Raw genomic sequence first — 288,358 nt, 5'->3', positions numbered from 1 at the left:
ACCAATCAGAAGAGGGAGGAAGAAAGGCTTTCCCCATCCTTACCTAGGGGTGAGGTGAAAAGGAGGACCTGAGAGGGAACTAACCCCTCAGGTTTTCCATTGGTCAGTTCCCAATCTGGGGATGGAGTCTCCAGAGGGAATAAAAGCCAGTGTGCCAAGCACACAGGCGGCTTTGACGAGGGATGACTAAGAAGAGGGCTGCAGGAGAGCTGGTAGAGCTGACCAGTGTGGGTGGAGCCATTGCCCCAGAAGCACCCTGAAGATGTTTCTGGCAAGGGAGAAGCAGCGGGCAGCTGTATCCCAGCCGCCGTGGGAAGAGCATAGCAATGGTGCACGGATCAGTGCATAGAGGGCCCAGAGAGCGGATGGGACCATGGTGGATGCACGAGGCAGCACCAGTCCCCACCCCTTCACAAGGCAGAAGCCCAGCCCCTTCAGTGCACAGAGTGGTGCACAGGGCTTTGGGAACTGAACGAACCAGTGCACAGGGCTGGAGACCTGATGGGACTCTGGGACTGCACAAGGCAACCCAGGTCCTCGACCCCACGAGTGGTAGGGATCCCAAGGTACATGGACCAGTGCATGGAGCCAAGGCCAAGCTGAAAGGACTCCAGAGCTGCACAAAGCAGCACAGATCCCTTACCCTATGAGTGGCCAAGGTCTGTCCTGGTGCATGGATTGGTGCATGGGGGTTGGAGAAAGCCAAAGAAAACCCTGTAGCATCACAAGGCAGCAACGACCAGCATCCCTGCAGGAGGCAGAGGCCAGTAGGCCTTAGTAGCTGCATGAGGCAGCTCAGGTCTTTCCACTGAGAGTGGCAACTGGGTGAAGCCAAAGGTCCCCGGCAAGGCAAGAGTTTTGACCAGCCCACCCTGAAAGAAAGGGAGAGAGAGAAAGAGAGAAAGGCCCTTCACTGGAGGGCCCAGGAGCTGTGAGTGCCTGGGTAGGGGATTGGGGTCCCCACAGAGGAAGAGGCAAAGGTCTCCACAGGAGAGGAGTGGGGCCCCGGTGTTCAGGGGAAATTTTGTGTCCTTGGAGTCTGGCCAGTCAAGGGGACTAGGGGCAGTTAGTGTTGTCCCTTAGGGGTCACCTGTTTTTTTTCCTAGGTATTACTCCTCCATGTGTGGAGGGATTACTGTGCCAGTGTTGATTTTTGGATGTAATTGCTAAGGTTTATGTAAACGTTTAAGGTTGCCCAGGGTCCCTAAGTGTATATATGAGGTGGGTTGTAAGTTGTTTCTTGTACTGTGAAATCATTTAATTTAATATTGTATTATGAGATGTTTATGTATTGCCTTGATCTGTCTATTAATTGTTTAGCTGCTAAAATGATGTGGAGAATCTTGTGATTATCACTTTGGATTCAAGTGGTTGCTATGCTCAGGTGTGGGTTATGTTGCAGTAGCCTTATTCATGTATGTTTTAACCATTGTTTATTTATTGTTGAATTCTACTTAGCGAATCGCTGTTTAACCAGGTGCCACTGTTATTTGTTCCCTCGCCTGTGGCCTGCAAGGCCTGGGAGTAAGGGGCTATATCCCAATAAAAAGACCACTGAGAGCCAGGGTTACCTGGATAAAGTGACCCTGTTTGTTGAATCCACCTATTCCTGCCTGTGTACATGAGTAACACAATTTACCTGCCTTAGTAATATAATTATGTATATATAGTTCTAGGATATATTTGTGTATATACTTAATAAGTTCCATGAGACCTGTAAATAAAGTTCTATAAATAGTTAAATTTTACTGAGTGACCACAGTTTCTGCTCTGCTCTGTAGGGGAGGACAGTGAATTGGCATAGGTCAAGGAACTACATTCACAGAATACCCCCCCCCCCCATGCCAACCATCCCTTCAGTTGAAGAGGGGATACCAACTGTGTACCACCCAGATTACATGTGTTTTGATATATAAACCTGTTAAATAGGGATAATATATATTAACCAAAAAAACCCAATATTACATGTGGAAATTCCAACATTTTGGTGGCAGTGATTGAATCCAAGATCAGTCAAGGGAGAGAGCAGCCGAACTTTTATAACAAAGATAAATTAAGATGAGTTATTATCACAGTAAGGGAAGGAGGGAGGACTTGGAAGCAGACTCAGCTGCCATGCAATAATTCTTATTATGGTATGTGAAGGAATATAGATTCAGTTCCTGACACTGCCACTGATTACCCATGTAGCATTGGGCATGTCAGCTCATCTGTCTAAAGGAACAGCAATACTAAAGGAATGGATTATACCATACTAGCTTCCTAGATAAGTTCTCAGTCTTTCATTCTCTTTTTCTAATTAATTGCTAGACAGAAGCATTTGTTGGCACCAGTTCTTTCCTTTCCTTTTTTATCTGCCTGAGGTTTATGAGGGTATTGTTATTTCCAGTCAATTTAAGAAAGTCAGCAAATGACAGCATTTCAGCCTTGTCGACCATCCTCTCCGCAGCTGAAATTCAGACCTGGCACAAAGGAGCACAGCTACCTGTCAACCTCCATTTATACTGGGAATCTCAGTCTGATGCAAAGGTAATTGTCACTGAGATAAATAAAAGCAGTTGCTTTGCATGCATTCAGGGCACAGGAAACACAGTTAAGTCAGAATTACCTAGATTTTATGAGCATTTTCTTTCTCAGCAATTCTACCATCTTTGAGCTTTGTTTAGGCAGTTTGCGCTTCCAGTATCTTGTGGGGAGACATGACTGGTTTGGTCCCTGATCCTAAGAGGTCTTGCAATGGTTGGAAAACAGTCCAGGTATAGGTGTGCCCCAGGCATACCTCTTCCTGCCTCAAGCCTGCTCCAACCCTTTACACTCTTACACAGAAGATGGGGGTGGGGGGGAATCTTATGAAACTAACTCATTCAGAGCTTTTCATAAGCTTTTGTGTATGATATACACTTATAAGCTTTGCATATGATAGCTTACTTCACCAGATGCTATGAATGGGTGGTAGTGCAGGCAATAGAGGCCTCTTGCTCTAGTGGCTTTCTCCAGGAATGGGTGTCATAATTTACCTTGTTGTTGGTTTTTACTGACAGCTACAATGATTCTGAAAGGATGAAAGATTAGGGAATTTTGTATGCTTGTTATTATTTTGTGAATATGTTCGGTGCTTGGCACAGGTCCTGAAATTTAAACTTGGAACAGTTTATAGTATGCTAAGGTCAACATGGAGCTCATATTCTAAGGTCAACATTGAATAGGTAGGTAGCTTTCACCAACATCATGGGCAGCAGACTTAGATCTTTTTCTCTTTTCCCTATTTTTCCCCTTTTCCCAAAGACAAACTATAATAAGGCATACATACTATCCACCAAACCTCATGGTATTGGCTTTATACAGGCCAGAAGTCAGGAAAAAAATTAACTTAGTGAGTTTTATCTGAAAAACAAACTGCTTGTCAAATGACCTATCAGACCATAAGAACACTTTTAAAAATTACAACAATCACCTCTTTGGAAACCAGAGTTGGCTATTGCAGCAGCAGTTGGACTAGAGTGGCAGTATTTCTAGTAGTGACACTGTGAATCATGTCAAGCTGTAAGCAGAGAAAAGGGAACTAGGCTGGAAATGGGAAGATGGAGTTTATGGTTCAACACGGGTCACAGGGAAAAGTTAGAAAGTGACAGATTTATAGATTTAATGAAAAGGAGACTATGAAACAATAACAAAAATATGGCAAATTAGACAGGTACATAGGTTTTTTTTTTCCTTTAGGTTTAACAGAATGCTTGGACTAACATGATTCTTTTGTTATACCAGGTAATATTTTTGAAAAACAGCATTACAAAAGGTTAAACATAGAACAGATGTAAGTTATAAAATACAAGCTGATCAAAGCTCAGATTTTGAGACAGATATGTTAGCAAATGATGATAAATCAGTCCCAGTAGAATTGTAAGAAGCAGACAAATGTAACTATGCAAGAGTGAAAGTCAAGGGTTGAAAACAGGGAAGGGAGGAAAAAAGAGTGGAAACAAATGTTGAAGTTAATTCTGGACAATTTATGCAGAATGTCAAGTGGCTATATTCCACAGAAATAACACAATACCTGCTAATATATTACTATTTTACCTTGAAAAGAACATGTAAATGTTTTATAAAGACTTAACCATGACATTTTCCTCAAAATTAGGTAGTGTCTGTTTGCTTTCTGTCTCATAGATATTGTTCTCTGAAGATTTTCAAGTCCAACAATATCTGCATACAATCAATGTTATAAGAAGGGAAGAGAAATATATGGAAACAAGGATCTCTTCACTGAAAACATTTTTATTTACTTTACTTTTGTTTGCTTTTTTAAAGTGAGTACAAACTTGCTAATGCATCTAATGATAAAATCTATGGAGAGTTTAGCAAGACATTTTAGCAAAAGTTATAGTGGAAAAGAATTGAACTTCTATAGGTAAATAAATAAAACATGGTGAGAAGTACACTATTTACCAAGACTTAAGTGAAACAGAAAACATTTAAGAGAGCAGGAAAAAGGAGGTAATTGTTAGGACTGTCAGCAGGGGACTGCTGTGATAATTTGATCTGAACTCTGCTAACAAATCACTGCACCATTCTTTTTACTTTAGTATCTGTTTATGCTTCTACAAATTGAAACCCCACTGGCTATGCACTGCAGAACAGGGCTCAGCACAATAACACATCAGCCTGCCGATTAGTTCAAGGTGGGGAAGGATTAGTTGACCATCCCAAACCTACAGTCCTTCTCAATATTTTGTCTTTCCCTGCTGAGGTAAAAGGGTGCAGACATATGTAAGTAATAAAATAACAGGCTTCCATCTACTTGAGGTTGAGTGGAAGGAATGCAGAACAAAACTATAAAATAATAATAGACAAAGGGGTAGTGAAGACTGGAGGGAACTCAATACCACATCTGCTAAACTAAGCTGGGATGTAGCACCAGGATGCCCATAAGTTTTTAAAGATGTAACTATGCCTTTTTGTGATCTTGCAGCACACTGTTATGGTGTAGCCGTGCCAACATTTAGAACTGACATGAGATCAAAAGCCTGATAAATGAGAGGAAAGGCATGTTTGACCTACTAAACCATATTCTACAAGCATCCAAGGCTTTTTTAAAGCAATAAGAAAAGTAATAAATAACTGCATCTTGAATATATTGTGGCATTCTTTTTCTGAGAAACATGAATAATATCTAGATGCATTATATATATTTATACACACATGAGTGCATGTGTTTATATCTATTTGTTTAAACAGAAATATTTTAAATGATAAAAGGCCTCTGAAAATTTCATTTCAGATGGAGATTATATTAAATCCATTCTGGGAATGTATTTAATTTATGAGCTGCAGTTACTGGCCAATTTATTTCTAATAGAATATATATTTTTAAAAAATCAGGCAACAAGAAGGCAGAGGAATGAAGCACACAAAAATCAGGAAGTTCAATAAAAGTTGAAATTGCCCATTTTCCACATCCTTTCTCTCTTGCAATAACACATATGCTAAAAATCTTGGCTCCTTCAAATTCACTGTGAATTTCCTGATCCTAGTGAAGTCAGGAGGACTAAAATTTTACTAGTATTGCTGGCCCTGATCTTGCCAAACCAAAGATGTTGGAGTCTGCCTAGGAGGATCTCTTTTGCAGGCATGAGTCTTTTGTATGTCATTTCTTTACTTTTTATTTTTTAAGTGGAGGCATCTTCAGCTCTTCAAAAGCTGCCATGGTCTGCCACTATCTATGCTGCTTAACAAATCAGGAAGCAGTGGTACATGGAAACTTCCCCACACTGACCCACTTATAGCGTTAGGCAGGACAGGCTAACTACTTCTCTCTACTGCTAGAACTGGAGTCATGCTTGAGGAAAGATGTTGCACAGAGCTCCCATGTATGTAGAACACACACAATCAGCACACATCCCTTTAAAAATATTTCCCCCTTCGTATGCAGCTGACCAGTTTTGCAGGTAGGCACAGGTGAGGGTGGTTCTCCCTACTCTCAAGTCCCTCCTCACCCACTTCAATGAAAATGCAACCCCAGAGGATGAATTAGGGCTCAGCAGTCACTTAGCTAAACTTCAGCAATAGCTTGGGATACTCAGCACTTGGAAACCAAAATTTATAGATATTAATGATGTCAAAGAGATGCACTTTTCTTTGTTCAGTTTCATACCAAAGTCAACTGGAGATTTAGCTGAGTAAGATGGGAGTATTGCTGAATAAGGTCCAATATCTTTAAAAATAATGGGAACTCAATTAAATTAAGTTTGAACATAAAAGTGATGATACAGAAGGACTCTAGGGCAATGACAGCTAATTTTCAGTAAAACAAATGTTCTAGAATTTAACAAGGGAAAAAAAAAAACAAAGCCTGATCATAATCCATGATGGACCACTTGTAAAAATACTCTTGGCTTATACAGAATTTTTAGGGAATGTTCTCCTCTTATAAAAATGGATGCCAACCTTCATCAATAGAAATAGAAGCTACAGAAACTCTTTGAAAAGGAGGCAAGGATAGTATTCGGTTTGATCGGGGTGTCAATTAAAGTGACGTTTAAAAACATCAAAGCTAGTTTTAAACTCACTAACTCAAGCCCTTTTAAAGTTTGGTTGTGGCAGTTAGTTCCTCCAAGCCTAGAAAAACAAGTATTTGCCCAGCTTCTCAAATAGGCTTTGTTGCCAAAGCTGGGTTTTGTGTTGCTGTGACTAGACTGCTACTGATACCTGCTGAGTAGTTTAAAGTTAGTTAGTTACATCTACAATGGGTGAATATACACATGCTCCTGACTCTGCATTTGGTACTGTGCAGTTCCAGCGATGCACGGTTATTTTTAGATGTTACATCACCATAGTGATGAGTTACAGTGACTTGGCGTCAGCATCACGGTTTGTGCCCACTGATTCTACATTGCTATAGTGATGAGCTATATTGCTGTAGCTCATCGCTATGGTGACATAGCATCTTGTATAGATGCACCCACTGTTACAGTCACACTACTGACTGTAGCATGCAAATTGAATGTCAGTTGCTATGTAGGTGTAATAACTAATCAGTGTGTTTTATACTTCTCCTTTGGTGCCTGAAGTCTGGAGGACATAAATGTTGCAGTCCCTGGCTGCAGAACCTTGTTTATTAGCCTAAGTTGTAGACACATGCTTTTAACTCTCAAGATCATAGTTCAATCCTTAGGGTATCAGCCAAAATGCCAAGTGTCATATAAGCCAGAAAAGAAGCTGGTGACATCTGTAAGTGGGAAAGGCAAACCAAACATGTAAAGGTATGCTCAGAACTAATTTACAGAAGTGGGTAAATAATACAGTACTGCATCCGACTCTAAGGACCAGGCAGGATAGAAACTTCTTGATAGGCAGATCTAAATAAATTCGTTATTGTCAATTTTATAGGACAACTAGCAGCAAAAGCGCAGAGAGCTTGAGCTTTGAACTGTAGATTTTGCCGCTCCTTCATGACCAGAACATAGATCAAAGTGCTTCTGCAGAAATCAGTACAAGACCCTTGAAATTACACCCAATGATTGAAACACCTCCCATAGTCATTGCAAAATTCCAGGGATTACTATAAATGGATTTGTGGATCAAGGCCTAAGAGTAAGTCCGTATGAAGTTCTTCCGATTCGGAAATATGCCTATGCACGGTGCCAAATACAGCAGTGACTCGTGAAGCATAAGGTGAATTCAAAACTGGGAAACATGGAAAATACTTATTATTGCACAAATGTTAACTCAAGAACTGCACCATCAAACCCTTACTACACCTAAGATACATAGATGACATAGTCATCATTTGGACCGAAACCCTGCAGTCTCTGATTGATTGCCATTAAAAATTCAACAATAATCACCCCTCCGTCAGACTATCACTGTAATACTCTAACACCAGCATTTCCTTTTTGGACGCTATGATCAGTATCCACAATGGTAAAATTCAAATCACCATATATAAAAAACTCACAGGCTAACATACATATCTACACAAAACCAGCAATCACCATAAATACACCAAGAACTCTGTAATAATTTCCAAACTCTCTGAATTTGCAGTGAGGAGAATACCTCACTTGTGACCACCACCTCACAAATCTCAAAAGGGCCTTCAGCCAACAAGGACACTCCTCCAGAGAGATAGATCACACTTTTGAAAGAGCCACCCGGATACCACGTGAAGATCTGCTGCAGTACAAAAAAAATCCCCACAAACTGCATACCATTAGTTATGATATATCACCCTTCCCTGGAACTGACATGGAAAATCCTCAAACAATTGCAACCCATACTAGAAAAAGACCCAGTGGTGCACATGTAAGGGGTACACAGGGGTGCTCATGCACCCCCTGAGAGCACTGGTGCACCCCCTGACTGGCCTAACCCCCCACTTAGGTGATGGACAGGGGGGGCAGGAGGGAATGCCAGTGCCTTCCCTGTGAGCATCAGCCGGGGAGCGGGAATGCTGGAAGTAGCACTGCGGCTGCTTCCCAGTCAGTGAGTTTTGCTGCGGGGGAGTCCCCTGAGTCAGTGGGATTGGCTGTGGGGGGACCCCCCCGCCTTTCTCTGGTAGGCAAGATTGGCTGCAGGGGGAACACCCCCCCCCCCGGTCGATGCTGACTGGTCGCCGGGGGGGGGGGCACCAGTTGCCCATGAGAAGACCCCTCTCCTAAAGAGATCTTTCCAGAACCACTCATCCTAGTCTTCAAGCAAGCACTGAACCTCACTAACCTCATCACCAGAAGTAAACTCCCTATGACCCAAACCACACCAAATGGATCCAGACCATGCCAGGACAAGAAATGCAAAACCTGCCAACACATATATATCACCCCCACTATAACTACACCCCACAACAGAACCATCACCATTCCTGGATCTTACATCTGCACCTCCAGAAATGTTATATATCTAATCCAGTGCATCAAATGCCTTGATGGAAAATATGTAGGAGAAACCAAACAACTGCGCATGAGAATGAATGCACACCGAAAATCTATCAAAGACAAGAATACCCAACTACCTGTGGGGGCACACTTCTCACAGGACTATCACTCCCTCTCTGATCTCTCAGTTCTGATCCTCAAAGGAAATTTACAAAACACCTTCCATAGACAAGCCTACGAACTTCACTTCATATATCTACTGGATACAAAAAATCATGGACTCAATATAGACATTGGTTTTATGACACATTACAACCAGCCTGACATCTGATTCAACAGGTATCTGCCTGACCTGACCTTTTACATTCTTTTCCCCCACCTTTTCTCCCCTCCCCTACTTTTCTGCCCTTTATCTCCCTGATTTCCTACTACAGTAAAAGCTGCACTATCTGGCATCTCACAAGCTGGCATGCTCTACTAACCGGCATGCCGGCCTGTAAGATAAAGTGAAACCGGAATTGCCCACTGCGGCACTTCTGGTTTCTCTGAGCCCCCACGGCTGGGGGCAAAGCAGCCTGCACTGCCGAGCCCCCACAGCCTGGTGGCATAACAGGCTATGCAGGGCTGTGTGGAGTGGCAAGCAGGAGGGATGTCGATGTCACAGGAGGGGCAGAGGAATGCCCCAGACACAGTGAGAGAAGCAGCAGCCAGGGCCGCTCAATTAACCGGCATATTTTGTTATCTGGCATCCCCCATTCCCGGGAGATGCCAGATAACAGAGCTTTTACTGTATTTCTTTCTTCACTGAGGGCCTCTTTCTTACCCTGTATTATTTGCTCTGTAATGTTTCCCTTTGGCCTTCCCCCCCTCCCCGCTTTCTTCCCCCACCCTCCCCTAGTTCACATTTTGTTTCTCCTTTCCATCTATTTATATTTTCACTACATCCTCTTACACTTTGAGCTTCTCTGATTTTTGTTTTCTTGATCTCCAATTATTTTCTCTTTCATTGACAGCCTTGTTTCCACCTTATATTCTATCACTGTACTGTCCCCTTAAGCATTTTTTTGCTTGCGCTCTTACCCCTCCCCTCTCTGCTTTACCTCTCTGCTTTACACTTTTGTCTTCCTAATTTATACCTATTTACATTCTCAATGACATCTTGCCACTCTTTTAGCTTCTCTCATTTCTTGGAGTCTCAGAACAGCAGAGACTCCCTATGCCTGAAGAAGTGTGACTTTGCCCGAAAGCTTGCTAAGAACTTTTTTCCAACTACTCAGTTGGTTTAATAAAAGATATCACATCTACTCAAAGAACCATGCCAACTCAATGTAACAGCACTTTCATTAGTAAAGGTATTGAACAACCATATAATTATTTAATAGATAGCATTAGCTACAGCTACTTTAAACTGGTCACATTTTGTGGGGAAAAAACCCCAACATCTTGCTCCTGGGCTGAAAACTTAATATTTGTAAATCCTTTTTTAAAAAAATGAATTCTGAACAGACAAATTATTAACTCTAATTGCTTCAGCAGGCACAGCTATGAAATGATTGAAGTATCATGACAAAAGACATTTCTGTTTCCCTTCTAGTTTTTGTTGGGGGGGGTGGTATATGTAATATTAATGGGGTGATAGGGTACTGGGGGATATTTTAAGTCAGTTAGGTCTCTTTTACAACACTGCACATTTTGAATTTATTTTTCTTTAGCAATTTTTTTTATTAGGAACAGAGAACCCTTTTGGTTTGAGGATTGTGGAAATAAAAATGTATTGGTTTCACTACTGTGTTTTTCTTGGTAACAATCTGTAATTGAAAGTATTAAAATATTGAAAGTAGGAAAAACAGGTGCTATTGGGGGGTTTTCCTCTTAGAAGAAAATAATGTAACCATAAAATTGACCATGTCAATTATCTTCACCAACTGGAGCACCCACAATGCAACAGATACAATGTTTACTTCAACTGCCTGCTGGGATGGATGGCTTTGTTCTGGATCCATTAGAATATCCATAAAATTAACACTGACAACATGTTGCTTGGTAAACAAACCGAGCTTGATTGATGAAGACAAACTGCAGAAATTCCCACAAAATGTTGTTTCCCTGTCAAAACTGCCTCTCTACATTTTTAGCAGCAGTTAGCTACCACTTCCAACCCACTAGTCAAAAGAAGCCAAGCAATTTATTAAATGTGTTTTAATGCAGTGTTAAGTGACTTGATTGCATTAAAATCCAGTTATTGCACAACAGATTTCCTATATTCCAGGGGAATATAGTACAGATTTCAACCGATGAGAAACCATAAAGGCTTTATTTAATATCTTATATATTAATCCTACTAATTTTGGTAATATTACAGTCTAAAAAGCAAACAAACAATGTTGTTGACACTTATAAATGTATACACTGTTGCAACATATACTCTCTCTCTCTCTATAGTCCCCATCCAATGGTGGCTTGATTTACGTGCTTCACATTAATCAAGTGCTTAAGTGCTTTGCTGGATTGTGACCTATTTTTGTAGCCACGCTGAGATAAAACCAAGTGAATAAATTATTATTATATTTAAAATACAAGTAACAAAATGAAAAACTCAATGCCTGAAGCTATTCACACACACACACATATATATGTTATTCGTCCTGAATAATTTAAAGTATACAAGAATTTTATGTCATTATGTCCCCAAACAGTGTGCACCTTTCACTACCATTTTCAACTTCTCCATAGTTTCTGTTACCACTGTCCACACCTGAGTTTCCAGTCATAGGCTCATAAAAGAACAAATGAAGCGAACCACTCCTTACAGCTGTTGTCCTGCTATGTTATCTAAGTCTCAATGGGTAGATACTGAACACTGCTGGGCTAGGAGACTAGACTCTGGGAAAATGATTTGCAACAGTAACTTTCCACCACAGAATGCATGTGTCATGGGAATAGCAGAAGGAAACTATAAAAAGGAAGTGAAATGGGAAATTAAAATATCAAAGCAAAGTAGAAATGGGATTTAATGGAGTATTTGTTACATTTCTTCTGTTGAGTATTATTGGAACATATTTGGATTATTTTCTGCCTCCCTATCAGCTAGGCTTCTTTTTGAGCCCTAATTTTCATTTAGTTCTCCTCTGCAATATATTCTGCCTTTAAAGTTTTCTTGCTCCTACTCTAAGACTATTCAGACTAATTTCTTCTTTCCCTTAGCTATTTACCTTTCCAAAAGCCATTTGGGTCTATGGATTCTAACATCTTGAAGGAGGGGAAACACTTACTTTATATTTCATAATTGTAACTGGTAACCTGATAATCTAATGTGGCTTTAGGATAACAAACTGTCAGAATTGTGTAGACTAAATAAAAAATTGGATGAGGTTAAAGAATGGGTAGGATACAGAGGAACAGAAGTCCCTTTTTGACATTATAGGCATGTCTATATTGCTGCTTAGAACAGCTCAGTGCTCACTTACTTCTGCTCAACATATGATCAAGGCCCACAATTAGTGAAAGAAGAAGACTTAGGATATGTACGAGCATTACATTTAGATTGGCCTAACTAGGATTAGGTCAATCTACACACCCAGTCATGCATGTGTTTGTTCACTAGGCTATTTCCCCCAAAATGGCATGCCCAATTTAAGTTAATTCATCTCAGGAGATGAACTAACTTTAGATTGGGAAAGGGTTAACTGGATTTACAGAAGGTTAACCTGATCTTACAAATGCCTGCACATGTTCAAAGCATAGCCCTGGAAAACCCAGGCACTCAGCCTCAGTCCCGGGGCTGTGCTATTCCCGTTCCCCTAAACTTGACTGAACTCGTTGACCTCCTGTGGACCCACCAACCCCGTCCACAGAGCTATCAGGCCTTTCTCCTACCCTGAGTTACTTACCTGGGGTTGTCTGCATCACTCCCAGCAGCAGCAAATGTCTGCATGTGCTTGTTCTTGTCTAGGTTTAGATGGCTTAAAGTCAACCAGGTGTCCTCAGGGTCGTCTTGATCATGCACCAAGCAGGATGTCTTTCTTGACAGAGTCTAACAGTGGGGCTAAAGCATGTGCTCAAGACCCCTCTAAGACACCTCCACAGCCTAAGTGTCAGCCTCAGTTGTGGGGGAGGGGAAAGAGTGAATGGGACTTATTTCTCAGTAGCAGGGCCTAGTGAAGAAGAGAAGCTGAACAGACATGCACTATATTTAGAGGTTAGAAAGGAGACCAGAAGAGAACAATCAATTTCTGCATAAATATCTTTCTTAAATGTTATATAAATCCACAAATAAGAATGCTGATGCTGTCAAATGCATTCCCACTCCAGGAAAAAGACACCTTCCCCTCAAGGTTAAGGCAAGGAAGAGGCACAGAGATAACAGCATTGAGAAGGCCTGGGGTTACAGTGTGTAAGCACCAAACCCTGAAACACAGGCAAATTTAATAGACAAGTTAAGCATACAAAGATATCTGAGGAAAGCAAGTTGCCCGCTTGACAGAAAAAAAAGTGAGGAGTGAGAAAATGAAAGGGGGCCCCCCTCAAAATTTCCACTAACTGGAACTGAGCTTGGATGCAGGAGAGTCACAGCTGCAAGGAGTAACCTGGACAAGGCAGAAGTTAAAACATCAGGCATCTACTTTGATTTCTATCATTACATTATTTGGACAGCAAGAGTGTACTCCCTTCCTGCTAGTGTGATTCAGTTCAGATGCAACATACCTGTCCTGGCCCCTGGCTTGTTATTAATCCAGTTACTTCATATGTGAAAGTGGGAAGCATGGCTAAGAGGTAGGCACATTTAACTTCCAGTGGGGGGTGTTGGAAATTTTTCTGTGACATGAGGAATATTCCTTTGCAAATCTCTGGCTCATTTGGACTGGAAATGATGCCAGCATGGTGGACTCGAAAAATCTAGCTCTGTGTATTGATTTCCAGATTATGTTACAGTTGCATTTATCACTGTTTATTACATTGTTCCTTGATTTTGGTTTAACTTCAAGAATAAACTATCAAAACTGACATTCTAAACATGTTACAGTGAGATTCTTTTGTACAAGAAATGCCTTTTTCTGCACACAGAGGCATGAAAAAAAATTACTGGGACCTTCTGCGTTTAATACAACTAAAATTTTCAAGGGCTTGCAGTCTGGGCAATTAGAACAGCCAAAAAATGAAGTTTTGAAATGCCTTTTACCAACTGCCATTATAAACCCAAACTGAGTTGCTTCTTCTTTAAAAGAAAAAGAGATGTATTATATTTAATATAAAAATACATTTTAAAGTATTTTACACATAAATATCTTTATCTCAACTGATGTTTCCCCCATGATAAATGCAATCTAGCTTCCTCTATGCCAGGAAATTATATCTAAATGTGATTTCATATAATAAGGATGATAAACAGTGGAATTGTGAATTATACCACAGGGTCACTATTTTCATGAGCATTCTAAAAGAAATCAGGTTTCATAGGGAAAAGCACACAAAATTGTGAGAGCTATTACATATCATTAACAGCTCAGAGAAGTCTCAAGACAATCATTGTTCCTTTGCTTGTTTCAATGAAAGATAAAGAATTGTTAATGAAAGCAGTGCTTTAAATATCCCATAAATCCTGTATAGGCAAAGAAAAAACATTCAGCAATTTGTCATAAAGATGCATTTTATGATCATCTTGGGTTAAAAATTTTACAGAAAACAGTATGACTTTTAACATCTAGGACAATGTCAGCTAGTTAAAAGTCTGAGAAGAATGGTAATATGTTCCCAGCAGGTTTGATTTGTTACCTAGTATGTTAGATGAGAAGACACAATTCATTTATGCTGGTAATGTAAACTAATTATTATCTGCAGAAGAGGAGCCTGGACTCACTTCATGGGATTCATCAGCAGAATATACTATGTTAAAAAATCAACAAGCATAATAAAAAATATATTAATACATATAAAATCTAAATTGACGACAAACTTTTTATGTTTTGAATTGTTTAATTTTTAATTGCTATTGTCCTTAACCAGCAAATGCAGCTTTCCTCAAGAGACTGTAGAATTATATTTGCCTGAAAGCTTATTCTTTAAATAAAAATGGCTTTTCATGGAAAGTCTATTAGTTTTCTTCTTCAATCCACTGAAATATATTCCATCTCCTGGGAAATAAATTTTAATTTACTGTAATTTTTGTGAGGTTTTTCACTTAGCATGTACACTTTCTTGGGTTTTTTTGGACCAAGCTTTTTATAAAAAGAATTGTCAACAAAGGAAAAATAAATTATTAAATTCTCCAAAACAGCAGGATCTTTATAGAGCCTCCTTTCCAATAGGGTTAATTTTAATGTGGTGTTGATGTCTCTAGTTTATAAATAGCAATAAAAGCAAAGTGATCTTTTTAAATAGCATACTACCCATTGACCCTAGAAGAAGGAGACCACTGTAATAATGGAATCCAAGTTACTCGTAGAGCAATACTGTCTCTCAGCTGAAGCAGTTCTTCACCCTCACAAGAGTTTATCTTCCTTATGTACTGATTAATAGAAGGCATGTCCCTTTCAGCCTAAATTTTATTAGGCTAAACAAGACAAGCTCTTTTAGTCTCTGCTATATTCCTGATCAAACTGGACAGACAAGGACTACTGGGATGAAATCATCTTTCTTGAACAGGGGTGACTGGAATTATATATAGCAGTGCCTCATACAATGGTATGCTTCCACTGTCTCTGCTGAAGATCTCTCCCATATAATCTAGGACTGTATTTGTCTTTTTCAGAGTTTTACCTCATCGGTAACTTGGAACCATCTTATGATCAATTAATGCACTAAGGTTTTTCCCCTCCTCTGTCACTTTCAACTAAAGAATCCCCAATTTATAGCAGATATTCTTGTTATCAATCCATAATCACTTGACCTTCCATTTATACCATTGTTTTGGTCTTGAAGGTCATTCACTTTTTTTTAACATGATGGTCCTATCTTCTGCTATATGGGAGAGGCCACTCAACTTTTTATCATCATCAACATCATCATATATTTTATTAGCAAATTAATACCTTGGGGGACAAGGTCATTAATGAAATTATTAGATGACCAGTCCAGATTAATTCTTGAGAAACTCTACTAGTAATTTCCCCACCAATTTGAGGGGATTTTTTTCTGGTGGAACCTTTAATATAATCTCCTTTTCAGGTAGTTTCCTTCCCATACCTTCCCTGCCTCCCTAATTCCACTTTACAGGTTTTGTGTTAATCTTCATCTTCTCCAACTCAACTAATAATTCCAAAGTAGGAAATTACTGATGTTTGAATAGATTAGATAGCCCACATTTCCCTGTGTAAAAAATCCATTATCAAAGAGATATCAGGTTAGTCTGGCATGAGTCATTCTTGGGAAACCTGTGTTGCATAGGACCCTAATTTCTATTACCCCCCATCTCTTGATTTTTTTTTTTTTTTTTGCTGCAATACTTGTTCTAAAACCTTAAAAACTTTTCAGGTCAGACTAACAGACCTGTAGTTGCTCAGACCATATTTCCCCCTTTCTTAAATACTGGTACTGTGCTTGCTCTTCTCTGTTTAAAGCAAAGAAACAGAACATCAAGCATCCAATTGCCCTATTTGATAAATTCAATAAACACCGTTGCTATCAAACTTGTGATTTCAGGTACAGTTGATTCTATATTCTGGGACAGAGGTTATCTGGTCCCACTCACATTGAGAACATTGAATTCTGAGTTGTTTCCATCTTGGATGTGGTGATTTCTCCCAGACTAAAACTGTTATTTTTTAAACTTGAAGCATCTAGACAGTCTTGCTTTTCATAACGGTTGTCTCAAAGCAATCTACCAAACAACAGGAAATACTCAGCTCAAGTCTGTATTTAACATAATTAAAAAAAGACATACTATTTTAAACATTAATCTCAATTTGCTAACTGTGGAACAGCAATTTGCTTACATCAGAAACAATGCAATCTCTGTAATTAAACTGTATTAACTTTTTCTACCTCAAGTCTTAACAAGGTAGAAAAGAGTGGTTTAAAAACATTTACAACAGCTATCTTCTGTTGCATTAGTGCACATCATGTTGTTCCTGCGATGTTTTATTAGACAAATATAAAATTAACAACAGAGCTATAATGATTTCCTAAACTGGTTCCAACACAAATTTCCAATTTGAGGTCAGATGTATTGCCCAATAAAATTTTACAACAGCAATCAAATAGCAGTAGTTAGTTCCCCAGAAATACAACTCTTAATTCACCAGAATTAGTTTTAAGACTTTGTTCACCACATACAATTAAAATAAATATTATTATAGCTTTATGCAAAGTGTTCAGACAGCATTAGCAATGGTATATGGTATGCAGTAATGGTAGTTTCAGATAACACAATAAAAATATTTGGTATATTTGTGCTGTGATATGTAACTTTTTGACTACTTGATCTGATGTTTATAAACCACCACTTTTAAACTATTTAGCAAGTACATCCTTGTACTATTTTGCTTATAGAATACCAAATATACATAAACTACTACATCTTTAGACTTTTTATACTTTTTCTCTTTACAATAAAAGAGCTGAATTGTTCATCCATAAATTAAAACTTCAAGGATGTAATTCTACACCAAAAGTATTCTAGTATTCTTTGGTGCTGTGTGTACCACAAGAAAAAAGCTCTATTTAGCAATGGCTATCCGCTACAATTTTGCATGTGCTTTGTAGTTCAATTTCAAATTGCAGTTTGTGTTAGATCACTGTCAGAAATCACTGGCTTGACATCAGATACAGAAGAATTTATATTAGAATATATTAAGAATAACAACAGAAATTTGAGCAAAAAATTATATGAATGTGAATCTCATATAAACCTGGATAATTTAATATTTTAAGTGTCTTATTTTGAACAAGACTATTCTTAATTTGTCATGTTAAATATTACAGAAGTCACACAGGTTAAAAACCAAATCTTACTTTAAAATAGAAGACAGTTCTCACTTATTTTTGGTATTAAGTTAATATCTAAGGTAATATAGACTTCACAGGATCCAATCTACAGTTACACAGCTTTCTTTAAGCAGTACAATTATAGACCAGATGCCATTGTACAGACCTTTACCAGTGCTGGGAAACTTATCTAAGTAACTTGGGGTGGGTTCAGGGGCAGGACTGGGGGGGGGAGGGGGGCGGGGTCCATGGGAAGAGGTTTGATGGAATCAGAGGGATTGGTGAGGTCTCTAGTAGGGCTGTGTAAAATTTCAACCGTTGGTGAGGCAGATGAAAGAGGGCATCAGAAAATTGCTTGATCCCTTGCAATCCAGTATGGTCCACCACGTGTGACACAAGGGTGAAGGGGAGCATATATGGCAGCAAAGCCCCGCATCACTGGATGAGATACTGGTGAACAGGGTGAAGGAGGCAAAAGGATGGAGGCGAGGGATGTGGAAGAGGGGGATCCACTGTCCTGTACAAGCACACCATCCACCAGCCAGTCTCCTCCTCCACCACAGGTACTGCCAATGTGGGCCAAAGGCATAGCTTCCACGGTGGAGTCCAGACACACCAGACCCCACCATCAGGCAGGTAGCGCTCAGGCCTTGGTAGCTACCTATCTCACTGAGGACATGGAGCCACTGCTGTGTGACCGCTTGGCCTACTGGGCAAGCTGCAGCTAGATGTGGCAGGATCTGACCATGGTTGCCCAGCAACACCTATCCTGTCCACTGAGTGCTCTGAGGGAGAGGGTGTTCAACATTGCTAGTGATGTTGTGACACCCCACCGCACCTTTTTGAATCTTGGTTTGGTGGAGCAAACCTGCACCAAAGTGGAATCTCCACCTCCACCTCAAGTGGAACCTCTTGCTGCTGGGGTTCTCCAAGCTCCAGGTGTAGATGGAGTGAGTGCCACCCTCCTCACTCTGTCTGCACCTATTTCCTTTTGGCTTTTGGTTTCCAAACCATTTAGTGCCCCACTGTTAGAACTGTAGGCAGCACTCAATGCATCACCAGCCAGAAGGGGAGAACACGTCCCTGCTGAGTTCCTATGCCAGGAAAAGCTTGGAGGTATGGGATGGGGCTATGGGGAAGGACAAGGCCCCAGCTCCTGGGCATGACCTAAAACTGCACCCTTCCAGGGTTGGGAGGCCTGGTGGGACTGCCAGTGGCACAGCAGCCCTCAGGAAATGCCAGGACTGAGGACCTCCCTGTTGAAAGGCAAGTAGGAGGTGCCTTATAACCTCCAGCCAGCATATGCATGCATGGTCCTGGCTGGGGAAAGCCCAGACCCCTAATATCTTTGAGAGGCCTGAGGCTAGCTGGTTGCAGTGGAGTTGTGAAGCTCCAGGTGAGCTCAGCTTATTTGCCTGTGATGCCATTTGCAAGGTGTGGGCTGCAGTGTAGGGAAGGTACGGAGCTGCAGAATCACACACCAGGCAGACAAGGTTCTTTGGGTCAATCCAATATCTTTTAGTAGACCAACTGAAGAGTTGGAGAAATATATCTTAGCAAGCTATCAGGTTGAAAAATGGTTCATCAGGCTGAGGAAGCACCTGCATTTGGGGTGTGTGTGTGTGTGTGTGTGAGAGTGTGTGTGTGTGTGTGTGTGTTCTTCCTGGATGGAAGGAATAGTAAAGACAGAAGCTGGTATGCAATACAGGCAAGAAAGCTAGTTAGTGAAAATGGAAATGAAGGCATCAGGGGGTGAGGGACAGGCTGGAGTGGGGAGGGGGAAGGGGATGTAGCAGGTAAAAGTGGAGAGGTACCTGGGGAGTCAGATGTCTGGCAGGTTGTAGTATATCATAATTCCAATGTCTATGCTGATGTCCATGAGTTTCTGTATCCAGGAGGTTGATGAAGTGAAGTTCATAGGCTCATCTATTATCTTTTCTAACAAGATGTGGTGGCAGATGAGAAGAGAAGGCACCTGCAGGGCAGAGCTGGCAGGGTCACAGGGTCCTAGGGGTATCACGGCCATCTCTTGGGACCCTACTCCATGACAAAGTACAGTTTCTCAGAAACCCTTACACCTAACTCCTTGAAACTTGGCAGGATTCATGGCCTCAGCAAGGGCTACTACACCTGCTGTTTTCACTCTGCTCCACCTTAACACACACACAACATCACACATCATGAGTTTTGCTTGTCAGCATCTTGAGGTGCAGTTTCCCAAAAAACCCTGCACCTATCTCCTTGAAGCCTGGCAGGCGTCATGGCCTCAGCAGGGGCTGCCATTCCTGATATTTTCACCCTTCTACGCCTTAACACACAGACTAGACACGAGTTTTTCATTCAGCACCTTGAGGTACAGTTTCTGAGAAACCCCTATACTTATCTTCTTGAATCTTGGTAGGCTTCATGTCCTCAGGAGGGGCTAATATTCTTGCAATTTTCATCAGAATCAGGCAAGAAATGACAAAGTTATAGTCATTTTAGTAATTCCCCATTATAGCCTATGGCCAAAACACCGAAACAGCATCGAAACAGCATTGAAACTTGAAACAGATTCAGCCAAAATGAAATGAAATAGCGATTCAAAACACCAAAACAAATTACTATCCCATCAAAATGCCAAATCCGAAACCAAAATGAAACAGGCATTTTGCACGGCCCTAGTCTGTAAGGTGGTTTATCAGGATTAGGGATTTAGTTGGTCTGTGGGGTCATTTCATGGGACATGGGTGGGGATGATGGGCTTTTGTGGAGGGGTTCCATCTGGGATTGGGAGTTTGGAGGGCTAAAGATAGTCTGGTGGAGGGGCGGAGAGTGGGGGTTGGGACAACATAGCCCTGGGCTGGGCTGGGCTGGGCTTGCCTAGCCAAGGGGTTGTACTGTGACATGTACACACATTCCCAGGACCTGATCTATATTCATACAGATCACTTTAAGCCATGTAATTTTAGATCAGGTCCTACATGTACATGCATTCTCCAGTGCTGGAAGTCATGCCAGGAATGTGATCTAATTAAGTTAGAGTGGTTGGAGAGTGGGGCTAAGGTGTCTGCAGGGATGGGGATGGCTGGTGGGTTTGGAGCTACGTTGGTACACACATTTAGGTTAGATTGGGCATGGGGTAGCCTGCTCTACATAGTTCACCTCCTAAAGTTAGGTCAGCAATTTTTTGCCCTATCTATACTCCCCAAACATATGTACAGTTCGGGATTTATTCAACCTAATCATAGCTAGGTCAATCTAAGTGTAACATCTGTACATACCCTCTGATTACTAACACCTAATATAAGCATGAAAGCTTTGTTGTGTAAGAGTCAAATAAACTAGCAACCAGCTCCTATTCTACCTATTAGGTGCCTAAAACTTAAATGTGATCCTACTTTACTCTACATGAGTGTGAGAGGGGGCCATCTCGGGGCTGGGTCTCAAGTTTGGCCTGCTCACTTGTCTAGGGGCAGTCTTCCGTGTCTGTCCTGCCATGACATGATGGATAAATAACTGATGTAAAATGTAGGAGGCTGCCCATTTTGTGTGTCCTGATACCAATGGCATTATACATGGCTCTGACCTCCCCTATACAGGCACTCCTCACTTAACGACTGAGTTCCGTTCCTGCGACTAGGTCGTTAAGCAAATTGGTCGATAAGCGAGGAGCCGCCCCTTGATACTGCGTGCCTTGGCTTGAGACGCCGCGCTGCCGTTTCCACAATACGTTTCGTACAATACCAACTGCTCGAAGAGCTGGTCGTAATTCCGCACGGTCGTTAAACAGGTAGGTCGTTAAGTGAGGAGTACCTGTACTGTGTTCCATGCCTCGCAGATGACATCTGGAGTTGGTAATAGTACCAGCCCAAGGCTGGGCCAAACTCTTTCCCTTGTAGATCCTCTAACATTCTTCCTAGCACTCTGCCCTTCACAGGGTCTCTTGTGCTCTGCCACCTCTCACTGTGCCACACTCATACTGCCCCTCACTGGGCCACTCTCAACCTGTCCAACTCCATGCAGCTCCTTTGGGTCCCCCTTGAGCCCTATTCTACATTACCCTTCAGGCTTTCCTACTCACACTCCGGCCAGTCCACACACAGCCCTTCAAACCGCCCTCACACTGACTACTCTATGTGACCACCAGCCTTATGCCTCACACTGGGCTGGACTCAGCCTCTAGCCCCTTTCTGGGCCACTCTTCCATGTTGTTGCTCTTGTGGGGGTTGGCTCATGTGCTGCCCTTCAGGCTGCCCCTGCAGTCCTACTTAGCACACCCCTGGTTGCCCCTGCAACCCTACTCTACATGCCATATGCACAGTCCTTCATGCCACCAATGCACACTCTACTCTGTGCAAGCCACCAGACAATGAGTCCTTGAAAAAGTGTTAAAACAAGTTGAGTGGAGGGCCTCCTTTTCCTCGCTACTTTTTGTTACTTAAGGTTAAAGCTAAGATGACAGTGTGTCACAAAAACAGATGTATTGCAGGTTTTTCAGGGACTCAGGTAGTGTGGAATACAATCACACTTCAGCAAGTAATGACTAGAATAGGATTTATTTCTGAATTCAAAAAGTAACTTCAAACAAAGCAAATGTTAGCATTAGCATAAGCAGGGCCAAAACTACCTGTGCTTATTCACATACATTACTCAGTGAACTTTACTCAGTGAACAGTTCTATTCATTTCACAATAATTACTTAATGAAGGAGGCATCAAAAAAAAAGAAGAGTAAAGATATCTGAAGAAATTTCTACATTGCAGTCAAAAAGGTGTGAATGCAGCTTATAGACATACCTCTGCTAGATTTAAACTGGTAACTCTGAAGGACTGGTAACCATGTAGTGGCAGTGACAATGAGCTCAGCATGGACTGCCCAGGATTTCAGCTGGGCTAGCCTGTGCTGGGCTCCATGTGGCTACAGCTACACTGAATATCAAGTACTTAAGTAAGCTAAAATATTCCTCCATAAATTTCAATCACACCTTTAACTGCAGTGTAGACATACCCTGAATTGGGCCTCATCTGTTTAATAGAGAAACTGAGTATATGATTTTACATTTGTTTCCCAAAGCTTCACTTTTTATAAAAAGAAAGTTTACAAGTGCATCTATCTTCAGAATTCTCTCATGCACAAAAATATAGTTAAAAGATGGGTCAAGAGACCTATAAATCTCTCTTAAGTAGCCTCTAGTTCCAAGTAAACCTCTAAGCTTACATTTTGCATTTAATATCTTTTCCAGGACAGAGACATTAGTAACTAGAAAAAAGTGTCACTGTAAATCTTAAAATATAATTCATTAAGATATATAACTAAGAACACTGACAAATAATCCTTCAGGCAGAGTGTTACCTGGACTGTCTCTATATCCAAGGAACCCCCCCCCTCCCACCCCGCCAAATTACTGAATAACCCATTAACACACATACAGCCATGTTCCTGACACAGAGACTATCATTTCCTACAAAACCACAAAGCAACACACTGCAAGGCTAGTCTCTATACCTATTAGAACTACCACTTCTCTGCTGGGATTTGTCTCTACCGTTCCAGTTATTTTAGCATTAGTTTAAAAAAAAGGTATATTCTCAATCTATGTTTCCCTGTGAAATGGCAAAACACCAGCATATTGGTGTACAGAAGCATAGCAAGTTCATTAAGTGCTGGGGCAGGGGGGAGAGGGGAGTTCAGTACTATGCTGACCACTGTAGACTGGGTGGGGATGTGGGATAGGTCGGTCTAAATACTCAACTTTGCAGGTGTTTAAATCACCCAGACAACGGTGTGCCTGGTGTAAATTAATGCACCTCCTCAGGTGAACTAATTTAGATCAAGATTGGGTTAATCTGATCTAAAAAAGGGTTAACCCACTCTCATGAACTCCTGTTTGAACATGTTTGCAGAGCAGCTCCTGGACTAGGAAATCACCATTGTTTACCGCAGTCCTGGGGCTGCCCTATTGACCGCCAACCCCGCCTGGACTATTTTTAACCTCCTAATCTCCCCCGATTGGGTAGCCCCACTTTGTGAACCTGTCACCCCTCCACAGATCCCACAATCCAAACCACCCCTCCCCCAACCCTGCATTACTTACACTGGGTTCCCTGCATTACTCTCAGAAGCTTCAATGAGCGACACCACACCACTCCTGGTCTTGGTTCATACAGATTACAGTAAACTGTGTGAACATAGATCAGGTGCCATGAATAACTGTATGTACCTTAAAAGAGTGACATTAAAATTATGAAGGTATTCAATATCTGTTCTTGGCCAGTGCTCAAAATTAATATTACTTACTGAAAAATAAATGTATTTATTTTCCCCTGAAACTAAGAAACATAGGGTAAAATAGGCTGTTTTAGTATCAATCCCAGTGAAAAGCTTAACATCTAACCTCTCAACCAACACTAAAGCCTATGGGTATTTTTTTTTTCTGATCTAGTATTTCACTGATTGCTGAACCACTTTAAAATATAACCATTTTTCATCAACATACAGCCTGTGTGCAACTTGCCTCATCACTCAATTTCCCCCTCTGACTTGCATTGTTGTTGGGTTTTTTTTTTTTACTGTGTGGTCAAAATGTGGAGAATACACAGTAAATACAAATTGCAATCAGTGGTCTGAAAATAAAAACATTTCATTACAGCAAAAAGATGGAAAGTATCATATTTAAGAAAATCAATTTAAATAGTTTCCACTGCTCTTGGACATGGCCTATTGCAAGTAATATAACTAACGGTATATAATTATGCATCCCCTGCATTAATAGAATTGGTGACCTAAACTACCCAGACATCTGCTGGGAGACGCAGACAGCAAAGTCCCACCTTTCACAAAGGCTCCTATCCTGTGTACAGGACCTCCACCTGACGCAGGAGGTACATGGTCCTACTAGGGGGAATGCCTTACTGGACCTGGTATTGGCAACGGGGGATGACATGGTAGGGGACCTACAGATCAGTGGTCACCTGGGGGAAGTGATCACCAAATAATAGAATTCATCATAAGACATTGAGTGGGTAAGGTAACTAGTAGGGTGAAAGTGCTAGACTTTAGGAAAGCTGATTTCAACGAACTCAGGCGATTAGTCAAGGACGCACTGCAGAGTATGAGTTTTGAAGAGATGGGAGCCCAGGAAGGGTGGCTGTGCCTTAAGGAAATGATCCTTTAGGCACAGAGGGAGATGACCCCAATGTGAGGAAAAAAGAGGGATAGGGGCCAGAAAGCTTCCGTGGCTGACCAGAGAAATCCAGAGCAGACTATGGGCTAAAAGGGGAGCATATAAAAAGTGGAAACAGGGAGAGATTACCAAAGAGAAGTATACCTTCTCTGCCCGCGTTTGTAGGGAGGCAGTTAGACGGGCCAAAGCTACCATGGAGCTGAGGATGGCATCCCAAGTTAAGGATAACAAGAAATTGTTTTTTTAGATATATAGGGAGTAAAAAGAAGGCCCAGGGTGGAATAGGACCCCTACTAGATGGGCATAAGCAATTGGTGACGGACAGGGGGGACAAGGCTGAACTCCTCAATGAGTTCTTTGCCCCAGTGTTCCTAAGTGAGGGGCAAGACAAGTCTCTCACTGGGATTGTAGAGAGGCAGCAGCAGGGCACCAGACTACTATACATAGACCCTGAGATGGTGCAGAGTCACTTGGAGGAACTGGATGCGTTTAAGTCGGCAGGTCCGGATGAGCTCCATCCGAGGGTACTGAAGGCACTGGCTGACGTCATTGCACAGCCACTGGCGGGAATATTTGAACACTTGTGGTGCATGGGCCAGGTCCTGGAGGACTGGAAAAGGGCCAATGTGGTCCCCATTTTCAAGAAGGGGAGGAAGGAGGACTTGGGCAACTATAGGCCTATCAGTCTCACCTCCATCCTTGGCAAAGTCTTTGAAAAAATTATCAAGGCTCACATTTGCAAGAGCCCGGCAGGAAAAATTATGCTGAGGGGAAACCTGCACGGGTTCGTAGCAGATAGATCATGCCTGACTAACCTAGTCTCTTTTTATGACCAGGTTACAAAATGCCTGGACGTAGGAGTAGGGGTTGACGTCATATACTTAGACTTCAGGAAGGCCTTCGATATGGTATCCCACACCATACTGGTGAACAAGTTAACAGGCTCTGACTTGGATGACTACACAGTCCGGTGGGTGGTGAACTGGCTAGAGGGTCACACCCAGAAAGTCGTAGTGGATGGGTCGGTATCGATCTGGAAGGGTGTGGACAGTGGAGTCCCGCAGGGCTTGGTCCTAGGACCGATACTCTTCAATGTCTTCATCAGTGACTTGGATGAGGGAGTGAAGTGTACTCTGTCCAAGTTTGTGGATGATACAAAAATGTGGGGAGAAGTAGACACACCAGAGGGCAGGGAACAACTACAAGCAGACCTGGACAGGTTGGACAAATGGGCAGAAAGCAACAGAATGCAATTCAACAAGGAGAAATGCAAACTGCTGCACCTAGGGAGGAAAAATGTCCAGCCTACCTACTGCCTAGGGAATGACCTACCTGGTGGCACAGAAGCAGAAAGGGATCTTGGAGTCCTAGTGGACTCCAAGATGAACATGAGTCATCAGCGTGATGAAGCCATCAGAAAAGCTAATGGCACTTTATCGTGCATCAGCAGATGCATGATGAACAGATCCAAGGAGGTGATACTTCCCCTCTATCGGGCGCTGGTCAGACCGCAGTTGGAATACTGCATTCAATTCTGGGCACCGCACTTCAAGAGAGATGTGGATAACCTGGAGAGGGTCCAGAGAAGGGCCACTTGTATGGTTAAGGGCTTGCAGGCCAAGCCCTACGAGGAGAGACTGGGGCACCTGGACCTCTTCAGCCTCCGCAAGAGACGGTTGAGAGGCAACCTTGTGGCTGCCTATAAGTTCATCGCGGGGGCACAGAAGATTAATTGGTGAGGTTTTATTCACCAAGGCGCCTCCAGGGGTTACAAGAAATAATGGCCACAAGCTAGCAGAGAGCAGATTTAGACTAGACATTAGGAAGAACTTCTTCACAGTTAGAGTGGCCAAGGTCTGGAATGGGCTCCCAAGGGAGGTGGTGCTCTCCCCTACCCTGGGGGGTCTTCAAGAGGAGGTTAGATAGGCATCTAGCTGGGGTCATCTAGACCCAGCACTCTTTCCTGCCTATGCAGGGGGTCAGACTCGATGTCCTATTGAGGTCCCTTCCGACCCTAGCATCTATGAATCTATGAATTGACTAGTTAGTTACCAATCATATTTTTTTTTAAGTAAATGTCAATTGGTACTCTCTAGATCAGTGGTGCTCAACCTTTGGCCTGCAAGTCAGATCAAGATTGTGAAGCCATGTCATTTGGCCTGTGGGCTCCCCATGGGTCTGAACATTTGGTGATGTGGGAGCAGTTGCAGTGTTAATTGCCACTCCCCTACTGCAAAATTTCTGGACTAATGGAGAGCCCCACAGGCTGGATGATGTGATTCTACGCTAGATCATGCTGGCATGGTGGGGCTGGAATGTGGGGTTACTCCAGGGATAAATCCGGCACACAGGATCAGGCCAGCACATGCTTGGATTTAGCATGTGGGTTTGGGCCTCTAGACATAACTCACAAGTAGGATTTAGCCCACAGTCTTGCCCTGGGCCACTTGTCCAGTCCATGAGACCAGAAGGTTGAGTATCTCTGCTGCAGAGTCATAAATAGTAATGTGAAGAAAAAGAGGATGGAGCCACAGTATTTACATTTGTCAAATACATTTAAATATAGGGTATTTTTCGATATTAGTGATATTTTCATTTGTGTCACACACTATGCAGGTTTATACGTGCATATATATACTATTATGAATATACAGTAAAATCCTTGGTATCCAGCATGAATGGGGAATGGGGGGTGCTAGTAATATAAAAATGATGGTTACCTGAGTGTAATCGACCGTGACATTCACCAGAGTGCCTGGTGCATGCCAGTCTATCAGATGTCGCCGTTGTCCACGGGAGTGATAGTCAAATGATTGAGACAGGTTCCAGAGGGTCCTCAGTGGTTCTCACCTGCCATGACTTTGCTGAAATAAATGTGTTTAGTAGGGAGGAAGATGTATGTTCTCTCCCGCCTGGTCCCATCCTTCGATCCTTCTATCGATCTTGCTGTTTTGAAGCTCCATCTTCCCTACACCCCATCTAGTGCCAATCAATGATGTTGTATCCCAGTCTTCTCGGTTTGGTCACGGTCTTGGTACATATCTTGGCCGTTCGAAATGGTAAGCCGTGTATGGATGTCAGTTTGCCTCACTTGGCATGTGCCTCAGTGGGAAACTGACTTAGCTTCTGTCTGTCCCCAGGCTGCCTGGTCTCCTGGTGTGGGTCTCAATTCTTTTGGCTTGCCATTGCCATGACATGGACACCTTTCTCTTCTTCTCTCCACAGGCTCTGAGACAGCCCAGTCTGCCTGGAAGATGTCTGCAATCCACGGGTCTACTCCTGGTAAGTACTGTTGCCCTTCTGGGCTTATACTCTCTCTCAAAACACCCTCTCTGGGGCGTGGGGCACAATTCAGCCCTGGGACGCTGAGTGCCCGCAGGGGAATTCACTTCGGGTCCCGCAGGCTTCCTGCTCATTGGGGTTTTTGTCCCTGGTTCCATGAGCCAGCTGGCAAATTGGCACTGGCACAGGGCCATAAAGCGTGACCACGCCAGTGCGGGAGCCGATCCTGGCTCCTCCTGACTCAGCTGTTTCTTTGAAGTTTCTTTTTCTTCTGCCGTGGCACTTTCTCTTGATGGTGCTCCATGCCTGCTGCTTTCTCAGCTCGGCGTGGTCTTGCACCGGCTCCACGCATCTCCAACCCTAGGTAAGTTCCCCTGTGGGGTTTTATCTTTATCACACTGAGGGCACAGGGTTTCCACCCGGATGTGGAGAGGGGGTAGAAGGTAGGGGTGTGTGGTGATGGCTGCATGCAGAGCAGGGCAGTGAAGCATGGTGGGTGGTGGTGGCTGTGTGCAAGCTCTCCCCTCCTTGTCTGGCTGGCCGGCCAGAAATTCCAGTTGCTAGAAATGCTGGTTAGTAAAATCCTGGATAACAGGGATTTTACTATATTATGTTTTTATATATGTGTACATACAAGTGAAATTCTAGGGCTTGTGTTATACAGGATATCAGAGCACATGATCACAATGGTAGCTTTTACCTTAAAATTTCTTACCCTTTTTCAAGTTCACATTGCAAAACAGTTATTAAAATAAGAAAAAAATATATTTTAATTGTTATCAGAATATAGTATACTGAATACATCTAGCTACTAAGTATTATATGCATATTTTAAGTAATAATATTACTTTTAGTCAAAGAGTCTCAAACATAATAACTCTTATCAGGAAGCATGGTTTAACAATTAGAAAAAAATTCAGCACAGAGTCCTGTGAGATCAGATTATAAAGAGATTAGGTTATGCTATGAGAGATTAGCCTCGTCTCCTTCCTCCCTCCCCATAACATAAGAGACCCTTTTGGGTTTTGTTATTTAACTTGCCCCTCAGGCCTGGGGATAATGCCATTAGAGCCATTTTACAGGCAGCAGGATCCTATAAATGAGGCACTGATTTAAATAGTGTCACACAGAGATGGTGTCAAAGTTCTTAGCTATTTACAGGTGACATAACAAAAGAGTTTCTGAAGCACAGCCAAGTATAATCTTCAGATTCAGTTTGCTTGCCCAATGCCCACTAGAAAACAGACATTCTGCTGTTAATTTGCTACTGAAAACACTTGCTTAAATTAAACATATTGTAAAGCTGAACAGTACTAATATAAATACCCCCCAAAAAGAACTTTCCTCTTTCGGGAATAAGCAGTCATTTTGAAGCCTGTCGTTTTTTCCTCTAAATGAGAGGAACAAGAAATACATATATAGATGAACAAATAAACCAATACAATCTCTACAAAAGAGATCTGAGAGTAGAATCCCTAGATGGATGAACTAAAAAAAATATTGTTTAACTAAATCAGGCTCTTATTTTCTTGCTATAATAATGAGGCACTATATGAGTAAATTTAATAAATGAGTTAGAGGTTTAACAGTACATTCTTTCGAATGTGTATAACACAAATGCCAAATATCAATCAAGAGGTAGTTTGCAAGTGATCTCTTCTGGGTCTGATGTGCAATATTTATTTATCTTTGCATGAGAAATAGAATGCCATCTTGAAGTAATTATACAGTAAGAGCCCAATCCTCCAAGCCCATGAAAAGCTTTTACTCATGGGAGCAGTCCTATTAGCTCAAAAAAACTGCTTATGTTAAAAAAGTTACTTGTGGAAATGTGGTTGCAGGACTAAGCCCTTAAGTTTTGAAAAGCAAAATGTGTTTGCTTACACTACATGCAGAAGCTCCTACTCATCCTTCTGTTGCACACTAATTTCATGTTGTGAATTTCACCATTTATTAGCATGCATTTGGAGTTGTTTATTCTCCCAAAGTTTAATCATGCATTCCTGATATGGCTCTCATTAGCATACATGAACACCCCCTTTCTTGAGTGGTTTGTGTTCAGTTCTCATTTGAGTTAATTACTATGTAAGGTAGCTAGATTCTAATTAAAATTCAATGGCACATGCAATGATAAAAATGTATCAATACAGTATCTTTTTTCATTAGTTACTTAAAAAAAAATTCTACCTTCACTATTCCCTCAAATTAGCCTCTAAATTAGCTTTTATTTTTATTGTTCTAGAAATACTGCTATTACATTTAAAATGTAAAATTGTACAACATGCTATATATATATATATATATATATATATATATATATATATATATATATATATATATGTTATGGGATTAAATGCTTGTTAAAAACTTACTATTTTTAAGTACAGCTAGGTATCTCAGCCCTGAGAGAGACTTTCCTATCTAGGGTGAAATTTTGACCTAATTTAAGTCAATGGCAAGACATTTTATCACTTCAGTGTGATTTCAGCCCTAAAGTATCACTTTGTTTTTGCTTATGTATTATAAAAATAAGCAAATAAAGTCAAATACTAAACCAGATTTTTCAATCAAATAAACATTTCCCTGAATATGGACAAGACAATTAGATTTCTACACCAAAAATCTCATCCCACAAAAGTTTTGCAATAGATTTTAATAGGAACATCATTTTTCACCATTTATTATAACCAGTTGGTCAGATCTCATGGTGATAAATCTGGAGTAAAAATCTGAATAACCTTAAAAAGAATCAGGATATAGTCTATTCAGACTGTAAGGTTCTCTATGCATTTATCTGGTACTGAACTGAATGTAGTCCTAAGAGCATAAATGTTAAATGATTACACCTGACTACTTTTCTACAGAATGCCCTTAAAGTTACTGCTGTTTGAAATGAACAAGTTGCTAAGATAGCTATGGACACAGAACTCATATGGATTCAGCCCATTTGATTTTTAAAATCTTTCCAAGTTATAAAATAGTTACAGTAATGATTCACCCAAAGAACCTTGTCTGCCTATGTTCTTAAACCAACACAGCTACAACCTATACCTGTTACAGTAATATTTGCACTTATGCAGTGCTTTACATTTTATTAATTTTAAAGCAAATGAAAAATCATTGCCTGCATTTGTGGATAAGGAAATGCATGCTTAAAGAAGACAACTGGAAAAAATAGACAGAAAAATAAATAATTTTTCATGGGAAATTAAAAAAAATTTTTTTAAATATTTTTTCAGAATTTTTTAAGTTTTCATAGATAGCAAAAGTAATATTTTGTTATTTTTTTCTAGTCTTTTCATGAAAAAATTGGGGGCAGGGAGGAGGGTTTGGATAAAATGATATTGGTTTCTAAAATCAAAAGCTGATAAAAGTCTCTAAAAAGTTTGGTGTTTCATTTCTTGATTTAAAAAAAACAAGAAACAAAACCTTAAATATAAAACCCCATGCAATCAAACTAAAAATACTGCACAACACTTAAAAGCAGTTGCTTGTTAAAAAGATTGTAATTTTAAAAAGGTACATGGATCAACTGTAGTTAATTGTTCAAGGTCACTTAGAAAATCGGTGACATAACTGGATTTAGAGGCCAGTCTTCCTTATATCTGGACTCTGCCTTACCTGTAGGTTATAATACTGTCTCAGACAAAAGGGGCTCAACTCCCCATTTTCCAAAGGGAAACACACCTGGTAACTTAAGTTGTAAAGGGCTATAAATTCAATGTGTTATTAACATCAGTTAGTGACAGAGGTTCTGAGTGGTAGCTTAATCCACTAGACCTTGCCATTTCCTGAGACAGCCTTTGATGCAGCATTTTCAAGTCTCCAACATGAACAGTCACACACATTTTCATTAGCATGTCAAATACTGTTTGTGTACAAAATAAATAAACCCCCCCATTTTTAATAATTATTCCAATGTCAGGAAAATCCTGCAGGCTGAAAATTAGCCAAAAGGATGAGTCTGGTTTGGTTGGAGGGTAAATATTAATAATCAATAATTCTCCCGGCTCAGGTTTGGATGACACAGCTTTGCTTGCCCTATACTGCTTGTCCCACAGGACACTAAATATACTCCTAAGTACAAGAGGAAATCTAAACAGCAAAACCAATCCTGTGTCCCACTAAGCATAGCCATTATTCTGAAGCACAAAAATGACTAATCACCCTTTAATCAAGGTTTATATAGTCATCTAATTTTGCTTAACCATGTTAATATTCAGACATGTTAAATATTAAATCCTTTCAGACATGCAGTCTAGTTTGCCAAGTTTCAGTTAACAGCAAATATTTATGCTAAAGTATAAATCATCAAAAACTGCCCAGTGAAAATGCTAACAAACTGTTGGCTATTGTAGCTTAAGTTGGCTTCTCTGTAAAATCAACACAAAAATAAAACTAAACTTAGTTTGTGTATAAAAGCTTACTTTGCCTGGCTTTAAATGAAATGTGATTTCAGCACCACACAGTTTCAGTGTTATTTAGCACTGATGGAATGTCCTTTTCTACACAAGCCCCAATGTATGATGGAAGTGAGCAAGAAGAATGAGAAGCTATAATAATAAAGTATCTTAATTGTTCTTGAAGTATAATATTAACCACAAAAGTTTTATACAAGTAGCAGTTAAAGTCTACATGTATTTATATCTTTTAGATTATTCATAATTATATTTATTCAGTTTGTTTTTGTTTTTTTTAAGTGTTTCACATCTTTTCAAGCAGAATAAATGATAAATAATGCATTTCCTCAATGTTGGTGGGAAAACTCAGGCTATAATTAGCATATGCAATTACATATTCTGATACTTGATGTTCACTGATGTCATTCCTGTCACCTTATACAGTATAAACGAAAAGCAGGCAATCTGAATAACCCTTAACAACTTTATTCTTATAAACAACCCCTGCAGTTCAATACATCTTTCTTTGACCAACTCCTTGAAGTAAAAGGTTCCATTCTATAGCTTCCACCAGCTTTATTCTAAGTGAAAACACTACTTTGTGCTGCACGTTATGTTAAAATAACAGATTTGTGTTGGTTCCTGAAGAGAGGCGTAATGAAAACTATCGAAGCTATGGATAGGAAGGCCCCTTTAAAGACAAAGTACGGGGAGATGCTGGGTAAGATCTCCAACAGAGGACCTTTGTACTTCAATGCAAATGAATCTCTGAAAAAGACTGTAGACAATGACCAGGGAGAAGTCACAGAGAACCAATCCATCTGCAGCTATTTTGTTAACTCAATGTTTCTTACATTCTTTCTCTTACACAAAACACTTGATGTTGACAGCTGTGAATTTTAAACAACTATTCTGTGTATGTTTTTCTAATTTTGTGTATTCAGATTGTTTCCCTGCACTGGGGGCTTGAAAACTGTACTTCAAATTCCATAATTCAGAGATTTCATGCCTTTCAAAAAGTCACAGCAATTCTGATTGCAAAACAAAGTAGAAATTAAGTGTTTAATGAACAGGTCTTCAAATGGTGAGGAAAAGAAGAGTTACTTTAAAGATACTACACAATAGAGACCGAAATAAAATATGAAATATAATTAGAGATTCTCTTTGAAATGCTGTATTGTGCGTGCGACAACTATGATAATAAAAAGAATATAAACTTGTTGTAGCTAAACTACATTCTGATTACTTATGCCATTACAAAGACATTTTGCTTTTACAATAGCTGCACACACTGAATATTTCTAGTGCCTTCCTTTAATAGGAAAAGTGCAGCAACATAGAGAAAGGTTGCAACAAGTCTATTAATCAAATAAAATATTTGAATATCAGCAATTTGTCTATGTAATGGATGAACTTTTTCACCAGGTCAAAAACTAAGCTAAACCAGATGCTAAGCTATGGCAACATTGTTGTATAGTGAGGTATGGAAAAATAAATTGGTTTTCAAAACTGGCTGCAAAACTGTGGATATATATACACATACACATATATATATTTGTATTTCAAAAAACTAAAGAAAAAACATAATAGGAAAAAAAATTGCAGTCTTCATGCACTGCATGTATCCCAACTTTCCAAATCAGTGATTCCACCATAGTGTTTGGCAGGTTGGTAAATCAGAATGTTATAAACCTGTTGGCATTGATACAGTGAGGCTCAGATCTCAACTGGGACTACTAGGTGATGCAAATAATATGCTATGACAATAATAAAAGGACCAGAGAAATTAATTTGTACTTGGGAAACTGTAAAGACATTTCCTTTCCTATACGTATGGGGGTTCATGCCACCTAATTTGCAGAAATAGGGCATGTATCCCTTACATCCCATCATGATCACCCAAAGAAAGGTTGAGCCATGCAGGAGGGATTACAATATATCTCAGGAAGGATTATACCACTATACTGTCCCCCAAACACCCAGAAAAGCTTAAAGGAACACTCTACTTCATTTTATTTGATTTCTGACGAATTTTGCATTGAAATGTGGTGTTTTCATATTCCAGTCTCAACAAGGCTTATGAAACATGCTAAACTTGAGGAAAATCAGGTGTCATTTTAAAATTTGCCAAGAGGGTTGTTACCGAAATTAACGGTGAACTAATACTTAATAGTGTCGAGAAGAGTGAAAGACATCCTCCATAGCACTTTTCTCTAGCAAGTCTGCTGAATTTTTTGGGGAAGTTGAGCTAGTGACTAGGGTACTAGGCTAGGCCTCAAGAAACCTGCATTTAATGCCCACTTCTGCCAATTATTTACTCAATGACCTTGGGCATGTCACTTCCTTATTCATAAATCACATTGGGTAATCACATTGATCATTTTGAAAAGTTATTTGATTTTGCTGATGAAAAGCACTAGAGTTGGTATTATTACCACAAGTTCCCACTAAAGTTAGTGTTCCAGCATTACAGCTTTTTCCCTTTTAATATGTCCTTCCAACAAAATCCATAAAGAGCCAATTGTGTGCTGTGAACATGGCCTTTATTAGAGCAGTTAGGGCTCTTCTTTTGACACCAGAACAACATATTTTGTACATGACTTTCTCCATAGGTGCTGTGTCTGTAAGAAATCTCTCAGATGTGTATGAGATCTGGGAACAGGGGGTGCATCTACATGTTCATTAATGTGCTTTTGCTACTGTGTATTAAATGTAGTACCTCTAATGTAAGGTTTTAAATAAATGTGCAGCAGGCTGCCCTCATGTGCAGTACCAAAAGCACACACTTCTTTAGTGATGCTTAATGAGCAGTAGCCTATTTTTACTGCGCATTAGCATATTAGCATGGTTTTTGACATGACACTCTAGTGTGCAGTGAAATAGGCTACTGAATATTAAAGTGCATGTATAGACATGCCCAGGTTGGGACATATGTGCTAAGAATATATTGCAGAGGGGACATAATTGTATAAAACAAGGCTATTTGATCAGGCAGGGGGCACAAATAGTTAACCAACATGTTATCATTGCTCCATTTTACCTTGTTCAGTCCATTCATGGCTATACCATGCATCATTACATACTCACCATCATAGAGGTGAAGTTCACTACATAGGGGACAGGATAAAGAATTAGCTGCCTCATGTTCCTCCCTCTCTGGGGTATGAAGTCCTAATCTGCAAAGCACATTGCAACATCCTAATATCGGTGTTTATTCTCCCTCTGTGTCTTTAACCACCTCCAAAGTGAGGGTGGGACAAAGTTCATAATGTGCTGCCACAATATGAAACCAATGGTAGTACATCCATTAAGTCATCAGTACATCTCTCCTTGCAGGGAGGCACTGGAAGCTTAGCCAGTGTCCACCCAGGGGGGTTTTATGCTTTGGGCCATAATTTTACCTACTTCATGTATGTTATGACATTGTTCTGATAGTCTATATCACATCTACACAGCAGCAATAATAGTACAGTAACACCTAAGTCCTTCTAGCACATGCTAAGAACTGGGAAAAAATATACAGTACAAAAGTTTAAATGGGTCAAAAATGATGAGGCATTAAAAAAAAAAGTATTTATTATGAACATTTGATATTTTGATCCTCCTATTTAAAAAGGATAGATGTAGACATAGATACAGATGCATAACTTTTTACATAGAAGGATCAACGTATTAAATGTTTATAATTCTATTTATTTATATAGACCAAAATGGTTCATTGAGAAGCATTAGGGTCCATAAAATAAATACATATTTAGACACCCCATTATCTCAAAATTATGCTTCACAAGCACAAAAGGCATCTCAATACAGAGTTACATGATAAGTTAACACTGAGCCTTTATGATCTATCATGTAACTGGGTGCTTAATGACTCAATACTAGGATTATTGACACAGAAGATGTAACAGCTGCTTAAAAGTTAGTCCACAGTAGCAGCTCATCAAAAAGAACACTGTCAATCTGTTATTGTATTCTAAACTATATAAAGACACTGGCATGCATAGTGCAATCTGAAGAGCTCCAAAATCTAAGCATAAACAAAGTAAGCAATATTGGAGCAAAGAGCAAAGGAAATAAGATCCCAAACTACCCCATAATGGGTTGGATTTGGGAGGGCATTTGGACACCCATACAGCTTTCACATAGCTTGTTTTGTCTGAAAAAAAATTACTTACAGCCAAGACTCTTGTATTTCAAGTTTAGTCTCAGAATTCATTTTAATAGTCAAATTATAAACCCCTTAAAAGAGTTTATTATAAAGAGAACGATGACAGACCCTTAACCAAGGTGGCAGTGGGTGTCAGTATAATAACAGAAACTTTGAAAATATAAAAAGAAAAGGGAGTTCATTAAGGATTTTTTTTACCCATTAACAATGAATATTTCTGCTGCCAAACTTTCAGAGACAGGGTTGGTTTCCTTTCAAGTAATTGATGTCGACTTTCTTCAGTATCCAGTCCAGACAAGTTCTCAAACGTGAAGCAGGAAATCACACCGTCAAAGGAAAACTGAGCATTCCTTCCACACGGTCTAGGTCAGCCCCTCAAAAACACTAGATTTATACTGCTGCTGCCAAAAAAACTTGCATTTCCATGCCCTCCTGTTGCTAAGATAAAGGATGTTTCCTACTGCCTCAGAATGCCGTACTCATTTAAAACTCCAGCTATGTTCTGACAAAACATGCTGCTGTCACCCCAAATTGAGCAAATGAGCCTATGTCCTACAGTATAAAGACTAAAAGAGTTATTGAATATCACCCGGGGAGCACAAAATGAACAGGCTCCCATTTCTCTCTGACCTTTTCGGGCATTTTTTCCTGAAATCGGCCTAGCCCTTCAGCCTTCATTTCTCATTCTGTCTGTGGTAGCACAGGAAGGACAGCTAGGACTTTTCAGTTTCAAACAGATCAAGTTTTGTTAAATAACTTTTTTTTTCTTCTTCTTCAAACCAGAAGCGGAAAGGAACACTGTGAAGAAAATGGAAACTGGCAAAGAGCTTTAACTTCAAATAGCTTTATAAGTCAGTGTTGATGTGCAAAACTAATTCTGTTTTTTTTGGTATTTAAATATGACTGGACAGTTATGAAGGGGGAGATGTATGATATCAGCTAAATGAAAAATGCAAAAGTGTGTAATGTTCTGACTTTTGATTGAAAAAAAAAGAAAAGAAAAAAGGAGAAAAAAAAAAGAAAAAAGAATAGATCTGTTGGCACCAATGTTTACAGACAACAGTATCTATAACTTGTTATATAAATTCACAGGAAAGGAACTTAAAGCATGCAACGCTAATCTAACTTGGTGCTTAGGAAAAAAATTCAGTTTATCAGGATTAAAAAATCCTATCAGGCAGGGAGTTTTAGTTTTATTAAAAAATATGAATAGCTTCTTTAATTTAAAAACCACTACTAAATTTAACATAAATATATTTCTTCCAGGGTAAGAGATCATGCCTAAACGAACAGAAAAAAACCTTGCTTTGGGTCATTTTGGGTACATGATTAAGGTTCTTAGCCACATATGCATTACCTATTTGTTCATATTTTTCTTCTCTTAGGAATCTTAGTCTGATTTTAGACACAATTTGTGGCATTTCATAGCCTCATCCATTGGGGCTTTATTTCAAAGCTGGGAAATATGGGAAATTACATACTTTTTATCTTTTAAGGAGAAAACATTTCAAATGCATAAGTATGGATTTTTGGTTTTGGATGGTAAATACACTCTGCATGTAAAAGCCTAAAATCTATTAAAAATGTATAGTCTGAATCAAAACAGAGGTTGTTTAAGCTGATAGTAGTGCTGCTGCTTCTAATTTTTACCTATACTTCTCTCTCTGCTGCTTTCAGAGTTGTCATTATATGGATGCCAGCGGTTCAATGCACAGTCCAGAAACACTTACAGTTTCCTTTATAACCAAGAGGAAGATGCAATTTTCTAACACATGAAACAACTGCTGGTGCAAAGGGTCAACAAGCACTACAACTGTTTGCAGGATATGGAGCGCTGAAGGGTGTAAGGAAGACTCAAGTGTAGAATGGGATCCTGACTGCCATTAACTCTTCATGTAAGAGATATAGGGAATCACTCAAGCAGAAGGGGAGATCTCTGACAGCTCACTCAAAGGAAGATGAGGGAATGCTACCATATTGAATAGACATCTGAAGGGGAGACATCTCACACTTGTACTTACTCCAGCAGACAGAAAGTAGTTGTATAAGGAGCTGCAGAATGCTGGAGAGATCTAGTAAAACAGCATTTAAAAATGATTGGGACATTTTGACCCTTTTATAAAATATATCATGATCACCCTTAAAAATATACCTGCTTTGCCTTAAATAAACAGATTTGAGACATATTTATCCAATTCTTAATGAAGTAAATGTTACAAATATAGAAACAATATTTTATTTTAAATGTTTAGGGGTGACTAGTATATTTAATAAGATGTTGATCTATTTTTATTAGAGTTAATGTGAAATAAGAGAGCAACTGAGAAACTGTAAAATTTCTATTAAATATCCGTCACTGTTCAATTCAATTTTTCATTAGTGTACATTGTAAGAACAAATGGACTCATTAATAATAAGTCCATCTCTCAGACACTCATTTTGTGGAATGGTTCCAAATTCACTGTTTACATATATCTTATTCAACTGCTCAGCAACATAGGATGAGGGCAGTTGATAGCCAGGGAAAACCTATTTAGGCTTCTCTATCTTACCTCCGGTAGCCATGAGGATCCCAATTCCACAGACATGAAGATCAGAACAGATTCCACCAATATATTCAGTATTCAGCTCCACAAAGCATAAACTCTTCAAGCAAGAATATGATGCATTGTTGCTGAAGTTTAATTTTTTCTGCTTCCTTTTTCTTGAGGTCGCTGAGTCTCAGAACATTTTTGGAGAACCCCAGGATACAAACACCCATAGAAAAGGGGGAGGGGAGGGGAATCATTTGCAGCTGCTAATATTAATAGCCAGCACAAAAAATAGTGGGCAAGATTAACAGCTTTGACTTGCTAAGTTCCATTTGAAAGAATATAAACCAGCAAAGAATCCTTCACACTATGTTTCACACAGATCCTTCTGCATTCACCATCTTTACCTCATAGATAGGTCTTCTCATACTTTCCAAAGCCCATATAGGGAAAAATCCATGCCCAGGTAGATTTAATAAGGACCATTCAATACTTGGGGTCAAGGAAAGATACATGAATATTAGGGCTGTGTGAAGCTTCAGGTGCTACTTTGATCTGGAGGAGATTTGGCCTGATTTGGCAGCTGAATCTCTAACTCCGAATTGAATCAGGAGACCAATAAAAAGGTCCAAATCGATTCGAAGCTCTCCAAATCGATTTGGAAAAGATTTGGAGAGCTTGAAATTCAGGCAGTCCCCACTCACTGCCACAGGGAGCTGGACCCGGACTCCGTGCTGGTAAGTGTGTGTGTGTGGGGGGGGGGGGAAGGGTAGAGTAGGGGGGAGGAGACCACTGCCAGGCTCCATCACTTGCCTGCTCCCCCAGCCCCCCCTGAGCACTCCCTGACCCATGCCCACTCTCCCAGCTCCCCCCATAGCTGCCTACCCAGCCCCAGCTCCTGGCTCTTAAAAAAAAAAAAATAAATTCACTGGCTGCTGCCAGGCAGGGGGGCAATCCCTGCTGCCCCCCCACTGCCCCATGCTGTATGGAGGGCTCTGCCACAAGACCCTTGATCCCTGCCTGCTCTCCCATTCCTCCCTATAGCTGCCCTGCCCACTTTGGTTCTTTAAAAGAAAAACAAGTCCCCACTCACTGGCTGCTGCAACAGCCTCAGGGCTTCTGGGGGCTCATAAAAGAGCCCCCCCCCTGCAGTGTGGGGCAGTGGCAATCACTGCCTGCTGCCTGGCAGGAGCCAGTGAGTGCAGGGCTTTTTTTTTTTTTTTAAAGAAACAGTAATTGGAGCCAGGCAGGGCAGCCATGGGGAGAGCTCAGAGAGTGAACAAGCATCGGGGGGCTTGTGGCAGAGCCCCCCACAGAGCATGGGGCAGCAGGGGGCAGTGGGGATTGCACTCCACCCCCCAACTGGCAGGATCTGGTGAGTCAGGGGCTTTTTTTTTTTTTAAAAATAGCTGGGAGCTGGGGCAGCCATTGACGGGGCTGGGAGAGAGGGCAGGGGCTGGGGCCTGTCCAATTTGGAGATCTGGTTGATTCTTTGAATCAGATTCAGCTGAATTGATTTGGGACAGTAATTCCAATCACCAAATCAAATCACAGTCCCCGCATCAGTCAAATCTGAATCTGAAGTGAATACTAGCCACTTCTCACAGGCCTAATAAATATCATATGTAGGTGACTGAATGGATTCAGCAATTAGGAATGGAAGCATAGATTCATAGATTGTTAGGGGCTGGAATGGACCTTGCAGATCATCGGGTCCAGCCCCCGCCCACTCTAGGCAGGAAGACAACTAAGGTTAGGTGACCCCAGCGAGGTGACTGTCCAGTCTCCTCTTGAAAACCTCCAGAGTAGGTGACTGCACCACCACTGGAGGGAGTTTATTCCACAGTCTGGACACCCTGACTGTGAAGGAGTTTTTCCTGGAATTAAGCCTGAAGCAGCCTTCCAGGAGTTTGTATCCATTGGTCCTGGTCTTCCCCGGGGGTGCCCTAATGAACAGTTGTTCACTGAGCTCCTGATGCACTCCTCTGATATAGTGTCTCTTTTCTGGACTCTCTCAAGTTTTTCCATGTCCTTATTGAACTCTGGTGCCCAGAACTGGATGTAGTACTCCAACTGTAGTCTCACCAGTGCTGAGTACAGTAGGAGTATCACTTCCTTAGTTTTACATGAGATACATTGGTTGATACATGCCAGTGTGTTATTTGCCTTGCTGACCACCGCCTTGCACTGACAGCTCATATTCATGTGATGGCCAATCATTACCCCTAGGTCCCTTTCGGCTGTCACCGCTGAATCTGTATGTATATTGAGGGTTGTTTGCCCCCAGATGGAGCACCTTACTCTTGGGAGTGTTAAACTTCATCTGGTTCCAGACTGCTCAACTCTTGAGCCTGTCCAGGTCTGCCTGTACCTGCAACCTATCTTCTGATGTGACCACACTGCCCCATAATTTGGTGTTGTCCATGAACTAGGCCAGCAAGCTTTTCACTCCCCCATCCAAATCACTGAAGCATGAAACCTTTCAATTGTAGGTCACTAGTATGAATTTGACTCAATAGTGGCCAAAGGTTATAACCTGGAGACAGCTTTTTAGTGGCCTATATGCAAAGGGTTGGGAGCCTTGCTTCAAATTTCAAGTAGGTATAGGAAGAGACAGATTGGTAAAACTAGAGTTGTTACTGGGACTCATGTTGATATTGTCAGTGAGGAAGGTAATGTCTAATGGAGATAGAGAATGAACCACATTTTTGGCCATTTTTTGGGCTTTACTAATGGTATGTCTGCACTACAGTCAAAGATGTGAGTACAGCTCTTGTGGACACACCATATTGCAGTCAAGCAGGTCACTAGGGAAATGTTAACTGTATATATGAGGCAACATGGAATTCAGAGTGAGCTAACCACAGAGTATTCACTCAGGTCCCCAGGCACATTACACAGCCTATACTAAGTTCTGTGTATCTCTGGCTACATATGCTATTTAGTATAAAATTACCTTAACTGTACCCACACCAGCTGTAGTCATACATTTGCTTGTAGGGCTAAGACATACACTATAGTAAGATGTTTCTTTAAAACAAAAATGATACATGTGGAATTCTATCAAATTCTCTGCTTGTTGCTAATATTGATAATGGAGTTGTGCATTTTAGAATAGGGTATTTTAGTTACTTGGATAGCAATCAATTCATACCAATTTTACTAACAACACTTTAAAGAAGGGATAATATACTTGATAAAAGTAGTGCTTGTAAAAGCACTTCCAGTTACATCTACACGGAAAAATGTACTGTGCTGGTAGTTGCACTGTCAAGCACACCATACTGATCTTCCTGAGCTATCTTCTAAACTGGTAACAACCTATCCATATTTATACAGTGCTTTAGGTGGGCTAATTAGCACTGTTGTGTAACAACCAATTATTCTCCCTGATAATTGACTTAGGAGTGCATACCCTTTTGGTTGGATGTTATCACCTCTTCCATAAACAACTTGTGGCTTCACAAGGTTTCCTGCACCTTCTTCTGAAGACTTTGGTGTGGCCGTCTAGAGTACTGATTTGATTCTATTACCAATTCTTGTGTTCTGATGAGATGAATTTTAAATGTGGGATCTCTCATGGATAGCTGTATATTACTAGGACTTGATCTTATTACTGACCCTGCATGTCTGCTTTCACTCTGGTTTATTTTCCCCTATAAATGTTACAAAACCCTTACTTCTTAGAGGCTTTACTCTAAAAAGGCCTTTATCCACAGCAGTACTAACTTCAAGACAAGCAGATACATCATCTCACCTATTTGTTTAGATTCTCTCATGAGAAAGGTGGACAGATTTTCTATCTACCTCTTCTCACACCTGTTCTTCTTGTTTAAATAAATGTTCCTCTTTTGCCCAACTAAACAGTTATCAACTGATAATTTGAGGAGCTATCAATTGCCATTAATATGTGTGATTAATGCATTAATTGGTTCTTGCATTAATTTCTTTAACATGTCAATTGCACATGTGGTTTTGAAGCCTGCACCCAGACTCCACTCTGCCACCATCACCACTGCCTCTAAGCCACCCAGTGGGGCAGAGGTGGCAGTGGAGAGGACTGCAGGGCAGCCCAGGCATGGACTCCAGGCTGCTGCAGCAGGAAAGGGGGGAGCACATGCACAAACACACAGACATGCACATGAGCAGCTGCAGCATGCACACAGCCAGGAACACAGCAGGTTGGTGGCATGTAGAGCAGCACCCAGCAGGTAAGTCTGTGGAGGGGAAGGGGCAGAGGGAGAGGAAAGGGGCGGGGGTGGGGGCAGATGCAGGCCTCCACAGTGAGGAAGGGAATGGGGCAGGGGCAAGGAAAGGGGTGGGGGTGAATGGGGCACTGGGGCCAGGGTGGGTCATGGGATGGAACTGTAGATGTTCATCCAGAGATGCGGGGGGGGGGGGGAGCGCAGCTCCCTGCCACTGCATGCACCCCAGGGGAGGCATGGGGGCATGTGGCCCCCAGATTTATGCATGGGGCAGAGGCAGGTAAAGGCAGGCTGCCTGCTGCAGGCTGGGGCTCTGTGCCCTGATGCCTTTGCTTTGGGAACATGTTGCGTCTCCCACCATCATGCAAATCTGGAAGGCACATACTCCCCATGCCTCTCCTGGGGGTGCACGCAGTGGTGGGGAGCTATGCCCCCCATACCCCTGGATGAGCCTCCCATGGCTCTGTCCTATGACCCACCCTGGACCCAGGGCCCCATTCATCCCAGCCCCAGCCCCTGCCTGACTCCCTCCCTCACCATGGGGGCCTCGATCTGCCCCCTCCACCTCTTTCCTCTCCCCCTCCACAGACCTACCTGCTGGGCACTGCTGTACACAGTGCTGGGCTGCGTTCCTGTAGGATTACCACATTTCCATTTTCAAAAAAGAGGACACTGGGAGGGGGTGTTCAATGATATGCCTGTGCCCTGCCCTTGCCCCTCACTCCCAAGCCACAGCCCCCTCCAGCTCTGATGCTGCCCGTCACTCCTGACCTCACAGTTCACCACATCCTGCCAGGGCATGTGGGGACCACCCCCTCCTCTGGCTCCAGACCCCACACACACACCCACAGCCCCCCACACCTTCACAAATTCCCCCCCACACACACACATTCCACCCCCACCCCAACCATACAAAGTACCTGCATAATTTTGCATAATTTTGAGTTTTTCTTTGCATAATTTTGAGTTTTTAGTTGTGCAATTAAAATCATGATTAATTGCAACTATTTTTTAAATCACGCAACTAATCACAGTCAAATTTTTAAATCATTTGACTGCCCTTATAATTTGCCATAAAAACTGAACCTCCATGGAAGTAGTTCAATGACATTTCAATGAATAGACTAATCCATGGCATCTGTGAGCAGCGCTTTAACTTCCTAGACAATTTTAGAGAAATCATGATAGAAGCGGCTCACTTTTCCATCAACAATTATAAGAGAGGTTTGGGGGGGTGGGGGCTTGTGCAGAGAAATTCTCTTTCATCTTTACAGATACATGGCTTCACCTTCACAAATTATGAAGATTTCATTTATTCTACATCACCAAGGTCAATATTTTCACTTTCATATGCCCTATTGGAGAAGTGAGATCAAGTTCCAAGAGGTAGATCAAACTATACATATCAAATCTTCTCTTGTAATGAGCTGATAAGAGTATTGACTGGAAAAAGTAGAAACAAGCCATGTTTGACAGCCTTTAGAGCCATGTTATGTGGAGATTTAAATTTAGCTGCTGTTACACTTGTAACATGCACATGGAAAGCTGGGGCCTTGTATCTGGGCAAAATATTTAAAATCCTCTGGCCTAATTGGTCAGAGGAAGCAGAAGATTCTCCAGGCAGATTGAGTAAGAGAGAGACTAGAGTATGGCACACTCTAATTGGACAAGGCTTGGGTGATGTGATGCCAGGTATATAAGAACAACTCAACTAAGGTTTTTTACTCTTTCTCCTGGAGCTGCTAAGAGCTGCACAGCTAAATTGGGAGTCCGAAAACTGCTCCCCATGGGGGAGGTCTCCCCCACCTCTTCACTAGAGAGGCGAGTGAAAGCCATGTGATGGGAAAGCCTCAGGTACAGGGAGAGAAAGTCTGTCTTGGAGTTTGAGACCTTCATTCCCTCCCTCTTTTCCCTTTTCTTTCTTGAGTGGGATAATACCATGGGGGTGTTAATCTCTGTACTATGGGGGTGTTAATCCCTGGAGCAAACTGATCAGGAATGGGGTCCTGACAGTTACTGGCCACATGGGGCTGGCCACCTCTGTTTTGTAATTGTAGTGTCTCAACATAGTGGTGTAGCTGAGACTGGATGTCCAGGCTGAAGCCATAGGCCTGGGCCCTTTTTGCTGTTTCACAGCTATTGCATTTCAGCCTAGCTGTGCAGCTAAACCCCAGCCATATGTTTGTCTGGCAGATTTGGGCCAGAGTGAGACCTAGCACTTCTTGTTGTTGATCCAGGGCTCGGTGAAGTATAGGTCTGGCCAGCTTTTATTGCCCAGTCCAGGCCCAGCAAGATAGGCCTGGGCCTCCTTTTATCTCTTTAATAGTTTATGTCTCAACCCAAGTGTGGTTGTGCACTAGTTGAAGTTCAGGCCCAAGACAAGATAGTCCTGACCTTTCTTTCAAGTGTCTTTGCAGTTTTTTGCCCAGCAGAGCTAGGATTGGCACTAGGAATTTTGAGGTGTGGTATGCTGATGAAAGCTGCAGGTAACCCCTCAAAACCACCATGCAGAAGTGGAGGTCTACTACTTCTCCAGGAGGAACAGAGCCCCTTGCAATGCAGAAGAACCTACGCTCTCGAGCAGCTCCCTGTGACACAGTAAACCCAAGGAGAAGCTCATAGGACTCTCTGGTGTGAGCCCCCTCTCCAGCCCATTGCTGAAGGGTGCAGGCCCCCAGAACTACCCTTTAGGGAGCCCCAAGTTCCAGACTGCCTGGGCAAGGGTGAAGCCACCCAAGAGGGTGCCACCTACAGACTTTGCCTTGCAGTTAATAGTATTTTTAAATTATATTTAGTGTTTTCTTTTGGATTTTTTTGCTTTTATTTTCTGTAATACATTTTTTTTTGTGTGTGTGTGTGCTTACATTGCTTGCAAGGAGGGGATTTTGTTTTTGCAGGACGCCCCAACAAATTTAGTGTTCCCAGATTTCTGGGTGGGGGCTTCAGCCACTGGTATAATTTATGAGGGACCCCAAAATGTGAACTTGGCCCTTCTTGCTACCAACCAGTGCCCAGCAGAAGGGTTACACACTAAAAATACTCCTTCTCTATGAAGTAGGTGCACTAAAAAAAGCAAGTTGTGCATTAGAATTACCAACCATGAAAAAAGTCAGTTTAAGAATAAATGTAGAGCTATGAAAATGAAGCTGATCTCTTCCTGACAATGAACACATATGTACTCACAATTTCTTTTGATGTAGAAAGTTGTCACCAGCAATATCGGCATCCATCTTGATTATAGATAATTCACCAATGCTGTTCATGATGGAGTTATCCTTGTTTCATATTAACTGTAGATCATCTCTGACACGTTGGCAGGCAAAGATAAAAGCAGTTCCTGTGTCAATGGAAAGACAAAACAGATGAAGCTAGTTGCTTACTTGTGGCACCTGTGAGGAAATGAAGACTGGTGGCAAGTAGGATAAATGTGTAGAACAGTTCATTTACTTTATTTCTCTCATATGTGCTAGTAAATCTATTCTTGCCTCAGTAAAGCTTCCTCAGCAGTGAGAAGATTTAAATCTTTCTAAACAGATACAAAATGTATCATCTTCTTAGGTTAGCCTTGCTTAACAGCAGTGAGGCATGGCCAATTGCAGACACCCTTAACATAACATATTTGACAGGTATAACATCAGGCATATACAGTAAAAAAAAAAAAAAAAAAAGGAGGGGGTGTCCTAAAGCTTGCCTTTATTCACAAGGCTGTTATAAGGGTATGAACTGCTAAACTCTGTCATCATCACTTAACTTACAGTGCTCCTTAATACGAAACAGTGTTCTATTCTGGGGGAAAAAAATCTTCTTAAGAGTACATATTTGACTTTGATCCAGTGACATGTTTCTGAACGAAAGCATCTGACAGGACAAAGATGTACAGTACTTCATTTAGTGTGTATACCACATGTGGCAGTTTAAGAATCACTGTCATAGAGCTCTCAGCTACATCCACTAAAAAGTAGAATGCAGTTATCCCTGGTGTCCTTCAGGGGCAAATGGCTTAGGGGGGTTATTTTGAATAACCAAATCACCTGCTCTATTCTAAAGAGAGCTTTTAGCTTAGAATAAAAAAAACAATAGAGCATACTGGCTTTCTTTCAGTATTATAGAGGCAGAGTTAAGTCCTCCAATTAATAAAACACTTAAGCAAGGCTGCAATTTTAAGTACATGAATAGTCCATTGATTCCAACAGACCTATTCAGTAGGCCTGTGCGAGTAGGCAGCTATTCAATTCGACTTCAGATCTGGCTGCTTCGGATGCCAGCGAGTCGATCCGGAGCTCTGGACTGGGTTCCTGCTTCGATCTGGCCGAAGCGGCTCTGAAGCTTTGGAGCCACCTCGGAGATCCGGCCATAGGGTATAATGGGGAATCAATGAAATATCTATAACTTTGTTGGTTTTTGTATGATTTGGATGAAACTATCAGGGGTGGTAGCCACTGCTGCAGGCATCAAGCCTGCCAAGCTTCAAGAAGATTGGTGCAGAGGTTCAGGGGAAACTGCACTCCAAATTCTTGAAAGCAAAACTCATGTCACGTGTATGTGTTACACCACAGTGGGTGAAAACTGCAGGGGTGGTAGCCCCTGGTAAGGCCACAAAACCTACCAAGTTTCAAGAAGATAGGTGCAGGGGTTTGGGGGGAACTGCACCTCAAGATGCTGACAGGCAAAACTCATGACATGGGTGACACTGTGTGTCTTCCCGATCTTCTTGAAACTTGGCAGACTTCATGCTTTCAGCAGAGGCTACCACCCCTGCGAGTTTCATCCAAATCAGGCAAAAAACAACACAGTTATTTCACTGATTCCCCATTATACTCAATGGCCGGATCTCCAAGGTGGCCCTGAAGCCTTTCCTAAGTGGTTTGGAAGCTCTAAACTGCTTTGGAAAGCCAGAACTTCGATCCAGATATGAAGCCTCAAACAGCCCTACTATTCAGGTGCTTGATTTTACATACATATTAAGCACTTTGCTAGAAAAATAGTTTTTAGTTTAGGTTTCTGCTTTCTGGTCACCAATAACTTCCAAAACCTTTTATTTTGCGAGTGAAACATTTAAAAGCTTGGTTCTGCCCAGTTAAAAGCTTTGCCATCTAATCAATAGTTTTTGACAATAAGAATAAAAATAAAATAAATATTTCAGCTTTATAAAAGAGTCTTATGAAAGTTTAAATAACTCAAAGCTAATAACACTATGGGCAGACAGATAATATTTGTCATAGAGATAGGCCTCATTCATTAATTTTTTGAGGATTTCCAACATAAACTGGCATAGATTTGACTGAGTTGCAGGCTTTTGAAAATAGACTGTTGCACATTTTACATTTCTTTTCACTTAAAAAGTATAAAGTGTACATTTAAAGCAAATTTAACTGAACAGTGAAAAATTTAGGGAAGGACACAGCATTTAAGCAAAGGATTATCTTATATTTCTTCTGCAAGCTTTCATCAGTGTACCACACCCCGAAATTCCTAGTGCCAATTTCTCCTGCAAGCCTGCTATCTGCATGTACAGTGTATAAAATCAGAATTAAGCTTGCACGTACACCTTGAGACATCTCATTGACTGACTTGAAAATGTAATTTTTGTATTTTCTTACCTTAGTTCCTTTTATTATATATTTGCTTTATCATTCTATAAATTTTGCCAAATTTCAGATTAGAGAACAAGTACACAACAATGGATAGGTTACTGGAAGTAACATATGCAACAAAAATGACCTTTTCTATGGTTTACAATATGCAACAGGATTTCTCATCTCAATGTAAGCCTGGATCTAGACCATCCATTATTTCAGAGGTAAGTTAACTGTAGGTTTTTTTGAGCTACGAGTCTTTCTGAATCTCAGCTGGTGCATCTGCACATGCATTTGATCCAGGCTCAGTTTACTTGAGAGTAAACTTCTGCAGATTAAGCACTCCTGGGCAGGCAACTACACATGCAGAGACCAGGCAGAAAATTTGCTGCTCTTAGCACCAAATTTCCTGTAGTCCTACAATGGGCCCCCGCCACCACTCAGGGGAACTCTGGCTCCAGCTGCAGCTGCCAGCAGACAGCAGACAGCAGACAGCAGCCCTCTTCAAAAGGCACCCTGCTCTCTCCTCTCTGGCCAGCTGCTTCCCTGCCCAGGAGCAGCATGCTCAGCACAGGGGCAGCATGCGGCAGTTCTCTACTTGCCCACTCTGCCTCCCCATGCTATGGCTGCTCCAGCCCCTGCCCCTGGCAGTAATGACAGGTGTTCTGGCTTCCTACTGGCTGCTGTGCTGGCCCTGCTAACCTGCCATGCTGACTGCCACCTGGCCCATGGCTGTCTGGGCCTGGCTGGCTCCCCCCCATGCAGCGATGACTTGCCTGGCCACAATGTACCATCCCAGGGATGCTGCCACTGCCGTGCAGCTTCTGCTGGCAGGGACACCAATTAGGAGCTTCTGGATGCCGCTGCTGGGGCTGCTGTCACCCTCCTGAACCTCCAGCCTTGCTGTGTCTGGGTCTGCCGGACCAGTCAGGACTGGTGGCCGCACGTCATCCAACACACCTGAGACAATGGGCAGAGGCTACAGACCTTCTGCATGACCCAGGCCACCTTCTGGGACCTCATGGAACAGCTCTGGCCACACCCAGAGTGGCAGGATGCTGGTATGCACCCACAGACACCTGGCTGGCCCTCACCCTGCTCAAGCTGGCCATGCCTACCAGCCTGCAGTACATTGGCCACCTGTTTGGTGTGGGCAAGGTCACCACTGGGGAGGCTGTCCTGGAGTGCAGTGCCCTCCAGAATGTCCTGGGGGACACCATGCTCCGCATGCATGACCTTCTGGTGATGATGGCGGGGTTCTCTGCCCTGGGATTCCCCTAGTGCATCGGGGCCCTAAACAGGACCTGCATCCCTGTCATCTGTAGCTGGGTGCCATGGCCATCCTACTCATTGGGGATCCCACCTACCTTCTCCTGCCGTGGCTCATGCAGCCCTACACCAGCCACCTGGACCCTGCCAGGCCAACTTCAACTGCTGCCTGGGCTGAACCCACACCCTGGTGGTGTGCACCTTCAGGTGCTGTAACAGAGCAGGGGCCTTAGTGGCTATTACTAGCAGGGGCCTGACTGGCAGCTAGGCAGCCTGCACCTGCCTGAAATACCAATTAGGCAGTGGCCTGACTAGGAGCAGGGCCCACCTGTGCTCTATAAAAGTTGAGCTCTGAATTGCAAAGAGGCAGCAGTTTGCTGCTGCAGATGAAGGAACAACACTTGGTTGAGCTGCTGCCCATGGAACATCCTTGGAGATAAGGGCTGGGGCTATGGGGAAGGAGGCGGCCCCATGGTCCTGGGCATGATAGAAAACTGCACCCTGCCAGGGATGGGTGGCCAGGTGGGACTGTCTGTGGTGGGACAGTCCCCCAGAAATGCCAGGTCAGTTACCACCCCACTGGAAGGTGAGTATGGGGTGCCTCCTAACCCAAGCCCCACGTCCCTGGTAGTTGAGATTGAGCAGGGGAAGCCCAGACTCACCAAGAGTACTGAGGCAGGGCTCAGGTCAGTGGAGGGACCTGTGGCAGTGCCCAGACTCTTGGTGGAGGACTGAGGCTGCATATGGGAAACAGCATGAAGCTCCTGAGCCTTGGAGAGCTATTAAGGAAGATCCCAGGGCCAGGGATAAGGGAATAGCTCAGGGAGGACTTGGGGACAGAGCTCAGAGCCCTGATCCTGAGAGTGTGGGGTTGGAGCCCTGAGGTGTGGGGTTAGAGCCCTGAGGTATGGGATTGGAGCCCTGAGAGACTGTGTGGGCTTGGAGCCCAGTGTGGGGCCCGGGGCCCAGTGTGTGTGTGTGTGTGTAAAAAGAGAGGACCCAAGGTGAGGATGCTGGAACTGCAAGCTCCAGTGGGGAGTGAGAGTCCCACGTAAGACTCCAGGGCTCGGGTCCCAGTGCCAGCTACCTGGAGGAAACACTTGCAAGGCATGGGATACAATAAGGAGAGGGCAGAGTCATATACATAAGCCCTTGTCATCAGGGCAGATAAATGGGCAGCCTCCCTTCTGATTAGCACTGGATAATTCATAATATTAAGGCATGGCAGGAAGGAGGTGGGTGGATGGATGGCCCTAAGACAAGTGGGTAGGCCTATGTTTAGATCAGCCCCGGGATGCCTACTTGTTACAGGTGCCCCAAGAGCCACTGATGCTTAATCACTGCCCACCTCTAAGTCACTGAAGACAACCTTTCCCAGATCATTATCATAGCTTATATGCTACATAACATCTGCAAGGCCCAGGGGGGAGCTTTTTTGTGAGGTCTGGGTGGACGAGGTAAGTCATGCAAAGGACACCTGGCAGTGGGAGTACAACCTGTGGTGGCAACAATGGGCTCCCCCCACACTGAGGCCCAAGGGGAGCAGCAACTTGGGAGTGGGGGCCAGAGCACTGGGTGCAGGAGGCCCTGGCCAACCACCTTCTTTGGCATTCCTGCTCTATCTCACCTGCATCACTGCCCATGGTCCCCTCCCACCCCCATCACCACACTCACTGCACTCATGTCTCACAAGAACACGTTTTATTTTCCTCACACCAACCAAAGCCCCCTTCTCCCTTCAACAAACAGAGCCTCTCCACCACCATACCCACTCACCAACAATAAAAAAACTTCTTTCCCATGAAAACTATTTACAATGTCCTTTGTGGGCTGTCCTAGGGTCGGGGGGGGGGGGTCCTGGGGTGGGAGTGCTTAGTGAGGAGAGCCCACGGGCAGGTGGCTAGCACCCTGGCCTCTGGCTGTTCCTCTTTGGGTGCAAATTCCATGGTGAGTCAGCAGGTCGAGGGCTCTCCAAGGGGTGATGGCAGCTGCTGGTCCCCTGGTGTGGGCAGCTCCCCCTCCAGCAGCTGGTGGCCAGGCCCAGCAGGACCAGCGTACAGCCCTGGCCCCACTGCAGGCAGCTGCAGCTTTTCTCCCATCTGGAGCTGGAGTGAGTGGAGGGGCTGAGCCCAGACAGGGGGGCCAGGTGGCACTGGACCTGTGGCAAGGTCCAGGGGCTCCTGGCTGCTGGAGGAAGTATAGGACCTCCTCCCAGGCCCAGCCAGAGGCCTGCTGCTGGGTGGTGGAAGGCTGCCGGGGGGGAGGTAGAGTAGGGTCAGGGACTGTGCAGCAGGTGTCATGAAGGTGACTGACAGGGTCAGAACAGTGTCCAGCACCCAGCAGTCATCACCTGTGATCTGCACTTCACAGGCCAGGATGGCATTCTGCTCCTGTAGCAGGTCAAGCCGTTTATGCTCCAGGGCCAGGAGCTGTTCCCATAGAGGCAGCCCAGCCCTGGGGCAGGAGAGGCTCCCAGCCTGGAGCCATGGGGCTATCCTCAAGCTGGCCCCCTAGTGGTAGGGCTGACCCAGGAGCAAAGTTGCTTCTGGGTCGCATCTCCATGTGCATAACTGTGCAGTAACTAATCCTACATAAATTTGCTACCTGGATTTGCAGGTAACATTTACTCATGATTAGGGGCTTTTACTGTGCAGTAAACTAGGCTACTGTGTAGTTAGGCATCTTGTGTAGATACACCCAGGGTTAATACTTCCTCATTGATCATATTTTTTTTTTGTGAAATTAAAGCTAATAAATAATTTTTTTAAATACCAGACAGACAGAGTTAGCAATAGAGTGACCTTAATCCATAAACAACTTTTCAGATCTCAAGCAAAGGAACAGCAGGGTTTTACAGTGAGATGCTCTATCCTTAATACTTTCTTATTGATAGAAAGTATGCTGTGGTCAATTTCCAAAACAGAAGTAACATTATCAATATGCTCAATGTATTTTGTGATGAATCCTATGGTTTTTGGAGAACATTGCTGGAAGAAATGGAACATTTTCATCCCTCTCCAGAGTGAGTGGGAGTTAATAGTTTTCAGCACCCATTAGGGACTCAGGAACTTGCAGGATTAGACCTTTACACAGAAATTTGCAATATTTAAAATTCAACAGTGGTTTTTTTCTAGTCATTGATGTCAGGTATTTATTCATAATTCTACAGTGTGCCAGCTAATGACTTGAAGGCAAAGGCACATAATATTAAAACAATACATTTATCTATAATTACACACTGATTTCAAAGGGAAGGTGGACCAGGCAGTCACTTTCTGATCTATTTTCCTTCACTTCTGTTTTTGTAAATCCTCATAGTCTACTGCTGGAAACCTCATTCTATAAAGTAGAATTAAAAAAAAATCAGTGTCTATAGCAACCCTAGAGCTACAGAAGGTGAAAAGAATTACATTCTTAATTCACAAGACCCTTTTTACACATAATCATTTCTTTTAGGTAAAGGTCAAGTTACAAGACTTTTTGAATTATGCATTGTGATTTCCATTTTGACTTATTATTCAGCAGTATAAAATTTATGATGTCAGATTTCATGACAGTTAAACCTGAGTTTGTTCTGTTTCACAATGACATCTGGATACAGAGAATAGTATATATTATATATATAATATATATATATATTAACATTTCCTATAAATGATGTTAAATGAAAAAATACATGATCAGATGTTTAGAAAAATGTACATACTGGGTTTTGATAAACATAATTAAGCATAGAAGACTGAAAATAGAAAAGGAATATTTATAGCCAATTATGAAAATTTCACTTGTTTGGGCTTCACAGTGCTGATTTTTTTATATAACTAACATATGCTAACATATACTATTTTATAGGCAACTGAAAATAATCTGTGAAATATGTTCAATATGGCAGCTTAATATACCTATGAAATAAACCATGCTCTTCAAGAAATTATAAATGTGTAAAAACACAGGTTTTATTTGTTAATGTGTGTGTAACACAGGTAATGATTTTCAGCTGACAGTACAATTATTTATTATGACACTGCAACACCTTTAGTGAAAACTGAGTAGCCTTTAGGTGTTCTGCGCTGTTCACTCATGCAAAGAATTCTTGTCAAATATTTTAATGAGAGGAAAAGTATGGCAGTGAAGATTAAAAGTCAAGGTGACCTTTAACTGAGCAAAACAGTATCTACATATCACCTTACATTTTTTTAAGGTCATCACTTCTTTCTTGAAAAGTCATTCCGCAAATAGAAGAATGTGGTACAAGAGTGCATTCAAAAAGCTAATCATAAAAACTGTTCTTAGTCCAAAATTAAGGTCTGCATTATACACCTTTTAAATTACTCCTGTCCTTTGGTATGAAACTGAAATTTGTGCTCAGTTGTCTACTAAAAAAATCACATGATACTAAAACATGGACACAGATTTCTCACATGATAAAAGCAATGCAGCATTGGAAAGTGGTGGGTCTTTTTTACAAAGAGCAAACTATTTAGACTAGCTTGATTTAAAGGTCCTGGTCAAGATGTACTGAAAATAAGACCTTTAGGCAAAGGTTAAGGGGATTTATGCCTAAAGGATTTCTAACTTGCACCTGGCCACTAACTGACCTAATGTGGCAATTCTGTAGCTCCCTTTCTCCTGCTACGCAAGGGTCTCTACAAGATTAGTTGTGAAACTATACACTATTCACTTTACTGCATCCACTTTACTTCCTGTTCTATGCAGGAGAAATTTCTAGGTAGATATTTAAACTGGCTTTAGACAGTAAAGCCTATGCACCACCAGAATATCAAAAAGGGGCCAGAGAGAGAAATATTTAGCCCAATATTTATAAATAATTTCAAAACCATTTTCTTAATCATTATTATTGTTATTTGGGTTGAGCCACCCACCAAAGATATAGTAATTATCAGATGCTCTACTAGAGGCTCAGACTGAAAGAACCCCTACCTTTGATCTCTGTCCACTGTAAGGCCCCCTCTACACATTACAGGTATCACACAATTAACTGGTTAATTGCACAGTTACCTGAGACCAGTTACATGTGCAAAGTAGCTATCATAGCATAAAAAACTTCAATCAGCTATGAAGTTAGATCTCAAAAATGTGCACTTAGGAGTCGGTTGCTGTCGAGCTTTAGTTAGCGCATGCAACAGGGTCTTTCAGAGTCTTCATTTGGGTCCTGGAAGCCATAAGGCAGGGTTGTGATCTCCCAGCCTCTGGAGTGCATGAAACCCCTGGGGTGGGGAGATCACCACATCAATGGTCTCCCTGCCCAGGGGGGTTACATACACAGCAGCCATGTCTCCCAGTCACAGGAATTCATGGGGTGCCCCCATGGCTGGGAGCTCCACAGCTGGGGGCGCTCCTAGCCTGTAGAGCTTGCTTCTTGCTGTTCAGGGGAGGCTGGAATAGGGCTCCCCCTGCACTGGCAATAAGGTGCAATGGGATCTAATGCATGATCCCACAATCATGCCTCCTGCCATGCACATGTGGTATGGCAGGAGGCACAATTGTGTGAATCATGCATTAGATCCCATTGTACCTTTACCTGCACATGTGGGGAGGGAATGGGGATCTAAAGAACAGAGTTCATCTTACTGAAATATGGTCCATAACTGAAAGACTTTGTTTCATTCATAGTTACTGGATATCTAGTTTTCATTCACCTTCTTAAGCTTTGTTTAACGGGCCTTAGAGAAAAAAGTGTTTTTTAGAGATAATTGGAATTTTTTTCTATGAAATACTTTAAAATCAAAAAACACTGAAGCTGTTTGTGGGAAAAGCTAGAATCTGGTGAATTTCATGTTTGAAAAATATATATTTTAAGTTTTAATCTTAATTTCAGTCCATTTGAGAAAAAAAGTTTCTGTTTTAAAATGGAAGGAAAAACAAAATTAGATGGTTATAATGCAAACCAAACATAATTTCAAAAACTTTCAAAATTAGCATGATACATTTTTTATTTTCAAATAGATTTTTTCATTAAATTTAAATATTGTAAAAATTAGAGAAACCTTTTCTCAACCTTTAATTATCAATACACACAAAACATATTTTGTGATATATTCTAATTTATATTTATATATTTATTAACATCTCAAATCCTTTGGCTTCTATACGTCTGTTATAAAATGTAAGGCTTCAGTCTTACAGACACTTACATAAATGAGTCACTTTACAAACAAAAAAATTCTCTGAATTCAAAGCTTATACCTATGTATTAATTATAATTACAGTATAAAAGATAGCTTTATTTTTCTTTTAAAAAACAGGAAAAAACTGTCTTCTCTTTATCCCCAAGCATGAACTTTAAAGCCTAAATAACATCCCCGCTGGAACTCAATATCTTTGGTTAGAGTGTGTGAAAATTTACAAATTATGTTGATGTTACCTAAAAAATATTGGAAAAGGGTTTTGGAACCAATAGCTTTCCATTCCTCTCCACTTAATATACTTGCAGTCATGGGATTCAAATTGTCCAATCCTAGCAAAGTATGGTCCATGTGAAATATCATGGAAATGGTACCTTTATCTTATTAAAATGACAGTTGTAATACTTTCTTTCATTTGGAGTCTTTAGGGCATTTGATACATATAGGGTACATGCAGACATTACATCAGATTAACCCAATGTTTTAATTTGGATCCATCTAAGTGTCAATCTGTATAGCTGTCTGGGCAGGTTAGATTGGGCAATAAATAGCTATCCTGATCTAACTTAGTTCACTTGAGAAGGTAAACTAATTTAGATCAGAAACAGATTAGCCTGCTTTAAAGAACATCTGTATACCTTGGCTAGGAACAAACATTCAAAAAGCCTAACCCTGAATTGATTAAATCTTTGCAGATTAGTCTAACCTGGCTAGGCTAAACTGATTTGAAACCAGACATTCTCTCTGGACTGAGGAAATTCAGGCACATGCCTGCAGTGGCTCAGGCTAGAAGCAGCTAGAGCAACCCTCCCTTCCCTTCTGCAGGGAGCTGAGCTGAGGGAGAGATGGCCAGGCCCCAGCAGGACTCTCTCATTAGGGAGGTCTGCCTGCACGGTCCCAGACTTTTCCCCGTTGGCTGCTCAAGGGGCAGAAGTGTTGCCACCGGGCTAGCAGTGTGAGGTAAGGGGGTGAGGGGGATGCAGTGCATGCGTCTGTTGATGATACAGAGCTTTTCAACCTCCTTCCCTGCTTCGTCATACTGTCTGCAGCAAATTGACAGGTGAGCAAGCCAGCTGGGGGCTGATAGTGATAACAGTCTTTATCACCCAATTAGCAAAACAATGGCCTCTCTCCATTAGTTCAAACTTCTTAAACAGCTTACCAGATGACCTGTTGATTAGCTCCAAACAGCCCTAAGCAGTCACTGTTTGGTGAAATTGGAGACACACACACAGACACCTGTCGGCATTAGCTAGCATACCACATGCCTATGGTCCTTGGGGCTGGGGTCCATGTTGTGGGAGATGGGAGGGGGGGGATTTCCTGCTTGAGCAGTGGGGGGGCAGGGGGGGGGGAGGGGAGGGGTAAACCAGGAAGACCCTGCTATGTCTGCAACCTCTCCTGGAGCCTTACAAAGTATTAGCTAGAATACTCCATGGTGGCTATGGTCCATGCTGTGGCAGAGAGAAGAAAGGGATCCCTGCTTAAGAAGTGAGTGGTGAGGGGGTGGGAAGCAAAGGGAAGCCAGCAGACCCTGTTGTGCCTGCAAGTCTGCTGCAGTTCTAGCCAGGGGGCAGAGGGGAGGGGCCAGCTCTGCTGAGGAGCAGAGAGCTCTGCCCAGCCCAGAGAGCATGCCAGATGCTGGGGGACTCTGATTTAACTTAGACCAGCAAGGGGTATGTGACAGACATTGCATAAACCAGTTTGAGCCAAATCACTGAAGTCTGATACTACATTCAACCAGGTTTATCTCAAACTGGTTTCAGCCATTTTCAAAGTGATTTCTGGGCACTGAACATCTTTTCTGTTACAGGTTTAAAACAGTTTCTGATCACTTAAACCAGTTTATGTGTAATGTCTATCCCTACCCCTTAAGAGTAAAGCTGAGGCACTAGCCCCAGCCCCAGCCCCACTAGTCCCAGTCCCGTGCTCTGCATATCCATGCAACCCTCCTACTCTTAGACCAACAACTCCCACTCTGAGCTGAATGTATCTGGTTGCTGCTGTAGGAACAACTACATTATTTGTAATAGAAAAAATGATGACATAGTTTTAGATCTTGATATTTATATTTTATTCTAAAAAAAATTCTCTGGCTTTATTTGTATATCTAGTAACATTTTGGAACTGTTAGGAAAAATAGTTAGGTATCAATCATCTGAAAAAATATACAAAAGAATTATTAATAGGTAATTTAACTATGCTGATGATGACAATTTGCAATAAATGAGGATCTGGCCTCAATGAGCTATACACATTTCTATTTCAGAAAATAAGAGCTTCATTTTTTTTCCAGCACTAGAATCTACAATTGCCAGAGAATATTGAGGCAATTGGTTTATGCATGCAGCAATCATAATCTGAATAAACACAGGTAAAAACTGTAATGCTATTATAGCCACTGAAACATCTTTAATATTTTATATATTATATGCATGTAAAATACACAAATTATTCTTTACTTAAAATTCTACTTTTCTTTTTTTCTTTTTTTACATGATAATTTTTCTCTCATTTTTCATTTAAATTAGGCCTTCATATCTACAGCCTTCATTTAAAATACATATATTATACTGCTTTTATTTCTAAAATTGTTTAACATTTTTATTGGCAGTTGCTGACTTTTTGAAACACAAAGTACAATACAACAGGTACTAAAGCTAAACAGTTTCTCCAGTGTTAAACTACAGCTATAGGGCGCTTGTACATGTGATGTCATTACCACGTACATGTGACAAAAATGTCACTTTGTGCTTAATGGCATCACACTGTAAACATGCAAGAGGTTGGGGGTGTTTAAAATTAGTTTGCATCATTGCAAACTAAACTACATGTTGATGTAGTTAAGTTTGCAATGTTGCAAATTGCACTGATGCAGTTGTTAGCTCACCAACACTTCTCCAAACCTGCCCAGGCTTCTAGCACCCAGTGAACCATTCCCATCATTTTCTCTGGCTATCAGCACATCTAGCCACCCTCCTGCCTCCTCCCAGTGCTGCCCCAGGGGCAAGCTCAGTGTTCTGGTGGCAGGGACAGTGCATGGGCACCACAAGCCTAGGCAGGCTCAGGGAAGCATTGGATTGGGCATCTCTGAGCTGGAGCACCACCTGGCCAGCTAGCAGCCTTCCAGGGTGGCCCCATGCTCCTTGCACCATCCCTACCACTGTTTCCTGCCACCAGCAAACCCAGTCACCCTCCTGCCACCTTCCTGTGCTGCCCTAGTCCATTCCTGGGTGGCCCCTGGTATCCTGCCAGCTGCAGGAGCCTGCTGAAGGCAGAAGTGGTGAGGGGCCTGATCCTTTTTTTTTGGTGCAGTCTGCCTGAGTCTTCAATAGCCAGAGCATGCATTGCCAGCCCCTGAGCCATGAGGGAACCATGAGGAACCCTGCTGTGGGCAGCCCCAGGCCTTCTCTGTGGCAGCAGTGGTGCCTTCCCAAGGCCACCTGGATGGGCTGTTAGCCGGTCAGGTGCTGCCCCAGCTCGGGGTTAGGGAAGAATTGAATTAGGCCGGGTACTGCCTCCATGTTGGGACAGCACCTGGCTTGCTAACAGCCTTCTGGGCAGCTCCAGGGGTGTGCCAATTCCACAGAAGGAAGGACTGGGGTCCTGCATAGCTCAAGGGCCACTCGACCCACCAGTAGCTCACCCCCTGGCTACAGGCAGACTCTGGCTCTGACAAAAAAAAAAAAAAAAGGATTGGGCCCCTTGCTGTAATGTGGTGTAAAAATTGAAATGGTGGGTTTCAATTAAAAAAAACCACTGTTTCAATGTAGAGGGAACAGAATAAAACCCTGAGGACCCCCGTTATGTGTACAAGTGCCCATTAACTAGAACAGTTAACATTGGTCCAGTACTTTAGGTTCATTACAACATAGACACATACCCTATGTGACTGCTGCAGAGAGGAGGCACCATTTCTAAAGATTTAGTGATCTGGTATTAAACAGAGTACATTGTGAATAGCTTTGTGCCAAGAGTACGTTTGCACCAAATTGTGATTTATAATTAGGGAAAGGAAACTAGATTGCTAATTATGTACAAAGTCCTATCCTCAAGAAAAGCTGTGCAATTACTGTTATGGCCTTGTAATTGAAAATAGTCTTTCTATACTCAAGAGGACAGCTTTTTATACTTAAATCCTTTCTCTATAAGCAAAATCATATGCATGTAATTGTTTTTAAAGGAGGAATCTTAAAAGTTCCTCCCCATAAGCTTCCATCATGCTTTCCTTGTAAGCCTGTTTTCCGCTTGTATGTGGCCTTATTTTTGATGGCTTATGAATGATCTGCAATTTAATTAATGTACCAGTATACAGACTGAGTGTGTACACTGATTAATGTATTCTATATCATATGGGTTTTTACCTATACTAGCTCCACTGCAGATAACTCCTTTACCTGATTTTACACTAGTGTGAGAAGACAATTGGAGCTCAGATTTAAAAAATAAAAACTTAAAGTTACATTCCAAAATTTGTGTTTGTATTTGCCAGTACCTATTTTTTATAAATACTGGCTGGGTCCTAATTACTTCTAATCACTAAACTCTAGTAACCTGTTTAAGCATAGAGGTAGACAAGTTAGCTTAGGACCAATATTTTAAATCTCATCTTATTTTCAGGACATGTTTTGATGGTTGCCTTCATTTAATTCTCTGCTCTCTTTTGCTAAATATTAAAAATGATCATTGTTACTTACTTTCATGAACACATCTAACTGCCATTTTTTAAAAATACATTTTTGTTAAAAATGGCCCATTACTCTAGTGACTGAGCTTAAATGCTAAACTAGAAAGTCATTATTATTCTAAGTTTAGGGTTTGATTTAAGACAACAGGACGAATTGAAACAGACTGTTGGGCTACAAACCACAGCTGTTAGGGAATCTGGAATTCTGGTGTTGGAGGTGAAGAACAGATGCAAACAGCACAAAAAGGAAAAGGATTAGAAAATAACAGACATATACTTAGTCTTTTCCCTGCTGTTTATCATTTTATTAGGAATTATATTTCATAGCAGAAGGATGCTCTATATAAGCTCATCAAAAAAGCAATATAATATAGCTACCAGCAATAAATCATTCCCAGGGGGCATATCTACATTTGCAATTAATACGACTAAATAAACTCCAGTGAAATTTGAGCCAGAGTAAACTAATCCTGACGTCACTGCCTACATGTATGTTTAAGCTCAGTAATTTACTCTGCCATTGGATAGTACCTGTGTGTGACAAGACTATCCAACAGTGCTGTAAATTAGACTACACTAGCTGAGTTGTTACACACATGTAGACGGAGATGCTTTATTGTGCAGTAAATTAATTTACTGCGCAATAAAGTGCACATATGGCCATGCCCAGGATGTACCATAGCAGAATGCCAGTTTGCCTCTCAGATGGTGAATATATTGACTTCTGCTTCAAAACAAAGTATATACCTATACTGAAAAACCTTGTTGTGGCTCACTGGTATATACACAATATAAAGATACAAAATGTAAAGATATATACTACATTTGAAGCAAAACATGCTTGACTAATACTTAGAAAATCACAAAAAAATGCAAAACATATGAAACAAACATATAAATAGGCATACTGTTACCTTTGGGCTATCAAAAAGCAGCCATTGCACTCAATTTAATGGCATTAATTGGAGCTAGGAACACAAAAGATATATCTGTTTAGAAACTAATGGATACAAAATAGAATTTCCTTTCAGGACCAAACAGTACTTCAATATTAGTGTAAATATGTAACCATATTTTGGAAGCCTTAACCTGATGTACACACAGGAATCTCATTTGTAGAGAGAGTTGTTTATTAAAACTAACCTTGTTTTATTTTCCAATCATACTGCAGAGATAAACCAAAATTATAGAAATAAAATGTCTGGCAGGTAGTTTCATTTGCCTCTTTTATTACAAATCCATATTCAGATATGTTAATATAAAGATGTACAATATTACATAAAGGGCACAAAAACTGACATTGTGACACTAGTGGTTGAATGGCTCGGCTATTGTAGCAGGTCTTATTCAGCTATTTTCTAGTACTCTCATCAGTCTTTTGTGTGAAAGTCTTTGGTGAGAGTCAAGTCTGAACTGATAAGGCCTTGGAGACATAATCACTGGCCTTCATTTTCCATTGACAGCACCATGCAGCCAATTCACAAACATTTTCATATTAATATTGAGCAATTTCCCTACATTCTAATCCATCAAAGTAGGCTATTAATCCTTTCCTTACTGTTCTCTATTCAAATGCTAACAATTTTCTTCTCACAAGCTAAAACATTTGTCCTACAGCTCCTCACACAAAGACACTGTATTGTCAGCAATGATTGATCAGAGTATTAATATGAGGGATGCTGTGTAAATTATATCAATGATACCATACATATGTGGGGAAAAATCTTTTAAAGAGATAAGTTGAATGTAAAAAAATAATGAATAATTTTCCCAAGGAACATTTTAAAATACTCCTTATTGTGTGTTTTGTAGAAATTTATTAAGAATTTTAGTGGTTCTAGGGCTATCATTTTCTTGCTAAAAACAAAATAAAGCACAGTATAACTATTTTAAGATGATTTAAAAAAATATTCATTAAAATGAAGGACTCACAATATTGAACAGCAGTGTATGTTCAGTGTAAATATCTTTAACATACAAGATGTTAACATAATTTTATTAACATGGTGAGATGTACAAGATAAGTGTAGAATGAGAAAAGAAGGTGAGAAAATAGACACAGAGCTAGAAAGCTAGATGCATAGTTGTGCTCAAGCAGAACTCAGTATGCCAGGGGACATGAGTGTGTGCATTTGTCTGTGAGGAGTTTTAGTTTTACCTTTTTGCAGCCATCTCACACCCTGGATTCTGAAAACTACAAAAGGCTGAACCAGAGCATGGCGCAAGTTATGGAAGATGAAGCTTTTACTGTTAGATAGTGGTCCCCAACCCAGAACTGTCCTCTTCCTTATTTGATATGCTCCCTCCTCACTCTGTAATGAGGGTATGGAGAAAAAGGCCAGCCATATTTCTTAAAACAACCTCAAGTCCAACTTTGCTGAAGAGAATTTATGAGGAACTAGGGAACAAGTCTATCATAGATATTTGTGTTTGGCTAGGTACAGATGTTCAAAACTCCTGAGGCAGATTTGCAGTAACTTTTACAGCTTTTTTAAAGCACCCTAGACTAGTTCATGAGTGAACAAAACTCACATTTGCTCTTTGTGGCAGGGGTGGGAGGGCAGCCATAGAGGTAGCATGCACTGGCTAAGGCCAGCCAGCTGCAGGCACTCTCACGTACCTCCCAGCAGGCCACTGGAGAATTGAAAGCCCAGCTGAGTAGGTGAGCAACTGGCCACTCCGATTGGCCAGCACAGCCCTAGTCCCATCCCCTGCCAGCTGTGAGTGGTGACTGATGTGGAAGGGGAGAACAGAGCCCCCCACTGCCTGGGCCACCCCAGCTATGCTGGCTTAGATCTTCAGGGGGCGGGGGCTGTGGCTGTGCATCTGTCTGCTGTGCCAGGAACTGGGAGTGGAGCGGGGGGAGTGGAGCCTCCCCTGCGTGGGACCCTCCAGCTTGCTGGTTCAAGTCTAGAGTGGGCCAGGCCAGGTCTGTGCAGCAGGCGACTTGACTCCCTCCTCTTCCTAACCCCAGTTCACAGTCCAGCAGACAGTCACAGCCAGGAGACGCTGCTCAGAGTCTTTGTCTCCTGCCTGTGCAGCTGGGCAGAGGTGGTGAGGGAACAGAGCTATGGCTCAGAGCTGTGCACTTCTCCACCATGCTGGGAATCAGAAGGAGAGTGGAGCTTCCCAGTGGACTCCCCACAGCTTGCTGGCTCAGGTCTGGAGGGTGCTGGCTCAGGTCTGTGCAGTGGGGGGTTCTGTTCCCCGCCCCTGGTTCCTGGTGCAGCAGATAGGCATGCAACTCCTGATTGTGGCTGTCAAGAAGGTTGGGTCTGGGGGTGGGGGAAAGGAGCCCCCACTTCCTGGCCCCCTCCCTTGCTGTGCTGGCTTGGAACTGGGGCCATGTGTGTGTGGGGGGGGGGCTGTTGTCCCCCCCTCTGTCCTCCCTTCCCCCCTGGCTGTGCAGGCAGGAGACAGAAGATTTTTGGCTCCTGACTGTGACAGCCATAGGCAGCAGAAGGCTGGGGCTAATGGGGCTTAGCCCCCCTAAAAAACTTTTCATGGCAGTCAGCAACAGCAGCAGCACCATGGTGCTGCTTTGCATGCAGCCGCTCTTCTGCTGCCATGTACAGCACCAGCACATACTGGCCCTACAACAGCCCTGAGGAAGACAGGGGCAGGGGTCAGGCAGAGCTCAGCCCCTCAAAATAATATTTTCCCCCACTGCTTACGGTGACAGCCTGGAGGGAGGACTGGCCTGGCACTTGCCCGAAGCAGACAGGGACAGGCCAAGGCTAGTATGCCACCCTTCAATGGGCACACCGGGGATGCCAGAGGACAGTGAACTAAGGTGATTTGCTATGTGATCTGGGACAGAAGTTTAAAATACTACTCTAACCTAAACCAATCTAGTCCAATTCTATATCCACCCATGTTTATCTTAGACTGGGTTCTGACATTTTGAAACCAGTCTATATGTGCTGAACATTTTTGTTACAGGTTTAGACCAGTTTCCAGTCACTTACACTGGTTTATGTGCAATGTTTGTACCTAGCCTTAGAAACTGAATGAAATGGAAAAATTGAGTACCGGAATATTCAATGTATCCCCTAGAACAGCAGTCACCAATGTTTTTCTCATCAAGGTTTCTTATCCTTGCTCTGAAATATCAAAATGTATCACTTCAGCAAACAAGAACAACTTGTTCTTTGCCAGATAGCAGGGGTGTGCAAAATGAGCCATATTCAATTTGGATTCAGCCCGAATCAGGGACAGTGATTTGATTTGTTGATTTGTGTCACTGTCCCTGATTTGATTCAGCCAAATCTAAATCTCAAGATTCAATGCAGATTTGGAGAATCAGCGATTTGGCCATAGTCACAGCTTTAAATGTTTTTTCTACATACCTCAAGGTACCGGGCATGGCTTGTGAATGCTGCGATACTGGGGTAGATGAAGCATCCCACAGGAGTGTGGGGAGCCCCCCACATGCTCGGCAGTGAACCTGGAAGCGGACTAGAAATCCAACGCAGGGGGCCCCAGGAGGCATCGGTTGCCAAGCCAGGAGGGCATGGGGGGGGGGGACTCCAGCGCACTCCCTGGGGGACCCGGAAGTGCTTCTGGTCCACTTCCGGGTCTGCTGCCTTGTGCACTGGAGAGCATCCTGGACACTTCATCCACCCTACCATCGCAGCATGCACAAGCCATCTGCTACCTTGAGGTACGTAGAAAAAACATTTAAAGCTGTGTCTATATCCAAATCGCCAAATCTTTCTGAATCTCCCTGAATTGATTCGGAGAGTTCTGATTTGATTCAGAGAGATCTCCTGATTCAAGAGCAGGCCAAATCTCCCCTGAATTGAATCAAGGACTGAAGCTTCACACAGCCCTACCAGATAGTACAAATGATACTGTGTACCATTTTTACTGAAGGCTGAAATGAAAAGTAGTTGAGAAACCCAACAAATCCTTAATGGTATATATCACTCCCCAAGAGTTCTGATCTTTTATTAGACCAACTAGATGGTTGCAAAAAATGTCCTTATTTGCAAGCTTTCAGGCACACATAACCTTCCTCAGGATACGAGTGCAAAGATTTAAAAATGTCTCCCGGTTGGAAATGAAAATTCGTATTTCACAGGAGAGCTGAAAGCTGGCATAAGATCTCCTGGTTGGAAAAGTTCATTTTATGCAAAATAGGCTCAGATAAAAGTTGGAGCAGTCTATTTACCTCAGAGCTGTCTGATGGCAAGCAGGCCATTGAATTATGCTTCTTTCTTGTTATGATGTTTCATATTTCACAGGAGGATGGGTGATGGAAGGCTCTCCTGGGCAAGGAATTTCTTGTGTTGAGGCTGTTCTGTGAGCATGCAGATTTGGCTTGAAATAAAAGGCTGAAGCAAGGGTCAGTGTGGGGAAGCTCAGTGAACCAACACAGCACTAATTATCTTTTGACAAAACCATGGATTTTAAAAATTTGAGATATTGGGGAATACAGCTAAAGGTTTAGGAATCTGATGTATACATCTGAGGCTGCAATGGCCCTGTATTGCACTTTTAGACTGCTTAGTGAGGTTTCATCTTTCTATAGTCTCCCCTTCTTTCTGCTTTTGAACACAATAGCAAAAAATAAAAATCAATAACTTCTCAAATTCAAATCCAGCCCAGTATATCAGAATTCTTAGCATTTCACAATAGTTCAATGGTCTCTGTGAAATAAGCTTAGTGCTTGCAGCCCAAGATACTACGGACAACATTCCAGCTCTCAAAAACATCACGACCAATTGGCTGGATCTTACAATGAGCTACTTGAAGGCCATGGAGTGACATGGGGTTTGAAGTTAGCACTCTTGGCTGTATCCAGAGGAGTATGGCTGTGCAGTATGTAGTGCAGCAGGCACATCTTTGGTACCACTTACTGCACATTAAGCTATTTTCTGTGCTGCAAGGGAGCAGCTCAGTGGGGGGTGGTTTTATCCTTGGATAAAACCCATGCAAAAAAAAGGTGGAGCAGTGCATATGGGGACAGCATGCACCACTCAAAACCAGAACCTGGCCAGCTGGAGCCATACTCCAGCTGCTGGTTAGGCTCCAAGTGGCAGGATCACTGCTGCTGCAGCACCAGAGCACAAGACTCCAGGTAAGGCTGCTGGGGCCAGCCCAGTGCCTTCACTACCCCACCCAGGGTAACCTACTGCATGCCAGAGGGTGCTTGGCACAGGTGTTCCCCAGGGATAATTAGCAGTGGCACAAGGTCCTGCTGCTAGTTGTCCCCGGAGAACCAAATGTTCACACTCATGCGGATACAGCCCTTGTTGGCAGTCTCAGTAAGGAGGACTTAAACTCATCAAGGCAGGACTGAAATGTATTTTTCAATGTACTCCAGACAACCTTGCACTGCCACTGATCACACTTTACTTTTGCAGATAGAGGAATTAGGTCTTCCTGGCTATCAATCCACATCATTAAATAGTTAGTGAAATCATGCACAACGTTTTGTTGGGGGGGTTGCAATTAAAAATGCAAACATGTTTTTAAATCCTTCCAGTTTGGGTATATTATATTTTTAAAATGGATAGTTAAAATATCTGTACTTTAAAGCCACTTAGAACCTCTTCCAATTACTTACATTAGTACTTTGGCATATATTCAACCCTTTTTTCTGTTGAGTCAGATTCTTGAATTTGACTCAAAGTAATATTCCATCTTTTCTATATGCCCAGGCAGCTATAGAGGATATCCTGAACTCCCCAACTGTAGGACAACACAGGAATCCAGATGAATTTGAGATGTTTCACTGGAGTACTAATAAAGTTCACATTAAATGCATAGTCATATGTTCAGGGATAATTCTGACAGGTGTTCATCCCCCTGATCTCCTTTGAACTAAAGCTCATTGAATGTGTTTTATTTCAAAATGCCCTGCTGCCATTTTTTCAGTGCCACCACACACGAGGATACTGATACATATGACATGAAAGGCTGCTGGAGTGTGTCAATTTCCGTACTCCAGTAGACTCGGTTAATCAAGTCTGTTCCGATGCACTGGATTTCCAGTGTGTTGGTGCAGGCTCCCTGCATGTGTATAGGAACTGGAGGTATCCAACCTGTGTGTAATATAAGATAGTCACTTCGAGGGCCCAAGCCTAGCACAGACCATGAAGAATTTTCCTTGAACCTGCTACACTGCTAGTTCTTAGACCACTGGCATTCTCAACTGGAGGTTTCCATATCTGGAATTTGCCCCTATCCCTGTCCAGGAAAGCCTGAACTGCGATTAAGATCATGCTGAAAGGTTTTTTGCATTAATTATGCTTTAGTATTGATGTTAGCCTTAGACAAGACATGATTTTATGAAGGGACAGGACTGTTTTGAGTTTTGAGCTCTGCATCATTTTAACAATTACTGTTCAACAGCTAAATATGTATAGTTGGGCGCTCTGTGTAAGACAGAGAATAAATAAATGTATACCAAATTTATAAACTTCAGTGGACAGAGAAAAACATGAGGACTGTGGATTGTGAAGAGCCTATCCACTCTTCACAGAATAGCTCTAAGTGGGCCTTTCATTTATTTATTTATTTATTTAGATACAGTAAGAAGGAACCAGAGCAATTCCTGGCCACCTTCCAGTCAGATAAATAGCCAAGGCTGGGCTTGCTCTTGCAATTCAGTGGACCCTATGGAAACTCTAGCTGCCTCTAGAAGAAATTCACTTAATATGTGTATTTTTAGGGCTATGAAGATATAAATTATATACACAAATATGTATGATAAATCTCAGTACTAATATGACTTACAAAGACATGGCTTTCACTCTAGCAGCAGAATTCTGCAGGTTAGAAATAGAAAGTTCTGGATTTCAATCCTGCTGATGCCTATGAAGGCTATGCAGACATTGTCTGGAATATAAAACAGAAAATTAAAACCCTGCTTAGCCATGAGATTGTACCAGTAAGTAGATAGCAGCTGATGCCATGTTCTTCGACCCTTTAACTGGCACTCTCATTCCTAAAAGATGCTGCTTCTAGAGGTAGTGTCACGGCATTGCATTTTTAATTAGTTGATTTTTGACAGTAGCGGTGATTCTTAGATATATTAGAGTAGATGAAAGACCTTTAAAAATACTGAGGGTGACACAATTTAATGTTACTGTAAGGTAAAGATTTAATAAATGAAAATCATATGAATTTGTTCAATAGGTAAGTGAGGTAAAGTAGAATTTAAAAAATAAGTTTTCTTTGAAAAATTAATCATTTTTTTCATATTCTTTAGCCTAAAAATATTAGATTTGAGGAAAATGGCTTATATGAATTTAAATCAGTGGAAAAAATATTCATGATGCAATATTTGGTTTCTTGTTTTCTGTCAGTATGTCCAAAAGGCACTTTTCATCACATGCACAAAAATGTGATAACTTTTCAGATAAAAAGATATTCTGTTATGTGAGTTAATGTAATTCTGAGAAGAATGATTTTGACCAATTGGTGAAGTGGCTCAATGCACTAGTGAACTAGGCTTTCTGCATCCAGTGGTCCAAAGTCTGAATGCTATGCAGGCTGAATAAGGAAATGAATTTAAAATGCTTAAATGACAAGTTTGAAACTTGACTGGATCAGACAAAAGATGCTGTTATTAACCCTTCATCTCAAAACCATCTAAAAATACTTTTAATCATTTGAGCTGAATATTCAGAACTGGCTCTGGACGCACAGATTTTTCATATGATACTTATAAGCTATAGAATGGTGAAACAAATGAAAATTATTATAATTGAATTTAAAAAACTCAAAATATATAGTTTTAGTGCTCTTTAGGATTTCTGAGGGGAGATGATAGATTTAAAATGTATATAAATTGTTTCAGTAACCAAAATGTGAAGAGTTGTATCACTTACTATGAACCATGTTGCAGAAAGATAATACATTTAATTTGTCTTTACTAGTTCTGAAATGCTACTTAGTAATAACTATTCAAGGCCTGATTTTTGCAAACCCTGCACAAGCAAGCAGTCCTACTGACTTCAACAGGACTTGCTTGAAAATGGCCGCAGGACTGAACCCTTATATTTATATTTTAAAATATGGAAAGTATCATACTACAATGAAGCAATCAGCCAGCAGCCTATGTGCTCCAGTAACTGGAAAGGATAGAAAGTCAGTGAGTAGATAATTATTCAAGGTCAAACCTTTCTAGTGTGGTGCCAGAAAAAAAAAGCAAACAGTGAGGTTGAGCCAATACTTCACAAACACTTGTTTAAGGATTTCCTAATTACTATAAGTGGTTCCTCCAGCCCTGGCACTTAAAAGGCAATTGTATATGCATGATGTCATCCTTTCTTCCCGCATTATCTCTCCAGTAAATTTACAGGATTAAGAAAGAAAGGAAGAAAAAAATAGTCAAAATAATACCTTTTTCCATGTTCCCTAATGTTAAAAAATAAATTTGTGTTACAGTTTTTAAAATGGCCAATTAAAATATCCATGGAATTATCCTTGAAAAACTATTACAAAGGTTTCCCCAAAATGAGCAAAATGCAATTATCGTCTATATAGTACTTTGTAAACAAGCTATATATAAACACCTCCATATCATAGCACCATTTCTGTCATCTGACAGTTGAAAAAATATGTATGGAATTCACCAGATGGTCACTTAAAATTACACAGCAAGATATTTAAATTTCTAAAGACAAACCATGCAGATAATATGATATTTATTATACTATGGCTGCATCTACACTAAGTAAATGTCTCAGCATCTACATGTGAGCCCCTATTAGGGTGCACAAAACTAATAAACTCTGTAGTGGGGAAGGACTTGTAAATACAAGTTCTGCAGAGCTTTTTTATGCACAGCAGTGCATGTGTAGACATTGACTGGCTGGCTGGAGCACAAGGGTGCTTCAGCACTGGGCCAGCCTGCAATTTAGCCCCACACTGAAGCATGCTTATGCCCCAGCTTGCCCCTCCACTGCACACTGAGCCCAGTTGGAACAGCTTTAGGCTGGCAGACTAAACCCTCTTGCCCCTTGCCATTAAGGGCTGCTGTGACCCAGCTTAGTGTGCTGTGGTCTGGGTACATGTGCAGATGTGTGCCTGGGAGCTTCCTAGGAGCAATAAACTGCAAAATTAGCTCCACAGCTGATCAGAGATGTCATGACATAAAACAAGCACAACTCTATAATGATATAGCACCATCTGTTGGTGATGTTCTGTCCACGCTAAACCTTATTTCAACTTTCTTCCTTGTAGTTTAATAAAAGTTTGAAGCAGCAAGAGTTTTTATTGCCTTGAGAATCTAAACAGCCTGCCATATTTATTTGTTGGTCTGTCTGTTTGCACCTTTAAACAATCATGAGAACAATGGGCGCTTGTACACATGACATCATTACCATGTACACATGATGAACATGTCACTTTATGTGGCTTACTGGCGTCACACTGTACATGTGCAAGAGTTTTGGGGTTTTAAATGAGTTTGCATCATTGCAAACTAAACAACATCCCAATGTAGTTTCATTTGCAACATTGCAAATTGCAGGGATGCAGCTGACAGCTCACCCCCTGACTGTGGGAGAGGCAGGCAGACTCCACAGAAAAAAAGGATTGGGCCTATCACCACTTCTGCTTTCAGCAGGCTCCTGAGGCTGGCAGGATGCCTGGAGCAGCCTGGGAATGATCTGGCTTGCCCATTGTGGAGGAGGAAGGCAGCATGAGAAGGCAGCAGGAGGGGGGCTGGGTTTACTGGCGGCTGGAGAAGGAGTTGGGGATGGTGCAAGAGGCACTAGAAGCCTAGGCAGGCTTGGGGAAACATTGGATCAGATGCCTCTGAACTGGGGCAGCACCTGGTCAGCTTGCAGTCCACCCAGGCTTCCAGCACACTGTGCACCATCTCCACTTTCTTCAGATGCCAGAAAACACAGCTGCCCTCCTGTTGCCTTCCTGCACTGCCCCAGGGGCAAGCTAGACAATTATTGGGCAGCCCCAGATGTCCTGCCAGACACAGGAGTCTGCTGAATGCAGAAGTGGCAAGGGGCTGGGGCAGCACCTGGCCCGCTAGCAGCCCACCTAGGTGGCCCTGGAGGGTGCTGCTGCTGTTGCTGCATAGGGAAGGACCAGGGCCCCCTGTAGCTCAGGGGCTGCTCAGCCTGATGGCAGCTCACTCCCGCCCCCCCCCCCCCGCCCTTCTCCCTCCCCCGCTGCTGGTAGGCTCCAACTCCGACAAAAAAAAAAAAAAAAAAGGATCAGGCTCCTCGTTATAATGTGGCAGAAAAATTGATATGATGGTTTTCAACTAAAAACTCACTGTTTCAATTTAGGGAGCAAAGAATAAAACACTGAGGACTAATCCCCTGTCACATGTACAAGTGTCCATTATCTTTAGTTGGGTACCATATTATCAGTGTGAACAATTCTCATACTCTCTAAACCAGGACCATCCATTGTGGGCAGATGGTCTGTTGAATACTGCAAATGAGCTGAAGTCCAGAAGACAAATCAGCCATTCTTCCTGAACAACTAGTTTTCCATTAGAAGGAACCAGCCAGCATATTTCTTTTGATTCTTGCTGTGATAATCTTTGGTTTCCTCAGTGTTTTACTTTTCTTGCTTTCAGTGATTTTCTATACTACAAAGGAAAGAGTTCTTGCTTTTTGTATTAGCAAGGATGTTGATTAGTTTCTTAACCACTGTTAAGAACCTTTCCAAAAAGGAAAAATTGTGGCTGCTTTTTCCAGTTGTATAACTGCACCTTCTGTCCATTCTGGTTGTACACATCATTTTCCTGTTATTGGCATCTTGCCCAACATTCTCACTTCCAACTCATAAATAGATGCATTTGTTATGTGTGAACAGATTCCATCTTCTGGAATACTGTCCTCAAGTCATAGATGTAAGTGTCAGCCATCTCACTTCCCACCCTATGTAGATATATGGGGCTTTATAAGGTCTTGTGACCTGATCATCAGGTCACAAGGAGGATGGGTTTACACTTCAGGTATCAGTAGCTGTCAGCAAACCTGATACAATAATCACAATTCAAATTTCTTCCCTTGATCACTTCAAATGCAGTGTGGTGGGCCAATGTGCAACACTGAATGCTTCACTAATGAATCTTTCACAATCTGAGTCTTTTTAGTCTACTGGCTGTGCCACCTCATTGTTTGAGATGTGTCATACACTATCAGTGCATACTGATTTCCAGATGGTATTTCTGGTAATCAAGCTGTCAAAAAAGTTAAGTTCTGTAGAATCTGCAGAGGCTGACAAACCTGCATCTCCTCAAGGCTTTTAGAAACCTTCCAGGCCTTTGGTAACATTGAGTTTAAGACTGAAGCTCCAACCCATCCTAGCTGATTGTGTTCCAGGGAGGTGATGAGATTCCTCACAAACTGATATTTGTCTTCTGCAAGTTTGGATGCTGATTATGATGTTTTATAAACATTTCTACTCTTCCCAGAGATGCCTTTTACATTTTATGTTTTCACAAATGAAGACATCTAAGCTTGTGAAGCAGTCTTCTGTTCTCAAAACATGGGTTAAAACATATGCTATTGCAGTGATTCTCAACCAGGATACTGCAGAGTGCAAACATAATGCACAAGTTAACCCAGATTTTTCAAACAGGAATCCAGTGTCAAAAATATTTTGGCCTATTGTGATCTTTCTGAATTCTTTGCAACAGAAAAATCACTCTATTATTTTTCTGTCATCAAAAAATGAGTGAAAACTAAGAACTGGTATTTTCGGATGGGTGCCTCGAGTCTAACAAGGTTGAGAACCACTGTGCTATGCTTTTACACATCCACGGGACATTCAGGTATCCAAAAGTCATCCTCAGAATTGAAACAGGGTGCAAGGTGTTGCAAATACATTTTCTTCTTAATATACAGGTCACTTTAATCTGCTGGTATCCAGACACCAAATTGGAACTAATGAAATATCTTGTTCATGACATTTTATCCTAGATGTCTGCTATTATGAACTATCTGTGAATTAAGTCTCCTGTGATCAACTTCTATCACTGAATTTTTGTTGGAGGTTTGTTTGTTTTTTTTGCCATTGTGGATGTTTAAACTGAGGTAGACTGAGCAATCCAGCCATCCTCCAGCAGGTGATTTAGCTCCTTTTTCGGTGGATTGTAGACAATGACTCAGAAACACTCCATGGTTTAAGCACAGTCTGATATTGCACGCGATCATATTTCCCAAAATGTTCGTTTTTCTTGGAGAACATATGAACAGAGCATAAGAAGAGCTAGTCTAATAGCATTTTTCCCTCTATTTCCTACTGATACCTCTGTCAAGTTATCCCCTTGCTCTTTTACTGTCTTAGCTGCTTCACAGCTCCTGACCTCTGCCCCTGTGAAAGTCTTTGAGACACCAGCTATATCAGCACTGTCCCCAGGGTCTGATTTTTTTATTAGTGGAAGCTCCTGGTCAGTCTCCTTAATTGCTCATACACAGAATTCACCGTTGGTCCAGTTTGAATGAGAACTCTGCTAAACAGCAATCCTGATTGGATATCTGTAACTTTAAATGATATTTTATCATCATAGGTACTATTGCATCATGACCTGGTTTCTTCACAACTTCACCACAGAAAGCAATTCACCTTAGTCACCTGCTGGGCATGACAAAGGATTTAAGAACTGTATCTCAGAATCCATACCTCCTTCCACCAACACCCACCATGGGTATCTGCATACTGTCATACAAATAATTTCACTCTATTAACACCTTAGGAGTTCTGGTAATGCACTCTAAATTTATTCCTAGTACAAACAGCTTTAGAAATACTCGTCACTGCAACAAGAGACCATTCATATTAAGAGACACTGGCTGAGTACAAATGTTCAATTCTAGTGGTGGAAAATTTCCACTGCTAGAAATGATTCTGGGAGCAGGAGCAGTATAGATATTCAGTCTCCAACATCCCCTTTTTCCCCTGCTCCTGTAGCAGAAAGCCCCCTTTTCCTCTTGCCTGCAGTTGCTCTCCCCTCCTTGGATATGTTTTTCCTTTTCTACTTTTCTTCCTTCCTCTTTTTTTCACTTTAAGATAAGGAATTGTGTTTTAACATTTGTATGTATGCATTTTATATCTCCCCTTGTATTTTGGTATTTTTATCTATTTGTATGCCATGGCATTACTTTTGTAGCTTATATTTTATACTCCTCACCTTTCAACTAAATGTGTTTAGTTTCAGAAGTAAGTTATACATTGTAACAATGTTAACAAGGGCAGGAGTCAAACTGCCGCTTCCCTGTATCAGGTGGGCCCCTGAAAGAGCAAGTGAATCAGCGATTGAATGCGTAACACAGTAGCAGACAGCAATTAACACCTAGGAAAGCCGCAGATCAACCAACAGAAGAACTCAATAGAAGACAATGTAGCAACTGGGAAATCTCTAAACGTCACTGTTCAAGGGCTAGAAGCCCTGGTCTGAGTTAATCAACGCTGGGGACCAACTTTTGGGATGAATATCTCCAGATCGACCGCTCCCAGAGCCCTATTCAAAATTCATCAACGGACTCCCAAACCTGCACATACATGCAGACGACCCCTGGGGTTGACAGATGCCATCCAGTAGCCACCGAGGGGGAAGTCCCATGAGGGTCAACGACCCCTGGATTGGGCAAACCTGAAAACTGGGGAGTCACTAAAGTCTGCAAGGGACAGATAAAAAGCAGTGAAAAGTGACCCTCGGCGGCGCCCTCTTGATCTCCAACTTGACCAGCACCCGACCTGTCCAGTCAGAAGGACCAGCTGGTGACCCCCTTCTGGAAGATAACACCATGCTGAAAGAAGCCTCAACAGCAGACTCCAGCGCCTGTGGGATAGGTATACCTGACTCTTGTAGCTTGCTACTGTGTGTGTGTGTGTGTGTGTGTGTGTGTGTGTGTGTGTGTGTGTGTGTGTGTGCATGTGTGTGGGGGGGGGGGGAACCAGCCCCAAGGTTTATGATTTAACTTCATTACAGTGCTTCATTCTGCCTAATAAACCAGAATTTTAAGGATCCCGAGTTGGACATTTGTAGCCAACACTCCCTTGCACCTTCTTGAGATAAGGGCAATCCCAGTCTGGGGAAAGCATGAGCTACTCCAGTCTTCACATTCCCAGTGTAAGCAGAGAGGGGGGCTATGCTGCTCCCTGAAGACAGCTCCTGGTGTCCAGCTGTGGAGTGGAGGGAGCAGCAGGACAAAGGCCCTGCCTGTTCCTGACACTGGGAACTCAGGAACAAGAAGTAGGTGGACAGCTGTTCCTCTCCTCCCAGTCTATTAGAAGGGGAGAACAGCTGTCCCCATGCCTTCTCCAAATGAAGGTAACCCCAGTCTCTGGAAGGTATGGGAGCCTTTCCTCTGGCTCCAATCCTTCTGGTTTCCAGGAGGAGTTAAGCTAGGGGAAAGCATGAAGACTTTCAGTCTTCTGGGGAAAAATCTCCCAGGAGTGATTGCTCCCTCATTGTGATGGAGTTATTTTGCTCTCAAGGAGGCCATTTTTGCACCAGACAGAAAAGCATGAAAGTCTGCACACTTGTGGTTTCTACTATGAGAAAGGTGATTCTCTCAGTAGAAAGTGGATATCTATACATGGCCCCTAAGTTCAGTGAGAAATGTCTGCAGAGCTAATGAAGAATATAACTAATTTAATTCCTGCATTAAAAACTATATTTTCATCCATGACATGGACATTTTCCAAGGATCAGAATTATTTCAGATCATGAGTCCAGCAGTTCTGGGGTTTTCTAGCTATCAGTATCTCCAGGTAGTAATGAATACTAAAGCTCACTTCACACAGGTCACATTAGAGTTTCTACTGCATCATCAATTATTAGTGTCCATGGTGTGTCCACATTGCAACAAATCTCATCTGCCCTGAAACCCACTCAGGAAATAATCCCTGTCAGCCAACTCACAAGAGACCCACAAATATCTTGTACTTGGATCTCCTTTAATATTTTACTCACAATCGTTTTTTGCAGTATTGCATCGAGAATAAAGAAATGAATAATTTGCAGCTGGTATGTCAATTTGGTCCATGCATGTTTCCATATCTTAACTCACCTGGAAATTATGAAGTTTCTTTATTAACCCATTCATAACTTTTCAAGAAAGACATAATAGTAAAAATATATTTTTAAAAACTATATAATGATGCAATACCACCTATTGGTGGTGTTACTTGCACCGATCATTATAAACACTAAAATAAAATAAGTGAACTTCAGCTTATTTAGGGCCTGACCTAACCTGCACTGTTGTCAAAGGAAGTTTTTCTATTGCTTCCAGTGAGTATGGATCAAGACTTTAAAAATTAGATACTGCTATGAATGACTAATATCTAAGGCATGGATCTTTTAGAAGTGAAATGCAATGGCTCATATCTGCTCCTACTAAAAAGAATGGAAGTCTGAACACTGAGCTCAGTCAGAGTAGACTTAGGCTAACAGCTTGGTAAGTCCTAACACGAATGTCTTCTTCGTTCCCTTAATAGTTTAGGTATCATAACATTGCAAAATCAAATCAATTTGAAATAGTTTCTTGCATGAAAACTACTATATTTTAATACAAAAGCAAAAAAGTTTTTTATATATATTCACCAATTTTAAGTGCACAAGGGGACACTGGATCATCTAGGTTGACTTCTTATATATCTTCTTATCTATCATCCATAGAACTTCAACCATAGAACTTTTCTGAATTACATTTTGTTGAGGTAAATGCACAAACAAAAGGAGAAAAACAATTACATTTCAGAAAATAAACTTCATGCTCAGATGCCCTCAATTTTGTGAAAGTAAACAATAAATTATGTCTAATTTCATAATGAAAACTCCCTATTAAAAACATATATACATATACATACGTGTGTGTGTGTGTGTGTGGACACCTCCACCCCCAAATAATGCATGACCTTGAAAGAATATGATAATTCAGGAAAAAAATCTCTGCTCACATAGTTTATTAGTAGTAGTCAACCACTGATCCTTCTGGATCATGGTGTATGCTTGAGAGGTCACCCAGACCTTTGACATGTGCACATAGGCAGGAGTATGGAGGAGTGGAGGCCATCCCCCTTTAGACTATTGAGACAGAATGTAAAGGTCAGACTCAGTCCAGACGTTCAGCGCCTCAAAAGCTGTTGTTATATGTGCATCTGGAAATCGAACCTCAGTCACCATGTGGCAGACAAGAATTCTATTGCTGAACAGTGGGATTAGTTTATGAACCATTATACAAAATAGAGGATGATACAAAAGAATGAACTATCCTCTTAAATTCAATACCATTCATACCGATACCATTCATTCTTACTTACATGACAATGCATAACCAATCACAGATATATGATTTTATAGGCAAATGGCTGTTAATTCTACATGTATAAGTAATTGTATGGGGGGGTTCAGGGGGTATATGATTGCGGGGAGCAGTGATACGATGGTGTCCTGTCCCTGCCCATTCAAGTGACTATCACTCCTAAACCAAAGCCCTCCCCATGCCCCCCAGCCCTGCTGCTGCGCTTCACTCCTGACCTGCAGACCCCTGGCCCTGCCAGTACTCCTCACTCCTGACCCATAGTCCCCTGTCCACCTAGGCCATGCTGATGCCCTTCACTGCCAACCTGTAGCCCCCTGGTGCTGCCAGTTCCTTGCACTGACAATCCACAGTCCCCTGCTCCCCCGGTGCCCCTCACTCCCAACCCACAGCCCCCTCAGCCCTGCTGGTGCCCCTCACTCCTGACCTGCAGCTCCCTGCCCCTCCAGCCCTGCCGGTGCCTCTCACTTCTGATTGGCACCCCCCTCCCCAGCAGCCCTACCAGTTCCCTTCACTCCCAACCCAGAGTCCCTGTCTGGGCCCCTCACTCCTAACCCACAGCCCCCTTCCCCCTAGCCCTGCTGGTGCCCCTCACTCCTGACCTGTAGCCCCCTGCCCCCTCTAGTCCTGTCAGTATTCCTCACTCCCAACCTGCAGCCTCCTGCCCCTCCCCAGCCCTGCGAACTTTCTCTACTGCCCCACCCCTGTAAGCAAGCGCACCAGCCCTGGTGCCTCCAGCCAGGCCAGGCAGCTTCCTGCTGCACCTAAAGGGCTCCCCCATGCCCTTCCCCTGCCGAAGGGGTAGGCACCTCCCCATGCTTCCCCTGCCCCTGCAACAGTCCCCAAGCCCTGGCCCTCCAACCCACCCACAGACTCATCTCCCTGCAGCTGCGGGCTGCTCCTGCTCCCCTGCCAGGTGCATGCCGGCCCTGTGTGGTTGTGCCATGCCTCCAATCACCCTCCCCCACTCCCCCCAGCCCCAAGCAGCTCCTTGCTAGGGAAAGCTAGGAGGTTCCAGAAAGAACTTTGGAGCTGAGCTGACCAAAATCCTGGACATTTGATCGTATTTAAAAAAAACTGCCCAGACGGAGATGGATCCAAAAAGACAACAAATCCAAGAAAATCCAGACGTATGGTAACCCTAGTTGTGTGTACTGTGAAACTCTTATTTCTAAACTTTATGCAACAGTAGATCATATGTATCTTATGATTTAATAAATTGTTACAAAACCTCCACCTCCAACAATAATCTAGGTGCCCACTCTTGCTTAGTGTCTGATTTTTACCTTCTGGAGAAAAGCTGTTTCTACAAGGAATATGTCTCCTACTCCACAGTGACCAGAATACTGACAATGTCCTCTTTGTCATGATTCCAACTGGCTTCTTGTGTTTTATGCTATCATTAGGAGGTGGCACTGAAGACACCTAGAATAACCCTGGGTTCATCTACACATGCATATTTACGGTAATATAGGCTACTATGCAGTAACTGAAAATTACTACAAAATATGGGTGGGCATCTACACATGCATGCCTGTACTGCATAGTAATTATGATGATTTACACCAATTTGGCCATAAATTTGATACCTGCATCATGCAGGTATCAAATTTACACCTGATTAGTTACTGCATAGTAATACATGTGTAGATGCCTTGCTGTGCAGTAACTGTGTGTGTGAAGGAACTAGTTAGTCTCAAGTCAGAAGTCAGTCCATACACAGTGTTTCTATGCTTTAATGGTTACATGTGTAGACATTGGCCTAAAAGCTGCTTACTTTAGTAAATTACTGCACAGTAATTTACTGCACAATAAATGCATGTGTAGACATGCCCCTTTAGTCTGAATGTTAACCCTGAGCAGAAAAAATAAAACAGATAAAAATATGTGTTTGGGAGGGTGAGGACAATCACCAAGATTCTAAAGGCACCTCTCTGACTAACTAGAGAGAGATGTTGAGGGACCTTATTTAAGTTTAGCATGTCAGCAGGGCCCTGGCCATCACAATAGATCTTTTAGGGCACAATGCAGAGTAAGTAGGGTGATTCTTACAGAGTACAGAAGAATGAGGGAGGGCCCTTCTGAACACAGTGGACAAAACCAAAGGAAAACTATGTACTCTGATTCCTCTTTTTGGACTGTATATTCTTTTCTAAGCCTGAAAATATTTAACTCTTCACCTCACTGTCTCTAGCTAGAGATCTGTATATCCCTAATAACAATAGAATAAATGTCGAATATCTTAATGGATACTGTTCTGACCCAAAATAATTGTTCAGAAAAAAAACTAACTGTCTGACATTCAGAGGACAGGACAACCTTTCAAAATGCCTCTCTTATGAAGTAAAACGAGGTGTTCAGTTCACACGACCCCTTTAAGCATCTCCCACTGTATTTCCCCATCACTTGCCACAACAGCAATAAAATAATAAAATTAAGGATTTTTTTTGGTTAAAAAAAGTAAATGGTTTTTTCTACCTTTTATAACGTCCACCTTTTAGCATAACAAAGCTTTTCATAGCTTACTAATGGCTCCCTGTCACTAGTGCTGAGAACTATTATCACTGCTCTGCCCCTTCACATGGGCCTTTCAAACATCACTGTTTCACTTAATTCTTTCACCTCCTTCAGTTCAAATGCAATAAAAACCTTTCACTGGCTGACAACTAAAAAAGCAGAACAGCCTCCAACTGCTGTATAATTCAGGAGGGTTCTTTCTCATTTTAATTGGCTGCCTAATTGGAATGTTTATGGGTTCTGCGATAGCTTGGGATGAAAAGGCAGGGTGAGCAATTATGTGCTCAGCATTCCTATCTGGCAGAGTTAATAGTTAAAAAAAAAAAGCTAAAGTTCACTGGAATGCCATGTTTTTGTTCTCTAAGAAATACCTTGATTTGAAACAATGTAATCCCCAAGTCAGAAATTATGTCAAGCTGTGCTTATCCAGTAGCAAGTTTGAGCTTTTGGAAGCCTCTCTGCTCCTTTTTGATGTTAGCATAACATGAAGAACAGGAGGCTATCTGGTGGCTGTCAAGTTTATAACTGCTTGCTCTCTCACTGGCTGGAGATAAGGATGTAAGCAGAGCACTTGATGGACTTGATTAATTCTCTGGAACGAAGGTTTGTCTTTCTTGACTCGATGAATGACTTCATTCTAGTAGATGAGGTCACCCAAGTCAAGGCAATAAAGTTTCTGATATTCACATGAAAGCCAGTTTTCAAAGCTGCCAGCCCTTAAAAAGAGAATCACAAGTGTTTCTTCATTTACCTACATTCTACTGGCAGCATCCACACTGCTATATTTCAGCTCAGTGTCTCTCACCTTTAGCATAAGGCTGTATTTTCAGGTTCACAATTGTCTGCAATATGAGACTTGGTTAAAAAGTCCTTCCGGAAATAAATGCATTTACAAAAAAAGATTTCTTAAAACTGTTAGAGAAGGATTATTTCCCAGCCTTTCATGCTTGCCCACTGCCATGTCTCCTTGTATTCTGTATCCTGTCTGTTTGCATCTCTTTGTTGTCTTATATTTTGATTGTAAAGTCTTTGGAGCAGGTCTTGTTCAGTGTTTGTACATGCATTTATAAAAGAAAGGACTTCTTTATCATAATTTACACAGTTGAAAAATAAAACATTTTCCCCAAAAACCAGTCAGATCAATTATTTGAAAAAGTCCCTTTTGGAACAATTGTTTGCATGTACTCTGATCCTAAAGGTTAGAACTCAAATTACTCTAATGTCATCATTAGTCATTTTCAATAAATGCGGGTGGATGGAGATTCACCATTAGTAAACTTAAGGATATCCAACTTGTGCTGCATCCACTCCTCTCAGGAAAACTCCATTCTTGCCTTATATAGGAGAGACAGCATAATGCAGTGATCTTTGTGATAACCCACAGTTGTTGATTTATTTCTAGGTCCACTGGTGCTGGCATATTCCCCCTCAAAACATGGGACATAAACACTGAATAGTGGGAGCAGAAGCAGCAGTAGTAACGTATTTTTCTGCTTCCCTAAGGCAGAGAATCATTCTCTTTTTTGCTGCTCCCTTTCTGAAGCAGGAAGAAGCAGTGGGACTGATTTAGGTTAGAGAAAAGTGCTCAGCAAATATATAACCTTCTACCAGTGACTTGAAGATGACAATGGAAAAGAAACTAGTGAAACAGACTGCAGATCAAATGGGAGTCTTTTCTACCTCCTTATCTCCATTATTGTTGAGTGGCAGGAGCCAGGGATTGAAACTCAGGCCAGTATTGTGAAGAACAGCAGCACAGTGGTCAGCACTCTGCTCACTCAGTGAGTATCAGCAAGCTGTGTGCTCAGGACTAGGTACAGGTGTTAGACTTATTGTGCTATAAGCATGCAGAAAGTGCTCTACAGCTGTAACTAAACAGATGTTCAAGACACATAGAGAACTTTAAAAATGGTGGATCCTGCTCTAAGGTAAACCTGGATGGATCTGGTATCAGACTAAAGCTCTTTAAGTTCGAGCACTTTATTGAATGCCTGTACCAGAGCCCATCATGACTCAATTTAGGTCACAGTCTCCCAGCATCCCAGGGCAGCGTGCTAGCCTAGGCTGGTGCTCGTATGCTCCAAGTTCACACCAGCCCAGCCCTGCTCCTGGCCATTCTCAGAAAAGGCTCCATCTCCTGCACAGCCAGGTGGGAAAAGGGGTGGGAATGGAGCACCCTGTGGTTCCCCGCCCCAGGCTTCTGGCTTGGGTCTTGGGGTGGGGGGGGAGCAGGCCAGCTCCACATAGCAGGGGGATTCTGTTCCTTCACCACCCCCAGCCCCCAGTTCCCAGCATAGTGAAAAGCTGCCCATGGCTCCACAACTCCTGACTGCAGCTGTCTAGAGGCTGGGGAAGGGAGCCCTCCTGCCACCTGATCCCCCCTGCCCGTCTGCTTGGTGGCTCAAGTCTTGAGGAAAGCCAGGCTGGGTCTGCTTGGTGGGGGCTGCTCTGTTCCCCTGTGTTTTCTGCCCAAGCCTCTTGACAACTGTAACCAGGAACTACAGCTCAGGGTTGTCTGGCCTGTTTTTTCACTGTGCTAGGAACCGGGATCAGGGAGGAAAACAGAGTCCCCTGCTGTATGCTCCCTCCCCCCCCAAAGTAGAAGGGCTCTGTTCTTCTACCCCCTTCCCCAGCTCCTGGTACAATGAAAAGCCTTGCATGGCTCTGAGCTGCAGCTGTCTGGAGGCTGGGATGGAAGGGGTGTGGGGAATGGAGCACTGCCGCCTCATGGGCCTGGCTTAGCCTGCTCCCCCCTGCCCCAGGCCCCAACCAGCCAGCTGCTTTAGTAGACTCTCCAGGGTGAGATCCTAGCCCTTCTCAAGTCAATGGCAGGAGACTCCATTTCTGGCCCCCCACCCCCAGTTTCAGCATGGTGAAACCCCCAGAGACCCCCCAGTTTCAGCATGGTGAAAAGCTGGGCCAGGCAGCCCTGAGCTGCAGCTTGTGGCTGCAGTTGTCAGGAGGCTAGGGAGTAGGTAGGTGTCAGGGGGACAGGGGGAAGAAGCCCCCTCCACTGCCCAGACCTGGCCCAGCTTCCATCCCCTAGACCTGAGCCAGCAAACTGAGGTGGCCCACGTAGTAGGGGTGGCTTCATTCCATGCCCCCCCCCCCCCAGCCACTGCTGATAACCACCAGTTGTTGGGGGACAGGCCTGGGGAGAAGGGCCTCTCTGGCAGCCTCCTGGCAGGCATTCAGGAGTGCCCCAGCCTGCTGACTTCAGCCAGTGCAGGCTGCTTCCATACTTCCCCCGCCCCCACATCAAGGTTGAATATCAGTTCTGTTGGCTCCCACTCTAATCTAGGGTGCTTTGAGTCAAGTGCGATACTACAGTGCTTCTGCATCAGGTTTTTTGAACATCTGTACTTAGCCTAGAATGCCCAAGGGCTGACACTTCCTTAGCACAGATTACATTGTCATACAGGAAATATTTCCTAGACAACTTCCCTCAAGTTTATGAGCCAAGAGACATATATGATCTTATAATATGCCTGTGACAATTGACTATGATGGACAGTTCTAGTCTTATTTCCTCTTCTTATATAGCAGTAGTCCCTATTGGGGCTAAGGCTGGCTACTCCTTTTTTTCAAGCTGCTTTAATAGGCCCTCCAGGGTGAAATCCTAGCCCTTCTCAAGTCAGTGGCAACATTTCTTGGAAGCAGGACTTCACCCAAGTTTCGTATTGCAGTCTGGAGCCTACCCTCTAGTATAAGCAATTAAAATATTAAAAGAAGAACATCATAACCCCCTCCCCCTCCCCCCCCCCCAGCTCTACACAGATCACTGAGGAAGCTGGAAGTTTCTTGGAAATTTGCTTAGAAATAATTTTCTTGCAAATAATTTCTAGCAGAAATAGCTCCCAAGAAGTTCTCTCTAAAGGATACATTTTGACCTTTAGATATCAGCCAGGGCTACAAATGGTGCATAATTAAAATAAGGTAGAGTTCAAGTCCATGTGCAGTTCTATCAAATAGAGATCTACATGAAGGACCACATAATGGATTGAACTAGCAGGCATTTTAACAGGGGTTCAAGTAAATAGTACCCATTCTAAAGATAATATATGCTCACAGCTACCTTAGAGTTTAAAATCTGGAAACCTAGAGTTTAAAAACTGGAAATCTCACAGGAAAGCCCAATTACATAAAATGTCCATTGCATTTTATGGGCAACAATGATTTAGGGGAACCCATACGTTTGGTAAATATCTACACAAGTGGATACTTACACAAACCAACAGTATTTTCAAGTGTCGTAGTCCAAAGTTAAACCTAAAATTGAATAACCAAAAAACCCCCAAACACCCTCTCCCAGCCCCCCCCCCCCCCCATATAGAACCAAACAAATTATCTGATTAATTTCCCCACATAGAGATATGAGGGGAGGCATCTCTCTGAAGTAACTTTATATACCCACACATGTTGCCAGTGGCCTTTATTATGATGGCCTGTGGACCCTATGAACTTCCTAATTTCATGACTTTAAAGCAGAGAAAAACTAATAATGAAACATATTAAAGTCACTTATGTAATTATGTGCATCTATGAACCTGTTTTCAGTAAGCTCTAGTCTTTGAAAAAAATACCTGAGAAAATTAAAATAAACCAAATCTAGAGAGATTTTATACAACACAAAATGTATATGTATAACTTACAGTCACAAGATATTATTAAAGCCAGGAGCTTATCAGGACTCAGAAAAGCATTAGGCATTTGTGCAAAAGAATAAGACCATCCAAATTTATATCAGAAAAGAAAGACATTTATAAGTAATATTAAAACTCATATTTAGGGGCATAAAATGACCATTAGCTGTGCTACTTTAATGGGGAAAGTCATGGAAAATCATGCCAAATGTGGATTGTCCTTTATTGGATTTTTTTGCAGCTTCTTCTGATTATTGTCCGGTGCCAATAACAGTATATTGGACTAGTCTGAACACGTTCAGCAGGGGTTACATTCTTGTCACAGGGCACTAAGGCATGCCTGCTCCTTTAAGACCAGAAGCAGCCTAGCTAGAGATCCCTAGGAGCTAGGTAGAGCTTCACAGCTGCAGGTGGCCTTGGCAGTAGGTTAATGAGGGAATTAGCCAGCACCTGCATCCGGTCAGCTGACTGGAAGGAGGCAGGGCCCTAGGTACATTTAAGTCCCAGGACTGGAGCTGGCTGAGATTAGTTCTCTGGCAGTTGCCAAGGAAAGGAGCTCCTGCAGGAAAGAACTGCTCAGGGATGTTTGGTTGCTTGATCTGCTGCTTGTAAGAATAATGAGGCTCTAGGAGCTCTTAAGGTATCTGGGGCTAGGAGGCACACAATATTGAGAGAGAAGCTTGCCTTTTTTAAGTGGTAGAGTATGCTCTCCAGTGTTATTTTTATGTTGTAGCCCAGGGGCTTATATTTATGTTGTTATTCGTACTGGTGGACCAATATGGGGCTATAGGGGAGGAGGCCTCATTTGGGCACACTATGGTGTACAGCCCCAGGACCAGAGAGGGCACAGTGACAGGGACGCCAAGCCCAGGGAACACAAGAGGCTGAGTTAGGCCAAGACTTTACAGGCAGTCCTCGCACTTACAGTGGGTTACTTTCCTGGGAAAGTCGAAATGATGTAAGTCGAATCTGATTTTCCCATAGAAACAATATTATAATAGGGCAGGGGAGGGCAAAATGTGGCTCGCAGGATGGATGTGGCCTGCCAGGCCATTTTATCCAGCCTCAGGGCCCCTAAAAAAATTTAGAAAATTAATATTTATCTGCCCCTGGTGGCCTGTCATGTGGCCCTTGATGGCTTGCCAAAACTCAGTAAGTGGCCCTCCACCCAAAATAATTGCCCACCCCTGTAATAGGGGGTTATGTTCCTTGGTAGGAAATGTAACCCAACTTTTCATAGAAATCAAGAAACGTAACCCCCCATTATAACATTGTTTCTATGGGAAAATCAGATTCAACTTATTGCATTGCACTTTTAGAAAGCTTTTAAATCAACTATAAATGATATACACTAATAAATGTTATATACTGTACAAAGCTTTCTAAAGTGCAATGCAGTAACTAAGGGAGGCACTGGGGCCAGCACTGGACACTTACTGAAAGTAAGCTCCTCAGTCCTCGTGTGGGGCAGGCAGCGGCTCCTCCCCGAGGCAAGGCAAGGGCAGGGCTGGGGCTGGCGCAGGCTCCACTGGCTCTGGGGAACTGCTCCACTTCCCAGCCTTGATGCCATGTGCCTCCTTACTCCCTGAGGTGATGTGGGGCTGGGGAGCCTGTGCCAGCCCCCGTCCCCACCTCTGGGAGTGAGGAGGCACATGGCGTCGGGGCTGGAAAGTGGAGCAGTTCTCCGTTGCCAGTCCCCAGCTCCAGCCCCCAGCCCTGTCTCACCTCCGGGAGCACATGGCCTCAGGGAGGAGCCACTGCCTGAGCTTACCTCCGGTAAGTATCCCATGCCAGCTCTGGTGCCTCTACCGTTGCCTGCCATAAGTGCAAGGATCAGTGCCGTAAGTAATAACAGGGGTGTAAAATGTGGAGTGCCGCAAGTGCAGATTGTCTCAAGTCGAGCTGCCATAAGTCGAGGACTGCCTGTATTAGGGAGATAATGCTTATATACCACCTGCAAGGCATGGGGCGCATTAAAGGGAAGGTTTTGGAATCATGCATCTAGCCCATAAGGCTTGGGATGCCCCGTGAGTCACCAACTTTAAATTAGGACCCAGCAAGGGGTCCAAGAACCCACAGGGTTTAGTGAGATCCAACAGGACCATGACCACGCATGGGCAGTCTCCCTAATTATAATTTATACCAGCAAGACATGGCAGGTGAGAATAAGTTGCCCAAGGAAAGAGGGCAGAATTGGCACTGTCACTGAGCCCTAGGGGCATCATGACCATCCGTGGGGACACCACACCGTGACAATTCTTAATCTAAAATTTGATTTAACATAAAGCTGTCATGAAGTACTTTGCAAGAATCACTTATTCCTTTAATTAATCCTATACCATTTGGTAGCTTTTAAAAAAGAACACAGTCTATTTCCACAACACTTTTCATATCTGCCTAGAAGAAAATGGATGCTCATAATTTTCCTTTGTGTTTTGCTCCAGGTCCCCTTTTTCTCTTCATTTAAGTGACATCAGATAAGAGAGGGTTTATATGTACAAGTCCATTACAAATAAAACATTATTTTCTTGATCTTTGTGTTTTGTGACAGCACTGAAAAATCTTGCAGGTAGTCTTGCAATTTTGAGAACAAGCTGTCACTCTCCAAATCTGAGCACCCTTTGGAAGGGCTTTGCAGTCATAAGCAAAGAAAAGCCTCAAGAGCAGGCTACAGATGGATGCTTCCAGACAAGGGTTCAAAATTTTTCTATGAGCAGGAGCTTCCCTGAAATTGTGAATGTATTTGCATTAGACACCTAGATAATACATTTATGGCTCCAATAAACATGGTAATTTGTATTGACAACAGATATTGTATGATATTTATGCATACACTTATGTGCTTAAGGAAACTTGTGGCCTGCCTTCTTTCTTTATAATTGCTCTCTGTGTCACTCTGACCACTTCAGGGTTATCTTTCCAATGATATATATTAAGTTTAAATATAGAATAAAATGATATTTTTGCTTAGAATAAAATAACAGGAAATGATAACACATTCAGAGGAGAAGTCAAAATGACCCTTAAAGAAGAAATGCATAAACTCATAGCTTTGAATTTATGCTACTTAGCATCACATTAAAAATATTCAAAATATAAATCAAAATTCAAGGGTATGAGTAATATTCAATTTCAAATTTATGGCATTTTAAAATAGGATGATTTCCTCAAATGTGCAATAAATTTGGTTTTGTGGAATTGCACATGCCACCTTATCATGACAGTTGCTTTATCTACACAGTCCATGGAAGCCTAGTCACTTTATATAATCTGAATTCACAAATCAACTGTCGTCTTCACTTCACTGATTCATTGCTGATGGGCCTTTCACAAGGTAAAAAATCCTTTCCAAGTTGACAAGAGTAATAAATGGAGAGGTGAGTGCTGCCTATCCATCCTGCTGTTCTATTGTACTGCCTATAGTGATACACGGCAGAATAAGCTCATAAACCAACCTCATCTTTTGACCTCTGCAGAGTAAATGGAAACAGAGGGGCGTTTATGATGACGACTGTATTTAAGGACCAATAATGACTAAATAAACCTCTGAAATCTAACTAGCCTAACCAACCACTCAGAAAAATGATGAATTTTTTGTTGAACATGATGCAAATTCATTAAAATGGATCTGTAAAACTTTCTTTTAACCTAGACAATCATTCACTCACTAGAGTTTAAAAGATATTTTCATGTGATCATACACATGCAGCAAAACTGAGAGAAACTGATGCAAATGCCCAGTTTAGATCGTCCAACAGAGTGGTTTTCAGTGCCCCATATTAAAGTAATGGAGTGACCAGCAATCTAACTAGAATGTGGTATAGTCCTATGGCCTACTTCTGTCACTTTTTAATATCATGAAAGGCTTGGCTTGGCTTGGCTTTTTGACTGCAGTTTCATACAAGAGAAGGCAAAACAGATCAAAAGTAAATTCTTGTTTGCAAAGATCTGGAAGCTCTAAGGAACTGAACTTCCACTAGAGATTGGTTTTGGTACAGATGTACTTCAAAAGACACAGGTGATTCTTAGAATTAATTTGCACTAAGGATGATGGGAGGATTGGTGCAATATCCTGAAGGACAGAAGCAAAACTTGCTTGCAGTGAACTCTGTAGTATCTCCATCTGAAATGTAAGTGGATTCCAAGGTCAAAGAACACCGAGGCTTTAGTATTACAGAAGCATGATAATCAATACATGATTCTAGTTTAAGGCATTGCATTTCAAAGAAAAGTAAAATGTTTTGCTTGATATCTTAACTTCTGTATATCTAGTGGGAAATATTGCTATCATATTAAAATGAGAGTATATTAGTACTCATTCCAACAAGACAAAGAAGTGTTCTTATTTTTCTCTAATGAGATAAAAATATGTAATTATACTAAATGCATTCCAATTTTCAGTGTACACTTCTGTTTTAATAATCCACATATCCCTTCAGCATCATAAAGACTGTATCATTAGTGTTTTGTAGCCATTTTAGAAAAATGTACATTACAAGAATCTCAAGCTGCAAGAAACAGATAATCGTTTAAATGCTTTGAAACACATCATTAAAAACCAGATGAGATAATATTAAAGGACCAAATCCAGCTCCCATTTTAGTCAATGGAAAAACTCACACAATATTCAGTGGGAGCTGGAAGACCAAAGTACTACACTAAGATCTGTTCCACTGCACACTTGCACACTTAAAATCTACACAATCTCATTTAATTCATATGGGGTGAAAATTATTAATTTTTAATGGGCATTGTACATTTATGAAAAAGAAATAGAAGGGGGGACATCCTTCCTCTCTTTCCTGCACAAGCTCGTACAAAGCTAGGATAAAAGGTTTTGAAAATAATAAAATAAGGCAAAATGTGTATACATGGTAAGATACACAGCAAAATAGCAATCCTGGAGATGAGACCTAGAAATTAGGTTACTGTGTTCTCCAGTTTTTCACACCATTTTAAGGACTTAAAAAAATACCCAGAAGTTTTTGGAAATGGGAACATGAAGTCAAGAGTTTAGCACATGAGGTAATAACTTACTGCATCACAGAGAAAGGCCCAGTGACTAGGATGCACCCCCAGGACACATGAAATCAGGGTCTAATTTCTGAACTGTACAATTTTAACTTAATAGATGAAGGAATAAAGTGAGACATGGAGAAAAAAATACCAACTAGCACAAACCAAGGCAGTCCATCTGCTTGGCAATACTGGCTTCTTTAAGCAAATTACCCCAGTCATTTGCTCTCTCAATCCCCACTGACTTTCTCTCAAAAGCCCTCTGTACATTAAAATAGTACTAACATTATTTTGAGAAAGGTCTGTGGAAGCAATGCTTAGATTTGAATTAAGTTTCATGTGGCATTCAGGTTTAGAGTTACAAACTGAAGAAGCTCTAGAGTTCACACAATATTAAATGGCACTGAGAGCTCATGAAGAGTTCTTGTGTGATTTCAACTGAGGGCAGAGGAAGTCTCATAAAAAAAAATAGTCCTGAACTCAAGAAATTTCTGTCACTGGGCAGTATAATCATCTCAGGAGGAGCATAATTTTTGCCTCCTACCATCAATGGGCTCTCATCATTTCTCAGGTTTGCCTTTTACCTTTCATGTGTCACCATGAATGTACCTGTCAGGTACCACAAATGTTCAAGAGAATAAGTCTTTCAAAAGGAAGAAAAGTAGTTTTCTTCCAAGACTGCTTACCATCCTGTCTATATGTAACAGCCAGTGGGCATGTCTATACCTGCAATTAATTTGAAACAATAAACATATCCCACCAGAGTTTATTGCTCCCAGGCATGCCATCTGAACATGCCAGGGCCACAACACATTGAGCCGGGTCAGAGCAGACCTACCTGGAAGGGTACCCCAGGGGTCAGCCTGCAAGCCTGCAGGCAACCCCCACATTGAAGCATCCTTGTATCCAGCCAGCCATGTCAGCATCTCTAAAAGGAGACTCCCTGGGTGACCAGGAAGCCAGCAAACAGGGTAAGCAGCTTGCAGGCCAGTTCCTAGACCAGTTCTTGGCCCACCCCTCCCCACTTCCTTTTTGAGGGGCAAGCCTTTCAGTTTTGTGTGAGGAAGCAGGAAAAAAAGGAACCCCTTGAGGACAATGAGCAACAAGGCCAGCTTCCAGGTGAGTCTGCTAGGAAAGGAGTAGTTAGAAGAAGACCAGTAAGAGAAAGAAAGCAGATTAAGAGACCCAGGGAAATGGTTGGAGGATGTCACAATGCCAGAGCCACTGCCTCTGCTTGCACCTGTGAGGTTTCTGTCCATGCAGGACTGCTGACCATCAATGTTTCCACCCAGGTCCAGGTTTGGCACTGTGGGGACTGTGGCTTGCAGGTCCTTTCCAGTGATGGCCAGGTCAGAGACTGCTGGTAGTGTGAGCGGTGCCTACTGGTGGTGTCTCTCAGGGAACAGGCAAGAGAACTACAGGAGGAGGTGGCAGGGCTCTGAAGCGTCCTCTGCCATGAGGAGTTCATCGATTCAATGCTGGAGGAGACCTCCAGGGCTGTGGAGGAAGAAATGCCAGATGCAGCGCTAGAGAAGAGAAAGCACATGGACACCCAAGAGGGTGGAAGCTGGAGGCTTGTGACTTCTGGCAGCAAGCAGAGATCTTCACCTCCGCCTGCAGTGGTTCATCTGGAGAACATATATGCAGTAGGGGTGTGCAAAGTGGGCCGTATTTGATTCAAATTTGACCCATTCTGGGGGACAGTGATTCAATTAGTTGATTTGGATAACTGTCTTGATTCAATTTGGCTGAATCCGAATGTGAAGATTCAATGCTGATTCAGAGAATCAGCAATTCAGCCATAGACACAGCTTTAAATATTTTTTCTACATACCTCGAGGTACCAGGCATGGCTTGTGAATGCTGAGATGGTGGGGCAGATGGAGCATCCCACAGGAGCGTGGGGGTCCCCCCGTGTGCTCTTCTCATTCCACCACTAAGCACGAGGGACTCCCCACCCGCACCCCCCTGGCTCGGTGATTGTCGATGGGGGGACCCTGAGTGCCTCCCCAGGAGGCACCAGTCACTGAGCTGGAGGATGCGGTGAAGGAGAAGTGTCCCCCATGCACTCCATGGTGGACCCAGAAGTGAACCAGAAGTGCTTTGGTCCACTTCTGGGTCTGCCGCTGAGCATGCTGGGGAGCCTCCCACTCTCCTGTCCAGCATCTCAGCATTTACAAGCCGCCTGGTACCTTGAGGTATGTAGAAAAAAACATTTAAAGCTGTGTCTATGTCTGAATCATTGAATATCTCTGAATTGAATCAGAGGGTTCCAATTCGGTTTGAAGAGATTAAAAGGTCTCCTGATTTGATTCAGATTCAGAGATTTGGCCGCCGAATCAGGCTGTATCTCCACTGAATTGAATCAGCGACCGAAGCTTTGCACAGCCCCAATTTGCAGCCCTAGCAGCACAGAGAGACGAGCACATTCCATTGGTGGAGGAGGACAGGCCAGGCCTCACCAAGGTGGGAAGGATTGAGATGACTACTGTGAAGAAGAAGCAATAAGTGGTGGTGGTCCTGGAGAGCTGGCTGTACCCTAAAGAAGCCTGACTGAGAGTGCAGGAACAAACCATCCCGATGTTCAGGAAGACTAGTCATTATGATAGAAGACCAGATTGTCTTAGCAGGGAACTCTTCAGTAACTTAAATCACAAAAAGGAAGCTTACAAGAAGTAGAAACTTGGACAAATAACTAGGGAAGAATATAAGAGCATTTCTCTGGCATGCAGGGATGAAGTCAGGAAGGCCAAAGTGCAACTGGAGTTGCAGCTAGCAAGGGATGTGAAAAGTAACAAGAAGGGTTTCTACAAGTATGTCAGTAGCATGAGGAGGATCAGGGAAAGTGTGGGTCTCTTACTGAATGGGGGTGGCAACCTTGTGACAGAGGATGCAGAAAAGGCTGTAGTGCTCCATGCCTTTTTTGCCACTGTCTTCACAGGCAAGGTCAGCTCCCAGACCGGGTAGCACAGTTTGGGGAGGAGGTGAGCAGCCTTCAGTTATGAAAGAACAGGTTAGGGACTACTTAGATAAGCTGGATGTGAACAAGTCAATGAGGCCAGATGGGATGCACCCGAGGATGCTGAGGGAGTTGGCTGATGTGATTGCAGAGCCACTGGCCATCTTCTTTGAAAACTCATGACAATCAGGAGAGGTCCCAGATGCTTGGAAAAGGGCAAACACAGTGCCCACATTTAAGAAAGGGGAAAAGGAGGATCCAGGGAACTCCAAACCAGTCAGCCTCACCTCAGTCCCTGGAAAAATCATGGAACAGATCCTCAAGAAATCAATTTCTAAGCACTTGGAGGAGAAAAAGGTGATTAGGAACAGTCAGCATGGATTCACTAGGGGCAAGTCATGCCTGACCAATATCACTGCCTTCTATGATGAGTTGACTGGCTCTGTGGATGCGGGGAGACTGGTGGATGTGGTATAGTTTGATTTTAGCAAGGGTCCTGATACAGTCTCCCACAACATTCTCACAGGCAAACTAAGGAAGTATGGGTTGTATAAATGGACTGTAAGGTGAATAGAAAACTGGCAGGAGCATCAGGCTCAGAGAGTAGTAATCAATGGCTCCATGTCTAGTTGGCAGCTGGTATCAAGTGGAGTGCCCAGGGGTCAGTCTTGGGCTGGTTTTATTCAATATCTTCATCAATGACCTGGAAGATGGCATAGAGTACACCCTCAGCACGTTTGCAGATGACACCAAGCTGCGGGGAGTAGTAGATATGCTGGAGGGTAGGGCTAGGATGCAGAGTGACCTAGACAAATTGGAGGATTGAGCCAAAAGAAATCTCATGAGGTTCAACAAGGACAAGTGCAAAGTCCTGCACTTAGGATGGAACAATCCCATGGACCAATAAAAGCTGGGAGCTGACTGGCTGAGCAGCAGCTCTGCAGAAAAGGACTTGGGGGTCACAGTGGACAATAGGCTGAATATGAGCCAACAGTGTGTTGTTGCCAAGAAGGCTAACGGCATACTAAACTGCATTGGTAGGAGTGTTGCCAGCAGGTCAAGTGAAGTGATTATTCCCCTTTATTCAGCACTGGTGAGGCCACCAGTGGAGTACTGTGTTCAGTTTTGGGCCCCCCACTACAGAAGGGATGTGGAGATATTGGAGAGAGTCCAGCAGAGGTCAACAAAAATGGTTTTTGAGGAAACAAAAATGACTTCTGAGGAAAGACTGAGGGAACTGGGCTTATTTAGTCTTGAGAAGAGAAGACTGAGAGGGGATTTAACAGCAGCCTTCAACTACCTGAAGGGTGGTTACAAAGAAGATGGAGCTAGACTGTTCTTAGTGGTGGCAGATGACAGAACAAGGAGCAATGGTCTCAAGTTGCAGCAACGGAAGTTTAGGTTAGATTTTAGGAAGACTTTTTTCTCATTAGGAGGGTAGCAAAACACTGAAACAGGTGACCCAGACAGGTGGTGGAATCTCCATCCTTGAAGGTTTTCAAAACCTGGCTATATAAAACTTTGGCTGGGATGATCTAGTTAGGGCTAGTCCTGCTTTGAGAACGGGGTTGGACTAGACCTCCTGAGTTCCCTTCCAACCCTAACTTTCTATGATCCTATGATTCTATATGTGCTGCTGCAGAGTTAATTAGTTTACTCCTGTCTAATAGCACTGCACGTGTAGACATGAGATGTTTACTGCGGAGCTAATTAGTGCACTCCACAGTGAATGTCTTGTTTAGACATGCCCAATTGTTTATATTGAATAGCTGATGCAGAGAGCCTAATTTGACTTATTTCAAATGTCATGTGTGCTGTTTCCTAATCAAATTGTTCAAAATGCAGACTGTAAATCATTCTGCTAAAACCTAATTAAGAGTATGATTAGGTAAAAAACACTTTCTCCAGTTTAAGTTCCTGTATACTGGAGGAATGCCACTATTTCATGCTTTACACATTTGGGGTTTCACAGGTTTTATTTTTCCCGATGTCAATTTTAAACTCCAAAGTGCTCTGGGTTTGATCATATCAATTCTTAAAGTGTTGACAATGGTTAGCTCAGATTTAAAAAAACAGAAACAAAAACAAGAACCTATGTTAGCATACCTAATAGAAATACATCATGATAACAGCACTGTTCCAGAAGTCAGCCCTCCTCCAAGCTGCATATGGTCACATAATCTTTTAAAACGCATGATTCAAGTCTCAATTTAATTATGTAATAGCACAAATGGAATTACACTGCGGATGAAGTGCAGTACTTCAGCTCAAACACGGACTGGAGTTGTGTGACTGACCCAAGCTTATTTCATTTGGTCATTGTATTATACAGCTTAATTTAAATGCAAGGGCACGTAGCAAACAACAACTTCAATATGGTATCTCCTCCTCTTGAACTAAATTATAATACTGCTGGGCTGGACCCCCCTTATGATGGTAATTTAGCAGGCAGCTTGCAAACATGACCATAATACAGTATTAACAATTGTTTCACATGGATGGATTTTATTTACCAAATATACACTCACACACCTGCTTAAAAATTCAGGCACACTTTTCTGGCCTATTTATTTGTGTAAGTGTATGTATGGGCATTTGTTTTGAGAGTAACGGCAGGTGGTTATGCATATGTCAAAGACAGTAGGAGGATTAGAAAAGGGGAAAAACAAGAGGAATCCTGCAAATACAGTAGTTTGTGTATTTTGCAAGTCCCTTTACTTGTGGGAACTGCCACTGTACCTATATACCTATGTATTAAAATAACTATCCCTATTATAAGAGATGTTGCATGCAGACATTTCTCTCTTTAGTCTATATTCCACCGCTCACTTCTCCCTCACCACATTTGTATTATATGTGCACCCTGGGTAATAAATATGCTACACATATATACAAACACTACCTTTGACAATCATTTAACAATACACTAAGCACTCCTGTTGTGTTGCAAAGAACATACCCAATAAACTGAATTACCATTCCACTAGCTTAATGATTTTGTTGTTAAATATGAGGGGTGACTTATATGCAGATAAGTTTGTATACAAGTACCATATTTTCTTATATACAATATGAAACTTTCCCTAAAACCAGCCCCCCACCAAAATTAGAATGTATTATTTAGTGGATAGATAAGGTTCTTTGAGTAAATCTGATATCTTTTATTAAACCATTAAATATTTTATTAAAATAGAATCATAGAACCAGAAGGGACCAGTATGATTATTAAGTCCACTCCCCTGCCATGGGCAGGAAGTATTGGGCTCAGATGAGCTCGGCAAAGTGCCTGTCCAGCCTTGTCTTGAACACCTACAAGGAGGGTGACTGCACCACCTCTACTGGGAGGGTATTCCAGATTCTGGTGACCCTTACGGAGAAGACGTTTTTCTATATATCCAACCTGAATTTACCCTTTATTAGTTTATGCCCATTGGTCCTGTTTTTCCTTTGACGTGCCCTCCTGAATAGTTGCTCTCCTAGTTCTGGATGCTCCCCCTGAGGTACTTGTAAGCAGCTATCAAGTCACCTCTCAGCTTTTTCTCCCTCAGGTTGAACAGGCCCAGTTCCTGGAGTCTCTCCTCATAGGCCCTATCTTCCTTGCTCTTAATCAAATGGGCAGCCCTTCTTTATACCCTCTCAAGCTTATCCATGTCCTTCTTGAAGTGCAGTGCCCAGAACTGGGCACAGTACTCCAGCTGAGGCCACACCAACACTGAATAGAAGGGGCAGAGTACCTCCCTTGATCTACTGGCCACACAGCAGCTGATGCACCCCTGAGTTTTATTGGCTCTTTTGGCAGCCTCATCATACTGTTGGGTCATATTCATCTTCCAGTCGATCATGACCCCCAGGTCTCATTCAGATGTTGTACCAGCCAGTAGGCCACCACTCACTGTATAGTTGTGGTGAGCGTTCTTCCTACCCAGGTGAAGGACCCTGCACTTTTAGGTACAAACACCCTTTTTCAGGCAGAGGAAGCATCTGCAGTTGGTTTGTGCAGGCACTTCCTCTGCCTGAAGAAAGGTGTTTATACCTGAAAGCTTGCAAAGAAGAATTTTTCCAACAATTTAGTTGGTCTAATAAAATATATCAGATTTACCAAAAGAACCTTGTCTGCTTGTGTCCTTAGAACAACATGGCTACAACCAACACCCCTGTATTTAGTGGGGAAAGTAATTTTCTGGTTTGGATAGAAGCACCTAGCTTTGATTCCTGCTCCACAGTGCAGCAGCTGTTGAATTACTATTCAAGCAGCTGAAGAAGTCAATGGACTTAATGGCTCATTGTTCTCTATTCCAGAGGTGCTAACAATGGTCTCTCCTTTTCAATGGTCTTGATATTCAATTAATCAAGCTAACATTTCTTAGGGCAATTTTTCTGTCTGCTAGCAGCTCCTGTTCCCTTTCCTCTATTTTTTAGCTTTAGTTAAGCAGAAATGGGAGACTAAATCAGATGAATATTAGGCTCTGCCCCTGCTTTATGCAACCATAACTCTGGAAAAAATATTTTTTCTTTATTCTACCTTTCAATAAAAAGGTGTGTATTATATTCTAGGTCATGTTGTATGTGAGAAAATATAGTATAAGGAAGATGGATATGAGCAGGAAAGAAAACAAGTACAGCTGTTGTTTGTATACTCCAGACCAAGAGAACTACCTGAATCAACTGTCAACCAACTACAGGTTCCTCTTGTACCAACAATATTCACTCCCATAGCTGGCAGCCCTGTCAATTGATTGGAGCTCTCAGCTCCAGGGTGTGCCATGCATCCCTGCACCTGGGACCTCCAAACAGGTGACAGAGCTGCCAGCCACGGAGGACACATGGGACCCCCAGGCTGCTGGGAACTCTGATCACCTGTTTCTGTGTGCCCCACATCCTGTCCACATTCATGCCAGAAGTTGTGTAGTTCCTTCTCCCTTATGCTACAATCTTTTATTTCTCCCCTCCATGTCAGGTGCCATGTGTGCCTCCATTCCTCCCATGCACCTTCTTGACCATAGCCAGGTCCCTTATTCTCTCTCCTATTAGGAATTCTGTGTGTTCCCATTCCTGATGATCAAAGGCATAACTTTAACAAGGATGTGGAAAAACTTGAGAGGGTCCAGAAAAGAGCCACCCATACAATAAGGAACTTGCAAGACAAGCCATATGAAGAGAGGCTGAGGGACTTTGGCCTTTTCAGCCTACAGAAGAGAAGGCTAAGAGGGGGCTTGGTAGCAGCTTATTGCTACATCAAGGGAGTACATCAAGAACTCGGTGAACAGCTGTTCATCAGGGCAACCCTGAGGAAGCCCAGGAGCAATGGATACAAACACCTGGAAGGCCACTTCAGAATCAATTCCAGAAAAAAACTCCTTCAGTCACGGTGTTCAGACTGTGGAATAAGCTCCCTGAAGTGGTGGTGCAGTCACCTACTCTAGAACTCTTCAAAAGAAGACTGGACAGTCACCTCGCTGGGGTCACTTGACCCCAGTTGTCTTTTCCTGCCTCGTGCAGGGGGACTGGACCTGATGATCTACAAGGTCCCTTCCAGGCCCTAACAATGTATGAATCTATGAATCTATGTTGCTACTACAACAGTGGTATGGAGGCCATGCACCCAGCTGCTGGCACTATAGCTGTGGGCAGGGTTGCTGCAACTGCAACACCATAAATTCCTGAGGAAGTTACCATTCTGGCTCCCCCTCTAAGTTGGCACCCCAGAGCTAGTGCCCTATTTGCCCATCCCAAGTTATATTACTACTGGTGATATATCTCTTTCTCTCTTGTTTCCCCTACTACTATTCTTATTTTTGTCTTCCTTTTTTCTTTTCCTTGTTTTTCATGGTATCAACAATTTTAAGCTTTGTTCTTGGGAAAACAGGCAGAGTTGAGACGCCAGAGTTTTTTGTTGTTTGGGGTTTTTTGATGGAATGAGTTAATGGGTACTATCAACCAATGGTTAGAAAGGTGGCTCTCCTCACTGCATGACAGGGGCTGCATGTGCCCCCATGTTTCCCGCTTTAAACTTTTTTCCCCATCAAAATCAGAAATGTTAGGCCCACTGATGCCCAGAACATCCCCTCAAACCTCAGAATTAATTTAATACAGCACTCAAACATTATCACAATATATCCAAACAGTGAAATACAATCAGGCCAAGTGCAAAGCCTTGCAAGTTTGGCAAAATAATTGCAGTAATGCATAGCAGTCTCATTCCCTTTGCATCCATACTGTACAAATTGCTAAGAAAAAGAAACAACAGTCTTTGCCCTGAAACAATTACAGGCAAATTACATAAGAGATCTTAATATCTGCCAAAGAGCAGCTGAAACTGAGAATTAGCTAAGAAAAGAGGTTTGAAAACATTTCTACCATACACAGCTTGCACCATGCCAAGTTAAAAAAAAACAATTCACCTCTTGCTTTTGGTAGCACTTATTTCACCTGTAAACTTAGACTTATGAGGCACCTAAACATGTGATGAAACTCTGCTCCAACATGTAATTAGCATGCATTAGATCAATTGAATCTCTGGAAGTTTGCTGGACAGTGCTAATTAATGCACTCCAGCAGCCTCCGCATCACATGTATTCAGCGTCCCCATGTTTCAAGATGGCAGTGGAGGTGTTTTAACTCAAGCTTGCTGAACACGCTCAAGTTAAAGTGCCCATGCCACCATTTTAAATGTGGGATGCTGAATTCTCCTGATGCTGTGGGCGCTTTAATCCCAGCAGCTCTGTAGGAGTGGGCTTTGTAGAACAGGCTCTCTAATTAAAACGCCTGTAGCACTTTAACTCAAACTTGCTCAACAAGCTCTTACAGAGCTGCTCTAATTAAAGAGCCCCCTCCACGCATGTGTATAGATGTCTATCCTTCCTGAAAAGGCCTCATCTCTATAGCACACAGAGATAGCCTGTGGCTCATCCTCCTTGGCAAAGAAAAGCATTAATATTTCTTTAGGAACATATTTGTTGCTCCCAGAGCAAATAATGATTATTGGCTTGACACAATACATACATGCATGAAGCAAGAATATTATAAATTACAGTTTCAATGGACAGTATGACAGGAGTACTAGAGCTGTTCCTAGATAAAATAAGGTTCCACATGCAGGATATTTTCCTGGGGAATGAGCACACAAACAAGTTAGTGCAAGGTAAACCAGGGTGGGGATTCACATGGAATACACTGCTCTGCAGTAACTGCCCCTGTGGACAGTCTTTTGGTAAACAAAAGATAACCTTCTTTTGCTGGGGGAGGGGGGGTATAAGTTAGTGCAGGTCAACCTTTTCTTTACTGCTGGTTCAAGAGTGTGCATATAGATAGTTAATTCCAAACAGCAGACAAAGTATAAATCCCTACCCCTGTTCACCCTGCAGTATCTAATTCATGCCTTCAGTGTAGTTTTGACTGTTTAAACTACTGGATAAAATTATTTGGCAAGCTTGAAACTTCCGTAAAAACTGAAGCTTTACAGGGAAAATTATTGCATCAATAATAGTGTTTTCCTCTTATATTTATTTGGTAATTTTAAAAGCACTTATAGCCATAGTATCTAATTGCTAGGATAAAAAATACTTAAAACATAGTTTTACAAATTTATCCATCATGGCTAGTAAGAGCACTCCTGCCAGTACAGCAAAATGAAATATAAAGCTAAACAAGACCTTTAGATTAGTTGGACTATAAATGTTATCTTAGGCTTTTATCAAGAGAAGTATTTTCAGTAGGGAAGTATTGATTCATTGTCCAAGGCACTGGTGAGGCAGAAAAGGATCACTAGGATGATTAGGGGAATGGATTGCGCATCACACAAGACAAGACTAAGAGAGTTTCAGGCTTGGGTAGCCTACCAAAACAAAGGCTGAGAGGGGATTTGATTGCTATCCATATAAATTCATCAGGGGAAAAGAACAAAGCTAAAGAACATTTTTGGTATAAGATCAATAAATATAAACCAGATATACATAAACTTATGCCAGGAACTAGAAGAAGGTGTCCCAGTCAGCAGTGAGGTCTGGAATAGCCTTTTAACAGAAGGCAAAAAAGCCTAACTTCTTTTTAGCTTGATCAGTTTAAGAAAGATTATTTGATATGGTTGTTTGAGAAACAGTAGAGGACTGACTTTATGACTTTGGACAGGGATGGGCAAAATACAGCCCACAGACCAGATCAGGCCTGTCAGGCAATTTCATTTGGACTGTGGGCAGGAGCCTACCAATTCACTGCATCCAGCCCAGCCCAGCCCAGCCCCAGGTTGCTCCTGCTGTGCTCGAATGGGGCTGAGCCTCACCCATTTCCATGGGGGCAGCATACGCTGTGCTCCCACCTTTGCCCGTGGGATAGCCCTGACCCCGGCCCTGCAGGTAGGGGAGCAGCAGGGGGCAGGGGAAGTGGTGGTGGTGGGAGGAGAGGGGTGGCAGGGTGGCAAGTGGGTGGGAAAGTAGGGAAGTAGCAGGGAAGAGTGACAGTAGGGGCGGGGGAAGTGGTGATGGTAGCATTGGTGGGGGGGTGATGGCAGTGATGGGCAGATGGGGGGAATGGTGGTGACAGTGGGCAGGAGCAAAGTGGCAGGTGGGCAGGAGCATGGGGCCCATGCAGGGTGGGGCAGTAGGAGTGTAAAGCCCAAGACAGTGGGGGCATGAAGCTTGCATGCAGTTCCTGGCTTCTCCACCTGAGCTGCGTGCTTCTAGGGGGGAGCCCCATATGATGGAGCCAGCAGCCCGGCCCCACTCACTACTATGCACAGGTCATGGGGAATGACAGGGAGCTCCACACTATGGATCTGGGCTGGCTCCCCTCTCCCTGCCACCCCATCTGAGCCCCATGACCTGCACCACTGACTTCACTGTATGGGGCTTCCCCCAGTGGCGTGGGGTTTGGGCATGTGAGCCCTGTGCAATGGAGCCAGCGGTCTGGCCACATACAGCCCTAGGGCTTTCCAGGACCACATGCCACTGGGGAGGCTCTACCTGCTGTTGCTGTCGGCAGTAGGGGCTGTGTGTAATGGCAGGGCATGTTTGTAGGAGGGGCCCCACACACACATACCCCACCATACATACACACACACCCCCAGGCACCCACAAACCCCATACCCCCCACATACCCATACATCCCCACAAACACCCCCAAAACCTCCCATACCCACCCCACACCTCCCACATACACATCCCCCACACCCTTCTCCACACCCCAAATATGCAGATACTCACACACACACAGCCCCCCCAAATCCCATACCTACCCACCCACAACCTCATACCTACCCACACACCCCCACATCCCACATATACACACACCCACAGCCCCCCAACAAACCCCATATCCACCCCATGCCCCTCCACATGTCCCCCACAATATACAAGAGTATGACTTCATTTTGAGCTATTATGCAATCACCTCTATATACATGGTGCAAACACACACAAATCAAAACAAAAATATGTTTTGGATTAAAATGAAAATAAGTTATTGTAGGTGTTTGATTTTTAGTATACATTTTTTTCTAGTTCCAAGATGGCTAACCTCCTTCCCAAAAGTAGTACTTCTGGGGGCAAGGGGAAGGACTTCCAGTGGTAAAAGTCAGGGGTTAGGGGTGAGACTTCTGGTCCCAAGATGGTGGCCAGGGGGTGGGTCACCTGTCAAGGGTGGGGCTACCCTTGCAGCCCTAGACAATTCACCAAAACTCATTAAGTGACACTCCACCCAAAATAAATGTCTACCTGTAACCAAGGAGTTCCCTTTCAGTCCCATGTTTCTAAAAAATTTGGGGAAGAGACCATTTTTATTCAGTGTTTACAATGCCTGCTACAATGAGTTGGCATACCAAGCAATATAAACAACAATCACCAACAGGTAAAGCAAAATTAATCTGGTGTCAGAATAAAACAAAGATCATCTTAATTCCTGCCTTAAATGTCATTTATCTAAAGCTATGACAGACTATCTTGGGAAACAGTAGTCCTAAACCTAAAGCCTGCCACATCCAATTCAATATGATTCCATCTCTAAGAACAATGCCAAAAAACAAAGAGTAATTCTGTCAGTCTTAACTGCTGTAAAAAGAAGACTCACAGTATGCGTGTCAATAGACATTCAGGAAGTGGGGGCTACTGGCTTCAACACTATAGTGGGACTTTTGGCACTTCTACTGACCTGTTGAGTAATCTTGAGAAAATTTCTTCTCTTTTCTGTACCTGTTCCCCAGTCCATAAAATAGTGATTGTGATACTGATTTTTGTAAAGCATTTGGTGATTTCTTGAATTAAAGCACTATGTAAGACCCAGGGGTTGGGCTGAACTGAAAGGTTGAATATTTCATTGTTTCTGTAAAATGAAAGTAATGTACACACCAGGAGCTCCTTGTATTACTCCATTCCTGCCCCACCACAAACCTCCTGTGGGCCAACCTTCACTTACCTTCTAATCAAGCTCTCCCTGGAGCTCATATATTCATTTCCTCATACTTAGGGCCTTACCAAATTCAGGGCAGAAGTGGGGTGCACAGCTGCTCCTTTAATCTTGCAGGTTTCCCTGCACACTACCCCCCACCACCAGCACCCATTGCTGAGGAGCGCCAATGGCCCTACTGCTTGCTGCTGACTAGTCAGGAGACAAAAAGGCACCATATTTAAAACTTCAGTTTTCACCTCCCTGCTGATCAGGAGAGAGTGGCAGGGGGCATGCAGGGGAACTTGCAAGATTAAAGAAACCACTGTGTAGCTCACTTTCACCATGAATTTGGCCCTATATATACTAGGGGTGCCATATGCACTGTCATTTTTCATCACCTCCCAAAGATGCCCCCTTTCCACCCTAATTGACTCAATGCTGAGGAACATCAACATACTGTCATTCCAGTAAAAAATGTTTCCATGAATGGCTTCACAAACAAGAGAGTAAAACAAGATGGTATTAAAGCATCCAAATCCATACTAAGATAGGCCATTAGTGCTACCTTCTGATATCACATGGTGCTTTACAAATATTAATTATCCCTCAGGTCCCTCTACCTCTCTCTACCTTGTAGCCAAGCATATGCATGTAAAACTCAGTATATAGCTGAGGATAAAGATTTTTTCCAAGTCACACACCCAGGGAGAAAGGAAGAAAAAACTGACTCAAAGGGTTTCAGTGTCTTGTTTGAACCAACAGACCTTACCTCCCCTCATTGCTGCTAGATAAAGCTATAAAACTGTCAGACATGTCATAAATAAGTGCATTTCTCATCTCATTAGCTCTAGATTGGAAACTTAAACCACACTTCTCCAGACAGTTACACAGAGGCTCAACCTTCTACATGTGAGTACTTTAAAGGAACTGCCCATGTGATTAAAAATTAAGCCTATGAGTAACTGTATGTTGGACTAAGGCTTCATCCAACATGATGAAACTAATTGTTGCAAGCAATTTAAAGTAGCATTCTGAAAAACTGCAGTGCAAACAACCTATAATGTGTAGTAACAGCAACATAATCTACTTTTCTTTGTTTATAAGTGATTCTATACGCACAGCCCTCCAAGACTTTTTTGGGGGTAATTTTAAAATGTCTGAAATTTACTCTGTAAAGTTAATGCACCAGATCAGAAAATTCTACCTTAGCAAATACAAAAGACCATTTGATTAGCTACAAATAAAAGCCCCTTGAGCTAAAATGAATAAGGTTTAAGCTACTTCAAATTATTTTCCCGCCTGATAAAGCCATTATCACATTTACAGCGTTTACAATGCAGAACTACATTCCTTTGATCATCTTATAAAATTAATTGATCTTGCTTATCTATTGTACTATTTTAAATCATTTTAATTGAGGACATTAGGAGAAGTAATGGTAACAACCAATGCATTTATTAGCTACTGATGTTCAAGGCACCAATGTCATTTTCATAAGCTGAATTTCTCTATAACAAAATTCCATTCTTAATGGAATTTACATATAGATCACCCCCAGCCACAAATAATTTACTATTACTTTAAGTCCTAAAGGACAGGCAGAAAAACTGTGAAAAATCACTCCAGCCATACTTAATTTTAATTATTCTTTTAAATCAGATAGAAACCCTGAAGTTAAATTCTCATAATTAAATAGAAATTAAAAGTTTCTAAAAGCCTTATTTTCAACTCCAATTTTAAATGCAAATGAACACAGTGGAAAATTAAGTTTTACCCCCTTAAAATCAGGGTAATATTTATTCATCTGTACTTCACAGCTAGCCACAAAATTCCTTACTAGGCCTAAGCCAGCTCTTTGGTTGGGGTGCTCTTTGGTTGAGAATTCTCCTTTGGAACTTCTAATTGAGGAAAAAGCTTTGCAGCAAGTATTCATCAAGCTATATTAAATCCAAAATTTCTAGGAATACAACAGGGACACATTTCTAACGTTTGGAGATGATCACTGAGTGTATCAGAAAGTTTCTTTACCTTTTGGATTAGTAGCTCCAAATGGCAGTCTTTGCAGCATTAAAACATATCATACACTTTCTAAGAATCAATGTAGCCAATTTCTTTCCAGTGTGAAATGGATTTTACATGGAGACATTCCATCATTCCAAAAGCACAACTCTTTCAGTAACAGAAAATAAAAATGAGTTTGGTGTGCACCAAATTGAAACTAGGATTAAAGACCCCTATGGCTCAATGTTTAACTATTGCTAACAAAGTGTCTTATGCACTATTAAAAGGCAAAAACAATCAGGATAAGTTTTTCTCCTCCATATTTGAATAATCTTACTGTCAACAGGCCCCATGTGCCTTAGAGAAACATACATCCATGGACTACATTTATTTGCAGAAGTACAAACACCAAATAAAGATGTGCTGAACCAATATGGAAAGGAAGGATGATCCAGTTCTTAGAGTGCCATGCTGAGACTTGGAAGTCTCTCACTTGATTCCCTGCTCTGCCATACTTCCTGGACAATTCTCTGTTCCTGGTTTGTTAAATGGAGATAATAGTGCATATATACCTCACACATGAGGCAGACTACATAAAAGGTTGCAAGGGGCTCTGAGACAAAGATAAAAGGTGGAACAGAAAGACATCATCATGGAAGTTACCAGATTAAGCCTGTCTAATGTAAATACCACTTAATACTGGCGCATATGCCTATCTAAGGATTCACACCTGTCTAACAGTACTGTAGTAATTGCACAAGTTTTCTATTTTTTCTAATACAGTCTTCTTCCTTCCTGGTGATGCTTTATATATTATAATCTATAGCAGCTATGCATGAGTGGTTTAATTGAGATAGTTCTTGTAAATATTTGCAACTGGATATAAAGCTTGAACTGCAGCATATAGTTTGATTTAACTATAAGAGCTCAACACCTAATTTCCTGTGAGAGAAACTAAAACTGAAAGTTTTTCTCTGTAGTTACCAAAGAGGAGCTAAAACAAAACTAAATAACCACTGTTGACTCTTGACTTTATATAAAAAATGGGCCAACTGGCATTAACATATAAATGTGACAAGTTAATTTGCAACTAGGTCTGAATATTTAGTCCTTACACAAATTGTCACTCTGAAGTCACTGGGGCTATTTGGGCAACTAGAGGCTCAGATTAGGATCGATTAACTTACAGGATGATAATAGAGACAACAAACTACTGCACTGTACTCAGTCTGGTTTGTCTTTGTCCAAAACCACAAATAGTTGTACTCCCTAATAGTATTCCTCTAAAAGAAAAAGAAGAAAAACAGGGCAGTAATAAATGGCATAAAAAGAATCACTGGGTTTTTTTTTTTAAATGGATAGGGTTTTTTGCCCCTCTCCGCATTGTTCATAGGGAGCACAAAGCAGTGCTATTTTTCTTTATATAAACTTCAGAAAGTGAAGACTATAAAGTAAGCACTTTTGTGCTTAAATATATAAGGCATGTGGATAGTGCCTGATATCTGACGTGATACATAAAAAAATCCTCCCTCAAAACAATACTCTTTAGATGCCTCAAATATAGACCAACTTGATATTTTTGTAAAGTTTTTATAATTTAAGAAAATCCCCATAAGGTTTTATTTGATTTTTAGTATTATTTTGTTTCTCTAGCCCAGCGGAGGATTAAGATTTATTGAAGCCCTGGGCAAACAGAAAATTGGAGGCCCCCCCACCATGTGAGGGCAGATTCCATCTGCGTCCACCAGGGGGCTGCAGCTTCCCCCGCCCACACCCCCCAACCTGAGCCAGGGGATGTGAGCACTGCTGAGATGAAGGCAGCCCTGGCCCTGGCCCATGCCCTCTGCCCAGTGGGTGTCGCACAGCCGGAGCTGTAATTCCCCAGCACTGTGGGAGGTGCTGGGGTCAGGTCTGGTCTGCGTGAGGGGCATGGGCTCTGCAGAGCCTCCGGTTGCCTGCCTGCCCCTTTCCTGGCCTCGGAGTAAAATGCCCCATTGGCATTGGTGCCTGCAGCCGCCCCCAGACAGCAGGCAGTGGGGCCTCCCATGGGGCCTCTTGGTGGCAGACGGCCCTGGAAAGCCACTCCCACCCTCAGTGAACCCCTCACCTGCCATAGCCCCTAGCCCTGCCTCAGCCAGAAGGGAGGAGGCATGCGCTGCCTGCCCCAGACGCCCGCATCCAGGATACCTGCTTGGGCTATGGTGCCCCTGGCAGGGGGGCCCTAATTGGCAGGGGCCCTTGGGCCTGGGCCCTGCAGGCCCTTGCATTAAATCACACGTTTTCTAGCCCTGGCTCTACAAGAACCTCTAAAGCAGTGGCTCTCAACCTTTTCAGACTCAAGGAACCCCTCTATTACTTTTGTGAATTGCCCAATACATCATTTAAAAAACAAATGTATTTATTACAGTACTTATCTCTCTGCCTCCATGTAGGTAAGTTAAAAGAAAAAAGGTAAACTATGGCTCGTGTCATCTACTTCCCTGGCCGCTCTAATTTTATGCTGTTTACTCGTCTGCCCTTTCAGCCAAGTTTGGTGGCTTTGAACAGAGAAGCTCTGTGAACAAAGCCTGCGCCTTCCTAAATAACAGTAGTGCACCTAGCACATTTTGAACAGTACTGCCACTAACAAAGAACCTATTAATAACGATGAAAGGGTCTTCCAAGCTGATTATATAGTGACCATGAGGGAAGCTAGATAAGGTTAAACACAGGTGGGAAGTAATAGTACTAGCCACCTGCCTCATGGTAAACACGATTAATGCCTTGTTTCCACTTAGGATTTTACTGGCTTATTTAAGATTGCTATCTCACTCTCTTGAATGTCAGTGAAGGCAACAGCCAATTCCCAATCTGAGGCCATTTCACCAGGTTTCTTTAAATGTTGAGCATGACTGGCCTGATGGTTCTGTGGCTTCAGCAAGTACCCTTTTTATTTATAGCTACCTGGGAACATGAAAGGAATCACATTCAGAGTCAATGACCCTCTCAAACACAAGAGCTCAAGGGCCTAGTGTTAAAGGTCCATCAAGGTTTAGACCTGCCTGTTACTCTACATAACTGAGCTAGCTGTATCAGCAGAAGTTCTTAACCCCTTTTGCTATTTCCAGTCTTAGACAATATCAGTTTCATTGAAACAATCCCAAAATAGGATTTATGCATTGGTCCAAAGTTAGTATAAATCATTGCTTTTTATAAACATCCATTTTTCATAATGGCAAGGATACAAACTTCACACAGAAAAAATGAAACTTAAAACTGGGGAAGAGTCACCATGCTGTTTTGCAAAGCAGACTGAAAAAGTCAGACTGGCTTAAATTATTCACTGTTAGCAATGGCAGATAGCACTACAATGAAATACTTTCCCTTGAAGGCTTAAAACTCTGTTTGCCATACTGGGAATTTCTAGCAAGCAGAAATTTAGTTTAGTGTCAGTAAACTGTGTTTGGCAATAGTATCATTAAGTACAATATACATTCCCTCCCAAGAGATTTTCAGAAAAAAAAGAAAGCAGAAAAGCTGGGACAGCCCAGGAACAGTTCTGTAGCACCAACAGGACAAATCTAGATTTATGCTATCATACTAACACCAAGGGAAAAAAAAACGTGATAAATGCAAGCAGGGAATGCCATATCACAGTCCTGCCAAACTCCTGTACATGCATCAACCTGAGGCTAGTAACAGTCATGACACGCCTCCGATGGAATGTGCTTTAACGTAACCTTGAAGTTGCAGGCTTACAAAGGAAGAAATGTGAAATGCAGTCAGACAGCTATTTTCACATGGTTATCTTTGACATGGCTTTGACCAAGGGACCTGGTATCAACTAAAACAAAAAGATGGATGAGAGGTTTAGTTTTCTTGAGATAAAATGCATTCTCTTAAAAATCAAAGTTTGCAGAGAAAGAATTTTCTAGGAAGTATACCACATTACTGTAAAACAACGTCAGGAAGATTTCCTTAAGGTGTTTCAACACTAAATTTTGGCAATACTTTAGGGTAATTTCATCACACCACTGTGTATTTATGAAACAAAGTGGACACACATCATGTCAACACATGAGTAATAACTTACATTGTTTTGTGTACACTGATGTAAATTATATTCATGACTGAGCAGTCATGACTAGCTCTCAGAAGGTAGCCAGCATGATATTACAGAACTAGTAATAGCCTTTTTACATTGAGTAACACTAAGATAGAAGTGGGCACATGTATACTGGAGTGCTTTTTTTCTTGGGCAACTCTATATTGGATGCTACTAATTTACACTGGTATAAGGTTGCTTGTCATGTGTCTACCCCTTTTTTTAGATTGGTGTAAATGTATTATTTGTCCAGGACCTTAGTATTGACTTGATTATTCACTAAATGACTTTACAAGGTGAAGTGACTGTCACCAGTAAAACCTTCTTTTTTTATCTCACCAACATTAACAGGTTCAAAGGGAGAATCCTTCAGCTTTGTAAGAATTACACTAATAAAGAAACACACTTGTGTCTTGGTGAAGAAGGATGCAATTAAATAGTACAGTCCCTTATAGTACCTCACTAAAGACTAAAGGTAGACTGGCTAACTTAAGAAAGATCTCCTCTATAACCATCTAACCTAAGTACAACTCATGTTGCCCTGTTAGTTATCATCTGATCTAATCTGCTCTTATGACCTCCCCTTTACTGCTAGGAAATGAAGAGCAGGAAATTGTATGGGACATGATTAATCCATAGGTATAGCTTTCTTCCCTCTTGACTTGGTCATTTAACATGGTCTGAGGTTACTCACTAATAACATAGTGAGTTACAAGTTTGGGCTCTGATTTGAGTTACTTTCATTTGGTCTCTAATATAATTCAAATATATTGCAGGAAAAAACAGAGATAGTAGTAAGAGTAAGGACAGATACCTTGATTCTTATCAAAACACTTCCCTTAACCAACCAATCATCCAGCACATGCACCAGCTCCATACAAATACAATGCAATGTTCACTAAATATTTAATAAATGATAGTCTGTTGGAAATTAAACATAAATCCACATTTCCGGTTGTATTTCATTACTTATGTAGGTATCCATAAGGGCCATGTAACTAATCATTGTCTGAGACCTCATTCTGCTGCTGTTAAATACTGGTCAAGCTCTCCAAAACCCAAATGTGCCCCACACCATTCTTTTTCTTTTGTATAGTACCAGATATCAATTTCCAAATCTATGAGCCGCTGTCTGGTATTATCGCTCAATGTGAGCATTACATCTACCCCGTCTGGGCATTTGTAGAGATTGCAGCTTTCGATTAAATGTTGTGCTGTTTGTTGGATTCTGCATTCACACAGGGGGCTGTCCAAGATGCTCATCTTGTGAAGTGTCATTTTGAAGCATCCATATCCAGATCTCAGTCTGTTCAGCTTGACCCATGCTTCTCTGTCAAAGTCATGCCCAATGGGACACTTGCTTGAGGAATTTTTAATAATAAAAATGAAATAAAAAAACTTAAATCATGCTAGAAATGATTTATTATGCTAAAAATCTATCATCTCTTACTTCCCTTCCCCACCTTAACCAAATAACAACCCAGGAAGCCCACCAAGCAATTTTGCCCTCAGATGAAAGGTAAAAATATTTCATTCTAGGTATTTCATGGTACTAAATAGGAGGCAGGATAGTGTGGAAAAATAATTAAAAAAATAAAATTACCACTACATTCTGACTCCTGTTTAGTACCATAAAATACCTGGAATGAAATATTTTCACTTGCATCTGAGGGCAAAATTGCTTGGTGGGCTTCATGGGTTGGTATTTGATTGGGGAAGTGGGGGGTGAGGAGAGTTAAGAATAGATGGATTTTTAGCATGATAGAGCATTTCTAGCAATGATTTAAATATTTCATTTCATGTTCTATTATAAAAAGTAACAGCAAATATCCAATGGTCTGGAAGATGTAGGACTCTTATTCTACGTAGCTCATGAATGGATCAAACTCTGCCAGGCACAGTATGCATATATAACTTGTTAAATGCAGGATAAGAGTAGGTACACAAACCATTACCACAGAGCAGCAAATGGCAGTAAAGCTCCATCCCAGATTAAACTTACTATAATTTGTTCATTTTTTTCATGCCCTCTATCTCAGCCAACTTTCTCCTTCTAGTCAGAGCCCTAAGCTAAAACTGAACTTGCCACAAAACTTCTTTCAGCAAGCTCTCTCACATCCTGGAAGAATCAGAAAGGCCAACCATAGGTTTCACTTTAGGAACTGATGACTTGAGGTGACATCCTGGAGCATAGCCTGCATCCAGGCAAATCATAGGACTCCCTGAAGTGCCAGACACATCAGTCTGTCATGTGTGTCTTGCAGGAATGCTCATGGTGCCTGTTGAACCTATTGTTCTGCTGCTTTATATTTGTGAAAAAAGAGGAACAGAGACAACCATTAAAGGCAAAAAATCAAGAGAATGAGGACAGTGATCCAAACAAAAACCTCTCTTCAAAAAAAGAAAAAGTTGGCAATAAGACAAAAAAAAAAAAAATCTGTCAAACATATTTAAAGTGCCTCAAGGCCTCTCACTGGTTCAGACTGGCCTCTACAAAGATTTTTCCTTTTTTTTCTCCCCCACAATATAAAAGCTAAATACATTTCAGCACCAGAGTGAGGAACTGAGAAACTCAGAGGCACAGAAACTTAGCAGCAAAGCTTAAAAATCCTACCCATGCACCTGGACATAACAAAAGCAAGCAAAGTGAATATCATGTTGTGTTAGCCTAGCCCCTAGATGGCTCAGTGATGGACAGCCTTCCTGTAGATAAAGCTCATAATTTATGGCAGTGCATATTCAAACCTGTCACATGCATCCTGTGCTTGGTATGGACAGATTCCTTGAAGAACATGTATATTCTGGATACTTACCCTTCCCTTGTCATCAAACACTGCATGGGATTACCTGAGATGAGAGATGGAAAGACAGGGAATAGCAAAGAGAATGTGTGACAGATGTCACTCAAAAGCAAATATGGCTGCTGATTAAGAAGCAACACTGACTGACTGAACAGGGACTCCCAGGCTAAGTACAGACAGTCAAAAAGCTCAAGGCTGAATCAATTCAGTCTGTGCAGGTTGGTCTAAGTTGAAGAGATTAAACTGAGAAACAACTGGACACACATTTACTTTTGATTCAGGAAATGCAGCCACGTGCCTGCAATGGCTCAGGCCAGAAGCCAGGGAGGGTGCTAGAGGATGCCTCTCTGGTACTTAGCCAGCATGGGCTGTGCTCACTTCTTCCTGCTGCCCCCAAGTGGGGTTTGCAGTCATCACTTCCTCTTCCTATTTCCAGGTGCCTCTGGGATTTGTAGTCCATAGTCACAGCCAGCAGTAACTTTCAGTAAGTTTAGCAGGGCAGGGCAGCTCTATACTTGGGGAAGTCAGCTGGCCCAGACAGCTTACACCCCAGGGTACTTAAGAAGCTGGCAAGCACCATAGCTCAGCCACTGGCACGAGTTCTCTCAAAGGAGAACTCACGGTGCTCAGGTGAAGTGCCCAAAGATTGGAAGAAGGCCAATGTGGTGCCTATCTTCAAGAAAGGGAGGAAAGTCAATCTGGGGAACTACAGGCCCATCAGCCTGACCTCTATTCTGGGGAAGATCTTGGAAAAAAACATCAAAGAAACCATTCTTGACAAACTGCTGATGGCAGCTTCCTGAGGGATAGCCAGCATGGGTTTGTTGCAGGTAGGTCTTTCCTGGCCAATCTCATCTCCTTCTATGACCAGATGACATCACCTGGACACGGGAGAAGCGACTGATGTAATATATCTTGACTTTAAAAAAGCTTTTGATCTGGTATCCCAATCATCATATAGAAAAACTAGCCAACTGTAGCCTTGGCTACATCACAGTCTGCTGGCTGGGGAATTGGTTTCGAGCTTGGACCCAGAGAGTGGTAGCTGAGAGGTGTCAATCATTGTGGTGCGCCGTGACCAGTGGGGTTCCCCAAGTCTCCATCCTCCAAGGCTCTGTCCTTGGGCCTATTCTTTTCAACATCTTCGATAATGTTGTGGACATTGGTGTCAGAAACGGACTGGCCAAGTATGGTGATCCAGGCCGACCTTGATAGGCTCGGAAAATGGGCGGATGAAAACATGATGGCCCTCAACACTGAAAAATACAAGGTACTCCACCTTGGGAAGAAAAACCTGCAGCATGCTTATAGGCTCTGCAGTGCTACACTTGCTAGCACCGCGGCTGAAAGGGACTTGGGGGTCATGATTGACCAGAAGATGAATATGAGCTACCAATGTGATGTTGCAGCCGACAAAGCGAGCAAAACTTTGGCTTGCATCCATACATGGTTCTCTAGCAAATCCCAGGATGTCATCCTCCCACTGTACTTGGCCTTGGTGAGGCCGCAGCTGGAGTACTGTATACAATTCTGGGCTCCACAATTCAAAAAGGATGTGGAGAAGCTTGAGAGAATCCAGAGGAAAGCCACATGTGTGATCAGAGGGCAGGAAAACAGACCTTATGTTGAAAGGCTGAGAGCTATGGGACTCTTCAGCCTGGAAAAGCACAGGCTCGGGGGGACCTGGTGGCTGCATATAAGTATATAAGGTGTGTACATCAGGATCTGGGGGAACGCCTGTTCACCAGAGTGCCCCATGGGATGACAAAGTCAAACGATCACAAACTTCTCCAAGACCATTTCAGGCTGGACATAAGGAAGAACCTCTTTACAGTCCGAGCCCCAAGGCCTGGAACAGACTGCCTCCAGAGGTGGTGCAAGCACCTACTCTGTACTCCTTTAAAAGTCAATTGGACGCATATCTTGCGGGATCCTGTGACCCCAGTTGACTTCCTGCCCCTGGGGCAGGGGGTTGGACTCGATGATCTTCCGAGGTCCCTCCCAGCCCCCCCTCCCTGGCCCCAGCCCCCATCCCCCAGCTGCGGGGGGGGCGGCGTATTCCCTGCTTCTCTCCCCCCCCACAATCCTTCTCTGCTGGAGCAGAGAGAACAGCCCAGCCCAGGGCTGGAAAGCATCCTGGGCTGCTGGGGGGCTCTGATTTAACTTGAACCAGGAAGGGGTCCAGGACAAAAGTTTCATAAACTGGTTTGACCCAACTCAATTAAGTCTGATACTAAATTCAACCAGGTTTGTCTTAAACCAGTTTCAGCCATTTTGAAACTGGTTTATGTGCACTGAACATCTGTTCTGTTACAGGTTTAAACCAGTTTCTGATCACTTAAATTGATTTATGTGTAACTTCTGTCCCTAGCCCCAAAAGGGAATACTCATTGCAGAGTTAGAGAATGCAGTTACACAAGTAAAGCAAAAATTACAAAGTGCAAATAGGATATGGTGAGGACTGAAGTTTTGATGGAAATGGTCACGTTCACATTGAACAACGTATTTACAGAAATCAGAGGATTTACAGAAAGCAGAAGATTCAAATATACATAATTACCCACTCCTACCAAATCAAGCAGAGTCTGTTTCTACAATCACCATCATAACTTTTTCAATAACACTAGACTAAGAATCACAAATGATATGTAAATTGCTTCTGTATAATTTACAAATACCTACGGCTAGATATATTACTATTCCCAGTATTAACTGTTTTCTACTGAATGCTTGGATTGTTGCATTTCAGCTTAGCATTCTTTTTTTCTCCTTGGTGACCCCATATGTAAAGACACATGTTGTAGAAGAACAGTGTCTATTTATGACCAAAAGGGAAAATATTGTTGTTACATTGCAAAAGCTTATACTTGCTGGGAGGAGGAGGAAACAAAAAGAGATTTTAAATTATTTTCATCCATATAAAAATATTATAGTACTATCAGCTGTGAATAAGGTAGCTTTATAAACAGATAGCTGTTCTTTAGTAAATCAAATATCATAATATTTCAGAACCTGTTTGTAAATATTTAGTAGTTCTACAAATTAAATATGTTAATATGTTAAGTATGTTAAATAAACAGATCTTTGCAATTACATTTCTCTTTTGTCTGCCACTTAAACATTTTAATAGATAATAAGCACCAGGACACAAGAAAATTCATTTTATAATAAACTTGCAAAGGTAGGAATAAGCATCTTATATTTATTTGTAACAAAAAGAATCAAAGCAGCCTCCTTCCCCATGATTCGCTTTTGTTCTATGCATACACACAAGGTTGATTGTTTCACTGAAAACCAATAAGTAGAAAATATTTTTCTGAAAAGATATCTAGTACTTTCACTTGCCCTCTAATCCTGAAGTACCTGGGAGATACTTACAGGTCATCTGAGTTATTTGACAAGTGTTACATCTGGTAAGACAGGCAAAGACACAACCTTAACAGTCATTCTGTGCTGCCATATTGAACCCAACTGTAGTGGCAAAATGTTTTGGGGGGTTTTTTGTAATGTGAAACTTGATAGCTTAGTGCTGAAACATGAATTTCTAGACACAACATAATATCAAAGTGGCCATTTATGATACGCGTAATCATAACCTCTACATAAGGCTCAAAGACTCATTCCACACAAGAGATACATACATAAAACACTGTAGTCATTTATGGATGCCCTTTAGCCTCAATGTCTGAAACTATTTCAGTAAAATACAGCAAACTAAAAACAGTTTTCTGGGAAGAAAAAAGTATAGGGCCAGGAGTACTCTTCACATTAAATGCACTGTTAGAAATTATAGAAAAAAAAATCAGCTTATCCCTGCCAAAACCACCTGAAAACAAAGGCTTACTAATGAATACAATACATTTACTACTATGAAGGAACATGCTTGACTGAATAAACATCAACACATTTTTTTCCAAGGTATCTATCTTAATGGGAATGTCCATATGGCACAGCGTACATCTTGATAGCTGAGCCCCAGAAACAGTATAGCCACATTAGCACTGCAATCTGCTTTGAGTGAATTAGCCCTGATCCGGAGAAAGTATGCCACAGCACTGACAGAAAATGGGGAATTCCATATGCACCGAATCCTTCATGATATAGGAATTCTATAACTTGAACCAAAACTCATGGTTCTGCCCATGAACAGCCTCATAGCATCATCATATTTGGCCTACCTATGCTTGGGGGATAAAATCCCCTGAACTCCATGGGATTTTTGCCCTTACCATCAGTAGAGTTAGGATTTCACTCCACACTGCAGTCCCATCTATGTTATATAGCTATAATGAATTTAAATTTGCTGCTGTAGCTTGATTTTAGGTTTATTAAACTGCTCTCATGTCTCCCTTTGGAGCTAGCATATGTTCTGCAATTGTGATTTTTGTTAGATATCATGCAACATTCATGTGAGTTTTACAAGAAAAGCTATATTGGAAGCTGCTGCTGAACAAGATTCAACCAGATCTGAATTTTAAGTATCCCAAAATTCAGATTCAGGGTTTTCAGTCTTACGTTTAGGCTTGGCCCATCTCAAAGCAACTGTAAGAGAGGGCACTGGGTACAGGTCCAGAAGCTGAGCACACCCCAACACCAAAGGTATGAGGTACAATGAACAAACAGTTCAGCCCTATTCTTAAATTAATGATAAAAAATTAATTATAAATGTTTGTTAGTTATTGTTATATGTACAATACTATACAGCTTCAGATACTGGCTCTTGCCTGCCATACCGCCTTACACATTTTAGGCAATGTGTACTTTTAGAAAAAAAAGTTAGTCTATTAACAAATTGTCTTCTTTTGAAAATGTTTGAACTGAACACATTTAGGAGAATGCTTCCTATTTAGGGTCACAAGTCAAACTCGAGGACGCTCAACATTTTGCTATTATCAGATTAATGCATGAATAGAGATGTTCTTAATGATGTTGTGACTATGATTTTTAAAAAGGTGAAACCTAATAGTTCTTTTTTCCCCCTTTGATAGAGACTGGCTAGAACAGTTACAACAGGGAATGGATGCCAAATTAAACAACCACCTTATTATTGATATGATATGTTAGTAGCTTAATATGTTCACCCCTGTAGAATCTGGAGATAACTCGCATATATAAAACTAACTGATTACAGTGAGCAATAGTCACCCTCTACCATATGTTTAAGGGCTAAAGTAGGAATCTGCCATGACTAAACAGCTGTGACCAGCTCATCTGGCTCTCCCTTTACTCCTTTGGGGCAAGGAGCTGCTATGAGTCTATATTGGTCATGCTGTGTGGGACAGAATACTGGGGAAGTGGAGTCAATGCTCCAGCCATTTCTTGTATGTCCTTGGCATACCTTGCCCAGGAGAGAGTGGTGGCTTTACTTCATGTTATCTCTCTTTTTTGCACACTATGACCTGCAAGGGTGGTTAATCCAGGACAGTAAAAGGGTGCCTTGGTTCCCTGAGTTTCCTATGTGAATGCATGGCATAAACCATGCCCTTGCCTTTAGGCAATGAGATAGGTTAATTAAACTAACTTTAACTTTAATTGTCTTTTGACAGAGTTCTTAGGACGGCAACAATGCATATACAGTAATAACATAAAATAATTAAGATTTCAATACTAGTATACAACCTATATGTTTGTGTATACAATTTATCTATATATATTTTTTTTTTTTTTTTTTCAATACAGGGCCACATCCTAAGCAGATGTATATTAAGGTAGAGACCAGTAGAGCACCACTGATTTACACTAGAGAAAGACTTGGTCAGACACTTTGTATTTATAACCATAGAGGCACTAAACGTTAAGAGGGTAATAAATATTTATATGTAAAATTAATCACCAGCAGCCATGTTAGAGTCACTATGCTAGAAACAACCTCTCCTTCTGTATATTGCATAAAAATTTTAATGCTATTCTAGACTAATTACAGAGCAGTACTGAACTGAGCTTCAACTGATTGATAATGTTCTTGACTGCTTTTCTTTTTCTCCTTGCAGCTGCCAGATGGAGAAGTATAGATTAGTTTGTACCACATAATCAGTGCTTACAGCTGAAAACATGGGTGAGTATTGCGCATTGCATTTTGACCCCCTTTGATGAGCCATATATGGCAAAACCATAGGTCTGCTAATCAAGTCTTTATATTTTGTCTTTCATATGGTGCCAGAAACCACTGTTTGCTCAAGTATTTTGTTTACACAGAAAATGTAATGAAAATCACTTCCTTTCAAAAGTTGCATAGTATTATTTTAAAATTATATTGGAAATATAAAATGTGTCTGTTTTTGTGCTAGTGGTGGCATATTTGTGCTGACATTACATACATTTTAGGTTCTTTAGAGATTAGGCTATTTAAGAAGAGGTAAAATTTGTGAATTCAATAACTGGGCAATATGGGCAATAAGGAATGCAGATAGATCTGCCCTGCTATTGAAATCAAAAGCAGAGGACAGTAGATATTGGTGTAGGTGGCATACATTTCTATTGTGTCATGAAACTTGTGCAATTTATTAAAAATATATTTTTTCCAGTAAGAAAGAAAATATATTCCCTGAAAGTCATTCAACCAATTCAAATATTATAGAAAAAGACCTGAAGTGTGCCATAAAACTCAACAGCTGATTGATGATAAGGAAGCTCCAAAATCAAGAGCCTTCAAATTCTGAATGCTCAAGTCATAATCATGCACCAAAACTTTTTAAAACTTTAGGGACTTGGACAAATGGATTAACTTCAGGCTGGGCTGCAAACTCCAACTAGAGAAGACTGGGGCAACCTGAAAATGATGAGTAACAGAAAAGAACACTGTTGGGAATATTTGTTTCATATTTCTGCTGTGGTTTGCAGTACTGTGTTCCAGGAACATTTGAAATAGTTTTACTGGATGTGAGACGCATTTTAAAATGTAGAGATCTTTGGGGGTTTGAGGTGAACGCTCTTCAGCTGTAGCATATTTTGAAATAAAAACGCTAAATGTACATCTCCTATCGATACAATTCAGAAGAAAATGACTTTCTTTTCTTAAATTTGTTTTAATCATAAAAGTTTGATCAGAGACTGTTTTCACTATTCTTCTTAGTTGACATGTAACTTCTTTACCAGTTTTGTTATCACTTCATGTGTCTTAATATTATTGTACTGTACTAAATATACTGAGACATTTTTGTTACCAATTTGCACTTGATATCTCAGTATCTTAAAAGAGACTAGTCCAAGAATGTTTTCTATTGCTATTAGAATAGTTTGAAATTTAGGTTCTTCAGGAACACTAATTACCCTGAGACTACATCTCCCCAGCGGACACACTAGATCAGAGATTCTAAACCATGATGCCATAGTAAGGGGGTGCCTTCCAAGGGTGCTGCAGGGTACCACCCAACAATAGCACTATTAGAAATGCAAACACGATTCACAAGATTAACCCATAGGCCACGTCCAGATGAGGGAGCGTGTGCCTGCTGCAGCATCTCAAGGCAGTTTGAAGCGCTGCAAGAGGTACACTTGGAACAAAAAAAAATATTCCCTGCACTGCATATTTCCAATGTGGACTCTAAATTTGATACCGGGAAATCCTGGTATAAAAAAAAGAATGCTGGAAAAAAGTAGCACAGGGCACACTCCTGGAGCCTGCTCAGAGGCAACCAGAGGCTGGGTCCTCCAAGGACACGCTCTGGCACCCAGCCAAAGCATCTCTATGGCTGTCCATACCCCTGCTGCCTCAGCATGCTGCGCAAATAGGAGTGGGGGAAGGCTGCAGCTGTGGCTTGGACTTAGGATCTGTCCCAGGTAAGCAGAGATGTGGGGGGGGGAAGGGCTGCCCAACTCCACATGGCACAAAGCTTTCTTCCCCACCCCCCTGCCCCTACAGCAGCAGCAGCGGTTGCCGAGGTGCTCATGGCCTGCTGTTGGCAGAGGCCCCAGCAGTGCGGCATTGCCTCAGACCTGGCAGATGCACATGGCACTGGCCTGGCCACTGGTACGCACCCTCAATCAGAACCAAGCCACTCTTGCTGGCACCTGTGGCTCCCAGCACTGCACGAATGAGCTGTGTGCCCTCAGACTGGACTGGATTCTGCCTCCACAGAGCCAGCTTGGCCCAACAGTGCATGGCACCTGCGTGTGGTGTCATGAGCCCAGGTGACAGCAAGAGCGGCCTGGTCCTGCCTAGGGGCATGCGCCAGAGGCCAGGCAAGCATCATGTGCAGCTGCTGGGTCTAAAGCGGTGCCATGCTACCAGGGGATCTTTATCAACAGCAGTCTCCCCCACCCCCACAGTCCTTCCACACCCCCAAACCACCCCCACAAACTGCACATCCAAATACTCATCCACAAATCCCACCCCTCCGACTTCTGCACAAGCCTCACCCCACACAAACCCTACACCCACCCACAACCCCCCACACCCTGCATCTCCCCACAAATCTCACATCCTGCATGTCCAGGTGCTGGCCCCAGCCCCTAGCTCCCTCTGGCTGAAGATCCAAGAGGAGCTGGGCAGGGTAAATCTGTCCCAAGTGGCACAATTTGCCCCACACCAAGGTGTATGTTCAGGCATGTGCTGAGGCACAAATATCTGGCACAAATTTCTGCCACTGCTATTTGAGCTGTTGCAAGTGCCTGCATGTGTGGACATGCCCATAGAGTTCAAATAGGAATTTATAATTTTAAAAGCATTTGGAACTTCTGTGATCTTTCTGAGTTCTTTGCAAAAGAATAATTGATCTATTAATTTCCATTGTCCAAGAAAAACAAGCAAAGGCCAAGAGCTGGCATTTTCCTAGGGTTGCTTTGGTTTAGTGATGCCTGGAGTCTAAAAAAGGTTGAGAACTTCTGTGTTAAATCTTTAATTCTAGAGTCTCACAGCATCATTTCAACCTAAAACTTTTATCATGATGCCTTAACCCTTTTATTACAGGGGCCTCAATTTGTTAGAATGGTTGCAACAAGATTCATAGTTTCATAGTTTCATAGTTGGTAGGGTCGGAAGGGACCTGAGCAGCTTATCAAGTCTGACCCCCTGCCATGGCAGGAAAAAGTACTGGGGTCAAACAACCCCAGGAAAGTGTTCATCTAACCTCCTCTTAAAGATCCCCAGGGTAAGAGCCATCACCACTTCACTTGGAAGTTGCTTCCAGATGCTAGCCACCCTGACTGTGAAGTAGCACCTTCTGATGTCTAGTCTAAATCTACCCTCTGCCACCTTGTGACTGTTATTTCTTGTCACTCCTGGCAGTGCTCGGGGGAACAGGGACTCCCCCAATGCCCGCTGATCCCCTCTGACTAGTTTGTAAATGGCCACTAGATCCCCCCCTCAGCCTTCTGTTGTGGAAGCTGAACAGGTTCAGGTCCCTTAGCCTCTCCTCATAGGGCCTGCCCTGCTGGCCCCTGATCATGCAAGTGGCCCTCCTTTGGATCCATTCCAAGTTGTCCACATCGCTCCTGAAGTGTGGTGCCCAGACCTGGATGCAGTACTGCAACTGTGGCCCGACCAGTGCCTCATAGAGGGGGAGGATCACCTCCTTGGACCTGCTCGAGATGCATCTGTGGATACATGACAAGGTATGGTTGGCCTTCCTGACCGCATCCCCACACTGTCAGCCCATGTTCAATTTGGCATCAATAATGACTCCAAGATTCTTTTCTGCCTCTGCACTGACAAGAAGGGAATTCCCCAGCCTGTAGGTATGCTGCTGGTTCTCCCCAGGTGCAGCACTTGCACTGTCAGTGTTGAAACCCATCCTGTTCTCATCCGCCCACCCCTGTAACCTGCCCAGGTCTGATTGCAGCCAATTCCTCCCTTCTAGTGTGCCCACATCCCCCTCCCACATCTTAGTGCCATCAGCAAATTTGAACAGGGTGCTCTTCACCCCCTCATCCAAGTCACTGATGAAGATGTTAGAGTGGCCAAGGTCTGGAACGGGCTCCCAAGGGAGGTGGTGCTCTCCCCTACCCTGGGGGTCTTCAAGAGGAGGTTAGATAAGCATCTAGATGGGGTCATCTAGACCCAGCACTCTTTCCTGCCTATGCAGGGGGTCAGACTCGATGATCTATTGAGGTCCCTTCCGACCCTAACATCTATGAATCTATGTTGAACAGTGCGGGTCTGAGGACTGAGCCCTGGGGAACCCCACTGCCCACATCCCTCCAGGTCAAAAATGATCCATCCACCACCACTCTCTGGGTGCAGGCCTCCAGCCAGTTAGCGACCCATTTGACTGTGTAGGTGTCGACACCACAGTCCCCTAGTTTTTTAATGAGAAAGGGCTGAGAGACAGTGTCGAAGGCCTTCCTAAAATCCAGAAAGACTATGTCCACTGCTACCCCTGTGTCTAAGGATTTTGTAACCTGGTCATAGAAGGCCACCAGGTGGGTCTGACAGGACCTGCCTCTAATGAACCCGTGTTGGTTGAACCAAAGCATAACCTCCCCTGCTGGCCCCTCGTGGACATGCGCCAGGATAATTCTCTCAAAAAGCTTACCCAGGACCAAGGTAAGACTAACTAGCCTATAGTTTCCTGGGTCCTCCTTCCTCCCTTTTTTGAAAATGGGAACCACATTGGCCCTTTTCCAGTCATCTGGCACCACACCAGAGCACCACGAATGCTTGTAAAGCCACGCCAGGGGTCCTGCAATGACCTCTGCTAATTCCCTCAGCACTCTGGGGTGGAGATCGTCAGGACCAGCTGATTTAAATATGTCCAGTCCCTCCAGAAGTTCCCTGACTAGATCCTCACTGACCCTAGGCCTGGGTGTGCCTCCCTTGGGGCCTGAGGGGGTCCTTGTGGATGGGCTGATCTGGTCCCTGCTCAGGAAGATGGAGGCAAAGAAATTGTTAAATATGTTACCTTTGTCGTCTGGTGTGATGACCAGATTTCCTAGCGTGTCTTGCAGAGGCCCCATGTTACCCGGTACCTTCTTCTTGCCCCCTATATATTTAAAAAAGGACTTCTTGTTGTCCTTGATCTGGGCAGCTAGTCCCAATTCCATCTCCACCTTGGCCTTCCTGACCACCCCCCTGCAGCCCCGAGCAACTGAGGTATAGTCCTCGCTGGTGATGGCCCCTCCCTTCCATTGGGTGTACGCCTCCTTTTTAGCTAGGAGACATTCCTGTATGCTTTTGGTGAGCCATGGGGGTTTTTATGCTCCCTTGCCCCCTTTGATCCTTGTTGGGATTACCACCCTTTGGGCTTGGAGAATCATCTCCTTAAGGAACAACCACTCTTCTTGTACACCCGACTCAAATGCAACTTAATGAAGTTTTGCACTTTCTTATTAGCATTAAGATGAATTTTATGGCTTCAAAAGATAAGATTTAAAGTTATATTTAATGAGACATGTCATATTGAATTCTCAGGAAGAAGGAGATAGGGTGCTTACCAGTGGCAGGTTAGGTTGTTCGGTCTATGTTGTGTCAGGGTTGATGGTAGTCTTAAATAGAGTTTAGATTGTGGTTTGTATGGGATGGTTTGAATAAGGATGATGTTGCCTCAGGCAGGGGGTTGGACTAGATGACCTCCTGAGGTCCCTTCCAGCCCTTCATGATTCTATGATTCTTATTGTCTTCCTACATGTAAGCTTTTACCCAGTACCTGCTTTTCTTTTAAGAATTTAAATGGCTAGTTCTTTAAAACTGCTTGGAAAATAATTGCAACCATTTACCTTGCACAGAGAAATGGGAGGAAAAGAGGTTTTCTAGCACTTTGCCCTGTTTTTGCTTATTCACACAGATGGATCTGATTGGGAATTTATTTATTCCTGCTCCCTCCCAAAACATTGAGATCATTGTAAACAATAACTAAAAACTAAAAAACTAAAAATATTTGATGCTGGATTTTAAAAATCTTAAATTTCAAAACATTTTTTGATGAAGTTCCTTTTTCATGTTTAAAATGTAAAAAAACCCTCTAATCAACACATCTTCTTGTTTATTTTCCTTCATCCCCTTTTTCCTACAAAGGAAGGATCAAGTCATTCTAACTCACTGACACCTATAGTTAGCCTGGTTATCTTCTCTTCTCCTTTTCTGATGTTATTTTAATAAGACTTGAAGTCTAAAAGACTATTCACAATAAAGAAGTCTTCCGCATGATGAAAAGTTAGTGGCAGCAATTAGTAAATTATGACCAGAAAAGTCTGTTGGTAGACTGATCTGCATCCAGAAAAAGTGCACCAAGCCTTATTGTGGAGCCTGCGCCTCACTCCGTCTGGCCTATCGGGGTGTGGCCCCTCCCCTCAACTCGCCTGCCACGACTTGGATGTACTCGATTACCTTCAGAGGGGTCTCCAGTGGAGATCTTTATCCTGGGTGGGACCTCCTGATAGACGGTGTTACTCACGGTTACTGGACACGGTGATCCACGGGGCTCCGCCTCCCCTATACCCCGTCCACACGCCAACCGCTGGGCGATGTTGTCCAGATGTTGCCAGGCCCAGTATGATGGCCCCTGACCGGTCCCCCGGTTCCGGTCGTCCTCCCTCCTGCTGAGAGGGGTTTCTCCTTTCTCCTTCCTTAAAGATAACACTCCTCCGAACCAGGGGGAGCTGGTGGATGCTTCCCCTGGTGCCAGCCCCCTCCTGGGGCCTCCACTGTCTCCCCTTTCCTCCCGTCTGCAGGGCGCTCCCCTGCCTCCTGTGCGTTTGCCGCTTCAGGACGCTGAGAGAGTGCCTCGGCGTGCACTCTCTGACTGCCTCTCACTTGGCTGCCGGCAACAGGCTTCCAGCTCCTGCCTACACTGCTTGTTTGAGACCCGCAGGTGGGGTCCTCGCTGCCCCGTGTGAGAGCCTGCGGCATGGGCAGCACACCTGTGCTCTCTCTCCCTGGCTCCCGCACCTTCCCTGTTCTGCCGGCTTTCTTAAATCCTCCCGCCACGGCCGCTCCAGCCGCTGGGATTGGCTCAGCTGTTCGCCGCGCGGGGAACAGCTGTTGCCAGAGCCGGCGTAATGGCGGCTTGCGCGGATACGGCTCTTCCTCCCGCTGCCCCTCTGACGGTACGTATGCCCTTCTAGGGGCTTGCTCTCGGAGTCTGGGGTCTGTGGGTCCCCTTTGCTCCCCCTCACTCGCCTGTGGGGGTGCTTCACCGCCACAGACCTCCCCCCTTAAGTTGCCTTGTGGCGGCTGATTTTCTCTCATAATGGCATGTGTCACCTGCGGCTCCTCCCTATGGGTGTGGCCCGTATCTTCCTCTGCGTCGTCTGCGCCTCCCCACCTGGACAAGAAGTCAGCCACAAAGTTATCTCAGCCCGGACGGTGTATCACCGTGAATTTGAATGGCTGTAAAGCCAAAGCCCAGCGGGTGATCCTGGTGTTCATGCTCTGTTTCTGTGTTAACCACTGTAGTGGTGCGTGGTCTGTTACTACCACGAATTCCCTCCCCATCAGGTAGTACTTAAAATATTCTATTGCCCAGCGTATTGCCAGGCACTCCCTTTCGATGGTGGCATACCTGGTTTCTGCATGACTGAGTTTCCTGCTGGCAAAGGCAATTGGGTGCTCCTCCTGCCCGTGTTTCTGCAGTAACACTGCTCCCAGTGCCCGTCCTGATGCATCCGTCTGTAAAACGAAAGGGGCGTTAAAGTTAGGCGTGTGCACAACAACGTCATGGCGCATTGCTTCTTTCAAATTCTGGAAGCTTTTTCGCATCCCCGGTGTCCATTTCAGTGGCGTCACTGATTTCCCAGCTAACGCATCCGTAAGTGGTGTGGCAAGCGTTGCGAAGCAGGATATAAATCGTCGATAATAGTTAACAAGTCCCAAGAAGGAACGCAGTTGTTTGCGGGTTCTCGGTTCCTGGAACTGCCTTATAGCCTCAATCTTATCTGTGAGTGGCCGAACTGTCCCTCGGCCTACTCGAAACCCTAGGTATGCTGTTTCTTTCCCCGCCAGTTTACATTTCTTCGGGTTGGCGGTCATCCCTGCTGCTCGGAGTTCCCCCAGGACTGCTCCGAGGTCTTGGAGGTGTTGTCGCCAGCTGGCAGAAAATATAATGATGTCATCAATGTATGCCGCCGCGTATGCTGTGTGGGGTGCCAATAGGTTGTCCATCAACCTCTGGAACGTTGCAGCTGCTCCGTTGAGGCCGAAGGGCATCCGCGTGAATTCGAATAGGCCCCATGGGGTCCCGAAGGCTGTTTTGGCACAATCCGTGGGCCGCATCGGGACCTGCCAATACCCCTTTGCCAAATCAAGCGTGGTTATATACTGTGCTTCCCCGATTCTCTCAACGAGGTGAGTGTCATGTGGCATCGGAAAGGCATCAAACGTAGTCAGGGCATTGAGCTTCCTGTAGTCTATACATATGCGCAATGACCCATCCGGTTTGACGACGGGGACTATGGGGCTCCGTCATGGGCTGCGGGACGGTCGAATAATCCCTTGTTCTTGCATTCTCATGATCTCTTGCCGTATTTCCTGTTGCCACCGCTGCGGTATCGGCCTCCATCTCTCCCTCACCAGTGCTCCCTGAGGGGTCCTGACCTCATGTTCTACTCCCGTTACTCGCCCCGGGATCTCTTGGAACACTGCCCTAAATTCCTCTATCAAAGCTAGCAATTCTTGCTGTTGGTGGTGGCTCAACTCCTTGCCCGTCTGTACTGACCCCTTCTTCCCGGGTCTCCCTAACTTGGGACACATCGGTCCCAGGTCCTCCTTTGTATCCTCGTCTAGGGCCAACCAGCCCTGGGGAGTTTTCCACTCCTTGAGCAGATTTACGTGATAAATCTGTCGCTCCCGGCGGTGACCTGGTTTAAGCAACTCATAATCCACGGGCCCCACTTGTCTCACCATGGTAAATGGCCCCAGCCACATAGCCAGCTGTTTGCTGGAGGAGGTTGGCAGCGATACCAGAACTTTGTCCCCCAACTGGAACGTCCGCATTTTCGTCTTCTGATTGTAATGCCTTTTCTGTATGCCTTGGGCGTCCCTCAGGTTTTGCCTGGCGATCCGTTGGGCCGTGGAGATTCGGTCTTGTAGCTCCTCCCGGTACCTCTCCGCCGATACCCCCAAGCCTATTGGCTTTTCCCACTCTTCCCTTACGATTTGTAGCAGTCCCCGAGGGCTATGGCCATACACCAACTGGAATGGGGAGTACCGGGTTGACTCTTGCGGCGCGTCCCTTATGGCGAACAGCAAGGGTGTCAAGATGGTATCCCACCTCCGCGGGTCTTCCTGGGCACACCGCCTGAGCATCCGCTTGATGGTCCCATTTAACCTTTCTACCAAACCGTTAGTTTGGGGATGATAGACCGAGGTCTTTAGCTGGGTGATGCCGAGGGTTTTACATAAAGCCTTCATTACCCCAGACATAAAGTTTGTTCCCTGGTCCGTGAGGATCTCCCGAGGGATGCCCACCCGTGCTATCCACTTAAGAAGTTCTTCCGCTACTCGAGTGGCAGTTATAGACCTTAGGGGCACGGTGTCTGGGAAACGGGTGGCATAATCTACCATCACCAGGATATATTGGTATCCGTTATGCGACCTGGGGAGGGGTCCTACTATATCCAGGGCAACCCACGAGAACGGTGTCTCTACCATTGGCATGGGCTTCAGGGGTGCCCTTGGGGGCTTCCATTCCTGGGCCCTCTGACACTCTGGGCATGTGGCCCCCCACCTTTCCACATCCTCTTGGAGCCGAGGCCAAAAGAATTCTTGGGCCAGCCTCGCCCGGGTCTTGTTACGTCCCAGATGGCCACCCAGGGGTGAGTCATGGGCCAGTCTCCACACCACTTGGCGGAGTGAGGTTGGGACCACTAATTGTCTCCCCCGTATGGTACCCTCCTCACCCCATTGAACCCGATATAATAGCCCCCCTGTTACCTCGAAACCGGGACGCCCCTGTGAGGGTCCTTCCCCGGGGTCGGCGTCCCACATCCGCTGTAGTTCCGGGTCCTCATGTTGTGCCCTGCGAAATTGGGCCGCGCTTACGAACTGTTCCAGGTCGATGTCGCCTGTCATTGTCTCGTTGCAACGGGCTGGGCCCTCGCCGGCCCATCCGTCACCCCTCTTGATCCGGTTCCTCGCCTCCTGCGTAGCCCTCACTCGCTCAAGGACTGTATAGAATGGGCCCCATTCTTGGCCTATTATCATCTCACATGCCAGGGTCGGGGCAATTCCCACTCGGAGCTCTCCGCTAAACTCCATTACCCTAAGCGGGACATAGCAAGTCTGGAACCGCATCTCTCCCCCTAGTATGCAGGTCATCGTCAGGGGCCCCTCACTCTTCCCTTCCCTCTGCGGAGCGAGGTCTGCCCGAAGTAGGGAGTAGGAACACCCCGTGTCCAATGTGGCCTTTACCATCCTGTCTCCAACCCATGCGGTTACTACGGGCCGGTTCCATCCCTCGTTCTGGGTTGCCGACCCGAAACTGCAATCCATGGGTTCCCCTCTCTCTGCCTCTTTGCCTCTATCCCGGGAGGGTGGATATCCTGTAGGGGTGCGACTCAGTTCACTCAGGCCTTCCCCACATTCACGGGAGATGTGTCCGGTTTGCCCACAGCGGTAACACACCACCCCTTTCGGTGGCCCTCGTTTGGAGACCGTTTGCCTTTCCCCTTCACTTGTGGGTCCCTCTTTCGTGCTTCGGGGGCCTTGTCCGTATCCCCGTTCCCTTTCCGAATTCGCAAAGGCCTCCGCCAAGCGAAGTGCCTCCTTGCTAGTTTGTGGCTGGTGTCTGCGTACCCACCTCTGGGCATCCTCTTCCAAATCCCATAGGAATTGTTCTAACAGGATCTGGTCCATCACGCCTGCCCGGTCGAACTTGCCGGGTGGCAACCATTTGTTAAGCGAGTCGCTTAACGCTTGCAACAACCCCCGGGGTCGCCTGGCCTCCTTGGACTTTCGGGCTCTAAAGGCCTGGCGATGACTTTCAGGTGAAATCTCAAGCCTGTAGAGGATTGCTGCTTTCACTGTCTCGTAATCACGAGCTTCTTCCCTCGATAGCGCTCGGTAGGCCGCATGGGCCTGATCTATCACCAGCGCCCCCAGGTGGTGGCCCCACTGACCGCGGTCTAACCCTGTCTGGATGGCTGTCCTCTCGAATGCCTCGATATAAGCTTCTGGGTCATCCTCCCTAGTCATCCGGGGCATTTTAAATAAAGCAGCATTTCGCTGTATCCACTCCTGCTGGTGTGTGCCCTGTTGTTGCTGCACTGCCAGCACCTGCCCTATGGCCTGGATAGCCTGCGTAAGCAGCTCCATGGGCGCGAGGGCTGGCTGCTGCATCGCTATCGGGTCCTGGGTCGGGACACTGTCCCTTTACCACCGTCCGAGAATGATGTCTTTCCCGGCCAATGCACCACTGTGGAGCCTGCGCCTCGCTCCGTCTGGCCTATCGGGGTGTGGCCCCTCCCCTCAACTCACCTGCCACGACTTGGATGTACTCGATTACCTTCAGAGGGGTCTCCAGTGGAGATCTTTATCCTAGGTGGGACCTCCCGATAGACGGTGTTACTCACGGTTACCGGACACGGTGATCCACGGGGCTCCGCCTCCCCTACACCCCATCCACACGCCAACCGCTGGGCGTTGATGTCCAGATGTTGCCAGGCCCAGTATGATGGCCCCTGACCGGTCCCCCGGTTCCGGTCATCCTCCCTCCTGCTGAGAGGGGTTTCTCCTTTCTCCTTCCTTAAAGATAACACTCCTCCGAACCAGGGGGAGCTGGTGGATGCTTCCCCTGGTGCCAGCCCCCTCCTGGGGCCTCCGCTGTCTCCCCTTTCCTCCCGTCCGCAGGGCGCTCCCCTGCCTCCTGCATGTTTGCCGCTTCAGGACGCTGAGAGAGTGCCTCGGCGTGCACTCTCTGACTGCCTCTCGCTTGGCTGCCGGCAACAGGCTTCCAGCTCCTGCCTACACTGCCTGTTTGAGACCCGCAGGCGGGGTCCTCGCTGCCCCGTGCGAGAGCATGCAGCATGGGCAGCACACCCGTGCTCTCTCTCCCTGGCTCCCGCGCCTTCCCTGTTCTGCCGGCGTTCTTAAATCCTCCCGCCACGGCCGCTCTGGCTGCTGGGATTGGCTCAGCTGTTCGCCGCGTGGGGAACAGCTGTTGCCAGAGCCGGCGTAATGGCAGCTCGCGCGGATGCGGCTCTTCCTCCCGCTGCCCCTCTGACGGTACGTATGCCCTTCTGGGGGCTTGCTTTCGGGGTCTGGGGTCTGTGGGTCCCCTTTGCTCCCCCTCACTCGCCTGTGGGGGCGCTTAGCCGCCACACTTATATAGATGAAGATTTTGCCTCCTCATGAACATAGACCACAGCATCACTAAGCCAAACAATATGTATTATAGCATCCAAGTTTCATTCACCTGCACCAATGTCATGTATGTCATCACCTGCTTACAGTGCCCCTCAGTGCCCACTGATCTGATATCATAAATGCACTAAAGCCTGAGGCAGAACACTTAACCTTCTTGGATAGTGTTACATCTCAGCTGTGTGTTCTTGGGCAACCCTGGCACAGGATGCAGTCTGTCTGACTCACAAAGGACTCACCCCCCCCTCCCCTCCTCTACCTAAACAAAACTGATTAAGATGCAGTGAGAGACACACCTAAGACCCTCAAGATAAGGGTGACAAGAGTGAACCAACTGCCCTAGGTCTCATTTGCATCCAAGATGGAACCAGATGACCATTCATTTACATGAGAGATGGAGAACAGAAAGCCTGAAGCAGAGACTGCAGTGAATTCTGGGACCAGAGAAGCAGGGGAGCACTGCATGATGGGGAATCTGTGCTCCAAATGTTAATCAACCCATGTTCACACACACCCAGCTCAGCATTTATCAGACCAGTTCTAATCTGGATTTACTAAGGACTTCCCCTCCCCCACCCTCCCCGACACACACCCCTCTAAGTTTAATAGGCATCTCGGGCCGTACGTTCCCCGGTCCCACTATGGGAGGCCTATTTAAACTTGATTGACTAAAACTCGGTTGCCAGGTTAGGGAATGCTGAGGCAAGAACCGAGTCAGAGGGGGTACGGGCAACATTTGAACAATGGTTAAGGGTTCATCACAGTGTCCAGCCCGTTGGAACCCTAACCACATGTGTTGTCATACTTTTCTGGAGACAACTGGTGGGAGTCCTCTCCACAAAAGGTTATGAGCACCCCAATAATTGCTTTAAGTCTGTTAAAAGACTATAGTAAAATTTGGAAAAGTCATGCTAAGCTGAGGCTTGTGCACAACAAGTAAAAATCCAAAATCCTGATGCTGCAGAGATCTATTGTTCCTGAAGAAACCATGAGATATCCCATCAGTATATCTGCCATACATAGGAATCTCAAGCTGGCTCCCAAGTATTTGGTTACTCCCGAATCTTAAGTGTTTCCTGATTATCAATCAGTTTCTTGAGATGTTCCAAACCAGATATCCCCTTGTCAATAGAAAAGACAATGATTTACACAATTAAGGATGCTTCGAAGCAGCTGAACTGAGGGTATAAAAATCTGTAAAAAGTGTGTGTGCTTAAAAGAAGAAGGAAGAAAGGAAGGAAAGAAGAAGAAAGAAGAAGAAAACTCCTGTGCTGACACCATCCCCTGCCGTTCTTGGGACACTGGAAGAACAGATCATCTCTCTCTTCAAGAATTGTACTACAGACTGTGCCTGTCAGCTTTGCAGCCTGAGTACCTTGGACTGGTGAGATCCCAGTGCTCTCTTTCTCTTTTCTCTCTAGGCATAAACTTCTGAACCTGAACTGTATTAGTTAAGTTTGAGCTAAGTTTCCCCAAATACTTAGTGAAACCAGGGTAGTATTGTCATTGTTTGTGTTTGTTTTTCTTGTGCATGTCTATTACTACTAGTACTATTATATATTTCATATGCTTAGCAATAAATAACTTTTATAGTCAGACTGGTAGTAACTGGGTACATTTTTTCTTCTCTGCTTCTCTTTCCTCCTGTGCTCTGCAGCAACGCTTCTTTTACCTAAGCTAAAGATCCCTGTGAAGCCCAAAAATATTGTGGGGTCTGCTCATCAAGAGGCCAAAGATTGGGACGTGCTGAGCTTGAAACACATAAGGGGATCAGCTTGTACAGGCTGATTGACCCAGTTTGACTCAGACGTGCCCTTATGAACTGAATGCTGGCCCATGAGGGTGTCAGCTGGACACCCAGCCAGATTCAGAGGGATTCTGTTTACCTGTGTGCTTGTGTCTGACTGCATTTTATTGTTGCTCTTATGAACTGATTCTTGGCATATGAGGGTGTCAGCCTGTCCATGCTGATCAGCCCGGCCAGGTCAGGCGTGTCACGTTAATTTGTGTGTGTTTGTGTGTATGACTGATTTGGTGACTGAAGGAACCCAGTCCCATTGAGATTGAGTCCTGCAAGATAGCTCCATTGGGGGTGAGGGCTTGCAGAAGGGAGAGATACAGCTCCGTATAGTAACACAAGCAGCACATTGACAGAACCACCAAGACCCTAGAAACTATCCCTAACAAATGAGCACACCCCAAAGTAATGGGCAAAGTTGGTAACAATAGCCCATCACTGACCTCAGGCTCATGAAAGCTTATACATCTCTGACTAAGTCTATAAAACACAAGTCTGTTCTGCCTTCTGCCTGACTTCACCACTAACTACCTCTCTATGCTCTTAAACTGTTAAGTACATGTAGATTGGCTTTCTATAGTATGAATGGGGCATCAAAATGAGTGGTAATAAACTTTAAAGGATTCATTCATTACCCAACTGTTTTCACATTTTCCAATTAATCCCTGTCATCATTAATCTGCTTTCTTTTATTTTTTTAAATGACAGATACATTATAAATTCATTAAATTATACAAAATGGTAGAATGGCACCTTTCCAGCCCTACCAATGTGAAACACATGCTACAACTCCTAAAATAGATGGATTTTGAGGAGTAATGTTTTTAAACTGTGAGATGCAATCTAAAAAGTGTGAAACTGTTGTTTAGTGAATGAACCTTAAGTGTGAATTCTAACCTGGGAAAAATTACTGATTTTTTTTTATATTTAGATATTTCTATTGAGCCTATGTTTCTGATTCTCGAGTAGTAGATGCATGAGTGTATCATTCGACTTCTTTGTATCTCAGTTTTTTCCCCAACTGTAAAATAAAGATAATAACCCTTTTCTGGTGTTTGGTTAATATTTATGTAGTGGAGAAAAGATATATCCACTAAGTAGCATTTTATTTATTTACATTGCAAGTGAAGTGTATTGATTCTACGGCCATAGGGTTGTGTGTGCGTGCCCATATGAAGCTTATAAGAAAAATCAGGCATAAATGTAATACTAACTATATTTGCACACAATACAATGATTATCATAATTTGTTGAAGCATATGCAACAGAAGAAAACACAAACAAGGTTAATATAGATAACCACTCCAAAATCATCAGATTGCCCTAAGAAGGGTTTGAAAAGAAAGCAGTATTTAGAAATAGTTTAACAATGAAGCAGCCCTGATTAAAAGGTAGAGTATAATACTTCTTTGAAATAACTCTTATAAAGGACTATGTCCAGGAGTATAAACAGCAATGTAAAAATAATTCCATGCCTACCTGCTTGTTCTGAAAGTATTTTTTTTACTGAGATACAACTGAATATATTTATGTATCACTACACATTTCCTGAAACTCAGTTAGGGACCCTTAAATGTGTACATATGAATCAGGTTATGATTTCTACCTGTAAACCATTAAAGAAATGAGGAATGAAGAAGGAGGTTTTATGGGATGTATAAAATTATACACTGAAGGTTATATGGGAATGGGAGGAGAACACCGTCTTTTAATCTTATAAGGTAGGCGAGTAATTGCTTGTATAAGTGAACACACTACCCTATTCATTAACATAATAACCGCCTGCAGAATGTACAGTACGTGCTAATAATATTAATTGTTTGAGATTAATGAATAACATAAACATTATTTTACTGTACACTTCTTACATAAATAGCAACAGAAAATATAATATTCACTATGGTGTGACAATAGCCAAGCCAAAGACTATTAGTGACAAATAGAATTTGATTGTTTTGCTGCTAACAGAGAATTTGAAGCTTTAATTTCTCTGCCACTGAAGCCTGCATGAAAAGGTTGGACTTCAGCCAATATGTAATAATCAGTGTCTGCAAATCAAAAAAATAAGCCATCAAGAAGCTCAAGTATTACTGGTACAATATAATCACCAAACAGTATCAACTTCTGTCAGTAGCTGAGCCTTGAGGAGGATCCTGTCATGAATACCAGCAAGTGGAACAGGATCATACAAGTGCTAACCACCCAAACACAGGGACAAAGAAGCTGAGGCCATTAATCAAAGTATTACAGCTTTTGCCTCCACCATTTTGAGGTAGGCCTATATTTTGTATAAATATAAACAATCCAGGTGCCACTACATCTCTCCCATACTTCTTAGTTGCTCCTTACATGGAAGAAAAGGATATCCTGGTTTGGAGTTTGTTCCTTCCCTCAGGGTAGCTGCTTGTGGTTGGTTGGCATTTTGAATACTACTTGTGCAGCTGATGGAATAAATGCAGGTGTGCATCAAGCACTGTTGGTCTGATTTACATTTCTTATTTTAAAGCAGATCATAACTTGCCGAAGGCACTTTAGTAGAGAATTCAAGATGAATACCAGAGAGGCTGTCTTTTTTATTTGCAAAAATGTGTCTTACTATTTTAGAATGCAGAAGAAAGCACCTGGTTATTTTACATTTTCAAATGCTAAATCCCACCCTCTAAAACTCTATACCTTCCCCAAAATATTTTTCTCTTAGTCAGTTCAAAATATTGACGTGGCTGGGAACCTGGAGCTCCCGCTGGGCTATACAATTTTACTTGAGCAAAGAGGGGACATATAGAGATGCATTTCAATATACTTTGTTGTCCATAGTAAACAAGTAAATAAACAGATTTCATTGTGCTGGGCATTTAGAATATCTGTATTTGAAATAAGGAAATGTATGTCCAGAAAAGGTACACTACTGAAGGTAGATGCAGAGTCATGGAAGCATATACTGTGCAGTTTTGTCTCTGGAGAGCACCTGAAGTGCTCTGTCTATCATAACTATGAACCTAGTTTGTGAACTTACCTAAAATCTCTGAAATCTGGATATCAAGGAACATTAACTGGGACTCTGAAGAGCATTTACACTGATAACATTGACTGTTCTAAGAAGAGAATAATTAAAATAATTGGTGCTTGTGATCACTGTGAGCTATACATTTGATGACCCCAGATCCTGTTTCATTTTACGTAGTGATTCTTTTAAGGGTGTGAAAGTTGTTCCTAATAAAAAAATTTAGGGTTACAAACTACTCGGATGCTTCTCACTGAGATCATGAAATCTAAATTTATACTGATAAAAAAAACAACCCTATATATCACAACATGGCTACTGTGGTCCCAATTTTCAAGAAAGGGAGGAAGGAGGACCCAAGTAACTATAGGCCTGTAAGCTTCACCTCGGTGCTTGGGAAAATCTTGGCGAGAATCATCAAGGAGCACATCTGCTGAGGGCCTGCAGGGGAGATCATGCTCAGGGGCAATCAGCATGGGTTCATCAAAGGCAGGTCCTGCCTGACCAACCTGATTGCCTTTTATGACCAAGTAACTAAATCCTTGGATGATGGTGTCACTGTGGATGTAGTCTTTCTAGACTTTAAGAAGGCCTTTGACAGTGTCTCTCACCCCATCCTCATTAATAAATTAAGCGACTGTGACATTGATGCCTCCACAGTTGGATGGATAAAAAATTGGGTGATAGGGTGCACCCAGAGAGTAGTGTTGGACGGGTTATACTCAACCTGGCAAGATGTGAGCAGTGGGGTACCCCAGGGCTCGGTCCTCAGGCCGACACTGTTTAACATCTTCATCAGCAACTTCAACGAGGGGGTGGAAAGCACGCTGTCTAAGTTTGCTGATGACGCTAAGATGTGGGGCGAGGTGGACACACTTGAAGGGAGAGAGAGGCTGCAACTAGATTTAGACAGACTATAAAAGTGGGCAGATGAGAATAGGATGGGGTTCAATGTAGGCAAATGCAGGGTGCTACACCTTGGGAGAAGGAATCTACAGCATACATACAAGCTAGGGAGTTCCCTTCTTGAAAGCACAGAGGTGGAAAGGGATCTCGAGTTCATTATTGACTCCAAGATGAACATGAGTCGCCAATGCCAGACCACAGCCAGCAAGGCCAGCCATACCTTGTCATGCATCCAAAGATGCATCTCAAGGTGGTCTAGAGAGGTGATACTCCTCTTCTATGCAACTTTGATCAGGCCACAGTTGGAGTACTGCATTCAGTACTGGGCACTGCACTTCAGAAGGGATGTGGCCAGCCTGAAGAGGGTTCAGAGGAGGGCCACCCGCTTGGTGAGAGGGCAGCAGAACAGGCCCTACAAGGAGAGACTGAGGGACCTGAACCTGTTCAGCCTCAGCAAGAGGAGGCTGAGGGGGGACCTGGTGGCTGCCTACAAACTCATCAGGGGAGATCAACAGCAAATAGGTATAGCCCTTTTCTCCCAAGCACCACCTGGGGTGACAAGGAACAATGGTCATAAACTGATGGAGAATAGGTTTAGGTTAGAGATCAGAAGGCAATATTTTACAGTTAGGGTGGCCAAAATCTGGAACCAACTTCCCAGGGAAGTGGTCCTCGCCCCTACCTTGGGCAAATTCAAGAGGAGGTTGGACGATCACCTGTCTGGGGTCTTGTGAACCCAGCATTCATTCCTGCCTGTGGCAAGGGGGTCAGGCTAGATGATCTGTTCAGGTCCCTCCTGACCCTAGCTACTATGAAACTATGAAACATCAGGTATCCTTCCTTTCTCTCTCTCTCTCTCTCTCTCTCATTCAGTAGTACCTTCAGTTTAGAATTACCAGAATTCTCTTTGTACCTTCATTGAAAAGTTGTTTATTCCTGCAGATTGAAGGCATTAATTTTATTACTACCTAGCTTGTTGTCATACCCTGTGCCCCTGTTCTTGTTTGATGATTCTTTGCCCAGCAATTGGAAAGTGCCACTTATTTGGTGTCCTCTGATGGATTAACAAATATTCAAGTACCCATTATATGATGACAAAAAAATTGTATTACAAGGAAGTAGGAGTGCCTGCTTATTATGAAATAGTTCAGTAGTTAGTGAGATTATAGTTTACAAATCAATGTATAAATTGGGGACAGGTTTGACTTAAACCTTCTTGTTGACAGAGATATGTCAACATGTTTTTCATTACTAACACACATGTGATATAAATAACTCCTCAAATTTTAGGAGGCTTTCATATTTTTAACTTAAATACTATTTAAATACTATAGAATAGAATGTTCCCACTCCAAAATAAAAATACGTGGAGGAAGAAGAGGGAAAATTTCCTAGCCAACAGAACTTTTGAAAATTTTAAAACTTTACCATGTAAATATTTATGTTTCATATAGACAGCTAGGAAAGCCTAACACCAGTCTGTAAAATTGTTGTTTCTTTCATAAATATGTCACTAGTTTTATTAACCAGGAAAACTACATGATAGTTTCACAAGATATATAGGACCCTAAAGAGCAGTTAAAATGAACTGATTAAAGTGTAGGGATATTGTCTATTTTTCTAACCCTAAAATTCCTTATGAGAAACAACTTTCACACCCTTAAATGGAAACAAACTTTTTATACAATGAATGAAATACTCGATGAGAATTTTTCCTATACTTTATATATCTTCAGTGATCTAAAACATACTGCTACTAATAAAAATGTTAAAACAGAAGAAATAAGAAAGTGAAGATGGTAGGAATACCAAAAAGAAAAATTCTTTTTGCCTCAGAAATGATATTTTTTTTTCAGCTGAAGAATAATTCCTTTATTGAGATGCTATGAATTACTGCTGTCCTAAAATAGCCCATTTAAATTGTAATTATCTCAGGAACCCTAGTTTCTATACATTCAAAGTTTATTTCCTTGAATATGAATTTAAGTATTCCCTATTCTGGTATTTGGGCCAAATGCCAGGTATTAATTCAGGAAAGCACCAAAGTATTTGTTCACTTCAGTATGAATACTTAAGGCTCATTGTAGTAAAAAAAACAACAAAAAACCAAAATCTTAAGTACGTGCCTAAATGCTTTGCTTCATTTGGGCCCTGGAGCATCTTGACATGTGCTACAGGGTGTGTGCATATGTGTGTGTGTGTTTTGGGGGGGCGGGATTAATTAGAGCAGCTCTTGGGAACTGTTCAAATTAAAATTCCCACAGCATCTCACGTATTCAGTATCCTATGTTTTAAAATGGCAGCCAGGGTGCTTTAACTAAAGCTTGTCTGATGAGCTTTAGTTAAAGCACCCGAATCATGGAGTTGCTGAATACACATGATGCTGAGGCTGCTGGAGTGTTCTAATTAGAACACACTGGATCAGGCATCGGGCACATGTTTAGGTGCCCTAAGAAATCAAAGGGAATGTAAAATTAATTAACATTCTTTCTGTAAAGATAGCAGTTTACTGATAGGAACAATCAATCAATAAAGATATAAGCCATAGAGAACAGACTACAAAATAAACTTTCCTACACTATATAGATAAAACTCACATGTTTAAAAAAGAAGTCATATAAACCCAGACAGCCATTTATGTAGTAAATGCTGATATGATGGTAAATGCTGAGCATAACCTTGGTAGAAACACAGAAGTACAAAAAAATATTGAGTATAGAAAAAATGCAGTTAATTTGCAAAACATTAAAATATTTTTTAATCAAGACTTCAGTGCAATTACATTGTACACAAAATTTCTGTAAAAATTGTATTTTGAAAGTCTAGAAACTTTCTGATATCAGACCACAGCCTGATACTCTAAAGAGTTATGCACTGGTGTGACTTCAGCTGCCTCAGTGCAGTCAAATAGCTTGTTTAGGTAAGTCAAATTAGAGATGCCCTTACATATCAGCAGGACAAAGGGCCAAATTTGAACAGTTTACGACTACACTTACATATCTCCCCCTAATCTTTAGCCCTGAATATTCAATCTGGGATCTGGTTGAATATTGGTTTCTCTTCATTAAGCGTCTCCTCATCAAGATGTGTACAAATTAGTCAATCACCACTCTCCCCAACTTTGCATTCTAAAATTGAAACCTAGTTAATTATATTAATACTGTGTGACTTAGAAATTTATCCAACACACTTTGCTTCAGTGCTGTTGCCCTTGTTGCTGCTGCCAGGAATGAAAAAGGAGCAAAACTTACTTTCCTTAGTAATTTAGGCAAAAAAACCCAACATTCAAAACAGGGAGTTCTCGCTTGATAAGGAAGGTGGTGCAATTTTTGCAAAGTCAGTATGCTGACCATTTAAGTTAACATACCCAGACATGGAACAAATAACCCTCAGAAAAATATCTAACTTTTTGTTGTATTCTATTAGAGACAGGGTATCTTATCAGCAGAAATATGAAGAAAGAAAAAAATTATTAGGTTCATTTTAATTTTGATTAGGACACATCCATGCTCAAATTCTTTACCAGAATCATGGGTGGAGGAAGGGTGGGGGCGCTAATGGGGCTTAGCTCCCCAAATGCGGAGCAGTGGTAGGGCTACAAGGAAGCCTGGCCAAGGGCTTCTGGCACAGCAGGGGTGGGAAGGGAGTGGGGATAGGGCAGCCTAGGGCTAAGGGAGCAGCAGGGACTGCACAGCTGGTGGGGCATGGGACTTAGCCATGAGTGACTCATCCAGGGGACATGGCTCCTGCTGCTACCTACACCATGAGAGACACAGGGGACATGTGCTCCTGGATCTGCACAAGACATGGCAGGCTGCTGCTGTGGACTGGGGCCGAGGCTGCGTTGAGCTGTTGCCGGAAGGTGGGGCAGGCAGGGAAAAGCCAAGGGCAGTGCAGCCTCCACCCCAGTCCACAGTGGCACCCTGCCCTGCCCTGCCCTGCCCTGCACAGATCCATGGGCACATGACCCTCATGCAGTCCAGGGATGCGTGCAGAGGTGGATGCCCCTCCCCTCCCCAGAGAGCAACAGTGACTCAGGGTGGGGCAGGCTCCGTCCCCTCTGGCCCAGGGGTGCAGCTGAGGCTGGCCCCGCTCTGGCCCCCAGCTCCAGGCCCCCTGGCTGGTGTGGTGAGGCAGCTGGGGACAGTGTGGGGCTGGGGGGCAGTGGATTCATTGGCACGCCAGCACCGGGCAACAACCCTGGGTGTGGGGGAAGGGGCAGCCACATGGGCGCAGCTGGCACTGGCCATGGCCCCAATCCTGATCCTGGCTCAGCTCAGCTCCCTCCTGATCGCAGGCCCACTTCCCTCCTCCCCCCCCCGATGACTCTTTCCGCTTGCCCCACAGACTTTCCCACCTGGGGGAGTGCACGTGCACACTTGCGTGCATGCACACACTCAGCCCTCTCCTCGCCCCCCTCTCCAATTTTTCTCTGTCTGCCCATGATCAGAATTGCACTGATTCAGGTCTCCATATTTTAGCAAACATTTTAATTTTTCTTTGTTATATCAATTGGCCAGAATCATTCCTTCACTGCTTTGTTATCCTATTTCATATTGGTAAGGTACACTAGAATGAAAACAATTTACTCCATTAATGGCTTTTTCATTCTGGTTCCCTCAAAAATGGCACGTAGGTAGCTTTAATTCTCCAATTCAGAAATGTGAATTATATCTAGCTACAAATCTGAAATGCAGGAATGATAATATTTGGCACTTCATGCTTTATAGACATTATCACATACCTTTCTATTTACAAGTTAGCATTACTATTTGCACCTCACATAAAGGTAAACTAAAGCACAGCTATTCAAACAACACAGATATAAACCTTAACCAAGGTCAGTGTCTGAGTTCAGACCATTTAAGCTACACCTCCTTTTCAGCATTTACATTGCCTAAATAATATGTGCTGTATGCGTATCAATGCAACAGATATCCTGTATGAATAGTTTGTACTCTTTTATTCTGTAGTTTATCTATACCACAGTATTTTCTAATATTACTTATGAATATTTGTTTAAAGTTATTTCTACATAATGCACAAAGGTTTTTTCAACAGACATTTCAACAGAAATTCTATCACCTAGACACATAGTGAGCATACATGTCAGTCAAATTGATTAGAACCACTTAGAAGGAGATGTTTTGATCTGTTGCATCAATGTTGTATAAACTAAGAAGTGTAGATAGGCATTTGGCATAATAGACTATATAAAAATAACCAACAGAAAAACTTGGGCACCAAGGAATGCTTGGGTAGGACATGCTAATACTGACTAATAAAACATTTCTCCACAGTGAACAACAGAAAACTATCATTGTTGTAAAGATGTTAGGTTATTTGACTAATACAAGTCTTATTAACTATACTATAATTTCTTTCCCATTGCCTAAAACAATGCCAATGTGTAATGATATATTTCAATCTATTTACCTCACCTTTAAGAATGAAATATTGAATGCAAGAAGAAAGCATTTGTTTACAAGTAATTTCTCTTTAGGAAAGTATATGAAAATGGAAAGTTGGATTTGGTAACATTATGGTTAAAAAAAGTTTGCCACCATTTAATGGATATTTATTGTTGAGAGTCACAAACAAAGTCTTTAGGATCATTTTTTAAGAATGGAAGTCCAGAAAAAACATTGCAATTTCTACGTTAAAAAACAGATCACATGCAAGCTGGTACTTTCCTGCTGTGGAATGAGCAGTAAAGAGGTTAAGTATGTGTTAAAACTGTACATAAAGAAACAATATAGCCAGATTTTCAAGTGCTAAATTATCTTTTGAAAGAAAATCAAACACGGAATCTTATATTAAACTATTTTGCAAGACTATATATAGTGAAAAACATTGCAATTCATGACACTGTTTGTTATAAGGATTTCTGCTTATATTAATTATTTAAAAAGATACATAGTAAAAAGAAAAAGTAAAATCTAAAATAATGCCTTTATAATAACTGCATTGGCCATAACTTAAAGCAATTATTTAGGTTACTTTGTAAACAAGGAGCCTAAATTTGAACAGAACTAAGCTTGCTGAGCTGTGTGATATTAAATGGTCCTAATCCTATTCTACTTTATGACTAGCTCAAGGAATGACCTCTAGCTAGATCTGGCCCTTGTTCTATCATGCAACTAGATTTTTTTTACAGAAAATAAATTAAAAAGGTGTGACCTTGCTGAGGGCTTGCAGAGAAAATGAGGTACATCTTGTCACAAGCAGAAGAGCCTATTTGAAACATGGTTTGTTCAATTTGAAAGGCTGCTGCTTTGCTCAGATCAGAAGTTAAGATAAAGGCAGTTGGATGAAAAGAGGAGAAACATTTCCAAGAGATGAAATTAAAGAGCTACATTGGAAACCCATTCAGCAACACAGTAGTTTTTTTGTGTGTGAAATTATCTCAGACTCATCAGCCACACCTTGCCCCTGCACATGGAGCACTGCTCTTCACTAAGCACACAAAGCCTGTCATGTAAGGAAATGATGAGAACTGCTCAGTGATAGGAATCAGAGGACAGTACACCCCTTCCCTTACACAGCAGGTCATGGCAGAAATGAAATAACCCACCCAAATTTTACACATTGTGCTAAAAGAATCAAAGTCCTTGCATTTCTTGGTCTCAGCAGCTTTCTTCTAAGCTTTGTACTTTCCACCATCAATAAATGTGGACTGTCACCAATGGGAAATGTCCCTAAATACCTACTGTTAGCTTCTACAGGAATTTCTTCATTGGAAACAGGTTTCTAACCTCCCCACCCAAAGACACACATTTCAAATGCATCACACTTTTTACAACTCATAACTTGCTTCTTTTCTTTGACCTATTAGACACCTGGACATCACATTCTGCATCTTAAGCTTAATAACTAACTTTTGTGCACAAAGCAAGCTGGTAGAATTTATCTTTTCTTCTCCAATATCCATCTTAAACAATCTCCTTTCTCAATGTTAGACAATTCCGAAGAAAATAATTCTATGTTCATGGCTATTACTATTTTTTCCAAAGGATGAGCTACAGTTGTTGATCACTAACAAATTTTAATATTGAAGAGATACTTTTTCCTTTTTATTGAATACTAAATATAAGTAAATAATTTTTAGTTTACTGGCAGAAACACAGACAGGCTGTGTAGACACTGGATCTCAGTCTCCTGTACTGATTAAAGGATCCCCTATTGATAAATCTACACCTTGCATATCGGCATGCTCCTTTTACTACTCATGCTACCCCCTCACCCACTTCACAACATGCCTTTTAGTGATGTGTTTGGGGGTAGCATCAGCACATTTTATTTCTCCTACTCATAGGCCTTTTTCATAGCTGGCAGGATTATGTTCAGCGATTGCCCTTATCCAAATAAGTACTTAACCTGATGTTTACCTTAAGCTTCTAAGTAGTCTTCAGTGGGACCATTGATATGCTTACAGTTAGGCAGATGTGGAAGCATCTTTGTGAGCCATGCACCAAAAACCAAAAACAAACAAAAACAACTCTGGGGAAGATGTGCCCTAGAATGCTTTATTCTTCTCCTAGAAAGCCACAATACTGAAATGGAGTGGGAAAAATCATGCTGTAGCCTTAAGCCCTTCTATTCATATGCCCAGACTAAGAAAACAGTGCAGAAGGATATCAGGACCTAACATTATATTGATTCCCTGGGTCCAGTATCACATACAGCTAGTGCAGAAAGGCTGTGGCTGAGAGGCAGAGTGGTCCAATTGATCTTGACTGAAAGTCAGGTTATGGATCTATTGCCATCTCTGATTCACTGTACCCCTTGTTTCCCTTCTTACCCTTTGTTTCCCACTTACTTTACCTGTAAGCTTTTTGAGGCACTAAGAGTGTGTCTACAGGTCACTGTACCCAATACTGTACAGGTGGTTACTGAGCTGTACATGCAGCGTATGGTTAGATTTTGCCGCTACAGAGCGCACTGCTCTGACAATGTAGCTGGCAATCATGTGTAGACTCACGTGATCACTACATCACTGTAGCACGCTATACAATGACATAGCACATTGCTGCATCAACATACGAAAATGTGTAGATGCACCCCAATTGCATTTTACCAGGAGTACAGGGTGCCTAGGATAATCTCAATCATGGTGTCTTCACACTACTGTAACAAATAACAACAACAATGAAGGCTAGCACAGCTGCAGGATGACATCCATTGGCCCCGCTGACTGGCTTCAGAGTCAGGGTGGGATTTCACCTCCCCTACACCTTCCCACACCAGTTGCATACAGCCAGATTACTTAGGCTTCATGCAAATGGAATAGTTTTACTGAATTCAACAGCGGCATTATTTTTCCAGTTATTTTAGTGTTTTAATCCTAATTTAATGTTTTCTAATTGCAAAGCTTTAGGTATCCAGCATTAAGCATCATAAAAGCAGAGCCTGTAAAAGATTGCCTTTTAATTATCACATAGCAGCTGATATTTAAATAAAACCTAGACATATGTTGTACTAATTCTTGTGACTAAAAAACTGTTTAATTTTACCTGTTTAGAAAAAATGAATAGGAGCAAAGCTTTTGGTAAAATGACAGGTGGAATTCCAAACAATTAAGACATAAATATTTCCTCCAGAGGCTAAACCTACTGCAAAATATTAATCTCTTCTTCTACACATCTTTACATGTCTTTAGTGAAACACCTGTCTGGAATCGTTAATAACAAATATTTTTCAGGGTATATACTTCAAAGACCGTACTGAAATGTCAAGCAGTGTAAAACTTTTGAAGTAATTTTAGCTAAATACTTCTGTGACAACTGTCTGAATCAATTTGTCTTAGCTGACTCTATTCTGATATTATAAAAATCTGAGACTTGGTAATCAGCCAGAAAGTTTAAAATTTGGATGAAGTCATGACTAATAAGTTATGTGAATCAAAGACACAAAAAATTAGGTAATGTTGGGGCCAATCTATAAAAATATATTTTGATCAATGGCTTCTGCTTTTTAGCCTCAAAGGAACAGCTCTGCTATATGCACCAATTTAAAAATATTTCATATGTATAAAATCCCATCTCAGATTTAAAAAAAAAAAGCTCAGCAATATAAATAAAGATCTATAGCTATCCTCTTTAGAATATGGTAAGCAGTAACTATTTGACTAGCTAAGTTAAGCAAGTCTAATGTGGAAAATTAGAAAGAGGGAAAACAGGGAGAATGTTGGAGCTTAGAGTCAGAAAAAGTTATAAGAATTATCCACAATTGTGATAGTAAAAGTAATCAACAAAGAAGGTCAAACTGACCTCAAGATTCTAAGAGTCAGGCTCTTAAAATCCCAAACCATACAAAGAACCATGACTTCAAGGCACACAAACATAAGAGGATTAAGGTAAGTGTCCCACCTAAAAGCTTGAGAAAACAAAGATTAATTTTAAGTACTGAAAAGGAGCACAAATTCATATTGGGTACTTCATGCACAGAAATAAAAAAAAGTTGTTAAGTATGTATTAAGTGACCAGAAAAGCAAGCACTAAATAAAATGAATTAAAAACCCAGGTTTGATTATCATAAAAGAACCTTCCAGGGCAAATACATTTACATCAAAACCTAATGAATATTAACCAACCATAAGCCAGACCCCAAACTTATTGAAGTTAAAAGAAAGTTTCTCACTTTAGTGAATTTAGTCCCTATTAGTTCATGGGACCCAATCTACAATCATGCGGCTTGTTTTAAACTGCGTGAATGAAGATTGGGTCCTTGCTTGTGCATACATTTGCCGGTGCTGGGAGCTGCACAGAAACATGATTTAAGTAAGTTGGGGTGGAAAGAAGGGTGGGTGGGATTCAGAGAGCAGAACTAGCAGGTCTACTCAGGGATAAGAGGGGTTATCCATCCGGGGGTGGGCTGGGGGTCAGAGGGCTAAAAATAGCCTGGTTGGGGAAAGAGGAGTACCAAAAGCACAGCTCTTGGGCTTGGTGAGATGCCAAGCTTTCCCAGGCCCTGGGCTGCACTCCAAATGTGTACACACATTTGGTTAGATCAGGCCTGATCTACATAGTGCACCTCCTTAAGTGAATAAAGTTAGACTGGACTGTCCATTTTTTGCCCAATCTAAACTCTCCAAATATATGTATAGTATGGCACTTCATTAGGTTGACCCAAGTGTAACATCTGCACATGCCCTGTGTTTATAAGATTAAATGAAGGCAAATATTCTTCTCAGTGGAAAGTGGTAAAATGGCCAATATCCATTAGCACTACCTACTTAACTAGCATAGTGGTATTTTACTTCCTAACTTGCCTGCACAACAACTAAAATATTGCAATAATGTGAACCACTGCTATAATATTTAGCTATCTAAATAGCACAGGAGAAAAACCTAGATTTACATTACCAGAAGAAAGTACAATGCCTTTAAAAAAATAATGTTTTGGACATTTCCTCTACAACCTCAAGCTTACAATGTCATATCTTGACCTTTGTGTGTTATGATGCATCAAAAAGATGTCATATCAAATTTAAGCACAAGATCCACATTTTAGCTTGCTTTCCAGTGCACCAATGAACCTATTATTGTGCTAGAACAAAATTTTAAGCCATATAAAACCGTTTATGAATATATTTACTAGGTGGAAAGAGAAAGTACCTGAAGTGTTCTATAAACTGGATAGCATTACATTTTTTTTATATAGCATTATATATGACACTGGTCATACTAATTCAGCATGGCCCAATTAAAGTTTTGTGCATTGCAAAAATAGAATTTGGAAAATTACATTAATAAAATAACAATTTGTTGGAACTAACCACTTTATTATCACTATTCCTGCATTACTGCACAGATCATTTTTATTATCATTAACAATCTCCCACATATTTCACTCCAATTAGAGTAGAAATTTAAGATTAGTCTTCAGTCCTGATCTAATAAAGCACTTAAGAATATGTTTAATTGCTTGGTTAGATCAAGTCTTGCAGTCCTGTACTAAAATAGTCAAAATACCTACCTTTTATACTATCTCTTTAGCAGTCTATCTGCTAATCTACCAACCGATGCAAAATATGGAATCCAGGAGATTACTGGATTCTGCTACAGGTAGGACAACTGACATTATGTGGCATTAAAATTAGTCACCTGCCATTTGGTCTCCATTCAACCCACCTGTGCCACTGTGTAGAAAGTGGAACTTCAATTAAACCAGATGTTACTGAAGGCCTCACAAAAAATAAGTCATACCAAATTTGAACTAGGGACCTCTAGCTGCCTACTCTATTGTAACTAATAAACCACACTGTGTCAGAGAAAAATTATGACAAGCAATTAAGTGCTGTCAAGTCAAGAACCTTCTGGAGCCAGTTAACAGAAGAGAAATCCCTTTTAGTTTATACTTTGTTCTTCATACAAATTGATTTATGAAGAGCTATTTTACTGATTATCTGCATGTTTCATAAACAAAATAGCCTCTTTTTTTTAAACAATTTGATATGATTTGTAAGAGTAGTGAAGGTCACTGTCAATTTTCTAACGAAACCACTCAAATAGACATTCAGCTATAATAATTATAGTAAGAAAATTTACTGGTACTCTATCTTCCAGCACCATTTAAAATCAAATTGTACTGAACATGACTCCATATGTGAAACTCTTTGCACTTTTGCTATAGCACAAGATTCAAAACAGGAGACTCTACAATTCTAAGGTGGATTCATACAACCTACTGATGAACAAATACTTCACTCATCAAGTATCAGTAGATGTCCCAATCCAGCTGTTTTATAAGTAGACCTTGGCCCAATTCATTTACCTAGGACATATTTAATACTAAGGCTAAGAGTCTCTTACCCAAATGACAGTTAAACCACCTCCCTATGCTGACTTGCTTTGACTGAAAAAAAAGATTTTTATAGAGTTTTAAAGGTAGCTTTTCAACAAAAATAACTTTGTTTTTGAAAATTTTTGACCAGTTGTCCTGAGCCATTCATCCTTATATCATCCATCTCAATCGTAGCTCTCTACTTTCTTCTTTGCTCCTATTATACATGGCCAATCAAAAGAACAGATAGCTACTATAAATTTTTCTTTGCTTGGCCCCCATATTAGTCAAGCAGAAGGCAGGGTAGATTTCCATGTTATAGACTAACCAAAGTGTGTGTATGCATACCTATAGTACAATCTTTTGTGAGCTGAAGCTCACTTCACCAGATGCTGTAAAAGGACATGCAGAAAGCGGAGTATAAGAATGAGAGAAATTACAATACAAAAGACAAGGGTGGGAGGGAGGGAGAAAGAGAGAGAGAAAGAAAGGCAGAGTGGGGAGAGGGGCAGCACTGGCAGCACTAAAGACAAATAAACAAGCAGTAAACGCATAGGAATAAATGAGTCACCCAAGCTAAACCAGGTAATGGGGCAAAAATACACATTCCCTACTTAAATTATACTTAGCACAATCCCATCTGTGAATGATTTCTTGTTTTGCACTTTCCCATTCAAATTTGTTTTTAAATGTTTGCAGTCTAAAAACAGTGTCCTTCAGATCAGTGATGGAGTGTCCAGGGAGGTTAAAGCAATCTGCCACTGGTTAGTGACTCTCTTGCAGCTGATGTTCATTAATTCTGTCACATAAGGATCACCCAGCCTATTCAATGTAGACAGCAGAAGGGCACTGTAAGCAGATGATGGTGTATATGACATTGGTGGAGTTGCAAGTGAATGAACCTTGGACATTATAATCTGTGGTGGTGTTATGGTCTATATTGATGTTAGGGCAGAGAAAGCACCTGGGTCTTTTGCAAGGCCTGGTACCTAGGTGATACTGGGAATTAGGTAGTCCGCTACTTGAGAGATATCGCTTGAGGTTGGGGGACTGTCTGTAAACCAGGACTGGTTTACAGGTCCTGTTCCATGTCTATTTTGAGATAGTTATCCTTTTCCAGGATTGGTTGGAGGTCATTAACAATATGTCTAAGGCAGGGGTGGCCAACCTGTGGCTCCGGAGCCACATGCAGCTCTTCAGAAGTTAATATGCATCTCCTTGAATCTTTGCACAAGCACATGGTGACCAGCTTTCCATGTGGCTTCCACCTGGAAGCTGGTCACTGTGTACTTGTGCAAAGATTCAAGGAGATGCATATTAACTTCTGAAGAGCCACATGTGGCTCCGGAGCTGCAGGTTGGCTACCCCTGGTCTAAGGTGTTCAAGCCAGGGTCTGTATCTGACAACCAGAGGGACTCTGTTGTCCTTGTTCCAGGGTTGGTATTGTAGCAAGTCAGAGTGGGATCTGAGTTTGGCTTTGTTTCGCCATATTGGCCAACAAGTCAACACAGTGAGAAATGTAAATCTCATCAGTTGGTCACCCAGTGTTTTGCCAGGTTATATCAATGAGACTTCAAAACAAAACCAACAGCATTTCAACAGTTACACTGCACTGTCTTTACATTTGTTTACAAATAAAAAATGCCATTTCTTAGAAATAAATACTATGTTTCTTATCAGTGCTACTTCAACTCCAAAAGAATCACGTCCTCTGTGAATTAAGATGCCCTAACTTTTCCCCCTTTTCTTAAGAACAGAATGTAGCAGCTAAGGGCTTGCAAATCAACTTTCTGAGCCAGTGCCAAAGGAGGGGAGGGGCAACCCAAAAAAACCAATAATGCATGCAAGTATTGCTGTGAAATCTGGCCATGACTATGTCCAGTCAGCAAGTTGATTTCAAGATAGCTACTGACGATAGAGTTCTACTCTACTTCCATTACCACATACATATAACTCCTGTGGTGACTTCTCCTACAATCTGTAGCCTTTGTAGGGAAACCCCTGAAGGAACAATAGTAGCAGAGCTATTGTCTCTGGCACTGCTATGGAAAGAAGTGGTAGTGACAAGATGACATTGAGAGTCTGACAATGTAGATTACCACAAAACCATATCAAGATGACTCTCAGTTATCAGATCTAGATGACAATGAGAAAGTCCAGCATCACTGTCATCTATACTAAAAAAAATAAATAAATGTGTGCCACAAGGCACTGGAATGGATAGAAGATTAAACAGATATTGCATCAATATATATTCTGATGGAGAGTTGTCAGATTTTGGCTTTGATGATTAGAATTGCATTTATTTATTCTTTCATTTAGAAGAAAGAAAAAGGCTATAGGTGAACATTATTCATCCTGGCAGCAATTAAACTTTGATAGGGCTGTTGGAGAAAGCTGAGGGGATTGAATTTAGGTCTGGGCATATGCAAGTATAGTATTATAAATTCTCATGGCAAGTAACTAGATTCACTTATTACTGCTTCAACTTGCCAAGTGTTAGTTTGAATGCATATATTTATATCTACTGCTAGGGTGCAGTGCCTATGGACTGTGTGTATAACATATGCCCAGCAACATGATTCCATAAGAGACAGTAATATAGGGCATTTATAGATATGCTGGAGGTGGTAGGGGAGGGCACTTTAAGTTAGCACAGCTCTGAGAGTCATGCTAATTAAAGTGCCTGGAGCACCATGTGTATCAGCATCCTCATACTGAAAAATGGCAGCAGGGCACTTTGAACTAAAGCTTGCTGAATGAGCTTTAGTTTAAAGCATCCCACCACCATTTCTCAACACAGGGACATTGATACACGTGATGCTAGAGTCTGCTGGAGCACACTAATTACCACGCTCCAGCAGATTCAATTAATTGAGTCTACTCTGAAGCACTGTAATTGCTGCGCGTCAGAGCAACCCCCCTGCATGTGTATAGGAGCCCATAGTCACCAATAAGACAAACAGCAAAAGACCCACTACCTGTCTCTCACTCCAACAAAACGGCATTCCCTCAGCTATGTTCCAAAGTCCTATCCAGAATTCCTATCCTAGACTTATAGCCTCTGCAAATTCAGGTTGCTTCAGAACAATGAATTCTAGAACGAAGGGGCCCTTATAAGGAATATAACACACAACACTTTTCTCTCATAGAGGTGATAAAGCTGGAACCCTCTTGGTGATCTTACATGTTGGAAAGTGCTAGTTACAATTATTTGGTACAGTGAACAACAATATCCTAAGAAAGGAATAACATACACTCGGTTTATCATCACAAAAGCAAAAAAGAACTTTAAACAAATTTTTCAAAGGCCATGCACACATGTTACAGCCAATTAATATAACTGAAAGATAACATTTTGGAATCATTCATCATCCTCAAATTAAATGGCAATGTGCATTAAATGCTCAGTCTTAGAAGTAAAATTCACTTTGGTTAGTTTTTAGTTATATTAATCAATATGATATTCACAGAAAAATTTCCTCACTCTGGCTGACCACAGCACTTGTCTTTTATTATTGTCAGTTACTGCTTTATTCACTTTTTGTCTTTCATTAATATCATACATAAAATTGTAATTTAATGAAATGCAACGATGAACATCTCTTATAAACACCCCAGAATCCTTGACTGTGCTTTGTTTGTTTTGCTTTTTTCTGCTAAATTAACATACTAGAGACTATTTACCACTGTACAAAATTCCTTTATTTATGAAAGCTACATTTTTACTATCGTGGTATGAAATAAAAAGCCTCCTGTACTTGTTGCATACAATTAAGCTGCAACAAAAGCCAGCCCAAGCCATTTCACATTTCATAGGGCTGCAATTATTCTTTAACTGTTAGAATATGCTGTCCCCCAGGAGCTAATTACAGAAAAGCTCTCATCACACGCAAGAAACATATAAACAAATCTTTCAAGCACAAAGTAAATGTTCAACATTAAAGAGATGCATTCAGGAAGTCACACCAATCAGTTTGGTTCAGCTAATTACTAATCTGATTTCTGGACTAGTTGCATTAGATAATTATGACACCCATTCACAACTTGAAAGGCAGGACTTTGACTGATTATAATAAAGATCTAGTAATCAGAATAAAAGTAAGAGCAAAGTATGCATCAGGAATGATGTGATATATCTGTTCATTGTCAATGTTTCATTCAACATCCAACCTGAGAAGGGACTGATCCAGGCCTATTGAAATTAGTGGGAATTGTTGTCTTACGTTAGATATGAATCTCACCCCCAAAAATAGGCACATCTTTTCAATAATCTAAATTTGTCCAGTAATATGCAGGAATTATTCTCCAAAAATGTAATATGCATTACCAAGTACCACTTCATTAATCTGCTATTTTTAAGCAAACTGCCCTCGAAGCAAAGCGGCTCAGCTTTCTGTTGTTGTGTTTTCTGTTAGTGTACTGATCTTCAATGAGCTTTATAGCCCAACCTCCAGGCCTTTCCTAGAGGTAGCCAAGTTTGATAAAGAATAAACTCTTTAATGGTCCCACTGTAATTGCATCTCAACTTACATGTGATTATTTCACTATTTCAGCTGCTTCTCCCCCCCTCCAATATTAAGATACAACGTGTTAGTCAAAGACTTAGTATGTAAATTTTATCTTTGCTCCCTGACATGACTGAAATTCTGACATGACTATTATAGCTATGACCTGAGATTTATACAAAGTTTGGTTGTTTTTAACACTGGTAACTCCCCTGAGTTAGAAAATTATTGCAATCAAATATCTAGTGAGATGAATATTGATTTCATTCAACAGTCCATACGTCCTGCTCTCTTTTAAAGGCCTTATAATAAACAATGAAGATAAAGTTGGCATTAGAAGTCAATCACCCATGCATTTATGGCCAGCAATTAATTGTAAATTACAATAGACTCTCCATAGCAAATAATTATGATTTAAACACTTAACCTTGTGGCAACTTTGCATTTTTAACGAGGTTTTAGTTATTGCAAAATAATTTTATGCAATAAAATAATAAACATAAGACTTTGTTTTTCTCTATCTGTGTAGAACATTACTATGAATGGACCTTAGCACTATAGTGTATCTGAACTCCTCAAGAATTCATAACAGCCGCTATTTAGCATGATACTTAAAGAGATACATAACTTAAGTATATGAATTGACTATACATTGACTGTACACTTTCTTAAAATTAGGTACATGGTAATTTATTTCTTCAACTGAAGCCATAAAATTTTCTTGATCAAACAATATAGTATGCGAAATATATATAAAGTTTATGGTTTGAAAATAACTCAGCTATGGCTACAGTTCCTTTTCCATCCACAATTCTTAAAAGGACCAAATTAAACATTGAAAAATATGCTGGACCCAATTCAAAACTGCATTACTCCACTTTCATACCAGTTTAATTTCACCCCCATAAATATGTTCCCCTTCTATGTCTAAGAGACGATGTATTAGGTGATTCTAACGGGCTTTCCATCTCTAATTCCTTGAATCCAGTGAGTTGCTTCATACCTTCCTGGTTATCAAAAGTAATAAAATAAAAAAGAAATAAAATGGTGTTTGAAACAGAGCTAAATATTAACAAGATGCTAATCATCTTTCTATGTTTCAGCTATAACACGGTCTGGTGCAAATTACTGATATAGTAATTCAGTGTATTTTATCTCTTGATTGCATCTGCATCAATTTAGAAGGTTTTAATGTTCTTAACTAGTTTATTTAGAAAGTGCAAAATCAGGAATATAGCAAATATTTCCCTAAAGCATGAAATACACTGAAAAACATTGAAAGCTAGTGTTTTTGATGATGTCTCTCAAAAATTAACTAGAAGATATAAAAAGAAAGCAATGGTATTACACTGGAGTAGCAACACGTATATAATCACATGCTGCTAAGAAACCTTGTGATTGTGCATAGAAATGCATAAAATATTTGTTAAAATTAACTTCAATTAATGCCACATTTAACTTTTCAATCTTCTGAAAACTGAAACTCTTATTTTTTTAAAACTCTTATTTTCTAAGGGCTCAGTTTTGAAGAAGTAACTGTAACGTAAGAAGTAACAAAAAAGTACAACTGACTTCAGTATACAACTACTGTAATTGTGCTTGCAAACTACCAGCATGTATAAATGGACAGTTCAATGCATAACTGATCAAATGTGATCAACTTACCTACCTGGAGAATGTTAGCATATTTTTTTTGCCAGTGTAAATGAGGACCATAATTGCACCCTATATTTGACAATATTTGATATCTTACCAATACTTGCAATTCTTGAGAATTTAATTTACCTTCCAGTTTTGAAAAAAATCAGGGGATTTAAAGCTAAGTAGTTAGAGTTGGATGACTACCTAGTTTTCAGAGATTACCAGCATTCACAATTTTGAAAATTTCAATGGGAATTGTGAGCACTGAACAGCTCTAAAAAGTTGGGACACCTAATCAGACTTGAAAGTTTGAAACTGTTTGTCTAACTATTTTGAATTTTCAAATACAGAAACTGAAAATCAATCTTGCTTTCCTTTCAATGTGCCTCATCATCAACTGAGATGCTAATATAAAAAATTGTCAATAAATTGATTTATTCCCAGAATATACCCCTTCTGATATTCACATAATGTAATAAGCTTAAAAGGAAGTTCTAGACATACACAATGAGAGAGAGCATAACCCTAAAAAATTTGCTTGTATTCACTCCGTATAAAAATGGAGTGGTTGAAATTAGAGTTGTGCAAAAAGTATGCAAAAATTTAGGTTGTCTTACAAAACCCAAAACCAAGACAGTAGGGCTGTGCAAAATGGCACTGTTTCATTTTGCCTTGAGTTCTGATGGTTCAAGGGAACAGTGTTTTGTCTCGAATTTTATTTTGAGTCAAAACAGCTGTTCTGTTCCATTGAAACAGAAAGGCTGTTTTGAGTTTCACTGGGGATGGGGAGACCAGCTGGCCTGACTTCCCATCCCCAGTGCTAGGGGCTGCTTTCCTGACCCCCACGCTAGATCATCTGGGAGTGGAAGGCAGCCCAGCTGGGTTGCCTCTGGCATGATCTAGCGTAGGGGTTGGGGAAGCAGCCCACCTGGACTGACTTCCCATCCCCAGCCTATGGTCGAAACATTTTGACTTTTGAAATTTTTTGACCAGCCTCGTTTTGTTTCGACGATATTTCGAGTGCTTTTGTTTTGCTTCAATTTTGCTGTTTCGACCTCAAAATTAGTCAAAACAGTGTTGAAATGAAATGGCCAGCAAAATTTTGCATAGCCCTACAGGACAGTTTGTCAAAAGATTCATATGCCTCATGAGTAAACCTGGAAGAATCTATGGCTAGCCAGAGAGCTTCTCTTCTTGCAGAATTATCCATTTGTATATGTTGTTATGGTAACAACATCACTGCACCTAGATTGGACACATGGGCCACACCCAGATGAACAGGAGTGTGTACTTGTAGTGGCACAAATAGTAGCAACACAAATTTGTGCTTTTTTGTGCTGCAGCACACACTCCTGCACATTCCCTTTGCTGTGGGCTGTGCTCAGCTCCTGGCCAGGTTCCATGTGCTGTTGGGGGTGCTGGTTGGGGCACACGGTGTCTCAGTGTGGGGCTAGCTGGCAGGCAGCCCTCACACTGAGGTACCCTGTGCCCCAGTCAGCTGGGGAGTGGCATGTGGAGATGGAGGATTAGACAACCCAGGGCTACTAGCTCCCCTGTTTCCACAGACTGTACAGCCCCTGAACTGAGGTACAATGTACCCCAGGCAGCCATGAAGCTAGTTGTAGGCACTGGGTAGAGTGGCTGGTTGGGGTGCAGTGTGCCTCAAGATGGGTGCTCCCCTATCTCTGTGTGCTCCCCTGTCTCCCTGTGTTCTGTGACTAGCTGGGGCACAGTGTCTCCCTGTTTGTCCCAGCACATGCTTTTTTCACGTGCCTTTTTTTCTAGCGTTTTTTTTGTTTGTTTGTTTGTTTTTTGCTACTGGGAAATCCTGGTAGCAAATCTTGTCCCCACATGGCAAATTAGCAGTGTCGTATATGACTTAACATGCAATGTGTGTGGTCTAAGGCACCACAAACCACACATGCTTACACACTAATTAGCTCTGCAGTAATGTTTCACTGTTTACACATGCATCCCTACTAGGTCAGAGTAAGCTAATTAACTCTGCCATAGGATTGTACTGCCTGACACTAGTACTATCCTAAAGTGGAGTTATTTACTCCGCTACAATGCATGTGTAGACAGTGACTGGGTCTGGCTGAGGAATAAGGATGCTACGGTGCAGGAGGCTGCCTAGCCCCGGACTGTAGCACCTTCGTGCCCCAGCCAGCTGCTCTATAGCACACTGAGCCTGGAGGGAGTAGTTCCAGGATGACCCCCACAGGTCCCCTGCCAGCCAGAGCTGTGGTGTCCTGGCTCAATGTGCTATAGTCCCAGGAACAGGTATAAATGCTGCACCCAGAAGAAATAAAGTTTGTGCCTCCCAGATTAGTGTGTTGCACTAATATCATAGATTTCATAGATTTCATAGACATTAGGGCTGGAAGGGACCTCGGAAGATCATCGAGTCCAGCCCCCGCCCAAAGGGCAGGACGTCAGCTGGGGTCATAGGATCCCAGCAAGATAAGCATCCAGTTTCATCTTGAAGGTGTTCAATGAAGGCACTTGAACAACCTCCGGTGGCAGGCTGTTCCAGACCTTGGGGGCTCGGACAGTAAAGAAATTCTTCCTTATGTCCAGCCTGAAATGATCTTGTAGTAGTTTGTGACCATTCGTCCTCTTCATCCCTTGGGGCGCTCTGGTGAACAAACATTCCCCTAGATACTGGTGGTCACCCCTGATAAACTTGTAGGTGGCCATCAGATCACCCCTGAGCCTGCGCTTTTCCAGGCTAAAGAGCCCCAGGGCTCTCAGCCTGTCATCGTAGGGTCTGCTTCCCTGACCCCTGATCATGCGTGTGGCTCTTCTCTGGACTCTCTCAAGCTTCTCCACATCCTTTTTGAATTGTGGAGCCCAAAACTGGACGCAGTACTCCAGCTGCGGCCTCACTAAGGCTGAGTACAGGGGGAGAATGACGTCCTGGGATTTGCTTGAGAAGCATCTATGGATGCAAGCCAGCGTTTTGGTCGCTTTACTAGCCGCAGCATCGCATTGCAGGCTCATGTTCATCTTGTGGTCAATGATGACCCCCAAGTCTCTTTCTTCCATAGTGCTAACCAACATAGCACTGCCGAGCCTATAAGGATGCTGCGGGTTTTTTTTCCCAAGGTGGAGAACCTTGCATTTATCGGCGTTGAACACCATCAGATTCTCGTCCGCCCACTTGCTGAGCCTGTCCAGGTCAGCCTGGATCATCCACCTGTCTTCTGGTGTGGATGCTTTGCCCCAAAGTTTGGTGTCATCAGCAAACTTGGCCAGTCCGCTTCTGACTCCAGTGTCCACATTATTAATGAAGATGTTGAACGGTATGGGTCCAAGGACAGAGCCTTGGGGGACCCCACTGGTCACAGGACACCACGATGAGTGACTTCCATCAATTACTACCCTCTGGGTCCGACCCCGGAGCCAATTTTCCAGCCAGTGGATCATGGGGGACCCAAGGCGACAATTGGCCAGTTTCTCCAAGAGGCGATCATGGGACACCAGATCGAAGGCTTTTTTGAAGTCAAGATATATGACATCAATCTCTTCTCCCTTGTCCAGGTGATAGGTCACCTGGTCGTAGAAGGAAATGAGATTGGTCAAGCAAGACCTACCCGCAACAAACCAGTGCTGGCTATCCCTTAAGATGTTGGCGTCGGCCAATCCATTAAGGATGGCCTCCTTAATAAACTTTTCTAAGATCTTCCCCGGGATAGAAGTCAGGCTGATGGGCCTATAGTTAGCCGGATCCACTTTCCTCCCTTTCTTGAAGATAGGCACCACGTTGGCCTTCTTCCAGTCTTCGGGCACTACACCAGAGCGCCAAGAGTTTTCAAAGATCTGCGCTAGAGGCTGGGCTATGATGCTCGCCAGCTTCTTGAGTACCCTGGGGTGAAGATTGTCAGGGCCGGCTGACTTGAAGGTATCCAGCTTCTCAAGATGTTCCTTCACAAAGTCAGCATTAATGGAGGGCAGGGGATCACCCTCACCCGGACTTCCCGGCCCTGTAGCGGGCACGGACGTCCCATGGGGCTGATGAAAGACCGACGCAAAGTACCTATTTAATAGGTTGGCTTTTTCCTGGGCGTCAGTTGTCAGTTGCCCCATCTGGTTCAGCAGGGGTCCAACGTTGCCCCTGCTTTTCCTCCGGCTCCCCACATATCTGAGAAGGGACTTTTTATTGTCCTTGATGCTCAAAGCTAGCTGGAGTTCAGTTGCAGCCTTGGCTTTCCTGGTCTGCTCCCTACAGGACCGGACCAGTGCAGAATAATCCTCCTTGGAGGTGTCTCCCATCCTCCATCCTTTGTAGGCCTTTCTTTTTAGCCTCAGGAGGTCTGCTAGGTCCCTGGAGAGCCGGGGGGGCTGCTGTGCCCTCTTGCTGCCTTTCCTCCAAGATGGAATAGACTTAGTTTGTGCATTGAGGATCGCTCCCATGTAGACTTGTCCACCGGCTGCATCCCCATGAGCAGGGGTGGGTGGTTGCTGTGGTGAAAAGAGTAGCAGCACAAATTCATGCAATCTGGGTGTGCAGAGCCTGGCTGGCAACCAGAGCATGGCTCTTGCCCGCTAGGCTCCAGTTTCTGGCTGTGCATGCTGCTGCCACATGCACTGCTCCACATTTTTTCTGTGCCTTTTTTTGATATTGCAATTTCCTGGTTTCTGAATTTGGCTCCGCACTGCAAATATGCAGCATGGAGAAGAAAATCATGTGCACAGGGTGCATTTTGCAGTGCCTCAAAAACCTTTGAGGCATCACAAAATGCATGTGCATACTCATGTGGAAACAGCCACTGGGTGCATCTACACGTGCCATTCAGGTAATGTTCTAAATTCCTGCACAGTTTGGGTCAGTCAGCTGCTCCCAGGCACAGCATCTATATGTGTGCTTGGGACTGCAGCACTTTGAGATGGGGCAGGGCAGCCCTGGGCTGGCAGGGAGGTTGCGGGGGCCAGCCCTGGGTTCTGGGTGATGGTATTAGGAGGCAGAGGGGCTGGCTGAGGCAAGCAGCCCCCACACTTTAGCACCTCTGTGCTCCAGCCAGCCCCATCTATTCATGTACCATCTATATGTACATTTCATCAAAGTTAGTACTGTGTCATAAGATAGTATTATCTTACAGCAGAGTTAATTTTTTTTACTGCACCCTAATGCTGATGCACGTTTAGATGTAATGCTTCACTGTGGGACTAATTAGTCAGCTCCACCATAAAGCATACATGTAGATACACCCACTGATTCTTGAACAGGGTGCCTTTATCCAGTATAGTTTATGTCACTTTAGAAAAAATTTAGCTAAGCTGAAAATAGCCTTTTATTTTGGAAAGGAGATGAACTCAGAGAGTTATACTCTTATAACTATATCAGTACAGTTTTAATTTATACTGGTATAGTATTGCCAGTAAATTTCCTGATATAAGACAAGCCCACAGAAAGCACAGAAAAGGCCATGGCTTCACAAAGCTAGCAAATAAACCATCCCTGTGATTTGGAGTGTGCACACATAAGAGAAAAGAAAATCCACAAAACAATACATGCAAAGCAAAATGATATGCAAATCTGCACATGAAACCTTGGAACTAATTCTATAATTTTTATGTACTTACAGTCAAAACCATAGGTGCTTTCTTTGACAACATATCCTCAAGTACCCATCAGACAGAAAGACTGATCATAACAGGTACTGACCCATCACCGCTCTCTTTAGGCTCAAATATATAAATTGCAATGGTAACAGCACAGATCTTTTTGTGCCAAATCTCAGAGAAGGGAGCATATTGGTTCAGACTGAAGCAACCCAACATCAGTTTTAAAATAAAGCTTCAGTTTGTCTTATTTATCAAATTGTTTATACAGGCACAGTCAACGCTCTTTTAAAGGAGGAAGGTGAAAGGGGTTCTTGATAAAAGGTTTTCTTGCTGCTGCTAAACTAACAGCGAATGAGTAAAGTTGTGAATATTTATTTCAAGGCAATAGACTACAATATTTACAAGTCTACCCATATGTGATAGTTTTAAATTCAAAACTGAATGAATATTGTGTGGGATGGAAACTAACGTTATGGAATCTGAACCAAGGCTACATTTATATTTCACTTTAATGCTCTAGCTGTTTAATCAAAATATGAATAAAAGGTCTAAAAGACCAACACGCAAAAATATCATAGTTCTAGAATTTAGCCTTAGCTTCCTATTGTCAACCAATTACTGTGTAATTTTTTCCCTGTGACTGAATAACTAACTGTTAGCAAATAATGAAAAGGCAATTACAGCAGAGCTTTGTTCATATTACCCTCTTCATTTTATTCAGGCTATAATTATTGTCAATGCTGGAGGCTTACTGTACCATGTAAGTGGCACCAGGGAAGAAAATGGAATGGGCTGGTGCATGGAAAATTGCAAATGTCACAGCTACCTTCATCATCACCGTTGGACTTCCGAGATTAAAAAAATAAGCAGCAAAAAGCTCTCCATGTGTGTTTTGCAAATTCTTTACCTCAAGCTGTTGCAATGGCTGAGGAGCTAGTAGCAGGGAGAAAAAAATTCAAGTACTCTGTTTCTTTTTTTCTTTTCTTTTCTTTTTTTTTTTTAAAGATTTTTATTATTATTTAATTCCCAGAGGGCAGTGCTTTCTGCCACATGATGCCTGGAAACAAACTTGTAATATTCTTTTAGCTGTGCTTTTCGTTAATGGTCTCCAACTCTCCATGCTGTTCTATAGTGGGGAGTGGCATATAAATGATGTATTTTATGGGTTTTGATCTTTATTTTTATACTACATATGGACACATCCCAAGGAAAAATGAAGATTATGACCTGTATGTACAGATTTAGTGTGCTATGTTTACTATCTGACATTGACCATTTATAATGCATTGTTTCCCTGAGCTTTTAGTATATACCAAAAAATGATGGATACAAATCAGAAATGTGGTATTCTGGTTGTATCCTTTTAGGAAATATATAGCTCTGTCATTCATCTAGTTCCCCTTTTCCCTGGATTTTTGTTCACAAGAGGAAAAAAATAATGAAATGATAGTTCATACATAATAACAACCACCACAACAACATATTTGTATGTTTACCTTTAAAATCCCAGGTAAACCAGCCAAATATTTTTTGTTTCACTTTGTTTTGTTTTAACATAAAGGAAGGCATACAGACAGTAATATAATGTATGCTATTTGAACAGTATTGATTAGTATTAAGCCTTCTTCCATACTGACTTGTAAGTTTTGGTTTAACAATCATCATTTTATGTATTAACATTTTTCAGATCTAGTATAATAGAATACAAGTATTTCCATATTTCCACAAATCAAGCCACTTCAGAGGCTTTAATGAACCTTTGGGTGTTGTTGCATATCAACCATAACCATTCTTTCAATGCTGACTGTGTGCCACCCTTCACTGTTGATATGCTGTACATTCATCATTAATAAGGTAAATACAACAATTACCATCTTAGATATAATTATTTCTTCCACTGTTAGGTATGATACTTGGCTGCTTGGTGACTCATAGTGCCTGACATCTCCAGGGCTAAGTACAGACAGTCAAAAAGCCCAAAGCTGAATCGATTCAATCTTTGCAGGTTAGTCTAAACTGCATAAATTAAACTGATAAGCAAGTGAACAGACATTCACTTTTGATTTTGGAAATGCAGCCACATTCCTGCAGTGGCCCAGGCCAGAAGCCAAAGGGTGCTAAAACATACCTCCTGGCTCAGCTGGAGCAGATAGCTTGGGCCAAGGCCTACAAATATTAAGTACCTAAGCAGTCTCCTCATAATTTAGCTATTCTATGAAAGACAAATTCAGCTGTTAATTCAACTCAGTAGAATTGAACTGAACTGAAGAGATTTTTAAGTGAAGAACTCAAATTGTATACAGACAGAACAAGGGCAATTCTTTATGCAGTTTCAATACTTTGGGGCCTTTGTGGTCTCTGGTCATTTTCTCAGTTCTCTATGAAACAGAAACATATTTTTTCAGCTCAAGAGAGACTGCATCTCACATTAAATCCTAATTTAAAACTAGTTTGTCATTTTTAGATCCTGAATAATATCATAAACTTTGGGGATTACAGAAGTAATAATGACCAGAACCCAAGCAATTTAAACCTGCTGTGCTAATTACGGAGTAAAAAGTCCTTTAAAATAACATCTCTATCCCAGTAAAATAAAGACCTTTCAAACTATTATGAATTCCTGCAAGCCCCCAAATCCTTTTTCTTCCTATTTCCCTGCAATGAAACACAGGATGTTGCTGCTATAGTGATGCACATCATCCAGGCTATTCAGCTTGCCCAGTATTATATTTGGAAAATAATCTGATCACCTTTTACTTTCATATAGCTTCTTAAAAAATAAAATAACTGATTTATTAAAAAATGTGGTATGATGTCAGTGTGAATTAATGTTTCCCACAGGCATACTAATAAGCTCCGTGACATAATAACTTGTTATACTACACCACTGGGACCTTACAATTATTCCAAAGATAACATAACACAACACTTGAAGCAGCAGGAAACTTCCAGAGTACTTTTAGATGTTTTACAGTGTTACTTATCTTTGAATTGCTTGGAAAAACTGAAAGGAAACAGAATATTTGAAATTGGAAGTACTGTAGTTTGAAAATGAGTCCATTCCAAATTGTGAATGTGCACAGGAGATTAATGTCAACATTTAAAAGAAAAGAAAAGAAAGCAGCAGCGAAAGATAGACGTTACTAAATGAATTTTCTAAACCAACTTATTTTAAAAACTAGTGCACATTTGCAGGCTTGTTCTTTTAAAGCCTCATAACCCAGTCAAATGAAAACAGATTTCATTGTAGTACCAACTTTATAAAATTCCCATATAAACTGGCATGGAAAGTTGCATTGAGAAAGTGCTAAGAAAACATGGCAGATTTGGTCTTTACAAGGATTCACGTAGCCCTTTTATGGAAGTGCTGCAGTCAGTGACCAACAGTCCAGTCACCTTCCCTCCTGACCCAAGTTTGGATCAATTCACAGTCCACTTCCAAGAGCTCAAATGCTTGAAATTTATGTAGGACTGGCATCTACTCTGAAAGGAAAGGGGGCTCTGCTTCATTCAGTATGCATGCAAATGTGTTCAGTGAGGCAGAGGTCTGTAGGAGCCCTTGCTTTATTAGGTGTGCAATCTTGGGTAGGACAGTCCACATCATTCATTATTTAATAGTCAAAATTATACAAATTATATTTATTAAATTATCCTCTTTTCATACAATCTTTTTTTTTTAATCAGCTGTCATTCTATTCAGTTTAGTTTCCTTCTTAATATCTGCTTGGTCTTGCTGAAAATTACATGCTAGAATTCTTTGTTTAGTATCATTTCCCTTAATTTCTTGGAGTACAGTGTGTCCCTAACCACTGCTTCCCACAAAATTCTACATTGTGCTTAACTAATGCTAGAAATGAATATTCCATGCAGAAAATGTTAACCTTTGATCCAGACACATCTCTTTAGTAAGTGATCCTGTTGTGCTACTACCCTTTGATCACGCGCACAGAAATTGGAACCATTTGCAAAAGTATAGCTTGAGATTTGCACATAAACCAGACACGATGGGATATCTTACAGAATGCCATTTTAGAACAGAGAATTTACAGAGATCTAATTGGGTGACAGCGTATATGCTATAACCATAGCCATCATGAATCTGAAACACTGGGTGAACCTGCACATTGACAAAAGCTGGTAGAGGATCATAATGGTATGACTAGAAAGGCAAGCAGCTCCAAATGAACACAGTAAATGATATCAGGTTACAAGTTATCAAAGGTGGAGTGGCAATAGAAGCTATGAAAGCAACATAAACCATGAAAGATTCTGTTTCCCATTCATTCACTGAACTATTTCAAGATCATGGGAATCTGCAACAGCCATGTGAAGCCATTTTCCACACTGAACCTAGAACACCTGGTGAGTTCTTTGTAGTCTCTGCCAAGTAACTATCTTGAAAAGGAAGGATATACATTTAGAGAGTGTAATCTGAAAATGTCAGATGCAGACCACTACTGTTATAGTAGCCCAGCATGGTGACGTAGTGAGAATGAGTACAATAGAATGAAAGCTTTGGGCTCATTATGGGACCAGGGAGAAATAATGGAGAAAATGATACATAAAGGGAAATATTTTAAGAGCATGCAAATCTATGGAAGCAATGACAAAATATAGTAGAACATTTGAACAGAGAATGCTACCAAGATAATTTTGGAGTTAATTGTGTTTCTTGCCCCTTTGAATGCCAAAGACATTTGCAACATATAACTGAAGTAATGAAATGTATAACACCACAATTTTTATTATTTCTAAAGGGCATAGAACTGTAGTATCATTTAAAAAATGTCACCAAATCTTTACATGACATAATACATTGCCTTGGCCCAAAGGGTCCCTAATCCTAAAAAGAAGAAAAATCTACACTGAAGCCCAGATGCAAAGTCCTCCCACACAAACAGGAGACTTGAAGCAGAAAAAAAAAAAAACACTTGAAGCGGGAGGAAAAAAAACCTGTCTCAAGAAAGAGACGTGTTTGTTTGTTTTAGCAGTCTAACACAAAGTACATTTCCTTCATAAAAGCCACTGTTCTTTAGCCCACTCAAACAAGATTTTCAAAGCAAAATAAGCAAACAAAAATCTATATCTTGTAGCAATCCCACAAGGAGAGTAGAAAAGCCTTCTTCTGGTAACCGCAATTTTCCTGGAAAATTTCCCTCTTTACACAAATTTTGTGAAAATTAGGTGGTGCTGTCCTGCCTCTTTCCTCTTCAGCTTCTTTGGACTGCAACTTCCCAGGCATGCATTTTCTATCTTCAGTAAGGAAACTGAGACAAGAGACCACCTTGACCATAAGAAGCCTGGTTTGGAACATGAAGAGCTTGTAACTTCCATCAAAGTAATATATTTAGCAAAGGCACAGAGTTATTTTTTTTCTTAATTTCATGGGGAAAGCGTGGACATTCATTCAGCAGACTTCATCTATCAGATAAAAGATTAATTGAGTGCCATCACTTCAAAAGTATCAATTACTTCTGCAAATGGTTCCATAGAAAAGCTCAATTCATAGAATTCTTTGTATAATGTTACAGATCCAATCAAACTCTGATAGGTTCTTTTGGGGGTGAAGAAGAGAGAGCGTGGTAAAATTTCAAATATTTAATCTTCAAGGGTTTCTCAGATGTGTAGCTTTTAAGCTTCAGAGAAATTTGCACCAGCAGAACTCATTTTTTTTACTGGGAGGTGGGGAAGAAAAAAACCCAATCAATTTTCATGTAAAAGGAAGTAATTCAAGATGCAGTTTGCAGTGCATATGAGTACCAGGCCAAACTGCACTTCAGCTGGTCTTATAGGGCCATTACACTGAGTAACTAAGACATGGCCCAATAGGGGAAGATGAAGCACATTTATTTATAAGAAAGGCCCAGAAGGCCAAAGGAATCAAATGAATGAAATGGGACCTTTTAAGAGACAGTCTGTCTGCCCTGAGCCCCAGCCCCATGCTATCACCGCCCCACAAGCCCAGCCACAACCCCAACCCTGCCCACCCATCCCAATCCCAGATGCTGCTCCCTGCCCACCCACAGCCCCATTCCATTGGCCCAACTGAGTGTGCCCTGCCCACATGGGTCTCTGGCTAGTCTTCATGAAGATCCTGCCTGCCCCTCTATTCAGCACCCCAAAGCAGTGGGTGAGGAGTAGATGGACTTGGGCAGCAGGGCAGGGGCCAGTGGCAACACTGGCAATGGCAGTCGGAAGGAGCCACTGCTGCCAGGGCTGCTGAGAAGTGGAGCCCAACCACCACAGCACCTCAGCCCTGCTGCAGGCCTGGAGACATTGGGACCACCCACATGCACCATGGCTTAGGCTTCCCCCCAAGCCTGGGTTGCGAGGGGCTGAGGGACCTGCCATGGGCCAGATAAAATCCCTTGGATAGCTGGATCTGGCCCATGGGCTGTATTTTGCCCATCCCTGGGTTAGGGGCCATGGAGATATGAAGACAGTCAGCTACTGAAGCAAAATGAATTAAGTAAACCCCACAAAATAAAAGGAAAGAAATAAAAAAGGAAAATAATTTAATAAAAATGAGAAGAGTCTCATGTGTCAGTGAATTAGGATTGGATTGGATGGGCTTGGAGAACTGGTCAGCAGGACCCAACTGGTGCCCCATGATAGGTGGCAACCTGTGGTTGACAAATGTAGGTGAATAGTGGCTGGCAGCTTACATAGGGTTGCATCTCCTAGGATGGGAGGGGCAGTTGATTTGGTGCCAGTACCACCCACTGGGCATTAGAGTTCAAGGTTGAAAGGTTTTTCCAGACAGAACAAGACATGAGGGCAGGGGATGGTATATCCCAGGATGCTGGAGGACTGCAAATTGGTCATTTTATCTCTTCAGAAGAGTTACACGTTACTGTAACACAAACTGAGTAACAGTTCAAAGATAAACCTCACCCAAAGTGGTATATCTAAGAGGCCTAAAAAAATGCTAGTTTTCATGCTTTAACGTGCAGACACTCCAATATTAAGAACTCTTACTATACCCCAAGGGTAGCATGCAACAACATCTTTAGATCATACTAAATCTGATATTAAGCGAGGTTAAAGTTAGAACAGGCTGTGAAGCAGCCACTCATTAAGAGTTAATACTATTTCTTGCTTGTACAACTCTGACTTGCACACATCCTGCCATCTGGATAGCTATCACCCAGAAAATGTGCTTGTTGCAGTGGCCCATTTTGAACTGCAAAAGTGTGTTCTCCTGGCCTCAAATGGCCAGGTCACCCACCTAGTCTGCCCTCCAGCTGGGTCCCCGATGCTGGCCCTGGGCAGGCTCCTCTGCCTACATCTCACCATTCATCTCACCAGCAGAGATCCTGGTGTTCCCTGTTTAAAAATTGCAAATTCTCTCATAAAACCCCCAAATTCTCTCATTAAAATACCCCAAATACTATAGAGATCAGTTGGGCAATGTTTTATTGATATATTTACAATTTTAAAGCAATTTGGAAATCTACCAGTACCTCTATCATAATAATAAAAATTCTAAGTACCTATATGCTTCGGTATTTGCTTTTGTTTTTTTTTAACATAGAAACATCAGAGCTGCCCCTGCCTGCTTTGCTCATCAGCATGTGGAGTGCTGAGCAACATTGATATGCCACTTTCCTGCCCCTGCCCTTGCCCCTCACTCTCATCCCCACCCCCCCTCAGTCCTCTCACTTATGACCCGCAGCCCCTGCCTGCCCCGCTAGCTTCCTCTCAGCAGCAGCTCCACCCCAGCACCAGGACATGGGTCCAGCTACAGCTGTCTCACCAGCTGCTCTGTGGCTCTGAGCAGCCAGTCCAGTAGCGACACATAGGGGATGCGCATGCACCCCTTGAGTGAGCTGGTGCACCCCATGTCAGGCCACACTCCCTGTTTAGGTGACAGGCAGGGGGGCAAGCAGAAGCCCTGCAGAAGCAGTGCCCTGCCTGAGAGTGCCAGCTGAGGAGTGGGGCCGCCAGCAAAAGTGGCCGCACCACTTCCGGAAGTGGCTGCGGGACTTCTGGAAGCAGCGCGGCTGCTTTTTGGTGAGTGAGATCAGCCACAGAGGAACCCCACCCCCCATCAGTACAATTGGCTCGCTGACTCAAGAGGCACCAGTCACACATGAGCCAGCCCTTCCTGTTTTGTTCCCTGCAGCTGTGCCTGGGCCCCAGTGATCCCCATACCATTCCTGGGAAGCCTTGACTGGGGCTCAGGGAATGGGCTGGTCAAGGCCCTTCCCTTCCAAGCTGGCCTCCACTTGGACATGCTGCTCTGGAGGGGCAGAGGGGGTTCTAAGCCTGGCTCTGGTAGCCTCTCCTCCCCAGAGTGCTCCTGCACCCTGACCCCCATCTCTCTCTCTCACACACGCACACCTGCAGCGTGATCTGGATCCAGGCACCATCCCAGGTAAGTGGGTACATGGGGGTGGAGGGGACTGTGGTGGAGGTTGTGTGGGGATGGGGGGGAATTGCTCAGGAAGGTTGGGTCCCCTGCCTGCCTGCCCCCCGCAGCAGCAACAGGGGCTATCGGGAGCTCAGGGTCCACTGCTGGCAGAATCCCCCTGCAGTGTGGCATGGCCCTGGCTGCCTCAGACTCAGCACCACCTGTGCTGCATGTTGTGGGCCTGGCTTTCAGGCTGCACCTTCAGGCACCACGGGGCCACTGGCTGTCACCTGGGGTCCTGGCACCATGGAGCACGCCTGACCCAAAGGTCTGTTGGGCACTTGTAGGCAAGACCCATCCGGCCCAATTCATAGCCCCTGCATGTGGTTCTGGGGCCCTGGGTGACAGCCAGAGTGGCCCAGTGCTACCCAAAGGTGCATGGCTCTGGGCTAGGCCAGGCCCACAACATGCAGCACAGGCAGCGCTGGGTCTGAGGCAGCTGGGGCCGTGCTGCACCACAGGGGGGCTCTGCCAGCAGTGGACCCTCAGCTCAGGGGAGGTAGGTATCAGGGGACCCACCCCTCCTGAGCAGTCCCCCCATCCCCTCACAGCCCCCCCAGTCCCCTACTCCCACTTCCCTATTTACCTGGGACAGCTCCTGGGTCCAAGTCATGCTGCAGCCTTGCCCTACTTGTATTTGCCCCAGCAGGGGGACAAGGCAGCCATAGAGACACTCTGGCCAGATGCCAGTGCATCTCTTTGGAGGACTCAGCCTCTGGTTGCCTCAGAGCATGCTATGGGAGTGTGCCTTGCCCTGCTTTTTTTCCACGGGTTTGTTTGTTTGTTTTGATACCTGGATTTCAAGGGATCAAATTTAGAGCCCATGCTGCAAATATGCACCATGGGGAACATTTTTTTTGTTCCCAGCATGCCTGTTGCACCATCTCAAACTGTTTTGAGACACCACAACTGGCACATTTTCACTCATCTGGATGCGCCCTTGGGCTCTATCCTTGCTGAGGGTGTTGCTGGGAGCAGTTTATCCTGGGATGCTGAAGGACTGCAAATTGTTCACTTTATCCCTGTGAAGCAGACTAAAGTTACCCTAATACAAGCTAGGTAGCACAGCCCAGTTAACCCTCACCTGAAGTTGTGTAACTTTGAAATCCTCAGAGGGAACTCAGCATGAGTTAATGAGCTTTAACACGTGGGACCTTTTGTTTTCAGTGTCTTTAGTTTGGTCTAAGTGTAATGTGTAACTTTACCCTTACTGGGCACGTCCACACATGCAAGCACGTGCCCTTGCAGCAGCTCAAATAGAAGCGTTGCAAATTTGAGCTGGGGCTTTTTGCCTCAGCTCATGTGTTCGGACATGCACTTTGTTGTGGAGCCAATTGTTTGGGGCAAAAGTCTCACAGACTTGCTTGGGGCAAAATAACCCTGCCTGGCTCCTCCCAAGTCTGCAGCCAGGGGGAGCTAGAGTTTGAGGTCAGCACCTGTCCCCCAGGTTTTTATACTGTCCCCAGCAGTATAAAAATCTGCCCTGGCCAGCAGCTTAGGGTTACTTGACCTCAGGAACTTCGGGGGCCCGGCCAATTGGTGTCTAGGGAAACTAGCCCCTTATGTCAGATAGACTGCTGAAGCAGCATCCCAAATTCACTTTTAAAAAATACCACAAAATCCACATTCTTCCACAATGAGAACAAAGGGGGGGGGGGAAATTGATCAGATGGACAATGTTTTATTGCTATATTTACAATGTTAAAGAAATGTGGAAGCCTACCAGTGTCTATAGCATCATAATAAAATAAATCCTAAATATCTATGTTTTAATGTTTTCTTTGAGTTTCCTTATCACAGGGTGGGTGTGAGATGGGGAATGAGGGGTTTGCAGGAGGGGGTGGGAAGGGAGGTGGGGGGATGTGGGTGGGTGTGGAGGGATGTGGGGGAATGTGAGTCACTGTGTGGGTAGGTGTGGGGGGACTGTGGGTGTGGGGGCTGCTTTTTTTTGTTCATGGACATGCTTCTTGTGGCATCTCAAAGGGGGTTGAGATGCTGCAAGAGGCACACGTGGGCTTGTCTGGACATGCCCACTATCTACTATTCTTAATGCTTGACTTCCATGGTACATAATCAATGGGAGCATTGGGTTTTTTTTATGTGGATGGATGTAAGATATTGCACATGGCTTTATATTTTAAGTTCACATGGGTTCCCATCACTGCAGGTTTATATTCTCAGAATTTGTCCTTTTTATAGCTAAACACTGTAGCTTACAAGTGAAAAAATACCTACATGTTTTCAGTGGAGTCACATTGCTTGGAAACAGTGCAGTGGAATGAAGTGTCATGCCCTCCAATTATTGAAAGAATTAATAAAGATAATTCCAAAGTAAATATGCAACAGTTGCCCAGGCAGGCTTACCTCATACTATTAACCTGCTCTTCAATGTTAAAAAACAGTACTGACACAGAAAGACACAGAAGATGATGGGTAATCTCACAGACTGCTTTAATTTTTCATCATTGATTTTCTGTATAATGCACAGTGAAAAGCTTTGGGATTAAGATGATTTTTGTTCATAAATATTTTTGGATACAAGAACCCAAGTCAATTGTCATTTAACCTCTGAGAATTAAAACTTGCTATCCAGGGAAAAAATATTTCTCTTCATGAAATGAATGTGGGTCAAGAATAGTGGTTCTCAACCTTTTTCTGACTCAAGGTACCCTCAGGGGACCTCTCAAAAATGCCAATTCTTGGCTTTCACTCATTTTTTGACTACAGAAAAATAATAGAGCAATTCTTCTGTTGCAAAGAACTCAGCAAGACCACAATAGTTCAAGATGATTTTAACACTATGGATTCCTATTTGAAACCTCTGTGCTTACCTTGTGAATCATGTGTAATAGGGCTGCGCGAAGCTTTGGTACCTGATTCGATTCAGTGGAGATTCGGCCCAATTCAGTGGATTCTTCAAATCCAAAGCGAATCAGAGGACCCTTTAATGTCTCCGAATCAAATCAGAACCCTCCAAATCAATTGGGAGAGATTCAGAAAGATTCAGTGATTTGGACGTAGACACAGCTTTAAATGTTTTTTTCTACATACCTCAAGGTACCAGGTGGCTCATGAATGCTGTGATGCTGGGGCAGATTGAGTGTCCCACAGAAGTGCAGGGGGCTCCCCAGTGCACTTGGCAGCAGACCCGGAAGTGGACCAGAAGCACTTCCAGTCCACTTCCAGTTCTGCTGGAGAGCGCGCAGGGGGGTCCCCCCCCCAACCCCCTGGTTCAGTGACTGGTGCCTCCTGGGTCTGGGGGGGTACTAGGGATCCCCCCATGGCTGATCACAAAGCTGGGTGAGAACAGGGGGGGACCCCCAGTGCAGTCCCCGACGGACCCAGAAGTGGACCCTCCAGCATCGCAGCATTCACAAGCTGCCTGGTACCTTGAGGTATGTAGAAAAAAACATTTAAAGCTGTGTCTATGTCGGAATCACTGAATCTTTCCTAATCTCTCCACTTCCAGGTTCACCATCGAGAACACGAGAGGGAGGGGAAGGGGGGACCATGCTCCTGTGGGACGCTCCATCTGCTGCAGCATCACAGCATTCATGAGGCGCACCTGGTACCTTGAGGTATGGAGAAAAAACATTTAAAGCTGTGTCTAAGTCCAAATCATTGATTCTCTGAAACAGCATCGAATCTTCAGATTCAGATTCAGCCAAGCCAAATCGGGGACAGTGATCCAAATCAATGAATCAAATCACTGTCCCTGATTTGAGCCGAATCCAAATCTGAACTGAATAGGGCCCATTTCTCACACCCTTAATGTGTAGGTGTTTGCACACCTAACTGTTAATATCGTGTGGCACCCCCAAGACACCCTTTAAAGGATCTGGCTTCACCCTGTTTGAGAATAACTGGTCTAGAAGAATAAATTACAGGTAAAGGCCCTGCTGGTCATGCTACCTTGATCCAAAACTCTTCTGAGATACATGTAGAACTTTCTATTGACCTCGAACACCTAGAAAACTCAAGAAAGCATATAACAAATACCCATGCTACAAACATGAGATGGGTGAACCTCACCAATTACATTAAATATGTTATAATAAAATTTTGAATGATAATCTAGACCAGAAGTGGGCAAAATGCAGCCCCCAGGCTGGATGCGGTCTGCTAGGCCATTCTATCCAGCCTGTGGGGCACCTAAAAAATTTAGAAAATTAATATTTATCTGCCCTTGACTGCCTGTCATGCAGCCCTTGATGGCTTGCCAGAACTCAGTAAGTGGCCCTCTACCCGAAATAATTGCCCGGCCCTGATTTAGACCATAATTGATCATTTGAATCTACAAATTTTTATTCAAGATCTCAAAAAGAATTTCTTTCAAGAATTCTAACGTTCCTTGAAACTCTGCAGAGTATATATTGACTGACTCACTGTCACTAACAATGATTTTCTCTTCTTTCTCTTTGCATGTTTCTCCTTTTTGCCAGGGAAATATGCTTTGTTTTTCAAGTTGTATGCACAATGACAATTGACCTTGAAGCATTTGTCCTATCTTGTACAAGCAGAGTTAGGTTGGAAAACAAAGTACTTTGAGAGACATTCATAAAGAGTTTGAGTATTATAACAGACCAGGAGTAACTGAAATTTAAAAAAAAAACCCTGCACCATAACCTCTTTAAGAAATATTATTATATTTCCTGAGTAGCAGCATCAACATAAATTTTCAATCCCACTAGTCTAGATTCTCATAAGTAGGAATGGTACACACTCTTGTAAGGCAAAACAGATTCGAAATGCACTATAGTAGATTAAAACTACAGTAGAAGATGGAGACTCAAACTGTTGAATTTATTCCATATTCAAAAGCTACCCATGATTAGCTAATACAGATGTAGTGACCTAAAGTCCTTAAAATCTCACTAACAGATTCCCTGTCTCCAGTAGTTCAGGATAGTCATGTCAGTGAGTGCAAGCAGTCAATGCTGCCGGTAGATCTTTAAGCCAGAAATTGTCACAAATTGTGTTTCTGCATGTTTTACTAGAATAAATCCAAGCCTAATCTGAACTTTATTCCATCTCAAAACCAAAGCAAGTCCTTGAAAAACTGTCTGACTAAAAGAGGTTTTTAAGAAACATCAGAAATGTTGGCAGTAGCAAAGAAATGTGAGTCATTAGACTTTTATATTATTGCAAATATTTTAAGTATTAACATCTATATATGATAGTCTTTTTACATGAACTGCTCTTTTCCTACAGTAACCACTACTACATATCTATTATAAGTATGCATTTTCTGAAAATGTTTCGATAACAGCTACAGAATGGTCTATATCCCTCTGGAGATGAATTATTAGAAGTTTTAAAAATGAGCATTGACTAAAAGTTACCACTACTTAATGCCAGAGATACCAATTTATTTCTTTATAAATAAAAGAGGAAATATCTTAATACTGAATGTAAAAAAATTTAAACACAGATAGAATAGAGACTAGGCCAAACAGTGAGTATTAGGGCTGTGCGAAGCTTTGTTCCCTGATTTGATTCAGTGGAGAATCTCTGAATCCGAATTGATCAGGAGACCCTTTAATCTCTCTGAATCAAATTGGAACTCTCCAAATTGATTCAGAAAGATTTGGAAAGATTCGGCAATAAAGACATAGACACAGCTTTAAATGTTTTTTCTACATACCTCAAGGTACCAGATGGCTCGTGAATGCTGAGATGCTGGGGTGGCTGGAGCATCTCACAGGAGTGTGGGGCATGGGGGGGGTGCTCCCCAGCACACTCAGCAGCAGACCCGGAAGAGAACCAGAAGCATTTCCAGTACACTTCCGGGTCTGCTGGGGAGCACGCAGGGGGCCTCCCACACCTGCTGGCTCAGTGACTGATGTATCCTGGGTATTGGGGGGCACCGCAGTCCCCCTGTAGCTGATCACCGAGTCGGGGGTGTGCTGGTGGTGGACCCGGAAGTGGACTGGCACTTCCAGGTTCACCGCCAAGCATGCAGGAGGGTCCCCCGCTCTTACGGGATGCTCCATCCGCCCCAATATCGCAGCATTCACAAGCCATGCCTGGTACCTCGAGGTATATAGAAAAAACATTTAAAGCTATGTCTTCAGATTCGGATTTGGCCAAATCGAATTTAGGACAGTGATCTGAATCAACGAATCAAATCACTGTCCCCAATTCGAGCCGAATCCAAATCGAATATGGGCTGTTTCATACACCCCTAGTGAGTATCACCACCTTCCAGTCTTCATGCTGTTGTGAAAGCCAGAACACAGGGATCCCTGACAGCCAGGGGCTGCACTGAAGTCAACAGACAAACTCTGCTATTAACTTGCTCAGCATCTGGCTAAGTATGTCTATTTTGTTATACTTGCCACTGTGGGCTCCACAAGTACTTCAGCATGATTTCTGTCCTTAAATCTCTTCTTTAGGCCATGACACTGAATACTTTGATGTTCAATATGAAGTGATATGACCTGTTCCTGTCAATAAAGGAATCTCATTTTTAAAAAGAATGGTATCAAATAGCCACAAGCTACTTCAAGTGCTTGTGTTTTAGTACGCACAGTCTCGGTGTCTTAAAAATACTACCAGACCATTGAGCTGCTATTCCACTGAACAACATTCAGTTTTTTGTAAAAAAGTTGCAGAACAGATGGGATTGGAAGATTCTAGTAATATACTTAGATCTTACTGACTGTGTTCAGCCTCTTTCTGCCTCCCAATGTGTCTGCTCCTGTCCTCCATTTAACTGTGATGAAGACCTCAAGAACCGTTTCAACTTGCATTCATTACTTACCCTCTGTTCTTTCCATGGCAATACCCTTGCTAAAAAAAAGATTAGTCATTTTTCTAATGACTCTTGTAGTCATATTTCAGTATTGTTAATGATTGAGCTACTTCCTCCATTCTCTGTATAAGCCCCATAAAAATCTACAATACGCATTTTATTGAGATGCCCCCTCTTAAGCTTTTTACAATACCATCCCTCAAATATGGAGGAGCTCCTCATAAATATCTGCAAAACTACTTCATTGTTCTCCTTTAACTCCCTTGTTAAAACCTTTCCTTTACTATGATGCCTACAAAGAATTGTAACAAAAGTTGAGCAGCCTTTCTTTTGTGACCCTTTCTTTTCATGCTGATCAGAGCTTTACCTCATGATTTTGTTGTGCTCTCCTGTCAGTCTGCTGTATGTATGGGTTGCCTCTCCATTTGTACTTTGGGGCAGGGAATGCCTTTTTATTATGTCTGTTCAGCGGGTATCACAGTTGGTTCCTGGTGTATGATGGACATCTGTCAGTTCTATCGCAATTATTAATAATAACAATAATGATACATTAAAATGTTCACGGTTGAGCTATTTCAGCATATTATTTAATTCTCTGACATATTTCCAAGTGTAAAGGAAAACAAGGGTAAAAGATTTAAGATTTGTTTGTTAGACCTTCTGGCCATGTCCACATGGATGTTTGGTTCCCTGGACACAACTAGCAGCAGTGCACTTTGCGCCACTCTTAGTTGTCTCTAGGGAACACCTGTGCTATGTAGCCACTGGAACACGGCAAGTTACCCGGGGTAGGGTAGGGGAGGCTGAGGCCAGCAACTGTGCTACCCCAGCAGCCTTTCCTAGGGCTGTAGCAGTGGTGATCCTGATGCTTGGAGCTTGGCCAGCAGCAGGAGCATGGCTCCAGGTGGCCAGGCTCCAGTTTTTAGTGGTACACAAAAAAATTCCAGACTTGCTCCCTTGCAGTGTGGAGAACAGCTGAACATGTGGTGCCACAGATGTATCTGCAGCACCACATACTGCACAACCATGATTATCTGGACACGGCCTCTGGATGCATCTACATGTGCAATTAATGAGCATGAATAAACTTATTGTTCTGGAGTTTATTGCTCCTGAGTGTGCCAGTTGAATGTGCAATAAGCACTGGCATTTATTCATGTGCAGCATGTTGAGCCAGGTCAGAGCAACCCCAGATGGAACAGCGCCCGAGTGTTCAGCGGGCAGCCCCGACACTGAAACACCCTCATGCCTCAGCCAGCCGGAGCAGCATCTACACATGTGCCGCTGCAGAGTACAAAACTCTACAGCAGAATAGTACTTGCATTTACAAGTACTATCCTGCTGTGAAGTAAATTAGTTTACTCCAGCCTAATAGGGGCACACATGTAGATGCATGAGTTTTATTGTGCAGCTAATTAGTCAACTTTGCAGTAAACAGATCATGTAGACATACCCTCTGAGTATCTGAGTTCACTGAAGTCAATATGGCTACTCATCTCATGCTTGAGCTAAGCACAGATGTAAAGGTAAGAGGGATCAGATCTTTAGGTTTTTACATAAACTCGGACAGAAAATCATTCTTCTTTTGTGATCCCTTAACTGAACTACTGGAATGACAATGATGAAATGATACAACTGTGCCTCCCTTTTCAGATCAACATCATTTATGCACAGGAATGTTTGGAGGATTGGCCACCATTCTCATTCATGTCCTTTTACGCTGTTTAAACCACATAAAGGTCCCTTAAAGTGAATGACAAGAAACATCTGAACTCACTTTCAGACAACTTGATATTGCCAAGGTCATAAAAACTGGCCTTTGTGTCAATGAGATTCAGACCCTTTATTTCTAAATTAATGTTAGTATGTGAAGTCTCTGATGTGTAATTAAAAATGCCTAATTCACCAAAGACGACATTGTCTCAGTGAAAGCTTGTCACCTTCTATATGGAACAGAAGCCATGCATTATGCATTTTATGCACTGATTTATCTCTGAGCTTGTCAGCATTATTATATAATGAGGGCTATTTTAGCAATATATGGAAAACATGCATTCAGATTCTATGATTTAGGGTTGTTACAATTAGTAGAAGTTAATTTTTGACAGGCATTTCCCTAAACAGGAAAATATGAAATGCACAATGCGATTCCTTGATACTGAAGAGACAAAGGGAGAGTGTCTTACGTTAATCCGTCAAGAGAAAAAAAAATCTACCAGTAGCATCTACCAAATTATCTAGGTGAAAAAAAAATTATATCAGGCATTCAACTTTAAAAAACCAAATAGTTGACTAACAATTACAGTAATAAAATGAATTCATAAACAAATTATTGATAGTAATTGTTACAGAACAGGATAGAAAGAGTTCATTGGATACATAAGCACTTTCATGTTACTCTTCATAATGTGACCACAATGTGAAAAAAGTGTCTATAATGGAAATGGACACAATATATTCATGAACTATCACTGGTTTGAGAAACAGGTTTCTCAGTGTATTTTCAGCTGTGTCTTTCATTTAATGGAGCGGGGATTAATTCGCTGCACTAAGTCAGAGAACATTATTCTAGTTAGATGGCTGTGTAAGCTCAAAAGTGACATGAGATAAAATAATCATGTCCCTTTTTAAAGCACATAAAGGTCATAAAATAACACTAATTTCCACCCTCTCCCCAACATTTGCTTGAGACCCAGTAATAACTACAGGAAAGTGAATAAAAACTACCCCATATTTAACACCACATTTAATATTAATATGTCAAAATATAAAGAATTATATGTTTTAACCAATCAGAATAAAAACAAAGGGACTCTATACAGAAGGAAACACCTCCCTTCCACTTAAGTTAATTGGCCATGGTAATTTCATAAACACAAGGTCTCTACTGCAACCAATTTGCTAGAATTTTGTGCAAGAGCATTATTTATTATTACAAAACAAAGTAGATCTTTTTCTAATCCAAGTTGTTCTTCCATCAATTATTGGTGTTTGCTAAACAAGCATGAGCTCAAGATGGGGAACAGTGGTGTGGTAAAAACTAATTTTTGTTACTTACAAGTTTTAAGAAATGAGAAAAAAAAGACTGAAGTCTATCACTACTTTCCTATCCAAAATACTGTTGTCCAGAAGTGTTACATAGTGTTACTTTCCAAATTGGCAACAGGATGGGCAGAATAGGTAGAGAGGATAGTCCTCTGTGCATTCTTTCTCGCTTGGGTTTGAGGATTGAAAGAGTCTATCCAGATGCTCTAGTCATACAACCCTCCTAAATAGATCTATGGGGGAAAGCAACCCTAATCACTCAAGGATTTCTGATAGTTTTATGCAATAGGTACAGAGCCACTCAACAGGTATGTATTTGGAAGTGTAAGGGACCAAATGTTGCTTCTTCTGGACAACCATTGATTCATTCAAAGGTTCTTCTGGACAACCACTATCATTCAAAGCCAAGGGAACTGATTCTCCCACAACATATGGCAGTAGTGAAGCCTTACCTTGGGTATTATGTTCAGTTTTGAGCCCCTCAATTCAAGAAAGATGTGGGGAAATTAGAAAGAGTTTAGTAGAGAATGACAAAAATGATAAGAGGCCTGAGAAATGTAACTTGTGAGGACAGGCTGAAAGAACTAGGATTATTTAGTCTGAAGAAGAGAAGATAGATGGGAATTTGATAACCGTATTCACGTACCTGAAGAATGGTTAAATGAAGAATGGAGATAGACAATTCTCTGGGGCCACAGGGGACAGGATAAGGATCAATAGTCTTAAACTTAAGCAAAGGAAATTTAGGTTCAATATTAAGAAGAATTTTCTCACTACAAGAGTGGTTAAGCATTGGGGTGGGCTACCCAGAAAGACTGTGGAATCTCTATCCCTAGATGTTTTAAGAGCAGGTTAGACAGACAACTGACTGGGATGATATAGTCAGGAGCAATCCTGCCTTGAGCATGGGGTTAAACTAAATGGTGTTGGGAGGTCTATCACATCCTATTAATCTATGATTCTATGAAGTGCAGCTAGATTTTATCATTCATAGTGATTCTGGAAAAGCCAATATGAGGTTTCATCCAAGCAAATCCAGAACAAATCTACCCAGTATAGAAAAAAAAAATTCTAACCACTACGCCTGCAAATTCAGCATAGGATTTGAGAGACAATTTGGGTTCTCTCTTCATTTTGGAATAAAAGTTCTGCAAGCCTTTGTCTTCCATGGGAAGGTACCATTTCAATTTGGAACCAAGTCAACAACACTGTTGCTTGTACCAGCCTCCCCTTTCCCCCCCAGATCCTTTCTATCTGATTCTGTTACTTCCTCTCTCTTCTATATCACTGTTTCTATTTCCCTTTCACCTACTAATTTTTGCTTTTCATCAGACACTTCTTTTTTCCTCTAGTAGTTTATAGCTGCATGTTAAAATATCTTTTCCAGGGACAATTCTTCCATTGCCAGAAGGAACGGTAGTAGAGAGAGAGAGGCTGTCTTCAGTATGTGTTTAAGGCAAAATAAAATATTTCTGATGGAGCACAATTAACAAGCAGCACTGCTATCAGGCATATGTATAACAAACATCCAGCTTTGAAGTTTTCCATTAATCCAAATCACACCCTACTTAAACAAAAGGTCTTATCTACATCAGGAAAGCCACAGATTAGACATCTAGTAACGTTAAACTAAAACAGAAGGATCTTTCTTGCAGTCTCCCTTGACCACTATCTCTTTGGAACATATTATTAATTCAGGTGGCAGGTTTCAAGACGTTATACAAGGATCTTAACCAAGGTAAAGAAGGGACGTACTGGAAGACTATAGCTTATGCAGTTTAACATCTTGGAGAAATTACAGATGTGAAGGCTAATTTCTTCAAGTAAGGAATCCTTTTTTGGCATATCAAAAACTGTTTTGAAAATATCCATTCTGATACATTCATTTCTTACTAGAACTACTTGTTCCCAAACCCATTCTGTTCTTAGTGTAAAGCATGTAATTTCCATCTAAGTCAGTGGAAGCTGTGTATGCTTATCTGTGAGCACCTTAGACTTCTTGCTGGAAAGTAACAGTAATATAGCAGTGCTCATAGAGTGATGACAGCATAATTCACAGCCATGGTGGGTATTAAAAAAGTAATGGGTGTCTCTAAAAATGTTTAAAAAACTCAAGTATTATAACACATGCCCCCATACATAGTCATGATGTTAGGGAACTACTGAATACAACCACTACAGTATTCCTTTAAATATAAAAGATGAACAGATCATGCATTTCTGTAAATCTCCATTGTGCTAGCCACTTCGAAGGAGTGATAAGGGAGTAACATATTCCTAGTCATGGCTAATAAAATAGAGCTTTTCACTTTGCTTGGGGTCATCAATGTTGGGTTAAGCCTATCTAGCTTCTTTTACACTGATGTAAGGTGTATTTTAAGTGTAAATTGCTATGGTGACTAGTGTGAGATTAACCAAAAAGGTATCTATCCAGTATTTATTGTTATAATTATAATGGTATTAAAGTATTGCTGCAATTAAACCAGGGCCAAATTCTAATAATGCTAGAACAATGTGGATTACAGGACCAAGTAGTAAAAACAGCTCAGTGGATAGATTACAGGTTTCCAAAAAGACAGAGCAATTAAGTCTATCTAATTTTTTTATTTCACTGTACTTCTGCTGGACTAGCTGAAAAGTTAGACTAGAGATGAATAATAAGAAAGGTTGCAAAAAACCCACAAAGTGTTATTAAAAATACAAATGTGAAGGATTCCGTATTTTAAATATAAATGAAATATCTTAAGATTCTTGCACGTAAATATCATGTAGCCAAATTTAGTCCCACTCAATTTTATGGATTTTTCGAGTTGATGGCTCAGAGGAAAAGCATAGGAGCCAGCTTCTAAGAAAATGAATACTTTTCACAGCTGTACAATGTTCTATGAATAAGTTCCAAAAGCAAAAGCTCCCTTAGTGAGAAATTATGACATCAGGACATGGTCTGAGGGAGACATGCCACAAGACTTACCTATGAATTACTCCAGTCTTCCTAAAGAGCCCCAAAGTGGGAGAGTCAAACAGAAACGATGTCAAGGGGTGCCTATAGACGTACTCATTCATATTCTAATTAGAATGCTCTAGTGTCACCTCACCGTCACATGTATTAAGTCCCCATGAGTTTCAAAATGGCTGTAGGGACACTTCATCTAAAACTTGTTGAATGAGCTTTAGATAAAGCATCCTGCACCCATTTTGAAATGTGCAGGGGCTTAATACCAGAAAATTGGCAGGCCATTTCAATTAGAGCAGCTGTCCAGGAACTGTTCTAATTAAAACGTCCCCCTTCCCACCCCCAAGTACATGTACAACCAGCCATTAAAACCATCTATACAATCTGCTGTGAGTGACAACTTGTTTTGGAAGTGGAAAGTGATCTAAGAGTACCATTACTTTAGTTTCCACCTCAGCTCCTACTAATGCAAGCCCTAACTCAACAGAAGAATTGTTTTACAGCCCTCTGAGAACTGTTGGATGAGGAAGTGGACACTACTGCTTCCTGATCCCAATACCACTAAAATCTTCTGTTTAATCTTTTAATATGGCTCAATAAAGTCATCCTGGGAGCAAAATATCATACAAGCTATTGACAAAACCTTTTTTAAAAGCTGCATTATTTTGAAAAGAAAGTTTTCCAACACTTAGCAGTAGTTAGGGGAAAAGAAGCTGTAACTGAGCTGAGAAAGACTCATATTCTATAGGCATAAATCACTAACAATTTTCTGGAAGATAAAGTAGATGCCAGTGAATCAATATTATGACTATAGAAAGATCCAGGCTGGTTACTGGTCAACAGCACAACAACACGAGAGATTGCCTGATGCATTTCTTGGGAAGGAATGCCATGATTGCCACAGCCTAAAAAACTTGCCCTTTCTGTAGGATGTAGAAACCCAGTATTGAGATTAGTAGTAGGCCTGTGCAAAGTGGCCAGTATTCAATTTGGATTCGGATTCAGATTTGGCTGATTCGGAGGCAAAGTGATTTGATTTGGTGATTCAAGTCACTGTCCTGATTCAACTCAGTTGAATCAGTTTCAAAGATTCAGTGCCAACTTGGAGATTCGGACATAAACTAAACAGGCAGCAGTCCTCGACCATGCTGGACACATCTGCCTCTAGCTGGTAAGTCTGTTGTGGTGGGTGGAGGGGAGAGGGAAATGGCGCAGGGTGGAGTGGACAGGACAACATCCCTACAGCGAGGGAGGGATTGGGACTGCGACAAGCTGCCTAGCCAGGGCGGGGGGGGCACAGGACCCACCATGTGCCACTGGTCCAGGAGTGCATGGGAGCAGGCATGTTCCTCCAGATTTGCACAGTGGGTTGGGCTGCACTCCAGGTGGACAACGGAAGGCACTGGGAGTGGGGGCTCTGCCCTGCTGCCACTTGTCCAGATTGGGGGGGGGGGGCACGGCAGCAGCAGAAGACTCTCCAGCCTCCCCACACTTCCCAGACAAGTTGCTGCTTCACCCCACCGTGCCCTGGCCGGGCGAGCAGTGACAGGGCATGGCAGCAAGCATGTGCACCCGGATCAGGGCCGTGCCAGCGGCAGGGGCTATGGGGAATTTTAGGGTGGCTACAGCCCCTCCATAACCCCCGCTCCACTGCACTCTGCAGGGTGGGTGGAGCCAGGGCTGTGCTCTGGCCTGAGGCTGGGGCTAGCTGTCCGGAGCACAGCCCTGGCTCTACCCACCCCATGGAGCACAGCCTGGTGCCGGGTGGCTAGGGCTAGCCTCCCAGAGCACAGCGCGGCCCAGCCTGCCCTGTACAGATCTGGGGACACATGCCTGATCCCATGCCCTCCTGGACCAGTGGCAGCACACAGTGGCTGGACCACCCCTCCCCAAGTCCTGTTCCCCCCCACAGCAGGACAGCTTGTCCCAGCCCCAGCCCCAATCCCTCCCTCACTGTGGGGGCATTGATCTGCCCCCACCACACCCCTTCCTTCCCCTCTCCACCCACCACAATAGACTTACCAGCTGGAGGCAGCTGTGTCCAGTGCAGTTGAGGACTGCTGCCTGTTTAGTCTATGACCAAATCTCCAAATTGGCACTGAATCCCTCCAAATTGATTCGGAGGCTTCCAATTTGATTTGGACCTTTTAATGGGTCTCCCAATTTGATTCAGATTCAGAGATTCAGCGGCCGAAGCTTCACACAGCCTCAATTGGTAGCACAAAAGTCAAATGCTTATTCCTTTTCACTTCTCCACTGTCAGGCCACACCCTGGAACTTGGGGCTTTGTCCTTACTAGTGCAGCCGTTTATCTGGGCCTGCCACCCCATAGCTGACCTCCCAGACAGCTGAAGTCTCCAACAGGGCCTAACCCTCTGCCTACTCCCTGTCACTAGACTGGTCAGTCAGGGTCAGCTGATCTCTACTTCTCCCCATATTAATCCCTGTGCAGGAACAGGGAGTTTTTGGGCAACAGGGTTCAAACTGACCAAAGATCTCTTTGCTATTCCCTCCAGCTTGCTCCCTGACTCCTCTCTCTGCATTGTCTCTTGGCTTCCCAACCTGGCTTGCTCTCTAACTCTGTTCCCTGCTTGATCCCTTCAATCCTGGACTCATCTCACTTCTAGTCCCCAATCTCAGATTGACATCTTGGCTACATGACCTGGCTTGTCCCCGGACTATGCTCATAACTGTTGACCTTGGTTGGCACCTCAATCCCAAAGCAGCCCCAGACCTGGCTGCCCATGTCTCAGAGTAAGAATTGCTTTTTCCCAATAAGGGGTAATAAGGCTCATTCAAAAGGAGAAACACCTTTAGTATTTCTATATTTTCAATATGACCCTGCCTTGTTGTCCAATAATACCCAGATAATTAAGAGCTGCTCTGAGACTTTTGGGCAGCGCAGAATATACATTTAAAAATAAAAATATTTAGATACAGAATTCTTCAATTTCCTCGAGATCTCCACCAAAATTTTGGAAAAAATGGGACTGAGGATGGGCCATGTGGAAGATCTCAATCTATCTAGTGGCTAATCTTTTGGGAAAGATGGTCTTAACAATACACAGATTCTATAAAATGTACATCTAATTGTTGCATTAATGGACTCTTAGAATTCCAACTTCAAGGAACCTGAGACAACTGAAATCTAGAAAAGCTTCAAAGCTGTACTTTATTTGGATACCATCAAAGATCACTCATTTCTTTCTTTAATATGTATAAAGTTTCATGACATGAAAACTTACAGAACAGGGGTGTCAAAAATAGAGCCTATGGGCTGGATTTATAGCCCACAGAGCCCCATCATCCAGTCAGTGCTGCCCCAGGGTTTGATCAGACCCACAAGGGGCACAGAATTCACCAGTCTATAGGCTAGATCCAGCCCACAGACTCCCTCCACTTCCCTACCCCCACCATACCTGATTTGGTGGTAGCTCCAGCCAGTGGGGAATCCACACTGCATGTGGCATGGATCATGGAGCATCTGGAACAGGCAATGCATTTAGTGTAGTCTGGCCAGAGAGGTAGCTGTGCTGCATGCAGTGGCCACCCCTGCTAAACAGCACTACATGCAGTGCCTGCTCTGGGACATACACTGCACGCAGCACCAGGTCCAGGGCCTGTGCTCAGGTGCCACATGCAGTGAAGGTTCCAGGCACCATGCATGGCACAGTCCCAGAGCTGCTGGGGTGGGTGCCACATGCAGCGCAGTCTGGCTGGGACACCCACTGTGTGCAGCATGGCACCCATTCTGGCCACTCTGGGACCTGTGCTACACAGAGCGGGTCCCTGACCAGCTAGATCAGCCACCTGATCAACTATGCCAGGAGAGGGGCACAGTCTGTGGACTGGCTCCATACCACTCATCCAGCCCATGGGGCCAGATGAATTTGACACCCCTGTTATAGAAGGTATATACATTTGCTTATAGAACATTAATTTTGAGTGGAACTGGAAGACATGGAGGAGCTAATGTCTTATATTTGATTTGAAAGTTTTGTATAGTAAACTGCTGGAAATAACTGAAAGAGTTAATTTTTTTCCTGTCTTCCGCCTACTCAGGAAATGGTCTGTCCTCTACCTGAAAGGCAAGATGAGCTATGGACTCAGAACTTAGGTTACTGATGTAGTTCCTTCTTGTTCCCTGCCTCTTCCTGCATAGTGAAGAGTATATAGACTACATAATGCATATATAATAGAAATAGTCTCAACTTGAGTAACAGGATGCACAGAAAACAGCAGTTGTCTTCTGTGCTAGAAAAGGTTCTCTGAGATCTGATCATTTCTTCCTCGCTTTATCAAAATAATCACCATCCCTCATTTTCCCCACCTCAAAATAAGCTAAGAGAAAGAGCTTTTACTTATCCAGAAATTCATTGATCCATGCAGAGAGTGAATGGCTCAGCATGAAAAGTATTATTACTACTTGCCATGACTTCAGCAAGAAAATCTACCAGCATGGTACAATCATATTCCAGAATCTCTTTGTAGAGGTCTTGCTTTCCTGAAGGCCCCTTTTGGCTACATGCTATTAAAGCTTTGACCATATGCATAAAATTAGGCTAGCTATAAGGAGTTTCTATTTTTTTTCTTTTCCTGAGGGTCAGAGAGATGAGTGACACTTTTGTAGGGATGTGGGATTTTTAAAGTTTATCTTGCAATGGACAGTACTTTACAGCTGACATTTTTTTTCTTGTGAAGCTCATATGATATCATGAGGCAATCAGAAGTGTTACAAAAGTACGTTTCCTATCAGAAAAATATGAAAATGTTGGTAATCACTTAAGTGATGCTGGATGAACTGAGACTTGGCCAGCTATATGTTTTTGCAGTTTTACTGCCAAAGAGAAGCAACCCATTAAAGGACCACTAAGAATTCTTTGGAAGACTAGTTATTATTTTATTTTTGTGTTTTTTTCCCTTTTCCTATTAGGTCCTGTAGAGCCGCTTCTTGGCAAATAGAATTCCCCCATGGATAAGCAGGGAAAGAAGCAATTAAGAGCAAAATGCTAACAAGCTGTCTAAGTGAGTCAACTATGCTTCTGAAGTATCTCTGGGTTTTTGTACACATACAAAAATAATTTTTAGGTCAAAGAAAAATAAAAGTTAGGTTAAACCTAGAAAAAGTGTCACATTAGGATATTTATATAAACTGTCATTCCTGTTTTTTCCCCAAACCTCATGTGCTCTAAGCAATCAATCAACAGCCTCTGTGATCAGACTCCGAGTCCTGCTGGAGTAGGAAGATGTCATCCAGAGAGGAAAACATGTGGAAAATCTGTTAGCCATGTGTGTCATTACTGATGTCAACATTTAGGTAAATATGCAAGAACTACCTTAGATTCATACAGACCTACTGCAAAACAAATAATGAAAAATATTATGATTTTCAGAATAAGTGTTCCTGCTTCTAGCTCAGTCTTTTCTCCAGAAATTGTAGAAAAAGTCACCAACAGTTTGTAGACAGCAACACTAAAATTTCTAAGAATTACTTGATAAAATAATGGAAACTTTCAGCTTAATTATTGCCATGAGGATCTGAAAACAAGAAGCTATTAAATGTGTGTTCTTCTATATAAGTAATTTTAGAAGGAAAAACCAATGTTTATACTTGGTAGATGCCCCTCAGAGTTTCATAGTGTCCAAGTTATGAACTGCAGATTGGATCCACTGTGCTGATGTTATCAGATTAGGACAGGTTATGGCAACTGTAAATATTTCATAAAACATGTCCCAGTAATGACTGGCAATGAAGCATTCAGAATCTGTGCTTAAATGTTACCATGCTGCAGCACTGACAAAATGGTAAGAAATGCCTAAAATAGAGCATTAGATTTAGAAGAGTACATAGACTGAATTAAACAAAAGCGGTATCTAAAATACAACACTGGGAAAGAAGATGTCTTACAACAAAGGTTTCCTACAGCAGCAAATGGCTATGTTATGTTAAACCCTGATGTAATGTCATTTAGCATTTAAAAATCAAACACAATGTTCTGTGCAACCTCAAGTTTCAAGCTACTAAATCTCAGTAATAGTTTTTTAAGGGCAGTTCAAAAGCAAAACAGAAAAGTCAATGTCCAAAGGTATCACAATTGTAGATCAAAGTGTGAAAAGGGATTAATTGCATCTTTGGCAAATGAAGTTTAAAATTCTAGTGTATTAGAAGAAGTCCTTTTTGAAATGGTAATAGGTTATACCTGAGCTGAAAAGACAATTAAGATAATGTGTTAATTTTTTTATGGTATCTGGCAGTAATATTTTTATCCTGTTAATTATACAGAAGACAGCAAATGTATATAATATGATAGCTCCATGCTGAGATGATATGCTTGCTGCCTAGTTAAGTGGCTGCATTTATCCTATAATTAGCTTGCAGGAATGCGATTTGCACTGCATACCTAAGAGCATATATAATGTCAACTATGCCACAAAAGCCTAAAATGGAAACTGACACTCTCTTAGCTTTGACCTCTGTATGTAACAAGGTGATACCTTTTGTGACCTCCTGCTCTTTGTATTCAGCCACTAACAAAAAATACATTGAAGTAATGCTAAATATATGACAAAATCACAATGCAAGGAAATTTAGAGTTACAGCAGAAAAATCAGGGCTGATGTTTCAACATGGGCTCACTCCTTTACAGGGAATACAAATAATGTATGCTCAAAGACATTCTGGCTAGGGACAGAAGTTACACATAAACTGGCTTAAGTTATAAGAAACTGGTTTAAACTTGTAACAGAACATAAGTTCAGTGCACATAAACCAGTTTCAAAATGGCCTAAACTGGTTTAAATATAAGCCTGGTTGAATGTAGCATCAGACTTAACTATTTTGGGTCAAACTGGTTTATGCAACTTCTGTCCCAGACCTCTTCCTGGTTTAAGTTAAACCAGAGTCCTCTGGCATCCCAGCATGCTTTTCAGCCTTGGGCTGGGCTGAGTGTTCCAGACAACAGGGCTGGCTCCACCCCTCTGCTCTGTAGAGCAGGGGCAGGGGCGTGGCCAGATGCAGGCCTGGCATGGCCCCCTGAGGCAAAGGGAACAGGGAGGGGGTTTATTCTCCCCTTCCCTCCTTCCCCACCAGGGAACCACAGCTGGGGTCTGCCTGGCTGGGGTGCACCAGCCCCTATTAGGCCCCCCCCTCGTTGCTCCCCATCTGCAACCAATCAGCCCCTATCAGGCATCCTCCCTCTGCCTTGCAGCCCCCATCCACAACCTGAAGTAAATGGGGAGACAGAAGGTGATTTAATCTCCCCCTCCATCCCCTGTCCCACTGGCAGACCAGATCTACCTGGCTGAGGTGCAGCAGCCCCTGTAAACCTTTGCCCCACTTCTCACTCCAGCAGCAGGGACAGGAGTATAGTGAGAGCAGGTCAACATGACCCCACCATCCACTTGCCTCACCACCAGCTGTGGCTGTGGGGCTGAGCCAGGCCAGTCTGCTAGTGCTGCTGAGAGTGGAGGCAAAGGAGCCAGCCTGGGCTGAGCCATGGGGACTGGGCCCTTCCCAGCAGGCTGCAGCTTGTACTGGGGCCACAGGGGCTTCACAGCCAGATTGCTCCCAGCTCCCTACACCCAGGCCAAGCAGGGCTACCATGGAGCCACAAACTGCGGGAAGCGCCTGGTGGGGCTGACCTAGCTGAGCTGTGGGGGCAGGGCCCTTCCCAGTCAGCTGCAGCATAGGTGGGGGCTAGCTGAGGAGCGGGCTGCCTGGGCTGGCTCAGAGGTGCCAGCAAACTCTGAGCCTAGCAGCTTCCTGATGCAGCTGCTGCCATGCCCCCTGTCCTATGTAGCACCTAGCAGCTGCAGCCACACCACAAGTTGTGGGCTGGCTGCGGCTGGGCAGGCTCTTCTACCTCCCTTGCCTCCAGCTGCTGCTGCCATGGCCACCTCTGCCCCTGCTGCACCACTCTGGGTTTGTGGGTGGGAAGCTTCAGCCTCATGGCTTCTGCCCCACGGCTTCTGCATGGGGCTCCAGTTCCGGTTCCTGGATGCCTTCCATCTGCTCCACCCACAGGGGTGGAGCGGGCAAGCAGAGTGGATGGAAGGCAGCGGACCAGGCAAGTAGAGTAGATGGAAGGCAGCTGGAACTGGAGCCAGAGCTCCATGCACTGGGCTAAAGCTGCTGGGCTGAAGCTTCCACCTGCCCAGAGCAGCACTGCACAATGTGGCGGGAGCCACATCTGGAGGCAAGGAGAGCAGAATAGCACTGCCAGGCCAAGCCAGCTTCCCCTTGCCTCCAGCAGCTGCTCCCCCACTCACTCCTGCCCCTGCTGCACCGCTCCAGGCAGCATGAAGGGGGAGCTTCAGCCTGGTGGCTTATGCCCAGCACATGGAGCTCTGGTACCGGCTCCAGCTGCCTTTCACCTGCTCTGCCCACCTGGTGTAATGAGCAGCCCCTGCGGGTGGGTGGAATAGGTGGAAGGTGGCCAGAGTGCAACTCCATGACAGTGTCATCCAGCCTGGGTGTGGGGAGCCCAGAGCAATCTGGTTGCACAGTTCCCATAGACCTAGTCTGAGCCACAGCCCACTGGGTAAGATCCAGCCCCATGGCCCAGCCTGGGCTGGCCCCTCTGCCTCTGCCCTCAGCAGCACCTGCAGGATGGCTCAGCTCATTTCCACAGCCCCAGCCCTGGGCATATAGCAGGGCCATATTGGCCGGCTCTGGCCAGCCCCCTCACCTCCTGCCACCTGGACAGGAGTGGGGGAAAAAGCTGGGCAGACTCTGGCTGGTGTCCCATGCCTGTGCATGGAGACAGTGAAGTTTAATCTCTCTCCCCTGCTCCCCTTCACCTGAGGCACTGTCCTGGCCAGTGTCTGGCCTCAGAGATGAACCTGGCAATGGCTGTTTCTCCCCTCCCTTCCAGGCACACCCTGGCTGGGGTCCCTACAGGCCAAGGTTGGGGTTTAAACCCCACTGCAATCATACTTAGTCCCTGCTGTGGCTTGGCCAGGCCCCCACATCAGCTTCCCTCCAGCATTGTGGCTGCTGAGGAAGGGAAGGGAGGGCTGCTGTAGCGCCCCTCAGCTTCTGGCCTGAGCCATTGCAGGTATGTACTTGCATTTCCAGAATCAAAACTGAATGTCTATTCACTTGCAAATTGGTTCAGTCTTTGCAGGTTCAACTAACCTGCAAAAATTGAATCAATCCAGGCTCCAGCTTTTTGAATGTCTGTCTCTAGTCTGTGTGCCTTATATTTCAGCCTTAACTTTGGATATCTTTGGCTTTGTGAAGGAAAGACGTGGAAACCTGCTTCTTCATGGACAGGTTTTATTTTTGTCCTGAAGACATGTAGCTCTTTTTAAAATATATGTTTTTTATTTATAAAATATATTTATATATTATAAATAAAATCCATTATATATGCACTGATTTGTTCAGTCCTGAATTTGCCATTGCTATTGTTATTTGTTTCTATTATAGTTGTGTCTAGAAGTCCCACGCATCAGTCTGGGCCTTTTTGTGCTAGGTGCTATACAAACAAAGGATGGCTGTTTTGGCAAGTAACTATTTCAACTCATGAAAGTCAACAAGAGTTTTATCATGGACTTCCAAGGCCAAAATTTCACTCTATAACAGTAAGAGACAAACTCTGTGCCCTTATTCACTGCAATCTGTAAGTTATCCTGCTGACTGCAACTGGGCTGGTTGTTTTGCAGATTTACTTCCAGTCTAACCACATGCAGCAGCATCTTCCTACCACTGAGGGGACAGAAGGAACTAAGGGCAACTCATCCAGGCTCTAAAGCAGGGGCATAACAGCAAGATGCAACAGCCCTAGTTAGGCAACTGTGGCTTCTACTATTTCCACCCCTTCCCCCATGAAGTTGGTGCCTGGGGCTATTGCCCCAGTCATCCCTCCTTTGGTTATGGTACCACCCTGAAGTATTACAGGACAAAGTGTTACTCATATTTAAGGGTGTCAAAGATATGTCACATGGACCAGATCTGGCCCATGGAGACATTTCATCTGGCCCACAGTGCTTCTAGAGAGGCCAGGAATTAAGGGGTAGGTCCCACCTCTGAATTCCCATGTATGGAGTTTTGTTGAGGATGTGTGTCGATGGCAGCAGCACTAACATTGACTGTGTTAACCACCACTGCCTCCAGATCTGTATCTGGCCCACAAGACTCCTCATGGTCCAGATCCAGCTCACAAGGAGCCCATAATCCAAATCCAGCCTGAAAGGCCAGTTGAGTTTGATGCTACTGCAATCATTTGGGAGGTAGATCTTTTTATTTACAGTTCAGAAATTCATTTTTTAAATAAAATTGTCACCTCACTGAATGCTTCAAAATATAGCATGTCAAGCATAGGCAGACGGGGTCCCTGCCATAAAATATATCCTCCCAGCTCTACCTGTGGAATAATCTGAAGAACAAATCTTAACAACTAGCTCTGGGCAAACAATGGGTATGCCAGGGAGAGTCCCTGAGCTGGAAGAACCAGTTCTACCCAGAGAATTGGAAAATAAAGGAGGTTTGGAAGCTGGAAAATCTAAGAATAGTAAAACAAAGAAACCATAGAGACAAGAAAAACTTGGGCAGGAAAGGAACCTTGTTTTCAAAGTGGGGAAACTTTTGTGACTGCAGGATTAACTAAGAAAGGAGGAAGGCAACTGGGAAAGAGAGACTACTGATATTGCATCCAAGAGGAGAAGACATAAGGAGAGAAGTTCAGGAGTAGGTACATTTCTGGGTAGGAAAATGACCCAAATCCAAAAGAAACACTCAGATAGTAAGGACAGAAGCAGGAATGGCATGTAAGTGCATTATTTTTTAGTTTGTTGATCTTTACCACAAAAAGTAATTGGCTTGGGAACCTTCTCTAAAGTCTGTGTGCTATATACTTCAACTATCACATGTCTTTGGAGTGGTAAGCAGTAACCCAGAGTGCCCCAAAATAGTGATTATGGGGAAAGGTGTATTTAACAACTGGTTGTATAGGAACATCAACACTTGTACAAGGTGCTCATCTCATCTCAACTAATGTCCATTGAAGGGTAACAAAGAAGACTGCCCAGAAAAGTATTCCAGAAGGGCCAAAGGAAAAAAAAGAGAGAGCATGAGAGAGAGGCTCTATTTACCCTCAAGAAACTTCAAAGCATATGAGCACTGTATAAAGGACACATACAGCAGCATGGGGAAGCTTTACCCTCCTGATAAGCAGAATCTGGCACCAAGATTTTCTTTGCCTTATTGCCTATGTTCTACTTTTTATAAGGCAAGCCCTTCCAGGCAGATATTTTTTTCTTAACTTTGGACCCTAACTGCAAATGAGGGATGATACCATAATATAAATATCTGTAGTATACAGATATGTATACAACAACAGTAGTGATAAATGTATAACATTAAACTGATCAGAAATGGCATGTTTCTCCTGCAAAAATCCACACTTTTCCCCATATTTCTTGAGACATACTTCCACATTTACTCCTTAGTGTGTGTGTCTACATGTGCTATTAATTCGCAGTAGGCTCCAAGAGTTGATTGATTGCAAGCACAAGGCCTTTTGTCCTTGGCAAAATGACACCAATTCCAAGAAAAAGAAATTGACTCCACAACAAGCCAAGGCAGAGATTCAAAGGCAGATGCATGATATGAAGAACAAATGGTGGAAATACAAGGCTAAGGAGATTTAACATCTGGCTGATATCCATGATGTGCGCAGGTTCTTCAGTGCCACCAAAGCCATCTATGGTCCAATCACTCAGGGACCAACCCCATTGAGACCTAAAGATACAGAAGACCTGATCAAGGAAAGGGGAGCCATCAAAGTCCTTTGGAAAGAGCATTTTAAAGACCTTTGCAATCAAGACTCTGCTGTTGATAAGAGTGTTCTCAATTCCATCCCACAACACCCAGTCACAGATTATCTTGGAATCCCTCCAACCCTTGATGAGGTAAGGAAAGCAAATGAAGAACAAGGTGTCTGGAGTGGATAGAATCTCTACTGAAATCTTAAAACAGGGAGGAGAGGAGTTCACTTCACAGCTTCATGCCCTCATCTTAAGGATCTGGAATGATGAGGAATACCAGACGACCTCAGGGACACCATGATTGTGACAATCTTCAAGAAAGGAGACAAGTCTGACTGTGGAAACTACAGAAGGATCACCTTGCTGTCCCCAACAGGAAAGATCATTGTGATAACCCCTCTGAACTGTCTCCTTCCCCTGGTGAAGAGTTCCTCCCAGAATCTCAGTGTGCATCAAGAGGCACAACTGAAATGATCTTCACAGCTTGCCAGCTGCAAGAGAAACATCAGGAACAACACAAGCCTCTCTACACGGCCTTCTTTGACCTCACAAAAGCTTTTGACTCTGTCAACCAAGACTGTTGTGGAGGATCCTTCTGAAGTATGGATGCCCACTGAAATTTGTCACCATTCTCTGCCTGCTCCATTATAGTATGTAAGTGGTGGTTCTCAGTAATGACTATCACAGATCCCTTTGAAGTTAAAATGGGAGTTAAGGAAGGCTGCATCATCACTCCAACACTCTTCTCAATATTCCTTGCTGCAATGTTATATCTGATCATCAACAAGCTTCCAGCCGGAGTGGAGCTAAATGATCAAAATGGATAGTAGGCTGTTTAACCTCAGCTGACTGGACCAAAACCAAGACCACCCTGACCTCAATCACCGAGCTCCAATACATTGATGATGCTATAATGTGCACTCACTCAGAAGCAGACCTTCAGGTAATCATCCACATCTTCACTGAGGCATACAAGAAAATGGGACTGACACTTAACATTCGGAAGACTAAGGTCCTCCACCAACAAGCTCCTAATGAACAGTCTCCAGGCTCCAGTAATCCAGATCCATAGTGAGAGTCTGAAGAACATTGATTACATGAACGCCTTGTGCCTCCCAAGGCTAGGGGGGCACAGCAACCACCCAGAGGTAGTGGTGGTGGTGGGGGATGGGGGGGGCATGGCAGTGGCAAGCAGGGACTGCCTGTGGGCGGCCATGCTGATGTCAGCAGCAAGGGCAGGCCAAGCGGGTGATCTCAGCAGCAGGGGGGGCATGGTGAGCACTGAGTGGTGATTGGTGACAGCCCACAGATGCTGCCGGCAGTGTCGGTGGTGGGGCAGGGGTTGTGAGCAGTGACTGCCCATAGACACCACCAGCAGCATTGTTGGGGGTGGGGGTGGCAGATGCCACTGGCAGCATCAGCAGTGGCCAATCCCAGGGGGTGCACAGCCAATCTCAGGGGGTGAACATGCGCCCTTGTGCACCCACTACGCATTACCAACAGTTGATTATTTCCTGTACTTCAGAAGCGATCTCTCTCAGAAGGCTGTCATCGACAAAGAAATTCAACATTGCCTAAATATGCAAGTGCAGCCTTTGGATGCCTGAAGAAATTGGTCTTCAAAGATTGTGACATCCAATCCAAAACCAAGATCATGGTTTATCAAGCAGTCGTGATCCCCACCTTGCTGGACAGAGATGAGTCATGGACATCATACAGGAGGTATCTAAAGTTGTTGGAAAGGTACCATCAATGCTGCCTGCAGAAGATCCTTCAAATCCAGTGGGAAGAGAGATGAATCAATGTTAGTGCCCTCCTGCTAGTAAACACCATGAGTACTGAGGCAATGATCAGCTTCATTGAGCTGACCATGTCATCCAGATATCTGACTCCAGAGTCCTGAAGCAAGTTTTATTCTACCAGCTCAACCAAGGCATATGCTCAAGAGGAGGGCGGAGAAAGCATTTCAGGGACATCCTCAAGGACAACTTAAAAAAAAATGTAATATCAATGTCAACTCATGGGAGGCTATCACCCAGGACCATCCCAAAATAAGGAAGAATCTGGTGCAGGGATATCAGTACTTTCAAACTTCATGACAACAACAGGAGAAGAAAAAGCAAGAGTGGCAGAAACAGTGTGTCACGGATCAAATCAAGAATCCAGTGCCATCCACCTCACACAGAAACACATGTCTGAGCTTCAGCAGAGTCAGTTGATCCTGGACAGGCCTCATCAGCCATCTTCAGACATACAGATAATACAATCATGGAAGACAATCATCCTTGACTGTGAGGAATAGTAGAAGAAGAGGAGGAAGAAGAAGAAGAGGTAGACAAAAATGAAGACAACGAAGATGAAGAAGACTCCACAGTTAGTGCAGCTTGGTACAAGGCTGCTACCACCCTGCTCTGACCCTCTTCAGCAGCTGGAGGGAGCTCCAGGCTCCCTCAAGTGCTAGCTTGGGGGGCTGGCAAGGGGCGCAGAGTCAGTCCCAGTGGGCACAGGGCCAAGAGAGCTCTGCCAGCTACAGTAGCAGCTGGCTCCTGACCCCACGTGGACCCAGGAATGGACCTGATGTGCACCAGCCAGGAGACAGCTGCCCTTGCAGTGGGCAGAGCTCTCCTGGCCCTATGCCCATCAGGACTCACAGCTGCCAGCAAGCCCCTTGCTGGGCAGGTCTTCCCTGCTTGCAGGGGATTTGCTAGGAGCTGTTTCAGGTGTGGACTAGCTACCAGCAACTGGGTGGGGGTGGGGCATGGGGCTCACCAGCAGCTGCCCTGCTTGGCATACAGTTGGCTGTCCAGGGAGTAGGCAAGGTCTGGGTTCCCAGCCTCCACCTGTCCCCCAGAGGAGCTCTATGCAGGGGATCCAGAAGCTGTCTGTCCCTGGTTCTGAGCACCAGGACCAGGGACAGACAGATCCCTGTCCCTTGTGGCCCTTGCTGCCTAGTCTGACTGGAAGAAAACTTACTCCTGGTCAGTGTCTACATGAGCCTTACTGTGCAGTAGCTATAGCACAATTAACCTTGTACCTATAGTTACAGGAAGCAGCTAACTGTGCAGTAGCCTAATTTACTGTGCAGTAAATGGTATGCACTTGTAGACAGCAATGCTTTATTGCACAGTAAATTAGTCTACTACACAGTGAAACATCTTGTGTAGAGGTACCAGGTGAGACCAATGTTTACATTAAGTTTTGTGCTATATAAAACTATCTATGAACAAGCATATAGGTAAATATACAAGTCAAACTAGGTATTAATAAATTAGTACTCTAATACCATAAATAAACCAATAACACCAACTCCAGTTTACAATTAGGAAATGGAAGAGGGGGCTGTTTGTTTTTTGCATTCTCATTTGACTAAAGTTCAGCCAGTCACAATTTATTACCATGAAATCTCCGTTCCCTAATTTTTCACCATTCTAGGTTGTATCAGATACATTTTAATCATGCTACCTTGTGCTCTGGTGTCATGTGATTTCTTCCATAGCTTTCTTCCATTAAATATTTTGCTCTTACCACATGCCTTCTTTTCTGCATGGGTATCTTAACATTATGTACCTTTAAACTTTTGGAACTTCTCAAAAACCTCCATTCTTGCATGTCTTAGTATGGCCATTCCATGAAATTGCTTACCTTAGTATAGTAGGTCTTCTATAACCCATTGCTTGTAATTGTAATTTCCAAAGCCTCGTTAGATCCAGTACTCAATGCAACTGTAGTACTGCTTTCTGAATCCTGCCTATTGAAATAAACCTCTTTTTATCCTCTTTTATGAACCTCTTCTATATATATTTTATGGATATAACATGCCTTCAAGTTTGGGTTACTACATCTGTTTGCCTTGTAGAATACCTGAAAAGTATCTGAACCTCTTTTATTGGGGGGTTTAAGAAGAAGCCAGATAGGTATCCATCTTGGATGGTTTAGGAATAACATGCTGTGCATCTTTACAGAAGGTAGAACAAAATGATGTGGAGGTCCCTTCCAACCCCATGGGTCTACGATTTCAGTATTATCCAGTAAGTTTCTCTGCGTTTGTCAGGTATACAATTACATGTTTAAAAATATGTATATTACTGCTTTGTTATTGTTACAATAACCCCTAGAAGCCCCAACCAAAGGACTAGTGAGTCTCTGAAAGAGGCACAGAAGCAATCAGGCTCTGTGTTTACAATCAGAATAACCAAAACAGGAGAGGTGGATGAGATGGTAGGAATATAATATGCAACTAGAAAGAATACTGATGGTTTGCAAAAGAGCATGCTAGTTCCATAAATGTTAGTATCCTTTTTAAAAGTTATTTTGTGTGGGGTTTGGTAGGAATTACCAGCACTAGTGCTGTCAATTGTTTCTGTTTGAAGTTCTAGCTCCTGGAGACTAGTGATTAGCTGAAAAACTTTAAACCTTGTAGAGAGGAAAATTGAAGATATGACCAAAATGTGGCCAAACACTCAGAAATCAGAAGACAAATAAAAACAAAACATTTAGGGTCCCAATGTGTGGTTTAACCCATGAAGCAAACAAAACTGAAAGACAGATATGAGGAGAGGAGACATTACATGGAAAGAGTAATGGTAAGATCTCTCAATAGAGTGCAAGTTAGACAGTGGTTGCATAGTAACACCTACATTTGTTTGTTTTCTGAGATTGTCAGTGTCTTATCTTATGCTCTACAGTCATGCAAATACCACTGTAAGGGTGCCCAAAAAGTGCCTAAAACATATAGAAAGAGACTACATTTTCAAAAGCAACTAGTGATTTTGCATACTCAAGCTGGCACACCTGTAAGGGTGCCCTTGAAGCTTAATAGTACACAATTTGCACACATAGAAACAGCAGCAAATAAACATCATTAATAAAGTATTGTCTCAACTTTTTTAAGAGTATACGTATGCATGCACATTACAGCATAGCTCTATAGTTCCACACCCACCATAAAAAAACTCACACTATCAATCAACTTCACTAATATCAATCCAATCATCAAAAAGAATTCATCTACTAATAGCAACATTAATATCCAGACCAGTCTCATTTTATATAAACATCAAAGATAAGGATGGATAACATTTTTCCTTTTTAAATTGTTTTCAACAGAGGTCTGGGGGCTTAAGCAACCACATTTTTTTTTTGTGGAAATTGCCTACTTCCTATGGAAAATTTTGATTTTCAGTGAAAGATGAACAACCATAAGAAGTTATCAGATTATAACTAAAGGAAAATTCCTTGCTTTTGGACAAACATTCTTTGATTTTTCTTTTTAAATCAAAAGTCAAAATTTTACATCCAAACAAGATTTTTTTTCCAACTGGAAGGCTAACATTCTCTGTTAGTTCATTTTCATCATAACTCTTTGGAGAGGGATGGGGGTTGGGAAGAGAAACATTTTCCAACCAGTTTTAAATATACCACATAAATGCATGGATAGATTCCTCATGTCAACCACAGACTTGCTTTCAGTTCCAAAATATAATCAACTACAAACACAGACCCTATTTCTCAAAATCCCAGGCAACCACACAGGCTTAAAATCTGATAGCAGTAAGATATAGATATTTTGTTGAGTGATAACATCTTTAAGAAAGGAAAGTATATTTTCCCTTAAAAGTTGTGTGTGACTTCTTTTTTTGGTGGTTCTCCATGGAGAATTGAAAGGTATTCTTTTGCAGAGCTCTAGAATCTGTGAGAACATAAAATGTTAGAATATTGCTTGGCAAAAGTGCTGTATGTAACTAGGCAAGGTAGACAGACAGATCCTAATTAAATCAATTATAGGATATACATCCTATCTTTTATGATTTCAGTACAAACTTTATCATGATAAAACTGTATCTATATCTATATATATGTCAATTGTTTTAAAGATAAAAGATTAAATAAATGTCATCAGAAAAAAATTCAAACAATGTGAAGCTTCCTCCCCAACCCTTTTTTCTCCTTTCTGCAGATTAGCAAACGTCTCATAAGACCACAGCAAAATCAAGCTGCTTTTGTGAACATTTTGTGTGCATCCTACTGGTGCTCTGACTTCAGCAACTGATCAAGTAAAATGTGTGGAAACATTTCCTGTACTTTATCTTTTTGCTGACAGGCAAGTGCATAAGAAGTGACACCCTTGAAAAGTGCCTCAAGATCCAGAAAATCAATGATATACATGATAGTTACAATTCCCGATGTGTCCAACCGGACCAGACATTGAACTTAGACTACAGTTCAGTATTTAGTAAGATATTTAGTAAACAGTGAAGTTTTACAGTGATTCTGTTCAATGCAAATCATATATACTAAATATGGTGATCTTTGATATCATTTTAACATTTGGCTGCATGAAAAAGAAACTCTGCTGTTCTTCATTCCCATCTTTTCAAGATTCCAAGCTTCTCCTTCAGATATTTCCCTTAAGTCCTCCTAATGTAAAAAGGCATTTTTTTTTCCAAATTCCCATACTATTATTATTCTCAGAACCAAAAAAAAGTAGTTTAACAGTTATTTCTTGTCCTGATGTGGCACATTATTTTACAACATGCACATTGCAGAACTACAGTTTGATTTATCAAACAGATTGATTTATCTCATTCATCACATGAGAGGGTAGCAAGTTTCTCATTCTCAAGTTGGACAGGAAATTGATTTCTCAGAAGAGAATAAAAATATCTATACCATTGCAACTTTCCTCTATACCTTTTAAGTGGTGTCATTTTTATTATATTTATATGAATCCAAGAACACCCTCAATTTAAGACAAGCCCCCAAAAATCCAAATCTACACATAGAAAATTTATAATTTGTTATAATTTTCCATGTATAGAATCTCATTGCTAGAACATTTTCTTAAATTCATCCTCACCCCCACTGTGGTGGGGAAAACAGTGGTAGGGGGGCAGGCAGTGGGAGAGGCAGTAAGGAGACAGGTGGTGAGGGGTAGGACAGGCACTAGGGGAAGCAGTAACGGCAGATGATGGGATAGCAGTGGGGAATAGGTGTGGGGCAAAGGCAGCTTACCTTCTGCCACCTGTCCCTTCCCGTCACTTAATACCCCTTGTGCCTGCTCCATCTTGCAGTCTAGGCCCCCTGTCCCCCTATTCCCTCCCTCACACTGCTTCTGCCCCTCAGCTGCCTCCCCTGACTGCCCAGCCCCACTCCCTTCCCATTCTTCCAAACATTTACCCTTTGCAGGCTCCATCCTGGCTGCAGCCTGGGGCACAGAGCACAGTCTTAACCTGGTCCCACAGCAGCAGTGCAAAACCAGCACCAGGGGTAAGTGGTGAAGTAAGGGGGGCTAGCAAGAAGGCAGAGGCTGAAGGAGAGGAGGGCCCCCAGGCTGTTGGAGGTGGGAAGGGGAAGAGGCAGGGTGTGCAGAGGTGATAAAGGGGGCAGATAGCAGCTGTGGCTGTTACCCTGACCTGGGGTCAGGGTTGGATCTGGAGTTGCAGCAGCTGCCTGCCCCCCACTGCTTTGTACTTGATTCCAAGATGAGGGCCCTTTTTCCCTCCATGTAAAATGAGGAAAAAGCCTTGTCTTGGAAGTGAATAAATATAATACTTCTGTAGCAGCTTATTTCATTACCCTATCATATACACTTGTCTTCAACCCCTGACCAGCTTGACTCAACCAAGTGTGCCTCATTACAGAGTAGGGTTGTAGACAGGCATAACTGTATCCCATTCCAGGTGGTTTGGGGTCCTGGATTCTGCTAGCAAAACTCAGATATCCAAACACTTCTGAATCCATTTCTCAATTAAGTGCTTACTATCTTACTACTGTCTTACTTTAACTACTTCTAAAAATCACCCTGTGTGCATTTTGTTTACACAACACCTATTCCTTCAAATATTGAGCCTGTAGACAATGAAACATCTAGCTTTTAATAGTCCTAGTATAATGTGTAACAATTCACAGAATCAAATACAGGACACATCCCCATGAGTATGTATGTGTGTTTCCCCAGGGACAGATAGTAGCAGCACATAGTTGTGCCACTGCTACTTTTCCCTGGGGAATGCGCCTGCATGTGTGTTCTGGTGCACAGCAAATTGCTCCAGGTGGAGTAGGGGAGGCTGGGGCCAACACCTGGGCTGGACCCAGTAGCTTTACTTAGGGTCCTGGGAGCTTCCCAGGGCTGCAGTGGTGGTGATCCAGACACTCAGAGCCTGGCCGGTAGCTGAAGCATAGCTCTGGCTGGCCAGGCTTCGGTTTTGGGTAGCGCATGCTACAGCCACATGCACTGCCCCATTTTTTTAAGCATTTTTTTTAGATACTGGGATTTTCCAGTATCTAATTTTGGCTCCACACTGAAAAAATGCAGCACAGAGAACCTCTTTACATGCACTGTGTGCATTTTCTGGCACCTCAAAAGCCTTTGAGGTGCTGCAAAGCACACACTTTCACTCATCTGGACACACCCATAGAATCTAGTATAGCTGACATCTAAACACATGGGTGGCATGATACTTATCCCAGTTTCTCATTGTAAGGAGCCCAGTTATCCAAGTGATTATTTTGTTACATTCCCAAGTAAGTCAGGTTACCTCTATGAGCCTTTACAATGAGTGCTATGTGAGTCTTTACCTGTGTGCTGTCCATGGACTGTTTGCCCATGGGTGGATTTAACTGATAAGGTTGTTGGTCTTCTGTACTTCCCACTTGTACCTACCACTGGCAGCCATAGTGGCTAATAATAAACAACATGTTTATTGGGCTTTTACTGACAGGCATGAATATGCCATCAACTGAACATCTTTCAGCAATGATCATGCCATTTAGCAGCTCTAGAAATGTTTTTTTCAACTGTAGAGCCATTACTACCATTCACTACTCTCCTTTTTGGGCAAGGTGGAGTTTTAAAACATCATTACTATTAAGTTCATCACGGGGGCACAGAAGGGAATTGGTGAGGTTTTATTCACCAAGGCGCCCCCGGGGGTTACAAGAAACAATGGCCACAAGCTAGCAGAGAGCAGATTTAGACTGGACATTAGGAAGAACTTCTTCACAGTTCGAGTGGCCAAGGTCTGGAACGGGCTCCCAAGGGAGGTGGTGCTCTCCCCTACCCTGGGGGTCTTCAAGAGGAGGTTAGATGAGCATCTAGCTGGGGTCATTTAGACCCAGCACTCTTTCCTGCTTATGCAGGGGGTCGGACTCGATGATCTATTGAGGTCCCTTCCGACCCTAACATCTATGAAAATTATATACTGGTAAGACTCATTGCCGTGACCAAAGAGATGTGTCACAGCATATGACGTAACACTCACCAGGAAAGGAACAGCAAACCGTAGAAACATGATGCCTCTGGGCTATCCATATTCCTAAAATATGACAAAAGCCTGAATCACTATGATAAGGTTCACACTGGATAGCACTGGCTATAATCATGAGGCAGTCTGCCAGTAAAAATAATATTAGTTGCTAATGCTGTCCCTTAGGAATAATAAGTGCCATTGTTATCACCTGGGAAACCAAAATTAACACTGAATTTGATACAACTCCCCAAAGGATTAATCAAAGGGGAAGGGATATTTCTCTGGATACCTCTCCATAGTTAACAATAAATATCCTTTCCTTCCTATTTGTTTTACTCCTTGATCAGTTTGCCTCCATCCCTGACCCTGGGAAAAAAACACTGCAACTACAGCATCTTGGGTTCAGTGAGAAGATATAGATTGGAGATCTATCCTGGCTAACTAGCTTTAACTAATATTAATATAAAACTGGAAATTGGTCTGCCTTGTTAGAGAATGCAAGGTGCCTAGTACAACATGATACAGCCCCCCAGAAAATCTCCAAAAATTAATGCCACCTTGAGCTAATGCTGTTCACAGGTAGACAAATGATGCAAACACACATGCAATATCTGTATGGTAAATGAAGAGATTATAGGAAGTTAGCCTCAGTTTGTACAGTACCTGAAAAAATTGATTTTTAAGACAAATCCAAGGGGGGAGGCTTGTGGGAATTTTTTTTAATGGTGTGAAAGAAACAGAGCTTTAAGATATACTAGTTTAAACAAACATTTTTGTTTTGTCTTTAGCTAAAGCTAATGAAGTGCCCCACTTAGTCTGAATAGCTAAAGGGTTATAACAACTAATACCAACATAGCCTTAGGTCAAGAAGCATGAGCTCAGCAACTGCCATTTAGTATTCAAGAGCTGTTGCAAAGCAAGCATGGAAATACACTGCTGAAGAAATAGAAGCACCTTCAGTTCTGCTTTGAATTCTGTAGTGTTTACAGAAGAAACAGGAGGTAGTAGGAGCTATGATTTATCATAGCAAATACTGAAGTAATATATGCACTTGATGCTGGGATATGTAAACAATGCCAGAGCTTTTTTTTTTTAAACCAGTGTCAAATCCTTTCAACAATTCTTTGAATAATCAGTCTCTTCTATCACTGGAAAATCCTATTTTATCCATAAGGCCAAGAACCCAGTCCATGGGCACAACATGGAAAATATAAAGAATATAGAAATGCTGGGCAGTATATATTACATGGACAGTAGTTTCAAATTAACTGGCTGTTTCTGCTATGAAGCCACCGGATAGCCTTGAACTACCAAAAAAAATGCCTCTTGAAGGCCAAATCCTCCTTCCCTCACTCACTTCAGAAATATCATTAATTTAGATTTGACCAAAAAATCAGGGGGAGGGCAGGAACAGGGAACCCTTCCTGCTTCTATTTTCTTTCTTTCCATTTTATTTTGTTTGATTTTATTACACCAGACTATGATAGTGATTACTGATAGTTTGCTATATGGATCACACATACCAATGTTTCTTCTGCAGCTTCTGTAATATAATGCTGTACTAATGTCTCTCCTAATATGGACAAAATCAAAATATTGTTGAGTATCCAATTAAAGATATTTTGACTATATAAAAGTTTCAATCAAATGTTACCCCCTCCCTCCAAAGGAATGTTTTTAAGTGTGACTCAGGAGAAATGTATCAAATTGCCTACTACTCTTATAGAGCCCAGCTGAATTCCTAAATTACAGCAAATGCCTGATTACTTAAATTTAGTTAGCTTCTACTAGGGGTTGCAATTAGTCAGTTGGTACAGGTTTCCCAAAAAGAACAAAGGGCATTGTCAGAGAAATAGACTAAGACAGAACTAAAGAGACACGGGGAAACCTGGTACCTTCACCCTATAGTAGCAATGGGCTAGAAAAGACAAATGTATACATTCAAAGAAAACCTCAGTCTGTCATTGGAGGAAAAGATTCAAAACTCCATGGACCTGTACTGCAAACTGGGACAGCCAATAGCATAAAACACTGCCATGCTTGTGTAGAATGGTGGTCTTTATAGTGTAAAGAGACAAGGTTTAATGTAACCATCCTTTAAAACATCTGTCCAACTGGAGCCCCATGGAGATGAGGGAATTTATGGTCATGGTACTCAGGGGAAACTCAAGGCACCAGTTCAGTGTAGCAGAGAGGCATCCGCCATAAAGCTCAGTGGGGGTAGGAGGTGCACAGTGCATTGCATGGTCAAGGGGACCATGGCCCCATACTACTCAGAAGTTGGACAACCCTGCTCTAGGAAACTACCAGTATTTAAGCCCAAATTAAACAAAGTGACTGAAAAAGCCAAATTAAATAAAGTGATCAGCGCTGCATTCATTGACCTTTCTGCAGCCATAAGATACTGCTTGGAAGCATGGTCTGTTGCTAAAACTGTCCTACCTTCTCCTGTGTGCCAGGCTGCTCCACCTCTTGTGGACATTTCTAGACAATCAACAGATGCATGTCTACCTCTGAGACAAAATGAGTAGACCAAGGATGTTAAATAATTGCCTCCCACAGGGAAGTGTTCTTGCTCCGACCCTCTTCAACATTTATGTAAGCGATATGCCTGCTGCCTCTTTGAGGAAATTTGCATAAGCTGATGACCTGGCACTAACCACGCAGGCAAAAACCTTCAACAAGATTGAAGACATGCTGATGTTAGACCTGTCAATAATGGCAGAATATTTCTGCAAGTGGAGGCTGCAACCAAATACAACTAAGCACGTTATCTCAGCATTTCACCTCAACAACCATAAACCTCATGTTCATGTCAACATCACCTTTTGCAGAGGAAAATTACAATATGATCCAATTCCATCCTATGTAAGTGTGACTCTTGACTGCACTGTAACCTTTCATAATCATCTTCAAAAAATAGCTGTGAAGATCAAGAGTTGGGTGAACATAGCGCAAAAACTCACTGGAATGAGTTGGGTGCCGTCACAGGAGTACTCTGTACCCTCTGCTCTGGCATTGGTCTTCTCAATAGCTTAGTACTGTGTACCTGTCTGGGTGCTAGTACTCATATACTAAATGCGTGGATATCCAGTTAAATTCTGCAATGCGTGCGATCACCAGAACTCTGAAATCTACACCAATTTAGTGGTTACTGGTGCTGGCCAATATTGCTCCTCCAGACATTTGCTGCAACAAAGCTAGATACAGAGAGCATGAATGACAATCCAGACCTTCCCATTCACAAAGATTTAAAGAACCTTCCAGCTCACTGCTTGGTCTCCTGGAAACCTTTGTGGACACATGCACAAGCCCTCACAGGACACTACAGTGCAGCAGCTTCAAGGACAGCATGGAATGAAACTAACATTTGAAATAAACATCTCATTTCCAACCCAACAATAAAGCCTCCTACTTTTGACCTTCCTCAAAAAACATGGAAGGTTCTAAATGAGATCCAAACTGAGCATGGCCGCTATGGTTACTTGATACACAGATGGTATATTAGGAGTTCTGCAGAATGTGACTATGGCAATCCTGATCAAACTATGGACCACATAACACTCTGCCATCTATACAAATTTGACAGTGACAATGCAGATATACATTCCCTTTGCTCAAGGCAGGGGCAGGCAAGATATGGCTTGTGGGCTGGATCTGGCCCAGCACACAATTCCATCCAGCCCACAGGGCCCCTCCATAAGCCCTGGCCCTGAGCTACCCCTCTGCAAGCCAGTGCCTCCATGCAAGAGGTGTGGCTCTGGCTGCTAAACAACCACCCCCCAACCCCAACCTGGCTGGATCTGCACCAGCCCTGAGCTAGGGGGCAATAGAGACAAGAAGCCTCTGCCTGGCAGAATTCATGCCTGGCCGCCCATGTCTGTTCCCAGTCTCCCTGCCTGCAAGGGTGGGAATGCAGGTACACAGCACAGACAGTAACCAGCATGTGGTCTACTAGCTAATGCTGAGAGGTGTCTGTGTAAGGCAGAGGGGATGGGGGAGCAGGGGGAAGCCAGGCAGATGCCTTCAGTCTCTGTGGAGTTCCAGCTAGGGAGCAGAGGGGAGGGGCCAGCCCTGCTGTGGAACAGAGAGCCCGGCCCAGCCGAGAGAGCATGCTGGGATGCTGGAGAAGTCTGGTTTAACTTAAACCAGCAAATGGTCTGGGACAGACATTGCATAAACTATTTTGAGCCAAATCAGTTAAGTCTGATACTACATTCAACCTGGCTTACCTCAAACCGGTTTCAGCCATTTTCAAACTGGTTCATGTGTACTGGACATCTGTTCTGTTACAGGTTTAAACCAGTTTCTGATCACTTAAACCAGTTTATATGTAATGTCTGTCCCTAGCCCCAATCCCCAACCACTTCCCCCCACATATACCCCCTTACCCACACACAAATATACAAGAATAAGATTGTATTTTGAGCTATTATGCAATCACCTCTAGATGCACCACACAAATACACATAAATCAGTACAAAAATATTTTTAAAATAAAATTAAAATAAGTTATAATAGATGTTTAGAATTTTTAGTGTTTGATTTGTTTCTTTTCCAGTTTAAAGATGGCACCCCTACTCCCCCAAGGACTAGTTCCAGGGGCAAGGGGAGGGAATTCTGGTTGAAAAGGTCAGAGGTTAGGGGCAGGATTTCCAGTCCCAAAATGGTGACTAGGGGGTGGGGCACCTGTCAAGGGGCAGGACTATCTTTACAGCCCTCAACAGCTCATGAAAACTCATTAAGCAGCCCTCCAGCTGAAATAATTGACCACCCCTGCTCAAGAGCATTAGACTGGCTAACTAACCTTAACCTGGACTTACAATAGTTGTTCCAAGTCATCCATATGAAATAAGGAGAAGTGACTGATCAGTTAATACTAACATCCATAATCAAAGCAGACAATAAACCTTGGTAGTAGGATAACTCAGTATTTTTCAGATACAGAATGTATTAGAGTTCACGTTAAAAAAAACAAAAAGGAAAACTGCATTTTGGTACCACAATGTTAACAGTATGCACAATATAGACTCAGATCTGATTAAGTGAACTCGGGCTCACGAAAGCTTATGCTGATTTAGTCTGTAAAGTGCATCTCTGCTTTGCCTTCTGCCTGGCTGCAGGCTAACACAATTAACTACCTCTCTCAAAATTTTCAAGCACACATCATTCCTCCGGGGGGGTAAGAAAGCTTCCTAAGTAGTTGGGAGATGGGGCCAGACTTTTACAGTGTACATCTTATAGTCCTAGGAGGAGAATACATAGACAAAATGAAGCACTACAGAAACCTGATTTGGGATTGACTGTATGCATTTAGGAAACAGAGAAATACCTACTGCACTGTTTCTAGACTTCAGCAATTGGAAAGGCAGCACATAAAACACTAAAAATGCCTTTGATCTTGGCAAAATTAGGAGATACTATTGGATTTGGGTCAGCAACCCACTTCTTGTTCACCCTGTAAATGAAAAAAAAAATGTGAAGAAAAGAAAAAGCAGCACAACAAAGACTGGCGTTGCTTCTTTGAATAGAGACAATACATGCAAGCATCTCTAAAATAAAGATATTGTGATTAGTTTATACATTCCTTTTTAAAAAGCTGCATTAATTTTGATTTATATTTAAATAAAAATGATTAAATTTTATCTTCTAAGATGGAAATGTTGTGATAAATACTGGCCTGTGGCCAAACTAATCTCTAAAGCCTACAGCTTACAGCCCCTGTTGTCTTGTATGGATATTTGAATGGCAATGGGTTTTATCAGTATTTCTAAAGGCACTCATTTAATTATGTGGTTGTAAGAATTTTCAAAACCCCAAAGAATTAACACTACCAATACATATTCATATTTCTCAAATTAATTCAAGCTGAACATTTGAAAATATTATTTTTAAAACACACACTCATTTATTTTTATTTCTGTAAATACTCAGAGCTCTATTCTGGTCTCATTTATGTTTTCTTTTATTTTTGTATAATTAAATAAAAAGGATGTAGCAGGTTCACTTTATTGGTATTACATAATGCTGGCAACTGCTTTTCTTACAATGGAGTGTGGGGTACCTGGTAAATTAGCCAGGGAGATAAGGGAAATATGGAGTGTGGGACAAGAAACAAGTCCTGCTTGTTTTAGTTATAGGAAAGACCCCATAAAAGCCTGATTCTGGTCTCAATGGTGTACCTCATTGACTTCAGTGTTGTTACCCCTGATCTCCTATGGTGTGAGATGAGACTTGGACCAATTAAATCAATAAGATTTGTTTACTTAAGGGATTTAAGTCTAGATTTTCAAAAGGCCCTAATGAGACCACAGCTAGATGTGCAGGTAAAAGCATGATGGAATCTGATGAACAATCCATAGCATCATGATTCCTGCTATGCCACACATGCATGGGCAGGAGGCATGATTGTGGGATCCAGTATCACATCTTACCATGCTTTCTTGGCAGTGCAGGGCAAGCTAGAGATCATGATCCCAGGCTCTCCCTGCACCAGCAAGTAGCAAGCTCCCACAGCTGATGGGCCTCCCAGCTGTGAGGCTGTACCAAGTGGATCAGCTGATGGAGAGGAGAGAGGGGCACACCTGGTCACACATTCAATTAATAATATGATACCAGCCATAAAGTGACTACACTTTTTTGTGGAATAACTTTGTGGGCTAGTCTGTTTTATGATGCTAGTAATTGCTTTAACATGTGGCCAGGTTACAACTTAAGGCATGATTGACTGGTCTTCAGTGTAACATGTGAGATGGGCCTTAGGAGCACATGCTCCCTCAACTTTCATTGAGACTGTGCTCTTAAATCACTGAGGTGCTTTTGCACCCCATGCTAACTCCCCATGTTAAAAATTGTGTGGTGGAGGGAAAAAAAAGTTTCCATACTCTATAATTGACATGGACCACTCAGCTGTAGGGAAATGGAAACTTCACATGTATATCCAGGGTAAAATCTAGAAGCGACAATTTCAAATGTATTTGATTGATTTCAAGATTATAAACAGTATATCAAGTTTCAATGCAAGGGCCTTGCTATGTGTTACCTTTAGCTGGGGCAACGTGTAGGGGGTGCATGTGTACCCCCTGCACATGGCAGTGCACCCCTTGGTTGGAGCTGACCACTCCCTGCACCCTGCTGACGACAGTGCCGGCAGTGTCTGTGGGAGCTCCCTGCTCACCACCACCGGGTGCCTGCTGCCACTGGCGCAGATGTGTCCCCCCAGTTGCTGGAGGCACACACCATTCGTGACCTTTAGCATGCATTATATTTAGATTGTAGCAATAATTACTACAACTTAGAAAGTTTCCCAAGCAATTGCACGTTAATTTCATAGTTGGTAAGGTCAGAAGGGACCTGAGCAGATCATCAAGTCCGACCCCCTGCCATGGGCAGGAAAGAAACCTGGGGTCAAACGACCCCGGCAACGTGTCTATCTAGCCTCCTTTTGAAGACCCCCAGGGTAGGAGTGAGCACCACTTCCCTTGGAAGTTGGTTCCAGATCCTAGCCACCCTGACTGTGAAGTAGTGCCTCCTGATATCTAGCTTGAATCTACTGTCCTTTAACTTATGGCCATTATTCCTTGTTACTCCCAGTAATGCTCGGGGGAACAGGGACTCTCCCATTGCCTGCTGGTCCCCCTTGGCCAGTTTATAGGTGGCCACCAGATCCCCTCTCAGCCTTCTTTTGTGGAGGCTGAACAGGTTCAGGTCCCTTAGCCTCTCCTCGTAGGACCTGTCCTGCTGCCCCCTGATCATGTGAGTGGCCCTCCCATGGACCCTCTCCTTGTTGTCCACATCACACCTGACGTGTGGTGCCCAGAACTGGATGCAGTGCTCCAACTGTGATCTGACCAATGTCATATAGAGGGGGAAGAGCACCTCCTTGGACCTGCTTGTGATGCATCTGTGGATGCATGACAAGGTGCAGTTAGCCTTCCTGACCGCGTCCCCACATGGGCGGCTCATGTTCATCTTGGAGTCTATAATGACTCCAAGATCCTTTTCTGCCTCTGTGCTGATGAGAAGGGAGTTCCCCAGCCTGTAGGTATGCTGCTGGTTCTTCCTCCCCTAGGTGCAGTACCCTGCACTTGTCAGTATTGAATCCCATCTTATTCTCATCCCCCCACCCCTGTAACCTGTCCAGATCCAATTGCAGCCTGTCCCTCCCTTCTAGCATGCTCACTTCTCCCCACATTTTAGTGTCATCTGCAAATTTGAACAAGGTGCTTTTCACCCCCTCGTCCAAGTCGCTGATGAAGATGGTGAACATTGCGGGCCCGAGGACTGAGCCCTGGGGGTCCCCACTACCCACATCCCTCCAGGCTGAAAATGACCCATCCACCACCAGTCTCTGGGTGCGGCCCTCCAGCCAATTTGTGACCCATCTGACTATGTAGGCATTGACACCACAGTTGCCTAATTTTTTAATAAGGATGGGGTGAGAAACAGTGTCGAAGGCCTTCCTAAAGTCCAGAAAGACTACGTCCACTGCAACACCTGCATCCACGGATGTCGTGACCTGGTCATAGAAGGCCACAAGTTTGGTCTGACAGGACCTGCCTCTAATGAACCCATGTTGGATGCCCCTAAGCATACACTCCCTTGCTTGCTCCTTGCAGATGTGCACCTGGATAATTTTCTCAAAGACCTTCCCCAGGACCAAGGTAAGACTAACAGGCCTATAATTTCCTGGGTCCTCCTTCCTCCCTTTTTTGAAAATAGGGACCACATTGGCCCTTTTCCAGTCCTCTGGCACCTCACCAGAGCACCACAAGTGCTCGTAAAGCTGTGCCAGGGGTCCTGCAATGACCTCTGCCAATTCCCTCAGCACTCCAGGGTGGAGATCTTCAGGACCTGCTGATCTGAACACATCCAGTCCCACCAGAAGTTCCCTGACTAGGTCCTCTCTGACCCTGGGCCTGGCTGTTCCTCCCCTGGGACCATCAGGGATCCCAGAGCAGGGGGATGACCTGGTCCCTGCTCAGAAAAAATGGAGGCAAATAAATTGTTAAATAGGTTAGCTTTATCATTAGTAATGCTTACTAGAATCTAAATACAGATTTTAGTTACCGCACCACACTTCTGAATGAGCCTTAGTGTGATCCCAGGGCTGAAACCAAAACCAGCTAATTTTCTGTTTCAGTCCTGGGATTGCACCAGAGCCCAGTCAAGGGTTTAGTACAGTACAGGGGCTGGGCATGACGCTGGCACCCAGCCCCTACACTGCAGGGGAACTGGTTCAAGGCTCCGACATAGTGCAGGAGAGGGAAGCAACATTTATTCCAGGAAGTATGTCTCAGCCCCACACTGCAGTGGATCTTTGACCTGGCAAAGCTCAGGGGGGAAGGACGGGAAGGGGGATGGAAGGAGGAGCAGAGCCTGATGACTAGCCATTTGTCAGGCCCCCAGTCCCTGTACTGCACCGGAGCCTTGAACTGTTTTGAGCTAACATCTGACTACACTACGGAGGTAGTACAGCCAGGGGATTCCAGTGTGGTGCGAGGTGTGGGAGCCCAACAAAGCTGTTTGTCGAGCTCCCACCACCTACACTGTAGTAGAGCCTTGCTGGTTTAAGGCTCTTGGAAGGAGGCTGGGAGCCACACAAATAGTTTTGTTGGGCTCCCACCCCCCACCACACTAGAATCCCCTCATCACATTACCTCCATGGAGAAGTCCAACGTTAATTCAACATGTCTTAAGTAATACAGTCCAGAGAGACTCTTTGCTGAAAAAGGCCGAACTTTACTAAGCTACGATGGCTTGAACACTCAGCCACTAGCACTTTAAGTGCAGGTAGCCTGTGCTTAAGTGTAATGTGTAAGCAGGCACTAAAACTATATAGCAAGGGTTTTATTTCTAAATATTCAAGGTAGGCAATGTTTCAAAGCATTTATTTTCAAGGAAAAACTGACTTTTGCATTGCTTAATTACTCCTTTGGCTTTCCGGTTCCAGATACGCTATTGTTTCATCTATTGTAGCTGTTTGTCTCATTCAATAAGATGCACAGATACTGGAACAAGGAATGTTTCCATTTTATAGGAAATCATGTAGAACTACTGAGGCACCATTTACCTATATTTACTATGTCACATTTTACTCCCTTACCACATTTTAGCTCTCACTTAAAATGAACAGTTTACAAGAATATTGGATCATTTAAAAATATATATATATATAGTCCCTAGCAGCAAGCAGTCCTAGCTGCTAGTGATTGTGGGATGAGAAACCCTAAGAATCCTAACATTTGCCCTATAACTGCAAAATCTGCTTTATTCCTCATTTCAAGTACATTGTCAGATAAATGATTGTTAGGCTTATTAGAACCCATACTTCTATCAGTTTAACATAAGTAACAACAAAAATAAGTTTTCCATCTTACCACTAAGGCTGCTTAAAGGGGCTTTGCCACAGAGGCCATGGCATAAGCAACTGAAATCTCTAATGCCTGGTATATTGATTTATGCAACTTCAGTGGTACAATTAATTGAAAATTGTTCTTTTCATGGAGTTTTCAAGAACTTGACAGCTGTTGCAATTTCTCACACTCCACTGAGAAGACTGAGCATGGTATTATTGTGCACTCATTTTAAAGAGAGAGAGAAAAAAACAGTCCTCTTATATTAGTATTTTGTATAGCAGCAAATTTAAACCTCTATCATTACTAAAAATCCTAGATTCTACCATTAACTCAGCTGTCAATAAGGAATAATATTCTAAAAATGTCTTGCTCAGAAAATGTATAATTAGTGCTACATTTGAATGCCAGCTGGCACTCAAATGTAACACTAATTATTCTCTCTCTCCTCTCTCTCTCGCTTATTTATATATATATATATAAGCAGGCAGTAAGCATTTTAAACTGCATTTTAGACACTAATGCAAGCAGCTAATCCTATTTACATTCATATTAGCCCTGGGTATCTTTTTCACTAAGATTTACACATTTGTATGCTTGCATGAGTTGAACTGCTTTTTGCATGATATCAGTACTTTTGTAATTTAAATCTATAAAAGGCAATTTCTTTTAAATATACTTCCTAACAGTGGGTGAAAGAAGCACTAAACTTATTTGAGAGCTGTACACATCAGTAAACATGTGCACTGAACTCCAGGCAATGTGCTGTGAGAGAATTAATCTTATACTGTATTAACTAAACAGAAAGATTCAGAGGCTAAAAGTAACAAGCTCTGAAAATGTCCATATATGTCTTTTTTCCTGTTATCTTGAAAAACGGTGCTTTAGGATTATGATTTAGAAACGTAAACCTATTTTTCTCTTCAATAAGAGTGGTTAATTTGCTTTCCTTAGTCATTTTAGTTTAGTATTTTTCAAATTTACAATAAATGTAGATCACAAGTCAGCATCTAGTTCCTTTATACCTCTCATTAAATGATCAACCTTAACTCTGACCTCAGCAAGTTTAAATAATTTCCCAATGAAACCTGCTTTTGTTTGAAAAGTCTATAATCAACTTTTATTGCCTAAGAATATCTGAGATCAGAAGTAAGGATGAACATTTGACTGAAACCTTTAGTAAATGGATGGGTATATTGTGAACAATTTTATGTGAGAGTTGAAAATAAGTTTGGTTTTGGTGAGAAGTCTCTGATTACATTTGAGTGAAATGCTGAGTTATAGGACATGTGAGTCATGCCTATGTAGGATAAAACCAATTTCCTTGATTTTAAAAATTATTTTTCCTTTGACATGCACATAGGTAGTAGGGCTGTGTGAAGCTTTGGTAGCCGATTAGAATCAGAGGGGATTTGGCCCAATTCGGGGACTGAATATCCAAATCTGAATTGAATCAGGAGACCAATTAAAAGCTCTGAATTGATTTGAAGCATCTGAATTGATTCAGAAAAAGATTTGGAAAAGATTCGGCAATGGGAAGCTGGTAAGTCCATCGCGGTTAGGGGAGGGGGAGGGAAGGAGCATGGGGGAGGGAGGGATTGGGGCTGGGACAAGCTGTCCACCTGGGGTGGGGGGCATGGTATATGGGTGCAGCAGCACTTGGAGCAGTGGCTATGCCCTGCTGTTGCTTGCCCAGCCAGGGTGGCAGGTGGTGGGATGCAGGCTTGGCTCACTCAGGAGAACAGAGGCAAGCGGCAGCAGGGCATAGCTCCCACTCCCAGTGCTGCTGCATCTGCATCCCATGCCCCTCCACACTGGCTGACAAGTGACGACAGTGCCCGCACCCCCTGCACTGGCTGGGCAAGCAGCAGCAGTGCCCACCCTCCCACGCCAACTGGCAAGCAGTGCCAGGGCAGAGTCCTTACTCCTAGCACTGATGCAGGCGCGGCAGCGCTGTGAGCAGAGGCTATGCCCTGCAGCCACTTGCCCAGCTGGCGAGGGTGGGGCGTGATGCAGGTACGGCTTGCTCTGGGCAGAAGGGGGCAAGCAGCAGCACAGCAGCAGTGATGGGAGTGGGGGCTCTGCCCTGCTACCATTTGCCAGCCAGTGTGGGGTGGGGAGGGGCAGGATTCGGTCACAGCAGCACTGGGAGCGGGGGCTATGCCCTGCTGTCACTTGCCCCCTTCCACCCAGAGCAAGCCGCACCCACATCCTGCCCCCCGCATCACCCTGCCTGGGCAAGCAGCAGCAGGGCAGAGCCCTTGCTCCCAGCACTGCCACACAGCCCTGCCCCCCTCCCTGAGTAACGCACCCACCCATCCCAGCTGGGCAGCTTCTCCCAGCCCCAGCCCCAATCTCACCCCCACACCCCTCCCTTCCCCTCTCCCCCAACCCCAACAGACTTACCAGCTGGAGGCACCTGTGTCAGTTGCCTGTTTAGTCTATGGGTGAATCTCTGAAGCGGTGCTAAATCTTTTGGATCTGATTTGGCTGAATTGAATCAGGACAGTTATTTGAATCTCCAAATCTGTCCTCCAAATTGGCCGAATCCGAATCTAAAGTGAATACTTGCCGCTTCACACAGGCCTAATAGGCAGCATCAAAGCCAAATTGAATAGGGGAGTGGTAATTTTCCTTTCTTAAAAAAAAAAAAAAAAAAAAATCAAGAAAATGAAGGCTTTCTCCTCACTAAAGTGTCATCTGAAGTGTGGTGCATGTACAACTACACTCACTTCTTCACTTCTGTTCTTCCATCTCTCTTCATTGTTATTCTTTATATTCCTTTGTTTCCTCGTCCTCCACTCCTACTGACTCTTTCACTCCTACACTCAAGAGGCCCCCACCCTGTCCCTTTAATGTTTCCCTGTGCTATCTTGCAATTTGCCATATATTACTGACTTCTCTCCTTCTTGCATTCCCTTGAACCTCATAATCCTGTATACCTCTTATTTCTTTCTTTCCTGTTCACTTATAAATATTATTGATAGATCTCAAATGCATTGTTAATTATGACTGTTAATAGGAACAATGAGAGGAAAGATTAGGGACTAGTGAATTCTCCGGGAAGGGGGACTGAGATGCAGAACTACCCCAGACATCCTCAATTCTGTTATTTATCCCAGTTCACCATCCCAACTTCCATGATATGGTTTCCCCACCTAGCAACCCCTAAACACCCCCTCACAAAGAAAATACCGCTACAGGAAACAGATTCAATAAAGAGTGTAAAAACTATCCGACACCTAAAGACACTGTTTGCAACTTGAAACATTTGCAAAAATATAGTGGTGAAATTTTGGGATTTTACTGGTTTGCATGTGGAATATCTGGGCACCAGCTGGGGCCCTGGGTCTGCATCTTGAGTATAGTAGTAGATGGATTTTCCACAATAAAATCCATGGAAACTATGGACCAAGGCAGCAAGGGAACGGGTAAGCACTGGAAAAGACCAACTGGTTTGGTCCGGGGCTTCTTGGTTCAGGTCCACATGGCACAAGGGTAAACATATCATTTAATGTCGATGTTCATCTGAGGCCACCAGAACTGCTGAGAAACTAATGCTTATGCCTGGAGTGACCCAAAATGGTTGGCAGGTGGGGTGCCATGGCAAAGCTTAAGTATTTGGGGTCTCAGTGTGCCTTCAGGAATATAAAGCACTGTTAGAAACATAAGAACCCATAGTGCCACTGGAAACTGGGTCTGGGTAAACCTGTTTCAGGCCCCTGGCAAACAGGTCATCTGCAAGACCTGCTTGAATCAGTGAGGAGAGGTTCTGTGGAATGGGCTGAAGGATCGTGGAAAAGTGTGGTGGACTGGGTACTAAAAGTTCATCTTTTTGGAGTAAGGCATTTGCTTTCCAATTCTTAGTTCCTGGGCAGCAACTAATCACAAAATCAAAGCTGGAAAAGAATATTGACCAGCAGACTTGGAAGGCATTCAGCTTCCAACTGGTACAATTCCAACTGGAGGTATTCCAGATTCTTGTGGTCTTTTATTTCCTGGTTGTTATTACCTGGTTCTTGTGGCTTATTATTATTCCACAAGTTATTGCCACTCTTCAAAAGCTGCCTTAATAGCAAGCAGCTCTTGATGGCAGATTCTGTAGCTCCTCTCTGAGGGTGTTAGGACCTGACAGAAGAATGCACAGAGACATAGTCACTTTGAAGTGCCTGAGGCCCAGGATAGAATAGCCCCTATGGCACAGCTGGAAGAGTCTGCTTCAACTGTAAATGGTTTTGAATGCACTAGGATGGGTGCAGAGGTGAATGCCGTTTTGAGTGTTTCAAAAGCTTCTTGGGCTTTCTGGGATCAATTAAATGGCATCCCCTTCTTGAGGAGAGTGGCAAGTGGAAGAACCCCTTTATAAAATGTCTATAAAAATTAGCGAATCCAAAGACCCACTAGACTCCCTTCATATGTTGTGGGGCAGCCCACTTTGTGATTGCAGATACTTTGTGGGGGTCCATGGTTAGGCCTCCAGGGGAGATTTTGTATCCTAAAAATTCAATTGATGTTTTATTAAACTCATACTTCTATAAGTTAGCATAAAATTGGTTTGCCCAGGGCCTCTGTAAAACCCAGTGCACATGTGTGTGATGCATTGGGGCATTGGAGAAGATCAGAATATCTTCCAAGTATATTATAATATAATGCTTCAGTATGTAACTAAAAATATAATTGATAAAATGCTGAAACACAGCAGGGGCATTACAAAACCTGAAGGGCATGACCAGATATTCAGAATGCCTGCATCAGGTCTGAAAAGCCATTTTTCATTCATTCTCTTCCTGTATTTGGAACCAGATTATAGGCCCCATGCAAGTCTAAAAGAAAAAACATTAGCCAGTCAGAACCACTCAAAAACATGTTCATCAGTGGGGCAATGGTTAGCAGTTGCAGATAGTTATCCTATTTAGAGCTCCATAATCAACACAGGAGTGGAGGGTCCCATACTTCTGAACAACAAAAAATACTGGGGCTCCTGCTGGGGATTTTGAGGGGTAGATAAACCCATTGTTTAAATTCTCCAGAATGCACTCCTAGAACATGCATAGTTCTGGCTCTGAGAGAGTGTAAATGGGGCCAAAGGAAACCTCAGGCCCCAGTTTCAGACCAGTGAGGCAATCAAAGGGTCTGTGAGGTGGGAGGATTCTTCTCATCAAAAACATCTGTCAGGCCTTGGTACTTTTTCCAGTATCATCACTGTAGCCAGATGCACTGGTTTCCCTCCTTTAGGGGATTGGGAGGATTCCAGCAGAGAACCAAGGTACCCTTAAGGCTCAGTCTTGTCAGAAGAAGGGTGCAGCTCCTGTGAGGGTAAGCAATTCTGCCTGTAATAGGGGAAGTTAAAGGGAATTTATCTGACTTGTCATCACTGCATGGGGCCATGCAAGATGACGTGCTGGGGGGACCAACGATAACTGCGTAATGAGTAGACCAGATAAGCCCAAACTGGACCTACTCCTGATGACCCATGTATTGTTGCTCTAAGTAGGGCACTCTCATAGGAGACAGGCCCCAATGATGGAGGGGATTGATGAAATTGATTCCACCAGGTCACATGAACTGGGATTTAGTGATCTTTTGCAAAGTCTGCATCCATAAAATTACCAGAGGCTCCTGAGTCCACCAGTGACCATTCCATGCGGTCTTTCATAGCTGAGTGGGGAAACTGTGGTAGGGAATCTGGAGTTCAAAGGGCTATACAGTTGATCCTCCCAGCCTCCCTGGGGGTCTAGAAAATACTACTGAAGTTGAGACAGCCCTTCCTGTTCTTAACTGGAGCCAATGACTGGCACCCCCACAGAATAAGCATCAGCCCTGTGTCCACCATTGCTCTTTTTTGCCTGGTAACAGGAGGGTCCTTGTTGTGTCCACTTGCATAGGTTCTGGCTGCTCCTCTGCCACTAGCATAGGCTCAGGCTGACAATCATATCTTGTAGCTCCTGACTGAGGAGAGGCAGAGATCTGGTGTTCCCAGGATGAACAGCCCTTTTCTAGGTGCTGCTCAGTTAACTGGAGGTAAATGCAAATGCAGACATCAATAAGAATCGCTAGATCCTGAGGCAACTTAATTCACATAAGCTCATCTTTAACCTCTTAATTCAACCTCTGGAAGAACTGGGACTGCTGTGCTGCTTCATTCCACTGGGTTTCTGTAACCAAGCACTGGATCTCAGCTGTATAGGCAGACACAGACTGCTAACCCTCGTTAAGGGTCTGAAGGTTCATTTCCACCAAGCTCCTTGAGTAAGGGTTACCAAAAATGACCTTCATAGTCTTCACAAAGTCCTCACAGTTATGAAGAAGGGGGCTAGAAGTCTCCATTAGAGGATTCCCAGACCAAGGCCTTTCCTGTTAGGAGGCTAATTAAGAGTCCAATTTTGGCCCACTTTGTGGGATGTTTGGGGCTGTAACATAAACAAGAACCTGCACTGATTAATAAAGCCCCAAAATTTCCCCAGTACTCCATCAAAACTATCAGGGAGAGGCATCTTGGGTTCACAGGCTGGCAGGGGAGGAACAGCCTTGCAAGATAGGATTGTGCTGCTGGAGCAGTCCCGGCTGCTTCTGCACAGAGGCAGTCAGCTCATGTGGGCCTGCCCAGTGCTTTATGGCAGCTGCAGTCCAGGAGGGATCCAGGGGCAGGATCCAAGGATCAGATGCTGAGTATCAATCCACAACGTGAAGCCCCAAAACAGAGCCAAACTTAGGTCAAGAACTAGGAAACAGATATGCAAGGAAATCCAAACCTGAAGTCCAGAAATTAGCCAAAAAACAGTGTCAGGAATTAAGAGAACTAGAGTGAAAGAACTAGGAGTCTTGCCACAGCAGAACTATTGACTGGCCTACAAACCCAAGGCCTCAGATGGTGTTAAATGGACAGGCAGCACTCTCTGCAGCCAATCAGGATGCTCACTGGTCTTAATCTGGGGCAGAATTCATTAGTAGAGGTTTATTGCAAGTGTGGCTGCTGAGGTACTTGGCTCAGGCCAGTGACCATCCCAAGCTTATGCTAATAAAACCTTTAGGTGATACCTTGCCTGTACAAATTCTAATATATATCACACACATGCACAAAAGCAAGCATACACAAGATATACACATACGTATACATATCCACGCACACATATATACATGTGCATACATGCAAATATCTGCATGAAAATACATGCAAACACACATGCATACCCATATTAAACAGGAAATTTAATGCAAAGGAAGGCATATGGTAAAAGACCAAGTGTGACTAGCCTAAAAATATGTGGATTTAGTATTTTGTTTCATTATAATCTTTAAAACAGTGGGCAGGTGTAATAATGGAAGCATTTATAGATAAACTATTAACTGCTCAAGTTCTAGGTCTTAGAGAAGACCAGTTTAACAGCAACAACACTGCATTATTATATGCTCCTTTTTCTTGATCCTTAGGGCTTCCTGATCATGATTCTGGGGAGAAATTCACACATTATGAAGGGCTGTTGCAGGTTACATTTGTGTAGATCTCTCACATGGTACATTTAGAGTTGCTTTAACATGACCTCCTTTCTGCCCTTTAGGAAATAGCTCCAGAGAGAGCTGCTTTTATTTTAGGCCTCCTAGCCTTTTAGACTTGGAAACTGGATGCAAATATTGCTTTTGTGATTCCCTAGTCAACCAATGGGATCAACCAGAATTGATCTCAGCTCTTTGAAATTAGCAGGTTTTCCACTATCTTTCTTGCTTGTTGACCCATTAATTTTTCTGTGGGGCAAGGAGAGGGGGAAGCAAGGGGAAGGAAGAGGAAGAGGGTGAATCAGCAAACAACAGAGGGCAATGTAAATGGACTAGGCATTTATTTTTTATTTTGGTGGCTGTGATTTTGTTCTAGTGTATTTCAAATAGTTATATGGATATAAAGTCACTGGCAAACACCCTCAACTTTAGTTAAAAGAACTATAAATCTGAAATGAATGTATAAATAATATGCAACTGTCTAGACAGTATAGGTCACTTGCAAAGAGACTGGGTCAGGAAAAAATTGTCCATCAGTCAGACAACCATAACTGATTCTGATGCTAAATAATGGTTTAGATATTCAGTATTCTATATATGCGAAAGGCTTCACTGAGCATTGGATCTTCCCAACCAGAGTAGCCTTCTACTTATACATATCTTTATGCAGCCTTAGGAAAATGCACATGCTATTTAAACATTAAAATTAAATGCCAAAAGAAAAAGCTGCTTAGCAAGGGACTGGAACCAAAACGTGTAATTGGCTTTTGGTAAAGCAAAAATAACTATCATTCTCTACCTGAGATAAACAACCTAATCCTAAGATACTGATAGAATCTTAAAAAGGGTAGACATTAAAACTTTAGGTTGACATAAGGAAACTTATTTTTAGTTATACAGTCAGATCATGACTCTTCTGTTTCAGCACATACTAATTCTTGGCCATCAGAAATGCATCAGAACCAAAATCACCACTTGTACTTTAAAAAATATGTTGTGTATGTATATTAATATAGTTCTCCTCCATAGCGTCAGAAGGATAAAGGTGGCATTGAAGGTAATGAGCCTGAAGTCCTTAAATAAGTAATGCTTTCAGGATATATCATAAAGTTGGGAAGAATCAGGGAGCAGGACTCAAGACCTACAGAAAATGTATCATTAACAACTTCTTGCAATCTCTTAAGGACATTTTAAAATATACATATTAAAAAAACCAGAAAAAACCTCAAGGGGTGATTTTGACACATACACTAGGTTAGGTATCAGAGATAAGCATGCATCTGCAGATGGGTATGATACATTACTGTATTTGTATTCCTATATCAAAATATAAAGGCTCAGATCCTGCACCTGATAGATTGTGATCAGACTGTTGTACCCAGAGCTGGTTTGATTAAGTGTTGTAAGATCAGAGCCTACATATATACTCATGTTTTCAAATACCAACTGCAGTAATATATTTATATTTTATAATTACACAGACAAAATAATAATGGCAGTTATATAACGGTGGTGTATTTATTGTCCCTTAATATGTGCACAAAAATCCAGGGTCAATACTAATTAACTAATCTTTCATATGAGCATTAGATACAAAAGTCTACAATATCCTGGTTCCCATTTCTAAGAATTAATCTCTCAGAATATAAATATTTTACAACTGTATATACAATCAATATTCAAGTATTTATGAAAAGCCTCTCACAAGCACCTATATTTAAAAATCACCCATATATTAACCAACTGGGCACCAAATCTAGAATGTTTAATGGTGGATCTCAAGTTATGTGGCTCCATCTCGAAGCCCAGCTGGCAAGTAAAAAAAATGCCATGAATAGACATAACATATTAAAAAAATACAGTGGAAATAAAGTAGACGGTTAGGAGAGTGAAAAACAGTCCCGACTACCACTGCTACCTCTACTGATTAGTGGTTGCAGTGAACTGGTTTGTATTGTACTCCACAGTAAGGAATGACAAAATTAAACGTTGTATATGAAGGTCCTATCAATCACACGGAACTGGCAAATTGGTCTTCGGTGAGTCATCCGTACAAAGACAGGGTGAAAGTCTGCAGAAAAGGACCTGGGGGTTACAGTGGACAATAAGCTGAATATGAGCCAACAATGTGCCCTTGTTGCAAAGGCTAACAGCATACTGGGCTGCATTAGTAGGAGCATTCCCAGCAGATCAAGGGAAGTGATTATTTCCCTCTATTTGGCACTGCTGAGGCCACATCTGGAGTACTGTGTCCAGTTTTAGGTCCCCCACTACAGAGTGGGGGGGGATAAATTGCTGAGAATCCAGTGGAGAGGCAGCAAAAATGGTTACAGCGCTAGGGCACATGATTTATGAGGAGAGGCTAAGGGAACTGGGATTATTTAGTCTGGAGAAAAGAAGATTATGCAGGGATTTAATAGCAGCCTTCAACTACCTGAAGGGTGCTTCCAAAGAGGATGGAGCTAGATTGTTCTTAGTGGGCACATCTACACATTCATTAATGTGCCTTTTCTAATGCACATTCAATTTAGTACGTCCAATGTGAAATGATAAATGAATGCACATTAGGCTGTGTTAATACACAATAGTGCATTTACATGCTTTTTTAGTGACACTTAAGGCACAGTAGATTATTTTACAGTGCATTAGCGTAATGTCAAATTTTTTTATGTGATGCTTTAATAGTCTACTGTGCATTAAAGCAAGTGTGTAGACATGCCCAGTGATGGCAGATGACAGAACAAGGAGCAATAGTCTCAAATTGCAGCAAGGGAAGTTTAGGTTAGATTCTAGGAAGAATTTTTCTTATTAGGAGGACAGTGAAACACTGGAACAGGTTACCCAGAGAGGTGGTAGAAGCTCCATCCTTTGAGGTTTTCAAGACCCGGCTAGACAAAGCTTTGGCTAGGATGATCTAGTTGGGGATAGTCCTGCTATGAGCAGGGAGTTGGACTAGATGAAATCCTGAGGTCCCTTCCAACCCTGACTTCCTTTGATTGTGATATTTAAGTAAGGTTTAGGTTAGATCTTAGGAAAAACTCTCTCATGAGGGGGGTAGTAAAGCACTGGAACAGGTTACCCAGGGAGGTTGTGGAATCTCCATCCTTGGAGGTTTTTAAAATCAGGCTAGACAAAGCCTTGAATGGGATGATCGAGCTGGGGGCAGTCCTGCTTTGAGCAAGGGACTAGACTAGATGACCTCCTGAGCTTCCAACTAACCCTAATTTTCTATGATTATAAAGTCAACTGGGGAACAGCTATAGTTTCATAGATTTCATACACATTAGGGCTGGAAGGGACCTTGTGAGAACATCGGGTCCAGGAAGTCAGCTGGGGCAGGAAGTCACAGGGCAGGAAGTCAGCTGGGGTCAGATGACCTCAGCAAGATCATCATCAAACACTTCTTGAACATGATCAGAGTAGGTGCTTGCACCCCTTCTGAGGGGTCTATTCTAGACTCTGGAGACTTGCACACTATAGAAGTTTTTCCTTATGTCCAGTCTAAAATGATCTTCCAGCAGTTTGTGGCATTGGACCTTGTCTTCCCTTGGGATGCCCTGGTGAACAGACATTCTCCCAGATCCTGATGCACACCCCTGATATACTTATAGCCTGCCATCAAGTCCCCCCTGAACCTACGCTTTTCCAAGCTGAAGAGTCCTGTGACTCTCAGCCTGTCCTCATAAGGCCTGCACTCTTGATATCTGATCATGCACGTGGCTCTCCACTGAACTCACTCAAACTTTAGGAAGGATGTAGAGTAGCATGGAGCCCAGAACTGGACTCAGTACTCCAGCTGCAACCTTACTAAGGCCAAATAAAGTGGGAGGATGACATCCTGGGTCTTGCTTGAGATGCACTGGTAGATTAAACCCTAGCTTGTATTTGCTTTGCTGGCTGCAGCATCGCATCAGTGGTTCATATTCATCTTGTGGTAAATCATGACCAAATCTCTTTCGGTCGTAGAGCTAGTGAGTGTAGCACTGCCAAGCCTACAGGTGTGATGTAGGTTCTGTCTCCTGAGATGGAGCACCTAGCATTTTTCTATGTTGAAAGTCATCAGTTTTTGATCTGCCCACTTTGCAAGCCTGTCCAAGTCAGCCTGAATCCCCAGCCTATCCTCTAGTGTGACCACGCTGCCACATAATTTGGTGTCATCTGCAAATTTATCCAGTCTACTTCTGACACCCAAATCCAGGTCATTTATTAATATGTTAAAGAGTGATGGTCCGAGTACTGACCCCTGAGGGATCCCACCGGTCACAATGCACCATGCTGACTCAGTTCCATCAACTGAGCACACTTTGCAGTTCTCTGCAATCTAAACTCCCAATTCAGCAAAAGTGAAACAGGTGCACCATGTTCAAGGGCCTGCATGTCTGTGGAAGACTCGGAGATAGGGAGATGCAGAATTTTCTCACTAGAGTTAGTGTGTGAAATACTGGACCCACAAAAGTCAACAGAAGTTTACCAGGATTTTACTTTACCTTGTGTTTTGTGTTTTTCCTTTGTACTTAGATGTAAGCACTAACTGTACGAATTCAAATGGAAGTCACATTTTCAACGATAGAACTTTTTTATAGAGCTACAAACAGAATGTCTAATTACTGTTTAATCTACAGAAGCATGATCCAACTTTTAAATGGAAAGATTTCCATTGAGTTTGCTGAAAGCTAGATCAGGGCCTATGCAATTAAACTATAGCATTGTATTTTGGGAATTTTTTGTGCAGGTTTTAGAAACACTCTTGTGAAAGATCCCCCCAAGTGATAATTTAGGGCACAAATACAAAAAGATTACTCCAAAAAAGCTGTTACTGAATAAATTGACATGTGGAAATATTTAGTCCAGAATAATTCCACATATTTATTCAAGAATAGCAATTACATTTTAAAATCAGGGCCTACCTTAATCCAAATTAATTTTCATACAGAGACAAGCCCTTAGAATATTAGGAACCCAATGGTCTTTTTCAAACTGTGTGGAAAAATCCAATTTAGCCTTATTAATCCCATGAAATTTATTCTGATTCACATTAAAGCAAGATTAAAGTTGTGTGCTTAAGGTGTTACATCCTTATGCCTTTTCACTTAAAAAATTGGTATTTGCTTATAATTAGTAACTATTATCAATTTTAATAGTATTTCTTCTGCATGTTGCCTTTCAAAGGGACATACCACTTCTAGGAGGTGCTTGTTGTTCAGAAACTGATTTAATACACAAAAAATCCATGATAGAAACTAGATGTAAAACACAAAATGCCATTTGGAAACTTCATTGCTACCATGCAGACGTTGTCTTCCCTGTGTAAGCATCATGATTATTTAATCTTTTTTTTAAAATCCAGTATTCATCCAGCTACATTAGCAGACTTGAAAAGTACAACATATAAACAATGTAATTATGCTTCTTAAAACCAGCTTTTGTCTCTAAATGTGCATGTTCATAGTTGCTATAAATACTTTAAAACAAAGGCTAACTCTACAGGGTTGTTTACACATGAAAGTAAATTTGGTTTAAGGTAAAGTGTCATTTAAAGCATGGTAAACTTTATTCTAGAGTAATTTCATGTGCAGTATGCCCTAAGGTACTTTATGCAACGAGTATACATTTTTATTTGAAATTAACTTAGAAATAAACAAAACATATAGGCTAAGTACAGATGGTCAAAAAGCCTGAGGATAAATCAGTTAAATCTTTGCAGCTACGTAGATTGAACTGATAAACAAGTGAACAGACATTCAATTTTGATTCCAAAAATACAGCCACATGCTGCAGTGACCCAGGCTAGAAGCTGTGGGGGAGGAGCGGGGGTGCTAGAGCAGACCTCCCTGCTCAGCAGGAGCAGGCAGCTTAAGTCGAAGCTAGCCCACCCAACCTGTGAGGTGGGGTTGCAGGGGAGGTGCAAAGCATCCAGAGATGCTGGGGAACTGTGAGTTAACTTGAATCTGGAGGAGATCTGGGACAGAAGTTCAATAGACCAATGTAACCTAAATCAGTTAAGTCTAATGCTACATCCATCCAAGTTTATCTTAAACTGGTTTCAGCCATTTTGGCTAGGGACAGATATTATACATAAATTGGTTTAAGTGATCAGAAACTGGTTTAAACCTGTAACAGAACAGACATTCAGTGCACATAAACCAATTGAAAATGACTGAAATTGGTTTGAGATAAACCTGGTTGAATGTAGTGTCAGACTTAACTGATTTGGGTCAAATCCATTTATGCAACATCTGTCCCAGCCCCCCCCCCCCCCCCCCGACACACACACACCCCTCCCCCATTGCTGGTTTAAGTTAAATAAGATTTCCCCAGCATCCCAGCATGCTCTCTGGGATGCAGAGCTGGCCCTGTTGGGGAAAAATTGTGCCTTTTTAAATCAAATCTTGAAGCTGGCCTAAACAACCACTTCTTGTCATATTTCTCCCCAAAAGGTAAGGTGGATCTTGACCCTGTCCATATCTGTGAACAGTTTAATTAATTATCACTACTAGGAAGGCTTGTAATACATAGATGGAATGGTTTATTATTAAAATGACAAGAACAGGTAAGTATACAATTAAACAGAAACACAATAAAACTGACAAGAACAGGCAGATAAATATACAACTACACAAGAACACACTTAATCCTAACAGTTCTAATTATCTATCAAATCCTATATTGATACCGAACTACAACAACTAAAATGAGAGGACTGAACTGTATTATAAAGGACAAGGGAACTTTATTCAGTTTGTCTCCATTTGTTGGGGTCGAGATGATTACACCTCAGGCAGTGGCTTCTAATCTTCATTGGAGATATGCTGAGAAGAAAAAGAACCTTAATACCTAGGAGGGAATGGGGTAACGCTTACCAAACAGAGAAGAAGGCCACTACTTTGCGTGAAAGACACCTGGAGGGAAAAGTCTGGGGAGCCAACCCTTCCTGATCTGGTGGCAGACACAAAGATCCTTCATAGCAAGTGGGCCCAGCACCAGGAACCTCCATGGTCCACACAGTTAACTGGCCACTCAGCCTCTTTGTCTCTCTCTTTTCTGTCCACAAGCACCCTGACTTCTTTCCCTCTCGCAGTCCCACCTCAACCCAGCCACACCATGCACCCTACACACCAAGCTCAAATGCTCCCAGTCCCACACACACATGCCCAGACACAGGCACAGTTTCTATCAATCAAAGCCCTTTATAGGGGTAGTGCACCCAGCACACCAGGGCTCTGCGCACAGCATGTGGGTGTGTGCACAGCACTCTATTCATTATATCTAAGGGTGTTGTATGGAAAATTACCAAATTTAGGATCAGCATGACATCATTCATCCTACTTACAGTTTCACCTGTGAATGACCTTACCAATCTAACATGAGCCAGCCATGAGCATCTTAATTTGCTCTCAACAGCCCCTCCCCTCTGCTGCCCAGCTGGAGCTCCAGCAGTGATTTGCAGGCACAGCAGAGTTTGCTGGCTTCCCTGTCCCCCTCTTTTCTCCCTCCTTCTCACCACTCGCTGCTTAAGCTGAGATCCCTTCCTTCTCACTCCCACGGCATGGACTGTAGCCAGCATGTGGTATGCTAGCTAATGCTGTGTAAGGCAGATAGGACAGTGTCTGCTTAGGGCTTTTTAGAGCTAATCAACAGCTCAGCTGGTAATGTCCCTGCATTCCTTCCTTTGGAAAAAGCTGTTTAAGAGCTTGAATTAATGAGTGAGGCATTGTTCTCTGATGAGGTGCTAAATGCCAATAACAGATCTGATAAATGCTAATCAGCTCCCTAATCACAATGTCCTGCCAGGGTCTGGTCATGCCCCGCTCAGCTCAGCCCTGTGCAAGGGAAGGGAGGGCTGTTCTAGCACTCCCGGCTTCTAGCCTGAGCCGCTGCAGGCATGTCCCAGCATTTTTTTTAGGTTCAGAGGGGATATTTGTGTAGTTCCAGAGTGATTTAGCTTAGCCAGGTTAGATTAACCTGCAAAGATTGAATCAGTTCGGCTCAGGCTTTTTGAATGTCTGTCCCTAGCCTTTGAAGACATTTTATATGCACTGAACTTCTGTTGTGTTGCAGATTTGAACTAGTTTTTGATCACTTATATCCATTTATGTGTAACTACTGTCCCTAGCCATAATGTATGGAAGCAGCTACTTTTTTAGTGCTTTCTGTGAGTACTACATACCTACTTTCTCAGCACATTTTACTTCATTAATGTAAAGTTAAAGTCTGCTTTACTGTTTGTATAAAATGTGTCTGTCTTTTCAAAAATAAGCAATGAAAAAGTGTAGACAAGAAACAGGTACAGGAAAAGAAAAACATAGTAGCCAAGTACAAAGTGGCAGCTGCAAAACTGTACCAAATTTAAAGTTCCAGCCTCAGAAAAACACAATGGGAAAAGTATGCCTGTAAAAGAGCAGCTCTGAACTTGGAAAAGCTAGCAAGGAAGCAGGAAATCAACAGGAAGTGGTTGTTCCCTATACCATAACAGAAAACTTCAATGTAAATCAATACAATACAGAGTATTCAACTTTTTTTAAATCCTACTGATAAAAAAGTATGGAAAAGAATTGTGGAAGTAAATATTCCATTACCCTCATAACTTGAACCCTTAGGTTCAGATTTGAAAGAGCATTCTTTATGGGGAAAGCTACACTCATGAGATATCCTAGGCCAAGCATTTGTGAAAGACCCCAGCCTGGTTAACCACAGCACGGATAACAGGGTTATTCACTGAAATACATCACCTTAATTCTGACCTCTGACAAACTCTTTGAACTTGTTAATGTAGGCTAAAATTTTCAACAGTGCCTACAGACCAAACACAGTGAAGAATCTGAGTAGTTAAACTGAGATCCAGATTGAATTTAAGTGACTAAGAACACATCCACAGTGGCTTGAGGCTGCTGCTAAAAATAAGCCCTGTACATCTGGGGGGGGGGGGGGGGGGTTTGGCAGCACCATTATAAAAGGGAACAGAGATATAGCTACTTTTTAATCGGAAGTCAGCAAATCAGTTGGAAAAAAAAGACATTTTCTTACTAATTTCTTTTTTTGTAAATAGAGGCACTATTAGTAAATAGAGATCACTCCTATGTGATCCTATAACTGGGATGCGTTCTTGAGATCAGTGGTGCTCAATCTTTCAGTCCGCAGAGGCGGCCCAAGCAGGGTGTGGGGCCTGGGGCAAATCAGCCTGTGCAGGGGCCATGCCCCCAGACATGAGGAAGGTGGTGGGGGAGGAAGGGTGCCAAGCAGCTGGGCGTGAAGCCAGTGGCACTGCAGAGTTGCCACGGCTGCTCCACCCAGCTCTGTGGGCCCCCCAAAGCACGGGGCCCAGAGTAGTCACCCAATTCCCCCCCCCCCCCCAGGATGGCCCTGCCTACAGGCCAGATGAGTGCTGCAGGGCACATCTGCAGGCTGGATCCTGCGCATGGGGTGCAATGTGGCCTCATGTCAGCCCAACTCCACACACAGGATTGACCCCACATTCAGGGGCAATCTAGCATGGAAGGCTAGCCTACGGGCCTCCCCACAGGTCTGGAAAATTTGTCATAGTGATTACTGCTGACCCTGATCCTCCAACACTAAGTTTTCAGACCTATGGGCTGGATGACATGACCTTGAGCACCACTGTTCTAGATCAAATAGTCTAAGTACCAAACAAGATTGTTGAGATAAACTTTTTTTCTGGTACTTGAAGAGGACACTCTGAGTGATGCAGTAGAACTGGTATTAGGGAAAAAAACTGCAGACCCTGCAGCAGGTGAGATGGGAAGGCTGTGGTGATATCACTTGTTTTCAGAGAAGGAGATTGGCAAATGATGTGCATCCATACTTCAACAGACATAAGAAATGCAGTATCTGGCATTGTTGTTTGTTATTTGGTGGCACACAGCATCATGGTATATTGGTTATTTAGGTCCTTATCTTACAAATGTGCTTTACTGAGGTGATTTACCTTCTACACTGTTAGCAACTCCATTCAAGTCAAGACAATGTTAAATGTGTGGGGTCCATTGTAGAACTGGGGCTATATTTAGTTAACCTTTTTGTGGAGTGCGAGAGGAACTACACACCTTGAAATTTATTTTCTAAGAGATGGCTCCTTTTAAGTTTTGGAGGAAAAGATTAATTTTTCTCCCTATCACAGCTTATACAGTTTTTAAAACAACCCTAAAAAACCCCAAACATTCAACTATAGAACAGTTTGGAATCAGAATCTAAAACAGAATACAAAAGAAATGCACTGAACCAGATAAGCAAAAGGACATAATGTAAAAGGCCTTGTGTTTGGTCAAATCCATTTAGAGGGTCTAACTATAATAAAGGCTTCAGAGAAGCTGAAAACAGAGAGAATAATTTCTTGCATTTGGAATGCTTTGAAGAACAAGTTGCCTTTAAAATTCTGGCACTGACGACAACTCAATGATAACATTAGGAAATCATGATCACAGAGATGCCAGAAAAATTAGTCAGAAGGTATCAGAACGCCAGATAAGTCTACTATTTCAGAATCAAGAATAAGGAAGACGAAAAAAGACAAGTCCAGTTTTCATGCTTAGAAGCCAGTGAAAAGTGGATGTCCATGAAAAGGTAGTAATTTCAAGATGTCTTAAACTTGAACAGGGGTGAAGATCATGGACAAAAGCAGAAGCACTAAATCTTGAACACAGGAAAATGACCTTCACCTCAAATGGCCATCTTGAAGTATAATTTCCCAGTTGCCTTCCAGTGCGCATACAGTTAGTGACAGCCAGACTGTTTTTAATTTTTGTCTAGTCATGGTCATTTTATGATTGAGCTGTGCATAAGTCCAAAATAGACTGAAAGTAATTTAAGAGAGTCTCTTTAATATGCAACCTAAAATTACACAGGTCTTTTCTCTGAAGGGTGAGGGTGGAAGTAGGGAAAGAGGATGAAGGCAGGAGAAACCAGTGAAGACGGTACTAAAAGATTAGATGAAGAGCCAGGGGTGGGTGTGATGGCCAGAACCAGAGGGATTAATAAGCAATAAATATGAGCTTCTTGGAGGCATTTGGTATTTTGTCTAACAGGTAATATTAGCTAATATAAAGCTTGTAAGTTCGTAACCTGCAAGTGTAACTTGTCTGTCATAAGTTTAACCAAAATGATAAAACTAACTGTTTGTATTAATCATGGAACTGACTGGGCCCCAAAGGCGAAGCTGTAGCTGCAAGATTAGCTGACCTAATGGTTTTTGCTCAGAGTTCAACCTTGACGATAAAAACTGGATCCAACTGCCTGGCACACCCAACACATTCCAGGAAAGCATGTCCCAAAAAAGCATATTCAGAGAAACCTAAAAGGGTTGGGCTTAGTAATGTCAATTTCAGACCTAAAGATACTGCATTGTAATTTGCTTATTGGATAAACCTGAGTATAGGTAGTAACCTTTTATGATAATTTTTAACACCTTCCAATCCCATAGGGTAACAGCTATAGGGCAAGATTTTGAGTGGCTCTAAAGCCAACAGATTAGCATAAGACTAGGTATAAAAAGCACATGCGTCAGGTGACCAGCAGGAAGGAGGGAACAGAATGGTCATTGCTGTTCCAAGCCCAGACTCCGGACTCCTGGTGTGAGTGCGGATCGGATCCTGATCAAGGGATCTTCACCAGTAATCCCTCCAGCAGCGTCGATCGGGGATGCCTGACTTCGCTGGAATCACTTAACGTGCACCTGGCATCGAGGGACTATTGATAAGTTGCCAACCCATGTCTGTCTATCTGTTGTTTTGAACAGCCCAGTGGCTGATACCCTCGTAGTGCCCAGTTGGCCTGCAACAGAATTGATCCATCTATCTGTTGTTATTATCTACTATGAGCTCTTTAATACTGCATTATCTGCTTATCCCATTTATCTTTCTGTTAACTATTGTGTGTGTAAGCTATAATAAATTTGCCTTTGCTTCATTCCCAACTTTGCCTCTTTGATCCAAAACTGAACCGAACAACCCAGTGGCTGATAACCTCGCAGCGCCCAGTTGGCCTGCGATAGAATTGATACACTCATAGTACCCAGCTGGTCTGTGACAAGTGTGGGAAACAGAAATTGGGTAGTCAACGACACTGGGAGCATGGAAATGGAGTTGAGGGAGAAAAAAACTGGAATCTAAATGGGGAAACCACAGGATTCTGATTAAAGAGACTGGAATTGGAAAGAAAACCTTAAGGAATGGGACAGGCTAAGCAAGAAGAATGGAACTGAAACAAGACAAGACAGCAGGGGTAAGAAGAGAAAAGATCAGATTGAAAGAGGTCAAGCTTTGCAGGAATAAATGGAAGAGTTCATGGCCAGTAAACAGAATCCTTTCTAGGATCTAGAATAGAATACAAGAGAGACCAAGTTTCACCTTTTTTTGGCATCCTTTTATCTATGAGAGACGGTGTATATTGCAACCTATGACATAGATGACTTGTAGTGTCTCATACAACTGAATAGTTCAATCTTAGATTTGCATGATCTGTGGCAGTAGTTGCAAGTGTATGTGTCATGGTTGGATGGTTCAGGAGCTGCTTACTTCCTGTGGATTCTTTTCTTTTCAAGCTGTTGGAGCCAATTCTTGTCATGGACTTTAATGCCCTGGTGGAGATGATGATGCCACTTGTTCTGATCACTTCCCAAGGTTTCCCAATGGCCAGGATCAATTCTAAAAGCCTTCATATCTCGCTTGCATGTGTCTTTGTAGCAAAGCTTGAAGCATCTTGTCCTTGTTCCCTTTGATATTTCCCTGTATAACATGTCTTTGGGTATATGTCCATCTTCCAATCTGCTCAGATGGCCTAGCCAGCACAGTCATCCATCTCTGTCTGAGTAGGACTATCACAGTTGGTAAATTTGCACTTTGAAGAACCTCTGCTTTGGTAACTTTATATTGCCATTTGATGTTGACCATGCAGTGTAAACAGGGAGGTTGGTGGTCACTGTAGAACCTGGGAAGATGAAGGTTTGGACTGCTTCTAGCTGGTTCTCATTAAGGGTGATTGGGGGTTACAGTAGACAGTAAGCTGAATATAAGCCAGCAGTGTGCCCCTGTTGCCAAGAAGGCTAACAGCATACTGGGCTGCATTGCTAGGTGTGGTGTCAGTACGTCAAGGGAAGCGATTATTCCCCTCTATTCAGCACTGGTGAGGCCACATCTGGAGTACTGTGTTCAGTTTTTAGCACCCCACTACAGAAAAGATGTGGACAAATTGGAGAGAGTCCAGCAGATGGCAAAAAATGGTGATGGAGCTGGGGGACATGACTTAAGAGCAGGGAGCTAGGTTTTCCATTTCCTATGGTAAAATGGAGTATACCACAGATTTTACCTTTTACCAGAGGCAAACACAGATTTCTCATTTTACAAGAGAAACCCGCATATTTTGCCATTGCCTGGCCCAGTTCCAGCTTGCAGGGAGCTGGGAGGGAACAGGAGGGCAGCGAGACAGGGGACACCACATGTGAGGACATGGATGTTGCCCCAGATAGCCTGCAGAGTGGCTCCAGCAGGTAAATGGAGGAGAGGTAGATTGAGACCCCTATAGGGAGGGAGGAAGGGAACTGGGTTGGTCTGAGGCTGCTGCCCAGCCGGGGGGGCTTGGAGCCCAGGGCTGCAACATGTGGCTTCAGGGCCCCAGCAAGGAGCAGAATGGGGCCGTGGGTGGCTCCCCCAGGGGAGGGGGAAGGCTGGCTCCCCACTGTTGTGTGCACTCCCAGGGCACAGGGTGGACCTGTGCTCCCCAAATCTGTGCATGGGGCAGGCACAGGCTGTGGGCGTGGACTCCCACCCTGCTTCCCTCCCCCGTGGCCTCCACAGCCCAGCAGGCACGACCCAGCATGGCTGGGGACAGCAGGACTATGTGGGGGATCTCCTCAGTGCTGCGAGCTCCCCACCACACACACGCTACCCTGGCAATGCACCTCCTGCATTTGACCCTCATTTGAGGGGGACAGCCTCGCATGCAGGAGGCACATCCCCAGGACAGCACAGGATGATCAGCTTCTCCACATAGCTCTGGTGCTCCCTGCCACATTGGGTGGCACTCATTGGGCTCTGGAGGCCCTGGGGGTGGAAGCAGAGTGGCAGAAAACAGCAGGCCTGGATGGAGAAGTTTCTCACCACTGCTTGCTTTGCACTGCTTCCCTCCCCTGGGGCCTCTGCAGCCCCGCAGGCACCACCTGGTGCAGCAGGGACCACCAGAGCTGCACAGAGAAGCTGCTTGCTGCTGCTCACTCCACACTGCCCAGGCAATGCACCTCCTGCACACAGGGCTACACCACTCAAAGCTGTGTTTCCTGTGTGTACCACTTCACCAGGGCAGTGGCAGGGAAGCTCACAGCAGCGAGGAGATCCCTGCATGGCCCCACTGTCCCCAGTCATGCCCGGTCATGCCCGCTGAGCTACAGAGGCCCCTGGGGAGGGAAGCAGGGTTAGAGCTTGAGCCTACAGCCAGTGCCTGCCCCACATACAGATTTGGGGGCTGCGGATCCCCCCTGCCCCCTGGGAGTACACACAGCAAGGGGAGCCACCCCGCCTGAGCCTACAGCAAGCAGCAGGGGGGAGTGGGGACAAGGGGCTGCAGGCCCAGGTCCATAGCCCTGGCAGCCGAGGGCTTTCTCTTGCAGGACTAGAGAAACAGGGGCTGCAGGTGGGGGGTGAGGGGCAGCAGCAAGGCTGTGGTAGATGTGGGTGGGGGGGAAAGTGAGTGGCATGAGCAGGGAGCTATGGCTGGGGAGCAAAGGGCATCAGCAGTGCCGAGGAAGGGGGTTGTGGGGTGAATGAAGGACACCAGTAGGGCTGGGGATCTCTTGTGGGGGGAATGAGGGGCACCAGCAGAGCCGGGGAGGGGAGGGCTATGGGGAGCCTGTAATTTAATTATGGCTTTTGCTGTTTTTAATCAGAGAAATTGCGTGGTTTTTTGTTTTTTGTTTTTTTTTTTTTAAATCAGGGAAAGCCAGGATTCTTGCTTATAAGAAAAGACTGAGGGAACAGGGCTTATTTAGTCTACAGAAGAGGAGACTTAGAGGGGACTTAAAAGCAGCCTTCAACTACCTGAAGAGGAGTTCAAAAGAGGACGGAGCTAGATTGTTCTCAGTGGTGGCAGATGACAGAACAAGGAGTAACAGTTTCAAGTTGCAGCATGGGAAGTTTAGGTTAGATTTTAGGAATAATTTTTCTTATTAGGAGGGTAGTAAAACACTGGAACTGGTTACCCAGAGAAGTGGTAGAAATTCCATCCTTGGAGGTTTTCAAGACCCAGCTAGGCAAAGCTTTGGCTGTGATGATCTAGTTGGGGATGGGACCATCCCCACTGCTTTGAGCAGTGGGTTGGACTAGATGCCTCCTGAGGTCCCTTCCAACCCTAACTTTCTATGATTCTATACATCTTGTACTAGGACAGGGAGTTGTACAACTGTTTTCTTTATGCTGATAGAGCAAATGCCTGACAAGCTCTTGAGAGGCGATCCATGAGTTCTTGTAGCAGATCTTCATTGTGGGCTGTAAGGACAGCATCATCAGCAAATAGAAGCTCCCTGATAAGCACCTTTCAATTTTAGTCTTTGCCTTGAGTTGTGATAGGTTGAAGAGTTTCCCATCCAGTCTTGTGTGAAGGTACACTCCACCTTCCATATCTTTAAATGTGCAGTTCAGGAATACCGAGAATAAGATTCCAAAGACAGCAGGGGCAAGAACACATCATTGCTTCACTGTTTTTCATCTCGAAGCTGTCCAAAGTGGACCCATCAAACTGAACAGTTACTTTCATGTTGTCATGGAAGGAATGTATAAGACTTAACGGTATTGGTGGGCATCCTATCTTTTCCAGGACTGCAAATAGGCCTGTTCTGCTTATGGTGTCAAATGCTTTGGTTAGATACATGAAAGCAATGTAAAGTGGTCAGTTTTGCACTTTTTTTTTTTAAAGTTGACACAGGGAAATATCAGGTCTATGGTTGATCTTTCAGCCCTGAATGTGCACTGAGATTTTGGGTAGACACAACTCGCCAGCTGTTGTAGGCACACCAGAATGACCCTTCCAAAAGCTTTCCCTGCTGTACTTAGTAGCGAGATAGCTCTGTAGTTGTTGCAGTTGCCCTTATCTCCTTTATTTTTATACAAAGTGATGATTGCATCATGCGTGTCTTGTGGTACCTCAGGGCTGTGGTACATCAGGACTGATAAAGATATGGTAGTAGGCTTTCTTTCCCTGTACTTGAGAATTTCCACTGGGATGCCATCTTTTCCAGGAGCCTTGCAACTTGATAAAGCATCAATGGCCTTGGTTAGCTCTTTTACAGTGGGCTCCACATCTAACTCTGACATGACCTATAGAGTCCAGTAATTCACTGGCATGTTTCTTTCTTGTGAATATAGCTCTGAGTAGCGTTCAACCCAATGAGACATCTGCTTGCTTCTATCTGTAATGGCTTCACTCCTTTCAAATCATGCAGTTGTATTTCATTGACAGTAGAGCCTAGAGCTTTCTTTAGACCATTGTACATGACTTTTAGGTTTCCTGTGTCTGAGGCTGTCTGTATCACTTCACAGAGCTTAGTCCAGTGCTGATTTGCACAGCGTCTGGTTGCTTTATGTAGCTCGGTTTTTTGCATGTCAGTCTCACTTTGATGCTCACTGTTGGCTTCTTGTTGTGTTCCAGATAGGCTGTGTTCTTGATGTTGATGAGAGGTAATAGTTCTGCATTTTCTTTGAACAAGTCCTTATTGCATGGTCTCTTTTCCCCAAATGTTTCATGGATTCAGTTCTTAGACCTTCCCAAATTTCCTCTGCCTTCTCTAGTAATGACTTCCCAAACATGCTGAGTTTGAAAGCCTTCACAAACTCTTAGAACTTCCTCTGGTTCTTGGTGTTAGTGGTATTGATTTTAGACTTGTTCCTAGGTTTAACTCTATGTAGTTTCTTGACTGTAATCTTCACTTTGCTAATGATCAGGGAGTTGTCAGTGTTACCACTGGCACTGTGGAACATGTAGGTCTTCTACAATAAAGGCAGGTCTTTCCCCCTAACAATAACAAGTTATTGGTGCTAGTGGCCTAATCATGGACACTGCCATGATGCTTTGTGGCATGTGACACCTTGTGGCATCAAAATATGAATTGGTAATGCACAGTTGGTTTGGGCACAGAATTCAATAAGTCATTGACCATTTTCTTTCATCTTGCTGATGCCAAAATGTCCTAAGCAATCTGGCCATGAGTTGCTGTCTGCACCAACTCTTGCATTAAAGTCTCCAAGGAGAAATAGTCACTCAGTTGGTGGTATTCCCTTGATGACTTGGTGCAGTGTCATAAAATGTATCCTTATCCTCAGGGCTAGAGCTGAGTGTTCGGGCATAAGTGCTGATTATGTTAGCAGAACTAATGGTCATCTGAAGTCTACATGAAATGATGTGCTCTGACCATTGGTAATGCATAGGGGGTGCATGCAGGTGCACGTGCACCCCCCGAGCTTGGCGGTGTATCTCCTGCAAAAAGGCACTGCCACCACTGCCGGCGGCATCTGTGGGCAGTACCTGATCACTGCTGGCTGCCACTGACACTGCTGGAGGCATCTGTTGGCACTCACCACCCCTCTCCCCCACCACCAACAGTGCCCCAGCAGGAAGCAGAACAGGACAGTTCCATGGCCACCTGCAGGAGCTCACTGTTTGCCATCACCACACCCTCGCCACCTGTGGGTGCTCACCATGATGCTGTGAAGACAAATTTCTTCAGTGCTTTTACCTCACCAAAAGATGGTATAATTGGCCTCTTGGATACAACCAGAATCTGCAAGTCTTGTTTCCTGGAGTGCTGCAAAGTCAATGTTAAGTTTGTATAGCTCATGGTCAATCAAGACTGACTTCCATATGCTGCTTGTGTACTGTAGATCATCATAGTTTATCAAGCCAGGACATATGGTCTTGATGTTCCAGCTTTCAATTCAGAAAGTTATCGGTTTCTTGTTTTTGCCAGGTGCAAGGTTTCCATCTGCTTTTTGGCTTTTGGTCTAGCCCTATGCACCCAATGAGGCAGAAAGACTGTGGTGGGCCAGCTGTCTAGGGGCTGCCCAGCATTATGGTGGGCCATAGCTGACCAGTGGAATGTGATGATTCCTCCCACCACTGAAGGTGACCCATGGCACCCTCCTCTACACCAATCAAACGAGAGCTTATGAACCTTCATTGCCACGTTCCATGTTGTATCCATGCTGCCAGCAAAGATGGAGTATCCTTGCCATGTAGCGTGGCTGCAATAGCCTGGGAAGTTGATATGGAGATGCTGCTTTGCCCTGTATCAGTGACCCCATCTTGGCTTCACTGGTTTGGTCCAAAGGAAGGACCGTCATAAAGTCAATACATTTGGAACTAGCTACGCTGCAGGAGTTGCCAGTGAAGAGGAGGTCTTCCATCTGCCTGCCTTTTGGGGCTCCACTCCTATATTGGTTGCCAGCCATGGCTGAAGAGCCCAATCTGCCCTATGTGGATACCATTGGCAAAATCAGTGAGTGATTACGCTCATCTGCCTTTTGATGGCATTTCCTCCATCAAGGGTTCCACTACCCTCCTCAGGCACTCATCCACCTGAAGCCATTGGAACTTCTTGAGGTTGTCATTAATTATCCGCTGCCCAGCACTAATTGTTGACCAGTACAGGTTATACCGCTTATGGTCATAGCAGTAGCAGGTTTTCAATGCTGAACTGACCTGACCGTTTCTCTAGTGTTAACAAAAATCTACTGACAAAACAAACAATACCCTTCCAGGTTTAAATCACCTACACGATAATGACTTACAACTATTTTCAGTTATTTTGTAAGTTTAGGCAAAAAGGGTTAGTGTGGTCATTCCAATCCTGCTATTGGGTTTCACCTACAATGGGATTTCAGCTTTTTCATTGTTTTCATCACATGGCACTTGTATAATTCCCCGTGGTGGACACCGAGTAGACTGCTGTTCAAGTCCCATGACACTTGGGTCCTATGCTCTTGGGTTTCTTGACCCGAGTCAACCACTGCACTGTTTTTTAGGTCTTTGGATTTTTTTTCTTTGTTTGTTCATTTTTGCTTTCTTTTCCCCTGAGCTTCTCTGGCATACTTCCTAGGCAGTTGTAACCCCTTGACAAAAATAGGATCTAAGAGCCAGGCTATATTAAGCCCCCATGAAGGAATTTTCCTTCATACTCCAGAAGTTTATGCAGATTATTCCCTAAAACTCCAAATGTGGGACACTCTGATTTACAATTTACCTTTTTAGGGACACGCAGCTGTGAAAGCAAACAAATAAAAACACAGACCTAGCACAATGCAGATGAAAACCAAACAATAAAAACAGCTGTTTGTATTCCTGTAACAGGGAACCCTAGCCCTGTTACCAAGAAACAGGGTGGTCCCTTTAAATTCAGAACCTTCCGTGCATGGCTGGCTGGTCGAGTAGGGCTTAAGGATCTAACCCTGCCAGCTGGTCAGGTGACAGGAAGGAGAAGGCCAGAACCCTATAAATTGGAAGTGGGGAAGGCCAGACAGGAAGCAGAGGGGGACTCCCAACAACTATGGTGCAGCTGCAGCAGCCTCTTTGGGAAGAATACGCCACACTGTGAGCCAGAGGCACAATCACTTAAAGTAAGTGGGCATGTTGCCTCTCTTATTTCTTTATTATTATTTTTCATTATATGGCCATAGAAGCCTATGGTTTACATTTGATGTTAAAAATGCTGGTGGTTTGTAGTTGAGGCTCTAGGGGTAGAGGAGGCCTCATTAGTGCCAAGGGGCACCATGATAGAGGGCTCAGGAAGCCCTGCAGCACTAGGGTTACCGCATTAGGGCCTTGAGCCCAAGTTAGAGAGCTAGAGCCTTGGATTCAAGCCCCAAATAGTGGGTTTTGACTGACAGGTCTAGCTAGAGACAGATGGGGTAAGCCTACAGCGGCTGAGCCCCCAACATAAAGAGAAAATTTATAAAACCATCTGTGAGGCTTGGGCTGCAATATAGGGGAGGAACAGAGCTGCAGATAGTGCCCCCTGGCATCGGGGCAAGAAAATGGGAAGCCTCCAACCTAATTAAGATCATTAATTAAATAACAACATGGTATGGCAGGAGAGAAGGTGGGTGGTTGGCCCAGAAACCAGGTGGGTGGGCAAAAGGCAAAAATCGGCCCCCGAGATGTCCCCCTGTCTCAGATTCCTCACCATGCTTGAGCATTCTTTGTGTTTAAGACAGCAATCTAAGAAGGCCAGGATTCTTCCCTTCCTCATATGCCTTCTCCTATAAATCAGGGAAATGGGCTCCATGATTTAAAAGGTGTCCCACATCTGTCCTGTAAGATTCCAGGAAGCATCTGTCCTTAAGAAGCTAGGAAGCTTTCTTAACCTTCCACCCCCCAAAGTCTGATTGCCACACCCTTAATTTTCTCTCCTTCCGGAGTTCAGACATGAAAAATGTTTTGCCAAGGATGGTAGCCAATTCTTTGTTCAAGGGGACTCCCCTGGAATGTTGAGTAATCTATTTAATGACCTTCTGTTGTTAGCCCTGCAACTAGATAAAAGAATGTTTTGTCATCTTCTAGGTTTTAGCTCAATATAGAAGCAAAATGCAATCAAGCCTCACATCCTAAATGGACATCTATTATAGTAGAACATGTAGACACAGAGTCTCCGGACATTAAACCCAGAATTCATCAGTTGTACATGGAGTCATTATCCTCTTTTAAAAGCATTAAGAAATGACACACAACCTAAAAACTGCATTAAAAGAAAAATATTAAGGTTACAATATCAAGCACTCAGAAATGCAAGATTGAGGTGGTTTGGCCCAATTATAGTAGTGAATAAATGTTGACTGGATAGTTGAAGAAGGTATTACAGTTCCTGAAACTACCATATTAGGGGCGTAGAGGGGAAAAAAACCCTAACTTTAGACAGAACTCAATCAGTTTGTGAATGTTTATACCTACTGTAACAGGGGCTGGAGGCATGCCCCTGCTACAGACCTGCAGAGCTAGCTATACCAGCCAGCGATTTACTGGGATGGGTCTGGAAGGGCTGCATATCCCTGGCACAGAGGGGAAAAGTGTCCAGAGAGAACCCAGGAGAAGAACAGGCCTCCAGGGGCACTGGACCATGTGTCCCAGGGAGCTGGCTCTGACTGGCTGAGAGAAAGGAGTGGGGAATTTAAAGGGATACCAAGATGATAATTGGTGTTCCCCAGGAGTGGGAAAAGCATGGTGGAGCTAGGAGCTGTGTGGACAGGGGAAGAAGAGGATACCAGCAGCTGAATCACCCCATGTCATTGAGGTCCGAATAACCCCAAGTGAGGATCCGGCCAGCCCTCTGAGAGAGCTAAGTGAAGTGGGAAGTTGTTCAGGGGGAGCCATACCAGCAATGCTGGTGACAGGGCTAGGAAGGAGGCATTTCTCAGGATGTCCAGCGGGGCCAGCAGGGTGAGAGAGCCAGAACAGATCTTGAAAAAAGTGGAGGGGTTTAGACACCAGTCAAGTTGGGTGAATGCTGCAGAGATTTACACAGTAAACCCAAAGGGTGAAAAAAGGAAAAGGGGATTGAATTATATATTCTGCTGGACTTATCCTGTAGCTTAAAGAAGAGAGCATGATTACTTTCTGAATTGTGGATGCAAGTGGGGGCCTGATTGAGAAACAGGTCATAATTTTCTTTATTGGGGTGAACGAATTACAGCTATGAAGACAAAACCCTGGAGATATGGATTTGGGATTGCAAATGGTTTTACAGCCTTGATCCAAAAGGCACCGAGGGGAATAAGTTATAAAGACTGAAGTAAGGGTGAAGGAAAGGCCGAAGAAATAATACATACATTGATCTAAAGAGCTAGTTAAATGAATTGCATGAAAGAAGATGCAAAGAGAGTGTAATGTTAAAAGGTCTACCTAGTCTGGATAAGCAAATGACTTAACAGATAGAGATTTCACAGGAGAGAGAGAAGTGCCATAGAGTATTGGACTAAGGAATACAGAGGAGTCCAAACAATTGACCCAGATAAGCCTCCCCACACAAGACCAAAGGGGACTTTTCACCACAGGGCTGAGAGGAAAGGGGAAGGGTCTAGGGAAAGTGGAGCCCTGCAGAAGAACTGGGACCCCTCCACATGGGGCTTCTCCCGAAAAGTCATCTACCCTCCCAAGCCATCGAAACGAGAGTGACAAAAGTCAGTGGTATTACATCATGTGATAGGTCAAGAATACAGACACGCCCACACTACAGTAAGAGGACTGGACTCAGTGACTCAGGGAAACCCTTCAAGTCATATGACATAGGTTTCAATTACTAGATCAAACTATTTTTTTCCTGTCTCCTCTTTTCACAGGATGGACATGCTCTGGGAATTAAGCAGGACTGTACAGTGAAAGAGGCTGCTTTCTACAGGAGTCTGACTTCATTTGATGTAGAAGTTGGAAGATGTAGTAAATGAGAGGGAAAGCAGAAAGAGGATGGCCTCATGATTAAGGCAGTGCATACTGCTCTGGAGAGCTGTATTATCCTACAGTTCCTATGTAATCCTGGTTAAACCATATAAATCAAACATCTCCCTTTGTGCATTCTTCATTTCCTGAGTGACCAGGGTTTGGGAATCTGATTCCCATAAGTGCTGAGTACTCACAGCTGCAACTAATGTCAGAGAGAGAATGTTTTGAAAATATACAACACAATTCAGTTTGATACTAGGAAAATTCAAGCATTTGCTGTCTCAGATTGGACATCCAAAATTAGGGGATACTATTGACCTTAATTTCTCTAGTCTCAGTTTCTCTTCTCTAACCTGGGAGGAGGGGGGGGGGGGGGGGGACCCACATTACCTTCATCCCAGAAGAGATGTGGAAATAAAGTTTTACAAATATTAAGGAATTTAACATAGGGAAAGACATTTTGGAACTGCCATCTGTAACTCCCATTAACAAAAGCCAGTGCAAAGCACGTCAAGTACATTTATGTCTATAATATTTTTACAGCACATGCAGTTTGGTCTAGATAGAAAGGACATTGTATAAGCATAGCAAAACATTTTAATTTTTGCAAACAACTTCAAATCTGAAGATAAATTATTGGAAAGTCATGTCAACTATGTTCTCATTTTAGCTTTCCACCTTGTGTATGTGCACTGTCTACTTCAGAGGACCCCATTTTGCAAGCCAACTGTAAAGCAGCCTTTAACACGAGAGTCTGTCTCAAGAGGAAAATCATATTAGACAAAGTTTGCCATAGCCATTTCTAGGGGACTACACTTGAGAGAGCCTGGTACACTGTCCTGATTAAATCAACCAAACCTAAACACAATGCACATCACCTCTACAGCATATCTGCTTTGGGTCACTGCAGTACAGTTCTAAAGAATAACCCTTTTCTCAAGGAAAAAAAATCCTAGCTCATGCAGTCTCCCTCTTCCTTGCACAACTGAAATACCTTGCTGAGAACAAAAGGTAAAAATCCCAACCTACATTTTAAAAGACCCTTCACTGTCCAACTCTACTCAAAGTAATTCACAGGCAACCTTTTTTTTTTTTTTTTTTTAAACATTTCCTAGGTAGATGCAAACAAATACAAAAGAGCATTAGAGCTGGAGAAAACCAGATCAAATTGAAAATAGTATAATAAATATCACTTCTAGAATACTATAGAATATTTTGTTTTTATCAATTTTTCTCATCTTTTACAGCCAAAACAATTTCAGTTTTCAACCACCAAAATAAAAATGAATTTTTGTTGAAAATTTTCACAGAAAATAAAATACAAGTCTGAAAATTTCAAAGAAGCCATAAAGTATAAATAAGGAATGATGGGAAAAAATCTTAAATTAGGGATCTGAGTCTAAACTTAAGTATGGCTGCTGATGAGAATGTGAGCGGTAAGAAATAATCAGGAGCCTAATTATAAGCTACATATTTCAAGACATGAAGTTCAGGTAGTGAAGCACATTTGGGAGAATGGAAAATGGTGCCACCATTGCACATCCAGGCTTCAGAGGCCAGTTCAGCCCTGAGCTTAAATCTGAGCTGCCTCAATAGCTGCCTTACTTTACATGAGGAGTCAGTGCTTTGTGGGGGCTATATAGTACTCCAGACTAGGCAGACCCCTTAACATGCACAAATCCATCTCTCTAGCCATACACCTAACATACCCCTAAACACCAGGGTTCCCACAGTCATGGGGTCATAGGGTTGTTCTCTTATGTTTGTGTCACTTAGAGAATCCCTGGATGTGGGCAACTCCTAGGAGAAGGTTCAAATGCTATCTGATCCCCTTGACTGCAGAGCCACAGAACAGGGCAGGTATACAACTGAAGATGGGGGCTGCATTGTAACCCCAGAAAAGGGATACAATGAAATGGGGTGAAAAAATCTTCTGCTTATCTTTGCTTAGGGACTCTGAATTTGCACCAGGTGTCAACTGGTTATTTGAGGCTTCTCCAGTGTCCATGAATCACCAAAGCCTGGGATCAGCAAGGCCAGTGGGGGCTTGCCACAAGTTATCCCTGAACCCTCCCTGAGTGCTATTCCAATCCGCTTCCCATGCCCAATCTGCTGCTCTGCTTTCTTCTCCCAGCCCTGTGCTCCCTGCCCAATCTGTTACTTGGCTTTCTTTCCCTACCCTATCTGCCAGTATGCTTCCACATCCCTCTCCAAACTGCCAGTGTGCCACGCAAGAGCTGCTCATGCCCCTTATGGAACCTGTGTCACAGGTTGGCCACCTGTGTCCAAGGCCATGCCCCTGGCCATGGGAAAGCAAGGAGAAAAGGTGAAATTGTTACGGTAATGTTGTGCATTTACACAGAGGAACGGAAACTTTAATCCTGTTTTGTGACCCTCACCACACAAAGCTGCCACAGCAGGCCTGAGATTCCGGCCTAAATTCTCCATTTGAACATGTGAAATGATGTAGCCTTTCTAAAGGCATTTCAGCAACACAACAGTAAAATATATGACTGCATTTGTCCCCATTTGCTGTGCTCTTTGTCATACATTCTTCTTGCCAAAGTTACTCAACAGCTTTCTGACGATGGGCTCAGAAGAGAAATGTGTGATCTAAAGCAAACCGAAAGGGGTCCTGTTCTTGTCAGAGAATGATCAAATTTCCTGTCAGTCACAGCACAACAGAATGTCTTCCAGTCTGCCAGCTCTGATGTACCCATCTACTTCCAAGCAAATGTCTTCAAGAAATAAACAGTGCTATACATGAAAGGATTTGAGTTGTAGCACCAATTTCAAGTTAGCTTATTCACAAGGTACTTAGGCCTGGATTCGCTGGATGAGAACACAGTACACTACAAATTATTGGCCACACACACAATACTTAACATCCACAACGTTTCTACAACTAGAGAAATAAATTTGCTCAGAATGACTTTTTCCCCTGCCTAAACTCACATAATAAACTGGGCATAATTTCATCAAATTTAAAACATTCCAAGTTCCTTGACAAATCTCTTTGCAAATTCAGGATGGATCACATAAGACATTACCTATGCATTTCTGATCCTAAGTATTTGAGATTTGATTAATCCTGTAAGCACGTGGTATTGGTTTTGCTTCCCTGAACAAAAGTTTTGTAAAAGCTTGAAGCAAGCTGTGAAAAAAAATCTGTGGCAGACCATGAGGGACAGATACATTTAGGAATACTACATCTTTCCCTCTTGGGGTAACACAGACTGTGCCCAATTTGTTAATCTGAGAACTGAGTTTAATACTTAATTTACTAATTACTTAGACACCAACTAACATTGTGCATATATACAATCCTATCCATTTGTCTGGCTTAATTGTTTCCACACCAAAATTCCAGTGAGTATTTGGGAGGCCTGTCTCTGCTGTATCAAACAGCATCACATTTCAGAACGTCATGCTATTTGTGTAATGCCAGCGCAAATATTTAAGTGTATGAGCATAAATTCAATCTCTGCTTACAATTTTGGGAGTACAACTTCCTCTAATATATACAGGCACAGCTGGAGCAAATGCATTTTTAAGTTTGAGTGAAATCCTGAAGGGTATTTTAGCTGTTTTGTTATATTTTTCCAGTATCCATCTCAGGTCTCAACTAACTACACTTGCATTTCTATTTTATATGCAATAGCTAGAGTTCTGATTGGTGCCACAGAAAATACCTATAATAAAAGCTATGGATATTATGCTATGTTAGGAAAATACTGACCCACAGATCTAAGATTACCAAATTGTTTCCATCTATTAGCTCATGCAGGAGGTTCCAATTGAGTGAAAAATCCACAGACTGGCTGGAGATGCTTACAGCACCACAAACACCAGGCACCACCCCCCGGCCAACAGTAAGGGCTCCACTCATTGGAATGCATTTGATTAGTTTGCTAGAAAGTAGAGAAAGTAGCAGTGTAGTTTGCAAGTCTCACTAGAAATTAATCAGTTGAAATCATAAATCAAAAGGAACCCTACTGTAAGAAAGCCTATAAAGTGTCCGTTAATCAGAACCGCTGAAATCCATAATAAGGGACAATATGTCAGTAATGTTCCTTGACTTAGAGAACAAGTATACAGTTAACACCTTCTCTCAATCCATGTGCAGAGGACATTAGAATGGCCATTTTTATGCAAGACAGAGCTAGGTTCTCATCCTCAACCTTCTCTAATCATGTTGTGTACAAATTTATGTGACTAAATAGAGAGTTAAAGTGTAACAGTCACGCTCATCAAATCCCTCTAAGAACATTACAAGAATATTAGTGGATCTGGACTGTATAGCTGACTACAGATCATAATGTGGCTGGTCTTGGCCTTTACACAAACAAATATTTACAGAGAGCAACAAACAAACAAACAAATTATGCCAGTATTATGATTAAAACTTAACAGGCTTCAAAGCAAACAAACAAAAAAACCAACTGTGCTTTTAAGTGAAAATTCTGATTTGCCCGGTGCTATAAAAACATTACAATTCTCTAAGCCAAGTTGTTCATCAGGCATATAAACATACTGTCAGTACCACCAGAATGAAACTATCCTGTTTAATGAAGATACAGTAGCAAATAGCACCTGACATAAATATTGAACCAGTAGAACTCTTCATGTGATTTATATGAAGATTTGGATTGAAACTGTGAAGGATGACCATCATCCAACATTTCAGACAGCTGCAAGGCGGCATTACAAGCTCCTTCATGGAACCAGAAAGCTGAAATAATAAGCAATCTTCACCCCAACAACAGACAAACTTCACTGTCCAAAACACATACACATGTAACTCACATGATAGCACAGTAGGTTTGCCTGCTATTTTTTGTAAAGGTTTGTGCTTTTAGGAGAGGGGGAAAATGGTTAAGGTTAAGGAAGGCAGGGCAAGGTGAACCATTAGGAAAAGCACTGAGAGTAGAACCCTAATGTGGCCCTGAGAAAGCTTAAGAAGCAAGGAGAGAGATAGTTTGCACATCCTTTTGAGCTAAGTTCAGACAGGAGATGAGGCTTAGAATTCAGAGCAAAGACAGTGTCCTCTAGTTGTTTGGTTTCTGCTGCATTCACAAAACAGGACTTTGTGCATTCTTCATAAACGAAAGAATATTACATCACAGATAATTGTATCCACCCTCAATTCATCCTCCTAACTGAATAACCTCATGATCCCACAATTTTTGTATAACTACTGAGGCCACAAGAAGTATATTTAATGGTGCCAACTGTGGCAGGACAGTAGGGGGCGCTACTACACCAAGCCACCTGCCTCACTGTGCCCGACCAAAATCATGCTTCCGGTGTCTCCCCTGGGGTGCCTACATCCAGCCAAACCCATTCCTGGAGCATATCCACAAGCCTGGGGTACTTGTTGCCACCACCCGGGCTCTGGTGTCCGTTAGGTCTCTGTGCAGCCCAGGGTACACAAACCCTGCAGACATTGGGGTGGCTATGCCCACTGGTAGAGCAGAATCAGTTAATAATCAGCTGAGCTCTGCTAGGAGCGAAAAGGCCTAACCCTCCTCTTAAGCATTCACAGCTAAGCATGCTGTAACTGATAGCTTTTATTAATAAGAGATGGGGAGAACGGGGAAGGAGTAAAAGACAGAAGAGTATTATAAAAAAAAAAAAAAAAAAAGTCTTGAGCAAAACTGAATGGGCTTGTTGGCCCTTTTAACATGCAGCTAAAGATACATAACCCTAATTTACTGGCTAATTTTCAGATAGGCTACTTACATATGCATCCAGAAGATTATGGAGGCCCATGCTTCTGTGTATGTTTCCAAAATGCTTTCTGGAGGAAGCCCCCCCCAGACCAGGTGACCTGATCCTTACATAACTTTTCTGACCTCATCACTTGGCTCCAACCAGGAACAGGCATTATTTGAACCCTGTTGATGCAATCCTTTTAAAAATTGGTCAGCAGCCTTGATGGAGAGACCAGTCACCAAACTGATTTCACAGGTTTCTTGGCAGGAGGCTTAAGACAAAGGGTCTGTACCCAAAAAGGAGGATTGGGAAGTGCTCCTATACAGCACAAACAAGATACACAGCAAAATAAATCCTGAAACACTTGACCACACACAACCAAGTGTGAGTGGTACATTCTCCTCCCAGCCCAGCATGTCCCAATCCATGGACAGACAGTGGGAGATTTCTTCACATCAACAAAGTAGCAAATCCTGTTTTTCCTTGATCATGTGTAAACTTATATATATGCTTACCTTCCTATTATGGATATAGATTTCATAGATGTTGAATTCATAGAATTCATTTAATAGAATTCATATATGTGGAATACAGAAAGAACTTGTTTCAGCTTCAGACAGCCTTATCTGGTCAATCCAACATCAGTATTCCCATAAAATGGGCTCAACTATCTGGTTATTCAGGGGCAAGGACCAGCAGATACATGAGTAGGTCAACTATTTTTGTCCCAGCCTGCCTCTGATGCTACATTTTTTTTTTTTTTTAAAAACACAGTAAATGGCAAGGAATAAGTTCAAAAAGTAAAGTGTTCCTAAAATCCAGTAGGTATCTGTAACAGCAGGTTTCACTTAAAGTGGATATCACTTTACTGGTTTTAACAAACTTCAAAGTAAATGTCCTAATGCTACTCATTTTGTATGTCTGTTTTACATCAGTCACAATTCCATATCACGGTTTCACTTCTGCCTGATACATATCATAAATTTTTGTAACTGGAAAGCACACTTAGTATATGGATTAAATTAAGAATGGTTTTAAAAAGCAGCATGATAGCAGACATTTATGTTGTTAACTCTTTTTTCTTCCACATATCTGATGATATGTTGGTAGGACATGTTAAAATAAAGTATGATAATCCACATCACATATATCAGCAAGAGATATATATAGTTAATTGTAGTGGATGCTGAAATCAGTTTTATAGTCGCAGCTATAGTTAACTGAAATCCAGTAGAATTTGTCATATAATAAGATGTTCTAGTGAACAATAAATATTTTAATTTAACAGAAGACCGCTAATTTTAATAAAATTACACCAGTGCTGAAAATGAAATCTTGTATTTGCAGAGAAAGGTAGATTCCAAGGAATGTAAATTTTTAATACTTAAAAGTTAAAAATTACAACAACAAACCCAACACTAAAACTTATTAACTATTTGCCTACCATTGGAGTATGTTGGATGATTTTAAAAAGTGACCTACCTTTTAGCTTTCCTAGATGAAGAAAATGTGCCTGGGTTGTAGTCACATATTTTTCTCAAGTAGGAAAGAAGTGAGAACGACATATTTTTCAAAGAGGTCTAAAGGAGTTTGGCCTCTTAACTCCAAATTAATTTCCAAGGAAGCTGAGCAGCTAATTGCCTGAGGGTATGGACAAATGTACATTTGGAGACATTTAAAAAGGGGGACATTTCAAAAGGGTGGCAGCTGTTATGTTCTAATTGTTATGTGTAGAAAAGCCAGGAACAATACAAATGTAGCAAAGCTGCTCCAGCTTTAACACTGGTTGAAGCAGCTCCAAATGCATGTGTGTCCATCCTCCGAGTCTCCTTCAGAAACTGCAGCCCAATGAAAATGATGAAGACCTTCCACCAACTATTGTCTATCCTGGCAAAGTGCCCCTTACTACAGATACAACATTAAATATTTGGTTCTCTACAAACCAGCAATATTATAATTGCTTTTAATGTTATTGCCTTAAGACTGACTTCATACTGCTGCTAGCCTTTCTGAATTAATGCACTGATTTTGGCACAAACAGTTTACTCTCAGAGAATGAAAACTTAAGGAAAACCAAGAAGTGGAATTAAATGTTCATCTTATAATAGGATGCAGGAAGACTGATACAAACAGTGCCAACTGAGATTTACAATGACACTGGAAGCTGTCTACAGTGCCAATCAGAAAGGAAAGAGTTAGCACATCTGGGTAGTGAAGTGCCTTAATTCCAGGTACTCTGAAGAGAAGTGAATAAAATAGGGAGACAGAGAGAGAACAGGCCACATATTTTGATACAAAATGTCATTTTGTTAGCTGCATTCCTCCAAGTGCCAACATCCTTCAGCAAAGATGTACCAAGATATGTGGGGCAGCACTGGAGATCTATTTTGCTCCATTTCCTTCCCGTCAATTCAGCTTGAAAAGGATATCCATTTCTGTCATTCAAAAATGTCCTGTCCCATTAGGCAACTAAGCTCAGAAACTTTCCCAGAGGGTAAGAAAATGTCACATTGATCAGGGGAGCTGAAGGCTTTTCAAAGTGGAGACCCGATTTTATCCCAAAGTACCAGGCACCAACTTGGGAGGGAGGGAGTTGGGGGAAGGGGAAAGATAGCTTCTTCTGCAGCCACACAATTGCACTAATGGTACAGCAACAAGTGGAAAATACCACTGCCCCTGTGTGTGGCAGCTGCCCCGGGTGCCCAGCCACACCATTATGCCTCTGCCCAAGTCCTCCTGCTAATCTTCCAAGTTTTACAATTGCTTTCTCCTACTTTTAGGCATGTTTTCCTTTCTGGTTGTGTGAAAGATAAATTCCACCTGAAACAATTAATTAAGGTTCCATAAAGCATGAGAGTTTCTTAAACTGCAGGAAAAGCAATGCCATTGTTAAATGCGATCCAGTCTAACAAGTAAATGAATTTAAAAAGCCCAAAATTATTTGTTTTCTTTCAGTATCCCTCCATCAAAATAGTGTTCACATGTCATTATTACAACTACAGGCAAGCTGTAATGTTACAGTGGTATGTTTTGCAGGCAGGTTTTGAAAGCAATCGGTTTTTGTCATTATTAGATTTTAATCAGTTTTTAAAAGATCAAATGTTGTGTATTATCATTAGAATGCAGTAGAATCTCTCAAATCCATTGTGTCTAGAATCAACTGGGGAAATAGAAAAAAAAATGTAGAGAGTCTTCTTTTATCAAAAACTCATCTTAACTGGATGACCCCAAAAAGGTTAGGTGGTATACGTGGCACTTGAATATAATATAAATTTCCTGGCTCAGTTACTCAGTTTCTGGTGTCCATATGTTGTTAACATGTACATTAATATACAATCTGCTTTGTAGGTAATTTGTAACATATATGTTACATCAATAATAATTAACATGGACTAACAAAATAAATGTGCAATAATAATCTGATTAATCTATAAAAATATTATTTTTTACATCAGACAAAGCAGGCACATACCCAAAAGATTAAGAGAAATAAATCTTATTTCTAATATCATTCATGGCTAATAGAACAGAATATTATTTATGTGCCAACATGAGACTTTGGATAACTCTCGTCTGAAAACCTATATTTCCTATCTTCAAAAGAAAATGCAAATAATCATTGAACGACAGAAATTTAGTGTAAACCCTAAATAAATTGGAAAGGAAAAAATGTCTTTTATGAGTCAGAAAAAGAAAGAAAGGGAAAAAATACCTTGGGTGATCAGTGGAGAATTGAAATAATCCCTAACTGCATACTGACACAGAGACAGGATAGTCCTCAGCTACCAGTAGCATGGGAAGTAGAGCTTATGACCTCTGGTTCCACACTCAAGATCTTTGGAACTGAAAAGTAGCTAGGTCTAAATCAATCAGAAAAAAACAAAATATACATTGGAATACATATGTATAGTATATGTACATGGTAAAGGTCCAAAACACATTATGTCACATCTTTCTATTAGGAAGAAACGCATTTACATTTATCACAGAGTATGGGAGTTCATTTTCAGACCCGGGCCTCCTTCCAGCAGTAAGCATACAAATTTGCCAAGACTTGCTTAGGCATGTTTCACTGTCCTTGAATCTATGAAGACAGGAGTTAAAGCAAACACCCGTGCAAACCTCCCATGGGGGCTGTGCATGAGAAAGTATTTGTGGCAGACATTAGGCTACCCCCTGAATATTCAGATATTAATTCACCAAGGGCATGGGCACACCAAAGGGCTGAAAGAAGGCCCTGTGGCATGCTGAACTCAAAAAGGAGATGAGGCACTTCTAAGAGAAAAAGAAAAAAATTATGCTGTTTAGGTCATAGAGATGTATAGTAGTGACAGTGGATGCATAGGTGTGTATGGCTAAAGAAATGGCAAAATGGAAAATAGTCTGCATAGTGTCCCCCTTACTCTGTCATTTTTTTTTGATAAAGTGATATATATATTACAACCAGCTCTTAAAAGGTATTAACTGTACCTTTCTATTTCTATTTATATGGAATAAAACTATTTTGTTTATAGTTTTTTTTTTCCCCTGGTCTATATACAATTAAATCCATTCCATGAAATAACATGGACAAATTATATGGTACATATGGCTTTGTTATCTATGTGACATAACAGTGGTTTATCTAGGTTCTTACAAGAGCATTGATCACTATAGCACCTGAGCATCTTCTCTAATACATGGTCACTAAACCCATATACACATCTAATTTTGCTCAATATTTCCCTCTAAAGGCTGTCTAGGGATTTTTTTGTTTATTTATTTTTTCTCTCTCTCTTGTCCAAAAGTCTTTCTGTTTCTATACTTTTCTTTCTTGTTTTTACCTCTTTACCTACTTTTCTTTCTCCTGTCTTCTATTTTAAATTGTTGTGAGGGGAAAGATAGGCTAATTGAATTAATGTTAATGCATTGTTCTGAAGACATTAAGATTTACAGTCATTTTTAATCTCCTCAGTTAAGCCATTCTAAAACTTCAGCCTTGATGCCAAGGATGCCCCTCTTCCACTTTTCACAATTTCCAGGTACTGACTACCAATTACACAGTTCCTAAGGAATAGAGCCACTGAGGAACATTAGCTGAGAACATCTCTCTTTGGATGCTATCTTGAGCCAATCTCATTCAGTACTTCTGAAGACCAATATCTTGAATGCAACCTACTGTTTGAGAAGCAAATGCCACAGGCATAGATAGGGCAAGTGTGCTCTTGTTACTGGTGCTAATATGGCTGCTACATTTGGATTTTTAGTTGTGCTAGTATGTTCATACCTAAATAGGCTGATCTGTAGCAATTCAGCCTAGAAGTCATGGGTAAACAATGGCATCTTCACAAACTTCCATATTCTGGCTAATCACAGCTTAAAAGCTTTTTTTTGTAGTAGTTACAATCTAAGCACTCAGCAGCACCCAGGGAACCAGACATCTCAGGGAGATGCTCTCAGGAGAGTATGAAATGCTACAAGTTCTCTCCAGCCAGCTATGAGCCACTGTCTGGTATCATCGCTCAGTGTGAGAATTCCATTAACCCCAACTGGGCATTTGTAAAGATTGCAATTTTTTATTAAGTGCTGTGCTGTTTGCTGGATACTGCATTCACATGGGACTGTCCAAGATGTTCATAGTTGGTAGGATCGGGAGGGACCTGAGCAGATCATCAAGTCTGACCTCTTCCATGGAAGGAAAAAATACTGGGGTCAAATGACCTCAGCAAGGTGTTCATCTAACCTCCTCTTAAAGACTCCCAGGGTAGGAGCCAGCACCACTTCTCTTGGAAGTTGGTTCCAGATCCTAGCTGCCCTGACAGTGAAGTTTGAATCTACCCCCTGCCAGCTTGTGGCTGTTATTTCTAGTCACTCCTGGTAGTGCTCGGGGGAACAGGGACTCCCCCAATGGCCGCTGGTCCCCTCTGACTAGTTTGTAAATGGCCACTAGATCCCCCCTCAGCCTTCTCTTGTGGAGGCTGAACAGGTTCAGGTCCCTTAGCCTCTCCTCGTAGAGCCTGCCCTGCTGACCCCTGATCATGCGAGTGGCCCTCCTCTGGACCCTCTCCATGTTGTCCACATCCCTCCTGAAGTGCAGCACCCAAAACTGGACTCAGTACTCCAACTGCAGCCTGACCAGTGTTGCATGGAGAGGGAGGATCACCTCCTTAGACCTGCTTGAGATGCATCTGTGGATGCATGACAAGGTATGGTTGGGCTTCCTGACAGCGTCCTCACACTGTCAGCCCATGTTCATTTTGGCATCAATAATGACTCCAAGATCCTTTTCTGCCTCTGTACGGATGAGAAGGGAGTTCCCTAGCCTGTAGGTCTGCTGCTGGTTCCTCCTCCCAGGTGCAGCACTTGCACTTGTCAGTGTTGAAACCCATCCTGTTCTCATCCGCCCACCCCTGTAGCCTGTCTAGGTCTGATTGCAGCCTATTCCTCCCTTCTAGCATGCCCACTTCCCCCCACTACTTAGTGTCATCTGAGATTTGAACAGGATGCTTTTTACCCCCTCGTCCAAGTCGCTGATGAAGATGTTGAACAGTGCAGGTCCGAGGACCGAGCCCTGGGGGACCCCACTGCCCACATCTCTCCAGGTCAAATAAGACCCGTCCACCACCACTCTCTGGGTGCGGCCCTCCAGCCAGTTAGTGACCCATTTGACTGTGTAGGTGTCGACGCCACAGTCCCCTAGTTTTTTAATGAGAATGGGGTGAGAGACAGTGTCGAAGGCCTTCCTAAAGTCCAGAAAGACTACATCCACTGCTACCCCTGTGTCTAAGAATTTTGTAACCTGGTCATAGAAGGCCACCAGGTTGGTCTGAGAGGACCTGCCTCTAATGAACCCATGTTGGTTGCCCCTAAGCATAATCTCCCCTGCTGGCCCCTTGTGGGCATGCACCTGGATAATTCTCTCAAAATGCTTACCTAGGACCGAGGTAAGATTAACCGGCCTATAGTTTCCTGGGTCCTCCTTCCTCTTTTTTTTGAAAATGGGAACCACATTGGCCCTTTTCCAGTCCTCTGGCACCTCACCACAAGTGCTCAAAGCCATGCCGGGGTCCTGCAATGACCTCTGCTAATTCCCTCTTGTTCATCTTGTACAGTGTTGTTTTGAAGCATCCATATCCAGATCTCAATCTATTCAGCTTGACTCACACTTTTCTGTCAAGATCATGCCCAAAGGGGGGGGGGCGGGGGGTTGAACTCATTTGGTGTCGGTATAAAATGCTGTAGGAATAGATATCAGACAAGATTAGTCTGAATGATCATTTTATTTCCATTCACTCCACCCCTTATCTAAATTTATCACAACACACAAGGCTGCAGCCTGTCAGGCTTTCTACAGTCCCAGAAATGTGGCAGCAGGAGAGCAGCTAGGGTCTTCTTATGTCACTTGGTTGAATGCCTTAGACTACAGAAATACATCTGTGTGTGTGCAAGTTGTGCAGTCTGTTATGAGTCTCTGTGCTCTGTTAAGTACAGTATTGAACTTCTTAGTATGCAACAGGACTATACAGGAGCATGGTAATCTGCTGGGGCGTATACCACTATAAGTGCAGTGGTTCTGAGCACTTTGAAGTTGGCATCCCATGTCATGCTAGCTAAACATCTTATGGCAGCTACCCATGCAGAGACTTTACTGCTGACCTTCTTAATGTGATGTTTATAGGTAAAGGAATGGTCTAATATGACCCCTTGGTAGGTTGGGGTATGGTCATGCGGAAGGATGTGTTTGAGCCAAGAGCACACTGAATATCAGAGTAGCCAATGACTGTCCAGATGGAAAACTGATAATACTGATTTATTGATGCTCCCCCCTGATCTCATGGCCTTTCAAACGCTCCCTCTCCCCCATAAACCCCTGCAACACTAACTTAGAGTAAAGCTGAAGCACTAGGGTCATTACCCTCTACTGTTGTTGGGGAGTTATCAGAACACGTTACATTGAGTGGGACCATAAATCTGGTTAATTGACAACTGGCTGCCCCATCCCTCAAGGTCACATTGTTTTCCTGAGATCCAGCATGTTGATGCAGATCCACCTAATGCAAACTGGCATCCAAACACACCCCAAAAGGCACTGAAAGCTTTTTTGAGCCCCACAGCCAAAGTGTAACCAACAATCACAACCACGCATATTCGCTGGTGCACCTCCAGGCACCATTTGACAGAGCACCTACTTATGAGCACTGCTGCAGGTAAGGTGCAACAGGAATGGGAAAAATTCCCCCCAGAAAACCCTCCCCCCAACTCCCTTCTTCTCTTCCCAGAGAACCAGAGAAGGCTCATCCCACCAGGCCTGAAGACATGTTTGTAGATGGCGCCAGTGAAATGAACACCAAATGAGACCTTCATTGTGGGAGGTCAAAATGGACAGGCTAGCAACTGCTTGCACCTGCACTGCCACAGCACTTAAAATGAGCTGCCCGGGCTCAGGAACATGCTGCAAAGGTCCAAGAATGAGGACTACAGGTGGCCAGCTTCTGTCTGAGTGAAACCTCCTTTACCACTGCAGAACAGGGAGCGTCACAGAGCCAGGATAAGGAGTTTATACACAGGGGCAATGACCACTTGGGATCCACATTTTGCACCCTGAATGGCATGAGTGGTGCAAAAGTCCATTGCCCTTCTGAGCAGTAGTAGAGGGGCAGGCTACTACCCAGTCTCCCTCCCCCCATCCCCAGCATGGAAAGCCCTGCTCCAGGGACTCTTCCCTGAGACAACATGCCCAGGAGTGCCATGGTGGGGGGGGGGGGGGGACCTGGATGGTGGCCATGAGATAATGCTCCACACCATGCACTGATTTGGAGATGCAGGGGGAGCCCCAGAACAGGAGATCTGGTGTATGGAAGCTGCTAATTTCAAGAAGCCAGGAAGATGTCTGTCAGGGCCTACTCCAGGGAGCAGCATCCTTTGTGAAAATAGGTAGCCCCCCCTGGGATCAGGTCCAAGTTCTGGAGCAGGCAATATTCCACAGATTTTATTATGATCACACAATATTGGCAGCTGCAACTTTTAATTAAAACAAGGGGTGGCAGTTTCATGCATGGTATTCCCCTGACAACCCAAAGGTTTCATGTTTGTTAAGTTGAGACCCCATGGTTTCCAATCCTTTCCCCCTCTCAACATCATAACTACCCAGTACAGCCAGGGTGCTTCCCCACTCTGTGTTAATTGAGAAAAATGTTCCAAGTCCCAGAGTGTGTAACATTGCAGTTTTTGTTTAATAAATACACTAAAAGTTTCTCAGTTTCAACATTTGATTAAAACATAGGCCACATTCTCCTGGAGGCCTGGTGCATGCCCATGGGTGGAAGGAGAGGAGAAGGGGGATGGTGCCCAGCCTGCCTGGGTTGTGGGGAGCTGTACCTATGACACAGGACCAGAGGAGGCGAGGCCTGACACTAGGGCAGGGGCACTCATAGATTTCATAGACATTAGGGCTGGAAGAGATCATCAGGTCCAACCCCCTGCCCAGAGGGCAGAAATTAGCTAGGGTGAAAGGATCCCAGCAAGATAAAGTGTCCAGAGTAAGTGCTTGCACCACCTCTTGGGGGAGTCTATTCCAGGCCTTGGGGGCTTGGACAGTAAAGAAGTTTTTCCTTATGTTCAGCCTAAAATGGTCTTGCAGTAGTTTGTGACTGTTGGACCTTGTCATCCCTTGGGGTGCTCTGGTGAACAGTCATTCCCTCAGATCCTGATGCATACCTCTTATGTACTTTTAGGCTGCCACCAAGTCACCCCGAGCCTGTGTTTCTCCAGGCTGAAGAGTCCCATGGCTCTAAGCTTCTCTTCATAAGGCCTGTTCTCTTGCCTTCTGATCATGTGCGTGGCTCTCCTCTGGACTTTTTCATACTTCTCCATATCCTTCTTGAATTGTGGAGCCTGGCATTGGATGCAGGGATGCAGTATTCCAGCTATGGCCACATCAAGGCCGAGTACAGTGGGAGGATAACATCCTGGGTCTTGTTTGAGACGCATCAGTAGATGCAAGCCAAAGTTTTGTTTGCTTTACTGGCTGCAGTATCACATTGGTGACTTATGTTCATCTTGTGGTCAATCATGACACCCAAGTCTTTTTTGGTCATGGTGCTTGCAAGTGTAGCAATGCTGAGCCTATAAGTGTGATGTTGGTCCTCCCTCCCCCCAGGGCAGAGCACCTTGCATTACTCCATAGTGAATGCCATCAGGTTTTCATCCATCCACCTTGCAAGCCTACTGAAATTGGCCTGGATCACCAATCTGTCCTCAAGTGTGGACACTCTTCCCCAAAGTTTGGTGTCATAAGCGAACTTAGCCAGTCCACTTCTGACGCCAGAGTCCAGATCATCTATAATGACTTTAAAGAGTATAGGTCTGAGAACAGTCTTAGGGACACCACAGGTTACTGAGTGCCATGTTGATTCAGTTCTTTCAACTGCCACTCTCTGGGCCTGACCACAGAGCCAGTTCCCCAGCCATCAGACTGTAGTATACTCAAGGCCATAGTTGCCCAATTTTTTGATGAGGACATCATGAGACACCAGGTCAAAGGCCTTTTTAAAGTCCAAATATATGATATGTCACCTGGTCATAGAAGGAAATGAGACTGGTCAGGCAAGACCTGCCTGTAACAAACCTATGCTGACTCTCTCAGAATGTTGCCTTCTGTTAGCCTGTTGAGAATGTTTTCTTTGATAATTTTTTCCAAGATCTTTCCAGGGATTGAGGTCAAACTGATTGGCCTGTAGTTTCCCAGATCTTCTTTCCTCCCTTCCTTGAAAATAGGTGCCACATTGGCCCTCTTCCAATCTTCAGGTACTTTGCCCAAGCGCCACAAGTTCTCAAATATCCTACTCCTGTCCACATGGGCGAGGAGCTAATTGGCCAGGGCTTTGCAGATCTGGACAGTCTGCCACTGTGCACAAGTGGGGCCACCAAACATCAGTGGGGGAGAATATAGTAGGTCCAAGGACCAAGGAGGTGATCCTCCCCCTCTACGTGACACTGGTCAGGCCGCAGCTGGAGTACTGTGTCCAGTTCTGGGCACCCTAACTTTGAGAGGGATGTGGACAACATTGAGAGGGTCCAGAGGAGGGCCACCCGCATGATCCGGGAACAGCAGGGCAGACCCTACAATGAAAGGCTACGGGACCTGAACCTGTTCAGTCTTCACAAGAGAAGGCTGGGGGGGGGGGGGGACCTTGTGACCATCTATAAAACTCAGTAGGGGGGGACCAGAAGGGGTTGGGGGAGACCTTGTTTCCCCTAGCGCCCCCCGGGATAACAAGGAACAACAGCCACAAGTTGTTGGAGAGTAGGTTTAGATTAGACATCCATAGGAACTATTTCACAGTCAGGGCAGCTAGGATCTGGAACCAACTTCCAAGGGAAGTGGTGCTGGCTCCTACCCTGGGGCTCTTTAAGAAGCAGCTTGATGCCTACCTGGCTGGGGTCATTTGAACCCAGTTTTCTTCCTGCCCAGGCAGGGGGTCAGACCTGAAGATCTGCAAGGTCCCTTCCGACCCTACTTCTATGATAGGCATCTGGGACACACGCACACAACCCCAGCATCTGAGGCATGAACAGATGCACAGAACCCAAGTGTCTGGGACATGTAGGAGTATACATGCACATCCACACATGGTCAGCCAGGCAAAGCTAGCAGTTGGCTGCTTGCAGCTAAGGGAGCAACACCATCTAGCTCCCTTGCAGTGTGGAACATCCTGGAGGTAAGGGCAGGAGCTAGGGGGATGCCTTGGAGGCTCCTGGTCCTGGGCATGACCTAAAACTGCACCCTGCTGGGGAAGGCAGGCAGGCCTGGTGGGACTGCCAGTGGCACAGTAGCCCCATTCAAATACCAGGACTGCTCACCTCCCTGGTGAAAGGTGGGTCGAGGTGCTTTAACCCGAGCCCCCACAACACCAGGGGTAAGAGGGACAAGCACGGCTATAGCCACCTGAGCCCCAGGGGGCATGAGACCCCAGGAAATGAGCAGGGCCAGGCATTGCTGCAGCCACCTGAGCCTGCAGGGGTGAAAGACTTCAGAGGCCCGAGGGAGGGGATAGTTGTGTAGCCCCAGAGAGGGAGGCAGGTATGGAGCCCTAGACAGAGGGCAGTAGTGAAGGCCCTGACAGGGGTTGAGTAGAGCTGAGGGTTGGCATGAAGGGCACTCCCAGGGGGTGTGCCGAGTACGGCTGTGGGACAGGCACATGGGCCACCCCCCAATAAGATCAAGTTGTTATGTGTGAGAAGCCCGGTGAGGGGCTAGAGAAGAGCTAGCCCTCTGTTTGGTGAATCGACTGGCCACTACCCAGGTAAGATTCATGGAAGACGCCCAAGAGACTGTACATTGCCAGCTGAGGCATGACTTAGATACGCCTGATAGCCTACAGGGCCATTCAAGGGAGCAGGGCAGAGTGAAGGGGGCACAGCATCATGCAGCGAGCAAGAGACCCTGTGAGAGGGTGGAGTGCAAGAGGCCCCAATGAGAGGGGGGCTGTATGAGCGTATGAGTGAACAAAGGATTAAATTGGCCCAGCCTAAATTGGTCAGGAGTGTAGTAACATACTGGATGCCATCTGCAAGGCATGGGCCATGGTGTAGGGATGGTATGGAGCCGTGGATAGTGCCCTCTGACATCAGGGCATAGAATGGGCAGCCTCCCACCTTATACCACCAGTTATGGGAACAGGAAAGTTGTAGCAGGCAAGACTTGACACTCGGCCCTGAGCTTGCCCCATCACACTTATCAATAAAAATCATTTTAGATTTTCTTTTCAAAGTATTATCTTTGAGTATGGTGGTCAAAATATTTCATTTTCTAAATTCAGAGTTATGCCAAAATTTGCACATTAGAAGCATCACAGACCAAAAATAGGCTAGATTCATTAGTTAATCAGGCTGAATGTTTGACACACATTTTAATTTTAAAAAATGCGCATGAGATACTTCACTATGTTATAGTTCCTCCCAAGGTAATTTGCTATGATGCTAAAAATGGTTTCAGAATGAGAGCATGAGATGTTATTTTGTGATAAAATTAATAGCATATAAATTATGGATAGCAAAATAAGCAAGGATAACACTAATTTATGTAAATATGTACTGTACAAAACAAAGAAATATTCATTTCTGAGCACCATGTAATACGATTAAAAATATTACTGATTAAAGAAAAATAGCATTTCAGGTTTCAGTTGCAGGAAGTTTCCAACATGAAATAGAATTTTGCTAAATTCAAAACATAAATAAAGAAAATTAAAGAATTAATTAGAAACAACATGCTATATTCCTGATCACAGCTAAGAATACAAATAAGATAAGATAAAAAGGAATTTTAGATCCGGTATTGTCTATCACCTACCTCATCTGCCTGTGTGATCACAACTTCTGGGATGCCGCTCCTTCTGTTTTTATCTTTTTTTTCTGCATGCTGAGTTTCTTCTGTTCCTCCATGAACTGATAGATCCGAAGAACCACAGTCTAGCTCTTTACCAACACTTCCTCATCTTCTGGAAAGTCAATGCTGACTGAAGTCTCAGTCTTCTACAAAGGCTGACAGGGACTCTTTGTTAGCACCATATGCACTCTCAGAGGTTACCTGAGCCTCGTCAAAGGTCTGGTGTCTTAGGATGACAAACTTTGTTCCTGCTGAACAAAGAAAAGACAAGACATAAAGGGCCTTTCAATAGGACACCGACTCCTTTAGCTTTGCCATGAACTATATTTTATACATAACGGATCCTAAGTACATATGATGCCTATGTCTATGAAATTTCAAAGCCTGTACAGTATGTTTCTCAGGGAAAGGATGCTGTAAAACAACATTTCTGAAGCAATGTTCATCCATTTCTATGAGTTGCTTACCAGCACATAGAAATTCTTTATTTAAAAAAAAAGAAAACAAAACCCCATAAACATTCTACTATCAAATTACAGGCAGAAGGGAGGGCAGGGTGGCATCTCAGGAACTAACTCACTCAAACTCATTAGTTACTAAGGTGCCATCCTGCCTTGCCTTCTGCCTGACTACAGACTAACACAGCTAACTATTTCTCTCTATCAAATTATAGTAATGCTGTGGATACTGTCATATTTATCATGAATAATACAATTTTAAAGTACTACTCCTAGTGCCATATAAATCTTAAAACTTTGCTAAGGCAATTTTTGCAGGGTTTTTTCACATATTTCTTTAAAAACATGCAGTGCTGACAAGTGTTAGTAAACAGAATACTGTAGTATGTGGAACACTTAGTATAATAGCATATGGATCCAATATGAGAATTACTGAGTCTGTCTAGAAGAAAATAGACATTTTATATGCAAAAGGCATATGCAAACACAAAAATTTGCATTCCCTTACACCTTCAAAAGAACTATGGTCACTGTCCCATTATTTTTAGCTCTTCCCCATCTACAATATTTTATTTGGCTGTTTGCTTTAAGTCTTCAGGTTCTAGGCTTAGGGCAGGTTCTAATTTAAAATGGGTAATACATACCCTCCCACATATGAGCAATCAAGTACACTATCTGTGCATAACACCCATCCTTTCAAGTCACACAATGATGCATGTTGTGCATCAGAGTTGGTAGCTTGGCCCTTTAATTAGAAAGGGATATTGCTTCATTTGAGTTACTACTCTAATTGTTTCTATTTCTGGCCTTGAAAAGAAAATAACTTGACATTATTTTTAAAAACTGGCAGAGTATGAATTCCCAGATAACAGGACTATTTCTTACAAAAGAGAAGTGTGCTGTGACTAAAATGACACAATGTTTGTTTCCTTTTCTTAAAACAAGTTTTGTATGGAAGAGGCAACTATACAGGACTCAATAATTTTATTGTAATAGAGCTATGCAATGAGCTTATACTTTATGTTTTGTGCACCAGATAAAAACCTCTCTAGCAAGGCTGTGCTGATTGATTGTATAATGAAATATATGGCTACTTATGTGAGAAATCTCTGTTTTTGGGAAAGAACAGGAGTGGCTCCAATTCCCCACAAAAGACACTGCTTAGGACAGCTTCATCTCAATAAAATGGGTCTCTTCACACTTTAAAAAAAATTCCCCAACTAACGTGGTGCTATGCAAGTTTATACCAGTTGAGCATCTGCCCAAACAACTCAAGGACAGAATCATTTTACAATTTTTCTGTTTAATATCTGCTGGTATCTATTGTACAGAGTTGATTTGGTAAAAGGTTTAGTTTTTCCCTCCCAAGAAGTGAGAACTGGCTTCATAATAACTAACTAGGACCCCCTGGAATGATCTAATTCAAGATATCCAGCAACACTGTTTCATCAAAGGCACTGCAGCTACCTATCCTGAACTGATCAGATGCTTAGAAAGCCATCTCAGACATCAGATAACTGCACACACATACAGCCACAAACAGACTGATTTCTGAGAATTAAAGGAAATGCATGTGATAAATAAGAGAGAGTAAATTTTGCCTTAACTGCAGTACATAATCTAAATCAACCAGATGCCCCAACTTCTCTATACTGAAAAAGAATATACCAGGCAGTCCAGTTTCTGCCTGAAAGGGACTTACCTCCTAGTACTCCTGTACTACTGCTGCCTACGAGCTGAAAGAACTTGCCCTGAAATTCATCTATAGGAAGGATGCAAGGACCAAGGCATAGGTAGGCCAGCCTAGTGGGTAGGCCACCAGGAGAGGTCTAAAGGCAAGAGATGGGGGACCCAGAGCTATGTGGAAGTGGGCTGTGCAACAGCTAGAGTCCAAATTACCAAAGCCAAAGGGCAATTCCAGAGGCAGAGTCCAAATCACAGCTGAGTCAGGGGCCAAATTACCAAAGACAGAGGTCCCAAAAGCCAGAGTCCAGAGGCAAAGCCAAACAGGGTCAGAAGTCAGTAAACCAAAGAGAACAAGATCCAGAAAGGCTTATCACAGCAAGCCTTCAGGCAGAACTGTTAGCTACCTGCAGTCTTCTGCAGCAGGTTGACTTAAATGGGAAGGCTACTAGCCTCAGCAGCTAATCAAGAGATCCCAACAGTGGCCAGCTGGTTCATCAGTTTACTAGAGCCTCTTGGGCAATTAGTCCAGGCTGGGCTGCCTGTTATGGCCCCTGACAAAAGCTGTGCTTTTGATGATAAAAGCAATAAATTCTGCTATATGCATTCTATTCAGTTAACAACTGTACCTTCTTTATAAACTAGAAGAGAGTTCAACATCTCACAATGTTTGGTCAAAACAGCTTTATCTGTTAAGAGCACGGGCTGGAAAAAGTGCATTGGTTACTGACATAACTATGCTGGCAAAATCCCTTGTGAAAACACTGAGAAGTAGAGTAAATTAGTTCACTCTGGGTGCATCTACACATGCAATTAATTCAAAGTAAACTCCAGAGCAGTTTGAGTAAACTACTCCAAGGTAAAGTGCCTCAGACAGCAGCAATTTAAGCTGAGGCATAGCAGCTTATGCCAGGGCTACTCCTGCCTTGCTTTGCCCCAGGCTCTGACTAGCAGCATCTTGTGGCAGAGGGGCTGGCTGGGGCACAAGGGTGCTGAAAGTGTGGAGTCATGTTGTTAGGCAGCAGGCAGATGTCTGGCCTCTGGCTGGCTGGGCTGTCCAGGTGCAATTTACTCCCACTGTCAGTGTCTACACATGTGTTTAATCATAGTTAATTACTCTGCAATAAGATAATTCTGTCTCTGACAGTACTGTCTTGTGACGGTGTCAATTAGTTTACTGTGAGCTAATACCATCGCACATGTAGACAGTAACATTTTACTCCACGGCTAATTAGTCTACTTCACAGTAAAGCACACATGTAGGCATGGCCACTGAGTTCCATGCTGATGTGGCAAACTGCTCTTAGTTTTTGAGCATATTAAGCTTGAAGTCTGCATTATACTGCAGTCAGTTCTGACATCACCCTTGCTTTCGGTTAGGTCCTCTGTTCACAGTATCTCTTACTGGTTTCTGTGACACTATATTCACAAGATCTCAGGAGTGAAGCAGTTAGTTAAAATCTTTCTGTGGAATGCTCCCTGCAACCTCTCCACCACTGGCTTTGTAGATATTACTTCAGTGAATTCCCTCCACTCAGAGTCCATGAAGGCCTTAGAGCCTCCAAATATACAATATTACATATTGAAAAATTGCCAGCTATCTCAGTAATTTAGCAAGCCTTAATTCATAAAATATAGTCAAGATGGACTTGAGAAAGTATACTTTGTCTGTGAGTTGCCATGTTAATAAGAAACAAACATGGTCAGGTCTACATGCTGCTTATGACACACAGGGCACATCTAAACATGCATTAATGTGCCATAATTATGACACATTAAAGTTTAGTACCTGTAATAACAGGTACTAACTTAATGTACCATAACTGGCATTAATGCACAGTAGGCCTATGCAAAGTGGCTAGTATTCATTTTCGATGTTTCATTCCAAATCAGCCAGGCCCAACCCCAGCCCACTCTCCAAGCCTGGCAATGGCTGTCCCACCGGCCACAGCTCCAGGCACTTATTAAAAAAAAGCCACGGCTCACCAGGTGCTGCCAGGCAGGGGGTGATTCCTGATGCCCTAACACTGTGTGGGGAGCTCTGCATGAGCCCCCCAACCCCTCCACATGGGTGCCCCACCTGGGCCAGCTCCGGTCCTTTAAGAAAAGATGACCCAAACAAACCCCCAGACTCACTGCTTCTGCCAGCGGGGTGTGATCCTCATTGCCCCCTGATGCCTCCACACCACATGGGGGGCTCTGCATGAGCCCCCAAAGCCCCGAGGCTGCTGCAGGAGTAGCGAGTCCCAAGGCTTTTCTCTGTGTTTTTTTTTTTTCTTAAAAGGCCAGAGCTGGCCCAGGTGGGGCACCCGTGGTGGGGGTGGGGAAGTGGGGGGGGGTCAGGAGACTCATGGCAGAGCTCCCATGCATCATGGAGCAGTGGGAATTGTCCCCCCCTCCCTGCCTGGCAACACCCAGTAAGCACCAGGGCTTTTTTTTAAAGGGCTGGGAGCTGGGGCGGGGGGGCCAGCCATGGGGAGGTGGGGGTACAGGGCCAGGGTCCCCCCATGATCCCCTCTCCCCTCCCCCAGCTCCCTTTCCCCGCCCCTAGTATTTACCAGCTTGGAGTTGGCTGCAGTTCCCTGCTGCAGCCACCAGGGACTGACCGAATCATCAAAGCTCTCCGAATCTTTTCCAAAGATTCGGAGAGCTTTGAATCAATTTGGACCTTTAAATTGGTTCAATTCAGATTCGGCCACCAAAATTGGGCCAAATCTCCTCCATATCGAATCAACACCCGAAGCTTTGCATGGACCTACTGTACAGTACCGCTGGTGCACATCTTTTAGGTGATGCGCTAATGTGCTGTAGGATTAGTCTGCTGCACTTCTAGCATCTTATGTAGACACACCCACAGTCTACATATAACTAATCTCACACGATAGATGGGGCACTGGTATTATCTTTGTATTAGGGGACAGAAAGGAAAATCCAGGTAAAAAAAATTAATTGCATATTTATAGAAATGTTCTGTCAAACCACTGAAACTTTAGTGACAGCTATATAATGCAGATTCTGACATTTCTGTATTTGACTACCACTTCAGGACTGAACTGTGAAAACATCAGAAGGGAGGCTTTAGTAGTCAATAGGATCCCAACATGCTAAAATTAACCTTCCTTCATTTTTCTATTCCAGACATTAAAACTGTACACACAGTAAGTGGACTGCAAAACATAGTGCCATTTGATGTCATATTTAGCTACATGTTACTTTTTAATCATCCAAGGCAAAGATTTTGAAACTGAGATCATCAGCTTTTAAAATATACTTCACACACACACAGAAAACTGTTTATTAATTATAAGCTATTTGCACCGTTGTGCTTCACATGCAAACCTATTAGAAAGCATCATTAAAGGAAAGTATCAAGTCCCTTAGAAATGTAAAATAGTTCTAACTAAATTGTAGGCTTGCATAAATGTACATCACATTATTTACATTCATTCCAATCGTGTAATCTGTTTTGATGGGCAAGTTTGCTGTTAAATACTGGCAAATCATATGCCCTTACATCTATGTGAATGATTCCATTTGCTGTCAGTTGTGTAATGTGGGCAACTTTGTTACTAGTCAAGCGTAAAAGACAGTGGAAAAAAATTCCGTACACCAAGTGTGACATTGCACTGTAGAAGTAAGCATTAAATTAGAGTGAGAGGTTATAAGTCTGACAGAAACCTGATCTGTATTCCCTAATTATAGAGTCTCACTTTCACAAAACTGACACAAATGTTAAGCCAAATTAAATGTTGTCTAATTAACTATCATATACAAGACTTCAAAGCAGAATGTCTACATGTTATTTAGCAGAGTAACTGAAACAGGAGGACTTGTGAATTATCAGTCAACACAGACCTGCCATCTCAGCTAACTGCTACAAGGTTAAGTCATTTCATTTTCACGCATCTATCCTTTTAGTGCACTGCTTGTAATATTTACAGAAAAAGGCAACATGGTAAACAGTTTCACACAATGAGGTGTGAGAGTTGATAGGACACTATTCAATGGCTCTGAACTCCCCTGATGAGCTGCCAAAAGTAGTTATAAATGGCCTAGCTGATGGGCTGATGACTGATAAAGGAAAAAACAAACAACGCTGGTAATTCATGAAAAAACATACACTGCCATGACAACTAAAAGTGTCAACTGACAGCCGTTAAGCAAAATGGAATTTGGGGAGCTTCTTTTTTAAAGGATCAACTGTATATGCTCATCATTTCCATGGCTTTCCATAGTATTTTCAGAGCTGTTCATTCTTTTAATTTTGGGGAAAAGAAAAAAAATACATTCTGTGGTTTGGAATAGAGAGAATGATTTATTCCCATGAGCTGAAATTTCAAACTGTTGTAGTACTGATTCTTGTGCAGGGCTAAAGCCTTCCTATAGTGTCAGAGAGATCAGAGATGGCACCTTTCAAGATGAAGCTCTTTCATCAGAAGTTAAGGTGTCAAATGGCATCTGGTCAATGGAGCCCTGCAAAGGGGAACACAGGAAGGTGCCAGACAGACCGCTCCTGTGGGTCAAAGCACCAGGGGAAACACCAGGAATGGTACCCTCGGAGACAGGAAGATCCACACTCATTTCCCAATGAAGGGGGCCAACATTATGGAGATTTCATTGAATTTGGAATTGGGATAACTTAAATTGACTGATGACCAGAGAGCACCATTAATACCTAGATGAAATAGAAGCTGATTTATGGATGAATGAAATGAACTGAAGGACTTATCCCTCCACATATCTCTGTACCATAAAATGGGCCCAACAGTGTGACTTCTCCTTGGACAGTACATGGACATAACAGATCTGCCTCAATACTTCCAATTAACTTAAATGTTTTTAGTGGAAGCAGCCTGAACAATACAGATACCATTTCTCATGGAGTCTGTTAGCTTGCCTACCACATTATCATTTAATTGTTTAAAAAAAAACCCAACATACAACAGGCAAGGCACTGGAAAACTGATTTCTTAAAATTTAAAATAATCTATTCTCATGCCCTGTTTAATAGATGACACTGACCATACACATTAATATTAACATACTGAATCTTGCTGCTCAACTGCCCTCCAAAAATTGTATTCTAAAGGCACTTTTTTTCAAAACAAAGCATTATGAAAGAAATATGTGAACAAAGTCATATACTAACATAATTCCTCCTAATTGTTTTATAACTGTTAAATTGATGGTCTAAATGGCACTAAATATTATCACCAGCCATAGCCTATCAATTCTATTAACCCTAAGCCTTCAACTATCCTAGTTACTGAAAAACAAATGGATTTTCATGTAGGAACTGAAGCCAAACATTCTCATTCTTGCCCCATCATCTCCTTCGCTTCCTTGAAAAAAATAGACATAGAAATGGAAGGTGATCATCCTGCCATCATTTCCTGTTATCTTTGTCTGTAATTTCATCTAGACTGTTTAAAGTCTAACTAATTTATGTGTGCACACACATGCATACACATTTGCACAGTTTTAGTATCTCAACCGCATTCTATTAACATCAAGGGAAGTTCTTCCACTTCATGGTTTTCAAAGGTCTGTGGGTCAGTGCAAATTACCCATTATCACTGGATAAGACCAGGCAAAGTGGATTTCAATCATGTCAGGCCTGAAATATTTAAAAACCGTTTTGCAGGCAGTTTCAAAATCAAACCCATGGTCAATAAGCAAGATCTCTTCCATGTTCTGCATAGCAAGTAACATGGGGCCTCTGCAGGACATGCTTGGTAATCTGGTGGTAGCACCAGATGACAAAGCTAATCCCTTTAACAGATTCTTTGTTTCCATTTTTCTGAGCAGGGACAGGGACATCCCTTGCACTGGGATTACAGGAGGACCCAGGGAAGGCACAGCCAGGCCCAGGGTCAGTGAGGACCTAGTCAGGGAACTTCTGGAGGGACTAGATGTGTTCAAATCAGCAGGTCCTGATGATCTCCACCCCAGAGTGCTGACGGAATTGGCAGGGGTCATTGCAGGACACCTGGCACAGCTTTACGAGCACTTGTGGTGCTCTGGCATTGTGCCAGAGGACTAGAAAAGGGCCAATGTGGTCCCCATTTTCAAAAAAGGGAGGAAAGAGGACCCAGGAAACTATAGGCCCGTTAGTCTTTACCTGGGTCCTGGGGAAGGTCTTTGAGAAAATTATCCAGGTGCACATCTGCAAGGGACCAGCAGGCAAGATTATGCTTAGGGGTAATCAACATGGGTTCATTAGAGACAGGTCCGGTCAGACCAACCTGGTGGCCTTCTATGACCAGGTCACAAAAGCCTTGGATGCAGGTGTTGCAGTGGACGTAGTCTTTCTGGACTTTAGGAAGGCCTTCGACACTGTCTCTCATCCCATCCTCATTAAAAAATTAGGCGACTGTGGTGTCAATGCCTACACAATTAGATGGGTCGCAAATTGGCTGGAGGGCCGCACCTTGAGAGTGGTGGCGGATGGGTCATTTTCAACCTGGAGGGATGTGGGTAGTGGGGTTCCTCAGGGCTTGGTCCTCGGGCCCGCACTGTTCAATATCTTCATCGGCAACTTGGACGAGGGGTTGAAAAGCACCTTGTTCAAGTTCACAGATGACACTAAGTTGTGGGGAGAAGTGAGCATGCTAGAAGAGAGGGACGGGCTACAGCGATGAGCTGATGAGAACAGGATGGGTTTCAATACGGACAAATGTAACATATTGCACCTGGGGAGGAAGAACCAGCAGCATACCTACAGGCTGGGGAACTCCCTTCTCATCAGCACAGAGGCAGAAAAGGATCTTGGAGTCACTATTGATTCCAAAATGAACATGGGCCACCAATGTGGGGACGCGGTCAGGAAGGCTAACCGCCCCTTGTCATGTATCCATAGATACATCATGAGCAGGTCCAGGGAAGTGATCCTCCCCCTATATGCAACATTGGTCAGGAGGGATGTGGATAGCATCGAGAGGGTCCAGAGGAAGGCCACTCGGATGATGAAGGGGTAGCTGGGTAGGCCCTACGAGGAGAGGCTACGGGACCTGAACCTGTTCAGCCTCCACAAAAGAAGGCCGAGAGGGGATCTGGTGGCCACCTATAAACTTGCCAAGGGGAACCAACAGGCAATGAGAGAGTCCCTGTTCCCACAAGCACTACCAGGAGTAACAAGGATAACGGCCATAAGCTGACAGAGTAGATTCAGACTACATCAGGAGGCACTACTTCACAGTCAGGGTGGCTAGGAGCTGGAATCAACTTCCAAAGGAAGTGGTGCTCACTCCTACTCTGGGGGTCTTCAAAAGGAGGCTAGACAATCACCTAGCCGGGGTCGTTTGACCCCAGCATCCCTTCCTGCCCATGGCAGGGGGTTTGACTTGATGATCTGCTCAGGTCCTACCAACTCCAACCAACCTACCAACTGTGAAACTATGGAAAATACTTTGGCCAGCAAACAGTCTTCCTTACACTCATATCTGATGACTAAATCACTTTTTCCTCTTCAGGTACCAAGTGAATAAAGTAGTGTTAGTTGTGCTCTGCTTCTTCACAGCATCGCTATCTTGGATTTTACATCAGGATGGCAACACTGTTTTGACATATCCACATTTCCATAAGCACAGAAAGAAGTTACATTTGTTGTGTGATCAGCCCCTTGAAAGCACTGTACAGCCATGCCCTTACAAAAAAAGTACATGGCTGCAGAGCGCTGTAAAAATGTCCAATTATGCAACAATCTGAACCCTCATTACATGAGGGTTCAGATGAAGGTGCTCCAAAGTGGAGTTGTTTTCATTAATATCTGCCAGTGCATGTTAGGAGCAGGGCTAGGCTGATATGGCTCAGCTCAGCTCCAGCTGCTGTCTTCAGAATGGTGGGGAGGGGAGAGAGTTCTGCCTGGGGCTTGGGGTGGGACAGGGCTCCAATCCACCTCCTCTACCCTCCATCACAGGCTGGATGAACCCCAGACTAAGCTCCCTTCCCTCCCTTCTCCTCCCTCCCCCATTCTGAAGACAGAACTGGAGGGGGGGGAGGGGGAGGGCACCAGGGAAAAGTGGCCGCAGACATGTGGCTGCTCCAAACTGGAGCTTGATCCCCCAACCCCTCAGACCCAACAGCCAACATCTGTAAAGCACCATGAGTTACAGTGGGGGGCTGCACATCTGTCAGCACCCCATTGACCTGATTTACAGAAGAAGCCAAAGGCAAAGCTTAGAGGAAAGTAGTGGCATGATCTCCTGTAAACATTACTTTTTCAGGCAGCCAATACTACCAATAGGGCGAATGTTATACTCCTACAATTAATCCTCCCAAATGACCACATGATCATTTCACCTTTGACCTCAGTCTTCTCCTCTCTCTCCCCCCTCCTCACAAGCCATCTCATTATTGCTGTTTGCACCTGTTCTTGTCTGAATTTTGCAAACACTTAAAACCGGGTCCCTTAGACGATCATTTTCAGAGTAGTGGCTCCACTTTTCTTCTTGTTTTCGAAATTCAGGCATGTCTAACACTGTTTTAGAAAGGCTTTTAAAATGTATTTGACTTTCAATTTCAATTAAAACCTAGCTCATCCAGGTACTTTGTAACTTGCACAGAAAGAAAGCAGTCTTTTCAATTTAATAGCAATTTTGTGTTATCTAAATTTACTTCCTTCCACAATTATCCAACAGCATAATTCTTGGAATTCTATGAATTTGTGCTATAAAATAAGACTAAGCTGCATTTGCTAAAATAAATGAGAATGTGTTTTACTTTGTGATAAAAGTCTCTTTGCTCTATTATTTTCCAATCTACAAATGTCATTTATGTGCCACAAGTTCCCCAGCACTGTGAACAAGCAAGTATCAAGCAAAGAGCAAACTGAAATTGTGCTCTATGATTTTCATTGAGGACCTAATAATTTCCATGGGAAGTTAATGCAGCAGTTTCTGACCTTTAAAGTCTAAAATGGTTCTAACTACTGGAAAGATAACATATCCCCCTATGCATTACTACTTTATTTGAAATAATCTTAGGTGTTTGAGTTGAAAGCCAATCATGTATAAGTTTGGGAGGATTGACAGGCAGCCTTGTTGTCTGATGAACATTTAGAACTGAAATTCACTTCCCTTGGTGACCCTAGGATTAGACCCCTTGTTTCATGACCTCAAGGAAACATTTAAGTGGCATCTGTTCTCTCAGAGTTCTCTCACAGAAAGGATAAAGGAAAGCTGAAGGACTGAAACTGATTTGGGGGCATGGTGGGAGCGTTTGCGTTGGTGTTATTTTGTGCTGCTGTAGAGAAATATTAATAATATTAGCAAGAATCAACAGCAGATAGACATTCATCAAAAATGTTCTCCTGCCCTTGCTCCAAACTGACAACATCACAGCTCTTCCAGGCCTGGCCTTTCTTAAACTGAAACCAATGCTTATTCTAAATGATTTGGTAATCTTGTGATGTAAACAAGTGTTTTCCCCAGTGACCTGCCCCCTATATTTGAACCTACATCTTTAGCTACCGGCAATAACACCCTGTGTTATAACCCCTGATTTATCCTTTTAAGTATATTTAGTGTATGTTAAACGCAGATACAGTAAATTTGATTTGTGACCAGTCATGTCTCATTTATATGATTCATCCATTGCAACAAAATACTTTTGACATGTTACACTAGCCTACGACATGATGCCAATGGAAAATGACATGCCCCAACACTGGGAATGTGATAATATTGAAAAGCTCCTTGTACCTGAATAATATCTACTAACAGTCCTAAAATTAGGCCAGAAAAAAATAAAATAAAAGACATACGGTTCGAAGAATGTCTCTTACCAACATCTTCCTGAAAATTGTTGAGGGTCAAAGGAGCTGACCAAATACTGCAGAGGCATTTTCTAATCTGTCCTTTACTATGTCCATAACCCATAACTAGAAAAATTCTAATCTGCAGATTAATATATTTTCCTTATTCTGATAGTATCTTTTCATCTTCCATTGGTTCATGCGTCTTGCACTGATCAATCTTGTTCATATAGTCTCCCTAGGCAATGAGTTGCATCTCAGGGGAATATTTTGTTTTTTTCTGTACTTGTTAAGGGACACATGTTAAAGAAAAAAGCTAAAAGTAGCGTACCTTGCACTTGCAGCAAAGTGTGCAGGTTTGGGAGGGGCTTTGAGGGAATTCATTCCACAGTTTTTGTCTCCTAGCTAGATGGTCTTTACTTAAAGTTCCTTTGTGCCTGAAAAATGAAGTTGTCAGCTAGGGTCCTCAGAGTTTTTGGTGATCTTCTAGATAACCTGGACCAACCTCATGGAAGTTTTACTTAAATTAACCCAAACACTGTACAAGCATACAGCATCTTCCTCTTGAGGACCTGAAAGCACTTTACAAACAGTAATGAATTAAATGTCCAGCACTCCAGAGAAATAGAGGAATACTCTCCTTCCATTACAGACTAGGAAACCAGGGCATAGTGAGGTTAAGTGATTTGTCTATCTCACAAAATAAATCTTCTGAAATGAGAGTAGAACTGAGATCTCCTGACTTTCAGGCATGAGCTTTGGACACAAGATCATCCTTCATGTCCATTCAGTCAAGCAAGGCCTGGTGCCTAAAATTAGTATTCTTATGAATAACATATAAATCAATTATTGCAACAACAACAAAAAACACACTTTCATCATTTTTTTAAGTTAATTGACAGTTTTATTGGAGCTTTCCATTCATAAATTTTTATTTGCACAGAAGCCTCACTGAAAGTAGAATCCTAATGAATAATTTTTTTTAAGACTATACAAACACCAGTCACGAAGTAGAAATAATGCAAAGGACTGTAGACATTAGAAACACAATCAAAAAACAACACAGACACATCTATATATACACTTAACTGCAAAGTAAACTAATTAGCTGTGGAGTAAAGCATCGCCATCTACATGTGTAACGGAATTAGGCTGCAGTAAACTAATTAATGTTGCAGTATGCAGTATTACCTTATGCCAGGGTAATATACTGCAATTAAATGCATGTATAAATTGCCGACATAAATAGTGCCCAGTCAGCTCAGCCAGCTGGGAGCCAGATTCCTGCCTGCTGCCTAATCACATGACTCTGCACTTTCAGCACCCTCATGCCCTAGCCAGCCCCTCTGCCACCTGTCGCCGCCTTCCAGAGCCCAGGACTGATCTCCCTTGACCCTACTAGCCAGGGTCTGCTCCACCCTGGCTCAAATTGCTACTTCCCTGAGCACAAATGTAGATGCTGCGAGCAGGACCAGTTTACCTCCCGAAGCAGGGGGGGGGGGGAAGGGGGGGGCATGGTGACCACCCACAGGTGGCGGCAGTATTGGTGGCAGGGGTGTGGCATCAGCAAGTGGAGATTGCCCACAGACAGTCGCAGTAACATTGGTGGCAACAGCGAGTCGAGCGGGGACTGCCCATAGGCAGCCACAACAGCAGCAAGGGAGGGGTGGTGAGCAGCGAGCAGGGACTGCCCACAGCCACATCGTCAGTGACCACCCGCAGAAGCCAGCAGCAGCTAGTCTCAGGGGGGCCACATGCCTCCCTGTGCCCCCCTACATGTTGCCTATGGCTCAAACTGTTCCAGAGTTTATTGCTTCATATTAATTGCACATGTAGACTCACCTACTGAGACTTAACTTAGAAAAATACAGGCTGACATATCTGGAAAAAAAATGAAACCTATAATTAGGGACCTACCAAAATTGGGGCGGCTGCCATCTGATTTCACAATCTAAGAGTGGCATTCAATGCCACTTCTGCAGTGAAGTGTAGCGGGCCTCCCACACTTCTGATTGGCCAAGGGCTCCCAAAAGTCCCACCCCTCCCCATAAACAGACAGATGGCCCCAAACCAGAGTTTACTAACATATCCATTAATGGCTTCTGTAGGCTTAATCCCCTGATTAAAGGGATTGTTCAAGCCCCTGGAAGCCATTAACAACATCTTAGACTGCTTAATAACACATCAATTAATGCTTCCATAGGCTTGATCAGGGGATTAAACCCATGAAATCAAATAATTGATGCATTAGCAAGCAGTCTAGGATGCAGTTAATGGTTTCCACAGGCTTGACCACATGCCAGAAGGGGAGGCAGCTCCTCAACCCTGTGGGAGGACGGGCAGGCAGTGCCAGGTTGGGCATTTGCAATGCAATGCAATATAATGCAGGGGGAAAAAAAGGGGGGAGGGGAGGGGGTTAGGTCAGGCTTCTTTGCAAGCTCCCAGGCTGGCCCTGACTAGCTCCTGAACTGATCCTATGTCAGGGACTCAACCTCCAACTTGCTCCCTCTCTCCCCTTTTCACTTCCCACCATGTTTCAGGACACCAGGACTTCCTGCTGTTTTCTGTTTTTCAGCTCCTTTTTTTCTCTTTTACCCTGCTCACTCACCTATTTCATGCCTCTTCAGGGTTCCTGAACTTTTTTTTGCAGAGACTGGGCTTTTTCACAGGGAGCAACTGAAATCGCAGTTTCTGCAAAAATGGTGGAATCACGAATTTGGTAGATCCCTACCTATAAATCAATGAGAGTATGAAATGGGAAAACAGTTGTGCTGAATAAAACAACCTGGATACTAAACTACATAAGCATATATTGACATACAGACTTTTAAAGGTCAGAGAATTTCGCATGGCAAAGACAAGACAAAGGTATCAAATTATGGAGTTGGTATAGACATCTCTACTGAACTCTGATGAGATAGCAGGTTCAGTTCTAAGCACCACAGCTATAGAGAGTTCAGAAAAAAGTAACAAAAAAAAAGATCAGGCAGTTCATGAGATGGGTTTAAGAAGAAATACTGGAAGGAGATTGTACCTTGATTTTAGCAAGTCTTTTGATACGGTCTCCCACAGCAGTCTCACAGGCAAGCTAAGGAACTATGGCCTGAATAAATACACTCTAAGGTGGACAGAAAACTGGTTGGAGCATCAGGCTCAGAAGGTAGTAATAAAAAATTCTCCATGGTAAGGGTGGCCAAAATTTGGAATGAGCTTTCAAGGGTGGTGGTGCTCTCCCCTACCTTGGGGGTCTTTAAGAGAAGGCTGGATAGGCATCTGACTGGGGTCATCTGACTCCAGCACGCTTTCCTGCCTAGGCAGGGGGTCAGACCCAATGATCTGTTGAGGTCCCTTCTGACCCTAGCATCTATGAATGGCTCGATGTCTAGTTGGCAGCTGGTATCAAGTGGAGTGCCCCAGGGATCAGTCCTGGGGCTGGATTTGTTCAATGTATTTATCAACCTGGAAGATGGGATGCAGTGCACCCTCAGCAAGTTTGCAGATAACACCAAGCTAAGGGCAGTAGTAAATATGTTGGAGGGTGGGACTAGGAATTCAGAGTGACCTAGACAAATTGGAGAATTGGGCCAAAAGAAATATCACGAGGTTCAACAAGGACAAGTGCAAAGTCCTGCACTTAGGATGGAAAACTCCCATGTAGCAGTACAAGTTGGGGACTGATTGGCTGGACAGCAGCTCTGCAGAAAAGGACCTGGGGGTTACAGTGGACAATAAGCTGAATATGAGCCAGCAGTATGCCCTTGTCACCAAGAAGGCTAATAGCATACTGGCCTGCATTGGTAGGCATGTTGCCAGTAGGTCAAGGAAAGTGATTGTTCCGTTCTACTTTGCACTGGTGAGGCCATGAAGCCACATCTAGAGTACAGTATTCAGTTTTGTGCTCTCCACTACAGAAAGGATGTGGCTAAATTGGAAAGAGTCCAGCAGAAGGCAACAAAAACGGCAAGAGGGCTCGGAGACATGACTTATGAGGAAAGATCAAGGGAACTAGGCTTATTTAGTCTAGAGAAGAGACTACTGCGGGGGGGGGGGGGGAGGGGGATTTAATAGCAGCCTTCAAACTACCTGAAGGGGAGTTGCAAAGAGGATGGAGCTGGAGTGTTTTCAGTGATGGCAGATGACAGAGCAAGGAGCAATGGTCTTTAGTTGCAGCAAGGGAAGTTTAGGTTAGATATTAGGAAGAATTTTCTCACTAGAAGGATAGTAACACACTGGAACAGGTTACCCAGAGAGGTGGTAGAATCTCCATTCTTGGCGGTTTTCAAGACCCAGCTAGACAAAGTCTTGCCTGGGATGATCTAATTGGGGATGGTCCTGCCTTGAGCAGGGGTTGGACGAGATGGCCTCCTGAGGTCCTTTCCAACCCTAACTTTTTATGATTCTATGAGACTAATAGGGTGACAAGGGAGAAAATATTGTATATTATTTTGAAAGGTGCAGATACAAAAGATAGTGAAAAGTATGCCAATGCAAGCAAGTGAAAAACGTGGAGGAAACAGAGAATGCTAATTCTGTTTTGCAGAGGATTTCAAGATTTCAAAATGTAATTTTGTTCTAATTCAAACAAAATGCCCACATTAGACATTTTCTACCAAACAGAGCAACTGTTCTTTGCCCAGCTTTACTGAAAGTCTGAGGCCGGGCAATCTGCCTGATGGGATCCCTGTAATTGGAGCATGGTGAGAAGGGTAAATGGAAGCTCTACTAGACCAGTCTGCCACAAGATGCCTGGGCTATAAGGCACTTGGCTTCCTTTAAGTTTGTGATGAGTGAGAATCCCAGAAGGAGCCAGGCAAGTAGAAAAGTAGATTGCCATCAGAAAACTAGCAGCAAATTCTGATTAAGAAATGTTTCACCTTCCCCTCCCTACCCTCCACCCACCCCCACCTCCTCCTGATCAGCTCTACTAATGAGATTAAATTAGTTAAGGGAAATTTTCAGATGAGTAGAGGGTGGGGAAAACCCAACTTCCTGAAACTTAGCTGTATAAGCAGTGTAATCATCTACCAAAGGAATCAGTAAAAAGTATGACTTGTAGTAGTAGACTTGGAGAAGTTTAAACCAGACTGGACTGAACAATTATTTCCGTTGTCTAAGCTGAAGCAGACAATTTCTCACCTGTATATAGGCATTTCTCCACTAGAAAAGGTCAGTCTCTAACTAGATAGGGTGTTTTTTTCTTTAGACTCTTACAAACTCAAATAGGCAGGTGCAACCAATGGATGAGAATACTAAGTGCCAACACTGGTTGCCTTGAGGCTCCTATTAGCTTCCCCGGTGCACACACTCAAGTACTTACCATACAAAGAGATAGGTTTACAGGCTGGAAGGTGAGATACACCTGACTTTAATGAAATTGGTTGGAGATATAAAGGATACCAACATAACCTTAAATAAAAAAACACTTACCTGGGAAGTGCTTCTATGGTGTTGTGTATAACACAATCAAATAAGCTTGTTGTTAAGCATATTTCTAATGTCACAGCATATTAAAGACTGATAATATTTTAATTTTTTTCTTATTTTTTCCTTTACCTGAGAATATCTTTCATCATCACAGAAAAAACTATTTGGGATTTAAATTTCAGTTTGGACATGTGAAGATAAACTAAAATGCATTTGTGATCTCATGCTAGACCAAGCAAACTGGATGCTCGAGTGAGAAAATAAGAGGAAGGAAACCTGTTTATTTGTCATCTTGGCAAGTTTCAAGGTTTGAGAAACAGGCAGAAACTCAGAACAATGTATAAACTTATTTCTGCTGTAGCTAGTATATGCTAAGTGTGCTCTGAATTGTATTGCACTGTGCAAAAAGCATATTTTTCAAGACTGCTGCAAATCTGCCAAATAAGTGGAGGGAACCCCACCATAGTAAACTGATCTAGACAGCAGTTCTACAAAATCTTAGGGACTCACCTGCAGCATTAAGTCCCATAGAAGTCTAAGGGCCCTGCAAAAAGGGTGTACAGTTTCAGGTCCTATATTGTGTATTATAATTTTGAGAACCCCCAAATATTTAAAATATTTTGCCAAATGTTTTGGATAAAGGGAGAGAAGCAAGACAAATCATTGTTCAAAAATATTCATAACTGGTTGTTGTGCATTTCATACAATTCCTTTTCATCCAACTTGTTTCTCACATCAGTTATCTACCAAATATATGGACTTAAAGGGCAAAGGGCATTCAGACCACACAAAATCTTTTGGGGGGGAATGTGTCTACATGCATTTGTTCCCAACATATAATTCACTGTAAATCAGAACTAAGGGAAGGGAACAATGTAATGGGACTAAATATCTAACTTCATACAATAATGAGTGTTTTCCACCATGAGATTCTTGTACATTCAATTGGTCACAAACCAACAGATGATCCCACGAGACACGTTGGGGAGCTGCAAGGTTGGAATTTCAGCCTTAACTTGTTTAGATTATTCAAAAAGTTTTATCACGACTTCTTGATTTCTGTTGCATTTTATGGTTAATGGTTATTTAGCAAGTTCTTGGAGAATAAAGAGGCACAAGCACTGCTGGCATATCAGATGGTCATTTTACTTTCTTCCCCTATAGATCCCAAACCAGCCCTGTATGCAGCAGTGGACTAGTCCTACATCTGTGACTAATTTCACAGATGTAGGACTTTTGCTTAGGAGGCTCCCCAGTGTATCCTTGTTTTTAAGATGCATCCTTGGCAGCATTGTAATACCCCTGCTTATGGTAATTATATAGAAAGCAGGGAAAGCATCCTTAAATTTCCCCCCAGAAAGCAAATTGCCTTCATCCTATATATTTTGTGCAATGGAAATCTGAAACTCTGCTACTACATTCAGTTAGAATTCATATGGGTAGCTTGTATCATATAGACCTGTCCAGCAAAGTATTGAGTCCCTATTTTATTCCAAAAGGGACAAATAGTCATCATTAGCATTGGCGTATTGACGCTCAGTACTTTAGCTTCACTATAACTGCAATGCTGAAGTGAAAAAATAGTGACTCCGCACTCCATTTTACCAAAACATGTAATTAGTTTTTCTCTTTTAATTCATATATTTCAGGAATTTAGAGTCAGCTGCTCCAAAGCTGAACAGCAATTGTGTAATGTTTTTATCTCTAAAGCTTAGTAAGTTGTTATGCTATAAAGTTTTTGTAATGATGACCGACAGGGTAAAACGTCAGTGTAAAGCGTTCATTGTAAAGTAGTATCACCATCACATAAATTTAAGCCTTTTAGTTCAGGCCTTTTATTAAGTGAAGTCTATACATTTTAGAAAGTCCAATTGTAGTTTAGGGCTATATAATGCTAATTTGCCTTTGAAAATGATTATCAGTCATGAGACACATTGAGGGCATACATTTTCATGGAACCTAGTATAGAACAAATAAATGGCACATTAAACTTTGTATTATATTAATTATAACTTTAATTATTAGTATCAATGATACATAAATTAATATAAATGATTCATCTTAATCATAACTTTAAACTACAAAGTATAGTCTCTCAATATAAAATTATTTCTAGGAGGCTCTATGTTTGAATAGGCAACATTCTAAAATCTGTCCATCATATGCAAGAAAACTAAAGGTGGGTGTCCTTTTTAGGCACATATCATGAAAACTGCACCAGGTGGCTAATCCTACTTTTGGAATTCGAACCCTGGCAAAGTATCTACCAGAATCTAAACAGATGTGTGGGCACTCATTAACCAATTCATTTCATAGTCACACACACTATGTGAAAGTAACATGAAGAGCATAACAAACAGACCCCAAAAATGCAGAACAGAGACTGAAATTCTCCACTTCATTTACCCATTATGGCCTAAGTTCATACTGCATATTTAAGTTTTCTATAACCTATACCACACAGCATGAGTTAAATTCATGAGTTTTCTGTATACTAAATGAAAGCTTGTAAACATATTTGTTGTCATCCAATTTCCTTTTGTATACAAAACAGTATTAAAGGCAAAAGTTAAATTTAATCACCACAGGTGCAATTATGTGGATGTGGTATTTATTATCATACACTGGATGTGGTATTTATTACCATAACAGTCACATTGCAGTAAACAGGGTGCCCAGCATTATTTTTAGAGTCAAGCCCTGATATTGTGTAAAGTTTGAGGATCATTAAAACTCAATGTTCATATAATTCACAGAAGATAAACCAGGATATAAACAAAGATAATCAGTGTCTATTAAAGGATCCAGGATTACCAAGGAAAAATGTATTAATGTTTAGGCACGGGGTGCGGGGGGGAGAGGCACGCAATTTAAATGAGTTCTCTTAAGTTTTTAAATCAGAATATCAACATAGCAAGTGCTTGGCTCAAACTCTTCTATGCAGCACAAAAGAATAAAGGGTACAGAGAGACAAGCGACAATGTCCTATTATAGCAGCAAAATTTTAAGATAATGAGCTATCTAGTAGGAAAGAAACAAATAGAAGTCACCCCTTTTTTACAGCCTACTGCTTTTTTACTTAACCTCAAGACAAAAAATAATCAATCCTTGGAAGGGAAACAGGTCTCTCCTGCCCCTATATAAAGACAAGTCAGAGAATGATTTCAATGAGCTTCTGACCCATTTTCACTTGCTTTGGGTTAGATCCTCATCAAACCTGACTAGTCAGTAGTTTAGCAATAACTAAATTGGATCAGCATTACTATGCAATATGTTAAAATATGCTGATGAAATCTATCATAAAAAGAACATGGCATTCCTTTCAAAAAGTACCTAAGTAACTTGGGAGCCAAAAATCACATTTTCAAAATTGCCCTGGGCTGTACTCTATTAGATACAGTAGTGGCATAGTACTGTAATTTAGGATTTGGGATATTTTTCACAACACACTTTGGGGGAATAACAGTGTCTGTACCAGCGCTCATATTCCAGAAAGTATTTTCTATAGCACTTGAGCACTTACAGGTCTGAATCTCCAAATGTCTAAATCTCCTCCATGATTTGGAGCTCTGCCACTTCTGAAAAAATATTGTGTATGGTCAACATCAAACATGCAACTCCAGGTGCGTATCTAGTTTTAAAAGTAGATGTGATGATGGTCTGAGTTGGATATTGTAGAATGTATTTCCAACACTTAATCTATTTATTCTTTGCTGAAAAGGATTATCTTAAATCGGTGAATTATAATGAAGTGTGTTAAAAGTAAATCCTCCCGTAGGCACTCAAGGCTGTCATATCTGGCTAGGCTAGACTGGCAACAGTACCCATGGAAAACTTTCATAATTGTTGATCAGATCCAGTCTTCAGTGCAGGCGGAGACAAGATTTCCTGTCTGCCATGGGTGCATGACAGAAATTGCTGTTGCACCTCATGGACCCATTTTGAAAAAGGGCAAAGGGCAGATTCCCCAAAAGTCTGTAGTCCCCTCTCTTTATAGTGCTAGTAAGCAATTGGCACTTTAGTCTTAGCTCTGTCTTATATGAGCCCTCTGCCCATCTTCTTTTATATGAGCCACTGAGCACAAAGTATTGAGATCCCTATATTAGGCAGATAGCAAGTGAGGCCAGAGATGAAATGATATAAATAAGTTAATTTTGCTTATGCTGGGCTTATTTATTTTGACTTATTTTTCAAAACTTGGGACTTGGGGGTCAAAAAGAGGTGCTTCCTTTAACTTAGTACCTCAGTTCTGAAGAGGATAGAATTTGGTTCAGAAGAAGATGGATGCATTTGCCCAAGTTTAGCCTCAACTTGGAGGTTAGAAATGGGCAGGGGTCAGTAACTCCTTTTGTGTTTTGGCCCATTCTGAGCATGCTGGATATGTAGATTGGAGGAAGAAATGCCAAAGAAAAACATTGTTTAAAGTTGCCAGTTACCTAGCAACCTAGCTAGCAAAGACCCACTAACCCATGGGTCAGCAACCCCGGCACGTGTGCCAAACGTGGCACGCAAGGCCATTTTGCTCAGCACACTACTGCCAGCCCGAGCTCTAAGCAGCTGCTGCCAGCCACGAAGCCCAGGCTTCTCCCAGCAGGTGGCTGGGAGGCTACAAACAGCTGCTCCAGGCTCCGGGAGCATGTCAGCACTCCAGCACCTTCCAAGGTAGACGTGGTTTTTTCGGCACTCCAGCCAAAAAACATTGCCTATCCCTTCACTAACCCATTCTTGACATCTTCATAATTTACACAACTTACAGGAATTGTCCCTGGCAATGACAGACCAGATTCAAACATCAAAACTCTTACAAGATAAAAAACCTTTGTAGGAAGGCTTACTAAGCTGTCCCTGGCCAGAAAAAAGATTTCTTAAATCACAAATCACTGACATGATGGTCAGCACTGGCTCCACTATTATGTCAGCGCATCTGTTGCTCACCCTCACTAGCCAGTGCAGATCTTAGACACAACAACATAAGGGGCCTGATTCTGATAATACTTATACTGCTGTAAATCTAAACGCTACTGAAACCTATGGGGCATTGGGGGACAGGCACAAAGCCTTAAAGGAAAAAAAGGTTGGGGAGAATAGCATGCAGAGAAAAATCGTCCTATGTGAAAATGAAGTATACAGGAGGATTTTTACGTCCAGCAGTACATGCGTATTTTAAACCTGCTACATTCTACTCTCCCATGAAGTAGACACTAACATGTTAAATTACAGAGTACCGTATTTCAACTCCTAATTTTTAATGTAATCACACAGAAGATGAGAAAATTAAGTGGGATCAAGTTTGCTCAGTATTTAGAAACAAGGCCACTACGGAACACGATTGCCATCATGTTGACAATTCCACAAGTGGCACTTTTTCCCAACAAGTCCGTCCCAAAGCAGTGGCTAGCCTTGTTATTTCAAGAAAGCTAATTCTATCAGAAATAACATATTTTCACGGAAGACAAAATCAAAGGTGCCAAATTGTTGTGGTCATTAATACATCCCTGACAAGGTATTACTGTATAAACCTGGGTTCAACCTGGTTTGGATAATTACTGCCTGTCTTTGCCTATTCTTAAATTTCTGAATGATTACGGACAGGTTTGGTAGCATTGCTGCTCAGTTAGGTTGCCCAACACTTCCCAACTTAAAATTCTTGTTTTCAGTCGCTTATAATTTTACACAACTTCACCTCTTTGGACTGATATTTACTATAACAGACATCTGCTTCAGGATGACTTTGGGGGGAAATTTTCAGCTAAAATGATTCAGCAGCCATTGAAAAGCAGGACTAAGGATAGATAGATAGACAGACAGATTGAGATTTTTTCTTCCAGAAGTTGTAGCCTACTCGTGCCTTAGAGCTGGGACTTACATTTTAGCCTTTGTATCAGGGATGTGCCATTTGCCGTCCCCATGCTAATCTGTTCATGTCCTTTGAAAAAAATCCAACATGCACAAGCCAATAGAAACCTCTTACCTTTTAACACCTTCTTTCCCTGACAATTCTGCCCTCCCTAATTACATTCTAGCCATGAGCACAGCAGGGCTTAACTTGCAATTGCTACTCTGGGTTATACTGGGTCCCAGTCAGGATTTCTGAACTCAAAACCAGAAGACTAATGCTTGCTCTAATGCTTAGCCTGGTGGGACCAATCTTTTTCAGCTCCATTTCCTCTTCTTCCCTCAACTGGAATTGAGAACCAGTGTCCTCCCCCCCCCCGACTCCCCCATTCCTCTACAGCTCCTAGTCCCAAACTTCTTTGTCAGTCATTCAATGTTTCCTTCTCACTTACCTCCGGTCATTCAAAATCTCTCTCTTCCAAATACAGGGCGGAACTGGGACTGGTTAGACAAAGAGACTAGCACAAGTAGACAACGAGGGTGAGGTGGAGAGACTTACATAAGAAGCCTGAGAAATGGAGGCTGGCATCAGCTAAGAATAAGAATAAGAAAAAGTGAGGACACATTGGAAGCACAGGGAACTTTAATTCTGGAATTTACCAACGATGAGCTTCTGACTGTGCATCCTTAATAATGCGTTTTTAACGGTTCATTGTATAATACACACACAACAAGCTTGGATTCTTTTCCAGCAATATGCAGCATTTCAGAAGGTGCTTTTACACGCATATTTTTTTCCCCAGAACTGGTAGCATTTCCACCAGCAGATGAAATCACTTCTACCAATATAATTTGTAAAGTACTCTGGGATCCTTTATGATGAAAGGCATTTTATTAGAGGCTATTATTTAAAACATTTCAAGACAAAAGCCTGTCTTGATTTAAAACAGAAACATTCTTGTAGGTTCCAACTCTGCCAAGTTTTAGTGCAAAGCAACTTTTTTGCCCGGGGGGGCAAGGTTAAAATAAACCCTGGAAAAGAGGGGACTGCAGTGGAAACAATGGCTGTCACAATAGAAAAGCCCAACAGTCCAGGAATCTTCTATGGCTGTGATGGATGTAATACTACACAAAATCCATTTACAGGTATAAAATTATTCATTACTTACATACATCAGAAAATGTGCTGTCATGTCTCAGTGCACTACTTACTCCTAAATTCTCTGAGGATATACAAGAGTATACAATTCCACAGAAATACAAAACATGTCCTGCATACACATACTAATTAGGAGAAGAGTGTCTTCTCAACTAAAACATTGGCACTATTATTTCTACTAGCTGACATTTCTAGAAAATAAGCTCTACTTACAAAATTCACTTGCCCCTCATCTAAGTATTGCTTATTTTTAAGCTAATAGATACACAACTGGTTTCAATCTTGTCTCTCCTTCCCCCACCAAAAGAGAAATGAAGTCAAATATGTTTTATTACTTATTAGCTGGTAATATAATGCCTTTTGACAAGCTGAACAGTTGTAACAGGCGGCTGTTAAAGTCTCTACATGGCCTGTTTAGAATGAAAACAGGAATGAGAGACAGCTCTGTAACTGAGTTTTTAAGCACAGCTCAGCCATCATACTATGCCCAAACCAAGTACTTTTATCCAGTTAATTTAGTGAATGAATCCCTCAGGGTCTCCAGCCATCTACCACTACAGCTCATTAGAGCCTAATATCCGACTTTTCATGTTGTATCACTGAAAGCACTTATGCTTAAGATGTAATTAAACTTAAAACAAACAAGATCTCTCTTCCTCCTCCCCTCCACTCTTCAACCTTCTCACTTTTTCCTCCTCCCTTAGCTGACAAAGGCATGAACTTCTATACAGTTATTTAGAAAAACACGATACATTTCAAGCACTTAAGGCAAGACATTTGCCCAACTGTTCATCCTGTGAGCAATTAGAAATCTAAATACTTGGGGTAATGCATTACTATTGGGATTTAAACTTGCAGATCTCTTACAAACGAGTAATGTGGTAAGACTTGCTGTCCAATGAGGTGTCTTATTGAAATATCCCAGGCTGTTTCACTTGTCACAGCTGTCGTTTCAGCCATTTGCACTTACACTGTATTGCTTTCATTACAAAAATAGAAATTTGTGTCCTAAGTGCTGTTACATTACTAATGCTAAATATTTAATTCCCTTGGGTTCTAATTATGGTTGAGCACTGGCAACACTGATTCTACTTTTTAATAACAACTGTAAAAGCAATTTGAGCATTTTTCAATTAATTAAATACATAGTATACGAGTAACCTCTTGTCATTTTGCCCTCCAGGACCTGAGCTAATTTGTGTGGAATAAAATGTTTTGAAAATTAACTGATATACTACTCTGCTTGCTGTTATTTTATTAAATTATAGTTTGCAAAATGAACATTGTATCCTAATACTTGCACAGAATGCAATTTCCATATTGGTGAAGGTGCAGTGGTGTTTTGAAAAAAAGTTCTACAACACAAATCTTTATGAGCCCTAATTAGCAAAAAGGAGATAAAGAATCCAAAGCATGCAAAGTCCCAGTAAATTTAAAATAACAATAAAAAACCCAACACTCAACCATGCATAAAACCCATGTTGCAATATTTTCAGAACTTGGTTCTCACCATCTTTCCTAACTGAAAGTAAAATAATTTATTTAATTCTATGACATTGTGTCTGTCTCGATTCCTATGGATCACTCAATGGAAATGAAATTAAAATAATACATCATGAATATTTGATGTAGAACTTTCCCTGCAAGTTACACAAACTACTTTAATTGCTATAAGAAAAAAATGTAAATGCTTTTGCCACCTCAGGGAACCAACTCCTAGCAATATTATGAGACATGCCAGTAGTTTGGGTCCCAAATTCTTGCTTTTTGTCTTGCAGAACTCAATATGAAGAGACTTTGCCTGCAAATCAGTTTGCTAGAATAGGGCTATGGACTTTATGAAAAAATATGCATTAGACCTGACATTTCCACCTAGCTATGAAAGTTTGCTATTAGATTTATAATCACAATACAAGGATTAAAAAGGTAGGTTTTCTGGTGCGTTCGTTTTTGGGGGATTTTTTTTTTAATTCCAAAGCACTATTAGAAATTCAAAACCATTAAAACATAATACTGCTACATGTACCTCAGTGAGACTAACCCATTTTGTTTTACCATCCGAGCTGAAATACAAAAATCATACTGCATAAATGGCAAGTTACATCACATTATTAGTGGCAGATATAAACACATCCCTTGAACACAAAAGTTTAATTTCTGTCTTTTTTCCAGCACCATATGGAAGAC

General features: G+C 42.7%; 1 long non-coding RNA gene across 1 annotated transcript; it reads right to left on the bottom strand.

Annotated features, from left to right (window-relative positions):
- Positions 1 to 87,359: 87,359 nt before the first annotated feature.
- Positions 87,360 to 264,470, bottom strand: LOC132243592 (uncharacterized). Its single transcript, XR_009455256.1, has 4 exons — positions 264,019 to 264,470; positions 261,823 to 262,109; positions 252,202 to 252,349; positions 87,360 to 89,768 (listed from the first exon to the last, which is right to left on the bottom strand). It is a non-coding gene; the product is annotated as an uncharacterized LOC132243592 (long non-coding RNA).
- Positions 264,471 to 288,358: the final 23,888 nt, after the last annotated feature.

Source organism: Alligator mississippiensis, chromosome 10 (genome assembly GCF_030867095.1).
Source record: "Alligator mississippiensis isolate rAllMis1 chromosome 10, rAllMis1, whole genome shotgun sequence".
Lineage (NCBI taxonomy): Eukaryota > Metazoa > Chordata > Crocodylia > Alligatoridae > Alligator > Alligator mississippiensis.
This window is presented reverse-complemented; position numbering and strand designations above follow the sequence as displayed.